Consider the following 288358-nt stretch of genomic DNA (forward strand, 5'->3'; position numbering starts at 1 on the left):
TTCCCCTCCACAAAGCAAAACTGGGACTAGTCTTCGCAGTCTTTCAGGCTTTGGAATGCGAACTACCACGTTGTGACGATACAGTACTCGACCAGCTCCACTTCCACTTCACGTCCCACGTGAGGACGGCTTAAGAGAGAGCGAGAATACATTTTGTGTAAGCGAAACGACCACCGACCGTACGACCAGCCGCACAGTGTTTGCTGGTGGTTATAGGCATTTTTGCCATATTTCCCCCGCGCGGGATTAGCCGAGCGGTCTGAGGCGCTGCAATCATGAGCTGTGCGGCTTATCCCGGCGGAGGTTCGAGTCCTCCCTCGGACAAATTCCCAGAACATTTCGATGTAAACTGCACTTGTCACAGTATACTCAAAAAAAATTGATCCTATGATGTGACGCTGTGATACTGCACAGAACAGGCCGATCTTTTGTGAATGCATGGGTTGCTCGACCAGTGCATGTGGATTTTCATTACAGCACAAACGTGTATTCTGAGAGTTTACACAGCCACAGAGGTTGAACCACGCCTCATCACTGAACCATTCCTGGCCTCGGAGCGATAAGATGTTGACACCAATGGCAAAATGTAATGCGTCTTTGTCATTGACATTCAGTTCCCGAACAACTTTAAACCTGTATGGATACATATGAGTTTTCTTCCCAGCACAGTAACACGTGTTGCGTGACTTTCCACATTCCTGAGATAAACGTCGAACAGACTTAGCAGGAGAGGCCAACAATCATTGTTTCATGTCAGTCACTTTTTCTTCCAATACTGGCGGCCGTCCCCCACCTTAAACATCCAGCAATATTTCACTGCTCTTCATCTTGTTCACTAACTTTTGTCTGCAGCATTTAGACGACGTGTGCTGGTCATCAAACCGTTCAGCAAACATTCGATAACATATCTTAAAGGAACCAGTAATACAATATTGTTTCACAGGAAACACTCGCTCTTCAATCTACCGATACATTGTCACTAATTACTGAACACTGAGTTCCAGCCACAGCGACACGAGGAAACACACTGTTGCGTCAAACGATGTTGCAGAGGGCAGCGTTCCCATGTCAAACGTCACAAATCACACTTTCAGCGGAATTACTACACATGTTCGTGGGGCCTCTGTCGAGAGGGACACCCTACATGTAATTGCCCCCACATAAATAATTTTGAAATTACATATACGTTTTGTTTTTATTTAGTAGTATGTGTGTGGTCTCTACTCTAAAAATTCATGTAGCGTAAACATGCTAAATCGAAAAGTATCGGAATTATCTCTATCAGGCAGTAGCAGCACGGTGCACGGGGATGCCCCGTTACACGAGATAGGCGTGGTTTTAACGCCTGCCGATTTGGCTCGCTGGAGTACTGGTAGTTAGTCGAGCCTGGGTGAGCTTACCGGTCGGATGATGGGCGAGCCTGATGTGCGCAATCGGGCACCAAAGTGTAATAATTGTGGATTAACATTAGTTTGGCATTCGCTCAGAAATCCTTCAATATTTTTTTTTTACGGCAGCCGTATCCAATCTGAAAGCAATGGCCAACTCAACTGGAAATGTGAGAGCGGGTGAGTGGTGCTGCAGTGTGAACTAACTTCAGACGTCGTAACGACATTGTAACGACATTTTCTCCGAAGTTGAAGCTCAGTAAATTCAGTGTTCATTATAAAGCGTTTCTAATTTCGAGAGACCTTTTTCGTCATTAACTTTTATGTGTGTCTAAAAGGGGCAAGAGTTAAAAGTTCGACAGGGCACGCGACACGTAGGCACGCAGTTAAAAACTTCATTAATACTATCACATCAAATGACTAGCTACAGTCGCGTGAAATTGCTATGGCATTCAAATCATATAGCGAGCTCAGCTCGCAAAAGCGCTCTTCAGAATGTGAATGCCTGGAATTAAATTTCTAGCTAATAGAAGGATCTTAAATGTATTCCAAAACGAAGCACAGGCCAAATGTGTCACTTAGTAGCGGATCTTAATTAACAAGCAACATAGCAACGAGTGTAGTTCGTGGTGGTGATGAGGAGGGTTTACAGAAATTTGTTGATACTGCTTTGTCCCTTTGAGATTCCAGGGAACCAAAAACAGTAGTTCAGAGTGTACCTAATTCAGAAAGTAGTTATGAAAATGACGATAGTGATGAGTCCATTCAAAAGGTGTTCGCACAATGACGCAGACTAAATGAAGTGAACTGACTGAAAAAAAGAAAAAAAAGATAACGCTGTTTTCATTCTCTTCAGTGTTTACAACGGGGTCTGTGAAGGTTTATTGAACAAACATAGATCACAGCCAGCATTTGAACTAAATATTTTTTAGAATATATGGCGTCATCGTTAGGATTGGTTTGTAAACATCAATACATGAGAAAACAGTTTATCGTTAAAGATAGAAAAAAATGGAGATGGCGATAAACGGTTGATATGTAAAATAATCATACGAGGTGATACATATTAAATCTGATTTCACCCCAGCCAGTTGGGAATTTGTAAAAGTCATTAGGTTAGTGCGATACGTGCGTGTTGGAGTATGCGCACCAGTGCCGTCAAAATATTCGGAGTCCGACGCTAAAGAAATACGATAGAAATTATTCAGGACCAACTTTTAATAACAATTACCAGGCCCCCCTGCGGGTTCGGGGGTACGAATAGGCCCGCGGTATTCCTGCCTGTCGTAAGAGGCGACTAAAAGGAGTCTCAAATGTTTCGGCCTTATGTGATGGTCCCCTCTCGGGTTTGACCTCCATCTTTCTAAATTATTCCGAAGAGCGAGCCAATTGGGGAAGGGCGCCTTACTTGGTGCCTTGTGTCCATGTTGTGTTCAGAACTTTCGCCATCTTCTTCGTCGTTGCATTGCAGTCCTGCCCGCTCTCCATCGCTTGGGCATGGCTACGCTCTTGCGTACTCTTTCTGCCAAACACTGTGCAGGGCCCTTTTTTGCACTGACGGCGACCATGGACCACATGTCACCTAACATCCAGCACGGTAGCCAGTCCGTTGTGGTGGGGCCGCCATGTACCCTCTTGGTTGTAGCCCCCTGACAACACAGGGATCGCTCTACTGATGCCTGCGCCGTTCACTCCCCACGTATGCCAAGGAGTAGATGCCCATCTCCCTGGGGCATCGGGACTCCCGGCAATGGCCATCCTGCCAGGTGGCTATTGCTGCGGCTGGGTGGCGCCCGTGGGGAGGGCCCTTGGTCGGAGTAGGTGGCATCAGGGCGGATGACCCGCAATGAAGCGTGGTACATCATCTCTCGCTGGCGGCCAGCCGCCAGCAGTCTCTAAGCGTTCTCGGGCTCAATTTAATGCTGAAAAGTACAATCCGAAAACGTTCCCCTCTCTGGCCACGCCGTGGGAGGAACGTAAATCTCAGGATGGCAGTAGCAAATATTCGCCCCGATTCTTAGTTTGTACGAGAGCTGATGGGGAGTCTTTTCTCTCCACAAAGCCTCAGTTCTTCGTCGAGCATTTAGAGGACAAGTTTGGGGAGGTGGAGGGTTTGTCAAAAATGCGCTCTGGATCGGTCCTGATACAAACGGCATCCTCTGCCCAGTCACGGCGGTTACTTGCTTGTGACAAGTTGGGGGATGTTGCTGTTACGATCACACCGCATAAGAGTTTAAATATGGTCCAGGGTGTTATTTTCCATAGGGACCTCCTTTTGCAGTCTGATGACGAGCTGCGCGCCAACCTCGAACGACGAGGTGTTCATTTCGTCCGGCGCGTTCATCGGGGTCCGAGGGACAATCAGGTTGCTACCGGTGCCTTCATCTTGGCCTTCGAGGGTGATACGTTACCGGAAAAGGTCAAGGTGATGGTCTACCGATGTGACGTCAAGCCCTATATCCCTCCCCCGATGCGGTGCTTCAAGTGCTGGAAGTTCGGCCATATGTCTTCCCGCTGCACTTCCAGCCTCACATGTCGAGATTGCGGACGCCCATCTCATCCCGATACTCCATGTGCCCCGCCTCCTATCTGTGTTAACTGCGGAGAACACCATTCCCCCTGCTCGCCGGACTGTCGGATCTTCCAGAAGGAAAGGAAGATAATGGAATATAAGACCCTGGACCGCCTGACCTACACCGAGGCACGGCGGAAGTTTGAAAGGCTACACCCTGTGCCCATGCCGTCCACCTATGCTGCTGCTGCAACGCCTGTTCGCACTTCTTCAGTGTCGTCCCCAACAGTTCGAACTCAGCTCTGTCAGCTCTCACCGGCCCCCTCGGTTGTGGGGGGCACTTCACTCCCTGTTGCTCCTGCTCCATCTACTTCAGGAGCAACACCACCCCAACCACCGGGGACATCTGTTCCCCCTTCACAGCCGGAGAAGCGTGGGCCTTCTTCGGCTCCTCTCGCCCGGAAGGGGTCCCTTGGGGCCCTCCCATCCCAGGCTTTGCCCAGTGCCAAAGCGGACACTCGCCAGTCTGCCAAAAAACCACCGGTCGCTGGTCGTAGGGCGTCGCGGTCGTCTTCAGTCCCTGAGACTGACCCAGTGACGCCCTCCCAGCCAGAACCACCAAAGGCACAGCGAGCAAAGCAGTCAAAGAAAAAGGCTCCCAAGAATCCTGAAATTGCGGTGGCACCTGTCCCACCGCAACCTTCTCCCTCTGTGTCCGAAGATGAGGTGGAGATTCTGGCGTCCGCTGAGGACCTCGATCTCGGCGGTCCCTCAGACGCCATGAATGGCACTAGCGCGGGTGCTCAGTCGGCGGCAGCAGGTGATCCGGCGGCGTAATCTGCCTTCCCAGTCCCGTCACGCCTTTCCCAGCCATGGACAACACCATCCTCCAGTGGAACTGCAGCGGTTTCTTCCACCATCTAGCTGAGCTCCGCCAACTTATCAGCCTTCACCCTTTCTTCTGCATTGCTCTCCAGGAAACTTGGTTTCCAGCAATGCGAACCCCCGCCCTCCGTGGCTATCGGGGTTACTATAAGAACCGAGCAGCTTATGAAAGGGTGTCTGGTGGCGTCTGCATATATGTCCTTCACACTCTGCACAGCGAGTCTGTCCCTCTCCAGACGCCTTTAGAGGCTGTCGCTGTACGCGTGTGGACGCCACAGGCTGTTACCGTCTGCAGCCTTTACATTCCACCGGATGGTGATGTCTCGCAGCATGTCCTGGCTGCACTAGTCGCCCAATTGCCGCCACCTTTCTTGCTATTGGGCGACTTCAACGCCCATAACCCTCTGTGGGGTGGGTCAGTGGCAACAGGTCGAGGCGCCATCGTTGAGCGTTTATTGTCGCAGCTCGATCTCTCGCTGTTAAATGATGGTGCCTTCACACACTTCAGTGTGGCGCATGGCACCTACTCCGCCATTGACCTTTCACTCTGTAGCCATAGCCTCTTACCGTCTGTCCAATGGAGTGTGCATGACGACCTGTGTGGTAGTGACCACTTTCCGATCTTTTTGTCACTACCACAGCGCCACTCTTCTGGGCGCCCTAGCAGATGGGCTATGAATAAGGCTGACTGGGACTTGTTCTCCTCCACTGCCGCTTTTGAGCATCTCCCTACTGATGACATTGATGCGGTGGTTCAATCGGTCACCACCGGCATCGTTACTGCCGCCGAATCTGCCATTCCCCGTTCTTCTGGGTCCCCTCGGCGGAAGGCTGTGCCTTGGTGGTCGCCTGCGATCGCTGAAGCGATTAAAGATCGCCGGCGGGCGCTCCAGCGTCACAAGCGACATCCCTCCATAGACCACCTTATCGCCTTCAAACGGCTGCGTGCGCGGGCCCGCCTCCTTATCCGCCAAAGCAAGAAGGAGTGCTGGGAGCGGTATGTGTCCACCATTGGCCTCCATGTCACTCCATCGCAGGTCTGGGCCAAGATTCGACGCGTCTACGGCTATCGGCCACCTGTCAGCGTCCCTGCGCTCTCACTGAATGGAGCAGTTTGTACTGACTCCGACGTCATTGCAAATCGATTAGCAGAGCATTTTGCTATGAGTTCCGCTTCTGCGAATTACCCACAGGCCTTCCGCTCCATTAAAGAACGGATGGAACGTCGGAGCCTTTCGTTTCGCACCAACCACCTAGAATCTTACAATGCTCCATTTAGTGAGTGGGAATTTCGCAGTGCCCTAGCTGCTTGCCCTGATACCGCTCCTGGGCCAGATGGCATCCACTGTCAGATGCTGAAACACCTTTCAGTGGACTGCCAGCGGCGCCTTCTCGATCTTTACAACCGTCTTTGGGTCGAGGGGGAGTTTCCGTCGCAATGGCGGGAAGGCGTTGTCATCCCCGTTTTGAAACCTGGAAAGAACCCTCTGGAGGTGGACAGCTACCGTCCCATTAGCCTCACCAACGTTCTTTGCAAGTTGCTTGAACGGATGGTGAGCCGGCGCTTGAATTGGGTACTGGAGTCTCGGGGCCTTCTTGCTCCGTCTCAGGGTGGGTTCCGTAAAGGCCGCTCCGCCACCGACAATCTGGTGAGCCTGGAGTCGGCCATCCGTACTGCCTTTGCCCGCCGTCAGCACCTGGTCGCTGTCTTTTTCGACATGCGGAAGGCGTACGATACGACATGGCGTCATCACATCCTTTCTACGCTTCATGGATGGGGTCTTCGGGGTCCTCTGCCGATTTTTATCCGCAATTTTCTGTCGTGTCGTACCTTCCGCGTGCAAGTCGCGGCCTCGTATAGTTCCTCCCACGTCCAGGAGAACGGTGTGCCACAGGGTTCTGTTTTAAGTGTCTGTCTGTTTTTAATAGCCATTAACGGGCTTGCTGCGGCCGTGGGAAATTCTGTCTCCGCTTCCCTGTATGCTGACGACTTCTGCCTTTATTACAGCTCTACTGGCATTGCAGCGGTTGAACGTCAGCTACAGGGCGCTATCCGCAAGGCGCAGTCTTGGGCTGTAGCGCATGGGTTTCAGTTTTCGGCAGCCAAGACCCGCGTTATGCATTTCTGCCGGCGCCGAACAGTCCATCCTGAGCCGCAGCTTTATCTTGCCGACGTACTGCTTGCTGTGGTGGAGACCCACAGGTTTTTGGGGGTGGTTTTCGATGCCCGGTTGACTTGGCTGCCTCATATCCGGCAGCTCAAACAGGCATGTTGGCGGCATCTCAATGCTCTGCGATGTTTGAGCCACACCCGCTGGGGCGCCGACCGCTCTACCCTGTTACGGCTCTACCAGGCGCTCATCCAGTCCCGCCTGGATTATGGGAGCCTGGCTTATGGCTCAGCATCCCCATCTGCGTTACGGGTGCTGGACCCAATTCTCCACAGCGGGATACGCCTTGCCACTGGTGCTTTCCGCACCAGCCCTGTGGACAGCGTACTAGTGGAGGCAGGTGTACCTCCACTGCGGTTCCGACGCCAACGTTTGCTGGCCGCTTATACTGCCCATGTTCTCAGCTCGCCCGGGCATCCTACCTATCGTCTCCTGTTCCCGCGATCGGTCGTCCGTCTGCCAGAACGTCGGCCCCGCTCTGGTTGTACAATAGCGGTCCGCGTCAAAGGGCTTCTGTCTGGGCTTCAGGTTTTCACTGTTCCACCTCCTTTCCGGGCTACTTTGCATACACCCCCATGGTGTGTTCCTCGCCCTTGCCTTCGGCTCGACTTGGCACAGGGCTCGAAGGACTCGGTCCCTCCAGAGGCCTTCCGCCGCCGCTTTTATTCAATCCTGGCCACGTATCAGGGCTCTGGCATTGTTTACACCGACGGTTCGATGGTTGCTGGTCGTGTTGGGTATGCGCTAACTCTAGGGGACCATTCCGAACAACGTTCCTTGCCGGATGGCTGCAGCGTTTACACTGCTGAGCTGGTCGCCATCTTTCGTGCCCTAGAGTATATCCGCTCCTGCTCAGGTGAGTCCTTCGTTATCTGTAGCGATTCCCTGAGCAGTTTCCGAGCACTCGACCAGTGTTTTCCTCGTTCCCGTCTGGTGATGGCTATCCATGAGTCCCTGCATACTCTTGCGTGTTGCGGCCGCTCTGTGGTCTTTGTCTGGACCCCCGGTCATGTCGGTATCCCGGGCAATGAACATGCTGACCGCCTGGCGAAGGAGGCCACGAGACAACCGTCTCTGGATGTTGGCCTCCCAGAGACAGATTTGCGGGCAGTCCTCTGCCGAAAAGTTTCTGCGATTTGGGACGCTGAATGGCACGATCGGATCATGCACAATAAACTCCGTGCCATTAAGGAGACGACGACTGTGTGGCGGTCATCCATGCGAGCCAACCGCAGGGACTCAGTCGTCCTTTGTCGGCTCCGCATTGGCCACTCCCGGCTGACACACAGTTATTTACTGCGCCGGGAGGACCCTCCTGTATGTCGCTGCGGGGCGTCTTTGACAGTGTCCCACATTTTGTTGGCTTGCCCCCTTTTAGCTGTGGTCAGGCAGACATTTGCGCTGCCTGATACGCTCCCTGCCCTTTTATCCGATGACCCTGTTATGGCTGGCTTAGTTTTACGTTTTATTCGGGCAGGGGGTTTTTATAGTTTAATCTGAGTGTTTTTAGCGTTGATTCTGGCTTTTAGCCTTTGATTTTCATCTGAGTTTTTAATGTGTTCTTGGTGGTTGGCTTCTCCTCTTTTTTTTCTGTATGGTCGGCCAACCACCGTCACACTCTGTGTGTTTTACTTTGTTTTGTCTGATCTCTGTCGGCGTCTTTTTCGTCCTGTGTCGTCTGACGTCTTCCCTGGTGTTGGTTTTTTATTCTCTTTGGGCGGTTTTAATTTTTTTTTGGAAAAAGGGACCGATGACCATCGCAGTCTGGTCCCTTTAATCCCACAAACCAACCAACCAACCAATTACCAGGCGGGCAAGTTTCGTCGTTAGCCGTAAATCTAATACCTTCCGCCTGAAAAAAATACTAATTCCAACAGAAATTCTATTTACGCCAACCTTCAAGTTCTTTTGACTGTCGTAATTAATAGAAAGAAGACTTTAAAAGTGTCCAACGTACGAATAAACTAGACACATTTATTCGAGGATGTCGTTACTGTTTTGGACGTGTGTTAATCTCGTTCATGCGGTCGAACACAGTGTTCGCGTTTTGTTAACTAGAGCCGCGCGGAGTGGCCGTGCGGTTTCAGGCGCCATGTACGGGACTGGGCGGCCGCTCCCGCCAGAGGTTAGAGTCCTCCCTCGGGCGTGTGTGTGTGTGTGTGTGTGTGTGTGTGTGTGTGTGTGTGTGTGTGTTGTTAGCATAAGTTAGGGTAAGTGTAGTTTAAGTAGTGTGTAAGTCTAGGGACCGATGACCTCAGCAGTTTGATCCTTCAGGTACACACACACATTCGAACATTTGTAAACAAGAGTTGGGCGTTCCTGCAAGATGTTTTCAACAGTTTATACATCCTGCATTTACGGCCTGTCTGCAATTAGTAGTTAACGCGCTGCACGTGACTCTCATAAGGAGAGGTCCCTAGTGGAGGGATCGATTTTCGAAACCATTCATGTAGGTTAAGATGGCAAGTATCATACCCTGCAGCCATTCACTCTGGTGGGCCCTCATTTGCGAGTAATCGGCCAAAATAAAATTCAAAATTTTACGTGACACTCAGTAGCGTTAAAAAAGTACTATTTTACTGATTGGTTGTGTGGTGTAATGGATAGAAGGTCGTGAGTTCGAATTTTGTCAGGTGCTTTAAATATTTTAAAATTTTTGTTGGAATGCCATCGATCATTTCTTTTAAATTCAGTTAATTGGTGTAAACGTAATGTTTTATGTCCATTCCTTCGTCACATCATTTTAATTATCATATAAACTACTTCAGTTGCTATCGTTCTCCTTCCTATTATTCTTTTCGCGCTTGAAACCTTTTTTCGTGTGACTTTAATTGATTTTATGTACTAATATCAATTTAATTTCCTTCGTTTTATCAAGCTTTTTTTCGTCCATGTTATTGCATTCATCATTTCAATTCCTCATTTTGCGTGAATTTCATTTTACTTATAATACCTCCTTTTGTTTAAATCTCCATCTCCTTATTTTGTAAATAGTGCAGTAGGAATGTAGGTTATGTTTTAAATGTGTGTACGATGATTACCATCCAAAAAAATTTTGTAACGAGAAAATACATTTTTCACACCAACTGCGAAGTCAGTAAAATTAATTTAGTAATGTCTTGTTTTTAATTGATTACTCAGTGTTTTCAGATATTTAAATATTGTAATAGACAAATATAATTAAATTCACATTCACAAAAATTCCAAGTGGAAAAGGAATGATATAAAGAAAATGAAAAAGTTCATACGATGATTAAAATGATGTGACAAAGAAATAAAATAAACATTACATTTAAACCAATTAAGAGAATAAAAATAATGACCGAGGTCATTGTGATAAAGATTAAACAATAAAAAAAATTAAAGTGACTGACCAGATTCGAACCCAGAACCTTCTGCACCCTATGCATTACGGCACATAACCAGTCAACAACATACTACTTTTTTAATGCTATTGAACATCACATAAAATACCGACTTTTTTTGTCGATTTCTCACAAACTATGGTGCACGAGGGTGAAAGACTGCAGGGTGTGATCCCTGGGATCTTAAGCTACATAACCGTACAGATGGTTTCAAAAAGTCGAACCCACCACTGGGAACCTCTCCTTGTCAGCATCGCTTTAACGTCATAGGCTAGACCAGTGAACGTCAAATTTTTCATTGCTCAAGGACCAATACGGACTTCTGGGGCGGCGACTCGGGCCGCATATGTACCAATTTGTTACTAACTGGTAACCTATATAAGTTAGTATTTCGTTAGCCCCCGATAAACTAACTTTAGTAAAGGCGCAATAAGTTATCCCACCCCCTACTCCCCCACTAGTGTTTGTTAAGAGTCATCATCATATAGAAAGAACACTTAGTGTCGACTATTCTGTGTTGCATGCTGCTGCTATCTTAGGATCTTAGGGATTACTGATGAAGTGCTGTTTTGTTGGCTGTGTCAGCGGATGAATAATAGATTAATAACAGTAATTACATTTAAATGCATTGCAGTCATCCGGGGTAACTTTGTACCGTTTTTTTCCATTCTTTTAAATATAGTGGACATAACGTAAGAACTACACATGACAGCCACTGTAACATCTTATGCTTATAGTTACTCAATGGTAGGGAAAGAGAATGTGTACGCTTGTTACATTCTATTAGAGTAAAATTTCAGTTTTAATACTAGTACAAAGCTACACCGCCATTCAGATTAACTTTGGACCGATCTTAAAAAGTATAGTATTTTTCTTATATCTAAGGCCCTGACCAACATTAGACATGGCAAAGGGAAATCAGAAGTTAATAAGGAGCAAAAAAAAAAAATGTTAATTTAGCATTGCAGGTTTACTTTGAAATAACAAGATATTTGTACCGAACAGGCATTTTCAGTTTAAATCACTATCATCAGAAGCTCTCTTCACAGCCAACGAAATTAAAAAATAATCACAAGCCTAAGAGTTTGTAGTAAGGTAAAAAGACAAAACACGGACTAGAAATCACAGATGTAATACAACTGTTACTTTTAGTACATAGTAATGCAAGTAAGTGGATCACCAGCCATTCGAAACAAAAGTAGGAGGCGGGGCAAATATACCTGACTGGTAAAAAGTTACCCTGATTGACTGTAGGCTGTACGAGTCACGATCGGAACTGATTACTAAGTGTTTTAAATGCCATTTTTCTTTTGCTTACTGCATTATATAACAACAGCCGTAATTAATTTAATGTTCCTTGCTAAAGACAAGTACCATCTCTCTAATGCACATTCACCAATAGCTGTTTGTTCAGTGTCAGAATGGGTACGAGTTGCATATGCCCATCAGTTGACAGGACTGGAAGACAATAAAACATTTCCCCTCTCATATGCTTTTAACTCTGCAATGGCCGGCTACTTACCCTTTGCCCCTGGGGTAGGCGGTCAACTTTACTTAGCTCACGGCCGAATTCACCAGTATTAATTAAAATTATCGCATCATAAAATATTACTGTGTCTCTCTGTAAGTTTGTTACTGAACTGGAAAACTACACTCTTTAAGAAGATCTCTTAATCTTAGTTGACGTTTTTCGGCTCGGGCGTTAGTTGCTAGAGGCATATTGTCGTAAAATAAGGCTGAGAATCGCGGTCCTCACGAATAGTTGATTCGGGGCGCAGTTTGACGACCACTGGGTTAGGCATCTCCGTGCACAATCGGGCTAACGGCGGATGCGAGGGAGAGACCTCTATGGTACACCTTTAGACGACGGCCGTGGTTTAATGCTCGGCCATCAACGCCTGGGTATACCTGATGTCACCTGTTGCCGTCGCCCTGTGTCAGCACGGGATCGCGTGGCTTCTCGCTTCTTATCATTCTGTCCGCCGTGTCTTCTCTGTGCTATCTCTGCAGATAACGCGGCTGATAACGTTCGTGTCTGTATGTGGGTTTTCCGTAGTGAGGCGGAGCCCGCCCTGGGCGACCATCTCGTGTTATCCCACGACCGTTGCCGTTACTCGTTGCAGGCAAAACAGTGCGCGTCACTGCCACTTAGGCACGGATTACCTGCTGCGCTTTGTCTCTTTGGCGGAGTGCCAAATCTCCTGGCGCCCGAAGGAGAGCCAGAGGGACGTAAAAATACTGGACAACGTGCCATCGAAGAACATCATTCATGTTTTCGAAACTAATTGGGATGACTGATTTTCACGAGTGGATTAGTTTTAGCGCGTAGCTAAGGAGCAAACTGTGATCACAAAGATCAGTATTCAGTGCCCTATAGTTCTGATAGTCCTGAGAAGAAAGATTGCTTTTGGATGTTCACACGACCAGTACCCCAGCGTCGCCGGATGTGACGTACGTCATTTCTTTCACTACGACTCCTCTAGTGCACCAGAGGAATTCCCAAACTTTTCCTCCGTTGGAGCCGGCCGCTGTGGGCGAGCGATTCTAGGCGCTTCAGTCCGGAACCGCGCTCCTGCTACGGTCGCAGGTTCGAATCCTGTCTCGGCCATGGATGTGTGTAATGTCCTTAGGTTAGTCAGGTTTAAGTAGTTCTAAGTCTAGGGGACTCATGACCACAGATGTTTAGTCCCATAGTGCTTAGAGCCATTTGAACCATTTTGCTCTAAATGTGAAGAAAATGTGAGATAAAGCAGGTGAGTAGGAAAACCGACACTGACCAAGGCAGGCAACATTTCTGTCTTCAGACACTGCCGAACCAACTCAACCACACCACTTCACCCGCCATCCGCGCTTTCCGAAGAACTCCTAAGTGCTTCGTTTGCTCTTTAGGATTGTTTATCATTCTGCTGGTTATTAATACTTGCGAAGTAATGGAATGATAGCCTGCTATTCAGAGATGCTTTTGCGTGAAATGCAAGTAAATTCACGGTTTAGTTTTTCTAATATTAATAGCAAAAGTTTATCATTTTGGCGCACTGCTTCCGAACGCAGCAGCCAATCGCGGTGAAGGACCACTAATAAGGCGGTCTTTCTCACAATACCCATACCGAACAAACCATCTGTCATTGTCACCTCACACCACCGTACGTCATCTTCCCACTGCTGCCTTCTCAACTGCTCTGAGAAGAGCCTCTGGTAGTTGAATATGATGGCTGCAAAGCCAAAAATATTACAGTCTCTTAGCAAGAAGTTGATCGACCACTGGACACCATTCTTTCCAACGCCCTAGGTGCAGTCACTGTGCTAAGTGGACTGCTGGTAGAACTTTGAAACTCAAGAGCAATTCTTTTCGCTAATTCACGAAATTTTTTACAACGATCCTTTGCGCAGGTCGACGATCCCTGTTCGTCAGTAGTCTGCCTCATCTTTCTTTAGTTTTTGGTTGTCCCTTCTCCTTCCCAGTTCACAGTCACATCACTAAAAGTCGACATGACTTTAGAAGAGCTGAAATGTTAGTGATGGATTTGTTACTCAGCTGACGTTCGATGACTAGTCCACGCTCAAAGTCACTGAGCTGTTGTGACCGAGTAATGCTGCTGCTGCTGCTGCTGCTGATCATAGGCAATGTATCCCGCCTTCTTTTATTCTCACAGATCTGTGTCTGGTGACATCTAGTCAACTTTACATTACACAGGGGTGTCCATATGCTTTTGATGAGATAATACGGAACCGCAAAATAAACAGGTGCCTTCGTATACGAGGGTTGCCCAGAAAGTAATGCAACGCACTTTTTTCTTCAATTCTTTGTTGTACATAATGAGAATTACGCACATGAAAGAATTGTTTTATCTACACACCCTATTTTTGCACATAACCTACTCCCATTCTATAGCCTTCCTCCAGCGCGAAACAAGGGCGTGTATGCCCCGTCGTTATGAGTACATCATCAGTGTCCACCAGCTGTTCACTGTCTTCAAACAAGCTTGTGACAATATCAAAAGGGATCAACTCTGGAAGCCAATGCAAGAGGCACGACTCCCTAACGAACTGACAAGACTGGTTCAAATGACTTTGAGAAGAACAGTGTGCAAAGTAATGTTCGAGGGCACTTTATCAAAGGCATTTGAAGTTAACCAATGACTGCAGCAGGGTGATGTGCACTCCACTATTCTGTTTAATGTCGCTTTGGAGAGTGTAATGCGAAAGACATAGCAACAACCCTGGGGGAACACTGTTTAATAGAATGATTCAAGAGCTTGCATATGCGGATGAAATTGATTTGTTATCCCAGAGGAAACAGGACCTGGAAGAAAAGCTTGGAAAAGTAGAAAGATATGGTGCGGAGATGGGGCTGATCACTAATCAGTCAAAGACCAAGTATATGTTAACATCTAGGAAAAGATAGTGAAGGAGATTCTACGGGCCAGTGAGTGATAGGGGTTTTTGGAGGATCAGAAATAATTAGATCAGAGAGTTGTACAACAAACCAGATGTCGTGATTGAAATAAAGAATAATAGACTACATTGGTTGGGACATGTAGAAAGAATGTGGAGAACAGCGCAGTCAAGAAAGTTTTCAAAGAAGAACCTGGTGGAAGTCGTACAAGGGGCAGACCAAGGACCAGATGGCTAGACAAAGTGGAAGAGGACTTGCGAAGGATGGGAATGAGAAGATGGAGAGCCAAGGCAGCCAGCAGAGAAGAGTGGGCGGAGGTTGTCCGAGAGGCCAAGGTCCTACAAGGAGTGTTAGTAGTAATTCTTTATTGAATATAATGAGAATTACGCACACGAAATAGTTTTTTTTATTCACACACCCTATTTTGGCACGTAATCTTCGTCCCGTTCTATAGCCTTCCTCCACCGCGAAACAAGGGCGTGTATATGCCCCTTCGGTACCAATTCTTCTCCTGGTGGCGGAGCCAGTGCTTTACTGTATGAATCACCACCTCATCGTCCTCAAAATGTCTTCCACCAATGGCATCCTCTAATGGCCCAAACAAGTGGAAGTCCGAGGATACTAGGTCAGCGCTGTCAGGTGTGACAATCGTGGATGGTCTCCCCGATCGCTGCAGATCGTGGAGCTCCGCCGAACCGCCTTCTCATGACCTCACCCTCCGCACCCAGCGACTGACTGTACTTCTGTCGACAACAGATGCTCCATTGACTTTGCACGAGCGTTTGTGAATATTCCCCACAGTTTCAGTGAGAAATTCAATGACGGCACGTTGCTTGTAACGTGCATCACCTACAGACGCCATTTTAAAACTGTCCTGCAGCTACGCTATCTGTCGGAAGTGACAGAAACTTGGTGCGCTGACCCAGGAGACTTCAAATAATACATACTTAACGTTCCGCATTTGTAGCATTGTTTTCGACTGAGAAAAAAAAAATGAGGCGCGTTACTTTCTGGGCAACCCTCGTATTATTATCATCATCATCATCATCTCTACTTTCCGATGACTTGCTCTGCTCCATGTACACATTAAATGTTTATCGCTATTAAAAAGCACGCGTGTGGTGAAGGTACGAAAGTACTTCCAGCATGATCACGAAGTGTGCTGATAGAATCAGACGCTATGTTTTCTCCAGTTTTTGTCATTCGTCTTTAATCTACACTCTTAATATTTCTGAGATAAGGTGGCTATTGTGCTTTTCTTTGCTTCTTTCAGATCTGTGATACTAATGCAATTGCGCACAGCGCGTTTTGAAAATCTCGTTTCAGTAGAAATTTCATCTCTTCAAGCAAAAAGATTTAGTACAGCGACGGCAGACAAATGGCTGCTACGTTAACGGAATAAAGAACGTAGCCTCGTATGCGCGATACAGTAGCCGGCGTATTGCAGCTGCTCACCAATTCGATGTCACGTAAGCTCACTCAGCGCGAAGAATTGCCTTATCTCAAACTGTTGAGCTTCCCAGAATTGCAGCGTGGGTTTTCAGGTTGCGTTGCGTGCCGATGAGGGAGGTTGGGGGGCGTTGAATAGCAAACGCACAGTGCAGTGCAGAGTGTCTACTGTGGGCGGTTGTGACCATCGGTGTTGCGCGCGGCATCTCTGCCGAGTTACGTGGCGGTCGTAAACAGTTTATTAACGCACGCCTCCGTCGTAAATCAAGGGCCACTCGGTTACTAAAGCCCACCAAATAAACACGGCAGCTCTGCCATTTATCCTCGGCTCTTAATGAGCCCAGCAGGAAAAAAGCTAATACATTAGAAAAGTGTCACGTTTTGCACTGTTGGCAAAGGAGTGCATGTTTTTAATGCTACGTGTTGACTGAAATAGTTCATCATTCTTTTTATTACCTCAAGCGCTTCTCGACGTTTTGATATTCTAACCTAGATACAGACCTTCTCTCTCTCTCTCTCTCTCTCTCTCTCTCTCTCTCTCTCTCTCCCCCTCTCCCTAGCTCTCCACCCCCTCCCTCCCTCCTCCTCCCCCCTCCTCCCCCCTCCCCCTCTCTCTCCTTCACCGTGTGTGTGTGTGTGTGTGTGTGTGTGTGTGTGTGTGTGTGTTCACCCCATACTGTACGATATTCCCTCTTTCTCTCACAGCAATTGCGACTCTCTGTAGTGTGTTTACTTCTGGCTGGACTTCTGGCATCTTGGGAGAAACCTAAAACCCCTTAGCCAAACCAAAAAGCTCTTGAAATAGTGCTCTGAGAACACTAGAATCCAACTTTTCTCTTACTTTTCGCTAATCCATATGATTATACAAATGGGGACAACCAAAGAGAATACCATGGAAAAGAGCACCACGACGACATTGAGGCAAATTGAACACTTCCCCGCCATGTTTTTTTGTTAAAAAAATGGCCGTTGTATAGGGTAGTGGCAGATAATGTGTCAAACAATTACGAAATAACATACAACGTTCAGCAATTACAGCGTGAAACTAAATTACCTCTGGTTAAAGCGGACGTACATTTGATATACCGGGTGTCGCATAAGTCTTTCCCTGATTACGAACATTCATAAGGCGTAAAACATGACACCTAGACAAACACGTTTTATCTTGAATATCATGTTACATATTAAAGTTGTTATGGCCACACATAATTACTTTTACGTTGTTACAGGGCCAAGTGTCGTAACAACACGGAATCTGACATCTTTTGCAAACAACATGTACTGAAACCAGGAGAAAGACCAATGTGCCCTATTGTACACACGGAAAAGTAGTTGTTTGTGTAGGATGCCGTGGACTGATCTCTTCGGCATGTGCAAGTCACGTGAGGCTCTGCGGACTGACATCTGTGGACGTCTCATGAAGGCATCCCTCACTGTCTGTATTGTCTGTGCACTAGGTCAGGCCTGCCAATTGTAGGGAGATCGTAGAAGCTTCCTGTGTCTTTAAACTTCACATACCACATCTTGATGCTTTTGACATGTGGTGGCTGTCTATGGTATGCTCTTTCGAATTTCCTGTGGACTGTTTTTGGTGACTATGCCAGAGAACACATTGGGCTTTATGCTGGTTTGAGTACACGTTGTTTGCAAATGGTATCAGATTCCGCTGGAGATATATCACTGTACTCTGTAACAAATAATGTAATAGTAAGTATGTACGTACACAAACCGGTACATCGTCTTTCAACAGTGACTGTAACACGTACCTACAAATACCCTAGACACAGATGGTCCATTGCGCGACATTCAGAATGAGAAAACACGGTCCGGATAGTTCAGTTACGGATCAGCCTTCGTGGAGCTTAATATTCCCTTTACTATACAAAAGATAAGCACAGTACAGATAACTTCCAGGACCGGTAGGGCACAAGTTGTAGAGAACAGACATCGCAGAGAAACATTTCAGAAAACTTCGCCTTCATATAAATGGTATATAGCATGTGGATAAATTCGTATCTGAATTTTAAATGAGTGAAATAAACCGTGTTACCTCGCAAATGCAGTAATACGTAACCGACCCAGCAATGAAGCTGTTGGCTGATCGTAAGTTATTAAAATTACCTAAGGAATTGTCTGCCTCCTGAATCAGTTGATCGTCTGCTCATTATAAATACCGCAGTTCTATAAAATGGCTCTCCATGTATAAGATACCAAGCGTGATTCATAGAGTAATTTACACTTTACACTTTTTTCTTTGCGTGCAAAGTATGCGTATTATAATTTTAAACTAGTAACAACTTTGCTAATTATCTGCCACAGGAACTTGCAGCTTATTCTGTGTCTAATCCAGTTTTTCTTATGTGCGAGCATACTTTGCTTAAAATTTAACGGAAGACAGCAGAAATTAGTAATTAGTAATTTCAACCGTCAATTACTTTTTAATACTCATACAGAAAGACATAATTCAGCATACTTTCCATTCAGCAACTGTGTTTGCAATCACGACAGAATCTTAAAATCTTATGCTTCTGACTGTTCAAAAATGTTAAAAAGTATATTGCAAGCACTTATCAAGATTCTCCATCGTCACAAGATCCTGAGTGTTTCATATCGGTTAACACGCAAACCTCCAGGTGTCAGACACTCAGATCGATACCAATCGTTGTGTGTCGGTAGAGTATCAACCAAAACACCGATTTAGTTCATGCTGTGTGTTGTCCAGTAGAATATGCATAAGCGCTAATTAAAAGTAACACCAGAACTACGGAAAAGAGGAAAAGCGTATCTGTGAGCTTGGAATGTGAAAATCAGTGGAAGGTGACTTGTAGAGCGTTAGGTCGTCGTGCTAACGGTCCCGAGTTCGAAAGCCACTGATTAGAATTTTTTTAACATTTTCCGCATGAAATTGTTATATGGGAGAACATTTTTCTGGCATAAAAGGACGTTTCGGAGTTCGTAGCAATGTTCTTTTGGCAGTCTGCTTTCGTTGCGTTGGTTGAAAGTAGCAAATCTATAGCGTGCATTTCTATAGACAATATCGCGCCTATCTATACAAATATACTCTATAGGTCAGAAAAATATTCTCCAATATAACAGTTTCACACGTAAAACCGTTCAAAAAATTGGAATCAATGGGCTACGAATTCGGGACCTTTCGTACACGATCTGAGACTGGTGATAAATTTGTGGTAACATCTTATGGACCAAACTGCTTAGGTCATCGGTCCCTAAGCTTATATACTACTTAATCTAACGTAAAATAACCTACGCTATGGACAACACACACACACACACACACACACACACACACACACACACACACACACACACACACACTCGAGGGAGGACTCGAACTCCTGGGAGCCCTAGACCGCACGGCAATCCCGCGCGGCGACGATGAGACTGCACAAACTCACCTACCAGCGATATTCACAGGCAAAGCCTATAGTCATGGTTTCCGCGTTCTCTGTAGTTGCGGTGTTCACTCATCTTCTACGGGCCGACAGTACACAGCACGAACTATATCGGAGTTTTGATTGATTCTCTATCGACACACAACGTTTGGTACCGATTTGGGTGTCTGACATCTGGAGGTGTGGGTGTAAGTTATATAGCAAACAGAACTTGAATGTAAGACCTTTATTACAGAAGTAATAAAAGTTTTACATTGAAATTCTGCTTGCCATGTACCTTCACGATATGATACATCAACGTAAGTAAAAAGCAGCTCACTTACAGTACATTGTCTGATCAAATGTATCCGTAAACCACTATGTAACGCGGGATTTACCACTAAATGTCACGGGAGGAGGACCTGCCAATGTAAAGGGAGGCGGGGAGTATTGTGTTCCCAGTAGTGAAGCAGTAACTACAGAATGGGTCGATAAGAATAGCTGAGTGACTTTGAACACGCACTAGCCATTGGATGTCGCCTGAGTAACAGATCCATCAGGAACATTTCAGCCCTTACAAAGCTGCCTAAGCCAGCTGTTGGTGGTGTGATTGTGAAGTGGAAACGCGAAGCAACAACCACAGTGAAACGAATACCAGGTAGTCCAGTGTTGCCAGCTGTCCAACTAGTACGATGGCTATGGGTAGGGACTTACAAAAAATGGGATACAGTGGTCGGGTAGCTCCTCATAAGCCACACATTTCTGTGGTCAGTGCTGAGTGATGCTTGAGGTGGCGTAAAGAGTGACATCGCTGGACAGTGGACGAGTGGAAACGAGTGATTTGGAGTGATGAATCACGCTCTCTACTGTGTTCATCCAGTGGGATGGTTTGGGTTTGGTGCATGCTTGGAGAACGTGACCTGCCATCGTGTGTTGTGCCAACAGCGAAGTACACATGATGTGTTTCAACATATGGCTGTTTTACGTGGTTAATGTGGGGTCCCCTCGTTGCACTTACGAAAACGCTAAGTTATGGACACATTTTACAGAACTGTATACTGCGTACAGTAGAGGAACAGCTCAGAGACCCCCACGACAAACCTCTCCGTTATAAAGCAGCATCATACCGTCCCATAGTCCCTGCGATTTCATTGTTTTCCTGTCTTACGAGTATTATACATCCACTTCACTTTTTCTCCTCACTTGTTAATGTATTAGCTCTTTGTACTTTACAACGGTTTGCTCATACGTAAATAGTGTCATCACTAACAGCGAGAGGTACCCAGCGGTGCAATCGACTTTTTGAAACCAAACGTGCGGCTATGTAGGTTACTATCCCAGGGATCAAACCCTGGAGCCATTCACCCTGGTGGGTCCTCGTTTGGGAATAATTGTCGAAAAAAGTTTTGGAATTTTGCTTGATGCTCAATAGCGTTAAAAGAGTTGAATTACATACTTTGGTTGCATGGTGTAATGGCAAAATGATAGCTTCACTTGCAAGAGGTTGTCGGTTCGGATTACTTCAGGCGCAGTAAAACTTTTTATTTTTAAATATTTTCCCAATCGGAATGTTCGTGAATGTGTAGTAAATTATACCTATCTATTACAATATTCAATTACTTGAAAGTTCCGTTCTATCAGTTAAAAAACAAAAGACCAAATAATCTATTTAAATTGACTGCGCAGTGTTCTGAAAGATGTATATTTCGTTACCACAGGTGCAATTTTTTAGCGTGGTATTCGTCATACAAACATATAAAATGTAACCTAAATACGTATTCCAGTATGGGCAAAATAAAACAATGAAGATTTAAATGAAGAAAACGTTTATAGGTATAAGTAAATTAAAAACAATGAGAAATAGATATAATGAACGCAATAATGTGGACGAAAAAACAGGATGATAAAGCAAAGGAAATTAAATCGAAAGTAATACATAAAATTATTTATACACACATGAACAAAAATTTAAAGTTGAAATAGAATGATAGGAAGAAAAATGAGAGCAAATGAAGTTAATATTATGATCAAAATGATGCGACAAAGGAATCTAAGTAAAAATTACATTTAAATCAATTAATTGAATAAAAATGATGATCAGAGTTATTTCGATAAAGATATGAAACTAAAAAAAATAATTGCACATGGCGACATTGGAAGCCGCAACCTCCTGCATGTGAAGCTACTACCGTATCCATTACACCACGCAGATTATTTAACACAAGTTTTTTGACGTTATTGAGTGTCACACAAAATTCCGAACACTTTTGTCAGTTACGCACAAATGAAAGACGGTCAGGGTGAATGGCTGCAGTGTGCCATGTCTGAGATCTTAACCTACATAACTGTACAGATGATTTCAAAAAGTCAATCCCACCGCTGGGGACCTCTCCTTGTAAGTTATGATAAATGTGGACAGCAGAAAGTTTTAGCTTATTATTTGATATTCAAATACAATTCCTAATTTTTACGGAATTCGAATCATTAACGTAGCTGACACAATGCATGTCAGTAACGTAAATACGAATATCTTTTATGCGTATTATAAATTAAAGCCACGCATCGTGGTTTCTGTCTATATGTAAAGGCTAATCTCAGGAAATACTGCAGGAAAGTCGATACGTTTTCACTAATAAGATGGACTGATTCACGAAGACGGTTTCTATATAAAATTTGTTACCGCTACAACCGTCTGACCGTAAATACTTAGTGTCACCCGTGCGAAATAGATTCAGGTCGGTAGTCAAGGATAAATTGAAACGATAAACTATTAATTGCCAAGTAGAGTAATTACTTTTCACTGCCTTCACTGTTACGTTGTTCTGTTGAATTTTTGATGACCAGCAGTGCTAGCTGATCTAGGCACTTGGCACTCTCAGCAGCCGCCATGGACAACCTTTCGAGTTTTGATGTGCCTCTTGCTTGTAAGCTCAGTAGGTGCATTGTGCAGCTCCTGTATTGGTCACTAAATAAGAAGCCAACAGCTGATAAACCAATGAATTTATTTGACGCGTTTCGGATGGAACCCATCCTCAGATTGTCACGGACATCTTGGAGAGTCTGGCATGACAGTTTTGTTACAACTGTCTCTACTTATCTGACTACCAAGATGTTCATGACAAACTGAGGAAGGGCTCTACTCGAAACGCGTCAAGTCACCGGGTTGTCAGCTGGTGGCTTATTATGAAGTCAGCAGTACAACAGTTGTGCAGTACTCCTGTTGATTTGCAATATGGTCGCAGTCTTCTTAGTGACTTTATGTCGCAATTAAAAGCGCTTTTAAGCTACCACACACGCTGCAGTACCGTAAGAGACGTTTCAATATTGTACTTGTGTTGCGGTAGTTCACTGCAGCCCACTGCTTTTTAAAGCAACTTCACGGGTTGTCAGTTCATCTGCCTGAATGCAAGAGAAGAACTGTATTACACCTTACGAGGCCCCATTCTTATCTGTAATACGACGTGAGATAATGTTTTTGTTGGTTTTAAAAAAGCGTGATGCGATAACACCCGTCCCCGATATCTAAGGAATGCTGCAGTAATTCAGATAAATGGTGCGAACCGTGAGAGGAGCGGGAGGGGAGGGGGGGGTTGCGGCTTTGATAACTGTGATCTCTATGAACTGAAGCTGCGTGTTAAATGCGCTGATTGGGGGGACCAAATCAGTATAGGCCGAATCAGCGGTCTTGTAGAAAAACGTTCAACGTTCCACAAGAAATAGATAGGAGCGGCATTCTGGTGAAAGACAAAATTATTTTTATGTAATCTGATCAGATTCTACGTCCGACCAGGTGTTACATATAAAATACTATTTACATCTTCGTTACTTAATAAATGAAAATTTTAGTACAGTAATATTATCAATAGGAAAATATCATTTGAATATATTGGTTGATAATGTGGATAACATTGCTGATTAGCAACTGATAGCTTTAATAGCAGTGGCACTGCTACCGTTATTATTATTATTATTATTATTATTATTATTATTATTATTAAGAGAAGTAGTAGTAGTAGGTGCAAAACGTATTTATAGATCTACAGAAGTGATATTGTTCTACTATAGCTAGATCTGAGAGAAATTTAGTAAATGTCAAAAGTCCGACTGGAAGCAACGATAGTTAGCTGTAATGGGATAAGGGGTGCATACAGGGAAAAATCAGACATTATTGTTATTTAGTGGATACGTCATTAACTGTCTTTTGAGCTGACGGTGTTATTCAGTCTTCGATGCCGTGAGGGAGATCATTTCAGGTTCGAGTTGCTGCTATTGAAATGTCTTTAAATAGTAGGTAATTGATTGAATGGGACGGAAAAGATTTTGCTCTGGTTGTCATTTCGTAAACCATTGTGGGTCATGTTATGTTATAGCTTAAAGCTACAGAGTGAGCTCTGTATTCTTCTTCGGCCCGTGTAACAAATCTGATGAAAGCACTGGGTTTGCATGTCTCTTACACGTATGCTCAGCGTTAGATAACACTGGAATATAAAATTACCTCGTAAATGTTTCAAAGGCAGACATAAACACGTAGTGTGGTGCTAGCACATTGTCTTCCCCGGAAGCGACGTAGCTGTCGCGAAGCAGTCCCACACGTTATTCAGCGACAGTGTCACCATATGAGTGATGACACAAGCCCCTCGCGGTCATATAGATCTTATCGCGGGCACCAAAACTACGAGGGTTGGAACTTTAATTTTGTCAACTATTTATTTACAGCTCGTACGAAATAGGTACGTGTTTCAAAGTTTTAATGACCTTCAACATAGTGACCAGCATAGTGTATAACCCGTTGCCAGCGATGTGGAAGTCGTAGGTTACTCTTAGCAGTGCCAGTTGTGTTGACAGATCGAGCGGCACCGTCTGTTGCCCGACGAATTTGGGGCAGTTGTCCGCAGCTCGTGGTCGTGCGGTAGCGTTCTCGCTTCCCACGCCCGGGTTCCCGGGTTCGATTCCCGGCGGGGTCAGGGATTTTCTCTGCCTCGTGATGACTGGGTGTTGTGTGATGTCCTTAGGTTAGTTAGGTTTAAGTAGTTCTAAGTTCTAGGGGACTGATGACCATAGATGTTAAGTCCCATAGTGCTCAGAGCCATTTTTTGTGGCAGTTCTAAAGCGAATGCCGTGAAGTCTTTCTTTCAGTTTAGAAATCGAGTTGAATTTACGAGAGATTCAGCCAGGAGAGTGCAGTAGGTGGTATAGCACTCCATCACACTTAAGACTGAAGACCGCAACGACTACTGCAGTTGCAGATGCACGGAAATGTGAGCTCGTGTGCTTGCTTCGTAAACGGCTCGATTTTGTCGATCCTCAGTTACTCCACAGTAACCATAGAGGTTTGGAATTAATGGATATGTGTTTGTGGTTCACACAGATAATATGTAACAGATGGCCACACAGACTTGCGACCGATTAGGTACGTACACCAGCATGGTCCTAGTGGATTGATGCACGTTATCCTTATCTAAATTTCAGTATATGGGTTGATTAATCATGCTTCTCTAATGTGCCCTACTGCAACCATTTGCGATGACTTTGCTACACTTTATAAATAGTATAAATCATCTAAGCAAACGTGCTCAGCAGGAGCTGTGAATACTTGCAGGAAAATATTTCCACTGCTTTGCAGCTGAAGACTGTCCACGCAAACCTGACTGCTGAGATAAATGCAATAATGAATATATACGTAGAATTTTTTGCAGTGTGTTATGCTATGCAGGTCTTACGTTTCATTTCTTACTATTTTGTAAAGTAACTAGTTGAAGTATCAAGAGGGGGGCCAAATTCAAGTAACTTAATTCTTCAGATGAGAACGAATGAACAGAAGCCAAGAAACAGATTCAATAAATAAGTTCCAGTGAATGAAAAATATACCGCGAGAACCTAGAACTCAAGAAAGGAAGCGAGTGCGAACACCAAACTGAAAAAAAAAATAAATCGTGACGTTAGTTTACGCGTACGATCTTTAAAAGATTTCCGCTATTTCCATTAATGTTTACTGGCGCAGCATATACAAATCCCCACCAGACGCGCTCTTCAAAGAACTTTACAACTGGATTATGGCTTCCCCAGCAAGGAAGAGTAATGGCCCTAGAAAGGAATACTTGTGGTGAATAGGCGCGTTACTTGAAAAATTTGAGTTCATAAATTTTGCGTTTCCGTCCTCAGTCATAATGGTCTCAGCGGTTAGTTTATTACGGTTATTATCTTGCTTGAATCATGGTGTTTTTTTTTCATTAGATCCCTGAAGTGCGAGCTGGGAGACTCTTCAGACTAACTACGTGAAAAAAGACCTTCACAACCAGGAAAGGTGAAACGTACAAGATAGCCTGTAACCTGATACGAGGAAAATGAACGTACGAACTGTTTGAGCTATATCTTGGAAATACCGTAGCAATAGTTGAGAATGAAGGAAGTATTGTCTTGAATTTATCTCACACACCGAAATTGTCAGTGCAAAGATAAGTTCCTGAAACCGCGATCAGCTTTGGATAATCCAGGATTTGAACTATCTTGACAAACCAGTCGTTTTCTTATTCTTTTTTTATCGTCGCAATAAGTTGCTTTCTTTCCTTCCTTTCTTCAACAAGTGTATCGTATCAGTGGACAAGATTTAAAAAATAATTAACACATTTTTGCAATGATTTTGGTCGCGTAGATCATAAGACATTAAACTGTGACAACTAGTTTCTGTTGAGTAAGCAGTCATCGTCAGATTGCTCATGTAAAATAAATGTCAGCATACAGCGTACTGAAAACCCTGCATCGTCTATATAGCTTGGAGCACGTCCCTCGCTACAGCTATGAATACACCGCAATCAAATCAGTCCTAATGTACACCCAAACATCTCTCGGCTTTGACAAGTTACTCTGTGACGATGTTGTATATACGTATTATAAATGACTGCAATGTCATTAAGCATGATATTGAAATAGTTGGTTGTACATTGCTGATTATTCAGTTCTGTATTGAAAGTGTCACACACGCGGACGTGCTCCAAGTTGCATAGACGGTGCATTCTTTTCAATACGCTGTATGGTGCACCTGTTTTACCATGAGCAGTCAGGAGATGATAGCTTATTCAGCTTAACCTAGTCATAAGATTCTAATGTTCTATAATTTACGCGATCTAGACAATTATCAAAAAAATTTATTTTAAAAGATCTATATTTCATTGGTTTTTCCTTATCTGACAGTGTCGCATTTAACCAAGATACAGACTACATCCTTCTATTTACTAGCCGTTAGATTTTTAGCGAAATTTATAAATTTAGAATATGCCGTATTTCTCGATCATACTAAATGTGCCTAGCACGTGTTTTTTTCTTGAAATAGTGATATTTTCTTAGTACTACCGTATGTTTTTTATATCACTTCGTAGTCATCCATAGAATGGAGTGAAGTACTGATAGGAGCAACAAAGTTGATACTTTATAATTCTGTAAGGACGAACGTGTTTATCGTCCAGAATGAAATTTTCATTCTGCAACGGAGTGTGCGCTTATATGAAACTTCATGGCAGATGAAAAGTGTGTGCCGTATCTCGTTTCGCAGGAGAGCTTCTGTGGAGTTTGGAAGGTAGGTACTGGCGGAATTAAAGCTGTGAGGACGGGGCGTGAGTCATGCTTGGCTAGCTCAGTCGGTAGAGGACGTGCCCGCGAAAGGCAAAGGCCCCTTGTTCGAGTCTCTGTCCGGCACACTGTTTTAATCTACCAGGAAATTTCGTGTTTATCGTCGTTTGTACTTGAATAAAAATCAGTAATGTACAACAATGTAAGTCTCTTTTCAAGAAGTGCAGTCTACGCAGTGTAATAACACTTCAGTCGTATTATGCGGACAGCATGTTGTGGCAGTCGGCAGCCACCGTAAACAAACGAGGCCGGGGGGGGGGGGGGAGGGGGGAGGAGCGGTGCGGGGATTGAAATAAAGATCTACTCCTTTTGTTGTGGTCGAAATTGATAAGGGGAAGATACCCGTCCCAGGAATTTCAAGACTTTCACAATGTTTCAAGACGGATAACAAATGACAAAATATTTTTTTCGTGTGATATAATTGCAAATTAATCATTTTCGGTGGTTTTCCTCTAGTTGAACTGTGAAGTCGTACTTCTTATGAAACTGCGTGGTTCTAGGCCAACGGGAAGTACGGTACCGTACGGTTTCGATAAGTGAGGTTGCGAATATTAAAATATCTGACATAAACGGGCGAATCTTTTGATTGCATCTACTTTGAAGTTTCAGTTGTTTACAATGCCAAGGGACCATAAATTTTAGTACGTGACGTAAATTTCAACGTGATATTTCTGCCCGTTCCTGAGGAAAATCGGCTTTGGACAGACAGACAGACAGACAGACAGACAGACGGACGGACTGAGAACAAAGTGATCTTATAAGGATTCCGTTTTCGCCGACTGATGTACCGAACTCTAAACAGAATTATCACACAGTATTGCACTTTTATCAGTATACTGCGCCGTCTTTTGTTTCTCTTGGGTGTGCTAGAGTACTGTGGCGCGAAGATTTCAGTGTGTATTGGCAGTGCAGAGAGGGACCTGCCAACAAACAAGAAATTAATTACGTAACTCTGTTTTTTTTTTTTCGATGTGATAATTACAGCCTTGTAACTGTATGTTATAAACTTTACCTGAAAGATAAATACCCCAATCTACCATAAATAAGTGGTCGTCACGAAATTAAAGGCCGCAAGGTCACACACGCTCCCTGCAGTCCGCCGACGCGAAGCGCAGTGGTTCGGCCGCCTCCATAGCTTTGTTGCTGCATGTACGCTGTTAATAGTGCATCAGGACATCGCCAGCTGAATGTTCTGTTTTCCCGTGCGATATCGTGTGTTTACGTGTCACGGTGCACTGACGCGAGGTTGGTAGTGAGCGAAATACAAGAGCACACGAGCAATTCTGGCGCTACTCTGGTCGGCGTGCATAAAGGACGAAAAGACATTCGAAACCAATCTCATGTGTCGCATCGAACGTACTGATGATTTTCTTTTTTACTGATCTGGCCAACAGTGAATAAGCCAGGAATACAGAATATTTAGCGCAAGTTCATAAAATGACGACAAAACCTCGGGGTATTTCCGAATCGATTGTGTTCCGTACCAACAGCGCAGTAACGTAGGCAGAATTTCTAGATGTGAACGCGTGTTTTAATTCTGCGAGAAAGCGATATAAATGAAAACGGAAGTTAGGAAATATGTCGATTTTCAAAAAAAGCTTGTGCGTAGAGCTGTACTTCGATACTGTGAAGAATGATGTCCGTGAAAAAAATTCCTGAATTGGCTCGGAGAACTCCGTTCTTTGTCTTCTCCCTCATTTGTTTTTTGATTCAGAAAGTATAACCATGCACAGTTTTTTTTTAATGGAATGCAGAGACGTCGCAGCAGCAAGAACGAAATGTTGTGTAAAATGCACTTAATGCATGCCGGGACAGTAGATATTGTAACATACTTCGATAAAATTTGAGCTACACAAAACCATACGCTAAAATATACACTACTGGCCATTAAAATTGCTACACCAAGAAGAAATGCAGATGATAAACGGGTATTCATTCGACAAAAATATTATACTAGAACTGACATGTGATTACATTTTCACGCAGTTTGGGTGCATAGATCCTGAGAAATCAGTACCCAGAACAACCACGTCTGACCGTAATAACGGCCTCGATACGCCTGGGCATTGAGTCAAACAGAGCTTGGATGGAGTGTACAGGTACAGCTGCCCATGCAGCTTCAATACGATACCACAGTTGATCAAGAGTAGTGACTGACGTATTGTGACGGGCCAGTTGCTCGGCCATCACTGACCAGACGTTTTCAATTGGTGAGAGATCTGGAGAATGTGTTGGCCAGGGCAGCAGTCGAACATTTTCTGTATCCAGAAAGGCCCGTAAAATGTAGGGTCTCGCAGGGATCGAAAGAAGGGTACATCCACGGGTCGTAACACATCTGCAATGTATCGTCCACTGTTCAAAGTGCCGTCAGTGCGAACAAGAGGTGACCGAGACGTGTAACCAATGGCACCCTGTACCATCACGCAGGGGGGTATTACGCCATTATGGCGATGACGAATACACGCTTCCAATGTGCGTTCACCGCGATGTCGACAAACACGGATGTGACCATCACGATGCTGTAAACAGAACCTGGATTCATCCGAAAAAAATGACCTTTTTTCCCATTCGTGCACCCAGGCGCTCCTGTGTGTGATGCAGCGTCGAGGGTAACCGCAGCCATGGTCTCCGAGCTGACAGTCCATGCTGCTGCAAACGTCGTCGAACTGTTGGTGCAGATGGTTGTTGTCTTGCAAGCGTCCCCATCTCGGGATCGAGACGTGGCTGCACGATCCGTTACAGCCATGCGGATAAGAGGCCTGTCATCTCGACTGCTAGTGATACTAGGCCGTTGGTATCCAGCACGGCGTTCCGTATTACCCTCCTGAATCCACCGATTCCATATAACAGTCGTTGGACGTCGACCAACGCGAGCAGCAATGTCGCGATACGATAAACCGCAATCGCGATAGGCTACAATCCAACCTTTATCAAAGTCGGAAACGTGATGGTACGCATTTTTCCTCCTTACACGAGGCGTCACAACAACGTTTCACCAGGCAACACCGGTCAACTGCTGTTTGTGTACGAGAAATCGGTTGGAAACTTTCCTCATGTGAGCACGTTGTAGGTGTCGCCACCGGCGGCAACCTTGTGTGAATGCTCTGAAAAGCTAATCATTTGCATATCACAGCATCTTCTTCCTGTCGGTTGAATTTCGCGTCTGTGGCACGTCATCTTCGTGGTGCAGCAATTTCGATGGCCAGTAGTGTATTATGTTCGACTTCAACTGAAATATTGCCGAGAAAGTACTTAGTTACTTTCGTACAGCGTATATCGGCGATTTGTGTGATGGGTGCCTTGACGAACAGTCAGTAAGAGCTCCAAATAAATTTTCGCCGAACATTCTCAGTCCTATCAAGGCAGCACACAAGTACTCGACCGCTGCCGCGCCCGGAGTCTCTCTCAAGTAAAACGCTCATGCATGACACGATACTATAATGATGTCTCAGATATTGCCAAAATTAATTTCATAGTTTCCTTAACAACTTTCTCGCTGGAAGTTTCTACAACGTCCAACAGAGCGGAAATTCAACAGCGACGACATTTTTCGTTACACTAGGGGAACAGTTTCAGACCTCTTACAGTATCATATTTTTCTATCTCGGAATAATTTTGTGTTTTCACGATAAAACATGTATCACTTGCATCTGTAAACTTTAAGCATGTTTATATATTATTTTCTGCCCAAATAGGTCAGTGGTTCTGTTTTTTCCCACAGGCTGAAGTAAAAAACAATTTCTTCAAAAATGTTGTAACGTTTTTATTTACTTACTTACTTATTCATAGCGCTGTCTAGAATTTTCTTTTGAAAAATGCTGCTTCATACTCTAGACATTCTAGAGATATCTAATGTTTTTTCGTAATTTTCACTAACATTTGAATTTATCACCAACTGGCAGTGCTGTAGGTCTGTGGGATGACTTTGAGGTGCCTTTCATCGTGACGGCCGCTATACGTGTGTGTCCCGTTGTTTTACAAGCAGCCTCTCGCTGCTCCGTAAGGCAGGGAAACTCGGCGCAGCCGTTAGTTGTGCAGCCGCCAGAGAGCAGTGAAGCGATGTTGCGCAAGCTGTCCGTGGGGGCGTCGTACTTTCTGACGTGCAGCGATCCTAGAGAGCTGCGCTAGCGCTCTGTTGCGGTTCTCCCTCTGCGCTGTTGCGGTGGCTAGCCCTGCGGGACCCCAACTGCACTTCTCACCTGCATAATTCATGTGTCAGGACTCGATTTAAACAGCCACTACTTGCGTTTACGCGAAGCTGTGGAGGGAATGACATCATAATTTAATCAAGACCTTCACTGGACAGTCATTGTGTCGCGTGCTAAAAAAACAAAACAAACACTTTGGCGTTCTTTCCTAAGAAATTGTTCACCAACTTCTACTAGATGATGATATCGAAAATTATTGAAATTACTCATAATTAGAGACAAGAAGGAGCGATTCGTAATTGCTTTGGAGAAAATTTAATAGCCACGATCGCATACTATTTATTCCCGATGATTAGATTCAACAGCTTCTGTTCTTAAAATGTTGTTGTTGTACGTCCTGTTCCATTATGACTGTATCACACATGCCTCCGTTGACGTTCTAGTGGATACTATGTAGCAGTTGAGAGAGATCGTTTTTCGATAGCTTCATTAGAGGCTGAATTAATGGTGGAGACGCATTACTCATTTACGTGCTATTAGTATTGTTGTTTTCTTGGTGGGGAAGAAGGGAACGTTCTACTAAAGTGTTGGCGGAAATATCAATAAGGTAAAATACAGTGCTTTGTTGTATTGTATTTTGAATTTTAGACCCTGTGTTTTTTGTGGGTTCAGTGCAAAAAAAATTCAGAAAAAACGTGGCAACCCTGCATTTAATTGAGATCGTAAGAATTGTCAGTGTAAAAATAACGCGTGTGTGTAAACGTAAATCGAGTGAAATGAAGTACTATAGTCTGGATTATTTTTTAACTTTTAAATGGGAAAATTAAGCATTATAGCCCTAGCTGTGTGTATAAAATTCCCCGAGGAACTCTAATAAACAAGATTCTTGTCGTACCTTCATGGGGCCTGAGCAACACTCGAATCAGCTCTTACCTACTGAAATCGGGACTCATCTGAGCAGGCCACAGTTTTCCAGTCGTCTGTGGTCCAACCGATATGATCGCCATAGCCGGCCGCTGTGACTGAGCGGTTCTAGACGCTTCAGTCCGGAACCGCGCTGCTGCTACGGTCGTGGGTTCGAATCCTGCCTCGGGCATGGATGTGTGTGATGTCCTTAGGTTAGTTAGGTTCAAGTAGTTCTAAGTCTAGGGGACTGATGACCTCAGATGTTAAGTCCCATAGTGCTCCGAGCTATTTTTTTGATCGCGAGCCTAGGAGAGGCGCTGCAGCTGATGTGCTGTCAGCAAAGGCTCTCGTGTCAGTCGTCTGCTTCCATAGCTCATTAACGCCAGGTTTCACCACACTGTCCTAACGGATACGTGCGTCGTTTATCCCACGTTGATGTCTGCAGTTATTTCACAAAGTGTTGCTTGTCTGTTAGCACTGACAACTCTACACAAACGCCGCTGATTAGGGTCGTTAAGTGAAGGTCGTCGGCCACTGCATTGTCTGTGGTGAGGGGTAATGTCTGACATTTGGTGTTCGCGACACGCTGTTGACACTGTGGATCTCGAAGTATTGGATTCTCTAACGATATCCGAAATGGAGTGACCCATTCGTCTAGTTCCAACAACCATTCCGCCTTCAGAGTCTTTTTAATTCCCGTCGTGCGGCCATAATCACATCGGAAACCTTTCCACATGAACCACCTGAGTACAACTGACATCTCCGCCACTGCACTGACTTTTTATGCCTTGTGTACATTATACTACCGCCATCTGTATGTGTGAATACCGCTATTCCATGACTTGTCTCATTATTCGTGTTGCCGTGTTTTATTATTGTCGCTCCACTTGATTCTGTTTTCAGTCTTCTCACTTTTACTATCATGAATCTCCGGGCTGGAAGGCGTTCACTAGACCGTAACTGCCTTCACCCATAATCGAGTTGATAGGAGGGCAGATATGGTTGGATTTTCTCCACACGGATGAGCCCTAGGAGAACTTCGTCTGCTCTCACCTGTATGTTGGGCGGGCCCATATATTTCTACTTCTCCGTAAATTATTTCTCAATTTTGCCATCAATGTCGCTTTCGGTGCCTCGATTTTACCATTCCTACGTACTTTCATAATTCGATAAAATTTCTGCCTAACATCACGAACTCCAGATGATTTTCCTCTTATCAAGGGACTGATTACCTCGCTGTTTAGTACCTTAAGGGGGCAATATTCAATTTATTTTTTACTCATTGGTAGAAATCATGATGAAATAGCATCCGGAGTACATGAAAAAAGATTAAATATGTGACACGACCTTCCTGCCACGCCCACTTTTTGAAGCAACTCTTCAATGTCTACTGGCTGAGAGGAATAACAACACCTACATTCATAAGGAGAGGCTTCCAAATTGTATCCTGGATGTTGTCAAGTCCATTTAAAGGGCTCTGGCCGATCCTGAACTTCTATATCTAAATTCACTGGAATGGAAACGATGCCCTAAAACCACACTTTCACAGGCGTTGCAACTTTTGATGCAGCTCTTGTACATAATCATGCAAGCGTATTGGAGAGAATGGGCTTTAAGATAGGAAATTTCACTCAAGACATCTTGATAAAAATAAATTTACAGCGTCTCCGTGCAGCTGAAAAATCAGTTTAAGACCTGATAAAGAAAGGAAGGCAGAAAACAAGAATCGAGAAGAGCAGCCTCGAAGGGGTAAGAGAACCATGAGTGTAAACCTGGGAGCTCCTGAAGAGGTGATATGAAAAAAAAGAAACGTTAGTTTGAACTTTAAATTTGTTTCCTGAAAGTTGTTTTATAAAGTTTATGCATCTATGAAGGCTAGAATTATCAAGCTAGGTACATTTATTTCTGTAAATCCAGTAAATATTGTCTCGAGAGTAAATTTTGAAATTGTAAGCGCCAGCTGAGATACGGGGCAAAGTGCTTGATTAAAAAATTATTAAAATCCTCCTATTGGATATACTGAAAAACCTCGAGACAAGCTTACTGTATGCGCAGAGGTTAAACAGAAAAATTTTGTAGAAACCCCTTGAATAGTTTCTGAGAAAAAGTTAAGTTTTTTAAAAGTAAATGCGTTAATTTTATGTAAAACATGGTACAAAATGTCATTGCCGTATCTTAAAAATTATGGATTTGGTGAATCTTTTAAATAGTATGTGTTTAAATAGTATGTGTTTAAATAGTATGTGTTTAAATAGTATGTGTTTAAATAGTATGTGTTTAAATAGTATGTGTTTAAATAGTATGTGTTTTACTATCAGCCAGCCACCTATCCCTCTGCCTACTGCCATGTAAGGAAAGCGTTGTTTTCATATCACGGGCGTTCAATTGGCTCTGAGCACTATGGGACAACATCTGAGGTCATCAGTCCCTAGAACTTAGAACTACTTAAACCTAACTAACCTAAGGACATCCATGCCCGAGGCAGGATTCGAACCTGCGACCATAGCGGTCGCGCGGTTCCGAACTGAAGCTCCTAGAACCGCTCGACCACACCGGCCGGCATATCACGGGGCATTCACGAAAGAAATGTGTGACACATCTTACAACACTCATTCATTCATTCATTCATTCATTCATTCACCCTCTACGTCCTCAAGTAGTTTGGTGGTGGCTATTAAAACGTGTTGTTTTCGCTTTGAGCCTACTCTAGTTCCGTGCAGCTGTATTGCTGTCGCGTATTGCGCGTCAGGCAGGTAATTTTGTATTGTTCTTCAGTAGATTTGCAAACGACAGGTGGGGCGGGTTAATATTGCCATCTGGCCGGACTGCGTGCAGCCTGGGGAAGCGCGACTGCCGGGGGCAGCGGCTGCCTATTGTTCCACACGTCTGTAGCTGGATATTAATAAATGTCACGCGCTGCTGGTTTATCGGTCGCGCATAGCGTGGGCGTCGCCGGCGCGCCGCCACCTGGACGAGCCCCTGGAAATAGATTGTTTCTGCTGAATTTAATTTCAGCTCCAGCGTGATATTGCACCGGGCGCGCGTGCCTGATGCCGGCATTCGTGACGCCATGCGGTTGGCCCAGAATTCCGCCGTGGTAAGCGGAACGCACCTCGCCTAACAATCATCGCGAGCGTGATAAAGTTCTCTCAGAAGCACAGAGAGAGTTTCAACTGGCCGCCTAGGATTGAATTTTGGATTATTATCGTGTGTGAGCCTCGTTGGCAACCAGCCTTAGGGCTGCTTATTTCGCGCTGGAGTACCATAGAGTAGACTTAGTCTAGGCTTACGACACCTGTTGGAGGGCGGGCATTCTCCGCACCATGCATACGTGGGGCTTTCGCGGTCGCCTCCCTCTTTTTATTCGTTCCTTTTTAATGGATCGACAGTTTCGGGTACGTGTGGGTTCTGTCCTGTCAGACACCTTTCGCCAGGAGAATGGGGTGCCACAGGGCTCAGTTTTGAGCGTCGCTCTCTTCGCCATCGCGATCAATCCAATAATGGATTGCCTCCCAGCTGATGTATCAGGCTCCCTTTTCGTGGACGATTTCACCATCTATTGCAGCGCGCAGTGTCCACGTGTCTTGGAGCGCTGTCTTCAGCGTTCTCTTGACCGTCTTTACTCCTGGAGTGTCGCCAATGGCTTCCGTTTTTCTGCCGAGAAGACGGTCTGTATTAACTTCTGGCGCTACAAAGAGTTTCTCCCACCGTCCTTACGACTCGGTCCCGTTGCTCTCCCACTCGTGGAGACAATCAAATTTTTAGGCCTTACCTTTGACAGGAAACTTAGCTGGTCTCCACATGTGTCATATTTGGCCGCCCGTTGTACCCGTTCTTTAAATGTCCTCCGTGTTCTCAGTGGTATGTCGTGGGGAGCGGATCGAACCGTCCTACTTCGTCTATATCGGTCGATCGTCCGCTCCAAGCTGGATTATGGGAGCTTCGTATACTCCTCTGCACGGCCATCCATCTTACGCCGCCTCAACTCCATACAACATCGGGGTTTACGACTTGCGATCGGAGCATTTTATACCAGTCCCGTAGAGAGTCTTCATGCTGACGCTGGCGAATTGCCACTCACCTACCGGCGCGATATACTGCTTTGTCGGTATGCCTGTCGGCTACTGTCAATGCCCGACCATCCTTCTTATCGTTCCTTTTTTGACGACTCTCTTGACCTTCAATACGGGTTGTATGTCTCTGCCTTGCTACCCCCTGGAGTTCGCTTTCGTCGCCTCCTTCAACACCTTCATTTTTCACTCCCTGCAATCTTTCGAGTGGGCGAGAGCCGCACGCCACCTTGGCTCCAGGCTCAGGTCCGCGTTCACCTCGACCTCAGCTCGCTCCCAAAAGAGGTCACCCCCGGTTCGGTCTACCACTCCCGTTTTTTGGAACTTCGTTCGAAGTTCAACAACATGACTTTCATTTATACAGATGGCTCTAAGACCAATGACGGGGTCGGGTGTTCCTTTATTGTCGGGGCACAAAGTTTCCAATACCGGCTCCATGGCCATTGTTCGGTCTTCACAGCTGAGCTCTTTGCCCTCTACCAGGCTGTTCTGTACATCTGCCGCCACCGACATTCTGCTTATGTCATCTGCTCAGATTCCCTGAGCGCCATCCAGAGCCTCAGTGCTCCGTACCCGGTTCACCCTTTCGTACACCGGATCCAACGCTCTCTTCAGCAGCTGGTGGACGTCGGTACGCCGGTTAGCTTTATGTGGGTTCCTGGCCATGTCGGTATCCCTGGGAACGAAGCTGCAGATGCCACGGCCAAGGCTGCGGTCCTCCAGCCTCGGACAGCTTCTTGTTGTGTCCCTTCGTCCGATTTTAGCAGGGTCATTTGTCGGCGCGTTGTGTCGCTGTGGCATGCCGATTGGGCTGCACTTACCGACAACAAGCTTCGGGCCTTAAAACCTCTTCCCGTGGCTTGGACGTCCTCCTCACGCCCTTCTCGGCGGGAGGAGGTCGTTTTAGCAAGGTTAAGAATTGGACACTGCCGGTTCAGCCATCGCCATCTGCTGACGGCTGCGCCGGCGCCGTTCTGCCCATGTGGGCACTTGCTGACAGTTCGTCACATTTTAATGTCCTGTCCCGATCTGAAAACACTGCGCCTCGATCTTAACCTGCCTACTACTTTAGATGCCATTTTAGCGGATGACCCACGAGCAGCTGCTCGTGTTCTTTGTTTTATCAATTTGACAAACCTCGCTAAGGACATTTGATGATGTTTTTTAATCCTATGCCTGTCAGTCTGTCTTTTATTGTGTTTTCCCTTTTAGTTGTTGTCAACTTGTGCCTCGCGGTGCATTCTTAGAGTAGTCAGGGCGCTAATGACCATTGAAGTTGTGCGCCCGAAAACCACAAAAAAAAAAAAAAAAAAAAAAAGACTTAGTCTATCCGCAGTGCTAGCTGAAACTCCTAAAAATCTTTGTAATCGTAGTAGGAAATAAAGCTATAATTAAACAGTTCTTTTCAGTCAATTTACCATTAAGAGATTGCAAAGTATTGCCAAATAACCCACAGAGAAATTGCATGCTCGGCTACAGTTTCATCCACTCGTTAGCGATTGCGTCCGCGCTCTAGTGTTAAGCAAATTAGCCTCTGTCCTCATACATGCGAGATGATAAACAACGTACGCTACTCACACCTATTACCTTTCTCATTTTTGTTCGCCAGTTTAGCCATTTGCATAGCGACTTTTGATAGCTTTTTCACCTGTTGTCTCTTAGTAACAAAAATTTTAACAGACTGCGTATGAGCTCCCAAAAAGTATAGCTGTGCGCCGTGTTTTATGTCCACAACCACATATTCTACAAAATTAAACTAAATAGTTTTTCAAAGATGAAAGACTAGAAATTGTATCATATTAGGTTGGCGGATAAGTTGGTTGCGTTTTTGTTTTCCATGTTGGTATTCCGGTTGCTATGGGTTTATTTATCGTAATTTTTTAATCGTAGTTCACTGTTGTTATTTAAGTTTACGTACATTTGTCATTTGGAGGTAGTGAGTGGAGCTGTGGACGCTATAAGATGGAGTACCAAGTGGGAAAGTCGGAACATTTCCGACATATTCTTCAGTTTGAATTCAGCAGAGGGGTGACAGCAGCGGGGGCAGCCAGAAACATTTTCACCGTGTATGGGGATAATGCCATGGGGCAGAGCACGGCAAGAAAATTATTTTCTCGTCTTAAGGAGGCTCGTTTTGACTTCAGTGACTCTCCACATTCTGGAAGACTTTCGGGGTTGGATGAAGATAGTTTAAACGCATTAAGTAACAATGGTCCACGTCAGTGTAATCAATAAGTGCAAACGTGATGAACTGTGATCATTCCGCCATCGTGCGACACTTGCACGCAGGGGGAAGGTTCAAAAATTGGGTGTATGGACACCGAATGTTTTGTGTCGTCTCGTTGTCCCTGTAGTCTTGCACAATGGGAAGCAAGGAGAGGATGTTGATCGGTGGCCGGTATCCTCTTTCTGTAACACAACTGCACGCATGTGTATTCATAAGACTAAGAAAGCTACTTAACTTCGCTAGTTGTTGTGGTTCAAGCTTTTCCGTAATAGTCTACGTTAGCCTCACTGCTGGTGAAGTACACGTCCCGCTATCCACACTGCTCTGGTCGCTGTGAGCTGCCTGAGACTTTGACTCTGACTGTGAGCCCTCCGGTCCCCGGACATGTCCGAAAGAACACATACCATCTTCATATGACACTAATATGTCGTTCGTTTGCGTTCCTGGACATGACGTGCCGGTTAATAACGCAGCTAACGTTACAGCCAAGGCTGCGACTCTACTACCCAGTCCTTTTAGCTGTTCTGCCCCCTCTGACCACCTCAGCGTTGCTATACTCTAGCACGAACACTGGTCGTCTCTCCGAGGGAACAGGCTCAGGGAGATTACAACCCCTCTCTCTACGGCTTAGGCGATTTCTCTGGTCCACCTCGTCGCCAGGAGATAATTTTGGCTGGACTACGTGTTGGCCACTGTCTTTCCAGTCGTCGCCATATGTTGAGCGGCGATCCCGCACCAATTTGCTCTCACTGTAATGAACCTCTGACGGTGAGGCGCTTTCTAACTCCTTATGCTTTAATTTGTTTGTCACCTGAGCTATCCGAGGTTTGAGCAGACACAGCACAGGCTGTAGAACGAGTTCTACTATCTACTCCTGCCAGCTACATGGCGACGAAAAAATAATTTTCGACCGTGGACACCGGTTCTCCTGCAGACTGTCACTGAACGGCCCCTTTAAAAACAAGGGTCGTTGTAGTAGTTAATTTTGCCTATCAACTGTGTGTGTTGCCTTTGAACGAGCGCTTGAGGTTCAGTCATTATTCTTTACAGTTTTACCCATCTACTAAAGCCGTTTAACCTCTCGCGAATCGGCTAACTTAAAGAAACACGGAGAGCGTTCCGCAGAAAACGGTGCAAAAAAATTCATGACGTGTGCGATTATGACCTGCGCTTTAAAGACCACAAAGAAAGGAAAAAGATTAGTCACTTCCAGTTAAAGCTGTTTTTAACAGTGTACTTAGTAGTCAACTCCCGCTTCCTCTTAAGTGTATTTATCACGTTCTGATCTGAAGTAATCTATACAACTTCACTTTTAACTTTTAAATTTAGTTTCATTATTGGTATATCTCGTACATCTGAAGCCTGCCGGTGATGACAGAACCAAATATGTTGTACTGAAATTATATCTGCTTGTGTCGAATAAAAATTTAAAAAGTATTTCGGCACTGCTTAAATGCCGCACTTTTGTCTTTCAAATTGCCAGGCACTATAAGATGAGAAGTATAGAGCCATTGTAGTGTGAGCATGACGATTCCAGCAGTGCTGTACTAAATATGATTACTGTGCAAAGACATCCGAAAGTGTTGCAAGAACTGTTATACTTTTTGCTGGCATGTTACTAGTACGTACCTGTTTTTAGTATTTTTGCTTCTTTTGGTGATTTCCAACGCGTTTTCCAGACGAAGCACGTGATTTTAAACTGAAGAGATAAGCTGGTGCTTAGTATACAAAGATTTAAAGTTGATAGATCAAAGAAACAGCATACCGTCCTGTGCCATTGCTTCATACTGAACCTGAATATTGCTTTATTCAACTAAATCACTCTGTCGTCCTTCTTCACTGCTCTCTGTAATGTGTTGCTCGCAGGTGGTTTATTCTTCACTGTACTAGATGATCATACACCAATTGCTCACTCACTGATAACGTGTTAAATGGACGGTTTTAATTTGTATTTACCAGCAGTACTCTTTCATTGGTGCCATTTCATATTATGTGCCTAAGCACGCAGTTTACGTCGTATTCCTAATGTCTTACTATCACAACACTATCTATTCCTGATTTGTTTGTATGTTCAGTAATTATTTTCGTTTCGGCATAGAAGGCAAAGCGTGTCCCACCTTAAGCTGTCGGTTTTCCGTTGATGTATCATCATCATAATAATAATAATCACCACCACCACCACCACCACCTTCACGTTTTCATATCTACTTCTAAAATCAGCTTTTACCTTTCCTTGACTAAAATCCAAAATTTATGCGGTTTGGGGATAATATTGAGGAATATCTTATGTACCACGGAAAGGAGGCTGACAGTTATATTGTTTAACGTTTTGCCTGTTTCGTTTCTTCGGAATAAAAAAAAAGAAAGTGCATTTCTCGTCTGCAAATATTTTGTAAGTGATTTTACAACTCTATTTTGTATTACTTTGTCTCCAGTTAGAATCATTTCTATCTAAACACCATACCCAGTCGCATTTCCTTTCATCACACCTCAAATGTCTTTACAGATCTCATCTGACATTATCTCTGGAGTGTCATTGTTTTCAATATGAACTGTTCGTATTTCTGATCCTCCCTTTTCAACAAATCTTCGAATCCTTGTACCAATTTCATTCTGTTGTTAGTTACTCTAATATCTGCCATTTTAACGATAAAGTGCGCTGTCAATCCAGCATAACTTTGTCTTGTTTATTTAGTGCTCTTTTTTTACTGTCTATTCTCACATCCCCTCGAAGCTTCATTTTATTCTCGATATTGTTCAGTATTCGTCTTCTAATTTGCTTGAAGCTGCCGTCTTCTCAGTAACAGTTGCCTTCTTTCATTTGCTTTTTTAGAATCTGAATCTTATTGAATCATGTGCTGCAGGAAGTCGTGTAGCTCGCTTGACATATCAGCGACTCGTATTATTTCTGCTACATAGTACGAGGGTTGAAACTCAAATAGTGGCAACTATTTAATCACAACCGGTACAAAAGAGTTACATGTTTGCACATGTTACTGTCCTACAAAGTAGTCACCAGCGTTGTGCAGAACCCATTGCCCGCGATGTGGACGGCGTAGTATCCCATTAGCAGAGCCTGTTCTGTTGATGGTGCGGATGGAGCGGTCTACAGCCTGTCGAATCTCCGGAACAGTTCTGAAGCGAATGCCACAAAGTGATTCCTTCATCTTGGGAATCAAATCAAAGTCAGAAGGACTTAAGTCCTTGGAGTATGGTGGATGGTAAAGTACTTCCCAGTCCCATTGACCGAACAGAGCAGCCACAGCTTGCGCTGTATGCGCCCGCGCATTGTCGTGCAAAATGATGGGTGGGTTGCGCACAAAGTGTCACCGCTTCTTTCGCAAAGCTGGTCGTAGGTGATGCTCCAAAAACGAATAGTAGTATTGTGCACTGACTGCCTGCCATGGAGAAACGTAATACGTTAGGATAACACCATCACAGTTGTACACGAGAATAATCCTGACTTCAGACCGCTCCATTCGCACCCATCAACAGAACAGGCTCTGCTAACGGTATACTAAGCCTTCCACATCGCTGGCAAAGCGTTCAGCACAACGCTGGTGACTACTTTGAAGGACAGTAACAGGTGGAAACATGTAACTCTTTTGTATCGGTTGTCAATAAATAGTTACCACTATTTAAGTTACAACCCTCGTATTTTATTGTGTCGCAGTACTAGGTTGTAATTTTTTTTTTTATGTAGAGTTTCTCTTCTCGGAGAGACACGAAATATGAGGAGTACACGGGATACTGTGCATTATGATCCATCTTTACCGTACCTTTGTTAAGCACTTCTACTTGCGGTTCATTAGTTTTGCTCGCTGACGACGGATCCGTTTGTAAAATTTTTCACGATTTGGAAAAACGTACTTGTTGTATCCAGCCTAGTTGTCAAAGATGACGTGCCTAGAAAACGTGCTCCCTCGGATCGCTAGACGACCACTAAGCAAATCGTGTTGTGTCTAGACAAGACAGCCTAGACACAATGAGAGGAAGCCGAAAGGCACGCGCTTAAACTCACGCAGGCTGGCGTGAGGTCTGAAACAGGATACGTAATGAATGCTATAAAGAAAAGTACGTAGCTTCTGGAATACTTAACTTTAATCCACATTTGTAGAACATCGCTCTTGATGATAAATTAATAGAATCTCAATATCAATTGAATACGGCGCCTTGCTAGGTCGTAGCAAATGTAGCTGAAGGCTATGCTAACTATCGTCTCGGCAAATGAGAGCGTATTTGTCAGTAATCCATCTCAGGCAAAGTCGGCTGTACAACTGGGGCGAGTGCCAGGACGTCTCTCTAGACCTGCCGTGTGGTGGCGCTCGGTCTGCTATCACTGACAGTGGCGACACGCGGGTCCGACGTATACTACCGGACCGCGGCCGATTTAAAAGCTACCACCTAGCAAGTGTGGTGTCTGGCGGTGACACCACAAATTGTATTAATGAAGTTTATTACAAAGGAAAATGATTACAATATTTAACTTTGTGAAATACAGATTTGTCACAAGTAATACAGTGGATGCTTCTACCCAGGACGCTGATCTTGACGCTTCTGTAGAAGTCGCATTACTGGCTGCGGCCAGTCGGGTGCAGCACGATTGTTCTCTTCGCATAGATGGCGCTGCCGTCACGTTGTCGTCCTGGAGAGGGGTCGGTCCGCGTGCAATTGGCTGACGTCGTCTTCACAGCCCTCTCTGCTCCAACATTCCCTACCGGCGTGCCGGCGCTTGACTTCACGCCGGAACACTGCTAACAACCAGTTATTTGTTCGACTTTTGACCCGCTACTGAATGTAAGTTCGATGTAACGCATAATGAGTACAACTTTTCCGGCAAGTTGTCTTCGTACCAAAAACTGAATTTTTTATTTCCGATTCTCTGCTACTATGTTAGGATGTACTGAGAGGCCGTAGAAATTCGAAAGTAGAAATACAATTTTAACAGAAGAGAAAAAGGACTGAAAATAGATAGGTTGTGGTCCTTAGTGCTAAACAAAACAAACAGCACCAAATATACACCGCTACAAGCTCCGTAACATAACGTCAATACGAATCTGCGATCTTAGACTGTCTGATGGTGTCACGATCCGACCGCTGTGTGCATACGCGTAAACAGTTCGGCTTGCTGAGCTTATTTGAGACTGTAACTGCTTTCTGAGTCTTCATACCATCTATGATGTCTCCAGCATTAGGAGACGAAACGTTAGAGCGATAAATGTGTCTTGGACGACTTCCTAAGACCCTAAAGACAAAATTCAACAAGGAAGCGAATACCGGCCGTGAACGCGTGCATTGTATGATGATCTCTCTTTGTGTGATCGGGACTACTAGATATCCAGGCAAGTTTTGATCAGCAGTCGGGGGGTATCCTACAGGAAAATCGGCAAAATTTCACCCAAATCGGGGTGCCAGAGAACTCTGGACAGCCGCGCGGTTTAGGGCGCTATGTAATGGATTACGCGGCTCTCTCTCTCTCTCTCTCTCTCTCTCTCTCTCTCTCTCTCTCTCTCTCTCTCACACACACACACACACACACACACACACACACACACACACCTGGAAATTCTGAGTATGTCTTATATCACTGCTGCATTAGTTCGCTAAAATCAACAGCTCACTTGTTGAAACTTCCTGGCAAATTAAAACTGTGTGCTAGAGCGAGACTCGAACTCGGAACCTTTGCCTGAGATGAGTTAGTGGCGGAAGTGAAGCAGTCAGGATTGGGGATGAGTCATGCTTGCGTTGCTCAGTCGGTGGAGCACTTGCCCGCGAAAGGCAAAGTCCCAAGTGCACAGGTTTAATCTGCCAGGAAGTTTCATATCAGAGCACGCGCCACTGCAGAATGAGAATTTCATTCCAGATCACTCGTTAAAAATTATATATTTTCTAACCCAGTTCGGCCTTAGACCATAAACAGAATATCTTCCAAATGAAAGAAAATTGTCATGAAAGTACAGGCACAATGCATTCATGACATTAAGAGCAAAACTATTTAAAAACTCATTTACATAAATGTGTTAATACTCAGTAATGTGTCACATAATTAGATTCTTGATGCTCAACTTCCGGCGGTCTGTCATTTCAAAACCAACTACAGACACATGACACAAGGTGATATAATGGTATGGTTGTACCGGCGTTGAAAGTGTTTATGGATAGTAGACAGACAAATTAATAAGAAAAATAATAGCCTATTCGAAAAACTGTGAAGTTAATAGAAAGAAATATGTATAATAAAACTTAATAGTGTACAGGGAAATTCAGCTGCCCCTACTGATAGGTTTTATGCAACCTGTAACGCCTTCGAAAACCTCGTGCAAGATTTTCGTTTTAGTGGTATAGAAAAAATGAGCAGGATGTTGGTGTAAGAAAGTGTATGTGGCTATATTTTGTACTGGGATGTGTGTTTGCTGGAGCCCACAGTTTTCGAATTATTCAAGAAAAGCGCGTGTTTGAAGGTCACTTTTGTACATTTTTCTCGAATAATTCGAAAAATACGGCATCCAGTGAAAACGTATCCCAGTACAAAAGTTAACTATATTAAATTTCCTACAGAAAGGTCCTGTTCATTTTTTTCTGGAGGAAAATAGCTTGTGCGTAGCGAGGGATGAAATATGAAAATCATGCGCATGGTATCTGAAGGCGTTGCAGGTTGAATAAAACCCATGGGTAGGGGAGCTGAATCATCTTTTATGAACTCCAAAGTAGAACAATGAATCACGTGATTTATTTGAGGGCTGCTGGAACGGGGTTTATGGAAGCCCAGGAAGGGGGAGTTAGTGGATCAGTCACAAACCAGCAGTAATTCATTCAGATGAGAGCCATAACATACAGCACTGACAAATAAAGAATTACAAGAGAGAGAATCACCTAAGATTATTCACTTCATGCCTCCTTTCCTCTGTTCTCCAGTTCTGTATTTATGTTCCTCCTGCGCGAGTTTAGGTTGCAAAATGTCCTGCTTAGGTGGTCTGCCCTTCAGCCTGGATTCCCACTGGACCCTCTGCGGTTCTTCAGAGATCCTCCATTTAGCAAGTTAGTGTGTACGAACTGAACTACTCTGCAATTCACACTTGAACGCCTGGCAGAAAGGCTGAAATTTGCTTCACTTTCTGCACGATATTAAACGACCTGTTGCAAAGAGTAGCACTCGGGTGCTTCTCCGCCGCGCCGTAGTAATTTTGTTAATCGCGCCGTAGTTTCATTTGCGGTACGCACCCTTTTGCTTTGTCCCGTGTTTAATTACTCTGGCTCCGCGTTCCGCGTTGTGAGCCGGCCGTGTGGTTTTGCGAGCACCGCGGGGCAGAGCCAGTGTCGGCCGCGAGTTGTGCAGACGACGTAAAAGAGCAGCGAGAGCGGCTTTCACCGGCGCCGGTTCCTGTTAAGACAGGCAGCCTAGACCAGGCCAGACAGAACAGAATAGTCTGTGCGGCGGAGCGCGACGGCGTAGCCACAGCCACGGACAATGCCGCCGTGCCGCCGTGCCGTCTGGCTCGCGGCTACGCGCTGTGGTGAAAGCCGCCGTCGTGGCCGCCCCAGTCACGCCCACCTACCCTAACAGCTGGTCTGCGGCAGGGCGGAAAAAGAAATCACACCGAGGGAGGGGCAGTCCCGTCCTGTCTTCATTACATCTGCACGCAGTCCAGTCTCCACATCTACGAGGGGTAGCAACCAAGCCAATAGCTAATGTATAAAACAGCTCAAAGCGTCTGATTACTTTAAAAATGAGTTAACGTGAAATTTCAGAAAGCGGTCTGTAACTGGAGAAAAGCAGCAGTGACAGGTATAAAATGTTAAAAATCAAATAAAAAAGGTCTCCATCGCGTTTTCAGATCTTTATTCGTCAGTATTGTACAGAAACCAGATGGCAGTTATAAAGAGTCGAGGGACATGAAAGGAAAGCAGTGGTTGGGAAGGGAGTGAGACAGGGTTGTAGTTTCTCCCCGATGTTATTCAACCTGTATATTGAGCAAGCAGCAAAGGAAACAAAAGAAAAATTCGGAGTAGATATTAAAATCCATGGAGAAGAAATAAAAACTTTAAGGTTCGCCGATGACATTGTAATTCTGTCAGAGACAGCAAAGGACTTGGAATAGCAGTTGAACGGAATGGACAGTGTCTTCAAAGGAGGATATAAGATGAACATCAACGAAAGCAAAACGAGGATAATGGAATGTAGTCAAATTAAATCGGGTGATGCTGAGGGGATTAGATTAGGAAATGAGACACTTAAAGTAGTAAAGGAGTTTTGCTATTTGGGGAGCAAAATAACTGATGATGGCCGAAGTAGAGAGGATATAAAATGTAGACTGGCAATGGCAAGGAAATCGTTTCTGAAGAAGATAAATTTGTTAACATCGAGTATAGATTTAAGTGTCAGGAAGTCGTTTCTGAAAGTATTTGTATGGAGTGTAGCCATGTATGGAAGTGAAACATGGACGATAAATAGTTTGGACAAGAAGAGAATAGAAGCTTTCGAAATGTGGTACTGCAGAAGAATGCTGAAGATTAGATGGGTAGATCACATAACTAATGAGGAGGTACTGAATAGGATTGGGGAGAAGAGAAGTTTGTGGCACAACTTGACTAGAAGAAGGGATCGGTTGGTAGGACATGTTCTGAGGCATCAAGGGATCACCAATTTAGTATTGGAGGGCAGCGTGGAAGGTAATAATCGTAGAGGGAGACCAAGAGATGAATACACTAAGCAGATTCAGAGGGATGTAGGCTGTAGTAGGTACTGCGAGATGGAGAAGCTTGCACAGGATAGAGTAGCATGGAGAGCTGCATCAAACCAGTCTCAGGACTGAAGCCCACATCAACATCATTCGTCAGCAGGCTTTTCCCTGAAGATGGTCTGAGGAAAGGGCCGAAACCGGTTGCTAAAGAATAAAAATCAGGAAACGCGATTGAGACCGTTTTTATTTGTATTTTAATATAAGTTAATGTGTTAAATAAGGGGCGAGTCGAAAGTCCTTGGAAACCTTCGTAAGTTGGAAGGTTAAAGGGAAAATTGAAATGTGATGATGGTAACATGGGTTTGACGTGGGGCCGCAACTTTTGGAGCGAATGTCTTTCATGGCCGCCATCTTGAAATCCGCCATTTTGGATTCAAGTCATTTTTTTTAAAAGGGAAGGGGCGTGCATGACACACCATATAACACTAGCTTGAGCTCTGGAATTGAGTGGTGTAATTTGTTTTTGTCTGCCTTGTACAGTTTAGAAGTTATTGATGTTCAAAGTTACCTTGATACCGACTCATGTCTCGGATTGGACAACACTTAGAACATGTGTTGTAGCAGTCGGTATGAAGGTAATTTCCCAACTTTGAACATTAATAACCTCTAAACTGTACAAGATAGACAAAAACAAATCACATCACTCAATTCCAGAGCTCAAGCGAGTGTTATTTGATGTATCATACACCCCCCTCTTTCCCATTAAAAAAAATAAAAAATTACTTGAATCCAAAATGGCGGATTTCAAGATGGCGGCCATGACTGACATTCACTCCAAAAGTTGCGGCCTCACATCAAACCTATGTTCCCATTATCACATTTGTATTTTCCCTTTAATCTTCCAACTTATGAAGGTGTCCAAGGACTTTTGACTCGCCCTCTATTTCACGTTAGGCATGTAACACCTTCATGGTTGTCGACGCAATATCACAATTATGTTGTCTTTATTAGTTTACGACTATTCACCCGCACACTAATTATTCATACGAAAACAACATTCTTGGTTGCAACATTGATTTATTACTTTATTTATTCATGACGCGCGTTTCGCCTAATACAAGGGGTCTTCAGGTTGACCAGTATAGAGTTGGTAAGTGCGTTTTGGGTGCCACAACTAGGGCACAGGTAAAAATACGCTGCCCTCTTCGTATATAGTAAAATAAATCGAATTAAGTTTGTGCTCACTCCGTATGTTAAAAGCTTAACACTCTATAACCTTGCAAGTCTGTGTAGCATAGGCCAGTGAATACAAGGGAGGGTCAGGCCTCTACATAATCCGTCACGTGATAAATACGCTGGAGCCACCGTTCTTCGTTCTTCGGTCTGAATGCTGAGAGACAACACAGTGTACCATACCTGAGAACGAAGAACGGTGCCACCAGCGTATATACTGAGGTCAGTATAGTGTATCCAATATCGTGGATCACACCGCAGACCAGAGTTATTCAAGGAAAACTCGTTTCAAGGTCACTTTTGTACGTTTTTCTGTAACTAAAACTATGGCATGTACCGAAAACGTATCCCATTACAAAAGTTAACTACATTAAATTTCTTACAACAAGGTCGTTTTATTTGTATTTAATGACTAATACATATTGGGACAAATAAAAGTGAACCGGATGAGTGGATACGATTGGACGTGGATATTATGCATGTAACCACACCCCGTGACGCACACACCACGTGTACACCCGCTACGTAATACGCACCGGTTCACAGCGTAGTGCGAGTGAGGGTGGAACAGTGCTAAGGGGCCGATGGTGCTCACAGTGGAACAGCGGGTGTTCGTTGTGGAAAGTTAAGTGACTGCAAAGTCGTGGAAACGGTGTGGTCAGTTGTTTGCTGAGAAGTTTAAAGGTGTCAAAGTGCCAGCAAAGATTGCCATGCAGCGTGTAACACCTCCGATTTTTATCCCGACCTGATCTGAACGAATAGCAGCCCAATATTTATTATTAAGATGACCGTGAACCTAATGGGGCTGGTAATCGGAATTGACTGCTACGGAAGTTGTTACTTTCCAGTTTGTCCTGTTCAATACTATAATACTGAAAGTCTGGTAATAAGGAACACCAACACAGTTTACTGATTATGAACTTATATTCTTCTCAAAACAACAAAAAGGAGATAGCCACTGCCTTCGTCATACATATCTAATTACGGCTAATCTCAGCACAGGCTTTCTTCATTTTCCATTATCGTCACACCCTAATCCATCACTGCAATCCAAGGTTAGGCCGACGCGGTAGACGCGAAACCAAATATCGGCACTAGTAACGTCACTGATCACTTTCGTAATGATACTTCTTCACTTTCCCGGTATTACTCTATTACATAGGGCTCCAACCACGGCGATGGCGACACCCTTCTCCGATAAAGACCCTATTTCAACAATGGCCTTCACACACACACACACACACACACACACACACACACACACACACACACACACACTACACCCGCCAACCACTCTGGCGCAACTCCACACTCGCTCTCGCAACACGTCACAATCGACTGTTCGCCCTATCTACCTGTGCCGAGTGCAAAGTTATAGTAAGGGCCAATGGACCCCTTACAAGCGCTTAGTCCGAAAATGGCGTCACACAGGATCTGTGTTCAACAAGTCAACAAATATTCCAAAACGTGCCAGCACACCAGAAAATGTTCCTCCAATTCACCATACAATGCCTTTTTCAACATGTGCTATATTCAGGTTACTACTGTGTTTCCTTTCCTCTGCTGTGTTTCTTTGTACCCTGCAACTCTGTTCTGCGGGCCACCTTAATTTGCCCCAGCCTGTTGTACGCATATAGCGACTGAGAAATATGAAACCCTGCATTTCGTATTTGAAAGCATTGCTCGTTGCCTAAATCCCATGGGTGGAAGCCGCTGAATCATCTTGTATAGAGAATGTAGATGCCATTACTCCAACATACCTTGGGCGGTTGCACAAGTCATTTTCTTGGGCTGCGGTGTTTGGTTTGCTAGTAACAAGTTAAAAATATGCTATGAGATATATAAACGTTTGTAAGCCGGTAAAAGAGCGTACAATGGCTGTATGACTTCCCTTGCAGACGCCATAAAATCCATACTTTCAATAGCGAAAGTTGAGCTGCAGTTTTCTGGGTGTTCAGAATGAATATTGGGGTTTTAAGGCTTTGTAGCATATATTCCATTCACCTTACTGTTATTAATAATACATCAGATGACAGGGCAAGTCAAACATTGTTTCTTACTGGTGTTCAATATCGGCACAATTTAAAACGCGGTGCACGTAGAGTCGATAGATAGGCGAGTTTTTCTCGAACCTTGATCAATGTGTTTGGAGTAACTGTTGCAACAACTCCTTCAATCGAATTTGTGGAGTCGGGTAGACCAGTTGGTAGCGGAGGCACATACATCTGCTCCATTATGAACCACCCAAGGCAAAAATCGCATGGCGTTAGATAGGATAAACGTGGAGGCCATGCAAAACCAAAAAACTCTGTCATCCGGCCCCTTGCGGACAGTCCAAGCGGTCGGGTACATCGTCGTTTGCCCGCATCTCGTGGTCGTGCGGTAGCGTTCTCGCTTCCCACGCCCGGGTTCGATTCCCGGCGGGGTCAGGGATTTTCTCTGCCTCGTGATGGCTGGGTGTTGTGTGCTGTCCTTAGGTTAGTTAGGTTTAAGTAGTTCTAAGTTCTAAGGGACTTATGACCACAGCAGTTGAGTCCCATAGTGCTCAGAGCCATTTTGAACATCGTCGTTTAACAAATGGTGTACTGAGTTATGCCAGTGAGGCGACACACCATCTTGTTGCCAAATAAAGTTCTGTGGTTCAGCTTATTCCAGCTGAGGACAGAGCCCTGGTTCTACCGCACCAAGATAAGGAACACCACTTACAGTTGCTTCACCGAAAACGAAGGGCCATAAACGTTCTGCCGAGATAAGGCACACAAATACTAAGGTTGGAACTTTAACAGTGGCAACTATTACTTTACAGCTCGTACAAAATGCTATGTGGAAGTCGTAGGATACTCTTAGCAGTGCCAGTTGTGTTGACAATTCGAGCGTCACTAGTACTGTTACTTCACGACTACCCTTCCGAAATGATTTCTTGCGGCTACGCGTGAAATACTTACTCAATCGATCAACACGTTCTCTGGTCACTCTATGGTGCTGTACTCTTCCCTTTGCAGAAACAGCTGGTGTCTTCTGACTGACTATGCCTTTCTGTGGATGTTGTTATCACTTGCAGGATTGCAGTGGAACTCAATACGGAACGCATGTTGCGGTGTAACCACAAATCAGTCCTTACAAACTGCAAAATACAAAAAAACTTTCTGTTCACTAGTCGGCATCTTTGCTGTTATCTTTGCTGTTAGCGCTGTCTAACGGAAGATGCAGGAAATAGTGCATGCGCATGCGCTCTAGCAAGCAAAGAAAACCGTTTGAGTCGCTCTTTCATTTGATGTATTAATTATAATTGTAAGTTGAATGTAATAAATGCTAGAAATCCGTAAAATCCCAATACTGATTCTGAAACACCCGGCAGCGTGTGCACTTGGGAAAGTTTTAAGTTTATAAACGTAATTGCCTTTAATACAAGCGTGTAAGCAGACTTATGCGGCACCAGCAATTTTCATATGTTCGTTACTGGATGGCAACAGCCCTCGTGAGTTTATCTCATGCAGCAGCTGAAGTGCGGAATCGAGGGTTCCGCTAGCGGCAATTACCGAAGTTCCTCCTCCCCGGAGGCGTAGCCTAATTAAAACGACCGCGCCACAATATTTCTTAATTTCTACAGAGGGGCGCTTCGGCTGGGAAATTATGTGCACGCCTGGTGTAGCGCCAATACCCTAGGCTTCACTAACTTTAATTTAGTGTGCACGGAGAAAGCGCGTGGCTTCCGCAGCCAATATGCGCACATGGTTGAATCTCTGCCGAGACTACATTACGGAACACCGTTTCTCTCTCTCTCTCTCTCTCTCTCTCTCTCTCTCTCTCTCTCTCTCTCTGATAACAACGCTTCCTTCGTCCTCAGAAAATGTCTTTCTAGTTCCACAGTCGCAAAGAATTTTCCTCGGAACCGTCATAAAAAAATGATCATTCAGTACTCTAGGAAAAAGAAGAAACTGAGATGATTTAGAGTCATCAAAACCGGTCGAACTGCCATGAACTGTATCATTCTTTATCTTCTTACGTTGTTTTCCATCACTGGTTTGGATGGCAGCATATTTCGGCTCTCGTTTCTCCCCAACTACTAGCAGGCTCTTCACTTCACAGTCCGTGTTAAATTGTAGATCTCGTGTTAGCTGCAGATGAACTGAAGGCTTGGTCTTCCTGGATCATTCTTCCAATGTGTCTATCCATGAAATCCTTAGGACTCTTACCCAGCACCACAGCACAAACGTCTGCCGCCTTTTGTGCTCTGGTTCCTATATTGTCCGTACCTCTTAGCCACATTGCTCGACGTTCCGAACAAAACTTTCTACGAGAGTGCTTCAAAAACTAAGTTACACATTATTATGGCAGGCTAACTAACTTTCGCTGAATGCTCCACTAAAAGTCAGTGTGACACCGATACATGACACTGTTTCTCATCATAGTCACCAACACTCTGTAAACAACGGTCAGAAAGTTCTACCAGTGGTTCAGTATCACGACGACAGAAATCGCATTCGGGTGGACGACGGTTCAAACTTGTCTGGTCATTCTTATTTAGGTTTTCCGTTATTTCCCTAAATCGTTTCAGGCAAATGCTGGGATGGTTCCTTTGAAAAGGCACCGCCGACTCCTTTCCCTACCTTCCCTAATCCGATGGGACCGATGACCGCGCTGTTTGGCCCCTCCCTCAAATCAACCAACAACAGAAATCCTGTCATTGGTCACGGAGCCTTTCGAGATCCTCTGTGTTAACCAAATGAAGCTATTTGGCTCCCGAGAACTTTTCTAGTCTCAAACATCTAGAATGTTTATAAGGAGACTGAAATGATGAATGAGTTTCTACCAAGGCTAGGACTCGAATCCGGGTCTCCTGTTCACTAGGTAGATGAGATGACCACTACACTATCTTGTCACAGTGGTTCAAATGGTTCAAATTGCTCAACTGCTGAGGTCATCAGTCCCCTAGAACTTAGAACTACTTAAACCTAACTAACCTAAGGACAACACACACATCCATGCCCGAGGCAGGATTCGAACCTGCGACCGTAGCGGTCGCGCGGTTCCAGACTGTAGCGCCAGAACCGCTCGGCCACCAGCGGCCGGCTGTCACAGTGGTTTAGGACGCTAGGCTCCCCCATTTCGTTCGATACTGATGCGCTATTCCAGTACAGTTGAAAAGCTTTTGCAACGCTGTTTGAGTTTCGTGATAATACCAAGTGGGGAAGGCGTGAATGGGAATTTGGACTGAGGAGGGAGTTGTGGCTAGGGTACTCCATGTACTCCATGCAGCTGTGCTAAGCCACTGTGCCAGGGTGCCGTAGTGGTTACCACTCGGGCGAACGTTCTTATAGTTGGACACTATTTCTGCCCCGCTAGCCCACCGCGCAGGTGTTATCTCGGCTTGCGGAAATGATTGCCTGCGGACGATACCAACGATCATCCTTTCCGACAAGCGTCACCCACGTTTGTGCAGTCTCTGTCAAATTGTTGGCACCATTTGTGGCGTGTCGCAAAAGTCGTCAAGCGCCGACGCCACACGGCAACACACCGCTGTCGGTTTGGTTGCCAGCTCAGCCCCTGCGACTACACGACGTTCCGTCATTTGCAGCGCGACCTGCAGAGGGACTTCGCGTACACCAGACCAAAGTTTAGAGTACGTGTAAATCAGCAAGAGGACCTTTTACTACATCCGCCAATGTCACGGGCAGCCAATTAGGAGGAAGTGTACCTCCGCCGTGTGGATGTTTAGGACCGCGCCCGCGACGGTCACGGCAGACAGTCAAGAGACCAAGTCTGCGACTGCACACCGCCTTCGTCGTCGAGGGCCCTCGGAACCTGGTCGCGGACCTGTTGGTATTCTGTCAGACTCACGTGGCAAGATTGTAAAAACCGTGAACTTGTACAGACCGTGGCTTAAGTGTTAGCCTGTTCCAATGTGCGCCGCACAATGATTGGTATTACAATTGCTTGCTTTCAGTTGTGAACTTATTTCTGTGTTAGGAAATAGTTACAAAGTTTGTTACTCGTTTTGACGGTCAACGAAGACCATTTGTGTTGAATTCATTGTGTTCTCAAATATAGAGGATGAACTACATATTCGTGTGCTTCTTGTAGAAGTGTTCAAAGTTCATGATGATACCTCAATTTCATTACGGCTGGACGCCAGAATTTCAGCGCGAATGTGCGTGAAATTCGGTTGTTTTGCTCACAATAGTCGTAGTGTCCCGCGTGCTTCAACTTTGGAACGCGTTTCCAGTTTCTGCGCTCACTGTGATGCATCTGTTATCCGTCACGCAGCAGAACTTTCTTTGCTAAGTAGAGACAGAGCTGGTGTCTTGTTTCAGTTTTCTCCACACAAATTTACATTTGCAGCTATTACCGCTTTACGACGTACCAAGACTTCAGTTTCCAGCCTAAATAACTGTTTGTCCAGATGCAAATTACAAAATGTTTCAAGCAAATGTTCTTTAGCCGTCAGGGGGACATCAATCAGCATGATTGCCTTCGTTGTAGCTTCGTTTTTTTACAAAGATGTAAATAGCGGTATGACTTTTTTAAATGGCACCGTGTATTTTTTTATTCGGTAATTCATTTCCTCTCCTAAAGACCTATTCAAAACTGTATCACAGTGTACCATTCACTGAAAGACAACGTTATTAATTACATAACACAACACTGACTATGAGCCGGAGATCACAAACTCGTCCACTTCCTGCAGTTGACAGAAAACAAATGAAAACCAAGTAAGAAGATAACACAAAATTGACTTTGACTCCCCTGTATCATTGACAGGGAGTAGGGCATTCAAAGGTGCTCAAAGAGGTGACCCTGGACACCGATACTCCGGTGCACTCGTTGAATGAAAGAATTATTTACTGCTTCCAGTGTTGCGTGCTGAAGAGAATTACAAGCAAGCACGATATATTCCTGCATGTCCTCTGGGGTTGTTGGAATATTGCGATAGACAACGTCTTTAATGCATCCCCAAAGAAAAAAGTCCAGAGGATTTAAATCAGGAGACCTAGAAGGCCAAGTAACTGCTCCTCCTCGACCAATCCATCTGGCAGGATACCTTCGGTTCAGAACACGACGTGCACGCAAGGCATTATATGCTGGACATCCATCGTGTTGATACCACATAAGCATTATGGTTCTTAGCGGCACTTCATCCAGAAGAGGAGGAAGAATTCGTCTGAGGAAGTTGCCATACGCTCCGCCGTTTAGGCTAGGCTACCATTGATGAAACAAGGGCCAATAATTGTAGTACGATGCATCCCACACCAGACGTTAACACTCCTTTGACGCTGATGTTCCACCTGTCTAAGCCATCGTGGGTTGTAGCTGGACCAATAATGCATGTTCCTTGTATTTACCTGTCCTTTGAGAAGAACATTAATCGGTAACTAGAACATTGGAGAAATAGTTCGGGTTGGGGAGGATTTGCTGCTGTGCCCACTGACAGAACTGTACACGATTCTGGAAATCATTCCGGTGCTATTCTTGATGTAGGTGTACATGGTAAGGATGGAACCGGTGACGTGTTAAGGATACGATGTAGACTGGTTTTAGGAATGCCAATCTCGTGTTCAAGTTGTCGTGTGTTCAGATGTAGATTCATAGCAACGGAAGCGAGAACAGTAACTTCGGCAGCTTGGCCTGTGCGAGTGCTACGACGATTGCGTTGTGGGTTGAAACTTCCCGTTTCCTGAAGCGTCCCAACAGGACGAGAAAACATCTGTCTGGAAGGTGGGTTCTTGTCAGGATATCGTTCTGTGTACAGTTCCGCTGCCTGCGTAGCATTTCGTCTACCTTCAACAACAATAAAAAGAACGTTATGTCGATGCAGTTTGTAGGAAGGACAGCCTTTACTGTATGCCTACTCAACACAACAGTATTTAAAAGGACTAAACTACTGTACTAAATGTGCCCGTACATAAGAAAACAGTATTGCAATTACTGTTCTGCTGACTTACAATCCCCATAGATGAGTACCATTTCTACCTATTCTTCGTTGGTGTACATTCTGCTCACACAACTCTTCAACTGACGATGGTTGACGGAATGACGGATTTGCCTTCTACTTACGTTTACTTTTGTCCTCTGTCAACGTCAGCACGTAGATTTGTTCCATTACCCCGAGTACCTGCACTAAACGCCAAAGTCACTGTTGTGTTACGTAATTAATAACGTTGTGTTTCAGTGAATGGTACATTGTGATACATTTTTAATAGGTCTTTAGGAGAGGAAATAAATTACCGAACAAAAAATACAGTATGCCATTTAAAAAAGTCATACCGCTGCTGTTCAAGCAGCAAGAAAGGTCGGTAATCTGCCCTTGGGTACGTTGCAGTGGCTGTGGTAAACAGCTGGCTGCAGCCATCTACGATGGCTGACGTCGCAATTTGTCACCTGTCACTGCGGCAAAGTAAGGAGGCGAAAAACTACAAGTTCTGCCTCTCACAAGGAAACGTCAACAACTTGACCTCATATTTTAAGGAGAAGAAAGCGCGCTTGCAAGACACCAGTCCCAGCAATCGACAGTGCGCCTTAATTTGGGACATAATTCTGACAGTACCCAGTTATGACTTGCGTGTACAGCTTTTAAACATTTGCGCGCGCCCTTCGTTTATCACTCTCTCGGCCTCACTGCAGCCGGGACACAGACCGTGCATTCGAGCGTTAGCGTATCGCATTTCTGACGTCATAGCGTGGTAAAGGCAGGTTGCGAAGTCTTTCTCAATCTGCAGAGCGATATGTAGCGTGTTAGGTACTCTGAACTTGTGTTTGTACGTAGGCCAATGAGATGGAAGAACGCCATCTACGTCACATGAAGCCTCCTGTCTTGAGTACAGAGTCGCGAGATGCCATATTGGCTAGAAGCCGCTATGTATATAAATATATACCATTTCCGAGCAACAGAAAATTGAATGTGTCTCGAAAACCCGTCGTTAATTTTGTGATTTGTTGTATCAAATGACAGGAAACGTATTGGTGGTTAAAAAACTGATGTAACTTGTGTATTTTGAAAGTGTGCAGTTTCAGTGTAATGTCTTTTTGAGGATCCATCAGAAACTTATTGTTCTTCGTACAATTTGTTATAATTAAATGTCGTTAAAGAACGTATTTACCATTAAAGCTTTCAGGAGATAGTAGGGTGAAAAGTACCATTAATGGTCGGAGTAGCTTAGTGAGTATCGACGAAGCACTGCATGCTATCAAGATATATGTTGCTGGTTCAGGTCGCGTTGGGGAAAATTAGCGATCTAATAGCTTATGGCGCTTTTTTAGTAGTTTAATGGAAGTATATTCTAAAATTTTCGATGTTTTGTACAAATAAGTGCGGTCCTTCTGAGGAGTGAATTTCTTCCATTGGGCTTATCTACAAGACAGTTTGCACTACTTGCAGTTTTGTACTTCACATGTTGCAAAGATTCTGCTACTGAATCGGAACACTGATCAAGTAAGAACGACCGTATGGTTTCACTAAAAAGCGAAAATAACGAAATAATTTTTATCTTACGTGGAGAACTATTGTAAATTTGTGTCGTACTGTTTGTAATGGAACTTCTGCAAGCGTGCCCTTGTTCACTGGACGTTCTACTTTCCTTATTGCGCCGCGCGGTCTCGGGCGCCTTGCCGCGTTTCGAGTGGCTCGCCCCGTCGGTGGTTCGAATCCTCCCTCGGGCATAGGTGTGTGTGTGTGTGTGTGTGTGTGTGTGTGTGTGTGTGTGTGTGTGTGTGTCGTCCTTAGCGTAAGTTAGTTTACGTTAGATTAAGTAGTGTGTAAGCCTAGGGACCGATGACCTCAGCAGTTTGGTCCCATAGGAACTTACAACAAATTTCCAAATTTTCGTACCGAGCGAGGTGGCGCAGTGGTTAGCACACTGAACTCCCATTCGGGAGGACGACGGTTCAATCCCGCGTCCGGCCATCCTGATTTAGGTTTTCCGAAATTTCCGTAAATCGCTCCAGACAAATACCGGGATGGTTCCTTTGAAAGGACACGACCGACTTCCTTCCCCGTCCTTTCCTAATCCGATGAGACCGATAACCTCGCTGTCTGGTCTCTTCCCTCAAAACAGCCCAACCCACATTTTCCTTTTTGCCTGGTAACATGTTCGTGGGTGTCGAAGTTTTCATTTGTGTGCACTACAGACTGAACAGCGTGACTGGTGTTCGGACAAGGGAGGAAAGGTGCGTTTTAATGGAGCTACCGTAGTAAATTTATGCATGTCCATTTCGTAAACTAACTGCGTGATTTGCAAGCTAGGTGCAGTTGACAACTCCCACCGGAGCTCGCTGCGACTGCGTGTACCACGTCGAGAAAGACATACCGTGTGCACAAGTCGCGTCGTTCCGGAGCATTCAGCAGCACGTTGACGTTCAAAAGCACGGTCCGTGTGCCGAAGGCTTAATGCCCGAACGCGGAGTGCTGAACAGTGGAGTGACAGCCAGATTTCTACTTGCGGGATGTTGAAGGCGAGGGAAGATGAGGCGGAAGGAGGACATGTCTGACCAAAGTGGTTTGAAATCTTCTTAGAGAACACATGCTATTCTATGCGAAACACAATATGTAATAAGAGTAAGTAATATGTGAACCTCTCTCACATACACTTCGAGTATTATTTTTGGAATATTCTCGTACTGATATTCTGCAGATGTATATATATATATACACCTCAAAATCCAAACAAATAAACTTAAACAACTGAAGAATAACTATGGAACGAAGTTAATGAATTTTCATTTTACAATTTAATCATGCCAGTCATGTTAAAGCACAGCGCATCTTCTGCAAGTGTAGTTCAGTTTAACAGCGTCAGCTTTAAAATACAAAGGAAATAACGGACAACAGCGACGTTAGTAGGTGCACAGCACTACGCTACTTCTTTCAAGAGAGTTAAATTCGTTTCATCCATTTATACTGTATTTGTGAATCGCAACATAAAAATTTTGAAAGCAAAGAGATCTCTGGCAACATCTATACGTCAGAAACCGCGCAATTTGACACATTGACAAAGCATGTTACCAGTGACAAAATAGTATTTCACAAATCTCTTAGTCGCTCCAATGTACAGTGCTTCCTGCTCGGACATTAGGCGACTAGAGTGTGGCGGAACGACTGACAAACAAACGGTGCGCGCGGAAGTTGAAAAGCTGTACTTTAAGATGATCATAACTGCATACTCTCAGAATTATGGCCCAAATTTTCGCGTGGGTTCGATTGATGGCGTTGATATATTGCAAGTGTGCTTTCTTCTCCTTAAAATATAAGATTAAGCCGCTGATGATGTTTCCCTGTTAGCAATATTTCGTGTACGTTTCTTTTTGTTTATTCTCACTGTTAGAGAAGTCAGGTGTAAAACTTTGTCCCGTTAAGGTGGAGAGTATAGCGGAGAGTGGAGGCGTATTTTTCGTTGATTTTTACCTGTTGTGTGTAAACCAGAACACCAATACGTGTGACTGATGTACTCCTGTGCTTTCCAACTCGATGACATTCCTTTCTACCTGCTGTCTGAGGTTTCGGCCGAGTAGAACAGAAACTCCATAAAATTTCATACATATTGAACCAGAACACATACCAGGAAGTTTAAGCAGAAGTGGGGGAAACGGGAGTTCTGGTGAAAGTGTGGTTTGGCGAAAGTATGGGAAATATTTGCTTATAACGAACTAAGTAGAAATTCAAAGCCCATAAATGGAATTATCGATCTGAAAAGGATTCATTTGCAGAAATACTTGGTAGGCGAAAGTGTAATGGATGAGAAAATCAAAGACTCACCTCAGCTACTTTACTGATGATCTTTCACAGACTTTTTCGTTTTTTGGCAGATTTAGCAAAGCAGCAAACATATCCAATGTGCCATCTATAAACGGGATTAAACAGGAAAAGAAAGAGACTTAGAAAAACTACTAAGCGTCAAATTTGGAAAAAAATGAGAGAAAAACGAGTACTTAAGTTTTTCGCCGAAATTATCAGCCTTCCATGCACCGAACTTACAGGCCAAGATACTTGTTTCTGATGGTTTACAAAGGGCCTGTTCTTGGAAAAATAACTGAACAGTATCATAGGAAACGAAGCACGCTTATGTTTTTGTTTCTGTTTCCGGCCCTAAAGCATTTTATTGAATTTTCGAAAAATAAGATTTATATACCGTTTCTGTGTTACTGAAAACTAATCAAAATTCATTACACTGTGTTTTGGCGGAGTTTGGTTCAAATGGCTCTGAGCACTATGGGACTTCACTTCTGAGGTCATCAGTCTCCTAGAATTTAGAACTACTTCAACCTAACTAACCTAAGGACATCACACACACCCATGCCCGAGGCAGGATTCGAACCTGCGACCGTAGCGGTCGCGCGGTTCCAGACTGTAGCGCCTAGAACCGCTCGGCCATCCCGGCCGGCTTTGGTGAAGTGCATAGTGCTTTTACGACCCTATTTGTGACAACACGTGTTATATTTACGTGTAGATCATGACACCTCACCATGATGCTGAGAATAAAAGAGCTTACCACACGAAAACATGACAAGCTACCTGTAATAAATAATACACAAGTGTTCCTGAAAAATCATGCACACCAAGTGTAAAGATTAAATAAAACAGAAACCCACTGATGATGGCACAGTGGTGCTGAAACATGTTTGGATACTGAGAAAACGTTGTTTTGCATAATTGGCGGACCTTACATCCTACAAACCGCATTTAGTCCATGACGTAAGTCCTCATACCTTGGAATTAAAACAAAAAAAAATTTCCTTGCAATAAACACATTTTTATCAACAGCCCTGCCTGAGTATTTTGTGTGAAATTGGAAAAAATTTATGAAATCCTATTTTGCGGTACCAGTTTTTCGCGTCTCCTAAAAATTTAACTTCCTGTGAAATTATGCGTATTCAAAAGTTTCTCGCCATATTGTCTTGTGAAATTAGAATAACCTTTTGAAACTTCCTTTATTTTGCCAGATCTAGAGTGCTATCACTTTAACCGCCGGGCCAGCTTCTGCACTGACGCATGCAGATGAATATGCGCAGCGATTGAGCACAGGTTGGGTCTAGGCCGCACTGGCACCCTGCTTTTCTGAATAAATGTGCCAGCATGCAGGACGCCGCAGCCAAACAAGGCGCCGTTCGGCACGATTACTCAGCCCTCCGTATAAGGAGGCGCTGCGCACCCGATCCAAACAGGCGCCGACACCTGCACCTCGTTCCAGCGCGACGTGTTTTATGCTCTGAGATCCTTTATCTTTAGCATCCCAGATGCTGCTGACTGAAAGTAGAAACACCTGAAAGCTAATTCTTTTTCCCCCCATAAGCTAGTCGCTTATGCTCTCGATAGTAATCGACAAGAAACACTTATAACCTACTAATTTTTGCAAACTTCTCCTTCTACAGCTACATCTACATCCATACTCCGCAAGCCACCCGACGATGTGTGGCGGAGGGTATTTTGAGTACCTCTATCGGGTCTCCCTTCTATTCCAGTCTCGTATTGTTAGTGGAAAGAAAGATTGTCGGTATGCCTCTGTGTGGGCTCTAATCTTTCTGATTTTATCCTCATGGTCTCTTCGCGAGATATACGTAGGTGGGAGCAATATACTGCTTGACTCTTCGGTGAAGGTATGTTCTCGAAACTTTAACAAGAGCCCGTACCGAGCTACTGAGCGTCTCTCCTGCAGAGTCTTCCAGTGGACTTTTTTTTAAATCTCCGTAACGCTTTCGCGATTACTAAATGTTCCTGTAACGAAGCGTGCTGCTCTCCGTTGGATCTTCTCTCTCTCTTCTATCAACCGTATATGGTACGGATCCCACACAAGTGAGCAGTATTCAAGCAGTGGGCGAAAAAGTGTACTGTAACCTACTTCCTTTGTTTTCGGACTGCATTTCGTTAGGTTTCTTCCAATGAATCTCAGTCTGGCATTTGCTTTACCGCGATTAATTTTATATGGTCATTCCATTTTAAATCACTCCTAATGCGTACTCCCAGATAATTTATGGAATTAACTGCTTCCAGTTGCTGACCTATATTGTAGCTAAATCATAAAGGATCTTTCTTCCTATGTATTCGCAGCACATTACAATTGTCTACATTGAGATTCAATTGCCATTTCCTGCACCATGCGTCAGTTCTTTGCAGATCTCCTGCATTTCAGTACAATTTTCCATTGTTACAACCTCTCGATGTACTGCAGCATCATCCGCAAAAAGAGGGGCACACCTGAAACCACTCTTACTTCGGAAGACTTCTCTCCATTGAGAATGACATGCTGCGTTCTGTTATCTAGGAACTCTTCAATCCACTCACACAATTGGTCTGGTAGTCCATATGCTCTTACTTTGTTCATTAAACGACAGTGGGGAACTGTATCGAAAGCCTTGCGGAAGTCAAGAAACACGGCATCTACCTGTGAACCCGTGTCTATGGTCCTCTGAGTCTCGTGGACGAATAGCGCGAGCTGGGTTTCACACGATTGCAACTTATAATGGACAATAATTGTCGACGAGAAACCAAACCGCGGTATAGTGCACCAAGATTCCTGAAACCCACTCGTTCCATCTTGCGCAGAAGGAATCCGTCGTCCTTGGCGTTGAATGTGAACTGCGCCTAGGGTTCGGGCAAAGCTTATGGCATATCATCTCCTGTCGTACAATGATATATCGGGATAGATGAATTCACTGGTAGATGTAGATACTGTTTGCAAAATGTCTCGGGAATAGAGTTGGTGATATGAAGTAATACATTAAAACTTTGTGCCCCACGCTGACATTTTACTGCATGAACAACGGAAATGTAGAATGGGGTAAACTTTTTTTTCCATTTATCATTTTGTGGGGAGTGTCAGGCAGAAAAGGTTTGAGGTCGTGCCTGAAGTTTGCTGGTGGTCGCTGAGGACTCTCATTCTCAAATACGGAATGAATACAGCGTGGGTTGTTTGCGCGACATGATTTAACACTGCACCAAAACAATCGCACGGTACCTAACTTTTCTACCTATCTTACTATGTTAAACCCTTAACGTAAGATCACATATCTTAATGCTTAGATTATTACACCAGCATTTTAATTTTGTAAATTCGGTTACTAATCGTATATGAAATCATATTTTTGTTGCTCCTGTAAGGCGTAAGATAGGCAACCTGCAACTGGAACTGGAGGAGCGTTTTAGACTTACAGTGGGCTAGTATAACTATTTGACGGCCTTGGGAGAGCCAGACCTGAGAAAACTCTACCATCTGGTGAGCAAGATGTATGAGACAGGCGAAATACCCTCAGACTTCAAGAAGAATATAATAATTCCAATCCCAAAGAAAGCAGGTGTTGACAGATGTGAAAATCAATGAACTGTCAGTTTACTAAGTCACGGCTGCTAAATACTAACACGAATTCTTTACAGACGAATGGAAAAACTGATAGAAGCCAACCTCGGGGAATATTAGTTTGAATTCCGTAGAAATATTGGAACACGTGATGCAATACTGACCCTACGACTTACCTTAGAAGCTAGATTAAGAAAAGGCAAACGTACGTTTCTAGCATTTATAGACACAGAAAGCTTTTGACAATGTTGACTGGAATACTCTCTTTCAGATTCTGAAGGTGGCAGGGGTAAAATACAGGGAGCGAAAGGCTATTTACAATTTGTAGAGAAACCAGATGGCAGTTATCAGAGTCGAGGGGCATGAAAGGGAAGCAGTGGTTGGGAAGGGAGTGAGACAAGATTGTAGCCTCTCCCCGATGCTGTTCAATCTGTATATTGAGCAAGCAGTAAAGGAAACAAAAGAAAAGTTCGGAGTAGGTATTTAAATCCATGGAGAAGAAATAAAAACTTTGAGGTTCGCCGATGACATAGTAAATCTGTCAGAGACAGCAAAGGACTTGGAAGAGCAGTTGAACGGAATGGACAGTGTCTTGAAAGGAATATATAAGATGAACATCGACAAAAGCAAAACGAGGATAATGGAATGTAGTCGAATTAAGTCGGTTGATGCTGAGGGCATTAGATTAGGAAATGAGACACTCAAAGTAGTAAAGGAGTTTTGCTATTTGGAGAGCAAAATAACTGATGATGGTCGAAGTAGAGAGGATATAAAATGTAGACTGGCAATGGCAAGGAAATCGTTTCTGAAGAAGAGAAATTTGTTAACATCGAGTATAGATTTAAGTGTCAGGAAGTCGTTTCTGAAAGTATTTGTATGGAGTGTAGCCATGTATGGAAGTGAAACATGGACGATAAATAGTTTGGACAAGAAGAGAATAGAAGCTTTCGAAATGTGGTGCTACAGAAGAATGCTGAAGATTAGATGGGTAGATCACATAAGTAATGAGGAGGTATTGAATAGAATTGGGGAGAAGAGGAGTTTGTGGCACACCTTGACAAGGAGAAGGGATCAGTTGGTAGGACATGTTCTGAGGCATCAAGGGATCACCAATTTAGTACTGGAGGGTAAAAATCCTGGAGGGAGACCAAGAGATGAATACACTAAGCAGATTCAGAAGGATGTAGGTTGCAGTAGGTACTGGGAGATGAAGAAGCTTGCACAGGATAGAGTAGCATGGAGAGGTGCATCAAACCAGTCTCAGGACTGAAGACAACAACAACAACGACAGTATAAATGCTAAAGTTGATGATCTGCTTTAGCTATTAAAAATATATGCAAAAAAATTATAGACCATATTTTGGTTATGACGTTTTTCCGAACCACATGTAAGCCTTCATTTCGACCACACACATTGCACTTAATTTCAAATAATCATCAGTGGTCATTTTATCGTCTCGTTACATGGTTCATGTGTTTTCTTACAGACATTAGGTCCTCTCTAAGAAGGATACAAGTAGGGTCTAAGCCTCCGAAATGCAATTTCTTCGATTAGTTGTCAGACTGGCGAAGAGGAACAGAAAGAGAAACGAATGAAGGCGTACGGCAGACAGTCAACACGTTACGTTCGGTGTGCCCTCCACCGCACATCTGTACACTACGTATTTCTTTATGCTGTTAGCTTAGCGTGATAACGTACTCATGTAGTACGCAAATATTTCTCCGCAAGCCAACTGCGCACTGGAGTCACAGCAAATAGGACACAACCGATTCGATATTTCCTCGCCGTGATTACACGCGTGGCTGTTGGAGCTCTACAGGGCGAAAATTCGTTAAACCAACAGACTCTGGCACGTTACACGAGACACCAATAAAGACATTTTTCTTCATGTCACAATTACCCTTGAGCATTTTTTAATCCGGTGGAGGGCTCAGATTACAGTCTTCGTAGCGGTACTTGGAACAGTCTACGCTTCTGTCCTCTGTGCTTATTGCACGTGAAGCAACGTTCGGGCATGATGGGGTCTTCGACGTCGACGGTTGGCATGTTTTGAGCGCAGTTAATTCACATCCCACATTTATCGCGCTCATCAGTTGCGGTTCTGCGTGATTGTGTGGGCAGATTTTGTTGGTGACTCTCTCTCTCTCTCTCTCTCTCTCTCTCTCTCTCTCTCTCTCTCTCTCTCTCTCCCCCCTCCCTCTCTCTCCCCCTCTCTGTCTCCCTCCCTCCCTCTCTCTCTCTCTCTCTCTCTCTCCCCCCTCCCTCTCTCCCCCTCCCTCTCTCTCCCCCCCCTCCCTCTCTCTCCCCCCTCCCTCTCTCTCCCCCCTCCCTCTCTCTCCCCCTCTCTGTCTCTCCCCCTCTCTGTCTCCCTCCCCCTCTCTGTCTCCCTCCCCCTCTCTGTCTCCCTCCCCCTCTCTGTCTCCCTCCCCCTCTCTGTCTCCCTCCCCCTCTCTGTCTCCCTCCCCCATTTTGGTATGAAAATGCTGTGATTTTTAAATGTAAGATGCGTTCGGGATTGTTGGGGAAAAAGGTAAAGGATATTTAATATACTGTTGGCGTCTCCTATATTGTGCACGCTGTAAAACCGGTGTACATACGAGGGGAGTTTGATAAGTCTGTGTAAAAATAAAAACTACTTACTTGTTTGGGGTAAACCTTTTTATTTTTCGACATAATCTCCTTTTAGACTTCTACACTCGGTCCAACGCTGTTCTAATTTGTTGATCCCTTCCGAATAATACGAATTGTCCAAGTTTGCGAACTAGCTATTAGTTTCTGCAGTCACCTCCTCGTTTGAATAAACTCTTTGTCCCACCAGCCATTTCTTCAAATTGGGGAACAAATAGTGGTCCGAGGGAGCCAAGTCTGGAGAATAGGGGGGATGTGAAACGACTTGGAATCCTATTTTCATTAATTTTGCGATCACAACTGCTGAGGTGTGTGCTGGTGCATTGTCGTGATGGAAAAGGACTTTTTTTTTTTTTGCGGTCCAATCGCTGGCGTTTTTCTTGCAGCTCGGTTTTCAAACGGTCCAATAACGATGAATAATACGCACCTGTAATAGTTTTACCCTTTTCCAGGTAGTCGATGAGGATTATCCCTTGCGAATCCCAATAGACAGTCGTCATAACCTTTCCGACCGAAGGAATGGTCTTCGCCTTTTTTGGTGCAGATTATCCCTTGGTAACCCATTGTTTAGATTATTGTTTGTTCTCAGGAGTATATTAATGTATCCATGTTTCATCCACAGTGACGAAACGACGCTTCAAGTTTTGCGGATTCTTGCTGAACAGCTGCAAACCATCTTTGCAACACTACACACGATTCCGGTTTTGGTCAAGCATGAGCAATCGCGGAACCCATCTTGCGGATAGCTTTCTCATGTCCAAATGTTTATGCAAAATACTATGTACCCGTTCATTCGAGATGCCCAGAGCACTAGCAATCTCACGCTCCTGAACTCTTCTGTCATCCATCACCATATCATGGATTTTATCAATGATTTCTGGAGTCGTAACCTCCACAGGGCGTCCAGAACGTTCAGCATCACTTGTGCCCATATGGCCACTCAGAAAATTGTGAAACCACTAATAAACTGTTCTAATCGAAGGTGCAGAGTCACCGTAATGTTTATCAACCTCCTCTCTAGTCTCCTGAGGCGTTTTGTCTTTCATAAAGTAATATTTAATCACCACACGAAATACTTTTTCGTCCATTTTTTGGCAACCACTCAACTTCCTTGATTCACACGAATGCCAAACGCAAAGAAATAGAACAATGTGGCTGAAACTTTGTGTGCGTTCTTTCCAAAGATGCTACTAACTAAACATGACCTCGATACGCGCCAGTGGTGCCATCTCTGACTTTGCATTGACTTTTCAAACGCCCCTCGTATACGTTGACCATAATCAAGGTTGCTACGCAGGCACAAATGATAGTAAAAATGGGTACAGCTTTTTCTTTTAATGGTTTAATTACGTTATCTAATCTCGCGGCTAGCTCAAAGATAATCAGAAGTAGCAAGAAACTATTACTGTTTTTGCCTGTTAAATTAATTGTTGCCAAGAGAGAGACGATATAACCACCTACGTAGCGTAAGGTTCTTGTTCACGATAAATAATTTTCATTGAGAGCAAGTTGGCTTCATTTTAGGTTAAGCATTTCCTTGACAGAAATAATTTTAATTGCAAACTCAGAGATATTGTAAGGCAAACATAAGCCTTGTTGCCTACTGCAGTCAAAATCTATCTGTGCAGTCCCGTAAAAATTCTGATAAATGAACTTTGCAAATATTGATACTTGAAAATTACTGTCAGTGTTCAAAGTATTTATAATGTTAACTTGGGGGGGGGGGGTGAAGGCCAATATTTAATTTTTATTTAAATTTTACGTAATGGTCGCCTGTTTATGACCAAAGAAAGCCAGATGGGCAATCTTCTTCACAACTCACTTCAAACAATTATTTTTCACTTAAATATTTCCTCAGGGAAGGGGAGGTTTGAAATGAGAACAGGAGAAATTAACTTTTTACAGCATAGTATACAATGTAATACGTACATCAAATACTTAGTGTGTCGGAACAGATAAGCGACTTAATTCTTCAACTGCAGAGACAGAAGCAGTAGTCGATCCTTGAACCAAGTTTTTTTTTCCCTTAATGAGATAAGACGTCCAAGGCTACAAAGAATGTCTTTACATTGTATAGTTGCTGTTTGATACTAAAATACGTAGTCTATTTACATGTTTAACAGAAGTAGTATTATATTGACGAGTTGTAGGTTTGATAGCTATATGTCGTATTAGCTACGGTTTTTATCGACAGAAATAAACTTAGTTGTGTACCTTTTCTTAGCTTTCACATTTAGACGCCTGATATAGGTTTAATTTAATTTGGCTTTCCAGGAGACGTCACTACATTATTACAATATGCTCTACAGAGATGCTGGATGATGAGCCAATCGCTACATGACAACGAATGTGGTTCCAGTATGACGGCACGCCGGCATATTTCAGTCGTCCTGTGCGTCGATTCTTGAACTGACAATTTCTGGAAAAGTGAATTTGCAGTGCTGGTCCTGTACCATGGCCTAATATATCCCCTCATTTGACCCATCAGAACTTTGTGAGGAGAGATGCGCAACACTGTTCTCAAAACCTCTGTTGTATTGGAAGTGATCTTGTTGCCGTGTGGCTAGGACCTCCCGTCGGGAAGACCGTTCGCCTGGTGCAAGTCTTTCGAGTTGACGCCACGTCGGCGTCTTGCGTGTCGATGAGGATGAAATGATGATGATAAGTACAACACAACACCCAGTCCCTGAGCGGAGAAAATCTCCGACCCAGCCGGGAATCGAACCCGGGCCGTTAGGCATGACATTCCGTAGCGCTGACCACTCAGCTACCAGGGGCGGACAGCAGCAATAGTAATAACTAAGAACTAAGGACACTCCTAGAATATGATAAGTCAAAAAATTTTGAAACTTGAAACTCTAATTGAAGTAGTTGGGTTGTGTTAATGTTGCTGTCTCTTGGTAATAAAGGATTAAAGCTTTTTTATGTTACTTTTCGTCCTCGCAGGAAAACTCACTGGAACAAGTGTTTTCATTGTCCTATGCAACCTGCCAGTTTGTTAGTTTAATTTATTTTCGTCCAGGGAAAACTCCATCTGCCGGCTTAAAAAACCCTCACAGGAAATATGACAGAGAGAAAAATATTTGTTTTGGTTTTCCGTGCAGCGTCCCAGAGTTTGCCGGTTTAAATAATTTTTACTCTAGAGTAATGTGCAGTTCAGGCTAACTCAGACACTGATGGCTGGGAGCGAGTCAGTGGAGGAGGAGGAGGAGGGGGAAGGATTATAATATGAACAAGTTTTCAAGAGGCAATAACAATAAAGCCACCGTAGGGACATAATCTAGGATGTTAGTACATAATTTGTAAAATAACTACCCTGCTTTGACGTTACATTAAATCCTCTCCCATTGTGTGGCACTCGCGCACTCAGTCTACAGCATCTGTCTTCTTGCCAAGCCGCCTCTTGACGCTCTTCTCGCTCACGTACGACCTTGACGTAAGTGACAGGTTTGTTTGTGGAAGATGAAAACTCTTTCTTTGCAGCTGCCAGTGTCGCATTTTGGACATTCCTCTTTTTAAAAAATGTCGGCGCGTTGTCGAAAATGTTCATCTCTGGCCTAAACAATGTCGCCGCAGTGTGGAAAATGTTCATCTACGCCATATTCTCCGAAAAATATTTAAAGCGTACGTTTTAAGTTCTTAACATTCATTAGCAATGTGTAAAGAATATTCTGTATTCGTACTTTTGCAGCTTCTTTAAATACAAAAAAAAAAAAAATAATAAATAGGCCGTTGCTTCTTCCAAGGGGAAGACCCTTAGCTTAAACGGCTAAAACTGAATAAAACATTTGCCTGAAACAGTATTTGTGTAACAGATGTAGTTTTTTTGAGTCATATTTTTCAAAACCGGTATTGCTGTGTTGCGTACGTTCTTCTCTTATTTCTCATCAAAGTACAAATGTAGTTATTTCAGAGAAGTGGTAGGAAGAATCTGAATGGAATACCTAGTACCAAAGACCTGAAACGTGGCTTTAGATTTTAAGACTACTACATTGCGAATACATCGCAAATTACATAACATGTTTCTCTTCTCAACTCTCAACTGCAAATACTGTTCCATACCGATGTGTTTTAATCACTTCATTGAAATTCCACATTTTCACTTCGATGACGAAGAATGGGAAGACTCAATGAGAACAAAGCAATTCATTTGGGGGTGGGGGGGATATGAGTCTGTAAGTGCGGTACGTGTTAACGTACGCGTGTATTCATTCTAGCAAACGACATTTGCGAATTAGCCGGTCGTAATTATTATATTGTATTCATTCAGCGACTTGTGCTCATGTAGTCTTGAAGTGCTTTAATCTTAAGCCACCGACTATACATGAATGCACACTTTACGGGTAAATGGTCTTGATGTGTGGTAGAACAGACAAATATTCGTATGCTAAAGTAATTTTTATTCAGTTTTAACAGCTCGACATGGAATACTTCCTTGTTAGACGTGAGCTACTGAAGCCATTGTGGGAGTCTCGTGCATAATTTTATTTAAGGTAAAATTCTTGAGATGTATCTAAAAATGTTTCGCTGAGCATTTTGCTCATTTAATAATAATTTTTTTGGGTTTTGATAAGGCAGTCGTAGCAACAGTTTGGTCTGAGGAATTCTGTTTAGTTTCTTCGTTTGGCCTCTGTCAGGTATCTGTTTACATGCGCACTTGTTTACAAGTCAGTTTAAACACTTTCTTGAAGAGCTGTGCGGCTGTATATATACGGCTGGCGGCCAGCAGAAGAGATCATTTCGCCTTCCTGATTTGTTTCGTAGCTGCAGTGTCAGGCTTCCAGGAAGAATGGCGTAGTCTTCTCTGACGATGCTATGCTGTCGTGGAAACGTTTCGCGCAGCGTCATACGTTCCTGTACAAGTAATTAAAGAAAATTTAATGTGTATGACGGGTTATCGGTGGAGGTGCGAACGAATCTTGTCCTTGGATTACCGTAAATGAAGCAACAACTTTGATTAGTGTGACTGAACGAAAAGCAACATACTAGCGACAGCTAATGTAATGATGATACACATGAGAACAGAGACATAAAACGAGAGCCATTGTCTGTAATAGGCACAAGATTTCGACAGATATGTCTTCTTGATTTGCGAACTGTTCTTGACGTGACGCCGGAATGCAGTTAGTTACATGTACGACGTCTGACAGAAAAGTAATGACTGCTTTTTATGTGTCAGAGTTTTTATGTTATTTTTTCGTTTTCAAACAACAATATTGTCTCCTTCAAAGTAGATCCCTTCGGCAGCTGTACATCAGCGGAGTCGTCGTTCTCAGTATTCGTAGCAGCACTGAAAAGCGTCAACTGGTAGGACCTTTAAAATGTCAGTCATATTATTTTGAATGTTCTCCAGAGTCCCAAAATGACGTCCTTTAAAGACATTTTTCATTTTCGGGAAAAGAAAAAGTTCAAAAGGACTCAGATCAGGTGAATAGAGGGACTGCGGAACAACAGGAATGCCTTTTCAGGTCAAAGATTCCGTGATTGAAGTGGCCGCGTTGTCATGATGCAGCATGCACTTGTTTGCAGTGTCCAGTTTCACTCGATTCGCCCTTTTCCTGAGCCTTTCAAGGAGATCTTTGTAAAACATTTCGTTGACTGTTTGCCCTGAAGGAACAAGTTCTGTATGCGCGATACCCCTTCTGCCAAAAAAAGCAAATCAGCATTTTGCTTTGATTTGCTTATTCAAGCTTTTTTTTTTTGTCGAAGAGATGTCAGAGTGCCACTCCTCACTTGTCTCAGGGTCGTACTAGAAAATCCAGGATTCACCATCACCTGTGATAACACGACTGCACCAGTCGTGGTCACTGGCAATCAACTCAAGATGATCTAAGCACACGTTTCTTCGATTGCCTTTCTGCTCAGTTGTGAGGTTTTTTGGCACCATTTTAGCACAAGCCTTTCGCATTTGCAAAACTTTGGTAAAAATATGATGTACGGTGATTGTTTTAATGAACACTCCGACATCTAACTGTATTGTTATTTATTTAATTAAGAGCCAGGTGGCCTGATGTCCTGCAATATAACTTAATGAAATAAACGAAATCACTTGAAAATGGCATAAAAAGCCGAAACCTGGGTCGTAATTAAATAAACAACAGTACAGTCAAATGACGGTGTATTTATTTAAAAATTATTGTATGACTTGCTCAGCATCATCAAGAACTGTTTACGGTGAAATTGTTTAAGCTTAATAGGTCACCCATGACCCTTATTGTCAAATGTCAGTCTGATCTCGTAAGTGCACGCACATGTTCGACGTTTTCGTCGATTTTTGAAGTTGGCGGTCTCCCTGAGCGAGGTTCATCTTAAACGCGTTCTCGGACTTCCAAAAATTGTTTGTGCAAGCGAAAAACCTGCTGTTGATAAGCCTGTTTCGACTTTCCAAAGGTCACACTCGTAGTTGCCCCAAGTTTAACACAAAACTTGACGACATAACGTTGCTCTAAATTCCGCTGTTCCATTTTCGTAAGGTACAACAGAAAAACATCTTCACTGATGGTGCTCTCTAAAAGCACGTGATGGCTGTATGGTGCTGAAACTCTGACTCAGCACCTGGAAGGCATGAACACACCGGTCTCAACTAGTAGAACGGTGGAGCGTTTTCAGACCACTTGCCGTGTAGTCAGTCGTACTACTTTTCTCACACACCTTGTATGTTTTTGCATGTCAGTTGTTCATTTGTTCTGATAGTAAGCAAGAAAGATATAGCCGCAGGTTCCCAAGGGGACAATAGGCGACAGGAAATTGAAATTGTGAACATGATGTTTGAATTTGTTTGCATAATGCACTTATTTGTGCTATTTTATGGTGCTTCGATACGGTAGAAAGCAGTTGGACGTAATTAGAAAGCCACTGGATAAACTACGATGTTATGTAGCAACGTTTTAAGTACACTACGCGGATTATTGGAGGATAACAAGGTATATCAACTCAAATGGTGCAGATATCCATGTTTTCTGGTTGAGTGTGACACTGAAAGTTTCGATTAAGTAATACTTACATCCATTTCTTCTGAAAGTAATCTTTTGTAGATTGGGTGCCCAAATGCAACATCTCAAGGTCTCGTAGTGAAGACTCCACAATATGCTTCATGTGGAAAGTTGTTCCCGCACATTCCATTCTTTCAGGGACGAACTCATACCAACTCACACGAGTGGTAAAAGAGTGATGAAAAAGTGACTGATGGCGTAATCCTTCAAGAAATTACGTTGGCTGCCCTGTGGGCATTTTTCGTGGATGTTTTCGAGAAGCCTGGATAGGTATGTACATATCATAAAATCCCGCAGGTGTCGTCTCATCTTCTTCAGATATCATTGTGGCGATTGTCAATTTTCGATTATGACTTTCCACAGCGTTCTTTTGTTCATATGACTCCCGCCATTCCTGTTCGGCGAGTTCTGTCAGGAAAGACCGGCTCATGATTGCTTGATCGTACTTACACGAAACTGGTACAGATACGGTTTCTTGAACTGTTACGATGTTGCAGAGGGATTTGGACTTCAGGGAATTTTCATGGAATTAAATGTATCAAACACCTGTTGATATAATGATCCAGTTTCAGATTCTAAGCCAACCTATTTGAAACCTACATTTAAAGTTTTATTGTAAAGGAAGGAAATTAAGAGTACTAAACACAGCTTGTTATGATTACTGTAGTAAAGGACTTGCTGATCAGATTGATGATATACCTCGGTCTTTCCCATTACAGGTAACATCTGTCGCTCACACATACTTCCCTTTTCTGGATTCCATACTTTCCTTTTTTTCTTCCTTACTTGAAAACTAATATATATATATAGGGAGCTATGTCCTTAAATTCACTTGGAGTAAACAGTTTCATTGCATTTCATTAGTTTCATCCTCATCTGTTCAATTAGTTTTGAGTCAGTGAATTTAATTGATGTGATAAATATGCGAAGAGATTGTTTTGGTCTGTGGCTTCAGTGGTTAAGGCGGCTGCGCAGGATAACGAGGCGATTAGGGCTTGAATCCCCGATTGACACAATTTTTCACGCCACCGTATATATTCTTTCTTTTTCTTTTTTTTTTTTTTTTTAATTTCATGCATATCTACGAATTCCATGCATCACGACCTCTCGAGTAGTCCACGATTTTCGACGGGTAATTGTTCCCGAGTGAAACGGCCATTGAAAACGTCTTAAGCAAGCATTTTGTCTGGGTGGCAGAAATTCTAAGAATGTAAATCAGTGATATAGTTTCACGATTGGAAAGGTTAGCACAGTCGGATGACTGCCCTGTTGTTGAGTAAAACTACAGTATCACTGAGTTGCCGTTTCAAGTATCGGTACAGATCTTTCGTTTATTTGTTTCTAAGTGTCAGGAATCCGTTGACACGACGAATGAACAGCTGCGTGACTATTTGAGGACACACGTGCTCGTGTAGCGGGCTGAATAAGCAGATACGTAACTCGTCTCCAAACGCGCAGTGCTTCAGCGCTAAAGAATTCAAGCCTGCCACTGTGCTTCATCCCTGTGTAGTAATTGTCCTTTGAAATGAAAACATGAAATTATTCATAATCTCGGGCAGGGACAATGTATGTTGAGTACTAGCGTGTGTTTGTTATCTTGCTGTTTAAAAGAACAATTTACCATGTAGGTACGCGGATGTTTCGTTGTCTCTTATTATTCTTACTTTTGTTTCAGGTAATAATACCGAGTGATTCATCATCTTCTTCCTGGAAGCATTTCAGTAACTTCAGGAATGTAGGTACCAAAATTAAAAGTTTCCTTTTTCGATTTGTGTTCAAAATTGAAGATATTATACACTACTAATTTATTTAGTTCATTGTTTTCTGCTTAAAAAGCTGTCATAAGATTGTAACTAACTGTCGTCTTCGATGAGAATGCTATACTGGTGAACGATATTGAAATTCTGTTAGGCTACACAAGCAGAGTGATGTGTAAAAACAGAGTAAATGTCATTTTGGACGGTGGAATAGCAATATAATTTAAAATATTACCGCTTCGCACTAAATAAATATGAACACACCAGAAAACACTAAGAGTAAAGATTTAAACAATGGCCGGCCGAAGTGGCCGTGCGGTTAAAGGCGCTGCAGTCTGGAACCGCAAGACCGCTACGGTCGCAGGTTCGAATCCTGCCTCGGGCATGGATGTTTGTGATGTCCTTAGGTTAGTTAGGTTTAACTAGTTCTAAGTTCTAGGGGACTAATGACCTCAGCAGTTGAGTCCCATAGTGCTCAGAGCCATTTGAACCATTTAAACAATGTGTGTGTGTGTGTGTGTGTGTGTGTGTGTGTGTGTGTGTGTGTGTGTGTGTTGGGGTTCCGTCTTTCGCCAGCCCGCACGTGCCGATTATTTTTTATCTCTATTTTTTCGATGTAAGAGGTACCAAATTTAGAGGCCTACCATTACTAACGACCCGCCCCAGGTTCACGTGGGCAGCACAAAGTTTGCAAGGTGGGACAACTTGTCTGCGCAGCGCTAATTTTGTTCACGGGTTACTGCGCAGAGATATGATTCAAATTCAGAGTACAGCATTAGGTAACTGAATATTACATCAAAATTCTTGTGTAACTTATTTAAGCAGCGCGCGCCAGGAAAGTTCTCACAAGTCACGACTTAATCGACAAACACCATCGTAGTTTAGCCAGTTCGCACGAAATATTCATAAATTATATACACAAACATTCCTTGCCATTCATTCTATGGGCAAGTGAAAACCGAATCAAAATCCTTAAAGTAGTTCTTTTGCATACAGACAGAAAAACGCATCGGGTGAGTTCGGTTGACGAATTACTCATACTACACTCACGTTCAGGAAAAACGAAACTTCGTACCCTGAAAGACTAGAGATAGAATCTTCATATTCTTAGGACATTCAGTTGAGGTATGTCAAGGCCCGTACAAATAAATTTCACCTGTGAGGAAATTTTCGGAAAAACATACGTTGTAGGTATCGTAATTTTATGATATTTCTTTAAAGAAAATGTTTTAATAAAAATAATTACACTGTTACAACTGAAACGTCCCTTTAGAAAAATTATGAATGACTGTGCTGGTAAACTTCTACGTTATTTGATTTTTAAACAGCTGAGCAAAACTCATCTTACAAAAAAGTTTTCTCTTTACTTATTCTGATAATCAGTAAACTGACACACACTATTTTTGGAGCAACGCAATCTGACTTTCAATAATCCCTATAAAAGAATGGCCCTAACAATAACCTCCTGGATATTTTTTGGCGCGAGAGAGTGAGTCAGTCGAGCCTGGGCAAGCCTGCAGGTAAGGTCCAGGGAACTCGTGCTCAGCTCATTGTGCGTTAAAAAGGAAAGTGAGTAGTTCGTGATATTGCGGAATATGGTCAGCAGAGCCGGAGCGTGCTTCCAGGGCAGATCGCAAGAAGGTATATAAGTGAAAAATGCTGTGGAAATAATATTGGAAGGCGCACCAAGTTAAACCACGAGTAGGATGCTTATGAGTGTGAGCGAAGTGAGAATTTTGAAGCTCAGATGTAAATTTCGTACAAGGGAATTGTTACATAATGAAAAGGCAGTCGTACAGTAATCAATCGGCAGTGGTAAACTCATACAAGCGCATGATAAATGAGTGACTGCAATTCTCGAGTGACTGCAATGAGGAGGGGGGACGTATTATATGAATTTAAAGCGGAATAAATTGTGTCGTACAAAAGTGTTCACATATTACAGTCACTTCATTATTAATAGAATATTTTGGAAGAGACATAATCATAGAACAGTGTGGGGAAAATAGATGGTGCATGCTTCGTAGGCTAATGGTCATAACTTTAGTTGTGTACCTTGGGAGTAGGTTGAAACTCCCCTTTGAATGAAAAAAATGACTGTGCGGGTAAAACTTCTACGTTACTTGATTTTCAAACTCCAGAGTGAAACTGAACGTACTGAGAATGTTTTCTCTTTACTTATTCTGGTCATTTCTGAACTGGCACACCATATTTTAGCACAACGCAATGTGACTTTTAATAATCCCTACAAAAGAATAGCCCTGACTAACAATAACCTATACCCTTCATGAATCACTTACCTCACAAAAATCTTCGTTACTCGAACTACTGCAATACAGCGAGCGCCAATACTGCCAGCTAAGTAAAAGATTCTAACTACTGAAGGCACTAACTTCTGTTAGGCATATACTTCGCAAATGAAAGATTTTGATAGAAAACAAACAATGTATTTACCTTAATGGTGTTCAAAAGTCATAATATATATATACATTCGTGACATCCAGTTTAACAAATTTCCTTTTTCTGAAGGACACACGTCCATATCGTCCGCTCATATTAACATCTCTCGCATCTCTTTCCCCACATCCACCACTGCTGCCGGCTCACCTCCAGCTGCCCAACGCTACAGGCTGTTCGCATCCAACTGCCCAACACTACACTGGCGAATAACTTTAACGAGTCCAACCAGCCACAGACTGCACACAGTGCAGTCAGCGATTTTAATAGAGAGCACTACGTTGCGTTACCAACATAAAAACCTAAACAGCCTACTTACATAACCCCCATGCTCCCCACAAAAAATTTTACAAATAGTTTTGGGCAGTGGCCAATACTGATTTGAAAATTTTTTTCATATTAACAATAACAAATAAAATGCACACATTTATTGATTCACTGTTGATCAAAAGCAAACATTGCCATCACAGTCCATAAAGAGAGTCCAGATCATTCATCACAGTAGTAATTGCAGTTTTATGCACAAAGTCTGAGCAATAAAAGAAAATGTACACGGAGTTAGTGGATTTCCATGCAGTCTTGAAGAAGTAGTGCTGTCCTTCCAACTGAAAGACAGTACTGACTCTTGACATGCAAACAGGTAATGGACCACAACAGAGCAAACCCACAGCAGAGTCAGTCGAAGTTTTGAAGAATATTGGTAGGTAGGTCATCACAGATCAGACCCACAGTATTTCTTGTAGAGATAGTGATATTAGTGGGCCATTACAGGTGCAGACCCACTGTAGTCCTTTTCGAGATGGCCAGCAGCCATCCGTTGCGACTATGCGGTTGCACAATCACCATCGAAGAGTCTTGCGGATAATATAGCAAGTCCATGAACCACCACTTCTGCACTCACAAAAAAATATTTGAAATGTCCTTAGAACCAACAGTGCTGTAAACCAGTCCCTTCGCCCTCTGTATCTGACTAATTATTAATATCCTGCCTAATTTTCTAACTGATCAGCCTGTAACAAGTATTAAGTATATTCACTAATAAAAGAAATGAAATAGTGGGGGCGACTTATATAACCTTCACCATCCTTTGTTGTGCGCACATTTCATTAGTATCTTCGTACTGATTTATCCACGGCGGCTGCCTTTGTGTGTCCTGTGTGTTACGTGTCATGACACATCTTATCGCTACTCCGGCGTTGTCTCTATTATCCGCCACGTTCATAGTCAAATAGCGTTCTGTGTCTATATTTTTCGGCGCCGTATTTTGTAAGTGCCCTACAGCGCAGGTGGTTCTGCAGAATCTACCGACATGTCATTGGGGGTCTCACTCAGAAGGTTCGGATGGTGATAGTTTTACTGCCGCCTCAGCAGTTTCGTTTCAGGGTCGTTGCGGTGGAGTGGCGTAGCTTCCATCGCCATAAACCTGTTTACGGCAGATAACTGCCCACGGCCATCTGGTCGCCCTTTTCGTAGTCATGCTGAGACGAGCCATCCAGCTGGGCCTTTATGACACTGCTATTTATAAACGCCACCTCTCACACGCCAGTTACTCTCCATACACATTGCGTGGGTACCAGTTATCAGTATAAAATCGAGCATGTAACATACATACCGTTTCATGTCTCGTAAAAAGCAAGAAAAATTGTTTGTTCCATAAACAACTCACCTTAGTTCTCCACATAGTTTCCTTTGGCGGATATACAGTGGTACAGCGATCCTCCAGCTTTTTCATCCCATCGGAAAAGTAGGTTCTGCCAAATCTGCAAAATACTCGTTGACTGCAACTATCATTTCCTCATTTGCTGAAGATTTATTCACAGCAAGCCAAAATTTCAAGTTAGGGAATAGGAAGAAGTCACTTGGGGCTAAGTCTGGTGAATAGGGTCGATGAGGAACCAATTGAAAGCCCAATTCGTGAACTGTCCTCATTTTATAGCTCATGTGTGGGATGGTGCATTATTCTAGTTAATAGCGTTTTTTTTGCGTGCCGACCTTCGTCTTTTTGATCACACAGTGTAAGCTTTCACAGCCGATACTGACACCATTTAAAACTCAGTGCACCGCTCTACCTCTGAAGATTTCTCTCGCAGTCGTACAGAAAACGTCATGAGAAACTTTTATCCATCAACCACGACCTATCAGCCCGGAAGTTTTAAGTGATTCTTGATCTTTTTTCCCAGCCGGCTCAAGTTCCAAACAACCCAACAATGAAGCCTTAATAGGGTCCAGTTATGGTTTTGTCTTTTCCAGGTAATCGTGAGGATTATTCCTTATGAATCACAAAGAACTGTAGCCGTCACCTTACCAGCTGGCAAACTGGTCTTTACTTTCTTCACTTTTCGGTTTGCACATTCATTAACCATTGTCCATTGTTTTGACTGCCGTTTTGACTCTGTTGTGTAATTATGGATCCAGGTTTCATCAACATTCACAGATGGGGGCAAAAAGTCTTGCGGACTGCGATTAAACATCACCAGACATTGTGTTGAAATGTTCTGCTAGATACATTTTTGGTAGACTGTGAACGATCGCGGCACCCACCTCGCACACAGTTCCTTCACGGCCAGTTCTCCGTGCAGGATATTATGCACTCGCTCAATTGAAATGCCTACAATCTCAGCAATCTCATGATTTTTTTATTCGGCGGCCTTGCATTGTCATGTCATGGATTATGTCAATGGTTTCTTTTGTGGCGATCTCAACTGGACGACCGGAGAGCGCTTCGTCATCGGTGCTTGTCCGACCATGTTTAAATTCATTAATCCAACAGCAAATGGTTTCCAGTGTTGGTGCAGAGTCCTCATCAACTTCATCGAATTCTGTTCTGATTTATGCGGTAGTCCACCCCTTCAAATGAAATTGTTTAGTAACAGCACGAAACTCGGTTTTCTCCATTTTCAGTCGCACTGGACTCGCTGATCAATTCAGACGGCTGCCAACAATGAACTATACGCTGAACATTGTTGAAATTCTTTATACGGTCCATGGAATAATCTAGCTGACCAGCCATGGCGACACAACAAAAATGTTACATACTTTCGTGGAAATTTTCCAGACTTATACGAGGGTGGTTTGATAAGTGCGTCAGGAAAAGGACTTCTCGAGGAAACGGGGTGGGCACATGCAGAAACGTGTAAATGTGTGTCAAGCAGCATGAAAGGAATAGTGGGTAGTCACGAAATTAAATACATCAAGTTACTAAGCTACGTAAAAGTCGTACTGTGGTTGCTCTACGTATCTGCGTACTTCAAGTAGAGCATTGTCGCTTGCTTATATTGGCCATCATTATATTTTTAGAAGTACACTGTGACTAAACTTTCTACTGAACCCTGTTTATTTCTGTTTGGTCATCAGCCATAAGTAACCTGATCACGCGTAAATCAGACGCTATTTTCGTATCGTTTCAGAGATTAATAGGTTTTCTGATCCACAAGTTTTAGTTTCATCTTCGTCATTTTGCAGCGATGGCGAAGTTGTTTACTGCTGCAAGACTAGTGTAACTAACTGCCAGTGTCAGCTAATTTGTATGATTACAGTTACTCAGCTAATTTGTATGATTACAGTTACTCAGCTAATTTGTATGATTACAGTTACTTTTTACTAATTATTTAAAACAAACTCAAAAACAAAACATATACCGCGTGACGAGCCCGATTCAGGAGTTAGACTTATTGAAATAATGGTTTCGAATGTAAATCATTTTCAAGAGGTGCATTGTATGCGTTTATCGCTGACATGAGTTGAATTTCGAAAGCGCTTCGAAATGAAGATTGCCCTATTTGCGCGTCGCACTTGCTACATTAGAAATGGCGCAGCAAAGCATTTTAGCCGGAATCGCGGCCTAACTGTTGGACAATAATGGCTGCCATCCATCACACTCGGACAAAAACGGTAATTTATTCGTACTGAGTATAGGGCATTTATTCATTTACTTATTCTAGCCCCCATTTCTGCGTTCCGTAACGTCAACAAGACCCTCAAATAGCTCTGACTCCCCATTACCATAGCATGTGTGACGTACTTCGGCGAGATAATACAGAGTCGTACACAGTCTGTTCGACAAATTGCTTTCTGCCAGTGCTGTGACATGCCAGATTCCAGAATTTGTCTCCCACTAAAAGTTTGCCAAAATATGCGGAAAATACTGTGTTCAGACAGTTGTGTACCAGGCAGGTACGTTGATGGCGGCTACGAGTGAATGAGGCGTAAACTGCTGTTGTCATGCTGCACGAAAGCCCTTTTCGATCGATACGCTGGCGAGTTGAGCGGGTTGTGCAGGCAACGGCTGATGATGTTACGAAGTCTTTCCGGAATGCTGATTACGGCAGTTAAATATTGGTAATTTGCTCCTGAAATATTTCATTCTGTAAGACGGAAACTGCTGACGTAGTTTTTACAAACGGATTCTTGTTCTGCAAAAGATACTTTCTATGCCATCAAAACCTGCTGTTAAATGATACTTTACTTTCGTGCTGCCAGTTTCGACGAAGCGTGATCTTCTGGAAGATCTAGACATAATGCATATAAACAGCATACAAATTTTATTAAAGGAAGGGGAATGTGTAACGCTATAATAGCATTACATGGTTAAGGACTTACAGGCTGGCGTAATTAAACTTCCGCCAGTTGAGCCACTGTAGACGGGAAACTATTTACCATACGAGTACCCAATTTTATAGGAATGATGTTCAGAGTGTGCGCTGCCAGTTTTGCGTTGTTACTTGTGTTAGTGCCATGACTTGCCGTTAGGCGCCGGCGATGTAGGGTTTGAACACAAGCATCGGTGTGAATTACAGTTGCAGACAGTCAAAATGGGTCTGGGCTAAATGAGCAGGGCTTTACTCATAAAACTGTTTCCTCAAAACAACAGCAATAGTACTGCTGCTCTTCGCGAATGTCTACGCGTTACAGGAATGCGGGGAGGTCCTCTTTCCATACCGGCTTTGAAGGACAGGATTCGGAAGTCCGAATTAAGTGGCGATTTGTGAATTGCTTCTGCGAGAGGCATGGCGCGACAAATTGTTGAGACAAGTACTGCTGTCATGGCTGAAAATGGTGGAGGCAATATGCGATCTCCAGGCCGCGCACGAGCTGCGTCACGACAGCTGGAAATTCTGTGGTCCACTTTCGAAGACACGTGCGAACAATTGTGAAAGGTTATTTCTAGAGTGGTTCCTGACTGTCGTGGATGCTGCTGGGCGTCACACTGACAAGGGAACCTCCCCATCGCACCCCCCTCAGATTTAGTTATAAGTTGTCACAGTGGATAGGCCTTGAAAAACTGAACACAGATCAATCGAGAAAACAGGAAGAAGTTGTGTGGAACTATGAAAAAAATATGCAAAATACACAAACTGAGTAGTCCATGGGCAAGATAGGCAACATTGAGGACCGTGTGAGCACAGGAGCGCAGTGGTCCCGTGGTTAGAGTGAGCAGCTGCGGAACGAGGGGTCCTTGGTTCAAGTCTTTCCTCGAGTGAAAATTTTAATTTTTTTATTTTCGCAAAGTTATGATCTGTCCGTTCGTTCATTGACGTCTCCGTTCACTGTAATAAGTTTAGTGTCTGTGTTTTGCGACCGCACCGCAAAACCGTGCGTTTAGTAGACGAAAGGACGTTCCTCTCCAATGGGAACCGAAAACATTTGATTGCAAGGTCATAGGTCAACCGATTCCTCCACAGGAAAACACGTCTGATATATTCTATACGACACTGGTGACGGCATGTGCATCACATGACAGGAATATGTTGTCGACCCACCTAGCTTGCACACTTGGCGAATGGGTAAAAAGATTCTTCTACCTTGCCTGATTTAGGTTTTCTTGTGTATGTGATAATCACTCCCAAAAAGTGATGAAAACATAAGAGTTTGTCAGATAATAATTGTCTGAAAATAAAAAATTAAACTTTTCTCTCGAGGGAAGACTTGAACCAACGACCTCTCGCTCCGCAGCTGCTCACGCTAACCACGGGACCACGGCGCTCCTGAGCTCGTACTGTCGTTGAAGTGGCTTATCTTGCGCATGGACTACTCAGTATGTATATTTTGCTTATTTTTTTCATAGTTCCACACAACTTCTTCCTGTTTTCTCGATTGATCTGTGTTCAGTTTTTCAAGGCCTATCCACTGTGCCAGCTTATAAACAAATCTGAGGGGGGTGCGATGGGGAGGTTCCCTTGTGAGAAACGTTTGTAACCTGGCACGTAAACGTGGTACGCAGTTAATAAATGTTACCCTCTCATGTGGAAATTGAAATACGTTGCTTTCAATGGTTTAGTCGTTATTTTTCTTCCGCATGTACTTACGTATATTACCACAAAGTTTCAATGTTCTACGATCAATCGTTTGTCATGGGCCCCTCAGGGGGTCCACAACACTTTTGTGGATACGTGCGTAGCGACCACGGGACCCCGAGCTAATGTGGGCCTCCTTCCTTTCCGGGCTGCATACTTTCCTTTTCCGCATCCTTCCCCATCCCCCATCTTGCCACCCCCCTCACCTCCGCCTCTTTCCTTCCCTTTCTCCCCCTCTGGGAGTATGTTTTGGTCCTACGTCCGGAGACGGACGCTCGAAAATGTAACACATTCTTCGCCTTCTCTGCTTGCATCTCTTCATCCTTCCTTTGTCCTTCTCTTTTCCTTACCTCTTCTCTTTGCCCTTTTCTCTGCTGCTGTGTTTGAGACCTCTCCTTTCCTTTCCCTTTGTTTTTTTCCCTTTCTCTTTTTTCCTCCCTGTGCGTGTCTGAAAGCCGACCCACGCATTTTCATGCGTAGCCAGTGACGGGGTAACGCGTAATTCCCCGCCCCAGGTAGACAGGTAGGACACGTACGTACCCCCTGGTAATGGCCAGGCCCAGGGAGGGGTGATTGCCCGAGCTGATACCTTCCGGAAGTGCCGATTGGTCCCTCCGTCCGTTTCTCGGGAGGTGTGACCTGAGGTGTGAACAATCACCTAAGGCGGGTGTGCCCTCAGTGAGGGCCCCCACAAGGAAGGAGCGTGCCATCGGAGACGCCGGTAATCATGGGGGATACTTTCGCAATGGTTTCCTCATCTTCTACTATGTCCGCTCACAAGCGTAAGTTCAATGAGTCTCAGGGGCAGTCCTTCCATCGTTGCCACAGTTACTTGTTGTTTCTCGGTCTGACGAAGGTCACGACTTCTCCACGGTCAACCCTTTCATTATTCAGAAAGGTGTCGATGCAATTGCAGGTCCTGTAAAGTCTTGCTCCAGATTACGGAATGGCACCTTGTTGTCAGAAACAGTCATTGCTCTCCAGGCACAAAAATTGCTGCGTACTTCACTGCTACACACCTTCCCTGTCCGGGTGGAAGTGCACCGCACTTTAAATTCCTCACGTGGGATCGTTTATACACGCTCCCTCGACGGATTGTCCGAGGAGGAAATTCAACACTACCTGTCTGACCAGGGCGTAACGGCTGTCCATAGAGTCATGAAAAGGGTTGACACGAACATCATTCCAACCCGTACTGTCTTCTTGACATTTGACAAAGTTCAACTCCCATCGAACATAAAAGCGGGCTATCAGATAATTTCCGTTCGCCCTTACATCCCAAACCCTATGCGTTGCTATCAGTGTCAGCGGTTCAATCACACCAGCCAGTCCTGTTCCAATCCGGCCAAATGTGTTATGTGTGGCAAGGATGCCCATGAGGGTGCTTGTCTACCTCCATCCCCTCATTGCATCAACTGTACGGGTGACCACGCTGCTTCCTCTAGAGATTGTCCCGTTTTTAAGGACGAAAAGCTCATTCAGGAAATCAGAGTGAAGGAAAAGGTGTCGACCTTTGCTGCGCGAAAATTATTCGCCAGTCGAAAGCCCACTGTGCCTCAGACAAGAAAATACAGCACTGTCCTTGCCTCTCGTCGGCCAACAAAGGAGGCGGCCACGCAGACTTGTGATCTCACCTTTAGTGCCACGGTCGTCAGATCGGCCAGCGCAAAGATCGCCCGTTCAACCTCCCCACTTTCGCCTCCTCACTCTGTGGCTCACCCTTCATCGGGTTCTGCTAAATCTCGAGCCCCAAAGTCAGACCCCAAGACCTCTAAAAAAGAGCATACTCGTGAAGATTTTTTACGTGCCCCAACTTCACAACCATCGGTTCCTCCTTCATCTAAACATCATGGTTCCAAGAAGGCTAATAAGAAACCCAATTCCTCTCCTTCTCCGCCACGGCGTGTCTCGTCTACAGCACCACCTGGTGGTAGCTGCCCTCGGCCGTCTTCTGTGTCGCCGAGGCGCACTGCTGGCGGCCGATCAACCGGCCGATCGCTGGTGGCAGGAGCTGCTCCTCAACAACCTATGGATCAGGATCTTCTGCCTTCGGCTGAATGCCGTTCCACGCTGTCGGTCGCAAGCTCTGAACAGTCGTTGAGTTGACAGCAACCTTGGTCACATTCCTCTATTTTCTGTCCACCCTATGTCCATTACCCACAGGAATATCCGCGGCATTCGAGCCAATCGGGATGAATTGTCGATGCTCTTACGATCCTATTCGCCGCTCATCTTCTGTCTTCAGAAAACAAAGTTGCGTCCCCACGACCGCTTTGTTCTCCCCATTTTTAGTCCGTCCGATTTGATCTCCCCTCTGTTGAAGGCACTCCAGCACATGGAGGACTCATGATTCTTCTCCATGAAACTCTCCATTATCACCCAATCCATTTAAACACTTCCTTCCAAGCTGTCGCCGTCCGTCTTTGCCTTTCCGGATACACGTTCTCTCTTTGTACTGTATACATTCCATCGTCCACACCAATGGCACGAGCTGATCTCCTTCATCTTGTTGGTCAGCTTCCACCCCATATTTGCTGGTTGGGGGCTTCAATACCCACCACCCGCTTTGGGGATCTCCACATCCTTGTCCGCGTGGCTCACTATTGATAGACGTTTTCCACCAAGCGGATCTAGTTTGCCTCAACACTGGGGTCCCTACATTTTTGTCTGCCTCCACTACAAATTTCTCTCATTTGGACCTTTCGGTCGGTACTGTTCCGCTAGCTCGGCGCTTCGAATGGTTCGCCCTTGATGATACACACTCCAGTGACCACTTTCCATGTGTCCGTAGACTGCAGCCTCAGCTGCCATTTATGCGCCCGCGACGCTGGAAGTTTGCCCAAGCCGATTGGACTCTTTCCGTCTCTAGCGCGCCTAGTTTCTCCCCGGTCTCTGGGATCACTGTCGCGCATGATACGTTAGTGGACCCCGTCGCAATTTCTACCTCATTGGGTCAACACTTTGCTGAGATTTCGAGCTCTTCCAATTACCGGCCAGCGTTTCTCCCGAAGAAACGTGCAGCGGAAGTGCAACCTCTTGCCTTCTCTTAAAATCGCGAAAGCTATAATACTGTTTTTTTTTTTTTTTCATGCGGGAACTGCAACATGCACTCTCTTCTTCTCGCTCCTCCGCCCCAGGACCGGATGGTATCCACATCCAAATGTTGCTGCATTTATCAACCCATAGTCTGCGTTACCTCCTTCGCCTTTATAATCGAATTTGGACCAATCTCCCCTCTAGCTGTCGCCCCATTTCTCTCACGAGTAGTGCATGTAAGGTTTTGGAGCGTATGGTGAATTGCCGTTTAGCTTGGTGGCTGGAGTCCCGAAGTCTTTTAATACCTGCCCAATGCGGTTTCCGAAAGCATCGTTCTGCAGTTGACCATCTTGTTTCTCTCTCCACTTACATCATGAACAATTTTCTCCGGAAACGCCAAACAGTAGCAATATTTTTTGATCTGGAGAGAGCATACGATACCTGTTGGAGGACAGGCATCCTCCGCACACTGTTCTCTTGGGGCTTTCGAGGTCAGCTGCCCTTTTACTTCGCGACTTTATGGCAGAGCGCACATTTCGAGTGCGGGTGAACACTACTCTCTCCCGTACTTTCTCCCAAGAAATCGGGGTACCCCAGGGCTCCGTGCTAAGTGTTGTACTGTTTGCCATTGCCATAAATCCAATTATGGACTGTCTCCTTCCTGATGTCTCGGGCTCCCTCTTTGTGGACGATTTTGCGATCTACTACAGCTCTCAACGGACCAGCCTTCTTGAACGACGTCTTCAAGGATGTCTCGATCGCCTCCACTCTTGGAGCATCGGCTTCCGTTTTTCTCCCAGTAAGACCGTTTGTGTTAATTTTTGGCGACGTAAGGAGTTTCTTCTGCCCTCCTTACATCTAGGTCCTGTCAACCTTCCGTTTTCAGACGTCGGTAAATTCTTGGGTCTTATGTTTGACAGAAAACTGTGCTGGTCCTCCCACGTTTCCTATCTTTCGGCTCGATGTCTGCGATCTCTCAACACCCTCCGTGTCCTGAATGGTACCTCCCGGGGAGCGGACCGAGTGGTCCTTCTCCGCCTCTATCGCGCCTTAGTGCGCTCGAAATTGGACTATGGAAGCATAGTTTACTCCTCTGCTCGGCCGTCTATTCTTCGTCGTCTCGACTCTATCCACCATCGTGGATTACGTTTAGTGTCGGGAGCTTTTTACACCAGCCCTGTGGAAAGCCTTTGTGCTGAGACTGCTGAACCTCCGCTGTCCAATTGGTGAGCTGTCCTTCTGAGTCGTTATGCTAGCCATCTGTCTTCTCTGCCTGCTAATCCGGCCCATGACATTTTTTTCGACGCCTCCTTGGATTTAGGGTATGCAGGCCGCCCTTCCTCCCTACTACCAACGGGAGTCCGCTTCCGTCAACTGCTCCATTCTCTTTCCTTCCGCTTTCCTAAAACCTTCTTCACAACTTGGGGTACAGCACCGCCTTGGCTCCGTCCCCGGACCTGCCTGCTCCGTGACCTTTGTCAATTTCCAAAGGATGGTACCCCTTCACTTGTTCGTCGTCGGGCATTTGCTGCTCTATGTGCACAAATGAAGGAAGCCACATTTATTTACACTGATGGCTCGAAAACATCGTTAGGTGTAGGGAGTGCCTATATTGTTGGCGATACCCCAAATCGATTTCGGCTTCCCGACCAGTGTTCAGTTTATACTGCGGAGCTTTACGCTGTTGTCCAGGCTGTCCAATACATCCGTCGCCATCAGCGGATACAGTATGTTATCTGTTCAGATTCTCTCAGCTCTCTCCTCAGTCTCCAAGCTCTCTGCCCTATCCACCCTCTGGTCCACCGGATTCAGGACTGCCTCCACTTGCTCCACTTGGGTGGCGTCTCTGTGGCGTTCCTCTGGATCGCAGGACACGTTGGTATCTGTGGAAATGGCCGGCCGATATAGCGGCCAAGGCTGCAGTCTCTCTTCTTCCGCCAGCGATTCGCACGATTCCCATCGCCGATCTACGGAATGTTTTATGTCGTTGTGTTACTCTTTTATGGCACACACATTGGTCGACACTTCCCAATAATAAATTGCGGGACGTGAAAGCTCTTCCCTGTGCTTGGACCTCTTCCTCCCGAACGCGTTGTGGGGGAGGAGGTAATTTTAACTAGACTCCGGATAGGGCACTGTCTTTTTAGCCATAGACATCTTTTAAGCGGCGATCCTCCCCCACTCTGTCCCCACTGCTCTCGGCTGTGGACGGTAAGACACCTTTTACTTGAGTGCCCCTATTTTACTCCATTACGCGTCCGTCTACAGCTGTCGCCTGATATATCTTTCATTTTAGCAGATGACACGCGCTCAGCCGATCGCGTTCTCGAGTTTATTAGTGCCAGTGAGATGACGTCAGTCGTTTGAAGCTCTTTTTGGGGACAACCAACCCCCTTCTGTAGTGGTTGTTTAAGCTTTCCTTCTATTTTTAGTTCCTCCAATTTTTTGAATTTCGTTCCCATTTCTGCTGGTTTCTAGTTTTGTTTTTTACCTTTTCCTAAGTCACAGACCGGGCGCTAATGACCGTAGCAGTTTTGCGCCCTAAAACCATTAAAAAAAAAGTTTGTCACGGGGGCCTCCTCAAGTAGCGAAAAGTTTAGTTATAACCACCCTGTACTTTAAGACTAAGAAACTATGAACTACGTGCTCATGATTACAGTGAATTTCCAACACTAATAAAATACATAATGGGTGCAAGTGGACCTAATAGGACGAGCATTTTGTTGTCTACATTGTGTACAATACGTTTAGCCTATGAACTTTCATACAATGTTACTACATTGCTGGTTTTATACACCATATCGCGAACGTAAATAAACACAGCATGGAGCCTTAGTTCATATATTCTTTGGGCGATGTCGTTCTGTATAGTCAAGGTATTTCATGATTACGTTGAAAAGTAGCAGATATTGTTATTAAAATATTGCGTCATGTCCTGATGTATACTAGGCTTGTATAAAGCCCCACTTGCGTCCACAGTGTTAATTACTGTTTCAGACCCAGTGTATTCATGGGATTGTGGTTTATACAATTTTTCTTTGTTACGGTGCTTTCTGTTCTGGGCTTCCTCCATTACTCCAACACGTGTGTTTGTGTTGTTTTTTATTGTGAGTCTGTAACATAATTGAACATAGATAGACTTCGCATTATGTGCAACTGACGACACAGAGTCACAGTGCGCTATACAGTCGCATTTATCAGCGCAGTAATCCGTTACGACGGTTTTGACTTACTGGCTGTCAATGAAAAAACTGTGTCGAAAGTTTTACGGACGTCAGTACAGACAGCTTCAACTTGGCCCAACGGTGTACAACTTTCTTTTGTATCTCGTGAACGATCAGAATGAGCTGAATTGCATACGATCAGTAATTACGGAATCATCTGTGTTCAAAAACGTTATCGTACGCGGTTTCGAAGTATCAGTGCTACTGTTATGTACTTCCGAGCACCTGACTTTCTAAGAAGCTAGAACAAGCTGAGTCCATTTCCAGTGATGTGTGGCATTCCGCTACGCGAGAGATCTAGTGTAAATGACTGCTGTGAGAGGTGTAATCGATCCACGAGCACCAACCGCTCCTGTGGCCTTTCCTCTGTGGAGCGATTTTATCATCTTTCCATTACCGCAGCCTTACTTTCTTAGTATATTGTTTCTTCCCTGCAACTGTCGTTAGGAGCGACTGTCGTGCAATCATCTTTTGCGAAGCGATGTCTTAAGACATAATACTTCATCGTTCAAGGTATTGCCTTCTGTTTTGATTACAGTATATCATATACGAAGCGGTACGCAAAAAAACCGGAATTATTTTTTAAAAAATATTTTCAAATTGTTTGCAAAGCAACCTTGTCACCTTCAAAATACTCTCCATTACGACTAACACTTTTATCCCACCAGTGCTTCCAGTTTTCGATACATTTTTGTCGTCATCTTTAGAAATGGTTGACAGATTTTCCCTCGTTTTTTTGTTTTGTTTTTTTCTTGACTTCTTCAGTATTGTCAAATCGGTGTCATTTCATGCCCCTCTTCATACGTGGAAATAAGAAACAGTCGCACGGAAAGCAACGTGCGTGGGGCAGCGGGACCATGCCATTTTTACCCAAAACTGTCTTAACAAAGATGGCTGTGTGGGCAGGTGCGTTGTCGTTATGGAAGTACCAGTATGCCAAAAACCGGGTCTCTTTCGACGAGTACTGTAGCACAGTCTTCTTAAAACTGCCGGCCGCGGTGGCCGAGCGGTTCTAGGCGCTTCAGTTTGGAACCGCGCGACGGCTACGGTCACAGGTTCGAATCCTGCCTCGGGCATGGATGTGTGTGATGTCCTTAGGTTAGTTAGGTCTAAGTAGTTCTAAGTTCTAGGGGACTGATGACCTCAGAAGTTAAGTCCCATAGTGCTCAGAGCCATTTGAACCATTTTTCTTAAAACTTCCAAATAATAGGTTTTGACCAAAGTCTGAATTAACTACATCCTTGGCATCAGAAATGCAAATCAGTATTGTTTTGACGTTCGATTTGACTTGGATTTTTTTTTTTCCGGGGTGACGATGACCTCTTTCACTGGCATGACTTGATTTGTTTCTGGGTCGTAACCATAGTACCATGACTCGTCACCAGTAATGGCCTTTGACAAAAAAATCTGGATCAGTTTCAAGCTGTTGTTTTAAAGCACGCCAAAAACGTTGAAATGTGTGAGAATTCCTAAGAGACCAAATTACTGATGTCATCGGTCCCTAGACTTACACACTACTTAAACTAACTTATGCTAAGAACAACACTCACACTCATTCCCGTGGGAGGACTCGAACCTCCGGCGGTAGGGACCGCGCGGTCCGAGACATGGCGCCTCAAACCGCGAGGCATAAAGAACGACATGTTTCAGCTCGATGTTCCTTTTGATTGTCGGTCGGAACACGAGGAACAAACTTGGCAGCAACCCTTTTCATTCCGAAATCTCCCTTTAAAATTTGGTGACGCGCACTCCAAGATAATCCACTAATTTCTGACAGTTGATCAGTTGTCTGTCGACGATCTGTGAGCACAAGCTCTGGATTTTTTTCAATATTTTCGTCGATTGATGGACGTCCAGAGCAAGTCGCCATTTTTAAATTGAGCAAACCACTCGTACACTAGAGTTTTCCCACAGCGTCATCTTGGTAAGCTGTTTTCAACATTAAAACCGTTTCAGCAGCACTTTTGCCGAGTAGAAAACAAAATTTCACAGCTGTACGTTATTCACTTAAACTTGCCATCATAAAAAACGAAACCAGAACAAAACAGCACAAGAAACAGAACAAGCCATGTCGACAACACAGAAGGCACTGAACTGACAACGAGTTGCGCTATACATGCCTAGCGGCAGAAGTGCGTACTACACAAGTTCCGCCCACGGCAAAGTTATTCCGGCTTTTTTGGGTATCCCTTCGTAATACTGTATACATCGTATAAACTCTTGATCCGTTGACTGACTGTGCGTACGATCAAGAGCCTATATGTTCGTTGAAATTGGGTAGAAAAGGTGACTTAGTGGTTAAGTGCTACTCCAGAGACCCATAGGTCGAGTATTCGATCCTCAATTACGTCACTTATTACTTCTTTCACCTCTGGAAATGTTTCTTAATGTCAAATATGCCTAGCTGCACCGTGGTTCGGATTCCACGTTTACTTAACCTAACCTGCATGCCTCTTGCAACTGGCTGAGTACTTCAGCGATTCGTATCCTATAGGACAATGTTTATTAAATCTCAGTCGTGTTCAAATCTGTCTTCGGGTTGACGACAATTTTACGAACAGTTACATTCTGCGGTTTACTACAAAAAGTATGCTACAGGTGCCTTTGGTAGGTTATTTGAGGGTTATTACCTGTTCAATAATGGATGGAGCTCTTAAGGAATTTGTGACACACTTCGCTAAAATTCTTTGTTCGTTTACAGTATCTCACTCAGGTGAAAACATGCTTGGTGAAAATTATTTCTTAGAAATAAACACTTTGTGCCAGTGTAAGATGTTTGATGTTGTTGTTGTCTTCGGTCCGAAGACTGTTCTGATGCGACCCTCTACGCTGGTCTATCCTGTGCAAGCGTCTTCAACTTTGAATAGTTAGTACAATCTACATCCATTTCAATTGCTTACTGAATCCATGCCTAGATCTCTCTTTGCAGTTTTAACCGCCCCCCCTCCCCCCCCCCCCCCAATGCTTCCTTCCATTTCCAGAATGACTGATGTCATGCCTCGGCATGTGTGCAATCTACTCAGCCCTTCTTTCAGTCAGTCTGTGCCGTAACGTTCTTTTCCCCAATTCTATTCAGTACCTCCTCATTGGTTAATCTGTCTACCCACGTAATCTTCAGTATTCGTCTGTAGCATCACATTTCAAGAGCTTCTGTTCTGTTGTTGAGCTGTTAATCGTCCGCGTTTCACTTCTGTACAAGCGGACACTCCTAAAATTACCTTCATAAAAGACTTAGTGACACGTAAGTTTTCATTCGATGTTAAGAACATTCTCTTTGCAGAAACGATTTTGTTACTAATGCCAGACTGCACTTTGTTCTATTTTGGCCATCGTCATTTATTATGGTTCCCAAATAACACAACTCCTGTGTTCTTCTAGTGTCTCATTTCCTCATCTAATTCCCTCAGCAATGCCTATGCATTTTATTCAACTGCTCTTCCAAGCCCTTTGTCGTCTCTGAGAGTATTACAATGTTACGAAATAGGTGTGCCTATGTTGTTAAGAAGTACGATGCAATGGGGAGCTTGGGTCTGGCCGTGATTCGTGCACCGATAGTCAAAGCGGTTAAGGCGACCGCTCTCGTAGTGCGGAAAATCTTGGTTCGAGTCCCGGTCTGGCACATACTTTTATTGCCGTCATTTTAATGTGCAGCCGATGGTAGTTCATATTCGCAATTGCGAATAGATTTCCTGAATTATTATGTTACTGGCAAACCTCAAAGTTTTTATTTCTTCTCCTTGAACTTCAACCCTTGGTTTCTTTTATTGCTTAGTTTACAGATTGAATAACACCATTGGTAGGCTACAGTCCTGTTTCAGTAGCTTCTCAACCTCTGTTTCCCTTTCATGCCCTTCGACTCCATCATGACTGCAGCCTGCTTCCTGAACAGAGTAAGATGATCAGCGCATAAAAGTGCGTGTGTTTTGTAAGAGCAGTCACTCGGCAGCCCCGCGCTCCCTTGAATCCGTCTGGACACCCAGCTTCGTTGTTAAAGGGAAAAAGTCTGTCCCCTGCGCTCGTAGCGCGCAGCCAGTTCAAGGTGTTAACTCGGGCAGTCGGCCGCGCTTCTCGGGAAGTCCCCGAAGGGCCGTAACGTGAGGAAGTTGGCGATTACTTACGGACCTGCGTCTGGAGCAGGGAGCGGCTTCACACTGCACATTCCAGCGTTCTGGAGGCGGGCAGGCAGGCAGGCTTGGTGGGCACGGAGGAGCGGCCGCCGGCAGAAGAAAGGCCATGAACTGGCGGGGTCCTTTAGTGCGGAGGTGGGCCTTGAAACTTGGATGACACGAGCTCTGGGACTCTCAGCGGGTATGAAATGTTTATCGCGTGCGCGGCCGTGAGCCCGAGACCACTGTACGGGAGACGCCAGCTGGCAGCGAAAATAACTCCGGCCGCCACGCTGTAGCCGTCCAGCGTGTAACACAGACAGGGACCTCGGCCGCGGGAGAATTCTCTCACCCTGCTGCACACTCCCCTCCTTAGTGTTTTTCATATTAGTAGTTGACTCGTGCGACTAATTCGCAGTCTATCCTGATCAGTTACCGATAGGTAATATAATAATGGAGAAAGAAGTAAACGCAAGTATTTACGATCGAAAGGTATTATATTTTGAACAGTAGTAACAAATATTGGTCTCATTGTAAAAGTTATAATAAATAGATATCGTCATTGTCAGATTTTTTTTAACTTCTGAATTTTACAAAACCTCTTTGAAAACAATGTTAGCAGATGCGTTCATCGTTTAGTTTTTGACGCTCTGTATCTGTACCACGAACATAAATATCATTGAATTTGCAAAAATGTTCAAATGTGTGTGAATTCTTAAGGAGCCAAACTGCTGAGGTCATCGGTCGCTTGACTTATACACTACTTAAACTAATGTAAGCTAACTTATGCTAAGAACAATACACAAACACCCATGCCCGAGGCAGGACTCGAACTTCCGCCGGGAGCGCTGAATTTGCAAACTTGTGAAAAAGCGACATGCCATGCAAAAAAACATGTTCTGGTAAATACAGTCTTGCCCCATTAAGGGTCTGACGTTGTGCATTATTAATGGTCGTAGCGAAGGCTACTTTTATTGGGAATTATTTTCTTATCATTTACAAAGGCATGTTTGATCAGAAGGTTTGAGAGTAATGCGAGTATGAGCACAGTTTTATCGGAGTCTACATCTACATTTATACTGCGCAAGCCACCCAACGGTGTGTGGCGGAGGGCACTGTACGTGCCACTGTCACTACCTCCCCTTCCTGTTCCAATCGCGTATGGTTCGCGGGAAGAACGACTGCCGGGAAGCCTCCGTGCGCGCTCGAATCTCTCTAATTTTACATTCGTGATCTCCTCGGGAGGTATAAGTAGGGGGAAGCAATATATTCGATACCTCATCCAGAAACGTACCCTCTTGAAAGCTTGACAGCAAGCTACACCGCGATACAGAGCGCCTCTCTTGAAGAGTCTGCCACTTGAGTTTGCTAAACATCTCCTTAACGCTATCACGCTTACCAAATAACCCTGTGACGAAACGCGCCGCTCTTCTTTGGATCTTCTCTATCAACCCGACCTGGTACAGATCCCACACTGATGAGCTATACTCAAGTATAGGTCGAACGAGTGTTTTATAAGCCACCTCCTTTGTTGATTGACTACATTTTCTAAGGACTCTCCCAATGAATCTCAACCTGGCACCTGCCTTACCAACAATTAATTTTATATGATCATTCCACTTCAAATCGTTCAGCACGCATACTCCCAGATATTTTACAGAAGTAACTGCTACCAGTGTTTGTTCCGCTATCATATAATCATACAATAAAGGATCCTTCTTTCTATGCATTCGCAATACATTACCTTTGTCAATGTTAAGGGTCAGTTGCCACTCCCGGCACCAAGTGCCTATCCGCTGCAGATATTCCTGCATTTCGCTGCAATTTTCTAACGCTGCAACTTCTCTGTGTACTATAGCATCATCCGCGAAAAGCCGCATGGAACTTCCGACACCATCTACTAGGTCATTTATATATATTGTGAAAAGCAATGGTCCCGTAACACTCCCCTGTGGCACGCCAGAAGTTACTTTAACGTCTGTAGACGTCTCTCCATTGAGAACAACATGCTGTGTTCTGTTTGCTAAAAACTCTTCAATCCAGCCACACAGCTGGTCTGATATTCCGTAGGCTCTTATTTTGTTTATCACGCGACAGTGGGGAACTGTATCGAACGCCTTCCGGAAGTCAAGGAAAATGGCATCTACCTGGGAGCCTGTATCTAATATTTTCTGGGTCTCAGTTATTTTAGGAGTGATGATGTACACGCCTAAGTAAGTTACCACTAATCTTACACCATTAATTAATGCCTGATTAGCGATAAGATGTCTAATTAAGATGATAATAGCACTTTTTTTTAAAAAAAAGCTTTGAATCAGTGTTCTCGGCGATTGCGCTGTTCTTTTTTTATCTTGCTGGAGGCGAAGTTGTCTTCGTCCATCACTTTGTCTGGCATTTCCTCTTCTGCGGTCTGTGACGTGTTACACTGCTGTGGAACGTCTTCTTGTTGGAGGTGCCCCTCTCAGTCTGCATGTTGTGCCCCATGGCATCTGATGCCGAACACTGATGCAATTCAGTTTATTCGCGCTGCACACAATGCTTGCTTATTGAATGTAAACGGCTCCAACCGCTGTTGGGCATTAATAGTAAAATTAGAATGTCAGTAGATTGCGCTTTCTAAATTCTGTGCATGGACGTGTATGACCGAAATAGCGTGACAGACTGCACTTGGGTGAAGAATCTAAACATCTGCAACAGTTGTCGTGGATGTTAGTTAAGCAGATTGTCATTAGATGGCTCCTTTTACATTGCTTTTATAATAATGTTTACAATATAAAATTATTAACGAAAATAATAAATTTAATGTATTTGTGTACTTTTCGTCTTTAATGGTGAAAGAAATCTTGAAAATGATGTCTCAATCGTTAATTTTGATTAAGCAATACGGGAGATATGGCGCTCCGACAAAAAAAATCCTTAAGAAATTATATACATGAATTGACTGCAAGCAAAACGCCAGTCGGACGTGAGCCCAGTCACGTCTGAGTGCCGCTTGGTGCTTCCTGGTCTTATCTTACTAACACGGAAACCTGCGCTACACCTTCCTATCCTGACCGTAACCCGAGCATCAGCTTCCTCTCGTACTTAAATGTGTAATTAAACTCGACCTCTCGCTTAGTCACTGACCATGAATAGAAATTAAGGACAATTGGGGAGATAACAACTCTACGGAAGCAAGAGTCGTAGACAGACTCAAGCTCGTAAATATTTGTAAAATCTCATGTTACTGTCGTGAAATAAAATTCTTTACTTACGCAAGGAGTTTCGGTCGATTGACCATTATCAGGTTCACAAAAGTACAGTTTGGCTTGTTTTACTGCTGACGGCATGCTTCGTCCCACGTTTCGGTGTGGGTAGGCACATATTTTTCCAACCTTGTTACATGTGTTTTACGTTCTGTTTTATCTTACTGTTCTGAGTATTTTCTTGACACCCGTCACAGTCTGTTACTGAGCGGGCGCTGAAGACCTTGCCGTCGTGCGCCCATACAACCCTCTCCATCCATCCATTCACTCGGTACTAGTGAGGCCCCCCCTGAAAAAAGTGTCATCGTCGGACAATGAAACTTTGTGGAAACATTTCTAAGGACAAACGGAAGAGAAATAACGAATGGACCATTGACAGAAACACACATTAATTTCCTCATTAGAGGATAACATTTGTCAATCCCGTACCATGTTTACATCGCAGGATACAAGCGTTGCTCGATGTGTGAATGTTCAAGTGTGTGTGAAATCTTATGGGACTTAACTGCTAAGATCATCAGTCCCTAAGCTTACACACTACTTAACCTAAATTATCCTAAGGACAAACACACACACACACACACACACACACACACACACACACACCCATGCCCGAGGGAGGACTCGAACCTCCGACGGGACCAGCCGCACAGTCCATGACTGCAGCGCCTTAGATCGTTCGGCTAATCCCGCGCGGCTGCTCGATGTGGCGAGTGTCTGCATCCACAACAGCCTGGAACCGCACTAGGGATACCATTTCACAGTTGTTCGCAGCTCTTTTCGAACGGTGAACCGTGGAATGTTCTGCTGTCGTTACACAGCTCGTGCCCTGTGTCCAGCGTTCTCAGCCGTAGCAACGTAATTTCAACAATTTGTGGCGTAATTGGCCTTCGGCTTCTCCCAGGAGCAATTCCCAAATCGCCAGTTAATTCGAACTTCCGATCATGCTTTTCAACCCCGGTGCGGAAAGAGGACATCTCCGTATTCGCTTAATGTGTGTATATTCGCGAAGAGCAGCAGCACTATTGCTTTTGCTCTGATAAAACAGTTTTACGAGTAAAGCCCTGCTCACCTTGTCCAGATCCATGTTGACTGTCTGCAGCTGTAGTGCACACTGGTTCTTGTTTTTCGTCCCTACATCGCCGTACCTGTACCGGCGACTAACGCCACGCCACTACCAAAAACGTAAATCCTGCAGTGCACTGTCTGAGCATCATTCATATACACTCCTGGAAATGGAAAAAAGAACACATTGACACCGGTGTGTCAGACCCACCATACTTGCTCCGGACACTGCGAGAGGGCTGTACAAGCAATGATCACACGCACGGCACAGCGGACACACCAGGAACCGCGGTGTTGGCTGTCGAATGGCGTTAGCTGCGCAGCATTTGTGCCCCGCCGCCGTCAGTGTCAGCCAGTTTGCCGTGGCATACGGAGCTCCATCGCAGTCTTTAACACTGGTAGCATGCCGCGACAGCGTGGACGTGAACCGTATGTGCAGTTGACGGACTTTGAGCGAGGGCGTATAGTGGGCATGCGGGAGGCCGGGTGGACGTACCGCCGAATTGCTCAACACGTGGGGCGTGAGGTCTCCACAGTACATCGATGTTGTCGCCAGTGGTCGGCGGAAGGTGCACGTGCCCGTCGACCTGGGACCGGACCGCAGCGACGCACGGATGCACGCCAAGACCGTAGGATCCTACGCAGTGCCGTAGGGGACCGCACCGCCACTTCCCAGCAAATTAGGGACACTGTTGCTCCTGGGGTATCGGCGAGGACCATTCGCAACCGTCTCCATGAAGCTGGGCTACGGTCCCGCACACCGTTAGGCCGTCTTCCGCTCACGCCCCAACATCGTGCAGCCCGCCTCCAGTGGTGTCGCGACAGGCGTGAATGGAGGGACGAATGGAGACGTGTCGTCTTCAGCGATGAGAGTCGCTTCTGCCTTGGTGCCAATGATGGTCGTATGCGTGTTTGGCGCCGTGCAGGTGAGCGCCACAATCAGGACTGCATACGACCGAGGCACACAGGGCCAACACCCGGCATCATGGTGTGGGGAGCGATCTCCTACACTGGCCGTACACCACTGGTGATCGTCGAGGGGACACTGAATAGTGCACGGTACATCCAAACTGTCATCGAACCCATCGTTCTACCATTCCTAGACCGGCAAGGGAACTTGCTGTTCCAACAGGACAATGCACGTCCGCATGTATCCCGTGCCACCCAACGTGCTCTAGAAGGTGTAAGTCAACTACCCTGGCCAGCAAGATCTCCGGATCTGTCCCCCATTGAGCATGTTTGGGACTGGATGAAGCGTCGTCTCACGCGGTCTGCACGTCCAGCACGAACGCTGGTCCAACTGAGGCGCCAGGTGGAAATGGCATGGCAAGCCGTTCCACAGGACTACATCCAGCATCTCTACGATCGTCTGCATGGGAGAATAGCAGCCTGCATTGCTGCGAAAGGTGGATATACACTGTACTAGTGCCGACATTGTGCATGCTCTGTTGCCTGTGTCTATGTGCCTGTGGTTCTGTCAGTGTGATCATGTGATGTATCTGACCCCAGGAATGTGTCAATAAAGTTTCCCCTTCCTGGGACAATGAATTCACGGTGTTCTTATTTCAATTTCCAGGGGTGTAAAACTGGGTACCCACACGATAAATGGTTCTGCTCCTTAGTGACTCAAGTAGCGAAAGTTTAATTATTACCACCCTGTATTCACATCATCATATTAGGCGAAATACAAAATAATTAACGGCAGATGATAAAATTACGAGCTAGACGCAGTTATCATATGGTAATACAAATTACGCCAGGTGTTGTTGATCAGCTGCGCAATCGGCTCCATGTGGTATGAATCTGTTCAGTATGTTAACGCCTATTGCAGTTATAACATGAACGACTTGACTGACTGCACTACTTAGCCCAGCTTTTATACATTGACGATGTAATTTATATTATGATATGATAACAATGTCCAACTGGCACGCGGGCTGTTGTGGCCGAGCGGTTCTAGGCGCTACAGTCTGGAGCCGCGCGACCGCTACGGTCGCAGGTTCGAATCCTGCCTCGGGCATGGTTGTGTGTGATGTCCTTAGGTTAGTTAGGTGTAAGTAGTTCTAAGTCTAGGGGACTGATGACCTCAGCTGTTAAAGTCCCATAGTGCTCAGAGCCATTTGAACCATTTTCCAACTGGCACCGAGCGAGGTGGCGCAGTGGCTAGCACACTGGACTCGCGTTCGGGAGGGCGACGGTTCAATCCCGCGTCCGGCCATCCTGATTTAGGTTTTCCGTGATTTCCCTAAATCGCTCCAGGCAAATGCCGGGATGGTTCCCCGTCCTTCCCTAATCTGGTCTCCTTCCCCAAAAACCCAACCCCCTCTAATTGGCAGTTATATCATCGGATGTTAACCATTTTCTATTTTCACTAACATGTTGCTGTGAATACTTTTATGAACCTGACGGTCAGTCAACCGAAACTGGTTGCTTAAATAAAGAATTTTATCAGCAGCGTCAGCCAGTAACATGACATTTTTCAAACAGAGATCTCAAATAATCCCCTCATTTACAGATATAAGAAGCTCTTAATGTGATGTGAGGGCTGCATTTAAACAAAGCTCAGGATTCAATCCCACGCGTTGAAGCTTAGTAAAAATTCAAGTTAGACTATTATAATTTGCCTTGGGTGAATCACCGCTGTAAAAAAACTAAACTCCGCCCGGACAGGCCATGAAGGCCCAACGGTACTGACCAGCCGCCGTGTCGTCCTCAGCCAACAGGCGTCACTGGAAGCGGGCGGGTATGGAGGGGCATGTGGTCAGCACACCGCTCTCCCGGCCGTATGTCAATTTACGAGACCGGAGCCGCTACTTCCCAATCAAGTAGCTCCTCAGTTTGCCTCACAAGGGCTGAGTGCACCCCGCTTGCCAACAGCGCTCGGCAGACCGGATGGTCATCCATCCAAGTCATAGTCCAGCCAAATAGCGCTTAACTTTGTTGATCTGATGGGAACCGGAATCACCGCTGTAAGGGGATCTAAAATACAAATATCCTGGAAAATTTAATGTACCAGTAGAAGAATCTTAACTGGGCAGTAGGATACGGATCTTACTGCTTCCAATAACGTACCGCTGCTGTAGGCGCCGCTAGCCGAATGGTATTAAATGACGGATGAAAGAGTAAATAAATGTCACAGCTCCATACAGCAATGAAAAAAAAAAGAAAAGAAACTGTACGTTGCTTTAAATCATTGGAAATAAAACAAGAATATTTTCGTTTCATTACGGTATATTGATAATTTTTACTTTATGGATCGTGTGACAGCAACTGAATAAAACAGAATTTTAGTGCCATACGCGTTTCGCCTTCATTTTTTTCAAGGCATCTTCAGTGGCCTGGAATATGTACATATGTTTGCTATTGTAAATTAAATAGCAAACATATGTACGTATTCCTGGCCACTGAAAATGCCTTGCAGAAAATAAAGGTGGAACACGTTGTTGTTGTTGTGGTCTTCAGTCCTGAGACTGGTTTGATGCAGCTCTCCATGCTACTATATCCTGTGCAAGCTTCTTCATCTCCCAGTACCTACTGCAACCTACATCCTTCTGAATCTGCTTAGTGTATACATCTCTTGGTCTCCCTCTACGATTTTTACCCTCCACGCTGCCCTCCAATGCTAAATTTGTGATCCCTTGATGCCTCAAAACATGTCCTACCAACCGATCCCTTCTTCTAGTCAAGTTGTGCCACAAACTTCTCTTCTCCCCAATCCTATTCAATACCTCCTCATTAGTTACGCGATCTACCCAACTTATCTTCAGCATTCTTCTGTAGCTCCACATTTCGAAAGCTTCTATTCTCTTCTTGTCCAAACTGGTTATCGTCCATGTTTCACTTCCATACATGGCTACACTCCATACAAATACTTTCAGAAACGACTTCCTGACACTTAAATCTATACTCGATGTTAACAAATTTCTCTTCTTCAGAAACGATTTCCTTGCCATTGCCAGTCTGCATTTTATATCCTCTCTACTTCGACAATCATCAGTTATTTTACTCCCTAAATAGCAAAACTCCTTTACTACTTTAAGTGTCTCATTTCCTAATCTAATCCCCTCAGCATCACCCGATTTAATTTGACTACATTCCATTATCCTCGTTTTGCTTTTGTTGATGTTCATCTTATATCCTCCTTTGAAGACACTGTCCATTCCGTTCAACTGCTATTCCAAGTCCTTTGCTGTCTCTGACAGAATTACAATGTCATCGGCGAACTTCAAAGTTTTTACTTCTTCTCCATGAATTTTAATACCTACTCCGAATTTTTCTTTTGTTTCCTTTACTGCTTGCTCAATATACAAATTGAATAACATCGGGGAGAGGCTACAACCCTGTCTCACTCCTTTCCCAACCACTGCTTCCCTTTCATGCCCCTCGACTCTTATAACTGCCATCTGGTTTCTGTACAAATTGTAAATAGCCTTTCGCTCCCTGTATTTTACCCCTGCCACCTTCAGAATTTGAAAGAGAGTATTCCAATTAACGGTGTCAAAAGCTTTCTCTAAGTCTACAAATGCTAGAAACGTAGGTTTGCCTTTTCTTAATCTTTCTTCTAAGATAAGTCGTAAGGTTAGTATTGCCTCCCGTGTTCCAACATTTCTACGGAATCCAAACTGATCTTCCCCGAGGTCCGCTTCTACCAGTTTTTCCATTCGTCTGTAAAGAATTCGCGTTAGTATTTTGCAGCTGTGGCTTATTAAACTGATAGTTCGGTAATTTTCACATCTGTCAACACCTGCTTTCTTTGGTATTGGAATTATTATATTCTTCTTGAAGTCTGTGGGTATTTCGCCTGTCTCATACATCTTGCTCACCAGATGGTAGAGTTTTGTTATGACTGGCTCTCCCAAGGCCATCAGTAGTTCTAATGGAATGTTGTCTACTCCCGGGGCCTTGTTTCGACTCAGGTCTTTCAGTGCTCTGTCAAACTCTTCACGCAGTATCTTATCTCCCATTTCATCTTCATCTACATCCACGTATGGCACTAAAATTGTGTTTTATTCAGTTGCCGTCAGACGGTCCATAAAGTAAAAATTATCAGTATACCGTAATATTACACGCAACTGAGGAAGACAGGACTAAAAAGTTAAAGATTTTCATTTCAGTTTACTTTGTAAAAGAAGCGAGGTATTATTGCAAACAAAACAGAATATGTATGTTCTTTAAATGAAATTACAGAAAACGTAGCTCGTAGTATTAAATCACTTACAGTCTTTAAAAGTAAAAACAAAAGGAAATCAGTTAAAAGTGCAATACCTCTGGTGGTAATATTCACGGTGAATATTAATAAAACCGACAAAGTGCAGGGACGAATTCCTCACCGTAAATGGAGGAAAAAAGATCGAATGGGTGTGTGTCCGAAAAGCATCGTTGCCACTGTAGATGGCGCTGACGAATGAAAGTTCGTCTGACCATGTGCCGTTTATTCCTTGTGTGTTGCAGGCTGTGTGTTCGACGCAGCTTACTGAAAGCGGCAGAATGGTCCGTTAGTCATGTCGGGAACAAGCCGAAATGGTGTTTGTGTACAATTACTGTTCACCCCGTGTGACGATTATTCCAGTCGAATACAAAGCAATGACCGACTAAATAGTTCCATTATTTTTCTTGTTTCTGCGTTACATCGTGGGTCGTGGATTCCTTGCTTTTAGTCCACATTCCGCGCCCGCACCGCACGTGTGCCAGCATTCTATGTACTGCATTCCCCGAAACTCGAAGCGGGTGGTCGCTTGGACATTCTTTGCCGATTGCACGAAACAAATTTTTCTGAACATCATTCATAAAAGGGTTTCCCTCCACCTGCCGCGCTTCTCCCACGAGTCAACAACAATTTAAAATTAATATTCCAGTCTCGTATTGTTCGTGGAAAGGATTGTCGGTGTGCTTCTGTGTGGGCTCTAATCTCTCTGATATTATCCTCATGGTTTCTTCGCGAGATACACGTAGGAGGGAGCAATATACTGCTTGACTCCTCCGTGAAGGTATGTTCTCGAAACTTCAACAAAAGCCCGTACCGAGCTACTGAGCGTCTCTCCTGCAGAGTCTTCCACTGGAATTTATATATCATCTCCGTAGCGCTTTCGCGAGTACTAAATGTTCCTGTAACGAAGCGCGCTGCTCTCCGTTGGATCTTCTCTGCCTCTTCTATCAACCCTATCTGGTACGGATCCCACGCCGGTGAGCAGTATTCAAGCAGTGGGCGAACAAGTGTACTGTAACCTACTTCCTTTGTTTTCGGTTTGCATTTCCTTAGGATTCTTCCAATGAATCTGTCTGGCATCTGCTTGACTGACGATTAATTTTATATGGTCATTCCATTTTAAATCACTCCTAATGCCTACTCACAGATAATTTATGAAATTAACTGCTTCCAATTGCTGACCTGCTATTTTGTAGCTAAATGATATGGGATCTATCTTTCTATGTATTCCCAGCACATTACACTTGCCTACATTGAGATTCAATTGCCATTCCCTGCACCATGCGTCAATTCGCTGCAGATCCTCCTGCACTTCAGTACAATTTTCCATTGTTACAACCTCTCGATATACCACAGCATCATCCGCAAAAAGCCTCAGTGAACTTCCGATGTTATCCACAAGGTCATTTATGTATATTGTGAACAGCAACGGTCCTACGACACTCCCCTGCAGCACACCTGAAATGGCTCTTACTTCGGAAAACTTCTCTCCATTGACAATGGTTCAAATGGCTCTGAGCACTATGGGACTTAACATCTATGGTCATCAGTCCCCTAGAACTTAGAACTACTTAAACCTAACTAACCTAAGGACAGCACACAACACCCAGCCATCACGAGGCAGAGAAAATCCCTGACCCCGCCGGGAATCGAACCCGGGAACCCGGGCGTGGGAAGCGAGAACGCTACCGCACGACCACGAGATGCGGGCTCCATTGACAATGACATGCTGCGTTCTGTTATCTAGGAACTCTTCAATCCAATCACACAATTGGTCTGATAGTCCATATGCTCTTACTTTGTTCATTAAACGACTGTGGGGAACTGTATCGAACGCCTTGCGGAAGTCAAGAAACAGTGCATCTACCTGGGAACCCGTGTCTACGGCCCTCTGAATCTCGTGGACGAATAGCGCGAGCACGACCGTCTTTTCCGAAACCCATGTTTCCTACAGAGTAGATTTCTAGTCTCCAGAAAAGTCATTATACTCGAGCATAAAAGGACAGTGAATTGTACGCAAGTGATTCATGTTAAAAGTTTCCGATGTTACTATGGCCACACGACGGGAATTAAGACTTAGAACGCGGATGGGTAGTTGGCGCTAGAAAATGCTCAAATGTGTGTAAATTCTTAAGGGACCAATCTGTTGAGGTCTTCGGTCCCTAGACTTAGACACTACTTAAACTAATTCTTGTTAAGAACAACACAAACACACCCATGCCCGAGGGAGGACTCAAACCTCCGGCGGGAGGGGCCGCGCAGTCCGTGACATTGCGCCTCTAACCCCGCGGCCGGCGCTAGACTCAGTGGACATTCCATTTCGAAAATCCTTGGGAATTCAATATTCTGAGGTCCACAGTGGAAAATGTGTGCCAAGAATACCAAATGTCAGGCATTACCTCTCACCACGGACATCGCAGTGGTCGATGGCCTTCAATTAACCACCGAGAGCTGCAGCGTTTGCGTAGGTTGCGTTGGGTTGTTGTGGGGAGAGAGACCAGACAGCGAGGTCATCGGTCACATCGATTAGGGAAGGACGGGGAAGGAAGTCGGCCGTGCACTTTGAGAGGAAACATCCCGACATTTGCATGGAGCGTTTTAGGGAAATCACAGGAAACCTAAATCAGGATGGCCGGACGCGGGATTGAACCGTTGTCCTCCCGAATGCGAGTCCAGGGTGCTAACCACTGCGGCACCTCGCTCGGTTTTTGCGTAGGGTTGTCAGTGCTAACAGACAAGCAGCACTGCGTGAAACAACCGCAGGAATCAATGTGGGACGTACAACGAACTTATCTGCCAGGGCAGTGCGGTGAAATCTGGCGTTAATGTGCTATAGCATCAGAAGACCGACCCGAGTGCCTTTGCTGACAGCACGACGTCGCCTGGTTGGACCATAGACGACTGGAAAATCGTGGCCTGGTGAGATGAGTCCCGATTTTAGTTGGTAGAGCTGCTGGTAGGTTCGAATGTGGCGCACGAAGCCATGCACCCAAGTTGTCGACAAGGCACTCTGCAAGCTGGTAGTGGCTCTGTAATGGTATGAGCTGTGTGTACGTGGAGTGGACTTGGTCCTCTTTTCGGCTGAACCGATCATTCACTCAAAATGGTCATGGTCTGTTATTTGCAGCTATTCATGGACTTCACTTCTCTGGATGACATTGCGCCATGCTACTGCGCCACAGTTGTTCGCGATTGGTTTGAAGAACGTCCTGGACAAATTATGTGAATGGGTTGGCCGCCCAGATCGCCTGACATGAAACCCTTCGGTTCGTCCACAACATCCTGCACCGGTAACACTTTCGCAATTATGGGCAGCTTTAGAGATAACATGGCTGAATATTTCTGCAGGGGACTTCCAACGACTTGCTGAGTCCATGCCACGTCGAGTTGCTGCACTACGGTGGGTGGGAGGTCGTCTCTCTGGTCACCCCAGTGTAAAGCGTTATCATTCAACAGAGCAAAACTGGTTTCATTCTGGTTGTTAAATTAATGCATTTGGTACCTCCTGACAACCTCTTCCGAGTGGTGTACGTTTTGTTTCTAGTCTTGTTGCAGCAAAGGGGTTTAATCGGTCATGAAGTTTCGTTACTCGGCTACAGGGTGTAGCGTCTAATCTGTCAGGAAGTTTCATTACTCGGCAGCAGGATGTGTAGCATCTAGTGTTACACGTACGATATTGGCGTCCTCAACTGCTATGTAAATAACTTTGACACATGGACGTTACTGGATATGTCTGCTACCCCCTCGGCGAGCAGCATTACGTAGAGCGCCGATGGTTTACAAATCAGACGGTAGAGCCGCGGCTGCAGCTGGCGTGTCATGCCGTGTGGCATAATGATAATGAGGCCGTCTGCTTGCTGCCATTGCGAGCGGTCTCGATGTGGGACGCGCGTGCAATACGGAGAGCGACTGAATTACGCGGCCGCCGCTGCTCCGAGCCGGCAACGGCCCCCAGCGCCGGAACGTCAGTTTCATCGTTCACCAGGCCCATCTCGCTTCCTTTGTCCTATTTATCTCACTCCCCCCTACCAGCTCAGTCACTCTCCCTCGACCTTCGCCCTTTCTCCCCCGCCCCTTCCGTCTCTCCCTCCCCCCTCTCTCCTCCCTCCCTCCCTCCCTCCCCCCTCTCTCCTCCCTCCCTCCCTCCCTCCCTAAAGCCCCTTCCACACGAGCAGCTCTTTTGTCTCGTTCGGCTACTTTCGCCAAATGATTCCATTGCAGCGCCCTGTACTTACGAGAACACGGCAAGTGCCATAACCGATTACCCAGCAACTACGCGAGGTGGAAGAGGGGTCAAAATAAGCGAACACGTCCCTCGGCTCATCCGTAGACACTCGGACGTTTCTGAAAAATTAACGTCAAAATTTTCCACATATTGTCGAGGTACTGTGTGTGCCTTTTACCGCGTCATATCCTCAAACGAAATGGTGGCACAGTGGTTACAGTCGGCGGCTTCTTAAATTTGCGCCCCGTGTTTCATCATCATCATCATCATCATCATCATCATAATTTAAGACTATGCCTTTCAGCGTTCAGTCTGGAGCATAGCCCCCTTATAAAATTCCTCCACGATCCCCTATTCAGTGCTAACATTGGTGCCTCTTCTGATGTTAAACCTATTACTTCAAAATCATTCTTAACCGAATCCAGGTACCTTCTCCTTGGTCTGCCCCGACTCCTCCTACCCTCTGCTGCTGAACCCATGAGTCTCTTGGGTAACCTTGCTTCTCCCATGCGTGTAACATGACCCCACCATCTAAGCCTGTTCGCCCTGACTGCTACATCTATAGAGTTCATTCCCAGTTTTTCTTTGATTTCCTCATTTTGGACACCCTCCTGCCATTGTTCCCATGTACTAGTACCTGCAATCATCCTAGCTACTTTCATATCCGTAACCTCAACCTTATTGATAAGGTAACCTGAATCCACCCAACTTTCGCTCCCATACAACAAAGTTGGTCGAAAGATTGAATGGTGCACAGATAACTTAGTCTTGGTACTGACTTCCTTCTTGCAGAAGAGAGTAGATCGTAGCTGAGCGCTCACTACAGTATCTTTGCTACACCTCGCTTCCAGCTCTTTCACTATGTTGCCATCCTGTGAGAAAATGCATCCTAAGTACTTGAAACCGTCCACCTGTTGTAACTTTGTTCCTGCTATGTGGCACTCAATCCGTTTATCTCTCTTTCCCACTGACATTACTTTCGTTTTGGAGATGCTAATCTTCATACCATAGTCCTTACATTTCTGATCTAGCTCTGAAATATTACTTGACAAACTTTCAATCGAATCTGCCATCACAACTAAGTCATCCGCATATGCGAGACTGCTTATTTTGTGTTCACATGTCTTAATCTCACCCAGCCAGTCTATTGTTTTCAACATATGATCCATAAATAATATGAAAAACAGTGGAGACAGGTTGCAGCCTTGTCGTACCCCTTAAACTACTCTGAACCATGAACTCAATTTACCGTCAACTCTTACCTGCTGCCTGACTATCCTTTAATTGCTTGCAAAAGTTTGCCTCCTATACCATAATCTCGTAGACCAGACAATAACTTCCTCCTAGGAACCCAGTCATATGCCTTTTCTAGATCTACACTCCTGGAAATTGAAATAAGAACACCGTGAATTCATTGTCCCAGGAAGGGGAAACTTTATTGACACATTCCTGGGGTCAGATACATCACATGATCACACTGACAGAACCACAGGCACATAGACACAGGCAACAGAGCATGCACAATGTCGGCACTAGTACAGTGTATATCCACCTTTCGCAGCAATGCAGGCTGCTATTCTCCCATGGAGACGATCGTAGAGATGCTGGATGTAGTCCTGTGGAACGGCTTGCCATGCCATTTCCACCTGGCGCCTCAGTTGGACCAGCGTTCGTGCTGGACGTGCAGACCGCGTGAGACGACGCTTCATCCAGTCCCAAACATGCTCAATGGGGGACAGATCCGGAGATCTTGCTGGCCAGGGTAGTTGACTTACACCTTCTAGAGCACGTTGGGTGGCACGGGATACATGCGGACGTGCATTGTCCTGTTGGAACAGCAAGTTCCCTTGCCGGTCTAGGAATGGTAGAACGATGGGTTCGATGACGGTTTGGATGTACCGTGCACTATTCAGTGTCCCCTCGACGATTACCAGTGGTGTACGGCCAGTGTAGGAGATCGCTCCCCACACCATGATGCCGGGTGTTGGCCCTGTGTGCCTCGGTCGTATGCAGTCCTGATTGTGGCGCTCACCTGCACGGCGCCAAACACGCATACGACCATCATTGGCACCAAGGCAGAAGCGACTCTCATCGCTGAAGACGACACGTCTCCATTCGTCCCTCCATTCACGCCTGTCGCGACACCACTGGAGGCGGGCTGCACGATGTTGGGGCGTGAGCGGAAGACGGCCTAACGGTGTGCGGGACCGTAGCCCAGCTTCATGGAGACGGTTGCGAATGGTCCTCGCCGATACCCCAGGAGCAACAGTGTCCCTAATTTGCTGGGAAGTGGCGGTGCGGTCCCCTACGGCACTGCGTAGGATCCTACGGTCTTGGCGTGCATCCGTGCGTCGCTGCGGTCCGGTCCCAGGTCGACGGGCACGTGCACCTTCCGCCGACCACTGGCGACAACATCGATGTACTGTGGAGACCTCACGCCCCACGTGTTGAGCAATTCGGCGGTACGTCCACCCGGCCTCCCGCATGCCCACTATACGCCCTCGCTCAAAGTCCGTCAACTGCACATACGGTTCACGTCCACGCTGTCGCGGCATGCTACCAGTGTTAAAGACTGCGATGGAGCTCCGTATGCCACGGCAAACTGGCTGACACTGACGGCGGCGGTGCACAAATGCTGCGCAGCTAGCGCCATTCGACGGCCAACACCGCGGTTCCTGGTGTGTCCGCTGTGCCGTGCGTGTGATCATTGCTTGTACAGCCCTCTCGCAGTGTCCGGAGCAAGTATGGTGGGTCTGACACACCGGTGTCAATGTGTTCTTTTTTCCATTTCCAGGAGTGTATAAAGCATAGATACAATTCCCTGTTCCACTCATAACACTTCTCCATTATTTGCCGTAAGCTAAAGATCTGGTCCTGACAACCTCTAAGAGGCCTAAACCCACACTGATTTTCATCCTATTGGTCCTCAACTAATGTTCGCACTTTCCTTTCAACAATACCTGAGAAGATTTTACCCACAACGCTGATTAGAGAGATACCTCTGTAGTTGTTACATTCTTTTCTGTTTCCATGTTTAAAGATTGGTGTGATTACTGCTTTTGTCCAGTCTGATGGAACCTGTCCCGACTCCCAGGCCATTTCAATTATCCTGTGTAGCCATTTAACACCTGACATTCCACTGTATTTGATGAGTTCCGACTTAATTTCATCCACCTCAGCTGCTTTATTGCACTGCAATCTATTGACCATTTTCTCCACTTCCTCAAATGTGATCCTATTTCCATCATAATTCCTATCCCATTCTACCTCGAAATCTGAAACATTACTGATCGCATTTTCACCTACATTGAGCAATTCTTCAAAGGCATCCACAGGATTCACCAGCAGTTTTCCTGACCTGTCCAAAATACTTGTCATTTCCTTCTTACCTCCCTTTCGAAGACTGCTAATTACACTCCAGAATGGTTTTCCAGCAGCTTGACCCATAGTCTACAACCTGTTTCCAAAGTCTTCCCAAGATTTCTTCTTGGATGCTGCAATTATCTGTTTGACTTTGTTTCTATCTTCAACATAACTTTCTCTGTCTACCTGAGTTCTAGTATGTAGCCATTTTTGATAAGCCTTCTTTTTCCTTTTACAGGCTGCCTTGACAGTGTCATTCCACCAAGCTGTTTGCTTCATCCTACTTTTACACACTACTGTTCCAAGACATTCTTTAGCCACTTCTAAGTACTGTGTCCCTGTACCTTGTCCATTCCTTTTCCAATGACTGTAATTAACTACATTCAACTAACTGGTACCTTTCTGAGATCGCTGTTATGTACTTGTGCCGGATTTCCTTATCCTGAAGTTTCTCCACTCTTATCCTCCTACATATGGATCTGACCTCCTGCACTTTCGGCCTCACAATCCCAATTTCACTGCAGGTTAAGTAATAGTCAGTGTCATCAAAGAATGCGCTGAATACACGTGTGTCCCTCACAGCCTTCCTGAATTCCTGATCTGTTATTATATAGTCAATGACAGATCTGGTTCCCCTGCCTTCCCAAGTATACCGGTGAACGTTCTTATGTTTAAAAAAGGAGTTTGTGATTACTAAGCCCATACTGGCACAGAAATCCAAGAGTTGTTTCCCGTTCCTGTTGGCCTCCATATCCTCTCCAAATTTACCCATAACCTTTTCAAAGTGTTCAAAACCCGAGTAATACTTCTATTCTTGTTTTTCATTTATGCGTGTCGAAGATTACTACTCGAGTCTTTTCCAGTGTATATTGTTATAATTTTGTCCTTATTTGTCTAATTGTATGTCAGATGAATGATTTTAAAAAAATGAATGAGACAACTGTTTGAAATTGTTTTCAGTGAAATTCTTTTGGTGTATTTTGATTCATAGTCAGTTACAAGCGCCAGTTTTCGGAAAAGTGATGCGTTATGCGCGGTTTGCCGCGAAATTATTGTCAACGCGAGCTGCGCGCGATTAGCCGAGCGGTCTAGGGCGCTGCAGTCATGGACTGTGCGACTGGTCCCGGCGGAGGTTCGAGTCCTCCCTCGGGCGCGCGTGTGTGCGTGTGCGTGTGCGTGCGTGTGTGTGTGTGTGTGTGTGTGTGTGTGTGTGTGTGTGTGTGTGTGTGTGTCGTTAGGATAATTTAGGTTAAGTAGTGTGTAAGCTTTGGGACTGATGACCTTAGCAGTTGAGTCCCATAAGATTTCGCACACATTCGAACATTTTTTTTATTGTCAACGCGCGAAATTTTCAGCAATATTAACGACGTTTCTTTCCCGAGTTAGTCATACGAAGAAATCTCACTGTGACGAGTCTGCCTTCGCGCGATGGTCGTGGTGTTAGGAATATCTGTATTCGAAGGTTTCTACGATGGGCATCATCCTAGGGAGCCAGTGTAAGAATTTACACGAGAATGAAATATCAGAATGTGAGAATTTAAGAAGATTGTAATCCCTCAACATACCATACATACCTATATTACGCAATAAATGTATGATATTCATTGTGAAATCCAGTTGTAATTATACTATTTGTATAATGTCCTTGCGTCCATTAATTCGATAAGAAAGATTCGAATAGTAACGATCTACAGACATCTAAATGAAAACAATAAAAATAAAATAAAATAAAACAAAATAAATAAAAACAGTAATAGGGTTTCGAACACGAGGCGCAAAATTAAAAGCCACGTCGCTAACTGGTGGGCTACAATTTCGTCTGAGGATATCTCGCGGTAAAAGTAATTCGAAAATATCTCGATAACTTAGACCGCCGGTTTTTTTTTTTTTTCCAGAAACGATCTAGTGTACATGGATAACCTGAGATACGTGTTCGCGTATTTCGAATCATCTGTGCGAAGTTCCTGGGAAATCGGGTGGTGGCACTAGACGTGTTCTCTTAAGTGTCAAGAGCGGTCGTTTTCGTTGCTAATCAGTGCCAAAGCTATCTGCGAACTTGAGGTGTGACATTAGTCACTTAAGAGGCATACGATCATTTTATAGAAATTGAGGTGTTTATTTAAATAGACGACTGTTACGGTCGCTGGAGAAAATTTAGTCACATGATAATCTGCAACTGAACTTTATTGACGTGTTCCGAGCAAACTCATCTTCAGAATACCACAGGGGGAATGGAGCTTGATACACGCGATATGGCGTCATGTGCACGAACCATCGTCAGAGTACAATCAGTTGTATCCTGAAATTGGTACTTGCACATGACTCTTTGTCGTGTGTATGAAGCTCCATCCCCCCTGTGATATTCTGAAGATGAGTTGACTCGGAACACGTCAATAAAATTGAGTGTCTGATCGTCACGTGACTAAATTTTCTCCAGTGACCGTAACAGTAGTGTATAAACAAAATCTCCACAAAATGATCTATGTTGGCAGAGATGTCTAATGTGCATTTTGGCGCCTAATCTGTTAAAGTAAGGTTTTTACAAAAAATCGAAGGATCGTAACATAATATAGGAACAAGTATGATAGTAGAGTGTACTACTGATCAAAGCAAAATCCATAATGGATTTTATTCTCAAATGCCCTACAGTAAATTCACTACACTCCTAAGAGCTGAAAGAATAGCAAAAGTATCATCCAGACATTTCAAAACATGTGCTTTTATTTGCTATGTAAAATACGTTCGTGCTCATCAATTAGAGATAATTGCAGAATGTGGTGCCACACAACGTCATAGGCACATAGGGAACACACACGACACAGATATGTAAGTCCACGGTATTGGTGATAAGTTAGGAAAACCGTCCCGAAACACTTGTGCTACAAAACGCCACTGTTTCCTGCGCATGTACCCCGACATCAATATGGGATATGATGACCATGCACACATACACAGGCCGCACAACGGGTTGACATACTCTGGATCAGGTGGTCGAGCAGCTGCTGGGGTTTAGCCTCCCATTCTTGCACCATTGCCTGTCGGAGCTCCTAAAGTGTCGTAGGGGTGTGAAGACGTGCAGCGATACGTCGACCGAGAGCATCCCAGACGTGCTCGATGGGGTTTAGGTCTGCAGAACAGGCAGGCCACTCCATTCGCCTGATATCTTCTGTTTCAAGGTGCTCCTCCACGATGGCACCTCGGTGGAGCCGTGCGTTATCATTCATCAGAAGGAAGGTGGGACCCACTGCACCCCTGAAAAGGCGGACATGCTGGTGCGAAATGACGTCCCGGTACACTTGACCTGTTACGGTTCCTCTGTCAAAGACATGCAGGGGTGTATGTGCACCAATCATAATCCCACCCCACACCATCAAACCACGACCTCCATACAGATCCCTTTCAAGGACATTAAGGGGTTGGTATCTGGTTCCTCGTTCACGCCAGATGAAAACCGGGTGAGAACCACTGTTCAGACTATACCTGGACTCGTCCGTGAACATAACCTGGGACCACTGTTCCAGTGACCATGTACTGTGTTCTTGACACCAGGCTTTACGGGCTCTCTTGTGACCAGGGGTCAGTGGAATGCACCTTTCAGGTCTCCGGGCGAATAAACCATGTCTGTTGAGTCGTCTGTAGACTGTGTGTGGAGACAACTGTTCCAGTGGCTGCGGTAAGGTCCCGAGCGAGGCTACCTGCAGTACTCCGTAGCCGTCTGCGAACACTGATGGTGAGATATCGGTCTTCTTGTGGTGTCGTTCACTGTGGACGTCCCTTACTGTAGCGCCTGGACACGTTTCCTGTCTGCTGGAATCGTTGCCATAATCGTGAGATCACACTTTGTGGCACAGGCGGAGGGCCCGTGCTACGACCTGTTGTGTTTGATCAGCCTCCAGTCGCCCTAGTATTCTACCCCTCATTACGTCATCAGTATGTGTTCTTTGAGCCATTTTCAACACACAGTCACCATTAGCACGTCTGAAAACGTCTGCACACTTACTCGCTGCACCGTACTCTGACATGCACCAACACACCTCTGCTTATGTGGACTGCTGCCAGCGCCACTGTGCGACGGCCGTAGGTCAAATGCACCGCATGGTCATACCCCGAGGTGATTATGGATCAGCATTATCCTTAATTTATGAGCATGAATGTATATACGTGCAAAGATATGCAACAATATTTAGAAGACAGTAAATGGCGCCTTTTTACTTTATCCTCTGTGTCTTGTTTTGTTGCTAACAAGAGGACCATAGAAAACTCCCCTCACCGATTTCATTCATATTGACAGGATGAGAAGGGCGCGACAAGGACTTAAACATACGTAAAGAGGAACACACAACTCTCAACCGTCCTCACGAAAATCGAGTTTGAAATTTAAGGCGTCCTTACACACTTTGTATGGCCGCTTGCAGCAAGAGTCCGTAGCTGAACGAGTAAGTGCGTAGTTTCACAAGCGGGATATGTCGTTTAGATCAAATATCGCCGCTGGTTCTTTTTTTTTCCTCATGAAAAGAAATGACACTCCAGACAGTCATTTCTGGTTGTCGGCCCATATGGCGGCAACAGTCAGGTTGGTATCTCGCCGCTGCCCGGGGCGCCTCCAGACACGGCTTTGGCTTGGAATCTCATTTGACTGGAATAGAACTGTCTTCAGCGATGAGTCTTGCATCGAACTGAGCCTTGATGATCAGCGAAGACGAGACTGAAGACGTCCCGGACAGTAGTGGGATACCAATCTGACTGTCGCCCGCCATGTGGCCACAACCAGCAGTAATGGTCTGGGGTGTCACTTCTTTTTCTGATAGCAGAACCACTTTGATTGTCGTCTGCGGCACCCTCACAGCGCAGCGCTACGTCGACGATGTTCTGCCTCTCGTTTTGTTGGCCTTCCTGGCAAGCCATCTTGGGCTTGATTTCAGCAAGATAATGCCCGCCGGCACACGGCGAGGGTGTCTCCTGGTTTTCTTCTGTTTACCGACTCCTACTTAGGCCAGCGAGGTCGTCGGATCGCTCCCCAATGGAAAACATTTGGAGCATTATGGCCAGGACCGCCCAACCAGCGTGGCACTTTGGCGATCTGTCGCGTCAAGTGGACAGAATTCGCCGCTATATCCCTCAGCAGGGTATCCAACAACTCCATCAATCAGTACCAAGGCGAATAACTGCTTGCAAAAGGGCCACAGGTGGACGAAAGCGTTGTTGATTTTCTCAGTTTGTGAAGCTCTTTCTAATTTATCCAGTTTATCTGAAACTGTAATCGTTTGTTTGTCTGCAAATGTGCATCACATCTACCGCATCCCGTCCCATTCCGATAATTCCTCCGTGAAGCGTCTTTTTCCTTTTTCGTTTTATCTTAGAGTGTAGTTCCTTCAAGTGCTGTAGTTCCCGTCTGACTGTTGTTCTTCAGCGTCCCTCTTGCTACATGTTAATGGTGGGCGCGCGGATTCATAGTTTTAATAATAAATTATAATTAACCATTACCGACGATCGAGCGAGGTGGCGCAGTGGTTAGCACACTGGACTCGCGTTCGGGAGCAAGACGGCTCAATACAGCGTCCGGCCATCCTGATTTAGGTTTTCCATGATTTCCCTAAATCGCCTCAGGCAAATGCCGGGATGGTTCCTTTGAAAGGGCACGGCCGACTTCCTTCCCTATGCGGTGAGACCGATAACCTCGCAGTTTGGCCTCCTCCCCTCGAATCAACCCAACCATTACCGACGATGTACTAGGTGAGTATCTTCTCTTCCTCATTACAAAAATTGATTTCTTAATAACTGTGGCAAATGCGGCTATGCGATTTGGTGCAAATTACAGCTTAACTCAAAAGTTTTTCAGTAGAACACTTGGTCGATACTCAGTTTCTGTCCACATCTTTCTCAACAACTCTTCCGTCACTGCCTCATCATCACTTTGTATTCATGCTTTGAGAGTCTCAGAGAACTGAACACTTCGTCCTTATTCTAACCACGAAAAATGCCAAGAGGGGTTACCTGTGGTTAACGTGGTGGCCATGATGTTGGACGTCTCTACCGATGCATCAGTCTCGCAAGGTTTGATCGAAGAACTGACGAACAAATAACCCCAGTGTGGTGGTGCACCATCTTGTTCAAACACTACCAACAGTTGAAATTCGTGTAACTGAGGCTCAATGTAATGTTTAATCATTTCAAGGTAAACTGTTGCCGTAATGGTAGGCCCAGTGAAAAGGAACAGTCCAACAGTTGTCTTGGGCATTCAGCCATACCACATACTCATTTCCGGGCTGTCCTGTACCTGCTGTACCACGATATGTGGTTCTCCGGCACCCAGATCCGGACATTATGCCTGTTTACTTTCGCAGATCTGTGAAAAGTCTCTTCATCGGAAAAAGAACTTTATTAAGGAAATCACTGTCTGCATCGATTCGTTCCGGTATGATCCTAGCAAACTCAGTACATGGTGGGCTCATCATCTGGCTGCAAAGCTTGCAGGAGCTGCACTTTTCATGCATAGAAATGTATCCGTCTGTGTGAAATCATCGCCACTGTGCTCTGAGCTATGCTTGTTTATCTGAAATGACTGCTTCCCGATTTCCGTGGACTGTACTGACATACTGTACGCATGATATTAAGTGTCGTCACTCAATATAGATCGACAGTATCTCGCCTTCCCATCAACAGTGCCAGTCTCTATAAACTTTTCATACCAACCTTCGATGGCCGTCACATCTGGCGGATATTCACTAAAGGAAGGAATCGAGGTCGTGGAAGGCGGAGCGCAAGCTCGGATTGTGTCAAGGATTGGGAAGGAAATCGGTTGGCTCTTTCAAAGGAACGATCCTGATGTTCGCCTGTAGCGATTTAGGGAAATCACGGAAACTCTAAATCGGGATGGCCGGACGCGGGTTTTAACCGTCATTCTCCCGAATGCGACCAAAGGCACTTAGCAATTGTCGATGAACTATAATAGGCGACAGTGCTTCATGAAATCACAAAACACACTGCTCTTTCTCCTACAAAAACGCCATTGTGATAGCAGCATTCCTAAATTACGCTACCTGTAACAAGGGAGGGACCGGGGGGGGGGGGGGAGAGAGAGAGAGAGAGAGAGAGAGAGAGAGAGAAAAGAAATCAGCTGCCCTTAGAGTACATGTAGTAGAAGTGCATGTGTAGAAAGCTTTATGAGAAACTACAATTTGCAACAAACCACATAGCTGCATCTATCATAGTTCTCAGAAATAACATTTTGTATTCGAAATCAGCCACAAGTCGCACTTTGCATTTTTTATTGACAGGTTTCTCTCTTCAAATGAACAAGAGCATCATCATAATATACACTGCAAAAGATAGAAATTGAGACAGTACGGAAAACTTACATTGGCACATAGTCTACTTCCAGTACGGTGACTTTCGTTTAAGGTTGGCTGACTGCTCTAAAAATTAAACTGTCCTTACTATAGTACTTAAACTTACTTTTTAAGTACAGTAGTAAATGATTACATCGAAAGCGCCAAAGATGAAATTGACTGTAGAGCAGTACTTGTAACGTCCATGGCGTAGCCTGTTCAAAGATAATTTGTAACTGCAGATAATGAAATTTAAATTTTAATATACTCTTCTATGGGCATGTGTGGACATCACATAAATGTACATACCTGCTTGTATTTCAAAAATAGGAGTACATCTGTAAACATTAAAATCTCTTTTAAAATACATTATAAAACATATTTAAAAATGTCTTTACAAAAATGTGTTCGAAAGTACTGTTTTTTAAATATTTCTTTTAGAATGAACGGGGGTATTACGCTTTGGTTGCTTATCTACAGCACTTCATCAAATAACTGGTAGAACCCATGTGTATTAAATTCGTTTTGTTCGTTGAATAATTTTACAGATGTACTCGTCTTTTTTTTAAAGATAAGCAGATATGTACAGATATGAGATGTCTATACACACGTCCATGAAGAGGCTGTTTAAATGTAAATTTCTTTTTCTGTAGTTGAAATTATCTTTGGATAGACTACACCATGGACATGACAAGTACTGTTGTAAAGTCAATTTCGTCTTTGGCTCTCTCAATGTCATCATTTACTACTCTTCTTTCAAGGTAAATTTAAGTACTATAGTACAGCCAGTTTAATCTGGAGATATTGGCCAACTTTAAAGGCAATCTTTAATGCTGTCCGCCAACTTTAGACGTAAGTCACCGTACCTTACGTAATGTCACTGTACGTTTTCCGTATTATCTCAATTTGTTTCTTTTACGGTGTATGCCGGCCAGTGTGGCCACGCGGTTAAAGGCGCTTCAGTCTGGAACCGCGCGACCGCTACGGTCGCAGGTTCGAATCCTGCCTCGGGCATGGATGTGTGTGATGTCCTTAGGTTAGTTAGGTTAAGTAGTTCTAAGTTCTAGGGGACTGATGACCTCAGATGTTAAGTCCCATAGTGCTCAGAGCCATTTTGAACCATTTTACGGTGTATGTTCTGCTGATGCTCTTGTTCAGTCGAAAAGCGAAACCGGGCAATAAAAAATACAAAGGGCGACTTGCAGCCGTTTTCAAAAACGTAGTTCCAGCAGTCGCTTCCCCTGCAGGCAATGCTTGCTCTTGATAAATTTTTGTAATCGGGGAAAGACTTTACAGTCACCTTGTAATTATTTTTTTCTCTAAGCATTTGAAATTGCAGCCCGCCAGGCAGCCCTGCTGCATCATGCATTGGGGGCTTTCGCGCTCCTCGATGAATTCTCATAACACGGGATTTGCTGATGCCTCGCAGAAGACTACGGGCAGCCCCCTGCCCGAAATGAAGCTGGCTGGCTGCAGGCGCCGCCGAAATGCCGACGCCGCTGCCGCCGCGTGCGGATTAGCCCCTCGCCTTGTTCCGGATTAGCCAGACGTATACCTTGCGGCGCTAATGCTACTTTTAGGGTGCGCAGCTTAAAAATATCTCCACATTCCCTGTCTGGACGAGAATTCTCTTATCTACCTAATACCCCAACCGTGACCCATTTTTGTTTTTAGCGCGGAAATACTGTCGTGCCCTGGGGTAGTGTTGTAGGCCCTCTGTTGTTTCCTCATCTATATAAATGATACAGGAAACAACCTGAGAAGCCATCTTAGGTTGTTTGCAGATTATGCTATTGCGTTTATCGTCTAGTAAAGTCGCCAGAGGAACAAAATAAGTTGCAAACGATTTAGATAAGATATCTGTATGGTAAGAAAATTGGCAACTGACTCTACACAATGAAAAGTGTACGGTCATCCATATGAATGCTAAAAGGAATCGGTTAAACTTCAAGTCAAATCTGAAGGCCGTAAATTCAACTAAGTACCTAGGGATTACAATTACGAAAAACTTAAATTGGAAAAAAGACAAAGAAAATGCTGCGGGGAAGGCGAACCAAAGACTGCGATCTACCGGCAGAACACTTAGAAGATGCAACAGATCTATTAAAGAGACTGCCTGCACTACACTTGTCCGTCCTCTTTTGGAGTATTGCTCAACGGTGTGGGATTCTTACCAGATAGGATTAACGGACAGTAGATCGAGAAAGTTCAAAGGAGGTCAGCTCGTTTTGTATATTCGAGAGAAAGAATCATCATAATAAAATAATGGTAAACAGAACTCGCACGGAAAGATACAGATATTCGTTTTTCCGCGCGCTGTTCGGGAGTAGAATAACAGAGAATTATTGTGAATGTGGTTCAATGAAACCTCTGCCAGGCACTTAAGCGTGACGTACACTATAGCCACGTAGATGTATAATTGTTTACACATTCCGATGAAAACCGCACAGCTGTAGTACTTTTTTGCGGCATAAGGTTTGTCTTTAATTTGCTAAGGTGGTAGGATTCATCAACCTCCCCCCTCCCAATCAACACTGCTTCGGTGTTGGCAATGATGTCCTCCATAGGTATAGTTCACACCGAAGCAGCCATTCGTACCCTTCCTTGTGAAAGGGCAGAGGAAATACGCACGGAAACAGCCAGGATACTGCGCCGAGCAAAACCACCAGCTTGCAACCTGAAGAAAGAAGAGGTACAAGCCATTAAGAATCTCAACGCCGACAAGAGTATATTGGTACTGCCTGCCGATAAGGGGAATGCGACCGTCGTAATGAAGACCGAAGATTATGAGCAAAAGATCCGAGACCTATTAGATCCGACGACGTACCGAAAACTAAGCGCAGATCCGACGCAACGTATCACACGGAATACGAATCGATTAATCAAGGCGTCTTCTCTGCCGGCGGACATACAGAGAAACCTGCGCAACACAGAAGCCCTACCACCTCGGCTGTATGGATTACCCAAGATCCATAAGAACAACGTTCCACTGAGACCGATCGTTAGCGCTCCTGGATCACCGACATATAAACTGGCAAAACACTTGGCCTCTCTGCTCCAGCCACACGTGGGGAAGACCGACACATACATTAAGGACTCAGGACATTTCATTGAGAAGCTGAAGAAACTGAAACTTGCACCAAACGACATCCTGGTCAGCTTTGATGTTGTTTCGTTATTTACGAAAGTGCCACTCAGTGACGCTCTGGAGCACATCGGTTCCATTTTTCCGCTAGACATCAGAAAGCTCTTCCATGCATGTCTCACCACGAGCTATTTCACGTGGAATGGCGATTTCTACGAACAGCTGGAAGGCGTCGCCATGGGTAGTCCTCTCAGTCCAGTGGTGGCCAACTTCTTCATGGAACAATTCGAAGCACAGGCACTGGACTCGGCGACTTGCAAACCTAAGGTGTGGTACAGGTACGTCGATGATACTTTCGTGGTGTGGAGTCATGGTGAAGAACAGCTCAGTGACTTCCTAAGACACTTGAACAGCCTCCATGCCAACATAACATTTACCATGGAAGTAGAAAAGGACAAGAAACTGCCATTTCTAGATGTTCTGGTCACAAGGGACGGCGAAGATCTGGGACACAGCGTGTATCGAAAACCGACTCACACGGACCGATACCTGCACAAACTGTCAAACCACCACCCGAGCCAGAAAAGAGGCATGATTAGTACGCTCGTAACGAGAGCAGGACGAATATGTGAGCCGCAACACCTCAAACGAGAAATGCAACACCTGGAAACTGTCCTGAGGAGCAATGGTTACTCCACAAATTATATTAGAAGTGTAACAGAGCCCAACCCTCGGCGAAGTAAGGAACCGGAAAAAGAATTGTCGGGTACGGCCTTTCTGCCATACATTCCCAGAGTGACGGACAGAATCGGCCGTATATTGCGCAAACATGGCGTAAAGACGATTTTCAAACCGACAAGGAAGATCAAAGAGTGTCTTAGATCGGCGAAGGAGAAAAGAGACCCACTTGCAATGTCGGTAATATACCGCATACCATGCACATGCGGAAAAGTTTATGTCGGAATGACTGGACGATCCATTAACACCAGGATCAAAGAGCATAAGCGACATTGCAGGTTGGGGCAGGTGGAGAAATCGGCCGTGGCAGAGCACGCACTGAATGAGACCGACCATGTAATAAAATTCGCCGACACGGAAGTTCTGGCTGTAGAGAAGCACTATCACACGCGCTTGTTCAGAGAAGCTGTAGAAATACAAAAACACGCGAACAGTTTGAACAAGAAAGAGGAAAGCCTTAAGGTCAACGGATCCTGGCTTCCCGTACTGCAGCGAACGACCGTCGCAGGTAGCAAGAGGAGAACCGCACCGGAAATGACCGCGGAGAAGCCCTCGGACGTTGGCGCGCCAGGTACATATAGTCTGCGGCCGCGAGCTCGGCTCCAGTTCACCACCGGCAATGGAGGGTGAAGCTTTGACAATGCCAGCCACTCGTGCTGGCGAAACGTCAGAAAAATCATTAGATGAACGTCGGCCGAAGAACCCGAGACAGAAGCCAATAGGCAGTTTGTCAACAAGTGGCCACGAAAGCCTCAACAATTTCCTATTATGACTCTCACAAAGTGTCCTGAAACCACGGAGCATGACTGAGAAGACATATAGTCAGCATCATCAGCTGATGACTGCCTGTGCCTTTTCATTCTAGCAAGCTTGTCATTTTCACCTTCGGTTTGTATCGGCAGCATGCGAAGAAGAGAAACACCTCGCAGTTCCGAACTGTGCATAGCAGGTGGTAAATAGCCGCGCGCGTGGCGCGTAGCTGCCAGCAGCGTCGCGGACAATCCCAAAATATCTCACGTACTTTCTCGAGAATGGAAAGACGTATGATTCTCCTTCCACCGCAAAAAATAACTTCGATATATTAGCTATATTTAGTTCGCAATAATATGTAGTATAAAACGCACAAAACGTAAACTGGCCAGCAACTACATGTTTCACTGGGTACAGGGTGACAGTCATTGAACTATATGTAATAAAATCGTCATAACTTATGAACGTTCTGCGTTAGGACGTTCAAACTACGCGGTTGGCCACAGGGGATGATGAGAATTGGTATACGCAGTATGGTGTGGTTTAGCGACGAAGCCCACTTTCATTCGGATGGGTTCGCCAAGCGAAACTGACGCATTTGGGGGACTGAGAATCCGCATTTCGCGATCGAGAAGTCTCTTCACCCTCACCGGGTGACAGTGTGCTGTGCATTGTCCGGTCACGGAATCCACGCGATATTCCTTAATGGCACGGTGACTACCGAACGGTACGTGAAGGTTTTGGAGGATGATTTCATACCCGTTATCCAAAGTCACCCTGATATCGGCAAGATGTGGTTCATACAAGACGGAGCTTGACCACATCGAAGCAGGAGTGTGTTTGATATCCTGGAAAAGCATCTTGGGAACCGCATTCTGGCTTTGGGGTACCAGACGCTACTGGCATGAGCCTCGATTGGCCGCCATATTCTCCGGACCTGAACCAATGCGACTCCTTTTTCTGGGGCTATGTTAAAGACAAGGCGTACAACAGTAACCCCAAAACCATTGCTGAGCTGAAAGCTGTTATTCAGGAGGTCATCGTTCATGCAGAATTTCACTATTAGTTTGCGCCACATCATCACTACTGATGGTAGACACTCCGAATATCTATAGTGACATTTACATGTTGAGCAAAGTGTGTGCACGCCATAGTTTGCTACTAATTCACGTTTTTTCATATAGTTCAGTAATTGTCATCCTGAATGTGCAATAACGAAGAGAAAGCCACTTGATTATTAAGCTGTGTTGTGCGACTATAAGCTACGGAAAAATAATTTTTTTGTGCGTAGTAGTTTCCTCAAAATGGAATGAGAAGTTTTGCATAGCGGAAAACGGGCGCCAGTTCCAAAACGGTGGTTTTTATTTTTTTTACGCAGAAAGTGAGAGTTTTACCGAGAAACCAGCTACGGCATCCTTTTAAGGCAAATTAGGTGACTTGACATTACACTCTGAGTGTTTGGTACGGTACCAGTTGCTTGGAACGACCAGCACGCCTTGTTGCGCCGGACAATGCGATGCGGATACTTAGTTGTGCTGTGTCGCTGTTGTCCCAGTGTGAACAAACAAGGTAAGTCGCCTCCGCTATATATTTATGCCCTCCGCCGATGCGACTGGCTTTTGCGTCGTTTCGCGTGTTGCATGACGTATCGTACTGCATTGACATCGTCTTAGTGTGAACCACGCCTTAAAGAACATTCACTAAGAACACCTGCTTAAAACCGTGTTGTCCTACCTTTGCAATTAGGCGTGCCACGGATTCGGCAAGTCCTAGGTACATTTTCGGAGGTATGTGCCACCAGAAATCTGTACGAGCACTCCACGCAGTACCCGTAAATTACGCGCCGGTGGTTCGTGGGCATGCAGCCGGCACCCGATAGCGTCCCAGATGTTTTGCATCGGGTTGAGATCCGTCGAAATGGTTTGCCAAAACCTCAAAATCAGTCCACCATCATGCTAGACAGACCACTGTAGAACGATTCTGGTCCTGTGGACGGACAGTTGTGCTGGTGGAAGACGCCACCGCCGTCAGTGAAAACAATAAAGCTGCATGTTCCTATTTGGTGACTAACTACAGTTTCAAATTTATTGCTGAAGTGCAAGTTAACTGTAATAGGCGTACACGTAGTACCTAAAGTTAGATAAAAATTAGTATTGGACAACGGTAGTCTATGACTTGTCGTTGTCTTGTTTCTGAAATCTGCACGTAAATCTCGAGATGTTTGAGTGGTGGGCAAATTAATTAATAACTTGTGAGAAGAAATAGATAGGCGTGTGACGTATGGAAGTTTCGGTCGGTGCGGGGAGCGTGCTCAGATAGCCTAAGTGGCAAGGCGACCCACCGCGATAAGCTGGAAATCCGGGTCCCAACCGCGGTCCGGCAAAAATTTTCTTTGTGGTTTTAGGCAGTAAATCTGTTGTGTTGGCAGAAGACCCAACACCGTGTTAATAGTGGAGGCCGAAATGCACGCGGTTTAGCTCACGCAGGCTGGCGTGAGGAGGGAAGGGCTATACTGACGTGAGATCTGGAACATGACAAGGAATTAGAATTCAGAAAGCGGGCGTAATTAGTTTGATACTTAACTTTAATCCATTAATGATGAACGTCGCTCTTGACGGTACATGATTCACAGTATCAATATCAATAGTAACTGAATATGGCGCCTTACTAGGTCGTAGCAAATGACGTAGCTGAAGGCTATGCTAAACTACCATCTCTGCAAATGAGAGCGTATGTAGGCAGTGAACCATCGCTAGCAAAGTCGGCTGTACAACTGGGGCGAGTGCTAGGGAGTCTCTAGACTAGACCTGCCGTGCGGCGGCGCTCGGTCTGCAATCGCTGATGGTGGCGACACGCGGGTCCGACGTATACTAACGGACTGCGGCCGATTTAAAGGCTACCACCTAGCAAGTGTGGTGTCTGGCGGGGACACCACAAAATCTATACCTATTAGAGTTCTGTAACAATCCAGATGGTCCGCAGTAATGTTCACGTAGTCCACAAGTGATATGTCTTTGAGGACTACTTCAGGTACCATGGTAGTCCAGGTTAATGTCCCCGTAGCATAATATTGCCCCTACCGGCCTGCGTCTGTGGCGCGGTGTATACTCTCGAGCAATCATTCGCCTGGATGACGGCGAATCCGGTCACGCCCATCGGTCTGGTGTTAACAAGGAAGTCTGATCCTCTAGCCAGTCGACACTTTTTCGTTGATCCACGCTCCAACCTCGATGATCCCATGCCCACTGCGTCAGTAATTGACGGCGTCGTTGGGTCAACATGTGCGGGTCGTATGCTGCGGAGCACCATGTTCAACAACGTGCACCGAACTATGTGCTGCGCAGCAAATGTGCCTGCACTAGCATCGTACCCCGTCGTGAGATCTGTAGCACATCGCCGCCTACCCTGCTCTACAGAGGGGGCAAGCCGCGTTCTGTGTTGAACCGTGAACGTCCAACGTCTTGTCGCCTGTGCGTGGTTTCACCGTCCTTCAATCACATTCCATAAATTCAGACAACAGTAGATCGCGTACAGGCGACCACCTTCGCCGTTTCGTGATGCTCGTACTTTGGCGCCGGGCCATAAAAACCAGCTCTTTGTCAGTGGACTCCTCCATTAGAGGATCGTTGCTGGAATGATTCCCCATTCGTCTCTTCTCCGCTGTTATTTTCTTACCGCGTCACTTGCCCGAAAGTCCACTATGTGGAACCCAACCTCGCGGTGGGCAGTGGCACAATGCTGTGGTTCATTAGTGTAGTTATTGGCGGGCCTACTGGTCTAGAGGTGAAGCCGCGACCCTAGAAACGGAATCTCGGTCGGACGTCGGAGTTTTCAACTGCGTCTTAACCTAACTTTCCCCTCTCAACAACGTGAAGACTCGCCAGAAACTACTCGTGGTTCGGATTCCACGTTTAAGTGTAGGTCCTCTTTCCCCGCCTGGATAAATGGGTTAGCTTAGGGACACGCAAGTCCCTGAAGTGACATCCAATTGAAAGACATGCACCAGGCCATTGAGCCACAGGAAATTATTATTGTCAATGTAGTTATTCAGTTTCACTTAATAACGCTCTTAACCTTTTGTTCCCAGGAGGTCACTCAAGCAAGGTAGTGCCCTAATTAAGGCACTGGCCTCACATTACTAAGAATCGTGGTTCGAATCCCTGTTTGACCGTGCTAGACCATAAAATTAAGTTCTATCTGATGACTAACTGACAACCTCAGCTGCCGACAGGTGTTGTTGTTATACCTCGATGTGGACAGGTGAAAATGTGTGCCCCGACCGGGACTCGAGCCCGGGATCTCCTGCTTACATGGCAGACGCTCTATCCATCTGAGCCACCGAGGACACAGATGAATAGCGCGACTGCAGGGACTTATCCCTTGCACGCTTCCCGTGAGACTCACATTCCCAACTGTCCACAATTGCAAGGGATAAATCCCTGCAGTCGCGCTATTCATCTGTGTCCTCGGTGGCTCAGATGGATAGAGCGTCTGCCATGTAAGCAGGAGATCCCGGGTTCGAGTCCCGGTCGGGGCATATATTTTCAGCTGTCCACATCGAGGTATAACAACAATACCTGTCTGCAGCTGAGGTTGTCAGTTAGTCATCATTTATTCCAGGGAAAAGCTGCACGGTCATCAACAGTAACTGTTCTTTCGAGAACTAGTTACTGTCTTCGTATATAAGTTCTATCTTTTGCTATTGTCGTACTGAGAGGTGTGATACGACATGTAAGTCTTCGTTGTATATGGCAATAACGAAGCCATACGAATAGTACGCTGTTTCTGTTGTCGAGGAACGATCTTTAATGGTGATATGGAGAAAGTTGTTGAAATCCGCGGTTTATAAAAGTTTGCTGAGCGAAGATGATTCTAGGATCAGGTAGGCTTGGCGTTCCCATCTGAAAAAGTGGGTCACTATTGGCACCTGTCTCTGAATTCATGCCACCAGATGCAGAAGACAGTTTGGTAACGGGCACGTAATCTAGTGATCAGAACAGTACTCCGCAACTTATTTCCTTGCTCTTTCTCTGATATGAAGAAACGTTCCGTCATCGTAATTCTTTCTTGTGGCTATTTTACCCATAGTGGAGAGCAAGGGTTTGTTGGCTGACCTGCGAAATATATAAGGGACGATGGGACAGTTTCCGTACAGTTCAGAATTGGTATGTCATTCTGGTAAAATCAACGTGAAAATTGAGGCAACCATGCCACCGACGTACCAGGTAGAAGATACCTGTTTGGTAAAAATACAGCATCCCGCTGAATGAAGAACTCGGTAACCGCCTGCTGCCCATCACCGTCCGACAGTAATCGTCGACCCTTCAAGGTCTTTTGTAAGGGACCGAAAGAGTGATTGATAATCGCATGGGGAGAGATCAAGACTCTAAGGGGGGTGATCGAGCGTCTCCCACTTAAATTAGTGGAACGGATGAAACTGGCCTCCCGGATCGACCGGTGTTTCGTGTCGAATCGCGACCAGCACGCAGCTTGGCGCAACATTCCACAACGGTGGTTTTAGACAAACATGCTGCCCCACATACTGTCAGCCGATGTTTGTCCTTTGGCAGCCAATAAAAGAAAGAGAGCATATTGGTCCTATTTGGACGCATTTAGTAATAACGTCGCCATATTTCACGTATCCGCATTTACCGCACGCACTTCGGGAAGACGCGAATGCCATACTAATTCCTTGCCTTCATGTCGATGCTTGTATACCCGCATCGGAGTCGCGCTGCGATGGATGTACGCTGCAGCAACGCCCTCAAACAGAAACGTTTTGATCGCCCCTTATTGTTGTTATATATCTCCCAAAGACAAATTCAAGCTCTCTTGTTGAGAAGCTTGGCTTGTAGTACAGCTTTATAAACCATATAAAACAAAAGAAAGTAAGGTTAGTGAAAAATTGTCGTAAACAAATTATAATAAAAGCAGTTTCCCTTTTAGGGTTCCGTGTGTCAGTCTGTAAAATCGGGATCCTTATTGGGTCACTTTGTTGTCCGTCCGTCTGTTCAAAATCCTTTTCCTCAGCCACGGGTAGACGTATCAAGTTGAAATTTGTCACTAAGGTCTACGGTCCCTTGACGATGTCAAAATTTCAAGCACCTAAGTCAATGCGAGCAAAAGATTTATGTCACACATTTTGATATTCGCAAATTCACTCAACAAAACCTGTAGAGTACTTTCCGTTGACCTAGAATCATGGAACTTGGCAAGGAAGGCTTCACATTGCAGGTAAAGGTAAAAATCTGAAGTTGTTAATTTGTAATGAATATTACACGAAAAAAATTTCTTTCTTTCGTGATCTATGTCTCTGGCCGTCCGTATGTTAAGACCCCTTTTTCTGAGAAATGGGTAGACGTGTAAAGTTGAAATTTATGTCACATATTGAGGTCTATGGTCCATTAGTGGTGTACAGAAGTTAAGTTTCTAACTCAGTGCAGTCAAAAGATACTGCCATTTATGTCACATATTTTGATGCTCGCACACTCACTCATGAAGACTTATGGGGGTATTTCGCGTTGACGTAGCCATGAGATTTGGCAAGAAGCGAGGTTTCACAGTACAAGCATAGGGGAAAAAAATCAGAAAATAATCAATTTGTAGAAATATGACAGGAAAGAATATTTCTTTTGTCAATTGTTATTTAAATTCGAACTTGAAATTTAAATACACTCGAAATCTGAGGGATCCCTGGGCCTGATACTTTGCAAGTATCAATGTCGGTAACAGGTAAAAATGGTCGAGATTATCGAGTCCCCGAATGGATGAACGGTCTACATACATAATTAAGTCTGTACGGAACCCCTAGTGCGTCAATCCTAGTAGCACTTGGCCGATTTTTTTCCGTATTTCGTTTTCCAGTAAACCGATCAGCTTCAAAGTTTGCCAAACATGTTTACGCTTTTATGGAAGTCGATGTAACGTAATAAGTAACCTATATTTCCAACGCCCGCATCTCGTGCTCGTGCGGTAGCGTTCTCGCTTCCCACGCCCGGGTTCCAGGGTTCGATTCCCGGCGGGGTCAGGGATTTTCTCTGCCTCGTGATGGCTGGGTGTTGTGTGCTGTCCTTAGGTTAGTTAGGTTTAAGTAGTTCTAAGTTCTGGGGGACTGATGACCATATATGTTAAGTCCCATAGTGCTCAGAGCCATTTGAGCCATTTATATTTCCAACTTTAGTCTCATGTTGTGGGCAGTAATAGTGTACAAATGTGTGGGTACCTTGATCAAGTGTTGACTAAAAAATATCTCGTGACCGTTACATTGCACATTTGCAATATGGTTGCTTTCAAGCTCATTTACTGGACGTCTCCATCCCCGGCACTTTTTTTCGACGTTGTTGTTGTTAGCTTATCATTGTTGTTTGGACCCGTTCGCCGTATTGTCATTTGCTGATGGGAAAGGGAGGGCTTTGTCAATCGCTCTGAAACTCATTAGCAACATCAAATGAGTTTATCGGTTATCGAGTGACTCTGGAGCGCGGAGCCGTCGACAGCTATTGCGCTGCGTTTCTTTGAGTGAAAATCAGGTTTTAATCAACTCAGGCAACATAATATCATCACCGTCTCTTTTGAAGGAGGAAGCTTCGAGCAACCTGTTTTTCCCATCAGACGAGAAAATTCGGAGATAAATCGAGTTTAACTTCCGGATAAAAGGGTAAGACGGGAGAGTGTGGGGCGTTTCCGGCGGAACGGCGTCGCAGAGACGTCGCTGGAGTTGGTAGCGCTCTTGGTAGCCACGGTTACCGAATCAGTTTCAAAACGGCACGAACACCAGATTTAATTATAGCAAGAGTAGAACCGTGGACTAAAGACTAAACAGTGTAAGGTTATCACCAAAATGCAGTGCAATCGAGACAGGGTAGCGCGCAAAATGTGGCATTGTTTGATTCTACATTATTCGTGAGTCGCTCTATATATCCCATTGAGTATCTCAACAGCAATAGCAGTAGAGGTTGCAGAAACAAATGAATTCGAAATGGCGCGTAATTCACGATACCATCGCTAGGAAAGTAGTTTTCATTAGATGGCGATTGTGGGCAACTAACAAAGCAGCAGTGATCTGTCGTTGTTACTTTTTCGCGAAACGAAAAGACCTGTTTCGACTCAGAGGCGGTTCCCACAAGACTTTAACACGCAGTGGGCACCTTGCAGCAGAGCCATTCACAGGCTTCGTGGTCAATTTGTACGGGAAGGATCAATACTGGAAGTGAGGCTAACCTCGACCAAAGCCTTTTTGTTCGCTCGAGAATGTTGAAGCGATAGGAGTTGTTCTACAGAGAAGTTTCGGCAAATCGTGTAGAAAGACAGCAATGCAACTAGGCATATCCAGATACTCCGTTCAACGGATTCTTATAAGTGACCTCTGGATGTACCCGTACAAGATGAACTCTGCTCTAAAGTTCACTGCAGGACACAAGCTGTAGAGAGTACTGCAAACCGAGTGATGGTAGGCCAATGAAACTTAGTGGAAATATTTGTAAGGATATGCGCAAGAAAAATAACGAATGAACCATTGAACCAAACACATTTTAATGTCCATGTGAGAGATAACATTTATTGATTGCGTAACCTGTTTAAGTCCCAGGTTACAAGCGTTGCTCAATGTGGCGCCCATCTGTATCAACGACAGACTGGAACCGCACCAGAGATGCCATTTCACAACTGTTCGCAGCACTGTTCGAACGGTGGGCCATGAAATGTTCATCTGACGTGACACAGCTCGTACACTGCTTGAAAACCGCAAATTGCGCCCGTTTGGTTTTCAGACGGTGTGGTTGAAAAAAATGTTCGCTTTTGGGTTGCTGCAAATCCGCAAGTGCTTCATGAACGATATCATCACGCTTCGAGAATTACAGTGTGGATCGCAATTTCCAGTCAAGACTACTTACTAGACCTTTTTTCTCTGAAGAAACTGTGAAAACAGCGCGCGTTATTTGAACATTCTTCGTCATAACTTCTTTCCACATCTTATTGCTACCGCGTTGCCCTTCCACATGCAGTGGTTCATGCAAGATCGAGCAAGACCAGATATTGCAAACACTGTATTGGATTTCTAACTCGAGCGTCTCGGTGTGCCGGTCACTTCAATGGCGGACAGTTTTGACCCCTCAGTAGTTCAGACCTCAGCCGATGTGACTTACTTCTTTAGGCGTACCACTAGGAAACAATTTTCCCGAAACGTCCACATGATTTAATGGAGCTCAGACGCCTTATTCTTCAAGCTTGCTGTGAAGGACATATTGAACGCATTTTGAGTCAGAGCAATTCTCCGCGGTGTGTTTTCCATGGAAGTGTGTATTCCTTTGAGTTTGTCTTGTCAGTAAAGAGTTTATTGAAAAACAAAAATGGTGACAAATTTGGTGCGCCACCTTGTAGATCAAAATATTAAACTAGAAATGGCAGTAGGGGAATCATTTTTGCGAAAGGATAATAAGGAATCTACTACAGTTTTTTGGAGGTCAAATAAGCTTTTGTGTAGAGAGGGAAGATAATATAAAAATGAAACATAAACTGCAGATTTACATTTCGTGATAGCAACAGCCGGAAAGTATAAGTATAAACCACTACTTTAGGAGATTCTCATTATGTTATCAATAGGAAAAAAAGATTTGCAAGAATTGTTTTCCGTATCGTGTATATTATGGATAATAGACTTCGTTCTTCAGCACCCCAGTGGCGTTAAGAAGAAATTTTAGATGTCTCTTTGTTCTTTCGATAAACAGACAAGTGCTGGCCAGACATTCAGATTATGACGGTTTTGAAAGTTGAATAGTTCCCACAACATGCATTTGGAATCTTGATACGCTGCCAGGAATCACAGTGAGAACTTGAGCCATGTATCGATAACAATTCAGAGATTCTGGTGTCGTTTAACGCAAAGAAAAATACGGCTATTGTAGACACATCCCTCTGTTGTTACAAACCAAAATGACAATGCCGTCAATGTGTTAGCATCATGACGTTGCGTACGATGTTTCGGATTCTGTGATGCCGTTTATGTATTTTTTGTTTAATCGTATGGTGATTTTATACAATATACAGTTGATGTAAGGCAAATGATTTTATACAATATAATATGATATTCGACAAGATTAAACCTTAAAGTCCGTGTTTTTAAACCAGTTAATTAAGCTGGGTGTGGGAGTGAACAAGTCATCGGGAATTCCAGGGTATGAATGAAGTGGACAGCGTTGGACTAAATGTTCAATTGTCTGCTCTTCTTGATTACATTCACACAATGGTGAACTGATCCAGCCCCATTTGTACCTGAAGTACCTATAACAACCATGTCCAGTCCTTAATCTGTTGAGGCGGCGCCAAAGGTTCCTCGGTAGGTCAAAACCTTTTGGCTTCTTTTTCGGATCAAGGTGATGGGCTCTCGTTCCCAATGTTTTTGTTGACCATTCATGCTTCCAGCTTTCATTTAGATCAAAACCGTCCGCGATGAGTTGTCCTGCAGTAACACTTGCTGGTCTTCTTGATGGCAATCGTTGCTGTGGCGGATGACAGAATTCCTGGTGCAGTGGTAGAGAGGCTGATGCAGAGATTTTCTTGGCCTCCCTCAATATGCAGTTTATGTATAAAATTTCCAAATAGGTATTTATTAAAATGAATACAAGGCGAAAACATGAAAGTATTAACATGAAGAGAGATTGGACCAATGTGAATACATCACTTTTTTTAACAAGTTTCAGCTTTATTGTTTCATAAGACAACCTCACTTGAAAAGGACCGAAGGTTAGGTTTCGATGTCCATTCAGTGAACCCAGACACGCGATGCATGTCAGCCAGCTGTCCATACTGCTGTGTATCAGCGCTGACTACAGCCAACACCGCTGTAAAAACAAACCCAAATCACAACCAAGCGGTATTCAGTGAAACCTTAAGGGCGAATGTTAAAGTGGATATTACTTCCTAGCAGACTACAAGAGTATGTCGGACAGAAACTCGAACCTGGGACCTCTGTCTTTGCGGGAAGGTACTCTACCGACATAGCTATCCAAGCACGACTTTCGACCCTGCCTCAAAGCTTCACATCCGCCATTACCTCTTCTTCTGCTTTCCAGATTTAAGAGAAGTTGTCCTGCATACCATACGGGAATGGCACTTCCGGGAGAAAGGAAATTGCGGACCGTGGCTTAGCTACAGTCCAGGGGATTGTTTCCAGAATGAATTTTCACTCTGGAGCGTAGCGTGCGCTGGTGAAACTTCCTGGCAGTCAGAACTGTGTGCCAGATCGGGACTCCATCCTGGGCCTTTTGCCTTCCTGTGAGCCATTTCTCCGCAACAGCTGTTCTTCCAAGAGCGCTAGTCCTGCAAGGTATGCAGCGGTACTGCTGTGAAGTTTGGAAGGTAGGCGATGCACTGGCGGAAGTGAATCCGTGAGGCAGGGTCAGTCATGTTTGGATAGGGCAGTCGGTAGAGCAGTAGCCCTCGAACTGCGTTGGTCCCAGGAAGTTTCATTTCAGCACGCACTACACCGCAGAGCGAAAATTCCTCCTGAGAATTTCTGTTGTCAACAGCAAGTTGCGTGAGTGAATGGATCAAGTTTGTTTCCAAGGAAGACACATAGCGCATACCGTCAGATTTGCAGTGCACTACTTCTTCTTTTTGCTTCTCCTTCTCCTAGACTTAATTCTCCAACATATCTTCTTCGTGCTTATTTCCAGGATAAGGCTAGGAAGTCATTTGTTGCCCATTCTTAGTACGTGTTCGTAACAGGTGTTACTGTAGTTTATTATTCAGTTGTCTCTACTTTTAATTTTTATGTGGGCTATTCTCAAGTAGTCCTTGGTTCTTAGAAATTAATTTCTGGCATTTGTATTTTGCGTAATGTAATTTTTGTAGGGCCCAGAAAGTCGTCACTTGAGGTAATTCAGCTGGTTCAGTGCACGTTGTAAACCTTTTTTTCCAGTATCAAGACATCATATACGTAAAGTAAAATAATTAAGATAGTGTATTTTGATATTTTAATACCTTGCGCCCAATTTAGGGTAATCTCATTAATAAGAACCCCGCAAAGAGTTGTTTGTGTTTCGCCTGTATTTATTATAATTTTTTATTCTTCGTAAAGGCTTCTTATGCGCTTTACTAATTTGCTTTCCATTATAGTCCAAATTTTGTTTCTGTTCGCATTGTCAAACGCTGGAACCAAATCTATAGGTCCCTTTGTTTGTTTGTAGGTCATTTTCTCGTATTTTTTCCATTACTTGTTGCAGAATAAATTCATTGCCCGTTTTTGTTCTTTTTCTAAATCCAGTCACAAAGCCGGCCGTGGTGGCCGAGCGGTTCTAGGCGCTTCAGTCTGGAATGGCGCGACCGCTACGGTCGCAGGCTCGAATCCTGCCTCGGGCATGGATGTGGGTGATGTCCTTAGGTTAGTTAGGTTTAAGTAATTCTAAGTTCTAGCGGACTGATGATCTCAGATGTTAAGTCCCATAGTGCTCAGAGCCATTTGAGCCAGTCACTAATGAAAATTTCCGAAATTGTTTTGTGTTATTTATTATTCTTGTATATAACTTCCATATTGAGTTGAGAAGACTTTCATCTCTATAATTTTTACAATGTTTTTGGCCAGCTTTCTCGAACAGAGATCTTGCTTCTGCTGTTTTCCATGGCTTACGTACTTTACGAGTTGCAGCCAGCACTGTTGTGCAGATATATTCAGTGTGATATTGAAACAAAAATAAACTGCGGTGAGAAATAAAAAAAATTGTATATGTACGAAACACCTAAAATCACGGCTCCCTTACTCCAAAGTACAGAGCGTCCATAATAAAGTTCCGGTTTCAAAACGCTGTAGGAAGAGAGCCACTGATCTGAATGACGTCAAATTTGAACAGGATATTATCGACGCAGGAGGAAACGTCAAGGAACAAAAAAATTTTAACGAAAATTTTACCAATAGATGGCGCTGAAAGCGTCTTAACGTAAATGGGGTCGGCTGCAAATGACAGATGATTCGCAGTACGACGGCTGTGGTTTGAGTTGCACATTGCACCATACGTACTTTTCGATGTGCATGACTGCTCGAATGCGACAGTCGGCAGTTGTGGCACTGTTATTTAGGCAAGGCCATCAACCACGGCAAGGTTGTACCATATCGGATGGCAAAAATCGGTTTTTAATTGTGCTGGTGCCAAAAACAGCGTAAAAGCAAAATGACATCGATTTCTAATTGTCGTGAGACTGGCGCAAGACATGTTAAATGTGCTATCCACTTTTTTCTGTCACAAAGTTGAAACCGAGGAACAGCATGTTCCACAACAGAGCGGAGTGTCTCGGGGGTCACGTTCAGAATGGGTTGCGCAACGCCTGCCTTAACTTCAGCTACATCCGTAGTTGGAGTGCTGAATACAACGTCTTTCAGACAAACCCACAGCTAGATCAGGTGATCTGGACGGTCAGGCTGTAGCGAAATGACGGATGGCAATTTCCGGAGCAGCCGCTTCACCGTCTGTGCAGTATGCGGAGGAGCATCACCTTGCATAAAAGTAATCCTGCCCACAAATCCACGCTGTTGAAGGGTTGGTGCGCAAAAGATTCTCATAGCGTTTACTAGTGACGGTACGGGTAACAGCATCCACAGGACTCATCTCCTTAAAAAAAAACAAAACAAAAAAAAAAACACTACAGTAAACCGTCAACCTGCACAACGCAGTCACCTCCGCAGAAAGAGATGGTACCGGTTGATTTGCGTGCGGATTTTCCTTTGCCCATATTCTGCGCATTGACATAGCCTTGGAGATGGAGATGGGCTTTATCTGTCCACAGGCTGTTCCATGGGCATTCTTTGTTCCAAGCGAACAAAAAACTCGAGACGAAACGTTTGTCGTGCTGGAAGGTCAGCAGGAAACAACTCCTGAATATGAATGATTTTGCATGGATAGCAATGCAGGATGTTTCGTAGGATTTTATACACCGCAGTCGCAGGCATTTCCAGCGTACGTGCAGTTGCCCGTGCATTGCATATTTGCACACAACCGCTCGACGTCTCGTGCAATGCTGTGGCCATATATTTTCTACCTCTGCCACACTGAACTTCAAAAGAACCTGTCTTTTCGAATTTTGTGATCATTTTCTCCAGACTCTTAGCAGACATCGGTCCAATGCCCTTATTCATACTTTTGGGTGTGTGGAACTTCTGGAGAGCTGCTGGCGCGCAGTCACCGCCCCTGTAAAATAGCTTTACCAGCAGAGCGCGAGTCTTCATCGAGAGAGTCACGTTGGGCGTCTCGGACGCAAACTGAGGAACAGCCGTTTTGCGTCTGTTGGTGTGCATATTCTGACGCTTATAACTCCACCTATTGGTCAGATTTTCTTTATTTTATTTTTATTTCATTTTATTTATTTATTTTGTGTTTCATGACGTTTGCCCCTTCGTCAGTAATATGCTGTTCAAATTTGACGTCATTCTGATCTGTGACTCTTTCTACAGCGTTTTGGAACTGTGACTTCAATTATAGACATGCTGTACTCTGAATATAATCGCTGATCAACCTGTCAAACCAGTTGATGTAACGTTCGACGTAAAGTTTACCTGCATCTTCCCTTCCTTCAGAGACCACCGCGAAACGATCGCCCAGTATAGTGCGACAGTGAAACAGAGAGTAAGGGCTAATTCTAAACAATGGAGGCAACATTTCCTCGTGTCATCAGAGAGCGCAACTGAAAGCTGCCTGAATGAAACTGGTAGCGTGTATCCTCTCTTGAGCCGTGATTGGTTGAGAATAATGTGTGTGTGTGTGTGTGTGTGTGTGTGTGTGTGTGTGTGTGTGTGTGTGCGTCCTGTGTCCTCGTTCCAGTAAATCCGCATGAAATTGGCAACAGCACTCGGCAAGTGACAAAGTGCGCTATTTTACGCTCGCAAGGCGGCGCCGAACAAATGGCGTGTCGTATACGGCAGGAGGCTGCTAATCAAATTTAGCGTGTAATGCGTGCCGCGTCGCTTTGTCCTGGCCCTGTTCTGTGCCGTTCCGTTCCGGGCCAATGACGTATCGGCGCCTACGCCGTTGTCCGCCACAAAGGCCGCGCGCGTCTGATTGGTATCGGCTTTTTGAGCTTCCTGCCAGCCAGCCAGCCGGCCGGCGGATGCAGCGTGTGAACACGTGCGCACCAGCCCCCGTATAAACACCGCAACCTGATGGGACCCAGCATTAGCGCCGGAGCTCACCTCCTGACGTAAGCTTCCTCGCGGCGCTACGCTCATAAACAACCACCGGTCGTTGTTGTTACTGAGCGGCGATTACAAAACAGGAAGTGTTTTAAACGCGGAGGGCAGTGGAAACAAAACGATCGCAGCAGCTGTTACCTAACACCAGAACAGGGCAAACGGACTCAGGAAGACACACACTATTCCTACTAATTTCGACATGAAAAAATTGATACGATATTGCCGTGCCTGGTTATTCCGAATCACGATGCATTGTTTCGTTGAACACTTCCATAGGGACAGGCACTGTGACAACTAAAGCCGTTATGAAATACGTGAAACGTACTTGCAGTTGCGAATGTCAACAACCATCAGCTGTACAATGCAATGACGCAGTGAAAATTTGTGCCGGACGGGACAAGGGGCCGGATTTTCCAAGTGTCGCGAGCAATCGCCTTACCATTAGGTTCCGCGAGACGTCTGACGGCCATATGTCGTCAGCCATGTGTCTACCACTTGTACTCGTACATCCATTATGTGCATTCCCGTACAGGCGAGACATTTTACTTGAAAGTACCTTGCCCGGTGTCGGCGGATAAATACGATGTTGTCGCGCCTGCTTGTCCAAGGGAACATTGCATCGTAATTCGGAATAAAACAGGCAGTGCAATATCGTATTCATCCGCTGACACCGGGCAAGCGGCTGTCAGGGAAAATGTGCCTCCTGTATGGAAATATACGAAGGTTGAATGAAAAGTAATGCCTTCACCTTCGTTAATTTGGTTTGGATGGGAATATTTTAATAAATCAAGCGCAGAAATAATCCTTAGAATGTGATCTTTACTTAACTTTCCCACATAGTCACCAGCCAATTGGATACATTTCTGCCAACGACGAAAAAGATTTCTGAAGCCGTCACGGAAGAAGTCGACACTTTGTTTCCGCAACCACACGCTCACAGTTCTCTCAACGTCTTCGTCAGAAGCATAATGATGTCCCCGCAGATCGTCTTTCATTATTGGCAACAGATGGAAGTCAGACGGTGCTAAATCTGGAGTGTGTGGAGGATGCCTTACGATGCTGAGATTCAGTCTCTGAGGTTCTGCTGTGGTGGCACTTTAAAGTGTGTGGTTTGGCATTGTCGTGCTGCAGGAAAACATTTCTCTTTTCCTTTCGGACCCTTGTTAGCCGTCGTTTCGGAGTTCATCGTCAAGAATCAATCTGTCAACATTTTGCTTGTGAAACTCGGAGGTTACTATCACAGGCCGACCGACTCTTTGTTTGTCACACAGGTCAGATGCTCCAGCCTCGATATCTTTAAACTTACTCGCCCAACGACGCACAGTACTCACATCAACACAATCACCATAAACTGCTTTCGTTCTCTGATGAATCTGCTTTGGGGCGACACCTTCTGCTGTCAAGAATTGAATGACTGCATGTTGCTTAAATAGCACTGACCGATCGTCTGCGCAGTGTTCCATACTTTGCACTGTAACAACACAACCGTCCAATTCTAAGGCTTCCCGCCAACTGGAGCTGTAGAGAAGAGGCTACGGAACAAGCCAGTACCTGCCGCATACCAATGCTGACAACTGTTGAAGAGTTAGGAAGGTAGAGGCATTACTTTTCAGTCAACCCTCGTACTTAACGGATGTAAGAGTACAGGTAGTACAGACATGGTTGACGACGTGTGGAACTTTGGGTCTGGCCGTGAAGCGTGTTCCGATACCCTAATGGTAAGCCTACCGCTCGCGATAAGCGGAAAATCCGGGTTCGAGTCCCGGTCCTGCATAAATTTTCATTGCCGTCATTCCATTATGCAGCTGATGGTTGTTCATGTAGTTTCCTCGTCGCCACTGCAGAACCTTGTACCATAGGGAAACAAGGAAGAGGATGCTGTTATTGGTGGACAGTATCATCTTCCTACAACACAAATGCACGTGTGGATTAATACGATTCTTTGTTTACTTGTACTGGATACTTAACTTGAGTAGAGTCCATATGATACGGTACAAGCTCATCGGTAATAGTCCTCTCGCAGACAATATCGGTAATGTTGCTATAATACAATCTTTAGTGCAAGTCCTGCTATGATCGCTGCTCTGGTCGCTATGTACCGTCGTGGCCTGTGATGTGGAGTGAGGCTGCTCTGTGAATGAATTAATGACAGGCGCCAAACTGAGAGTGAGTCAGTGAGGCCCTCCGATCAGCAGCAGCGCCCTAAATACCTGCTGTCGAGAGGGCGTTGGCAGCTTGTGTCTCTGGCCTCTCTCGTGATATGTGCGCTTGATCCAGCACCTACTATCCATCTTCGCCTCGTCTTTGCCGACCGGTGTGCTAACGACAGCTTGTGCCAGCACAGTTCATACTCGCAACTGCGTATATATTTCATGTGTACGAAAAATTTTAAGCTAGCCTGTGCCGTGTTGGACTTTAAACTGCAAATTATTTCCAGAGACTGATACAGTCTCTGATCAAAATTTATTGGTTACGAACTACAGATTAGAACTGAAGCAATTGCAGAAACGTAAGACATTAAATCTGGATAAGGTGAAAGTAGCATGCGTTGTTGGGAGTTGTAAAGCGAGATTAGGCAGATATTAACTGAAACAGCCGAAGGAAGTACATTGAAAGATGAATGGGTACCTTTGAGAGATGACATAGTTAGGCAGCAATGGATGAAATAGACGAAACGACAAGGCCCTGTACAAGTCCATGGCTAGCACATGAGATATTAAATTTAATTTAGGAAAGAAGAAAACATAAAAATGTAGCAAATGAAGCCGCCAGTGTGTAATACAAACGTCAATAAAAAGTTCAAAATGATACTGTGTGATTGGCTGCAGAAGGATTGGAAAGCTGTCTAACCATGCTTGGCAAAGGGAAAGATTGGAAAGATAAATGCCTGCTATAGGAAAATTAGCCAGTTGCAGGAATATCAAGAACTTAGATGACCAGCCAATAGTATGAGAAAGAGCGAAGCCTAAAACATGGAAGGAATGTATAGACGGACTATACAAGTGTAATGAACTTGAAGACAATATTGGAGCAAAAGAAGAGGAAGTAGATCAAGAAAAGATAGGAGATATGATACTGCGAAAATAATTTGAGAGCGTACTGAGATACCTAAGCCAAAACAAGACTCATGGAGTAGAAGATATTCGCTCAGAATTATTGACAAAACGATTCCACCTGTTATGAAAAGCGCATAAAAGTGGCGAAGCACCCTCATACTTAAAGAACAATGTAGTAACATCAGTTACAACTAATGCCTATGGACGTCAGGTGCCTGTAGCCGTTGTTGATCTTTGACTGACGCAACCGCATTCTTGTTTTAATTGTTGAGCAGAGAATGGTTTTATGTTGTTCTTCTCCAGTTATTGGAGAATGGTTTTATGTTGTTCTTCTCCATTCTTTGTCTTTTGCGACTGTCTTTGTTCCGCAGCTTTCGCAGGGTCGCCAGGGTTACAATCGTATGTGGTATGGTTAATTTGAAGGGGTGGCCAGATGCCCTTCCTGCTGCCACTGCATAGCCCTCGGGGTGGAATCAGTGTACCCCAGCTGTCTGCGTCTGTTGTAAATCATGAAATAGTGCGAGTGTGTTTCAAATGTCTGCGAGTCGTATAACTGAAGCGGGATGTGAGGTTCAGCCCAGTATTCACCTATTGGGATGTGGAAAACTGCCTAAAGACCACAACTAGCATGGCCAGCACACCAGCCCTTCGTCCAGGGCCGACGCGCCTACCCGAGTCCAGGAAGCAGCGCATTAGCGCTCTCGGATAACCTGGCGGTTTGTGTTGTTCTCCATAATGCTAACAATATCGGCTGTGGGCGGTCTTCGTACGGAGGGAACGCCATGTAACTCGCGTTTGCAGCATTAGTTGCGAGTGTGGCAAAGCAGAGCATCAACGAAGGACTCAAGTTTGTTGTTGGATGGTCAAAGGTGGTGTGGCGCGCCAACGGGTTCTGGGATTCGGCCATCAGAGAGGCAGTGAAAGTGAAAGTACGTGACCATATTTTCAACCGGAACTCAACAAGGCGTGTGGTGTTAGAAAATATACGCAATGAACGTTGATTGAAAAGCAGCGGAGGAAGCGGGTGGAGCGGACAGGAATCGACGCCCGGAGCCTTCCCCCTTCCCCCGCCCGCCCACCCCCCCCGCCCCATCACACCATTTGCCGTGACATCTTTTGGAGAGGCACACGGTTAACCTACCAATTGACCAGTTGGATCCTCGGCAAAACTGGTCGAAACTTTGCGACAACACAACGCCATTACTCAGCTAATAACCAGAGAGGATTTCACCATTCATGATTTCGCGGAAGACCTGGAGTCGTTCTTCCAGAAAGGTCCCAGTTGCGTCTCGTGCGTTATGTTGAGAGTCTGTTGGGACAGAGAGAGCGCACAAAGACAATCAACAGATTGGAGCGCTCGGGAAAAGGGCCCCGTAGTTGATGCAAGGTGCGGTGAGCGGGTGGGTGGGACAGGGGCGTGTATCGACCAGATGACATCAGCTGACATGCGGCAGGCAAAGGGTCGGCAACGCCCACCGGGACTCGACGACTGGGGGTATTACACGCGTATCGATTACATCGATCCCAAAGTGTCTTGACACTTCTGAAATGCATCTTGAAAGTTTCTCTTTGTTTGGGTGTTTAGTATCAGCTGCGACTCAGACTTAATTTCCTCCATTGCATCACATCATCGTCCGCCCTTCAACTCGTTTCTTATCTTGCGGAAGAGGAAGATGTGACACAGCGCCAAGTCTGGTAAGTACAGCGGTTGTTCTACGGCTGTCATTTTGTTTGTAGCCAAACACTGCTGAATAATACAAGCCGTGTGCGGCCGTACATCGTTGTGGTGACAACCGTTTGCAGATCAACAAGGACGTAATACCGCTCTTGACTTGTCGAGATTTTTTCGAGCGAGTTGAGGACTCTTCCATTGCGACGATTTGTAAGCGGCCCGATTGCTAGGTGATAGAAAAATAATTTCTTTTACGATCATGGCGTGTACAGCTTACCTGAAGCTTCAGCTGAGTCTGCTGCTTGCTCCGTGGCACTATGCAGTTTCGCTATGACTGGCCCTGTCACTTCTGAAAGACCATAAATTAACACTTTTGGGAACATTAAGGAAGAACAAGCCGGAAAGTCCCCCAGTATTCGTGAAGGCAAGAGGTAGAAATGCTTTTACAAGTATCTTTGGCTTTCGTAAGACGTGTACATTAGTGAATTATGTACCAAAGAAAAACAGGTGCCTGCTTCTAATGAGTACTATGCACCACAACAATGCAACAACTGGGGAAGAAATGAAGCCGGAGATGATAACTCTGTATAATGCTACTAAGAGTGGAGTAGATTTAGTAGATCAGATGTGTGCCACCTATGACGTAGCAAGAACTACTAGAAGGTGGCGGTTGGCCTTATTCTTTCGCTTACTGAATGTAGCAGGCATAAATAGTCATCTTCAGAGCTAACAACCAGGGGGAACGCTCGGAGTGTGAACCAGAGTACGGTGCCTAAGAGAGGACGGTACTATGGGTGTGAAGATAGCAAAACGCAATATATTTGTTACAAATGCTCTAACTCTGTGTGTCTCAAACGACACTCAAGCTTAATCTGTAAAGACTGCATGTAGTGGCCTGGTGTGATAAAACATGTGGAAACAGTACGTTCAAAAGATATTGTGGACACTCTCAAATTACTTACAACGTTTTCGTACATGTACTCTACTCATTTGTTCAACCCTGAGTTTGATTTTCGTACCTTTCATTATTCTACTCTGTCTGCTATGACACACGACAGACACATTGTACATTGTGTAACTATTTTTGTCCTGTACGGTATGTAAATGATAGAATCAGTGTCTAATTTGCTTGCGTAGTAATAAAGGACAATAATTTACTCAAACCCAAAGCAAACTGTGTTTGTTTACTTCATTTAGACAACATACGTGAATGTGAAGTCCTTTTGTGCTCCCTGTCCTTAACAAATCAGACTGATACGCAGATCGGGTCTGCGAGAGCCCTCGTAGCAACGGTGGTACAAACGAACACAGCAGCAACGCAGGGTTAAAGACTGACTGTTCGAAAGATTGCAGAAACGTATTATTTCCGTTGGATCATGTCATGAAATCCTGACACAGCATCTTGGAATGCATCATCTTGCCGCCAAGTTCGTCCCACGGCTCATGAGTCAAGACAAGAAAGACCCTCGCCTCGCAATATGTGAGGAGGGTTTGGATCGAGCATATGAGGACGAGATGTTCCACATGGGAATCATAATTGGTGATGAGACGTGGGTCTACGGTTATGATGTTGAGACGAAGGTTCAATCTTCACGATGGGTTGCGAAAGATTCTCCAAGACCAAAAAATGCTCCTCAGGTCAAGTCAAATGCCAGAGTCATGTTGATAGTTAACTTTGAAGGATTAGTTCATCGCCGGCCGCTGTGGCCGAGCGGTTCTAGGCGCTTCAGTCTGGAACCGCGGGACCGCTATGGTGTGTGATGTCCTTAGGTTAGTTAGGTTTAAGTAGTTCTAAGTTCTAGGGGACTGATGACCTCAGATGTTAAGTCCCACACTGCTCAGAGCCATCTGAACTAGTTCATGATGGATTCGTGCCACAGGAACAAATTGTTAATCGATAATACTATCGGGACGTGCTACGTCGCTTGCGAGAAAATGTGAGAGGGAAACGGCCTGAAATGTGGCGAGACAATTCATGGCTCTTGCGTCACTATAACGCACCCGCACATTCATCCCTGTTGGTGCGTGACTATTTCACAAAACACGAAATCACTGTGCTGCCTCTTCCTCCGTACTCTCCAGACCTGGCCCCTGCGGCATTTTTTTTTTCTCCCCTAAAGTTGAAAACCCCGTTGAAAGGACAAATATTTGCAGCGATAGACGAGTTAAGAGAATTCGTAGACGGATCTTCGCGTGATCCAGCAAGAGGCGTACGAAGACTGCTTCCGGAAGTGGAAACGGCGTTGGGAGCGGTGTATCAATTGTGGAGGAGAGTATTTCAAAGGAGACCGTGCATAATAAATAAAAGTTAAGCGTGGAAAAAATTTGTGAACAGAGTTCCGGAATTTTTTGAGCACGTCGCAAACTTGCTTCTGTTATCCTAAAGCTGAGATGACGTGTGTCAAGAAGCTTTCCACTGCTTTTTTGTACACTTTCTTAAGTCCGCGCTGTACTTCATCCAGGATATTTTGTTTTGCTGTACATTTTATAATTTTTTTATAGTTGTTTCTGGGATTTTTGATAAGGTGGGTGTAATACTCTCAAGGTATGGTTTCAGTGGTGTTGCGATGTGGAACGAACTAGTGAGACACATCCTGCTGATAATGCACAGGGAACGTGCACTCGCGTACCGCTAGTGTTTACAGACGCAGTGTAATAAATACTTAGGGAATAGCTGAACAAACGCGGAGTTAGCACGAGAGGCACAGCGTTAAGCCCGGCGTCTCAGACTCGGGTGAGACGCTGCAGATAAGGGCGCGCGCGTGCGACAGCGAGTCTCCGCGTTCGTGCTGCTAGCTCGGTTTTACGGGCTCGGCCGAGCAAATCAGCGGCCCATTGAGACTGCAGGGGCGCAGGTGAGCACCTCATTAGGCGCACAAAGCCCGCGCCTGAATCAGCGGCCGCGCCCGACTCAACTTGCACATCTCTGCGCCCGACCACTAAATTATGTCGCCTCCGCCCATTGTTTAACCTACTTGCCGCGACCGCTACGCGTCGGGAGTTCTAGTGCGTAGCGTTGTAATCGTCGCCCACAGGACGGCAGCTCGCTCCGCCCGACCGTTAATTTGGCTCGCCGAGGAACGCTGCAAGACTTCCCTCCTGTGTGTGTGTGTGTGTGTGTGTGTGTGTGTGTGTGTGTGTGTGTGTGTCTGTGTGGTGCGTGCAGCTAAGTGTACAGGGTGTGTCCCGTTTGTCTCGACCAAGCTAAAACAACTTTTCGTCCAGAAGCAAAGTAAAAGATGTATCACGCAAACGTTGTGTAGCAAGTAGTGGGACGGTAAACAGTAGAAATACCTCTAGTGTTTAAGTCTGTTCGTTACCAGTATATGAACTGCATTAAGTCTTTTTATGGTTCCGTACCTCAATCAGTAAAAACTGAACCCCTATAGGATCACTCTGTTGTCTGCATGTCTGTCCATCAGACAAGAACCCTTTTTTTCATGAATGAGTTGACGTATCAAGCAAAAAGTCTACGGTGACTTGGCGGCTCCGGCCGCGGTGGTCTCGCGGTTCTAGGCGCGCAGTCCGGAACCGCGCGACTGCTACGGTCGCAGGTTCGAATCCTGCCTCGGGCATGGGTGTGTGTGATGTCCTTAGGTTAGTTAGGTTCAAGTAGTTCTAAGTTCTAGGGGACTTATGACCTAAGATGTTGAGTCCCATAGTGCTCAGAGCCATTTGAACAATTTTTTTTTTTTTTTTTTTTTTTTTTTTTTTTGCTACGGTCGCAGGTTCGAATCCTGCCTCGGGCATGGATGTGTGTGATGTCCTTAGGTTAGTTAGGTTTAAGTAGTTCTGAGTTCTAGGGGACTGATGACCTAAGATGTTAAGTCCCATAGTGCTCAGAGCCATTTTTGACTTGGCGGCGGGAAAGGTTTAAGCTGTTAAGGTAACGCAATCAAAAGATACGGCGATTTATGTTACATGTATTGATACTCGCAAACTCGCTCATCAAAACCTATAGGGCGCTTCCGTTAACCTAGATTCATTAAATTTGACAAGAAATAAGTTTTTACGGTGCAAGTAAAGGAAAAGAATCGAAAATGGTTAACTTGTAATTCTGACACATAAAAGAATTTTTTTTTTTCCATTTGTTGTCCGTCTGTTAAGACCCATTTTTGTCCGGAGCGGGTTGAGGTATAAAGTAAAAATGTATGCCAAACACTGTCTACTGTCCTTTGGCGTTGTAAAAATATTAAGCAGTCAAACGGAACGGCCACCTGTGAAGATCCCTTTTTCTCAGGAACCGGGTAGAGGTTAAGATATATATATATATATATATATATATATATATATATATATATATATATATATATGTGTGTGTGTGTGTGTGTGTGTGTGTGTGTGTGTGTGTGTGTATTATAAACCATTTCCCTTGGAAACTTCTCTCTTTAATACTTCCTCTGTATTACCACAGACGTGTCACTGACCTTATTCGTACTAAGATTGCAGTACACGCGAGGTGCCTACTTGCTCCACCGCCCTGAGTGGAATGCATAAGTTCTAATAAATGATGACCAACGTGCAGTCTTCTAGAGTACAGTAGTTGTCCCCTGCGCAGAAAACAGCACGTAGATCGTGATTGCCGGCCGCTGTGGCCGAGCGGTTCTAGACGCTTCAGTCCGGAACCGCGCGACTGCTACGCTCGTAGGATCGAATCCTGCCTCGGGCATGGATGTGTGTGATGTCCTTAGGTTAGTTAGGTTTAAGTAGTTCTAAGTTCTGATGACCTCAGGTATAAAGTCTCATAGTGCTCAGACCCATTTGAACCAATTTGTGCTATCTGCTCTTTCGGACCCATTATGAATTAAGACACAAAGGAATTACAGACAATGCCTGTGAGTGACCATCGATTTAAAGGAAAGGGAAAAGTTGAACACGTCTGCCGGACTGGGATTCGAACGTGGGTCTCCTGCTTACAGGGCAGATACTCTGACGACTAAGCTGTTCAGACAGTGGTCACCGTAACTACAAGACCTGCCCATTCACGTCTCCCAGACCCACACACTACGAACGTAGTGCGCCCCCCCCCCCCCCCTCTCCGCCCCATCCTCATTGCTAGCTGCATTTCGCCGATTCCCGTAAAGAGTTCGAACCTGGTGTGCATCAACACTGAAGATTCCTCGCCTTAAACATATGTTTGTGGTGTTTGTTGTTTCTGAAAAGTTACCGAACCATAACGGTCTGTACTTGTCATTCAGACGTTTCACGCCGTACACGCCAACGACCATGTGTCCAATGGCGCATAAAACGCGACTCATATGAAAAGGCCACCTCTCGCCATTCAGTGGACATCCAATTGCAGTAATGACCTGCATATTCCATCTTTTGTCGCTGATGAACAGCAATCAGCATGGGTGCATGAAACGGGCGCCTGCCGCAGAGGCCTATTGGCAGCAACGTTCGATTGCGGTCGTTGAGGAGACACTGCTGGTAGCCCCTTGGTTCATCGGGGCGGTCTGTTGCTCAACATCTGCACGTCTGTTCGCTCGCACACATCTCCGCAGCTGTCGTTCACCCCTCTCATCTATCGCCCGTGGTGCATCACAATTACCTCGGCGCCAGTTTTGGATAGCACCATTTTGCCATGCACACGTTATACTTTAAGCATGGCAGTACACGAACAGTTCACAAAATTAGCCGTCTCGGAAATGCTTCCACCCGGCCCAAAAGCCAGTGAGCATTCCCTTTTGGACTCCAGAGAAACCGCTCCGTTTCCGCATTATAACGACTGCACTGTTATCCACGTCCCCCCCCCCCCCCGACACGCTTTATATACTATCCATTGCTAGTGCTGACGTCCAGCATAGGGTGTGAAACGATTGTGTATAATAGAAATGCAAACTGCGCCGACTGCTGAACGAAGGTTGTGTGTGCTGCAGTGCTTGCGTGTTTTGATGTCATTTTCGCCTTCATGAGACACACTAAAATATGAGAAGCACACAGCATAGTGAGCATTATGATCATCTTTAACTTTGCTAGTCTGTGAATAAGCATTTTAGCATTGTTTATTGAACATGATTTTCAGTTTCAACATTCGCACTGGTACGTCGTTATTTTCGGTGTCTGACGATGATTTGTAAAAATATTTCACGCTTTCTAAAATGTGCAGTAGCAACAACCTATTGTGTGTTGTTATACTTCTGACTCTCTATCGAGTGTGAGTAAGCGCGATGTAACGGCTGATGATAGCAAGTCTGCCAACTTAGTTCCCTTCAAACTAACAGCTGAAATTTTAGTTCCAGCTATATTTGCAAGATTTGCCTCTTAATTTAAACACTCACACAATGAACAAATTGTAGAACGTAAAATATTATCTGTTTTGTTGTAATCGATGCTTTTCCGAATCCCGACAAGTTTTTCAACAGGAACATCGGGACAGACTGGCCCAAATAGGGGTCAGCGCAACGGTGTCCTCTTCCACGCTGCATATACACTGATGCTGCGGTCAGCCTCCACTGACTATTTAAAGACTGAATACCATTAGTGCCAGACGAATTTACATAATGACACTAAAATTCTAGCATATGGCATAGCGAAGTCTTGTGGCGCGAACCTGATGCTCAAGCAATTCAAAGTTTTGTAAATTTCTCAGCTATTGGAGATAGTTTAAGTCGCCCGAGAAACTTAAACTTTCGCAGCGTTATACTAATTTGATGCAAACAATATGGTCACGACAATGTTTCAAAGAATCACTATAGTGATAACAAAGGAAGATCGTTCGGGCGTTTACTGACGAGTGAATGTTTACCTCTCATTTTAAAGGTCTACAGCTCAACGCGTATAAACAGCAGACTAGGTTACTGCGGTGTATTATTCCTTCCTAGCTGTTTCTGCGGTGGGTTATACCGTCCCGTACTCTTTGTGCAGTGAACGTCTTTTACGGTCCATAAAAGATGTTCTTCGAACGGCGAGTTCATTACTTGCACTTCGTGTCAGCTCATCTTGTTCCATGAATACTGTAGCTGACAGTGCCGCAGGATATGTAAAAGAAAAAGTTATTTGTAGCGAATTTACTGGCGCCTCGTGTAACAGATTCAGGCGTTATAGAGTAGACGTTTAATGTGGAACGCTTCTCCTCTGTTAGGTGCTAACGTTTCGCTGTAATACCGTATTACTTCTGAGGGCTTCCACGATCCTTTATTGTGAGTGTGGACCGCTAGTCAGCATTACTTTGCTCACTATTCTAGAAAGTTTGCATATTCGTTTTGTGAAATTCCTGCACGTTAATTTTTTAATGTTCGTATTAGACATTGAGGTTAAGTGTAATGGCGGTTCATAGTAGTATTTTATTATGCACTGGCCGTTTTTTAGTCGGAGCTGTTCCTTGTTTGTCTAAACGTTCTCGTACACCAACTCCTTGTTTATAGAAAACTGTCGTTCTACCATTGGGAATATGACCACCACCGAAAAATATGTCCGCTAGAGGTAGAAAAGGTGGGACATCAACAACATTAACCTATTCTCCGTTCAGAAGTCCGTTAGAAGTCGAACTAATAGGTAAGCAATAGCCCAAAGGCAACAACGTTTGTAAGGGGGAAAACCTGAAACGCAAGAATCCAGTAATCTGTCAAAAAAAGAATAAGTACTAACTCTTTAAGAATTAAAATTTACTTCGAATGATGACTGAAGCGGTGATGATGAACCGTAACGTACGGACGGTAAGATTTCGGAAGAGAAACAAGGACAGATCTGGGAGTTGTGATTGACTTCTTTTAGTCCACTTCGATTGTGTAAATGCGGAGAAGGAAGATTTCCATCCCTCCGATTCATATTACCCGGCTGTATTACATGACCCCCCATTGGACATTTATTTTATTTCATATCTTTTTCACAAGACAAGTTTTTACAAATTACTTTCTCGCAAGATATAGCTAACCACAAAAGTCAGTTTCTGTTTCAATTTTGGTAATTTTAATCGTACTGGTTGTACATTAAGCTTACATATGTAAATGATATTCCATAATACCCAGATCTTCTACATTTAGTATCATGTCTCTGAAATTGCTACCAGAGCAACAAGAGCGTACTAGGAAAGGAGGTACCAATATGCCTCTGTAGATCGATGTGATAGAGGGCTTTTCCCACTACGTTCTTCTTGTATGCGGACGCCGTTTAGTAAGCAGTATGTGTGTAGAGAGAAAAGGCAACTGGCAGGTTAGTCGAAAGTGTTCTAGAGGGGCGTGCAAGTTACGAGGGCCATTCCGAAAGTAAGCTCGATAGGTCGCGAAATGGAAAAGGCAGTAAAAATCAGGTGAAGCTTTGTGCAGATGTGTTTGACAGTGTCTTCATTTGTCCAGTAAGGCTGCCGATAGCGTAACGCCGCCCTTTCTTTTTCTGAGCACACAGTGAGCGCTTAGAGACACCTAGAACAATGGTGTCTCCCACCAAGTATGGGTGACCACTGCAAGGTTTCTCCTGATTTCATGCAACCTCACATAACATACCTGTCATGCATTTCTTTCTTCATGACATTTCTCGGCCGCTCATATCAGGGGCAGTGAGGACAGCCCTGTAGCGTTTTCGAGGGGATGTTTGATCACCCAACATGCAGCCCGTACTTGTCTCTCTCTCTCTGATGTTCACCTCTGCTCACATGAACCGCTGGCTATGGAGAAAACGTTTTGGCACAGACAACGAGCTGCAGACCAGACTAGAGGAGTGGCGCAAAGCATAGGCGGCTGCCTTTTATGACGGTGGTATTGGAAAGTCGATACAACGGTGTGACAAATGTCTAAGTTGGAGCGGCGACTGTGTAGCAAACTGTTGCTAATAAAACACTTTCGATTTTCAATGTAGATTCCATTTCGCGACCGATCAGCTCTTACTTTCCGAATAGCCCTCGTAGAAGGTAGCTGCGGAGGGAAACTGATCATATTTTCAGGGGTCTCTCCCCCTCCCCTCTCCCCCTCCCCTCTCACCCTACCCCCTCCCCCTACCCCCTCCGCCCACCCCCTCCCCCTCCCCCCTCCCCCTACCCCCTACCGCTCCCCCTACCCCTCCCCCTACCCCTCCCCCTACCCCCTCCCCCTACCCCCTCCCCCATCCCCCTACACCCTCCCCCTACCTTCTCCCCCTCCCTGCCCTCGCCCCCCTCCCCCCTCTCCCCCCTCCGCCCTCTCCCCCCTCTCCCCTCTCCCCCCTCCGCCCTCTCCCCCCTCTCCCCTCTCCCCCCTCTCACACCTCCCCCCTCTCCCCCTCCACCCTCTCCCCTCTCCCCCCTCTGCCCTCTCCCCCCTCTGCCCTCTCCCCCCTCTGCCCTCTCCCCCCTCTGCCCTCTCCCCCCTCTGCCCTCTCCCCCCTCTGCCCTCTCCCCCCTCTGCCCTCTCCCCCCTCTGCCCTCTCCCCCCTCTGCCCTCTCCCCCCTCTGCCCTCTCCCCCCTCTGCCCTCTCCCCCCTCTGCCCTCTCCCCCCTCTGCCCTCTCCCCCCTCTGCCCTCTCCCCCCTCTGCCCTCTCCCCCCTCTGCCCTCTCCCCCCTCTGCCCTCTCCCCCCTCTGCCCTCTCCCCCCTCTGCCCTCTCCCCCCTCTGCCCTCTCCCCCCTCCGCCCTCTCCCCCCTCCGCCCTCTCCCCCCTCCGCCCTCTCCCCCCTCCGCCCTCTCCCCCCTCCGCCCTCTCCCCCCTCCGCCCTCTCCCCCCTCCGCCCTCTCCCCCCTCCGCCCTCTCCCCCCTCCGCCCTCTCCCCCCTCCGCCCTCTCCCCCCTCCGCCCTCTCCCCCCTCCGCCCTCTCCCCCCTCCGCCCTCTCCCCCCTCCGCCCTCTCCCCCCTCCGCCCTCTCACCCCTCCGCCCTCTCACCCCTCCGCCCTCTCACCCCTCCGCCCTCTCACCCCTCCGCCCTCTCCCCCCTCCGCCCTCTCCCCCCTCCGCCCTCTCCCCCCTCCGCCCTCTCCCCCCTCCGCCCTCTCCCCCCTCCGCCCTCTCCCCCCTCCGCCCTCTCCCCCCTCCGCCCTCTCCCCCCTCCGCCCTCTCCCCCCTCCGCCCTCTCCCCCCTCCGCCCTCTCCCCCCTCCGCCCTCTCCCCCCTCCGCCCTCTCCCCCCTCCGCCCTCTCCCCCCTCCGCCCTCTGCCCCCTCCGCCCTCTGCCCCCTCCGCCCTCTGCCCCCTCCGCCCTCTGCCCCCTCCGCCCTCTGCCCCCTCCGCCCTCTGCCCCCTCCGCCCTCTCCCCCCTCCGCCCTCCGCCCCCTCCGCCCTCTCCCCCCTCCGCCCTCTCCCCCCTCCGCCCTCTCCCCCCTCCGCCCTCTCCCCCCTCCGCCCTCTCCCCCCTCCGCCCTCTCCCCCCTCTGCCCTCTCCCCCCTCTGCCCTCTCCCCCCTCTGCCCTCTCCCCCCTCTGCCCTCTCCCCCCTCCGCCCTCTGCCCCCTCCGCCCTCTGCCCCCTCCGCCCTCTGCCCCCTCCGCCCTCTGCCCCCTCCGCCCTCTGCCCCCTCCGCCCTCTCCCCCCTCCGCCCTCTCCCCCCTCCGCCCTCTCCCCCCTCCGCCCTCTCCCCCCTCCGCCCTCTCCCCCCTCCGCCCTCTCCCCCCTCCGCCCTCTCCCCCCTCCGCCCTCTCCCCCCTCCGCCCTCTCCCCCCTCCGCCCTCTCCCCCCTCCGCCCTCTCCCCCCTCCGCCCTCTCCCCCCTCTGCCCTCTCCCCCCTCTGCCCTCTCCCCCCTCTGCCCTCTCCCCCCTCTGCCCTCTCCCCCCTCTGCCCTCTCCCCCCTCTGCCCTCTCCCCCCTCCGCCCTCTCCCCCTCCGCCCCCCTCTCCTCCCCTCTCCGCCCCCCTCTCCGCCCCTCACATCGTAACACCTGGACTACATCTTGTTCGAAAATTGGGTGCATTACCTCTTGCCATATGAAGGAACATCCAGCGCTGTCGATTGCTTGTGGTGGTCCTGCTCTTATGGTGTGGAGAGGCATAACCTTGCACGGGCATACCGACTTCCAAATCTTCGTACACGGTATACTCACCAGTCAACGTCATTGTGACGCTGTACTCCTTCCCCATGTGCGTATTTTTAGGGCTGCTTTCGGCCTTCACTTCATTTGTCTGCATGACACATACCCTATTAAGAACCATGTCCCGCCTTTTGTACTGTTCAGAGATAAATCACGATGAATTGGGTGTAATTCCTGTCTTTGAATAAAAGTGTCATTTACGTGCGTCTCTTTGCGTATTTCCTTCAGTTACCCTCCGTACCACACATAGTGCAACAGTTCTTCAATTTACGGTCCAAATTTCACCAAGCTATGTTACTTGGATATAAGGAGAATATAAGATCAACAAAAGCAAGCCAATTAGAGTAGGAAATGAGACACTACAAGTAATACACGAGTTTTGCAACTGGGGGAGCAAAATAACTGATGATGGTCGAAGTACAGAGGATATAAACTGTAGACTGACTATAGCAAGGGAAGAGTTTCTGAAGAAGAGAAATTTGTTAACATCGAGTATAGATTTAAGTGCCAGGAAGTCTTTTCTGAAAGTATTTGTATGGAGTGCAGCCATGTATAGAAGTGAAACATGGTCAATAAACAGTTTAGACAAGAAGAGAATAGAAGCTTATGAAATGTGGTGCTATAGAGGAATGCTGAAGATTAGATGGGTAGATCACGTGGCTAATGAGGTGGTACTGAATAGAATTGGGGAGAAGAGGAACTTGTGGCACAACCTGACTAAAAGGAGGGATCGGTTGATAGGCACTCCCTGAGGCATCAAAGGATCACCAATTTAGTATTGGAGGGAAGCGTGGAGAATGATGATCGAAGAGGGAAACCAAGAGATGAATACACTAAGGAGATTCAGAAGGATGTAGGTTGCAGTAGGTACTGGGAGATGAAGCAGCTTGCACAGGATACAGTAACATGGAAAGTGGTATCAAACCAGTCTCTGGACTGAAGACGACGACGACGACGACGACGACGACGACGACGACGACAACGACGACGACAACAACAACAACATGTTACTTGGCTGTGACATATGATGTGAAAATTACTCTCTTACTTTCGTTTTTCATAGCGTATAGGTAGGTGTGTCCTACAAAATTGCTGACTGCAGCAGTAGCAACGCACGACTCCTTTTTTTAGTGTGTACGTACGCAGAAATGAACTTGGAGAGCGCCATGGAAGTCGAAAAAATTCCTAAAGTAATCCATTTTTAAATTTAATTTATAATACACCTGTGCAAACGGAATAAACGCGTTTCGTTACTCACCTAGGCTTGGATGCTTGCCGAATGACATTGTCCCAGGCAATCAGGAAGTTCAGTACGATAGGTGCATCATAGGTTTTTCCCGAGCAATTGTGAAAGAGTTAAAGTAAATTATATAAGACCCTCCTAAGGTATGATACATTTTTGGACGTGACATGACTCGTATCCTTTGTTTATGTGGAATTAATATTTGGACACAGATGTGCAACTGTGGACTGGTAGGCACACCTGAACATATTTTGTTTCAGTTTGTTAAATGTACTGAATTTCAACAGGGAGTGAACATAAGGTCTGATTAGGTATATAGCTTAATCCATAATGAAGAGAAATTATTGTCACTTGGTATTCGAGAGAACAGTATGGTGGGAGTTTGTTAAATGGGGATAGGAGCAGAAAGAGGTCATGTGGACAAACGACCAGAAATTTTTGGTGTGTATCCTGCAGGATACTCAGTAACTCGTCATGCTGTACGGTACAATCCAGTGCACGACATTCTGTGATGAGGCGACCATTAGACAGGTTGTTAGAAGTGGCCACCACGGTTCTGAGCCCCCCCACGGGATCCACAACTCTTTTGTGGATACGTGCGTAGCGAGCACGGGACCCCGAGCTAATGTGGCCCTCCTTCCTTTCCGGGCTGCATACCTTCCCTTTCCGCATCCTTCCCCATCCCCCATCTTCGCCCCCCCCCCACCCCTCTGGCTCTTTCCTTCCCTTTCTCCCCCTCTGGGAGTATGGTTTGTGCCTACGTCCGGAGACGTACGCTCGAAACTGTTACCAATTCCTTGCTTTCTACACTTGCAAGTCTTCGTCCTTCCTCTGTCCTTCTCTTTTCCTTACTTCTTCTCTTTGCCCTTTTCTCCGCTGCGGCGTTTGAGACCCCTCTTCTTTCCTTTCCCTTTCTCTTTTTTCCTCCCTGTGCGTGTCTGAAGGCCGACCCACGCATTTCCATGCGTAGCCGGTGACGGGGTAACGCGTAATTCCCCGCCCCGGGTAGACAGGTAGGACATGTACGTACCCCCTGGTAACGGCCAGGCCCAGGGAGGGGTGATTACCCGAGCTGATACCTTCCGAAAGTGCCGATTGGTCCCTCCGTCCGTTTGTCGGGAGGTGTGACCTGAGGTGTGAACAATCACCTAAGGCGGGAGTGCCCTCAGAGAGGGCCCCCACAAGGGAGGAGCGCGCCATCGGAGACGCCGGTAATCATGAGGATTCTTCCGCAATTGTTTCCTCACCTTCCACTACGTCTGCTCACAAGTGTAAGTTCACTGAGTCTCAGCCACAGACAGTTCTTCCATCGTTGCCATAGTTCTTTGTTGTTTCTCGGTCTGACGAAGGTCACGACTTCTCCACGGTCAACCCTTTCATTATTCAGAAAGGTGTCGACGCAGTTGCAGGTCCTGTAAAGTCTTGTTCCAGATTACGGAATGGCACCCTGTTGTTAGAAACAGTCAGTGCCCTTCAGGCACAAAAATTGCTGCGTACCTCACTACTATACACCTTCCCTGTCCGGGTGGGACCGCACCGTACTTTAAATTCCTCGCGTGGAGTCGTTTATACACGCTCCCTCGATGGATTGTCTGACGAAGAAATTCAGCACTACCTGTCTGACCAGGGCGTAACGGCTGTTCATAGGGTTATGAAAAGGGTTGACACGAACATCATTCCAACCCGCACTGTCTTCTTGATATTTGACAAACTTCAACTCCCATCGACAATCAAAGCAGGCTATGAGATAATTTCCGTTCGCCCTTACGTCCCAAACCCTACGCGTTGCTATCGGTGTCAGCGGTTCAATCACACCAGCCAGTCCTGTTCCAATCCGGCCAAATGTGTTACGTGTGGCAAGGATGCCCATGAGGGTGCTTGTCCACCTCCATCCGCTCGCTGCATCAACTGTATGGGTGACCACCCTGCTTTCTCTCGAGATTGCCCCATTTATAAAGACGAAAAGCTCATCCAAGAAATCAGAGTGAAGGAAAAGGTGTCGACCTTTGCTGCTCGGAAATTATTCGCCAGTCGAAAGCCCACTGTGCCTCAGACAGGTAAATACAGCACTGTCCTTGCTTCTCCTCGGCCCACAAAGGAGGCGGCCACGCAGACTTGCGACTTCACCTTTAGTACCACGGTCGTCAGATCGGCCAGAGCAAAGATTGCCCGTTCAACCTCACCACTTTCGCCTGCCCACTTTATGGCTCACCCTTCATCGAGTTCTGCTAAATCTCGAGCCCACAAGTCAGACACCAAGACTTCGAAAAAAGAGCATACTCGTGAAGATTTTTTACGTACCCCAACTTCACAACCATCGGTTCCTCCTTCATCTAAACATCATATTTCCAAGAAGGCTAATAAGAAACCCAGTTCATCTCCTTCTCCGCCAAGGCGTGTTCCATCTACAGCACCACCAGGCGGAAATCGCCCTCGGCCGTCTTCTGTGTCGCCGAGGCGCACTGCTGGCGGCCGATCAACCGTCCGATCGCTGGTGGCAGGAGCTGCTCCTGAACAACCTATGGATCAGGATCTTCTGCCTTCGGCTGAGTGCCATTCCACGCTGTCGGTCGCAAGCTCTGAGCAGTCGTTGACTTGACGGCAACCTTGCTCACATTCTTCCATTTTCTGTCCACCCTATGTCCATTATCCACTGGAATATCCGCGGCATTCGAGCCAATCGTGATGAATTGTCGATCCTCTTTCGATCCTACTCGCCGCTCATCTTCTGTCTTCAGGAAACAAAGCTGCGTCCCCATGACCGCTTTGTTCTCCCTCATTTTCAGTCTGTCCGATATGATCTCCCCTCTGTTGAAGGCACTCCAGCCCATGGAGGACTCATGATTCTTCTCCATGATACTCTACATTATCACCCAATCCACTTAAACACTTCCTTCCAAGCTGTCGCCGTCCGTCTTTCCCTTTCTGGATACACGTTCTCTCTTTGTACTGTATACATTCCATCGTCCACACCAATGGCACGAGCTGATCTCCTTCATCTTGTTGGTCAGCTTCCACCCCCCCCCCCCCCTATTTGCTGGTTGGGGACTTCAATGCCCACCACCCGCTTTGGGGATCTCCACATCCTTGTCCACTTGGCTCACTATTGCTAGACGTCTTCCACCAAGCGGATCTAGTTTGCCTCAACACTGGGGTCCCTACACTTTTGTCTGCCTCCACGACAAATTTATCTCATTTGGACCTTGCGGTCGGTACTGTTCCGCTAGCTCGGCGCTTCGAATGGTTCGCCCTTGATGATACACACTCGAGTGACCACTTTCCATGTGTCCTTAGACTGCAGCCTCAACTGCCATATATGCGCCCGCGACGCTGGAAGTTTGCCCAAGCCGATTGGACACTTTTTTCGTCTCTAGCGACGTTCGATGACCGTCACTTTCCCAGCGTCGACGATGAGGTCACACATATTACCGACGTTATTCTTACAGCTGCGGAACGTTCAATACCACGCACCTCCGAATTGCCCCGGCGCCCCCCAGTTCCTTGGTGGAACGAGGCATGCCGTGACGCAATACGTGAGCGGCGACGTGCTCTTCGCGTTTTCCGCCACCATCCTACTTTGGCCAACTGTATCCGCTATAAGCAGTTCCGTGCGCGATGCCGTCGTGTCATCCGCAATAGCAAGAAGGCAAGCTGGAATTTCTTTACTAGCTCATTTAACACCTTCACTCCCTCCTCGGAAGTTTTGAGTCGGCTTCGACGGTTCTCAGGCGCGCCTAGTTTCTCCCCAGTCTCTGGGCTCACTGTCGCGCATGATACATTAGTGGACCCCGTCGCAATTTCTAACTCATTGGGTCAGCACTTTGCTGAGATTTCGAGCTCTTCAAATTACCCGCCAGCGTTTCTCCCGAAGAAACGTGCAGCGGAAGTGCGACATCTTGCTTTCTCCTCTCAGAATCGCGAAAGCTACAATACTGTTTTCTCCATGCGGGAACTCCAACATGCACACTCTTCTTCTCGCTCCTCCGCCCCAGGACCGGATGGTATCCACGTCCAAATGTTGCTGCATTTATCAACCCATAGTCTGCGTTACCTCCTTCGCCTTTATAATCGAATTTGGACCGACAGTACTTTTCCCAGACGATGGCGGGAAGCTATCGTCGTTCCTGTTCCGAAACCTGGAAAGGACAAACATCTCCCCTCTAGCTATCGCCCCATTTCTCTCACGAGTAGTGTCTGTAAGGTTTTGGAGCGTATGGTGAATTACCGTTTAGCGTGGTGGCTGGAATCCCGAAGTCTTTTAACACCTGCCCAATGCGGATTCCGAAAGCATCGTTCTGCAGTTGACCATCTTGTTGCTCTCTCCACTTATATCATGAACAATTGTCTCCGGAAACGCCAAACAGTAGCAATATTTTTTGATCTGGGGAGAGCATACGATACCTGTTGGAGGACAGGCATCCTCCGCACACTGTTCTCTTGGGGCTTTCGAGGTCGGCTGCCCCTTTTTCTTCGCGAATTTATGGCAGAGCGCACATTTAGGGTGCGGGTGAACACTACTCTCTCCCGTACTTTCTCCCAAGAAAACGGGGTACCCCAGGGCTCCGTGCTGAGTGTTGTACTGTTTGCCATTGCCATAAATCCAATTATGGATTGTCTCCTTCCTGATATCTCGGGCTCCCTCTTTGTGGACGATTTTGCGATCTACTACAGCTCTCAACGGACCAGCCTTCTTGAACGACGTCTTCAAGGATGTCTCGATCGCCTCCACTCTTGGAGCATCGAAACCGGTTTCCGTTTTTCTCCCAGTAAGACTGTTTGTGTTAATTTTTGGCGACATAAGGAGTTTCTTCCACCCTCCTTACATCTAGGACCTGTCAACCTTCCGTTTTCAGACGTCCCTAAATTCTTGGGTCTTATGTTTGACAGAAAACTGTGCTGGTCCTCCCACGTTTCCTATCTTTCGGCTCGCTGTCTGCGACCCCTCAACACCCTCCGTGTCCTGAATGGTACCTCCTGGGAGCGGACCGAGTGGTCCTTCTCCGCCTCTATCGCGCCTTAGTGCGCTCGAAATTGGACTATGGAAGCATAGTTTACTCCTCTGCTCGGCCGTCTATTCTTCGGCGTCTCGACTCTATCCACCACCGTGGATTACGTTTAGTGTCGGGAGCTTTTTACACCAGCCCTGTGGAAAGCCTTTATGCTGAGACTGCTGAACCTCCGCTGTCCAATCGGCGAGCAGTCCTTCTGAGTCGTTATGCTAGCCATCTGTCTTCCATGCCTGCTAATCCAGCCCATGACTTTTTTCGACGCCTCCTTTGATGTAGGGTATGCAGGCCGCCCCTCCTCCCTACTACCACCGGGAGTCCGCTTCCGTCAACTGCTCCATTCTCTTTCCTTCCGCTTTCCTAAAACCTTCTTGACAACTTGGGGTACAGCACCGCCTTGGCTCCGTCCCCGGATCTGCCTGCTCCGTGACCTTTGTCGATTTCCCAAGGATGGTACCCCTTCACTTGTTTATCGTCGGGCATTTGCTGCTCTGTGTGCACAAATGACGGACGCCACATTTATTTACACCGACGGCTCGAAAACATCGTTAGGTGTAGGGAGTGCCTATATTGTTGGCGACACCCAAAATCCCTTTCGGCTTCCCGACCAGTGTTCGGTTTATACTGCGGAGCTTTACGCTGTTCTCCAGGCTGTCCACTACATCCGCCGCCATCAGCGGATACAGTACGTAATCTGCTCAGATTCTCTCAGCTCTCTCCTCAGTCTCCAAGCTCTTTACCCTGTGCACCCTCTGGTCCACCGGATTCAGGACTGTCTGCGCTTGCTCCACCTGGGGGACGTCTCGGTGGCGTTCCTCTGGCTCCCGGGACACGTTGGTATCTGTGGAAATGAGGCGGCCGATATTGCAGCCAAGGCTGCAGTCTCTCTTCTTCGGCCAGCTATCCAATCGATTCTCTTCGCCGTGGAAATGAGGCGGCCGATATTGCAGCCAAGGCTGCAGTCTCTCTTCTTCGGCCAGCTATCCAATCGATTCCCTTCGCCGATCTACGGAGCGTTTTATGTCGTCGTGTTATTCATTTATGGCACGCGCATTGGTCGACACTTCCCCATAATAAATTGCGGGACGTGAAAGCTCTTCCTTGTGCTTGGACCTCTTCCTCCCGAACGCGTCGTCGGGAGGAGGTAATTTTAACTAGACTCCGGATAGAGCACTGTCTTTTTAGCCATAGACATCTTTTAAGCGGCGATCCTCCCCCACTCTGTCCCCACTGCTCTCAGCTGTAGACAGTAAGACACCTTTTAATTGAGTGCCCCTATTTTAATCCGTTACGCTCCCGTCTACAGCTATCGCCTGATATATCGTCGATTTTAGCAGATGACACGCGCTCAGCCGATCGCGTTCTCGATTTTATTAGTGCCAGTGAAATGACGTCAGTCATTTAAAGCTTTTTTTTGGGGCCAACCAACCCCTTTCTGTAGTGGATTTTTAAGCCTTCCTTCTGCTTTTAGTTTCTCCAATTTTATGACTTTCGTTCCCATTGCTGCTGGTTTCCATTTTCGGTTTCTTACTGTTTCCTAAGTCACGGACCGGGCGCTAATGACCATAGCAGTTTTGCGTCCTAAAACCAAAACAAACAACAACAAACAAACGGTTCTGAGCATGCTCAAACAACACGCATGAGTGATTGACGCAAACGCTCAAGTGTGCCATACTGCAATGGAATGGTGTCACGGGCAACACGGATGTGTTGCTTCAGTATCTGCACGTCCGGGATGGGCTCTGCATAGACGACTTCTTGCGTGTGTCCCCGCAGGCAGAAATGTAAAGGGTTGAGGTACGGAGACGTGGTGGGCCTTTTGACTGAACCACAACGTCCGATCCGTCGGCCGGGGTGGATGTTGTCGAGATACCTCTGCAAGACAGAGCGGAAGTCGGCTGGAGCACCATCAGAAAGTAGTCACGTTACCCTTTGTATCACCAAATGCACGTCTTCCAGCATTGGAGGCTGGATGCCCCGCAGGTACTGCAGATATGCCTGTAAGGCATTGTGGGAGGATGACTGGTCCCATGATGTGGTCTCCAGTTGTGCCTGTCCACACATGAAGCCCATCCAGTGTTGTTGGTTCGCTGCCACCATGGCATGGCCATTCTCCATAGCCCACAGATGGATGTTGTGAAGTTTGACGATACCACCCCTCGTAAAGGCATCCTATCGTGTGAACTAGAGATGGGCAAACTCGTTCATCCTTGGGAACTAGTTCACTGGTGATCGGTGTTTTTTGGGAACCGTTCATTTTTACTCGTTCACCGTTCATTTGAGCATGGTATATGGTTCTTATGAAAAATTGAAAATTAGTGGCGTAGGTGACTGAAAAATGGAAGGCGCCAAGAGGGGGCACTAGCCTCCCCCCTGGAGTACAGAGTTTTTATTCATTACAGAATTCTGACACACTTGTAGAAGTAATTTTCGTGATACTGCAAAACCTCTTGGTTAGCCAACTGTAGCGTTATAAGGCTGATCGTAGTGAAATAATAAAAGGCGGTGCACGAAAAAGAGGCCCCGAGTACAGACTGCTCGCCAATTACGCACGATTTGTTTACCGCTACGAGCAGAATAGATAGACATATCATAATTAGGCAGCAAAGAAATAACAAATAAGCTAATGCAAACAACTACTTCGAAACGGTAGATGACAATTGGTGGACGACAGTGAGCAGTCTAGAACTCGGGGCCGATTTTTCGTGCGCCGCCCTGTACCACTGAAATAATATTGTAGAAGTTATCACATTCTCTTTACAAAATATGATACCAGATACTTGATAACGGAGCGCGGGCTTCATTCGGTTGTAAGTCTGCCTTACGTCCGTAACAATGAACAGCTGTTTTACCTTGGATCAAAAAAGGACGGAAAATGGCCACTCGTGAGTGCCGTACCAACTTCCTTTGCGTGTGTAATAACAGGGTATGTCTTTTGCTGTTTATTGAAATAGTGAAGCAAGCTGATATGCCCTTTTGTTACCTGAAAAGATGTATGTATTATATACCGCGTAATTGTTTTGTAATTCACGTAATTATAAAATACATTTTAATTACCGGTCGTGGGCACTGAATAGAATATGAAAGGAACCAAAGTCCAGAGTTCAAAAAAAGGTTTGAAACAGATCGAGAATGGGCGTGCGCAGCGAACGAAACGAACAACTCGATACTGAACTAACTAGGAGCAGTCGGCAGTGGAACTGAAACGAGTGGCCACGCGAAGAAGGGTGAGTCGGGCCGAGGGAGAGACCGAGACAGAGGGGAACGGGACCGGCCGACGGGCCGTTGCGGGAACGAGACCGACCGTTTCCCGTTCCCGGGAACTATAAGCAGAAAGCCGCGACCGAAGTGAACAATGAAAGACCGTTCCTTATAATTCGTTCCTCGCTCCTTCCGTTCATCTTGGTGAACCGTTCCTTTGGACCAGTTAGTTCGCGAACGACCCATCTCTAGTGTGAACAGGATGGACGACAGGATTCCCAGCAGCATGGTGGCCTCTGCGGCAAACCAGTGACAAAGCCTTCGCCAAAATCAAAAGTCCGTAGATAATAAGGCCTCCACCCGTTGTAAGCGGTACGAGTAGTGGCAGTGGACCTGGAGCATTTTCCACACCATCGTCTGGCTTACCCATACTGGCGGGTATGGGTGGTGATACTGGGGTCGTATTTCGCTGTGTTCAATACCTGTTTCTCCATGGCCTGTGTAGGTACTGTTCCACCCACCTTTCGTGTTTAGCCATTTCCCTAAACGAACCTGCCTCACACAAGCGACTAAACCCTATTGTAAACAGTGTAGGGTACGGTTGCTGTCGGCGGGAATACTTTCCCCGGTACAGTCGTGCTGCCACCTGCCCATTGCGTTTACCTGTCCGTGTGTGAAGACCATGTCGGTCTGTTCCTCGCTGGGATTCGGGACCACCGTCTTTCAGTGCTGGACTACACGACAACAGCTCCACACCGGAGTTAGCTGGCAACAGCAGTGAAGCACATGCCCCCTAGAACCGATGTGAGAACGCGCCTCCCTCATGGACGCTCTTACTGTACTCTTGAGTGTGGAGCGTAAGCACTAGCACAGCAGAACATTCCCACTTGCCTGGTGTGTTCCCGAGTATTCTTTCAGTCATTAAAACCTACGCTCTCAAAGGTCTTTCACTTCCACCTTCAAGTGAGTTTACTTCCCATGGAACGGATTCCCGGCTATATGTATACATGATCATTTTTGCTCCATTTCCTGTCAGGTATTATTTCCTGCCGTTTGTTCCCAGTTATTAAAATCGCCCCATACATCCAAAGTTAAACTATATGAATATCAAAATACAAGAAGACACGACCAAGATAGTGAAGTCAGTAGCAATCAAAATATTTTATTAGGAATTACAGACCAGCAAGTTCTAGCGCTAGTTGCAAATGGAGAATCATTACTAGGCGTAATGAAAAGATCAAGATCAAAGCCTGGCCATAACAACGATGCGATCACTCAAGAGTGTACAGATGGTCAGTGACAGAATGTCCACAAAAGTCAACGTTTTGTGGGTGTAATTGGGGATCCAGGCTCGAACGGTTGCTGCCATGTTCTCTCGGGACATTCCAGGAACAACGAAGTGGTTCATGATGTGTGCAGTCGGGATGTGTTGTTGGATACTGGCGCAGTGTAGACACACTGGTGGGATACCAGGAAAACTATGAGAAAGAAAACTATTTCGTATCGAACAGACTTGCAGTGGACGCGATAATGTAACACTGGACAGAATATATAATCAGTACTCAGTAATAATACAGTGCACAGCTAAAGGGAGTAGTTATACTTAGTTGTTCTTGAAAGTCCGAGTGTAGAATCTGAGAGACGGAGGACCTGTTGCTCCAGGAATATCAGGTCATAATTCGTATATATTAGCCTTACTGTCCGCAGGGAATGGTCTTAGTTGTAGATGGATCGCGAGTGATGCTTCGATAGCACATGCGGTAAGTGCGTTACCTGTAAAAGATAGACAAGGGCTGGGTTAGAGTTCCGCTGTAGTGTACAGTTTTAAGCTGCCAAGAAGTTACACTGCTGTGTACAGTGTGGATTTCGTATCATACAGGGGAGCAGCAAATTAGCTCTTACATGTTTCACTCCTTGCTTATAATCAGCACTTGCACCCAATTTTTGCTGTTACGCATGTTACTGATTGCTGCACAGGTAACTCTAATAAAAGTTTTACTGTGCCTTATATCAAAAATTAAGGACCATTAAAATAAAAATAACTGAGTGTAATGGAGTTTTGTACAAAACTGCCGAAATGCTATGGAATTACGGTCTTCAGTCTAACACGAATCAAGAGTGAAGTGTGTCATCATACGAAGCTCTCGCACCCACTGAAGGGACTTCTTAAATAAAAGCCAGATACAGAGATTGCAAGAATCCAACATATCGCAGTGTGCAAAAAATAATAATCACAACACGTGCAATTGACATACTCCGAGAAACCTGTCAGAAAGCACAAGCCTGATTTAGAAACGGATACTGGCTCGTCAGCCCATAGCACAGCAAGCAAGCAAGCTATGTCTTCTTTACTGACGTGGGAGATCATCCGATACTCTTTTAAGCGCCGCGTTGCGTTCTTTCGTTTCGTGTGAGTGCTCGAGGCGGCTCATAAATGCGAAATTGGCTCCTTAAGGAAAAGGTCAGAACTGACGTCACGGCTTTCGCTGTGGTAACGTGACGTAGCGAGATTATATCTTTACCGTCAGATTCACTAAGTGAAATTTATGATAAAAATAGAACGGCGGCCGGAAACGTAAATCTGCACTCAACTGCGACGCGGCAATCCATGTTAGTTTCTCCGTCATCGTGTGCTGACTACAGGGAGAGAAAAGTTATGAACAACTTTTACAGAAACCAAACTGCAGTTAAAGTTGTACAGATAGTGTACTAAGCTGAATATACACTGACAGAAGAAAATGCAAAGCCAAAAATAATTAATGTCCAGTAATGAAATTTCGACATTGCATTTCTCTAGGTAACATATTTAAGTCATCAACATTGCAAGACAACAGGTTAATCTAAGCACGAGATGAGCCATTGCAAATGTCAAATGCTGGTATGTAAATAACCGGTGCAACAACCAGAATGTTGAATGCAAACGTGCATGTATTTTGTTGTATAGATGCCGGATGTCAGTTTGTGGGACGGAGTTCCATTCTTGTTGCCCTTGGGCGGTCAATACAACTATGGTTAATGCTGTTCTCCCTGACGCTGGAGTTTTCGTTCGATGATGTCCCATATGTGCTCGATTGGAGGCAGGTCTGGTGATCTATCGGGCCAAGGCAACATGTCAACACTTTGTAGAGCATGTTGGGTTACAACAGCGATATGTGGGCGAGCGTTATTCCCCTGGGAAACACCACCTGTACTGAAACTTCCTGGCAGATTAAAACAGTGTGCAGGACCGAGACTCGAACTCGGGACCTATGCCTTTCTCAGGCAAGTGCTGTAGTGGCGGAAGTAAAGCTGTGAGGACGGGGCGTGAGTCGTGCTTGGGTAGCTCAGATGGTAGAGCACCTGCCCGCGAAAGGCAAAGGTCCCGAGTTCGAGTCTCGGTCCTGCACACAGTTGTAATCTGCAAGGAACTTTCATATCAGCGCACACTCTGCTGCAGAGTGAAAATGTCGTTCTCCCACCTGTACTGTTGTTCATGAATGGAAGGACAACAGGTCGAATCATCATGCTGACGTACAAATTTGCAATCAGGATGCGTGCGATAGTCACGTCATGAGACATCGAACACCAGACCATAACTGCAGGTGTAAGTCGAGTGTGTCTAGCACACACACAAGCTGGTTGTAGGCCATCAACTGGCCGCCTCCTAACAAACACACGGCCACAATTGGCATACAGGCAGAACAAGCTTTCATCAGAAAACACAAAAGACCTTCACTTTGCCCTCCAATGAGCTCTCGCTTGACACCACTGAAACCGCAAACGGCGGTGGTTTGGAGTCAGTGGAATGCGCGCTACAGGGCGTCTGCCTTGGAGTTGTCGCTGAAGTAACCGATTTCTAACAGTTCGTTGCGTCACTGTGGTGCTAACTGCTGCTCAGATTGTTGCTGCAGATGCATACGATTCACCAGAGCCATACGCCGAACACGATGGGTTTCCCTCTCGGTAATGCCACGTGGCCGTCCGGAGCCCGGTCTTCTTGCGACCCGTGTATTTTCGCGACCACCGTTGCTTGCAATCATGTACAGCGGCTACATTCCTGCCAAGTCTTTCTGCAATATCACAGAAGCAACACCCAGTTCTCGAAACCCTGTTAAACGACCCCATTCAAAATCATTGAGATATAATGGCGTCTTTGTCGCTTTAAAGGCATTCTTGACTAACATCAGCTCACCACGTCCAATCTCAAAGGTAACTAACGCTCAGGAGCATTACAGCATGCAGTTAAAGTAACTGGCGCATCTCCAGATGCACAAACACGCCTGCCAACTTTCATTTGTCACACAACTCCCGCGTTTTTTTTTTTTCCCATCTACATCTATACTCTGCAAGCCCCCTGAAAGTGTGTAGCGGAAGGTACCTTGAGTACCTCTATCGGTTCTCCCTACTATTCCAGTCTCGTATTGTTCGTGGAAATAAAGATTGTCGGTATGTCTCAGTGTGGGCTCTAATCTCTCTGATTTTATCCTCATGGTCTCTTCGCGAGATATACGTAGGAGGGAGAAATATACTGCTCGACTCCTCTGTGAAAGTATGTTCTCGAAACTTCAACAAAAGCCCGTACCGTGATACTGAGCGTCTCTCTTGCAGAGTCTTCCACTGGAGTTTATCTATCATCTCCGTAACGCTTTCGCGATTACTAAATGATCTCGTAACGAAGCGCGCTGTTCTCCGTTGGATCTTCTCTATCTCTTCTATCAATCGTATCTGGTACGGATCCCACACCGGTGAGCAGTATTCAGGCAGTGGGCGAACAAGTGTATTGTAACCTATTTCCTTTGTTTTCGGACTGCATTTTCTTAGGATTCTCCCAATGAATCTGTCTTGCATCTGCTTTACCGCCGATTAATTTTATATGGTCATTCCATTTTAGATCACTCCTAATGTCTACTCCCAGATAATTTATGGAATTAACTGCTTCCAGTCGCTGACCTGCTATATTGTAGCTAAATGATCTTTCTTTCTATGTATTCGCAGCACATTACACTTGTCTACATTGATATTCAATTGCCACTCCCTGCACCATGTGCACCATGCGTGAATTCGTTGCAGATCCTCCTGCATTTCAGAAAAATTTTCCATTGTTACAGCCTTTCGATATACCGCAGCATCATCCGTAAAAAGCCTCAGTGAACTTCCGATGTTATCCTCAAGGTCATTTATATATATTGTGAACAGCAACGGTCCTACGACACTCCCCTGCAGCACGCCTGAAATGGCTCTTACTTCGGAAGACTTCTCTCCATTGAGAATGACATGCTGCGTTCTGTTATCTAGGAACTCTTCAATCCAATCACACAATTGGTCTGATAGTCCATATGCTCTTACTTTGTTCATTAAACGACTGTGGGGAACTGTATCGAACGCCTTGCGGAAGTCAAGAAACACGGCATCTACCCGGGAACCCGTTTCTATGGCCCTCTGAGTCTCGTGGACGAATAGCGCGAGCTGGGTTTCACACGACCGTCTTTTTCGAAACCCATTCTGATTCCTACAGAGTAGATTTCTAGTCTAAGCTGTGTATAAAAGTAAACAAGGATGAGGTTAAATCCTACAGGCCAATCTGCCTATTGGACCTGTTCGGGAAGCTCCTAGAGAAACTGCTGGCTGACAGATTGACGGCTCATCGGGTACTGTGGGGGATGAGCAGCAGGCAGTTCGGCTTCAGGCCGGGGCGGTCGGCATCTGATGCCATCGCTCTGGCGGCCGAGGTCTGTGGCTCGACCCCGCAAAAGTACGTCGTCGGCATCATGGTGGATATCAGTGGCGCCTTTGACAACCTGTGGTGGCCTTCGCTCTTCTCCTGCTTGCGGGAGAAAGAGTGTCCAGGGCCGCTTTATGGGTGTCTGAGGAGCTATTGTAAAGACAGGAAGGTCTGGCTATCATCCCCTAGCGGGAGAATTGGAAAAGTAATCACAAAGGGGTGTCCCCAGGGCTCTGTTTTGGGTCCCCTGTTCTGGGATATCCAAATGGAACCACTATTAGATGAACTGCAACAAAGTGAGGAGGTGCTAGAGGTGATAGCCTACGCAGACGACCTCCTTCTGCTGGTCGGCGGCCGAAGCCGAGAAGACATCGAACCAAAGATTGCAAGGGCCATTGAAAAACTGCACCAATGGTGCCTTAACACAAAAATGAAAATATCTCCTACCAAATCCACATATCTACTGTTAAAAGGTCAGCTTATTAGGAATCCCACGGTTAGAATTGATGGCTCGCCAGTTCTTCGGCGACGAGAGGCGCGATATCTGGGAGTTGTAATTGACGAGAGATGGAACTTCGGAAAACACATAGAAGCCGTAACTCAGAGAGCCCTCCAGTTACTAAATAATCTCATTTCCATTGGACACAAACGATTTCATCTTCCCCCTCACCTCATTAAACTCTATCATAACAGCATTTTAACCTCAGTAGTGGGTTACGGCTCGGGAGTCTGGGCGCACAGGCTCACGCGGGTCGTGCCCGCCATGATAGTGAGAAGAGTCCAAAGAAATATGATTTTAAGATCAGTGGGGGCCTACAGGACATCACCGGGGGGAGCTCTGTTAGTCATAATGGGGCTCTGCCCGTTGGACATTAAAATACGTGAGCAAGCGGCATGGTACTGGGCAAAGAAAGGGAATGGAGAAAAAATAATAGATATTATGGGTGTGAGGGTAGAGGACAAGAGGGAAATAAGAAACCGAGGGGAGGAATTGTGGCAGAAGAACTGGGAGGAAGACGAAACGGGGAGAAGAACATTCCGATTTCTACCTGATGTTAAAGAACGCGGGACTATGCAATATTTTGAACCCTCACGTGGACTCATTCACTTTCTCACTGGTCATGGACCCTATCCGACATATCTATGTCGGTTCGGGAAAAGGGCAACCCCCGAGTGTGACTGTGGCGCGGCGGAGGGAACTCCTGATCATGTGATTTTCGAGTGCCCTCTCTTCAACGACGTGGCAACTGCACTCAGAGACAGACTACCGCACAATGAGACATACAATCTACTAAGACAGGAAGACACTTTCCGTATCTTGAATGCTCTGGCGGAAGAGGTATCGCGAAAGGTCTTAATAGAATACTTGAGGGATCAAGAAGAATAGATATAGAACTCTCAACCAACCGATTATGACCTGGTCCCAGTCCCATACCGCCTGTGCGTGGAATGGCCGACTCCCTTCAGTTGGAAACCGCCATGCATAGGATCAGGGGGATGGGATCTTTTGCACCGATCACGACAAAGCACCGATTATGACGTAGGGTAAGCTAGTTGTAGTAGGACGTAATTAGAATACTAACATAGGAAGCTGCAGCGATTACTAACCTTGGCCGGCCCGGTGCCAGGGGCATGCTCCCCGGGGTTAGCTCGAGGAGCCTGGCCACTCCAAGTAGGTTTATATAATTGCTGGCACACCTGTGACGCTGCAGTTAGTAGTTAATTCTAGGTTAGAAGTAGGTAATAATCAAACTGCCCATTGTTGTTGTAGGAGACTAACACACCTTAGGAATTAAATAGTAGCTCACTAACAAAAAATTGTAATCTAAGCTGCAAAAATTTTTCAATCTATGTAACAATAAAAGGCCCACTAATCATGTAAGGAAGTGGGTCACATATGTATAATTACTATTGTATTATTGATATGTCAATAAAGATTTTTTTTTTAAAAAAAAAAAAAACAAGGATGATGGAATCTATTTAAATTAAATGAGATGCTTCTGAGTGAATTGCATTAGAGAATGAGACGCTAAAAGTATAGATACGTTTTTCTATGTTGGTGGCAAAGGAACTGACGACAGCCAAAACATAGAGGAAGAAATTGCAAACTGGCAACATGAGCGGTGTTTCTAAAAAATATCAATTTGCTAGCACTGAAAAAAGTAACTGGTAGGAAGCCTTTTTCTGGAGGTATTTGTTTTGAGTGTAGATTGTACGGAAGTGAAACTTCGATAATAAGCAGTTCATACAAGAAGAGAGTAAAATGTTTTGGAATGTGGTGCTGCAGGAGACTGTCAAAAATTATATGCCTGTATCGAATAACTAATGAGGAGGTACATAATCAGACCGTGGGGGGGGGGGGGCGGATAAATTTGTAGCACTCTTTAACTAAAAGAAGGTTTAATTAAATTACATTTCATTACCGTTCTTTTTCTTTTCTTGATATTCATCGTAATACACAATACATTCCTTCCGGTTGATCTCCCAAGTTTTTGCTGACTTGGACAGAATTACAGTGTCATCCGCAATGTTTTTTCGTCTCCATTTTGCACTGATATTTCCGTTTGAAATGTAACGGTAAGATCGCACAGTTATCGTTCAGTAACGTAAACGCAACAAATATTAACAATTTTTATCAGCCAAGCAGGTGCGAGACGTGTGCGCGTGATATCAGACATAAGGCGTTCTGCCCGTACAGTTTACCAATGTTCCATTGTCAGCGCAGAGCTATCAGGGCGGATATCTGTGTTGCGTTAATGATTAACGGTTGCAGTATCCGCAGAGACAATTTCCTGAACCTATAATGTGATCTGTGGCGCTGATAACTGAGATGCGCGGGCTATTCAACACCAATAATATTGGCAACGACCAGTTGCAGAGACGGATATTGAAATCACTTTAGTGTGAGTGTCAGTGCTGAGCGTGCTCGCACTTTCTTTTCTTTCCTAAGGTTCTACACAGAAACGGAAGTAGTACAGTGGTTTTAGCAGCCGTCGTTCAGGCGTAAATATAAGGATGTCAGATGAAGGTAAACGTTTATGAAAAGTTTTGTATACAGGGTGGTCCATTGATCGTGCCCGGGCCAAATATCTCACGAAATAAGCGTCAAACGAAAAACCTACAAAGAACGAAACTTGTCTAGCTTGAAGGGGGAAACCAGATGGCGCTATGGTTGGCCCGCTAGATGGCGTTGCCATAGGTCAAACAGATATCAACTGCGTTTTTTTAAATAGTAACCCCCATTTTTATTACATATTCGTGTAGCACGTAAAGAAATATGAATGTTTTAGTTGGACCACTTTTTTCGCTTTGTCATAGATGGCGCCGTAATAGTCACAAACACATGGCTCACAATTTTAGACGAACAGTTGGTAACAGGTAGGTTTTTTAAATTAAAATACAGAACGTAGGTACGTTTGAACATTTTTTTTTGTTCCAATGTGATACATGTACCTTTCTAAACTTATCATTTCTGAGAACGTATGCAGATACAGCGTCATCACCTGTAAAGACCACATTAATACAATAAATACTCAAAATGATGTCTGTCAACAATGCATTTGGTAATACCTTGAAACGTCCCCTTAGAACAATTGTACATGACTGTGGTTAAACTGACACACAATATTTTTTAGCGCAACGCAATCTGACTTTCAATAAACCCTACAAAAGAATGGCCCCGACTAACATTAACCTATACGTTTCACAAATCACTTACCTCACAAAAATCTTCGTTACTCGAACTACTGCAGTACAGCGAGCGCCACTACTGCTAGCTAAATAAAAGATTCAAACTACTGAAGGCACTAACTACTGATAGGCATAGTTAGCAAATGAAAGATTTTGATAGAGAACAAACAATGTATTTACCTTAATAGTGTTCAAAAGTCATAATATATATAGCAGTTCATGACATCCATTTTTACAGATGTACTGTTTCTGATGAACACACGTCCAGATCAGCGGCTCCCAAAAATCCGCCATCTCACTTCCCCACATCCACCACTGCTGGCGGCTCACCTCCAACTGCGCAACGCTACGCGCTGTTAACATCCAGCTGCCCAACACTACAATGGCGAATATTACTCCAACAATGCAAACCAACCACAGCCTTCAAACAGCACAGCCAGTGATTTTCATACAGAGCACTACGTGGCGTTACCAATAAGAAAACCTAAACAGCCTACTTACAACGTGTAACGACATTCCTCTCAACAGCGAATAGTTCGCCTTCCATAATGTTCGCACATGCATTGACAGTGCGCTGACGCATGTTGTGAGGCGTTGTCCGTGGATCACGATAGCAAATATCCTTCGACTTTCCCCACAGAAAGAAATCCGGGGTATTCAATACCGCTTCAACCGCACGCGAGCTATGTGCCGGACATCCATCATGTTGGAAGTACATCGCCATTCTCTCATGCAGTGAAACATATTGTAGTAACATCGGTAGAATATTACGTAGGAAATCAGCATACATTGCTCCATTTAGATTGCCATCGATAATATGGGGGCCAATTATCCTTCCTCCTATAATGCCGCACCACACATTAACCCGCCAAGGTCGCTGAGGTTCCACTTGTCGCAGCCATTGTGGATTTTCCGTTGCCCAATAGTGCATATTATGCCGGTTTACGTTACCGCTGTTGGTGAATGACGCTTCGTCGCTAAATAGAACTTGTGCAAAAAATCTCTCATCGTCCCGCAATTTCTCTTGTGCCCAGTGGCAGAACTGTACACGACGTTCAAACTCACCGCCATGCAATTCCTGGTGCATAGAAATATGGTACGGGTGCAATCGATGTTGATGTAGCATTCTCAGCACCGACGTTTCTGAGATTCCCGATTCTCGCGCAATTTGTCTGCTACTGATGTGCGGATTAGCTGCGACAGCAGCTAAAATACCTACTTGGGCATCATCATTTGTTGCAGGTCGTGGTTGACGTTTCACATGTGGCCTAACACTTCCTGTTTCCTTAAATAACCTAACTATCCGGCGAACAGTCCGGACGCTTGGATGATGTCGTCCAGGATACCGAGCAGCGTACATAGCACACGCCCGTTGGGCATTTTGATGACAATAGCCAGACATCAACACGATATCGACCTTTTCTGCAATTGGTAAACGGTCCATTTTAACACGGGTAATGTATCACAAAGCAAATACCGTCCGCAGTGGCGGAATGTAGCGTGATACCACGTACTTATACGTTTATGACTATTACAGCGCCATCTGTCACAAAGCGAAAAAAGTGGTCCAACTAAAACATTCGTATTTCATTGCGTACTACACGAATATGTAATAAAAAAAATGGGGTTCCTATTTTAAAAAACGCAGTTGATATCCGTTTGACTTAAGGCAGTGCCAGCTAGCGGGCCAACTATAGCGCCGTCTGGTTTCCCTCTTCAAGCTAGGCGAGTTTCGTTCTTTGTATTTTTTGCGTTTGATGCTTATTTCGTGAGATATTTGGCCCGGTCACTATCAATAGACCACCCTGTACGTGCGATTTCAGACTTTGCGGGGTACTTACAGATAGTTCTATGAAACTTCGGAATAAGTGCCGGATGTGGGTAACTTACTGCCACGATATTTCGAGGGACAGTGTTCTGGCCATTTCCAGGGGTATATACTCACAGAAAAATAATTGCCAGAAGGCTGTGTGCCGAAATATCGTGGTAGTAAGTTGCAGATATCCGACACCTCGCCGGAAATTGCGTAGAAAAAATTTCGTACAAATTGAGCGTAAAATGTAAAACGTAAAATCCTTAGATGATGTTACTACACAGGGTTGTGAAGTTGAATTACTTGTGAACAAATGTTTGAAATAGGTTGTCCTCGTGAAATACTTTCCTTCAATATCTCATTGTTTTACTGTATGTATTTTAAGGAGACCTGCTTTTGTAATACTCGTTTACTCACATTATTAACATCTGTGAAATCCTGGTCGATCACGACGCTACCTTATCCTGTGGGAAATACGGAATATGGCGCGCTCAGAATCAGAGCAAGTCATGAATGTAACGATAGGATGTTTTGTAGAAATGAAGTTTGGTTGTTGTGATTGCCGCATTGGTGAGACCCCCACATAAAGTAGTTGTCTGAGCAATTCTCGCGTCCAGGGTGACAATTATTTAACCATATGAAACAAAAACATCATAACTTCTGAATGGTTTGCGTTAGAAGTTCAAACTGCACGTTTGGCTGCGGGGCGTGATGGGAATTAGTATGCGCGTCCATGATTTGACTTAGCGACGAAGCCCACTTTCTCTTAGATGGGTTCATCAATAAACAAAATTGGCGCATTTCGGAGACTAAGAATCCGCATTTCGCGATCAAGAAGGCTCTTCACCCTCAACGGTTGACTGTGCGGTGTGCAGTGACTAGTCACGGAATAATCGGTGCGATATTCCCTCAAGGCACGGTGACTACCGAATGGTACGTGAAGGTTTTGGTAGATGATTTCATCCCCATTATGCAAAGTGACCCTGATTTCGACAACATGTGGTTCATGCAAGGCGGAGCTCGACCCCATTGAAGCAGGAGAGTGTTTGATGTCCTGGAGGAGCACTTTGGGGACCGTATTCTGGCTCTGGGGTATCCAGAGGCCACTGGCACGAGCCTAGATTGGCGCTATATTCTCAGGATGTGAACACATGAGACTGCTTTTTGTGGAGCTATATTAAAGATACGGCGTACAGCAATAACGCCAAAACCATTGCTGAGCTGGAAACAGCCAGTCAGGTGGTCATCGACAGCATCGATGTTCCGACACTTCAGCGGGTCATGCAGAATTTCGCTATTCGTCTGTGTCATATCATCGCCAATGATGGCAGGCATGACGTAACCTAAATGCGATTGCCTGTAGTGAAGTTTACAGGCCGCCGTAGTTTGTAACAAATTCTCGTTTTTTTAAAATATAGTTCAATAATTGTTACCCTGTAGTTACGAGATGTGTACCAGTGGCGATGAATAAGCATTCCTAACATGATAAATGTATACAGTGACCACCACGTCTGAGGTTTACCGGGTTTTGTCGGTAACTGAACGGTGATGATTGCTGCATACAAAAGTTCACGACATAGAGCAAAACGGCTGCCTTTAACAGTGACGGAGGAACTGGTGCAAGGAGTTGATGCGGTGGTTAAATAGACGCTTTGTGATAGAATTTTCGCGCAAATTATACTTGAAATAGTTATTACGAAAGCTCACCAAGGTACGCGGGGCGTTCAATAAGTAATGCAACACTTTTTTTTTTCTATTTTTCTCTGGAAGCCTGTTGGTTTCACACTGGACTCTAATGCACCATATTATTCCCCACCATTTTGGTTGCAGTACCCTGTTTTTTACCATAGTCTCCGCCAATGCGACGATCTTACGCCACCCTACTGGGAGGTCCTGTATATACGCATGGTACCTCTCCACTGGTTGACGTCGGAGCGACCGTCTTGCTGCATCCATAACTTCCACGTCATCCGCTTATTGTTTCCCGTCAAGTGCATCCTTCATTGGGACGAACAGTTGGAAGTCGGAAGGTGCGATATCCGGGCTGTAGGATGGACGAGGAAGAACAGTCCAGTGAAGTTTTTGCAAGATCCTTTCGGGTGCACAGACTTGTGTGAGGCCTTGCGTTGTCATGGAGAAGGAGAAGTTCGTTTGCATCTTTGAGACGACGAGCATGCTGATGTCGTTCCTTCAGTTTCCTGATGGCGTGTGCGGCCGGCCGGCACGCTGGAGATCGGACGAGTTTGCGCGACATTGCTGCGATGATGACGCCTGCCTCGCCCAGTGACTCGCCATGATTTTGTTCACTGACAAGTGTCTACAGACATTCTGAAGGCGCCTATAAATATCTGCGATGCTTTGGTTTTCCGCCAGAAGAAACTAAATGGCAGCTCTCTGCTTGGAACGCAGCTCCGTTACAGACGCTATTTTGAAGGCTACGTATGGCGCCACCATTAGTCGGGACCTCATGAAACTGCAGTGGTTCAACGGGAATATTTCACGATGTCCCCCAGTAAATTCCACATTTTTCAACCGAAATTATATATTAATTATTTATTAAACGTCCCTTGTATATCAATCTCCAGATATTGCTCCCCTTCATCGGTCGTGAGGCTGAGACCAGTATCGAGAGATCGAACTTGGTCATCAGGCTATCCATTAATTACGTGATTGTATACCATTCGTCCAGGAAAAGGATCATGAAAACCAACACTATCTTGCAGATGGCTCCATCCAAAACAAGAATACAAATGTGGAAAGCACAAATTTGAAACAATCCTCATTGGCTTCAATCGTGTGGGAATCTTGGTCATCAAGAGCAGTGGACCGGATGCCGTGTTCTCAACCGCCTTCGCGGGATCGTTAACATTTTACAAGTAGCTGCGCAATGTTGCTGTCTGCTGAAGCACGTAGCAGTCCAGCCCACCGCCGGGTTGCAGAACGCTACTCCAGCACTAATGCAGAATTACACAGATCGCTGGCCAGTTTGCACCTCTGGACTAGCGGCTGTGGCCCGCCTGAGACCGGATGTCGCAACCGAGCGGTGCTGCCGTACGGTTTCCCCCAATACCGCATACGTATGCGGGGAATGCATCGCTTTGTCCAAAACACTCAAGATTTTTGCCGTTCTCATTTACTGTCCTGCTTTCTCACGTAAGCAGACCCGAGTCGATAGTGGGTCTAAGCAGTCTTGTCTGAGGTTGCTGTTTCGCCAGACAAGAGCAATGTTTTCGCGTCGGCATTATTTTCCAGACTCGCAAATTTTCCCCCGCAGCCACACAGTGTCTATATTTTACTAGGTATTGGAGATAGCGCTGGGAGATGTGTTCGTTTTTACCGTCGGCGTTGCAAGCGTTCGATAAGAGCGCTCCGGCAGAGGAATGAATGAGTTTGCAGTGTTTGGACCGAAGCGGCCGCGCGATAAGGGCCTGACGTGGCTGCCAGGCGAACGTTGCCTCTGCCAGCCGCATTTATCACCACTGACAGCTCAGTCGAATGCTGGCTCCCTTATTTTTCCAAAGCACCGTCGTCAGTTTCCCCTTGACAAGATTTCAAAGAGATGCACGGAAGATTGGCAACTGGCTTTAAAGATAGTATTTTCTACGTCACAGTGCGAAAAGACGTAGTGGCATCCTGTGACTACAATATCAGTGAGTCACAGAATCGGGCAACTCGTACCTGAGTGTCAAAAATTTGTAGCGATATAAAATGCATACCGCTACAAAATCCGCTCTCCCATGCACGGTACAGTGATTTGAGGAGTGTACTGTGTGGTTATAATCAAACTGACGCTGTTCCAAGCGCTGTAGCGCGGACTGTATACATTACAGGACGTGGAAAAAAATTTGGAAATTTGTGGTAAGGTCTTATGGGACCAGACTGCTCAGGTAATAGTTCCCTAAGCCTACACACTACTTAATCAAACTAAACCTAACTTATGCTAAGGACAACACGCACGCACACACACACACACACACACACACACACACACACACACACACACACACACACACACACATGCCCGAAGGAGGACTCCAACCTCCGACGGGTAAGGGGGGGGGGGGGGCGCACGGATCGTGACAAGGCGCCCCAGACCGCGCGGATACCCCGTGCCGGGAACATCGTAGGTACGGCTATTCCTGGTTCTTTCATTAATCGGCGCTCTCTAGGAATATGCTGAAAAAAATACTACGAGGCGCTTTCAGTAACCAAGGCAACACGTTTTTTCGGACAAATGCGGGTTCGTAAAAACTGAACAGTCGCGAAAGCTGAACGGGCAAACAGATTTTTTACTTCAACTTCCGATAGCAATGAGGAAAAAAAAGTGGACTTAAGAACATGTAAACAGGAGAAAAACCACCGTAAGTAAGCTGTACGTCAAATTAATGAAAAAAAGATTTGGAAAAAATCCGTCAAATGTTTTATGACATGATTTGTCTAAAAGTCTGAAATGAAACAGATTAGAGAAGCATTTGGCGTAACTCATTTGCTGTAAATGATTTCGAGTGTCATTCAAGAGCGCGTCAGATGTTTGCCTTATCTCTTTTGTTTCTTAATTTCGGACAAATCATTTCACAAAATATTTGAATATATTTTTTCAATTCTTTCATTTTCATTTTTTTTTTCTTCGGAAAGCGGGACCTTAATGACACCTCATTTGCTTTGCAGTTTCTTCTCGAAATGTACTGAATTTAATACATAATTCGTAGGAAACGACTGTAAAACTCAAACACCACACCAGTGCAACAATTTTTTCACAAAATAGCTACGCCTTGAAGAGACGAACTTTTTAACACATCATTTGCCATTTGCCGCTTTAATCTGAGCACGCAGCGGCCTGATTGGCTGACTTCAGTTCTAATTAACCCTGAAACTATTTAACGTATCCAATTTTTTTCTTGACAGTTATTGCTCAGCACAGTCTACACTGCAACACACTTACGATCGTTTCAAACTGTTTCTGACCGTGTATGTGTAACAGGGTGTAAGAGCTAGAATGAGATTTTTCACTCTACAGCGGAGTGTGCGCTGGTATGAAACTTGCTGGAAGATTAAAACTGTGTGCCGGTCCGAGACTCGAACTCGAGACCTTTGCCTTTCGCGGGCAAGTGCTCTACCAACTGTGCTTGGGTAGCTCAGTTGGTAGAGCACTTGCTTGCGAAAGGCAAAGGTCCCGATTTCGAGTCTCGGTCCGGCACACAGTTTTAATCTGCCAGGAAGTTTTACGGTGTAAGAGCTCGATGGCTAAGTCCGTTATTCTTAACCACTTCTATTAAATCAAAATCAGAACAATACTTAGTCACCCCAGAGGGCACAGTTACGAGAAATCCTTCTGAAGCAGATGGGTGGGGCCACCTTATCCCAAAAATATTTTAAAATTTAACTTAACAAGTAGTAGTTTGTATTCAGTAGTTAAGACACAGCGGCGACCTTAGCAAAAAATTATTAAAAATTGAACTTAATGATTAGGCCCTATGGTCATCCTCCGAAATATTTTAAAATTTGAATTTGAGACACAATAGGCACTATAACATTAACAGTTTGAATTCAGTGACTAGATGCAGTGGCCACTGTACCAAAAAAAATTGAAGCAAAACAGGTGCTATATCAACGAGAACAGTTTGCATTCAGTTATAAGGCACTATGACCACTTTACCTGTTGTATATGACTTCATACAGAGTGGTGCGGCAACTGTCATCATAGGAAAGCTGGACAGGAGAAGAAATGAATAGCGAACAAGATAACACAACGAGTAGAAGATTAAGTTAGCTTATATTTCTCCAAGCGTACAAAGACTCATTACAAATAATGCAGCGAGAAGGAGATTCCAGCACTTAGCGTCAATAAGGATGAGACTGTCTGAACTGTAGCATGTACAGTGGTGTCGCAGCTGTAACTAGTTGGCGCCTGCGTAGGGTCACATAGCGAAGAGGCTCAAACTGCGAGTGGGACTGAGTGGCTTCTGCCAGCCATCCTTTATTGCTGCGGCAGAGGGCGGTGGAAGTCAGCCACTGGAGGTATGGCATGGCTCAGCGGGCGTGCTCCGTTGGGTCCGCTGGATCCCTCACAACTACTATCTGCGTCTGACGTAAACTTGAATTCCGTTGCCTACTGAAAGACGCTGGCTGCTAGTGTGGTATCGATTCGTGATACCACATGAAAAGAAAAAAAACTATAAACTGAATTTAACTAAACAGTCGCATTGGCCACAAAAGACAAGAGGTGCAATATCCAGGTCTGATAATGTCAATCTTCACAGGATGAATTTTAAATCATACTATTACGAAGACTGAGATTTATTTGAATACCTGTTTTAAAGGAAAAATGTAGTCTTCTTCAGTTTCCTCCTGGCTTACTGACGGTTATCTCAGGAGCGCTGTTGACACGTTTCGCAGTAGGACCCTGCCACAGCCGGTACGACTGCCGAGTGTTAGCCGAGGTGAAGCCGTTGCTCTCTGCCAGCCACGGTCACGGTGGGCCGCCTAAGCAATATTGACAAGCGTTTCCGCCACTGAATGGCACGCTGCTCGACAGTGCGCGGTCGTCGCGCGCCCTCTGTGTAGAGCCGAGGCGGCCGCGAAGTTCAAGTTTACGCTGCTGGCAGCCGCGGAACGGTGACGTGTCCATCACGGCACTAATGGTCAATATCAGTATTCTGGAAGTTTTATCAAACCGTTAACTGCCACGATCTCCATTTGGGGATCGACTAAAATATAGCGTTACTACAAAGATATTTAATTTTTTTATTTTATATTCATTTTTCTAGTCTCTGTTTCAATCTAAAAAACTTCTCCCGCACAGGCCATGAAGGCCCAATCGTACCGACCGGCCTCCGTGTCATCCTCAGACCACAGGCGTCACTGGATGCTGATATGGAGGGGAATGTGGTCAGCACACCGCTCTCTTAGCCGAATGTCAGTTTCCGAGACCGGAGCCGCTACTTCTCGATCAAGTAGCTCCTCAGTTTGCCGCACAAGGACTGAGTGCACCTTGCTTGCCAACAGAGCTCGGCAGACCGGATGGTCACCCATCCAAGTGCTAGCCCAGCCCGGCAGTGCTTAACTTCGGAGTTCTGACGGAAACCGGTGTTACCACTGCGGCAAGACCGTTGGATCTGTGTCAATCATGTAACCTAAAAATAAATGTAGGTTGAAGAAAAATAATTTGGCAATTCATGGGTTAAACGACACGTGAGAAATTAATTTGTTATAAACGATTAAAACATTTGTTCTAATTTTTGTATAGCAGATACACTGACTAAAAATAATCGCAGCACCAAGAAGGAGCTGTCCAACATAACCAGAAGTTGGCAGGCATGTTTCTGCATCTGAAAGATGATGTCTATTCAAATTTCCCGCCAGTTGCATAAGACTGACCGTAGCGCCACTATGAGGATGCAAACCAGGTTTGCTTTAAATACACGGTGTAACGATCGCGACCGTTAGTTACCTTTGAGAGTGGACTTGATGTTAGAGAATAGTGCCTTTAAGGCGACAAATACGCAATTATCAACAGCTCACTGAGTTTCAACGAGATCGTGGTAATACGGCTACGAGAAGTTGGATGTCCTTCCTGCGATATTGCAGAAAGACTTGGTAGGAATATAGCCACTGCACATGCTTGTCGGCAGTCGTGGAACGGAGAATGTACGGTCGCAAGAAGACCGGGCTCCGGACGACCAGGTTGCACTACCGAGAGGGAAGACGGTCATCTTTGGCGTCTGGCTTTGGCGCCACAGTGACGCAACGAACTGTTACAAACAGGTTACTCCTACGACAGCTTCGAGCCAGACGCCCTGTAGCGTGCATTCCACTGAACCCAAACGGTGTCAAGCGAGAGCTCTTTGGAGGGCAGGGTGGAGGTCTGTTGAGTTTTTTGATGAAAGATGGTCCTGCCTCGGTGCCAATGATGGTCGTGTGTTGGTTAGGAAGGGACTAAACGAGCGCCTGCAACCAAACCTGTCTGCGACGAAGGCACGTTGGACCTACACCTGGAGTTACGGTCGAGAGTGCGATTTCGTATTACAGCAGGAGCACTCCCATGCTCACCCCACGCACCCTGATCGCAAATTTTCCCGTCAGTGTGGTTGATTCCACCTGTTGTGCTGCCATTCACGAACAGCATTCCAGGGCGTATTTTCCAACTGGTTCAAGCTCGCCCACATACCGCTGTTGTGACGCATCATGTTCTACAGTGTCGACATGTTGCCGTGGCCTGCTCCATCACCAGATCTGTCTCCAATCGAGCACATATGGGACATCATCGAACTACAAACAGCATTAACTGTCCTGTATCGACGGAACAAGTGCAACACGCGCGGGACTCAACCCCATAAACTGATATCCGGCACCTCTACAACACAATGCACGGGTTGTTGCAAAGAAAACCTTGATTGGACACTGATGGTTCAAATGGCTCTAAGCACTATGGGACTTAACATCTGTGGTCATCAGTCCCCTAGACTTAGAACTACTTAAACCTAACTAACCTAAGGACATCACACACATCCATGCCCGAGGCAGGATTCGAACCTCCGACTGTAGCAGCAGAGCGTTCCGGACTGAAGCGCCTAGAACCGCTCGGCCTCACCGGCCGGCTCACATTTGCAGTGGCTTATGTTGCACTTACATTAAGCTACGAGGGTTGGAACTTTAATAGTGGCAACTACTTATTTACGCCTCGTACAAAACAGATACGTGTTTCAAAGTTTTACTGGCCTTTAAAGTAGTCACCAGCATTGTGTATAACCCGTTGCCAGCGATGTGGAAGTCATAAGATACTCTTAGCAGTGCCAGTTGTGTTGACAGTTCGAGCGGCGCGGTCTATTGCCGACGAATTTGTAGCAGTGCTGAAGCGAATGTCGTGAAGTGTTTCCTTCAGTTTAGAAATGGAGTTGAACTCACGAGGGCTTAAGTCAGGGAATACAATAGGTGGTATAGCTCTTAGCAGCGCCATCAGCCACACAAATCAGTAACAGTTTGCACTGTACGTGCTTGAGCAGTGTCCTGCAAAATGATGGTCATGTCCTACAGAAAGTGTCATCACTTCTGTCTCTATGCTGTTCATTTTTGGAACACAACCTAATTTCTTCTTTCAGTTCTCTGCATACAATTAAATTAAACTCATCGAATTACTATATTTATGCAAAGACTAGCAGCCTTGTAAAGGTCACTAACTCGTTTATAGTGTGTAGATTCACACGTGAATAATGGGCGTAACAACATACAGATTCGATTAAGGAAAAAAAACATTGCAGTCCATACAGTCTCTGCTAGCGATGCAGCGGGCGGTAAGCTAGTTGCATACAACCTACTTACGCTGAGTAGTTATTAGGACAGTAAATTCACTTGTCTCTTTAACCATTACTTGTACTCTTTTCTGCACTGTTTCGACATATTTTCTTCGTTATCAGTGTCTTTCCAACAAATTGGATACAAGTAATCACGGTCGATTACAGCATATACAGGAGTTTGTGGGGAGGTTGGAACACCGAAAGTTGCAGCAATACTCTAGAACTGGTCCCAATAACTTCGTGAACGCAGATTTCTTTAGAGATGCACCACACTTCACCAGAACCAGCCTTTCTGATCCATTCCCCTTCCCTAGTACAGATTTTAGGAAGTCTTATGTCATTTCCCTCAAATATGTTAACAGTATGGTAGCCTCCAGAAGTTTACCAGCAGACCGTATTCGTCATTCGATTTGATGTAGCGTCACGGTTCTAGCCTGTGAAGTCAATCAGACCATTGGTTGGTCCTCATACGGCGGAGTGGTGCCTGTTCCAGACAATATAATACCCCACCCATCAGGACGTTCAGCAGGAACTCAGGACTTACACAGTGGTGTACAGCAACGCTGACCAACTGGCAGCGGCGAGGGCCTGAACTTAACATTCGTTTGCTTTTTTTCCGGCCAATTGCTGACACGCGAAGTGTAATTAGTTTACACAGTTCCTTTTTACCCACCGTGTACATGGAGAGATTGGAGCCACGGGGGAGTAGCTACATCAATAAAACCGAGCAGTGCTCGCGGCGTGATGCAGTCGTCTCAGGAAGAGAGGAGAGGAAAGATTCATAAGCAGAGGGACCGGAGCGGCGCGGCGCAGCGCAGGCTTGCGTGCGGAATCGAGAGGTGGCGTGCCGCCGGGCAATCAAATTTTAAACCTGGCGCTCTGGCTCGCGCGGCGGTCTGAGTGCCGCAGTACTTTGCGCGGTGGCCAAAGAACGCACGATACCCTATCCTCAACTCTCGTGACCTGCCTGACAACGAGCTGCGAAGGCGTGTCACTGACACCACCTGGTCAAATTAAAACCTAACATTTTTCCGGAAATAACTGCCATCTGTCGACTTTTGTGATGCTTCAGTATTTGTTGCGTTGGTGCATACGTTCGTAGCGTTTTTCCATAAGTTTACTGAACACAACAGATACACATAACAGAGATTACAGTCATTATAATACGAGGGCGGTTCAGAAAGTAACCTCCGATTGGTCACAGTGCGGGTTGTGGGGGGAGTAGCGACGCCATCTGTGCGTTCACGCACTCAACAGGTCAGTCGGCATCAAGCCGTGGTCGAGTGAACGTCGTACCTGCGCTAGTTTAGTTTTTGTGGCAGTTTGAAATGTGTGCTGCAATAGAAAACCCCGCCAAATGTGAAGTGCGTGCTGTCATAAGGTTTTTTACAGCCAAAGGATATTCTGCAGCAGCTATTCATCGTGAGCTTTGTGCCGTGTACGGACCAAGAGTTATGAGTGAAGGAGTTGTCCGTGAATGGGTACGTTTATTTAAAAGTGGACGAGAAAACGTTCATGATGAAGAGAGGAGTGGTAGACCATCATTGGTGACTGACGAACTCGTTCAGACAGTTGATGCAAAAGTTCGTGAAAATCGACGTTTCTCAATGTCGGAGTTGTCTACTGGTTTTCCACAGATTTCTAAGACTCTCTTGTACGAGATAGTGACAGCAAGATTGGGTTACCGTAAGTTCACAGGCTGGCTCCAGGCACAAGCGGGTGATTTTTATGCAGAAGGAATTTCAAAGCTTGTGAAGAGATACGATAAGTGTCTCAATCGCTATGGAGACTATGTAGAAAAATAGTGCAAAGATGTAGTTGTAAGATGTATATATTAAAATATTTTTATTTAACTTGGTGTATATTTTTAAATCAACCGGAGGTTACTTTCTGAACGGCCCTCGTATATTCTCATTCACTATTTAAAACAGTCTACCGACGCTGGGTTAACTTTTCGATTGCGCTGTTTTGCAAATCACGTAGTGACGAGGTGAAGATCTCGTCGAGCTATATTCGGAGCGCATTTTAATCCGAAAAGGAAGTTGCTTGAAGGTTGTCCAATGGACAGCGTAACAGGTGAAAATCTGAGGGCGCAAGGTGGGTGCAGAATGACTTCTCAAGCCGACTCCTGTAGGTGTTTTTTGTCAGTCTAGCAGAGTTATCGCGTAGTAGCATCACTTCCGCAGACTTCCTGGTAGTTGTTCTAGGATTGCGTCTTCTAAATGCTTGCCAACATGATAAATATCTATGGAAGTTGCGTGTAGAAATATCTTTGACAATTGGATGTACGTCCTAATCTCCCTCTATATTTCCATAACCTCGTCCTACCCCCCTTCCTCTGTCATTCTCCTTTTCCTCCTCCTCTATCTGTCCGTGTCCTTTTTTGATTTCGTCCCCCTCTCAGTCCACCTTATCTTCCCCCCCCCCCCCCCTCCCTCTGAGTCTCGTTTATTGGGTATTGCAAAGAAAACCTTGATTGGACACTCATGGTTCGAACGGCTGTGAGCACTATGGGACTTAACTTCTGAGGTCACCAGTCCCCTAGAACTTAGAACTACTTAAACCTAACTAACCTAAGGACATCACACACATCCATGCCCGAGGCAGGATTGGAACCTGCGACCGTAGCAGCATCGTGGTGCCGGACTGAAGTTCCTAGAACCGCTCGGCCACAACGGCTGGCGATTGGACACTGAAATAGCTTTAAATGAATGGGTAAATCGGTATACGGAGTATGAAAGAAACCTTTCCAGTTGCTGGATCTGCGAAGATAGTAACTTCAGCAACAGTATTTCGCATGCTTTTAATCTGCCAAAGGGTATAATTGCAGAGGTTTAGACGATTCAGATTCCGTAGTAGGATTCTAATCATAAGCCAATAATCCATTAATAAAACCTTCCTACTTTCTGTTAAAACTGATCGATAGGAATAAAACGAAGCATCACATTGTTGTGTGTGCAACTGTATATAAGGAGAGACAATTGTTTAAATTCACTGATACCGTACTTAAAATTGGCTGTCATAAAGAAAACTAAACCACGCACTTTCACAGCACAGCATTTTGTTTCCTCGCAAGCGGTTTTAACAAAAAAGCCGTACACTGTCGTTTTAAAACTATATGTAGCCTATGTCCGTCTGAATGCTCATTGGAGTATTGTGCAAAAATATGAAGTAAATCGATCGTGAGCTTCTCCAGATTTTTGATAACTATGTTTTCCCTTTTTTATAACATAGATTTTTTTTATATACGCTACATATAAAGAAAATCAGTGTGTGTTCGTCCAAATCTTTATAAGTGAAGTAAATTGGTAAAGAACTTTTCGAGATTTTTTTTCAGACAGCTTTTCCCTTTTATGTACCGGGTGTCTCCCCCAAGAGTCGTCGGGCGCTTTTTCTCTGCTGTTTCGATAGATATTTGCAATTTCTGTTTTGCAGCGCGTAGCTGGAGTCAGCACAAACAAATCCTTTCATGCAACGCCTAGTGTCGTAGGAAAGCGTCGGATTGTTTCCCTTCACAAACAAAATTATTTTTAAAGAGGAAACTTACGTTGCCATTCGATAGTCTGGCGCTGTATTCGTTTCATCGATATTAATTATCAGGGCCAGTAAGGCGAGAAGAATAGCCAGTACCCTAGCAGCTAGGCTATTGTTCTCGTCTTACTGACCGTGTTAATTAATATCGATGAAAGGAATACAGCGCCAGACTAATATGGCACCGTTTTTTGTTACGGAATCTGAGTACGAGTATTTTCATGTATGTTTCTATTGTGGCAGGGTGGTGGTTTTTTTGTCGAAGGTGTTCTACGAGTATTGAATGGGAACAAAATACATGAAGTGTAAGTGAAACTGAACAATACGGAAACGAAAGTATATATTTCGCCAGTGTCCAAAAATCGAAAGTATGGAAGAATGTCACGAATGGAGGGCGACAGAAAAAAATGGGAATGATAATGCTAATTTAATATTGTTTAACAGTAATGGTTTGAAATGTCGAATTGTTTACTATTCTGGCAAATAGCTTACGGGAGATAAAAAACATTGTTACGGTAAGTGAAACGCGTATGGTCAAAATAAGACTTGTATCGCAGTTGCAAAAGGCGGCACATAACTTACATTACTTGTCTAGCTGCTAATGCGTACGAGGGGCGCAAAAGCGAAGGACAACATGTAAACTTTTTACTGTTGATGTTAAGAAGATTTCTTCGATTAAACAATACATTTCCAGTACAATTGCTGTTAAATGAAAGCAGCTAGTTCCAGTTTGTAAAACTGCAGAACTTACATAAGCCACAAGAGTTGATATGACTCAACACGGAGGCATTTTTTTTTTTTTTAAGAAATGTTTGATGGTCACCTTATTTAAGATCAGTTCTCAAAGCTTGTAGTTAGATGTCGTAAGATTTTTTTTATGACACCTAAAGTGAAGATGACGTCTCGCAGTTCACTGAGAGAGTGGAAATTACTGTGTAGTGACGAGATTCAGATACGGCGGAAAAATCGTTCGTCCGTTTATAACCGGTTCGGTGGGACTATTCTTAGGTCGGAGGAAAAGTCTGCCAACTAAAGCGCTATGGAGTTCAAACCAACGTACTGCTTTGCTTTAGATATTTTTTTCCCGGCATAAATACTCTTTGGTTTTTTCTTAGGTACCTTGTTTGCGAAGAGAGCTTAGCTTGATTTCAGCTATAATAAACCTAATACGTTTGTTTCTAGGTTACATAATGCTTAAGACCACTTCGTTATATGTCTGTACTGCAGAGAAAAACAGACAATTTCCAGTAATGTGTCGTTATTACTTATATATATAAGGCCTGTGATAGAAAGGCGTCAAACCGGGTTAAGTGACGCAGTGAGGTCACATTAAGGACGACGACGGTTCAGTTCCCCGTCCAGCCATCCAGAAGCTTGGTTTCCTTAAATCAGGGCCGGTCACCGCTTACCGAACTTGACATGGGGCGGCTGTGCGGGCCGTGCCTCACTGAAAGTGGCCAAGTTCGTTATAAAGACGATGGCTGGACGCACACCACGTTCATGTCGGCTAATTGGCATCCGGGCACTTTTGATTAGTTACTGTATATAAAAGACAATCCCCTGGTCGGCTCATTACTAACTATTCATTTACTGTTGACATATTTCAGTAAAAAGATTTTCAATTAAATTTTAAGGAGATAAATAAGTACTTTCTAAAGTGAGCACTTACCGTACTATATGCCACAGATGCGATACACCCGTGAGGAGGAGGTACAATATGTAGTACAACAGTAGGTTAACACCATTAAAATTTTAAGGAATTTTAAACACCCTGTAAAAATTTCAAATTGAATAAGTAGTATGTTGTACGTAAAGATTATTGGCAACAGAAATTTTTAACATATTGAGGGAGCTGAATGAAGCAGATGGTTTTGCTTTTGAGCAGCAGATGGCACCAACGCGCATGTGTGTCGTTTCCCTCTCGATAGAACACAGCCATCACGGCTCTGCTTTTGCTTAGACTGTTCGGGCAGGCAGCATTCGATCGTGACCAACCGAGCATTCACGGCGTTTACATGCAGTCCATGTCGAAATTATTGATGTCTAGCAATTTATCCGAGTATTGCCGCGTAGCAACATAAATTTGTAATTGCTCGTACAATTTCATACGGTAATTGCAGACTTTGTAAAGCAAATTTACGCATTTTAATGTATAAAGTAATTACGTATGTGCTGTTAACATTTTCTTCAAAACTCTTTACTGAAATACGTCAGTAGCAAATGAATACATAGCCCTTAGCCGACCAGGGGATTACCTTTCGTACACAGCGCCCCCCCTCAAGTACATTGAGTGACAACGTGGTTTCCACAGTCGTGGGACAGAACCACAGACAGTATCTTATGGCATGACATCACTTTATTTTATGTAGTTTTTTAAATTTTGTGGTAGCCTATACCACTTTGCTCTTTTCGTGCTTATTTGTTTTGTAGATCAGAGGGCGTGAACGATGTCGGCCGAAACCGCAAATTTCGTTACAAATAAACACGACTGTGCTGGATAGTAGAATTATTTTCGGAACAATCCATCACTGTCGTCTCCAGCTCCACATAACTGTAGTAATTTCCAAAATCTGTGACTGTTAATGGTGCAGTACTTCGTAAGATTCTTTACCCCTGTTTCTTCTATTCGGTAAGGGCCCAGAACACACTTACGCGATATTCTAGGATGCGTTGCAGGAGTGTTTCATGAGTTAATCTGTTTGTAGACTGATTACAGCTTGTGAGTATAGAGCACTACCAATGAACGGAAGTCCGTCACCTGTCTTTACCAGTCCTAGCACGGACTCAGCCTCTTAATTACCTCGTCGTCCACAATTTACTGAACACTGTAGCAAGACTTCAATGACCCAATATCACCTGAGGTGACTTTGGCATGGACTCAAGAAGTCGTTGGAAGTCCCCTGCAGATATATCCAGCCATGTTGCCTCTGTAGCCGTCCATAATTCCCAAAAATGTTGCCAGTGCAGGATTTTGTGCACGAACTGGCTTCTCGATTATGTCCCATACATGTTGGATGGGGTTCATTTCGGGCGTTCTGGATGGCCATATACACTCGAACTGTCCAGAATATTCTTCAAACCAATTGGGGCCTGGTGACATGGCACTTTGCCATCCATAAAAATTCAATCATTGTTTGGGAACATGAAGTCCACGAATGGCTGCAAATGGTTTCCAGTCAATGATCGATTCAATTGGACCAGAGGGCTCAGTCCATTCTATGTACACACAGCCCACACCATTATGAAGTCACAACCTTGATGACAACTGCGGTTCATGGCTTCGTGGGGTCTGTGCCACACTCGAATCCTACCATCAGCTCTTACCAACTGAAATCGAGATTTATCTGACGAGCCCACGCTATTCCACTCGTCTAGGGTCGAACCGATTAGGTCACAACCCCAGGAGTGGCGCTGCAGGTAATGTCTTGCTGTTGGCAAAGACACTCTCGTAGATTGTGTGCTGACACGGCGCATTAACGCCAACTTTCACAGCACTGTCCTAACGGATATGTTCGTCGTACCTGCCACATTGATTTCTGCGGTTTTTTCATTCGCCGTTACTTGTCAGTTAGTTCTGACAACTCCACGCAAACGCCTCTGCCCTCGGCCTTCAGCCTTCCTCCTCCGCGCTGTGCTCGGTGAGAGGTAATACCCTGAAATGCGGTATTCTCGGCACACTCTTGATACTGTCGATTTCGGAATATTGAATTCCCTAGCTATTTCCGAAATGAAATCGCCATGCGTGCAGCTCCGGTTACCATACCGCGTTCAGTTCCGTCGTGAGGCCATAATCACGTTGGACATCTTTTGACATGCAGCACCTGAGCACAAACGACAGTTCGCCAATGCACTGCTCTTTCATCCTTGTGTTCGCGATACTACCGCTATTTGTATATGTTCAGACCACTGTCCCACGACTCACGTCACCTCAGTCTATTAAGAACTCCAGTTCTGCGGCGTTTCCTGAGACACTGGCGGCTTCAATGGAGATGTGACGCCGGCCGAGAAAGGCTCGCCGCACAGCGACGTGTCGGACGCGGCATCTACGGGTCAGCGAGCGCCAAACGACGCGTGCAACCGGGCTGATGGATGGCCGCAGTGACGGACCACGCCCCCCGCACCTGTCGCCGGAAAACTGTTAGCAGCTATCTTGGCGTCTCACGCCACCGGACACCAGCTGCAGCGCTCTTCACTTTGCCAGCACGCTACTTACATTATTTCCAGCAGTTTTACTTCAACTGTACACTCTCCCAGAAATTGTTTTTAGCGTAAGTAATACACTAATGGCAAAAAAATCGCAAAGCCAAGAAGGAGCCGTGGGACATAAACGGAAGTTGATAGGCGTATTTCTACATTTTAAAAAGGATGTCTATTAAAATTCCGCGCCAGTCGCATAAGAGTGGCACTAGTAGCGCCGCTATGGGTATGCAAATCTGGTTTGCTTTAAATACTCACTGTAACGGTAGCGAACATTTGTTACCTTTGAGACTGAACGCGTTGCATTGATGTTACTCAAGAATCCCTTTAATGTGACAAAGAAGCCGTTATCAGCACCTCACTGATTTCAAACTAGGCCGTGTAATACGGCTACAAGAGGCTGCATGTTCCTCCTGTGATACTGCACAAAGAGTTGGCAGGAATGTAACTACTATAAATGACTGCTGGCGGCGGTGGTCACGGGAATGGACGGTCGCAAGAAGACCGCGCTCGGGCCGGCCACCTGGCAGTGCCGGTAGGGAACACCATCGTGTTCGGAACATGGCTCTGGCGCATCCTACTGCATCCACAGCTGCAATTTTGAGCAGCATTTGACACAACACTGACACAACGAACCGTTGCAAATCCGTTACTTTAAGAACAGCTGCATAGACTTGCGTAGCTTCTTCGGTTCACCATACGGGATGCGCTTTGTGGTTTTAATCTCCTGGATCTTCCGTTTCTCAAGGAAAACTCTACAGTCCCTGCCCCACAACGCGAGTGTGGTGTACTTCCTTCCAGCCACGTAGACAGGACGAGGTTCTCCTCACTCGCCTTCGGATAGGCCACAGTCCTCTAACGCATGGCTTCCTGCTCCGGCGAGAGGAGCCTCCAATGTGTGGTGCTTGTGGCGTCCAGGTCACTGTGCGCCACGTTTTATTGGATTGCGTTTTATTTTCTGACCAGCGGTCCGGGGCTGACTTGCTGACGGATATGCCATCTCTTTTAGGAAATACTCAAACGAACGTGGTTAAAGTTTTAAAGTTCTGTGACTTGTCCAATGTTTTTACCAAAATTTTGTGGAGAGAGTCTTAATTTGTTGACAGGATGACTGGCTTGTCCATATTTTACGTAAGTGGCCAGCCAGTGACAATTTCCTGTGGCATCTTTGACGCTCCTTTCTCGTTTTCCTTACGTTTTATTTTCTTGAACAGAATTTTTTATCTTTTCCCGCTTTCCTTTCGTGTATGATTCCATTTTACTAAATTTGTCCAAATTCGTTTATTTTAATGTGTGTCAGGCCGCTGATGACTTCGACGTTGTGCGCCCGTAAGCCCCAACAAAAACAAACACACACACACACACACACACACACACACCCACACACCTCTTTGAGCCAGACGCCCTACAGCGTGCATTCCACTGACCACAAACCACCGCCATTTGCGGCTTCTGTGCTGTCCAGCAAGAGCTCATTGCCGGGCAGAGTGGAGGTATGTTCTTTTTTCTGAAGAATGCTGTGCCAGTGATCGAAGTGTGTTGGTTAAGAGACCAGTTGAGGGCCTGCGAACTACATGTCTGCGTGCTAAACGCACTGGACCTACACTTGGAGTTATGATCTGGCGTGCGATTTCCTATGACAGTAGGAGAACACCCGTTGTTATCCCACGCACCCTGACTGCAAGTTTATACGTCAGTCTGGTGATTCGAACTGCTGCACCGCCATTGATGAGCAGCATTCCAGGGGATGTTTTCCAACAGGATATCGCTCGCCCATACATCGCTGTTGTAACCCAACATGCTCTACAGCCTGTCGAAATGTTCCCTGGCCTGCTAGATCAGCAGATCTGTCTCTAATCGACCACATATGGGACATCGCCGGACAACTCCATCGTCATCCACAACCAGCGGTATTAACCGACGAAGTGCAACAGGAATGGAACGCAATGCCACAAGTTGACATCCGGCACCTGTACAGCACAGTGCAGGCACGTTTGCATGGTTGGATTCAACATTCCGGCGGTTACACCGGTTGTTAATGTACTGGTATTTCACATTTGCAATGGCTTACCTCGCGCATACATTTACCTGTGATCTTGCAATGTTAATCACTTCAGTATACTGTCTAGACTGACCAGTCGCAGAAATTTCATTGTTCTAAATTAATTATTTTTACTGTTACGCTTTTTTCCGTCAGCCTATTTACGAAATTGTAGTGTCTGTGTTGCCGAGAAGTACGGTGCGTGCATATGCGAGGGAACATTGCACCTAGTTCTTGACAACACAGACGCTGCAACTTCGTATTTATCGGCCGATAACGGGCCTGCGACTTACAAATAAAATCTCTCCCTGTGTGGGTGTAATGTTAAGGAGGTGTACGAGGCCAGTTGTGATACATGGACGACGACTTGCTGACGTTTGGGTGTGGCCGTGAGCCGGGCTCGAATAGCCGAAGCGGTTAAGACATCTAAAGCAAGAAATCCGGGCTCGAGTCACAGTCTGGCACAAATTTTGGTTAGCGTCGTGCCATTACACTGATGGATGTAGTTCACATTCGCAAGTGCGGAAGTATGTTTACTTTCCAGCTCAGTCCTACATTGTTATAAAAATTCGTTCACTTGGTATTCATTGCTGTTTTCTACATCTACACAGATACTCCGCAAGCCACCGTACGGTGCGTGGCGGAGGGTACCTTGGACCACTACTAGTCTTTTTCTTTCCTGTTCCACTCGCAAACAGAGCGAGAGAAAAACGACTGACTATATGCTTCCGTAAGAGGCATATCTTATCTTTGTGGTCCTTACGCGAAGTGTGTGTTGCCGGCAGTTGAATCGTTCTGCTGTCAACTTCAGATGCCAGTTCTCTAAATTTTCTCAATAGTGTTTCGCGAAAAGAACCTCGCCTTCCCTCCAGGAATACCCATTCCAATTCCTGAAGCATCTCTGTAGTACTTGCATGATCAAACCTACCCGTAACAAATGTAACAGCCTGCCTCCGGACTTCATCGACGTCTTCCTTTAATCCGACATGACGCAGATCTCAAACGCTCGAGCGTCGCGCTAGTTTTCTATACGCTGTCTCTTTTACAGATGAACTACACTTTTCTAAAATTCTCCCAATAAACTGAAGTCAGCCACTCACCTTCCCTACTAGAATCCTACACGAAACTTCATTCTAGAATCCTACATGCTCCTTCAATTTCGTATTGCCTTTCAACATTACGCCTAGATACAGCATATAACAAACGTTACTGTGTTACTGTATTCGAACATAAGCGATCGTTTTTCCTTCTACATTTAGACCTAGCTGCCATACATGACACCACCTAAAAACTTTGTGTAAGCCACCTTGTCTCCTCCTACAGTCGCTCAACGACGACCCCTTCCCGTCCACCGCAGCATCATCAGCAAACAGCCTTACATTACTGCTTACCCTGACCGTCAGACATTTGTGTATAAAGAGGATAAGAGTGGTTCTATCACAATTCCCAGGGGCACTGTTCACGTTACCCATATCTCTGGTGAACACTCGCCGTCAAGGACAACATACCGGGTTGTATTACGTGAGAAGTCTTCGAGCCACTCAGTATCTGGGAACCTATTCCGTAAGGTCGTACCTGCAGTGAGGCACCACTCAAAAGCGTTTCGGAAATCTAGAAATATAGAATCTGCCTGTTGCCCACCATCCATGTATCGCACGATATCATATGAGAACAGCTCGAGCTTATCACGAGCGATGCTTTCTAAGTCCGTGCTGATTATTGGCCAGAAGCTTTTCCGTGTAAAGTGCACAACGTGGAACATAGAACAGGCAGTATTACTCCGCACGCTGATGTGCACAATTTTACAAATGTCGACTTAAGGATTTGTAATTCGTGGGGATAGAGTAACGGAACTCCATCGTTACATGAACATGGATCATCGATGCTTCAGGTATGATGAACACAAACGTACTACAAGTGTTGATATTTTTAAAAATATCCGGAATCTGATACGTAAAAGTTATCATTATCGGCCCTCGATATATCGAAAAATATAGAGAGATTGACGGAAAAAATAACGACGTACCGGCGAAAAAATATTGGCTCTACATTGTAATTATACTGCCAGTTTTAGAGCTGTATATTTAAGTATTGATTTGTTATTAGATATTCTGTACTTCAACAAGTTAGCAGCCCGCTTATCCTCCTCAGAGTAAGAAGGGGAAGGAAATTGACGCACGTTCGGGCTTGGCGATAACTTTTGTAACAGAGGTAACTTTATGTAGGTGGCACAATAAAAGGTGTCCGATAAGTCCGTCGTTCGGTTTCGTCACATATCGGATTTGTCTGGAACACTTCATCTCGACTTCCTTGTTTTTTCACTTCTACAAACGCTAGCGACCTAGCAGCCGTAGTGTCAAAATTAGGTGGTGAAGTTAAACGTTGAAGTTTGTGTTGTTCGCGCGAGCGCCGATTACGTCAGCATTTTTCCTCACACGTCCCCGACCACCGCAATGACCAATACTGTCATTTAGATTTCTGTTCGTCAGTTTCAGCAACGCTTTCTGAAGAACGTCTACGTGAAGAAATAGAACATTAGTTGCGTCAAAAACCGTTTTTAACGCAACTGGTGTGCAATTCCTCCACATCGGATTTCTTGTTATTCCATTCACACCGTCACCCCCCAGTGCAATCGGACTTCTTTGTGCCATCTACACTTGCTTCAGACAGTCAAAGAGAAAGACTGGACGTACGAAACCTCCTAAAGTAGTAAGACTCCTTCCACAGTGAAAGTTAAATTATGTTCTATTATCATTTCAAAAGAACTTCAAATATTTATCGAAAATTTCAAAAAAATATAAAATAAAATTACTGGAACTCAATATTGGCATTTCTATATCTATATATAGGCGAAAAGAAATTGCCGACATGCATCGATATTTTTTGGAAAAATTATCTATATATTGATACCTTAGCAACAGCCCTAAAGCTGTCTGGGATGGTGAGGGGTCTTGTTGAAAAAGTCCGTACCTACTAACGAACTAAGTGTGCACTGTTGTGTGTGCACTGTTGAGCACAATAACACAGGAAAGGAAGATGTGTCGCCTCGATATCCCTTAGCTATTTTGATTGATCTACGAGTAAACTGTCACTACTACTGGATGCTTACAACACCAATTCTTAAATCCAGAAAGTTGCCACTAGCAGTCTCATTCTCTTCCTTCAAGTCTACGCCTGATGATTTTAATTCAACAATTAAATCGTCAGTAATATCCAGGAGAATATACAGTACGGGCATATACGTTACAAGGAAAGATTCCAAAGCAAGGGAGTATCAAATTCAATTATCAGGAATCCTCGAACATACATGATGAACATAGTAGGCGTTATTAATAATAGCCACAGCAGCAAATATTCTTTTCCACACATCAAGTAATTTTTCTATTTCCTTTGTAAAGTATTAAAAAAAGTAAAATTTAAATTTAAAAATATTAAAAAATGTAAAATTTGTAAAGTATTAAAAAAAAAGCGATTGAGCTGGCGCAGCGCTTATGAAATTTGTTCCGCATTCATCAGGAAGGAGTTTCAAATACCAGTTTAGCTATAAAGATACAGGTTTACGGTGGTTTCCGTAAATTGATTAAGGGTGAGACTGTATTTGGTGAACGGGATATGTCTGAACAGGTAGAGACGGAAATGAATCTTAATCGTAAAACATTTAGCATGCAATAGTGACTCGGACATGTGAGAAGGAAGATACAAAAATAACAAAACCGTGAAATTATTTCCATAACAACGTGACAATTAACAGGGGTATGGCTACCCCCCGCTGACTTTCGTACTTAGCAGCGATGTGGCATCGTCTCGGTGAAGTGGTCCAAGAGCTTTTCAAATTATCGATGCAGTTCCTAAGAAAAATCTGCGGGAAGCTTCGGAAGAGTCCTGAAAAGTTGCTCAAGTGTTTATAGCAGCTCATCTCTGTACCTCTGAACGCGAACATTATCCTTGGCGACACTAAGAAAGAAGTAAAGTTCCGTACGCTTGTGCATTGCAAAGCAGTTCCACACTAGCAATCCCTGCCCCTCCCTAGTATTATAAATTGGTCTCTGGTGGTTTCAATGTATGTGTCCGGACAGCGTCTGTATCTTCACATTACGATATCTTTCAAAGATGCATGCATGTGTGTAGGACATCGTAATGTGATGATACGCTGTATAAAGACGTTGTTACCATCAGTGATGTATCCGTGGCTGGACGGCCTAAAATGACTATAAAATATTTCTCTCCCCGTGTGCGGTAACCAGGAATCTGCAAGCAAGTTGTGAGAATTTGGGTCGATCCTGGAGGTTGCTCGGATAGCCAAAGTGGTTAAGGCGACCACTCGCGATAAGCCGGAAATCCGGGTTCGAGTCCCGGTCTGGCAAAAATGTTCATCTTTCATAAGCAGCTGACGTCAATCCGGGTTTGCAAAGTGCGAATCAATTTCGTATAAAATGGTACCTTTCAACGACATTCTAATAACTGTAAAAAGGAAAATAGTCTGTGGCGCTGAACGTACTTCTGGCATAACTGCATGTAGAGAGTAGCATTTCGTTCGCAGCGCCACTAGGAGGGGCTCCCTCATCAAACCGGCCGCCTCTTACTCGCGGGTAAGGCTCCCGATATTCAGTTGATAGTAGCCTGAGTGAACCTGGGGCCGTTCTGGAGCAACTGGAACGAGGAAAGTTCTCGCCCTTACTCGGGATGTAACCCGCGACTCCAGGTTCGGAGTCTAGCGCTAAACTCGCGACGCCACCGCGGCCGCACTAAACTCTGTACTGGCTAAATGTAGATCATATGCCAGTTAGAAGCGCTGATTTTCTGTGTACGAGGGCGTACTGAAAAGTAGTGCCTCCAATTTTTTTATGCTATTCTCAATGTCGGTTCAGCTATTACATGTTATCATATTACTCGGTCGACTTTCCCGCTTCATTAACGCAAATTGCATCGCACTGCAGCTAGAGGGCTCCGAATTGTAACGTATAACATGACGATGTGTAACATAACCATGTCGGTGCGTGAGAAACAGAGTGCTGTAATCGATTATGGTCGATACACTCTCGACTTGCCCCATCCGATTTTCGTCTTCGAGAACCTCATTCTGATAGTGATGAAGCCGTACAAGTAGAGGTGTGCTTGTGCTTCTATTAACATCATTCTACGGTAACGTTATCAACAAACTATTCTCTAGTTTCCAGAATGAGATTTTCACTCTGCAGCGGAGAGTGCGCTGTTACGAAACTTCCTGCCAGATTAAAACTGTGTGCCGGACCGCGACTCGAACACGGGACCTTTGTCTTTCGCGGGTAAGGGCTCTACCATCTGAGCTACCCAAGCACGACTCACGCCCCGCCCTCACAGCTTTACTTCTGCCAGTACCTCGTCTCCTACTTTGGGAGGAATGTGTTCGTCGCCAGGGTGACTATGTTCAGAAATAAATATGTAGACATGAAGAATAAAAAGTAGAATATTAATAACGTTTGTTTAATTTAGAAGGCTTTGTGAATTTTAACATAAAAATTCGGAGGCATTACTTTCCAGTACGCCCTCGTAGATTGCAAAGTTGTGATCAGAGAGAAATGTAGACCGTAACTGACAGCGATTTATCACACTTCTCTTTACATATTTCTATTTTAGTCACTCGTCTTACCGTCTGCCTTTTACACTTCTTTCTTTGTCATACAGATTATTATTCGGCACTTCTTGCTGTTTCGTGTCGACGCACGTCCCCTTCCTTCCTTTGATTAAAAGGTAGCTGAACTCTTTTTCCCCTTTACGAGCGTTGCATTTTCTGCACATTAAGTCCTCGCTCAAATTGCGTGTACACCGTGTCATTTGATCATCTCGGGCTTTCCGATTACCGATTGTATCAAACAGTGGTTGTACATGTCAGAATGTAATGTTCGTTTCTAAACCGATTAAATGCCGATCGTTAGTTTTCATTAAGATGGATGGAGTAGTGGCCATAGGTATTTTCAGGTTGAAGGTTAGAAAGAATGAGAAAGGAATGTGGGTGGAGTTTAATAATACACAATCGATTTGGAGTTTCTTGTGGTCATATCGCTGTTCACTGAGTGAAAGGTTAAACTTACTACATATTTTGCAAGCTAATGATTCAGCAGTAGATATTTTGTAAGCAAAATGACATCTGAAACGGAAAACGAAACAGTGAATAGTTTTAGGTGTCTGATGATACATTCTTTCTCTACCAATTGCACCGATAAATTCCTTTGGAATCATCAGTCGCGTAATGAAGTCGCCTTGAAGCAACATTTTGCCAAGTTTTCTACGTGTCATCCTTCTTTCAGTTCGAATCGCCTGAATACGCGATCAGTTCTAACATGGAATTCTATCTTTGGTGAATGCGAAACAATCGTATAAATCGCTACCCTCATGGAGATGAAAACTGCTAAAATTGTACCGCCAGCAGTTAGGACCTGCTTAGCTAAGGACAGCGTATTATACAGGGCTATTCAAAAAGAAGAAACAGATTTCAGACACACATTGCTCCTGAACTACAAAAGATAGAAACACAATTCCAACGTTCCTGGAAAGAGAAAAGTTCAAATTTTTATGCATTCAATGTGAGCACCGTGTGTTACAGGACAAATATCAAAACGGTGGCTCATTTCCTGCTACACACGAAGCAGCTGGTCTCACGTTACCGAATTCACAACTTCAACAGCGCGATGTCACAGACTTCCAAGAGCCTCAGGCATACGGGTTATAAAAACGCTGTCTTTAGCGTAACTCCACAGATAAGTCACATGGCGTGAGATTTGGAAACCTGGGAGGCCATCAGCGATGAAATTCGTGTTCTGCTCCTCCTCTTCCGATCCATCGTCCTGAAATTGTGTCATTCAATAATCTTCAGACGTGCTTAGAGAAATTCTCTACATAAAAGACTGCGTTTTTATCGCTCCTATGCCGGACACTCTTGAAAGTCTGCGACGTCGCATTGCCGAAGCAATGAATTCGATAACGAGGGACCAGGTGCTTCGTATGTGACAGGAAAAGAGCCACCATTCTTATATTTGTCGTGTAACACATGGTGCTCACATTGAATGCATAAAATTTTGAACTTTCGCTTTCCAGGAAGATTGCAATTGTGTTTATATCTTTCGTAGTTTGGAAGCAATAAATGTTTGAAATCTATTCCTTCTTTTTGAATAGCCCTGTATTAGGATTCCTTTTAATGCACACACGCTTCAGCTCCATTTATACCACTAAAAAGTTTGCTCTGGAGGATGCTCAAAAATCAGTAAATATTTCAGGGATATTGAATAAAAAAATTAAATACTTCTTAAATATTCTCCAGTCCGAAGTATTTGTTATCCTTAGCCAAAAGATACAAAACAGTGGTGGCTCTTCGGTCGTAATAACTTTTTGCGTCTTTGCACTTCGTTGCTTAAGGGACAAATGAAGATTAAGTAAAAATTATTACGTCAGACCACAGTCAGCTGGTAAAATTACAACAGATTCAAATTAGCACAGAAAGAAAGTCAGCATCGGACGTAATATCTATTTTACTGCAGACCTATATTTCAACTAACTATGCTTTCCTTCCTTCTGTTCTGTATTACGTCACTGTCGTGGGGCACAATCATTCCCATGAAATAGAACACGGTGAAGATTCAAATAAGCCGCATGGCATCTCTGGCGTCGCAGGCATACACTACGAGACCAAAGACACTAGTTACTCACTTTCATAAAAAGAATATATATTAAGACGCTACATTCGAGAACACTGAGATCGGTTTTAAAATTATTTTGAAACGTAGTCTTAAGATTATTAAGAGGTTAGCGTAGAATGTACTTCATTCAGGGTTAATAGAAACGACATGCTACGTAAACTGTTTCACAAGCTTGGACTACAATCGCTACGCTCAAGAGCACATAATGAAAATAGTATACTCTACGTTCAGTTTCTATTTTAGGGATAATGCCTGCGGGAGCTTGCTTCCATCGTTCGTTGCCTGCAATTTCCTGTAATAGAATTCCTGCAGCGTACGCGACAAAGACCTTTTCGTTAAAAAAAAAAAAAAAAAAAAAAAAAAGTAGTGGCAGGGAAGCCAATTTCGCGGAAAGGAGGTCAGGGCTCAGTTGCTAGCTGGCTGCGAACGCTGCTCGCGTTCCACTGTGTACGAGTCGGCTCTTCAAATGCAGGTTTATTCAGGGCGCCGACCGCGCGCTGCTGCACTGTCTTAATTGGCAGCAATCGTATTTACCCGTAATTGAATTATCTGTTTATTTATATAACAACACAAACTGACTGTAGGTGTTGCTGTGAACCCGCAGCTCGTGGTCGTGCGGTAGCGTTCTCGCTTCCCGCTCCCGGGTTCCCGGGTTCGATTCCCGGCGGGGTCAGGGATTTTCTCTGCCTCGTGATGGCTGGGTGTTGTGTGATGTCCTTAGGTTAGTTAGGTTTAAGTAGTTCTAAGTTCTAGGGGACTGATGACCATAGATGTTAAGTCCCATAGTGCTCAGAGCCATTTGAACCATTTGTTGCTGTGAATAGGAAGTTGGAAACGATGTACACAAATGTCATTCTTAATTCCTCTCGTTTCTGATCCACGCACCATGTGCGAAGACAGACAAAGAAGTGTGAAATATTGCAGTTATTGGAAAGTGGGAGTTGAATGAGTTGATTAACGGGAGTTGAATGAGTTGATTAACTCCGAGGAATAATTGAAAAGTGGCGAGTTTTATATAGATTTGTTGGTATTGTGTGTGGTGTATTTTGTTGTTGGTATTGCGTGTAGTGTATTACTTAAACATCCCCCTTTTCCTTAAGGAACACACATGTATAAAACAACTTCATACGTCTGATTACTTTACAGATGAGTTAATATGTTAAATATTATATATTAAGCATATGAAACCTTCATGGTTGAAGAGACGTCTCAATGTTTAGGGTTCTGTCCCTCAATGGGTAGAAACGGAACCCTTTTAGCAACACTTTGTTGTCCATCTGCCTGTGTGTCTGTTCGACAGTTCAAGAACCGCTTTCTCTGGAACTGGTATACATATCAAGTTGAAGTTACCACATATTGAGGTCTACGGTCCCTTGGCGATATAAAAGAGTGAAGCTTCCAAGTCAGTGGAAACAAAAGATATAGCCATTTATGTCACATTTTGATACTCGCAAACTCACTCATCAAAACATGTAGGGTACTTCCTGTTCGTCTGGAATCATGAAATTTGGCAAGAAGCAAAATTTCACTGCACAAGTAAAGGACAAGAATCCTAAAATTGTGAATTTGTAGTTATATCACTTTTTTTTAAATTTTCTATCACACCATCTTCCCGTCCGCCTGTCTGTTGAGACTCGCTTTCTCATAAACAGGTAAATGAATAAAGTTCAAATTTGTCACATACTGCGGTTTATAGTCTTTCGGTGGCGTAAAAATGTTAAGCTTCTAAGTTTGTGTAGTCAAAAGGTACAGCTAGATATGTCACATACTTTGATACTCGCAAACTCACCCATTACAACCAATGGGATGTTTTACCTTCTACATCTACATCTACATCTATACTCCGCGAGCCACCTTACGGTGTGTGGCGGAGGGTACTTATTGTACCACTATCTGATCCCCCCTTCCCTGTTCCATTCACGAATTGTGCGTGGGAAGAACGACTGCTTGTAAGTCTCCGTATTTGCTCTAATTTCTCGGATCTTTTCGTTGTGATCATTACGCGAGATATATGTGGGCGGTAGTAATATGTTGCCCATCTCTTCCCGGAATGTGCTCTCTCGTAATTTCGATAATAAACCTCTCCGTATTGCGTAACGCCTTTCTTGAAGTGTCCGCCACTGGAGCTTGTTCAGCATCTCCGTAACGCTCTCGCGCTGACTAAATGTCCCCATGACGAATCGCGCTGCTTTTCGCTGGATCATGTCTATCTCTTCTATTAATCCAACCTGGTAAGGGTCCCATACTGATGAGCAATACTCAAGAATCGGACGAACAAGCGTTTTGTAAGCTACTTCTTTCGTCGATGAGTCACATTTTCTTAGAATTCTTCCTATGAATCTCAACCTGGCGCCTGCTTTTCCCACTATTTGTTTTATGTGATCATTCCACTTCAGATCGCTCCGGATAGTAACTCCTAAGTATTTTACGGTCGTTACCGCTTCCAATGATTTACCACCTATGGCATAATCGTACTGGAATGGATTTCTGCCCCTATGTATGCGCATTATATTACATTTATCTACGTTTAGGGAAAGCTGCCAGCTGTCGCACCATTCATTAATCCTCTGCAGGTCTTCCTGGAGTACGTACGAGTCTTCTGATGTTGCTACTTTCTTGTAGACAACCGTGTCATCTGCAAATAGCCTCACGGAGCTACCGATGTTGTCAACTAAGTCATTTATGTATATTGTAAACAATAAAGGTCCTATCACGCTTCCTTGCGGTACTCCCGAAATTACCTCTACATCTGCAGATTTTGAACCGTTAAGAATGACATGTTGTGTTCTTTCTTCTAGGAAATCCTGAATCCAATCACAAACCTGGTCCGATATTCCGTAAGCTCGTATTTTTTTCACTAAACGTAAGTGCGGAACCGTATCAAATGCCTTCCTGAAGTCCAGGAATACGGCATCAATCTGCTCGCCAGTGTCTACGGCACTGTGAATTTCTTGGGCAAATAGGGCGAGCTGAGTTTCACATGATCTCTGTTTGCGGAATCCATGTTGGTTATGATGAAGGAGATTTGTATTATCTAAGAACGTCATAATACGAGAACACAAAACATGTTCCATTATTCTACAACAGATTGACGTAAGCGAAATAGGCCTATAATTATTCGCATCTGATTTATGACCCTTCTTGAAAATGGGAACGACCTGCGCTTTCTTCCAGTCGCTAGGTACTTTACGTTCTTCCAGAGATCTACGATAAATTGCTGATAGAAAGGGGGCAAGTTCTTTAGCATAATCACTGTAGAATCTTAAGGGTATCTCGTCTGGTCCGGATGCTTTTCCGCTACTAAGTGATAGCAGTTGTTTTTCAATTCCGATATCGTTTATTTCAATATTTTCCATTTTGGCGTCCGTGCGACGGCTGAAGTCAGGGACCGTGTTACGATTTTCCGCAGTGAAACAGTTTCGGAACACTGAATTCAGTATTTCTGCCTTTCTTCGGTCGTCCTCTGTTTCGGTGCCATCGTGGTCAACGAGTGACTGAATAGGGGATTTAGATCCGCTTACCGATTTTACATATGACCAAAACTTTTTAGGGTTCTTGTTTAGATTGAATGAAATTTGGCACTAAAAAATGTTTCACAATATAAGTAAAGGAAAAAATCAGAAAATTGTTTATTTATAACTATATCTCAGGCAAAAATATTTCCTTTGTCGTTTGTTATCTGACTTCAGACTTGAAATTAAAACATTCTCGAAAGTCCTGGAATGGGTGGGCTCTAAAGTGCGATCCTTAACAGCTATGAACACTTGCTCAGTAGAGGAGACGTGTTTCACATTAGCGAAGATGAACGAATGGTCATAGCTCTTCAGGTATGCAATTTGGAGCCCACGTTTATTGGACATTTTTTCTCGTTTTTGTCCACACTACCACCACTGAAAGTTACCAGTCCTACACTCTTCGCAACACAAGAACTGGTACATGTATTCAACTGTCAGAGATATCAGAACGGTTTTCGTTTATAAGTTTCGACTCGTTCGTTTCCGGTACAGGGATCCTTACTTCAAATTAGTACATTTATCGTTCTCCATCATCCTAGAAAGTCTGTAACATCATCACGGAATCACCCCGTGTATACGTACATTTACAGACGCCCGCGCCTATGACTTTGACGCTCTGTAGTTACGTTGGATGACGTTTCCGGACATGGGTTCCCGCTCAAAATATGATGTACTAACTCCCCTCTACAAGTCCTAAAAGTCTGTAACGGGAATTTCTGACCACCCTACACGTGGATGCAAATGTAGAAGAATGCTGTACAACGTGGGTTAATATTTGTGCTCTCTCTCTCTTACTTTGTGCCCACTTCTCTAAAAATTAGAGCGCATTCTTTACGGTATTAATCTTGTGAAATGAAATGCTACGTCTTGGCCGCCGTACATCAACAAAGAATTTGAGACATTGGTCAAAGCTTGAACGCGGACGTTGGTAAACCATGGCCGACATAACATTTCCAGAAGCCACAGACTCCAGAGCGTTCATTCAGAGTTCCAGCGGGTGTTAAGTCGACTAACTGGCTTGCGTCGGGCACCGTTAGGTTCTCCACGAACGCGAAGCTTTTAGCACTTGCAGTGGTCGCCCCACTGCAACTTGCAACCGAGGCCCAGTTTCCCGATAGGTGATAGTTGAACATTCTGCTAATCTCTTACTATTACAACCGGATTATTAGTCTGCATTCTGACCGGTAACTTACGCATACCTTTCCTTGTCAAAGTGGCGTCATTGTGTTCGCTACATCAACAGGAAATCCTGTGCGTGTACATCTCAGCGGTATCATGATTGTATAACCACGAAGTCTATCGCTAGAAATTTGTCGTGTTTATTGCTCTAGGTGCACTTGCCGCGTTAATTTTCTATCAGCACACAATGTTTCTTCCGTTCATTGAAGAATCATCAACGAAAATTGAACAGATCCTTAACAGACATAGGATTAAAACCGTCTTTCTTTCGCCTAATAAAATCATGCGTTCAGCGTCCCCAGCGTTTATAATTTTCGATGTGAATGTGACAGTAGCTACGTGGGCCGTCTATTTCGAACTGTTTTTCACATCGCTGACCCGAACATCAGCGGCGCATGCAGAAATTTAGGAAAATGTGCGGTTTCCAAACGTACTCTAACGAATAAGCACAAGATCTTGTTTGACACACACCGATTCTAGGCAACACTTAGTACACCGTAGTCTGTGGGAGCTGCAGTGTGCGCGGCACTCAATAGTGCATGGAAATGGAGACATGACACCCGCAGACTGTGTAACTTTTTCTGAAGATTTATCACCTTTGGCGATTTGTTGTTCTGGGGTGACCAGGGTAGGTTTTCCTTCCGTATTTATCATTTTCACAAGAGCTTTGGGCACACTATTGGGTCCTATTGTCCTCTGGCTCGGGTGAATTCTCCTGTTTTTGCTAATCTTCTTTTATTGAATAAATGCTTCACGGAGTTCTGGCCGCGCCAGATTTGCCAGTCTCGATATTTCGACTGCTTCATAACGGCGTATTGAAATCTAATTCGTAAGCTGTGGCGACGGAGGAAGTCGACGGGGGCTCGAGACTAACAAATCTGACACGGCAACAACGCCGTGAAGTATTTATTCAAGAATGTCGTCACGTTGGCGTGGTCTTTTTTTATAGTTGTTTATTTAAATATTTTAACTTCCCTAATCTGTGGTTCTTTCTTAATTGCTCATGACACTTCGTAATTCCCGGCGGGGTCAGGGATTTTCTCTGCCTCGTGATGACTGGGTGTTGTGCGCTGTCCCTAGGTTAGTTAGGTTTAAGTAGTTCTACGTTCTAGGGGACTGATGACCATAGATGTTAAGTCCTATAGTGCTCAGAGCCATTTGACACTTCGTATTTGTGACATCCTGGCGCATGGCCTTTACTACGTTTTCCTTTTGACATACAAGGCCTCTGCGTGCGTCTGTCTATTTTGAAAAGTATTTTACGTATTCTGTAATCTTTTCGACGAAGTATTTCTCTCCTAGTTCTTCGTAAAGCTTCACACCCGTCTGTGGGCTCCTAGACACCACCTCTGACATTTGTTCTGTAGCGGGTTGTTAGCTTTTAATATGTGGAGGCATAGGTTGGTGTCACTCCGTATAGGATAGTTAGTTGTACTGTAGATCTGTAACGCTTTAGCTTTGTGGTATGGTTCGAGTCCTTATTGCTGAAGAAGTGTATCAGCGCTCTAGATCACCTTGGTCGTATTTTGCAATCGTTCTATAATGTGCGTTACATGAAATCCCTTTATCTTGGACAGTTCCTATGTCTTTCTTTCTTTCTTTCTTTCTTTCTTTCTTTCACTGGTGCCATATCCCGCGCTGACGCAGGGTCGGCATTGTGAGGAACTGATTTGGCAAGGTTAGTGGAAAGGAGTGGCCGGATGCCGTTCCTGCCGCCACCCCGTACCCCCGGGATGGAATCAGTGTACCCCTGCTGTCTGCGTCGAGTGTAGTTAATGGAATAGTGCGAGCGTGATCCGATGTCTGCGAGTCGTGTAACTGAGGCGGAACGTGGGGACCAGCCCAGTATTCACCTAGCTCGATGTGGAAAACCGCCTAAAAACGACATCCAGGCAGTCCGGCACACCGACGGACGACGGTAATCCGTCGGGCGGGTTCGATCCGGGGCCGGCGCGCCAACCCGAGTCCAGGAAGCAGCGCATTGGCGCTCTCGGCTAACCTGATGGGTCCTAGGACAATTCCTACGTATTTGACGTTATTAGACCACGATGTCCATTGGTTTAGGATTGCCAAGGTCGTCCTGTATTGGTCTTACTTTTAGGGTGCCATACCTCAGATCAGTAGAAACAGGAACCCTTACAGGGTCACATTGTTGTCCGTCTGACTGACTGACTGTTCAGACTCCTTTTCTCAGGAACGGGTAGAGGTATCAAGTTGAAATTTATTTCAGGTACCAAGGTCTACGCTCCCTTGGTGGTGTAAATCATTTAAGCTGCTTAGTCCAGGCAAAAGATACGGCCATTTATATCGCATATTTTGGTACTCGCAAACTCACTCGTCCAGACGTTTAGACGAATTATTTATATGCAGGGTGTAAATTTTAAGTTGACAAACCAGAATAACTCTAAAAAAATAAGCTTCACACGAAAAAATGGGTAAAATTAAAAGTTGATTATTTCCCAGGGGTACATTTGCTGGTGCTAAAATTAGCCCGCCACCCCAGCCCCCTGGGGGTAGGACTTGAGGGTAGGGCTGGAGGCAACTTTAAAATTTCAAATGGGAACCCCCATTTTTTATTGCAGAATACGGATTCTACATAAAAAACAAAGTACATTGTGTCTTAAACATTTGTTTTGATTCTTGGTAGTTGCCGCTGTAATACAAGAAAATCGATGTTCTCATTTTTGCGTGGGAAATGGTTACGGATAAATGAAAAATACTTACTTACTTCGTAAATTTTGATTCGCTAAAACTAAAACTCTCTCTCCCCATAGGTTTCACAAATGTTGACCCAAAAAATTAAAAAAATTAATATTTCGGTTAATATTTGTAAAACTCTTAATTCCTCTCTCTCAAACCCCACCCTATGGGGAGAGAGTGAGAGTTTTAGTTTTAGCGAATCAAAATTTACGAAGTAAATAAGTATTTTTTATTCATCCGTAACCCTTTTCCCCGCAAAAATGAGAACACGGATTTTCTTGAATTACAGCGCCAACTACCAAGAATCAAAACAAATGTTTAAGGCAAAATGTACGTAGTTTTTTTATGTAGAATCTGATTCTACAGTAAAAACTGGGGGGCCCCAGGGGCCTGGGGTGGCGGGCTAATTTTAGTACTAGCAGATGTCCCCCTCAAAAATAATCAACTTTGGACTCTACACATTTTTTCGTGTGAAGCTTATTTTTCGAAATATTCTTGTTTGTCAACTTAAAATTTGCACGCTGTACATGTCGGGGCGGGTGCTAGTGGTATTCAACTAAAAAAAGAAAGAAAAAATTCCATGATTAATGTAGCAGCTTGAAGAATGGTCTAATAATAGTTAAGTTCGTATCAACTTTGCTGCAACATTGTAATTTACTGTATTTTAGTACAATAATTTTAGAGGGTAAAATAGGAACGGGAAACCGCGGGCCTAGAAACCGAGAGGTCCCAAGATCGAATGTCGGTCGGACCATGGATTTTTCAGCCTTCTTTTTAACCTAGCCTTCACCTTTCAGCGATGTGAGGAGTCGCCAGAAACAACATACGGTTCGTGTTGCACGTTAAACTGTAGGTTCCCTTCCCCCAGTTGAATGACTGGGGTAAGTTAGGGACACGCATCGCCATAGTGGTGTCCAATAGAAAGACTTGCACCAGGCCATTGAGCGATACGAAATTTTGTTATCATCTGTATAGGATGAACATTAATAAAACCGGCAGGGATGGATTCCTGATTGGAAATGGAGGGGAAAAAAAGGTCCTATGAACATTTTGTCCGGAAATGCATCGTTGCCACGGTGGATGGCGCTGACGAATGAATTTCTCCGACTCGTGCCGTGTACTCCTTGTGTGTGCAGGCTGTCTGATTGACGCAGCGTAAGCAGGATGGTCCGACATTCATGTCGGGAACAAGCCGAGATGGTGTTTGTGTACGACCAAGAAGATGGAAATGGTAGAGAGGCAGCACGGCTATACCAAAACAAGTACCCTCACATACATCAGCCACATCGCTCGGCATTGCAAGCCCTTTTTTGGGCGTTTGTGTGATCATGGGCCCTTTTAGACAGACTAACGTGCAGGGAGGCGCCGTCGATGATTCGCATCTGCTTGGTCGTACACAGACAACATGTCGGCTTCTTCCCGAAATGAATGCCGGACATTCCGCAGCTCGGATTCGTGCGGTAGCGTTCTCGCTTCCCGCGCCCGGGTTCCCGGGTTCGATTCCCGGCGGGGTCAGGGATTTTCTCTGCCTCATGATGACTGGGTGTTGTGTGCTATCCTTAGGTTAGTTAGGTTTAAGTAGTTCTAAGTTCTAGGGGACTGATGACCATAGATGTTAAGTCTCATAGTGCTCAGAGCCATTTGAACCATTTTTTGAATGCCGGACCATTCTGCTGCTTACAGAAACACACGGCACGTCAGCGGCATTTACCGTAGCAACGAAGCATTTCGGGACACATGCAAAGGACCTTTCTTCTCCATTTTCAGTCAGGAATCCGTCCGTGCACTTCGCTCGTTTTAATTGATTTTCACCCTGTACACACAATATTGTTTGTTCGGAACACTCAAATCGCGAGTTCTACTCGCACTTGTCCGGTTTTATTTGTGACGAGGACGGCTGCTGTCTTAGTTAGGTTCATTGTGATCCTGCTTATTCTCGCCTCTTTGTCTGTTAGGACAAGTCGTTGCGTCTTTGTGATTACTTATGGAATGTGTCTTCCTGTCGTTAGAAACGCAATGTAGTCGGCATAGGGGCTGGCGCTAACGAGTTGAATGGTTGGCAGGTTGTTGACACATACATTAAAAAATTGAGACGATATCACAAACCCCTGCAGTATGCCTACTGTCGTGGTTTTGAGTTCTGACAGTGTGAGCTTATGCTCTCTTTCAGCCATAGATTTGATTTTTGTGGTTTGACTCCATTTATTTGTACATGGGAGGAAGGAGAATTATGAATTTATTTCCTCTCTACTGAGTTGGCTTTTGGATTGAGGTGGTGAATTATAATCCCGGCTTTTGTCTTGCAAGTGAGAGAAACTCCTCTAAAACCTCACATGGCTTTTTTTTATGCGTCTTTCATCTCCTGCTCGCGAGAGTTGGGCGGCCTGTTATAGAGCTTTGCGCTTTCCATCGAAATACCCCAGTTAGCAGAGAAGTCCCACAACTGCCTCGCTTGGTTCTGCTGTGAACAGCCCTTCTATTCTCGCAGTTGCTCTGGCGTGCCAACATAACGTGATCAGCAAGAGACGCGAGCTGCGCGAAACGATCCCACGTCCTGTAGTCTAGAGGGCGTAAGAACAACCCTGACAGCTCGCAGCGCTGTTGCCAGCCTTCAACTGCAGGCGAAAACAGATCCGTTTACAGAACTGTGACAACACTGAGGTAGGCCCGCAAAGCTGCTGCACTCAGCCCACTATAGCTGTCACGGATCAGCTTACGCCACCTCAACTATAGTGCCGCCTGTTGCTTGCCTGAAACTGGTTCCTTTCTTCTAGGTTTTCCACCATCAGAAAAAAATGAAGGTGATGTGAAACGGCAAACCGATATAGTACTCGCTCATTCTTCGATGTCTATATACCACAAGGAATCAGATGGTATGTGACTGAGACGTCTTTGTGTACCACAGTCATCCCCCCCCCCCTTTCTTCTTCCAGTCAGTCAGTGGTACACGGGTAGAATGATTGCTGGTAATTGTGTGAGCTCGAATTTCTGTACTTTAACCTTCATGGCCTGTCCGCGAGATATATGTAAGAAGCAGCAATGTATTGGTTGACTCTGCTATAGTGGCCGGCACGAAAGTAGAATCCTCAAGGTCGCGGCCGCTGCCTGCCGCCAGCAGGGGCTGCGGGCTGTGATTCGCCCGCCTCTTGGCTTCGTTGCCATGTAGGTACCGTTAGCAGTAGGTCAGAGTAGCTGAAAGCTCAGTGTTACCATGCTGTAACGAGTGTTGACGTCTGATCTCAATGTCTTACTGTTTTTAGAAAGGTGCTTTGACGTGTGCTGGTAATAATTCGTGTGAGCTCGAATCTCTCTACTTTTACGTTCATGGCTTCTCTGCGAGATACGTAAGACAGAGCAACAAGTGCCTATCATCTGCAGGTCCTCCTGAATTTCGCCACGATTTTCTAGCATTGTGGGGTGTGCAGGAGCATCACACGCAAAAGCATCATGAACATGCCACATTATGTGGTAGGACATCTATCTACACATACACTGAAGAGGCAAAGGAACTGGTACACCTGCCTACTAATATCGTGTAGGGCCACCACGAGCACGCAGAAGTGTCGCAACATGAAGTGAAGTGGCCTGGTCTCGACTAATGTCTGAAGTAGTGCTTGTGGGAACTGACACCGTGCATCCTGCAGAGCTGTCCGTAAATCCGTAATAGTACAAGGGGATGGATATCTCTTCTGAACAGCTCGTTGCAAGGAGTCCCAGATATGCTCTATAATTTTCATGTCTGGGGAGTTTGGTGGCCAGTGGAAGTGTTTAAACTCGGAAGAGTGCTCCTGGAGCCACTCTGTAGCGATTCTGGAGGTTTGCATTGTCCTGCTGGAATTGCTCAAGTCCGTCGCAATGCACAATGGACATGAGTGGAAAGAGGTGATCAAACAGGATGATATGTAGGAGTCACCTATCAGTGTCTAGACGTATCAGGGGTCCCATATCGCTCCAGCTGCATACGTCCCACACTATTACAGAGCCTCCACGAGCTTGAATAGTCCCCTGCTGACATGCAGGATCCATGGATTCATGAGGTCGTCTCCATACCTGTACACGTTTATCTGTTCGATACAATTTGAAACGAGACTCGTCTGACCAGATAAAATGTTTCCATTCATTAAAATCCAATGTCGGTGTTAACGGGCCCAGGTGAGACGTATAGCTTTGTGTCTTGCAGCGATCAAGTGGGCCTTCGGCTCTGGAAGCTCATTTCCCGTTCTTGCAGATCTTTTTCCAGTCGCAGCGATGTCGGAGATCTGATGTTTTACGAGATTCCTGATATTCACTCGTGACATGGTCCTACCGGAAAATCCCCACTTCACCGCTACGTCGGAGGTGCTGTGTCCCATCGCTCGTCCGCCGACTATAACACCACGTTCAAACTCACTTAAATGTTGATAAACTGCCATTGTAGCAGCAGTAACGAATCTAACAACTGCACCAGACACGTATTGTCTTATACACGCTGCTGACCGCAGCGCTGTATTCTGCCTGTTTACTAATCTCTGTATTTGAAAATGCATTTCTATACCAGTTTCGTTGGCGCTTCAGTGTATATAAAGTCCTCTATCACAGTTTCTGTCTGTCTGTGAAGACCAGTTTCAGGAAATATTGTAGGGATTTTGGTACGGTTTTTACTTATAGACTGATTCACTGATTCACGAGGAAAGTTCGTGTATGTAATTTATAAACATGTTGTGCAATTTAGTTGAACGATGATGAATTGTAGTATCTCTCCGCTGTAAAAACTATGGCATTGCCATCTAGCGGTGAATGGTAGAACTCCTTGAAATCGCATAAGAAACCCGACTGCCGCGAAGCTCTACCTCTACTGGGAGGCCGGCGCAAGTTACTGCCGACACCCTAAATGAACAGTGATACAGGACGTGTCACATATTAAGCTGATAAGCGCAGATTTTTTGGTACAGGATTAATGTTTAAGGCGTGTGAAGGGAAAGGCAGGAAAAGGTCTCACAGAAAATGTAGCTTGCGCTGAATTGGCGTTACAGTCGGGCAGACCAGGTGGTGCAGAGGTCCCGTCATTGTCACAAGAAGTCTCTCCAAATGTCGATTACGTATGGAACAAACAACAGCCGTGCCTCCTCTGCGTTTTAATCATGTGACCTATAAAGAAGATTATGGCTGGCTCGTAAACAAAATTACCGCTTTGCTGGACAAGTCATCCGGAGTGCTATGTGTGTGAAGCTAGGACAGATCACTAATTTATATATACAGGGTGTTACAAAAAGGTACGGCCAAACTTTCAGGAAACATTCCTCACACACAAAGAAAGAAAATATGTTATGTGGACATGTGTCCGGAAATGCTTAATTTCCATGTTAGAGCTCATTTTATGACTTCTCTTCAAATCACATTAATCATGGAATGGAAACACACAGCAACAGAACGTACCAGCGTGACTTCAAACACTTTGTTACAGGAAATGTTCAAAATGTCCTCCGTTAGCGAGGATACATGCATCCACCCTCCGTCGCATGGAATCCGTGATGCGCTGATGCAGCCCTGGAGAATGGCGTATTGTTATCACAGCCGTCCACAATACGAGCACGAAGAGTCTCTACATTTGGTACCGGGGTTGCGTAGACAAGAGCTTTCAAATGCCCCCATAAATGAAGTCAAGAGGGTTGAGGTCAGGAGAGCGTGGAGGCCATGGTAATTGGTCCGCCTCTACCAATCCATCGGTCACCGAATCTGTTGTTGAGAAGCGTACGAACACTTGGACTGAAATGTGCAGGAGCTCCATCGTGCATGAACCACATGTTGTGTCGTACTTGTAAAGGCACATGTTCTAGCAGCACAGGTAGAGTATCCCGTATGAAATCATGATAACGTGCTCCATTGAGCGTAGGTGGAAGAACATGGGGCCCAATCAAGACATCACCAACAATACCTGCCCAAACGTTCACAGAAAATCTGTGTTGATGACGTGATTGCACAATTGCAACATTACCTTCCTTCAATTGGGCCAACTGGCGGTGAATCGAGGAAGTACAGTACATACTGACGAAACTAAAATGAGCTCTAACATGGAAATTAAGCGTTTCCGGACACATGTCCACATAACATTTTTTCTTTATTAGTGTGTGAGGAATGTTTCCTGAAAGTTTCGTCGTACCTTTTTGTAACACCCTGTATATATTGTGACCAGTAACATTTCCTTAGGGTGGGCTGAAGTTACCGTTACGTCTGAAGATTTCTCTCTATTGAGAATGACATGCTGCGTTCTGTTTGTGAAAACACAAAGGTGATTGATATGCCCTAAATTTGTGTTTTGTTCAGTAGATTGTAGTGTGGGACTTTATAGAACGCTTTCCTGAAATCAAGGAATACGGCATGAAACCTGGGCGCCAGTACCTACTGCCTTCTGCGTTTTATGGACGAATGGACCGTGCTGTGTTTCACATGATAGTGGTTTGACACGTAAATTTTCAGGTACCATCTGAAGCACGTAGAGGACGATTTACTGTCGATAACTCAGTTAGCTTATGACCCCGTAAATGGTGATTCATGTCGTGTTGCAGCAGACTAGTTTCCATTTTCGCTGTGTTTCCAGGACTGACGTAACTGACGCGGTCGTTGCGATGCTGGACTCGGGGAGTGATGGTTGAAATATTAAACAGGTCACCATATTTACGTATTGTTTGGATGCCCTATATTGCTTTAAGCGAATGCCACGGTCGGTTCTCCCTCATTCTAGTCCAAACGAACCACTGCGCCATGTTTCATGAGAGCGGTTTCCACAAGATGTTGAATTATAACTTCACTTTCCTGTTACAGAATAATGAATTCTGTACGAAATCACACGTGTTCACCAAATCCTGTAGTATCAAAGCACAAGTAGAAGTTTTAGTAAAATTTCATTGTTTTTTTTTTCAACTCTCTCCTTCATTTATTTTCAGTCTCTCTCTCTCTCTCTCTCTCTCTCTCTCTCTCTCTCAGCATCAGTGTGCCTCAGGTGATTTATTGTATCCTCTTCCCACTTTTATACGAGAATACTTGTCTTGCTTTTCGCATTTACTGTTCGATTCGTCTCAGTTTCCTGATAAACAGTTTGTAGTACTTAGTGCTGCGACAAGAGGCAGTCGCTGGGTTAAGGGCGTTTTTGTTTTTGTGCATTTTGATTATTGCAAGATTCGTCAATTAATAAACAAACTGGTTTCAGAATTCATGTATTATACGTCCTTGATGTCCAAAATCAGGCTTTAATTGACACCGAATTTTTTCGACTTTCTCGAATCAGTGACAGTTAATATTACTTAAGGCACTTCATTTGAAAATTACAAGAAGTAATGTAATTGATGTAGCAGCAGGTAGGCATTTCGTGGGTGCCAGTTTAGCACGATTGAATATCTCATATTAGATAGTACAGCTGCTGACACAAGAGATGGAGATGGCAGTGTGAATCTCATACCCAAGTGAGCAGGTTCGAATCCTGCCTCGGGCATGGATCTGTGTGATGTCCTTAGGTTAGTTAGGTTTAAGTGTTTCTAAGTTATAAGGGACTGATGACCTCAGATGTTAAGTCCCACAGTGCTCAGAGCCATGTGAACCAAGTGAGCATGTAAATTTAACCTTTTCCGTGACTCACGTAAGGGAACAGTCCTTTAGAGTGAAAATCATTGTGACTTTACTGAACTATTATTATAAATCTATTTATCAATATTGCAGTGTTTTTATTGGTTAACACGTTTTAAATCGTTTCCTTCTCTTTTTGTTTCAGGTAACTGGGAGAAGCAGAATAAATTACAAAATCGCGTACGAGACAAAGGAGAAGGAACCACGACACAAAAGAAGAACCCGTCGAACGTCGTAAAAAGATCATACTTTGCTGCAATTTGCTAGTGTTCGCATTATGACTAATAGACCTGCATAAAATGTACATGTATAACCACTAAGTAAAATAAAGGAATCTTAGTCGCACTAAGGGTTTTACATTTGAAGCACTGTGCACTCGTAACGCTCAGCCTTCGTGTTTGTAATAATTTTTTAAATTTATTTCTGATCTTCTCTTTAAACTAATATCTCCCCTAGTAAGTGACTGTAAACAGTACTGACTAAACACAGAATCGAACCGCGAATTCTATAACTCTTCATAATATGTAACAGTGCAGTGAATGTAGGGACTTGCGTAAACAACTGAAATATGGACGAAGCAGGTGGAATCGTAACCACTTACGATGTCATTTGTCTCCAGGTTACAGTTTAACGATCAGTGTTTAGCAAGCACGGCAGCACTACATCAAATTACTGGGAAATATTTTTACATAGTCCACTACCTACAAACTCCTAAAAGATCCAACTTGCTTGCGTGCTTCACGGTGTCAGCTATTGAAAACATCACTGTACACTTGTGTTAATATAAAAATAAATACGAACACAAATTATTGCTGTAAAGCTGTAATCTATAAGGCACATTTATTCTCCAAAAATATAAGTGTCTGTTGGATGTCCTCATATGTTAATTTCTTCAATAATACAACTAAATTAAGCCTTACAGAGTCGCAAAGTATTAGTTATTTATTTATTTGTTGTTGTCTTGTGGTGTACAAAGCATCCAGTCAGCTCATTATAGAAATGGCACGTCTGGTGGTCGAGATATTTGCGTGAGTCATACAGAAAACACGATAGCTTGTAACAGATCATGCTAACACACCACCAATATTGGCAGAAAATATAATTCTTTTAGATTATTGAGAAGAAATGGGGTAATGAGTAGTATAAATAAACTAGTTTGTCCTGTAGTCGCATACGGAGGCATCAGTGAATCATCAGTGGGAGAAAAAATTGTAGAGGAAGACAAAGACGTTCAAATGGATTAGGTTGCAGTAATTAGGAAAAGAAACTTGCGCAGGTAGTCTTCCTGTTGAAGATCGTAACAATATTATTTTTCCTTTTACAAAACGTGCGCACTTCATAAGTTGATTGTATCATTTGCATAATATTCTTTTTCTGTACGACGCTGCATAGTAATTTGGATGATAAATGCCACGTATGAACGCTAAAATTCTTCGAAATACATTGGTGTGCAAAACTCGAAGGACTATACAATGACGTGTCAGCGCCAAGTAGCATAGCTCGGTGAAACTTGGGCGATACACAGAAGGAACTGGTACACTAGAGTACAGAAGGTAAGTGAAAGAACTATGTAATGAGACGAACACAAATGACATTTTCATTCAAATATAGTAATAACTTTGATTCATGATGGTCCCCTGGACATCGTAAAAGAGGGGGCGTGGTTCGTAATAGGGTATATGATCATCACGGGGAGCAGAGTATGTTCTACAAGGTGTTCCCATGCTGGCTAAAGTTTGTAAGGAGTTCTTGTGGTAGGGCGTTTCATTTGTCAATTAGAGTGGCTGACAACAACTGATTATTCGTTGGCGCTTCCGGACGTTCTGCAGTACGTCTCCCCGGCGCATTCCACTCGTGCTGGATGGTATTTAAGTCGGGGGAACAGGCGGTCCAGTCCATTCGCCGAATCTCTCTCCGAAAATGAAACCGCTACTGCCGTCGTTATGTTGTCATTTATTGTGTAGCTCCAGTTTCGGCGCTTCAGTGCACCATCATCAGGCATTAGTTGATGCTGAAAGGGTTATTACGGTCCATATACACGATATATCAGTGGCCAACAACTGGATTACGCAGACTACCACTTGTTAGCCACTGATGCATCGTATACACGGTGGTCCACTGATAGTGACCGGGCCAAATATCTCACGAAATAAGCATCAAACGAAAAAACTACAAAGAACGAGGCGTCCGTCTAGAAAAGATAATCTGAAGATGCCTAAATAAGGCGAAACGCGTCGTTGAAAAATAAAAAACTAAAATTGCAACCAAGACTGTTTTTAACCAATACTGTTAAGCACTGGTTTGCTGTATGCCACATATGGATTGGAAGAAACTTGTCTTGCTTGAAGGGGGAAACCAGATGGCGCTATGGTTGGCCCGCTAGATGGCGTTGCCATAGGTCAAATAGGTATCAACTGCGTTTATTTAAATGGGAACACCCATTTTTTATTACATATTCGTGTAGTACGTAAAGAAATATGAATGTTTTAGTTGCAACTTTTTTTTCGATTTGTCATAGATGGCGCTGTAATAGTCACAAACGTATAAGTACGTGGTATCACGTAACATTCCGCCAGTGCGGACGGTATTTGCTTCGTGATACATTACCCGTGTTAAAATGGACGGTTTACCAATTGTGGAGCCGGCCGCTGGTGGCCGAGCGGTTCTGGCGCTACAGTCTGGAACCGCGCGACCGCTACGGTCGCAGGTTCGAATCCTGCCTCGGGCATGGATGTGTGTGTTGTCCTTAGGTTGGTTAGGTTTAAGTAGTTCTAAGTTCTAGGGGACTTATGACCTCAGCAGTTGAGTCCCATAGTGCTCAGAGCCATTTGAACCAATTGCGGAAAAGGTAGATATCGTGTTGATATATGGCTATTGTCATCAAAATGACCAACGGGCGTGTGCTATGTATGCTGCTCGGTATCCTGGACGACATCATCCAAGTGTCCGGACCGTTCGCCGGATAGTTACGTTATTTAGGGAAACAGGAAGTGTTCATCTACATGTGAAACGTCAACCACGAACTGCAACAATTTATGATGCCCAAGTAGGTGTTTTAGCTGCTGTCGCGGCTAATCCGCACATCAATAACAGACTAATTGCGCGAGAATCGGGAATCTCAAAAGCGTCGGTGTTGAGAATGCTACATCAACATCGATTGCACCAGTACTATATTTCTATGCACCAGGAATTGCATGGCGACGACTTTGAACGTCGTGTACAGTTCTGCAACTGGGTACAAGAGAAATTACGGCACGATGACAGATTTTTTGCACGCGTTCTATTTAGCGACGAAGCGTCATTCACCGACAGCGGCAACGTAAACGGGCATAATATGCACTATTGGGCAGCGGAAAATCCACGATGGCTGCGACAAGTGGAACATCGGCGATCTTGGCGGGTTAATGTATGGTGCGGCATTATGGGAGGAAGGATAATTGGCCCCCACTTTATCGATGGCAATGTAAATGCTGGTTTCCTACGTAATGTTCTACCGATGTTACAACAGTATGTTTCACTGCATGACAGAATGGCGATGTACTTCCAACACGATTGATGTCCGGCACATAGCTCACGTGCGTTGAAGCGGTATTGAATAGCATATTTCTGACAGGTGGATTGGTCGTCGAAGCACCATACCATGGCCCGCACGTTCACCGGATCTGACGTCCCCAGATTTCTTTCTGTGGGGAAAGTTGAAGGATATTTGCTATCGTGATCCACCGACAACGCCTGACAACATGCGTCAGCGCATTGTCAATGCATGTGCGAACTTTACGGAAGGTGAACTACTCGCTGTTGAGAGGAATGTCGTTACACGTATTGCCAAATGCATTGAGGTTGTCGGACATCATTTTGAGCATTTATTGCATTAACGTGGTGTTTACAGGTAATCACGCTGTAACGGCATACGTTCTCGGAAGTGATAAGTTCACAAAGGTAGATCTATCACATTGGAACAACCGAAGTAACATGTTCAAACGTACCTACGTTCTGTATTCTAATTTAAAAAACCTACCTGTTACCAACTGTTCGTCGAAAATTGTGAGCCATATGCTTGTGAGTATTACAGCGTCATATATCAAAAAACGAAAAAAGTGGTCCAACTGAAACATTCATATTTCTTTACGTACTACATTGATATGTAACAAAAATGGGGGTTTCTATTTAAAAAAACGCAGTTAACATCCGTTTGACATATGGCAGCGCCATTTGGTTTCCCCCTTCAAGCTAGACGAGTTTCGTTCTTTGTAGTTTTTTCGTTTGATGCTTATTTCGTGAGATATTTGGCTCGGTGACGATGAACGGACCATCCTGTATATGGATCGTGATAACCCCTTCAGCATTAACTAAGGCCTGAAGATGGTGCATTGAAGCGCCGAAACCCTGTAGTTACACAATAAATGACGGCTGTAGGTGTTCCATTTTCTTACAGCAGTGAACGGCCCTAGTCGCCCAGACCTCCTGGCGCCAGGGTGGACATAAAAGAGTATCTTCTCGTTCCAAGAGCTCCTACTCTTGCTGTTCAATGCGGTCGCCTCTTGTCATCAATAAAAATTGTCAGGACCGAACGCACCCCCTGAAAAGACGCACATCGGCAGGAAGTCTCACCAGCATACGTATTGTCTTGTGACAGCCAGAGCGAGAGCACCGGCAGCAGCGAGTACTGTTTGTATAAAGCGTTTATTTTGCATTTTGTTTACGACCTTCCACTAAGGAAGGGATTCTATTTGTGTTTATCTGCTCTGCATAGTAACTAACAGTTCTTGATAAAACTTTACGTAGTTTTCGTGTTAGATTTCTTAGTGTTTTCTTGATCGTTTAGAACAGAAAGCGCCCTAAAACCGTCTTTGTTTCGCGGCCGTTAGCCACTAGTCACTTGAATCAGCAGTTGTCTTGTGACAGCCAGAGCGAGAGCACCAGCAGCAGCGAGTACTGTTTGTATAAAGCGTTTTTGTACTTATTTGCTGCGCTTAGCCTTTAAATAGTTTTTCTGGGGAAACCTAGCGTAGTTTTCGCGTCTCGTATTTCAGTGAGTGTTTCTTGATTATCAGAGTAGCTCATCAGAAGATTATCTTGGGAATTTGTCACCGTATAGAGTAGGGTAAACATAGTCATGTGTAGGGACTGTGGTTGTTGTGAGCGGACGCAAGGAGAATTGGCCACTCTTCGGGGGCAGGTGGAGGCTTTGTCTGTTAGGCTCATCGAGCTCGAGGCGCAGGCGTCGGCTCGTAGTGGCGTTGGGGCAACTGTGGTGAGACCTATGCCTACTTCGGTGGCCTTGGAATCACATGGAACCCCTGATGTCGCTGCGTCTTCCGGCAGTGAGCATCTTACCGGTCAGCCATCACTCCAGGGTGAATGGCGGACAGTGGTGGGCTCGCGCGTGCCTGGCCGAAAGGCGAAGGTGGGATCTGGCCGCGTGGCAGCTGCCTTACCCCTTTCCAACAGGTACGGGGTGCTTCCTAGTGGTGATGACATCGTTTCCGAGCCACCACAGGATGCCTCGCCTGTTGGGCCAGTGGCCGATTCTCCGGCAAGGTCCCGACAGTCACAGAGGGCGGGCCTATTAGTTATAGGGAGCTCCAACGTTAGGCGGGTTATGGAGCCCCTCAGGAAAATAGCGGGTAGGTCGGGGAAGAATGCCAGTGTGCACTCGGTGTGCTTGCCGGGGGGTCTCGTCCGTAATGTGGAGGAGGCCCTTCCGGCAGCTATTGAACGCACTGGGTGTGACCGGCTGCAGATAGTAGCACATGTCGGAACGAATGACGCCTGCCGCTTGGGTTCTGAGGCCATCAATGGTTCAAATGGCTCTGAGCACTATGGGACTCAACTGCTGAGGTCATTAGTCCCCTAGAACTTAGAACTACTTAAACCTAACTAACCTAAGGACATCACAAACATCCATACCCGAGGCAGGATTCGAACCTGCGACCGTAGCGATCTTGCGGTTCCAGACTGCAGCGCCTTTAACCGCACGGCCACTTCAGCCGGCTCTGAGGCCATCCTTGGTTCCTTCCGGCGGCTGGCTGATTTGGTGAAGACAACCAGCATCGCACGCGGAGTGCAAGCTGAGCTTAATATCTGCAGCATAGTGCCCAGAGTCGATCGCGGTCCTCTGGTTTGGAGCCGTGTGGAGGGTCTAAACCAGAGGCTCAGACGACTCTGCGACTATAATGGTTGCAAATTCATCGACCTCCGTTATTGGGTGGAGAACTGTAGGGCCCCCCTAGACAGGTCAGGCGTGCACTACACACCGGAAGCAGCTACTAGGGTAGCAGAATACGTGTGGCGTGCACACGGGGGTTTTTTAGGTTAGAGGGACCCCCCTTGGGCGAAACGATAAAATACCTGACGGCTTACCAGAGAGAACATTATCATCGTTGATAAAGAACGTCCGTCCTCAGAGATCAAAAACAGGAAAAGTTAACGTAATATTGGTAAACTGCAGGAGTATCCAGGGCAAGGTTCCTGAATTAGTATCTCTTATTGAAGGAAATAGTGCGCATATAGTATTAGGAACGGAAAGTTGGTTAAAACCGGAAGTGAACAGTAACGAAATCCTAGACACAGAATGGAATATATACCGCAAGGATAGGATAAACGCCAATGGTGGAGGAGTATTTATAGCAGTAAAGAATTCAATAATATCCAGTGAAGTTATTAGCGAATGCGAATGTGAAATAATCTGGGTTAAGTTAAGTATCAAAGGTGGGTCAGATATGATAGTCGGATGCTTCTATAGACCACCTGCATCAGCAACCGTAGTAGTTGAGCGCCTCAGAGAGAACCTGCAGAACGTCGTGAAGAAGTTTCGTGATCATACTATTGTAATAGGGGGAGACTTCAATCTACCAGGTATAGAATGGGATAGTCACACAATCAGAACTGGAGCCAGGGACAGAGACTCTTGTGACATTATCCTGACTGCCTTGTCCGAGAATTACTTCGAGCAGATAGTTAGAGAACCAACTCGTGAAGCTAACGTTTTAGACCTCATAGCAACAAATAGACCGGAACTTTTCGACTCCGTGAATGTAGAAGAGGGTATCAGTGATCATAAGTCAGTGGTTGCATCAATGACTACAAGTGTAATAAGAAATGCCAAGAAAGGAAGGAAAATATATTTGCTTAACAAGAGTGATAGGGCACAAATCGCAGAATATCTGAGTGACCACCATCAAACGTTCATTTCTGAGGAAGAGGATGTGGAACAAAAATGGAAAAAATTCAGAAACATCGTCCAGTACGCCTTAGATAAGTTCGTACCGACTAAGGTCCAAAGCGAGGGGAAAGATCCACCGTGGTATAACAATCATGTACGAAAGGTACTACGGAAACAAAGAAAGCTTCATCATAGGTTTAAGAGTAGTCGAATCATAGCTGATAAGGAAAAGCTGGACGAAGCGAAAAAGAGCGTAAAGAGAGCAATGAGAGAAGCATTCAACGAATTCGAACATAAAACATTGGCAAACAATCTAAACAAGAACCCTAAAAAGTTTTGGTCATATGTAAAATCGGTAAGCGGATCTAAATCCCCTATTCAGTCACTCGTTGACCACGATGGCACCGAAACAGAGGACGACCGAAGAAAGGCAGAAATACTGAATTCAGTGTTCCGAAACTGTTTCACTGCGGAAAATCGTAACACGGTCCCTGACTTCAGCCGTCGCACGGACGCCAAAATGGAAAATATTGAAATAAACGATATCGGAATTGAAAAACAACTGCTATCACTTAGTAGCGGAAAAGCATCCGGACCAGACGAGATACCCTTAAGATTCTACAGTGATTATGCTAAAGAACTTGCCCCCTTTCTATCAGCAATTTATCGTAGATCTCTGGAAGAACGTAAAGTACCTAGCGACTGGAAGAAAGCGCAGGTCGTTCCCATTTTCAAGAAGGGTCATAAATCAGATGCGAATAATTATAGGCCTATTTCGCTTACGTCAATCTGTTGTAGAATAATGGAACATGTTTTGTGTTCTCGTATTATGACGTTCTTAGATAATACAAATCTCCTTCATCATAACCAACATGGATTCCGCAAACAGAGATCATGTGAAACTCAGCTCGCCCTATTTGCCCAAGAAATTCACAGTGCCGTAGACACTGGCGAGCAGATTGATGCCGTATTCCTGGACTTCAGGAAGGCATTTGATACGGTTCCGCACTTAACGTTTAGTGAAAAAAATACGAGCTTACGGAATATCGGACCAGGTTTGTGATTGGATTCAGGATTTCCTAGAAGAAAGAACACAACATGTCATTCTTAACGGTTCAAAATCTGCAGATGTAGAGGTAATTTCGGGAGTACCGCAAGGAAGCGTGATAGGGCCTTTATTGTTTACAATATACATAAATGACTTAGTTGACAACATCGGTAGCTCCGTGAGGCTATTTGCAGATGACACGGTTGTCTACAAGAAAGTAGCAACATCAGAAGACTCGTACGTACTCCAGGAAGACCTGCAGAGGATTAATGAATGGTGCGACAGCTGGCAGCTTTCCCTAAACGTAGATAAATGTCTACGCCCATGGAACATTAGGTCTCCGCACATAATAATATCAGGACCACAGACACTGTTATCTTCGTTAGTGTTCTTGGACGCATTGCGTGTTCCCACCTCTCACCATTGGAGAGTAGTCTACATCTAGCGTTCTCGAGCACAATCGTTTTGGTGGTCATCGTTATTGTCACACTGTACTTCCTCCCCATGTACGTCTTTTCAGGTGTGCATTCGGCCCCGACTTCATTTTTATGGATGACAGTGCGTGACCGCATCGAGTAGCAAAGGTGGAGGAGGTCTTGGAACGAGAGGATATTCGGTGAATGGACTGCTCTGCCCGTTCCCCCGACTTCAATATCATTGAGCACGTGTGGGGTGCGTTGGGGAGATATATTGCAGCACGTCCACATGTACCAAGGACCATCCAGCAGGAACGAATCGCCCCACCACAAGAAGTCCTCACCAACATGCGAGAGCGTTGCAGAGCACGCATTGCCGTCCTTGGTGACCATTCAGCCTATTAAGAAATCATGTTCCGCCGTTTGTAATGTCCAGGGGACCATCACGAATCGCGGTGACGTCGATGTAATTATTGTCTTTGAGTAAAACACTCACTTCTCTTCGTCCCATTGCGCATTTCTCTCACTTACGTTCTGTACTATAGCAGTTCTTTCTGCTTATGGCCCAAGTTTCATCGATCTATGTTAATTGGCAGTGACGCTTCATGTGGAAGTCCTTTCCTCTTTAAGCTTTGCACAATGTGTTACCGAAGTCGCCTTCATATGGGATACAGTGACGGACGTTGATATTCGAACACTATGTAATTTTTACTTTGTAGCATCATAACGTTGTTCGTAACAAAACTAAACAAAACACATACCCAGTTATTGTATTAAGCTGTATGCCTTGTAAATACTATCATAAACTTTATTAATGCAAGTTTCAAAAGTTCTTTAATAATACGATTTAAATAAAACTCGGTCCTTTATTCGAGGTACTTCAATGTTTGGACACTTTCAGAAACAATTATTTCAAGAGAAATTTTCGTGAAAAATATATGTCTCAATATCTTGTCGGGTAGCCATTCTGTTGTATCACCTCTTTGAAACGCTGCGGCTTAATCCTCTGGTGCTTTTCTAATACCTCGTTCTAATTCTCCCCACACATTCTCTGTACGGTTTAGGTCTGGTGACTGAGGTAGTGGTTGTGAAACTTTTGAGCATTTATACAACAAATATTCCTGCACAGTGCGAGCCGTATGTTTCGGGTCTTTGTCCTGGTAAAAACGTGAACGTGTTTGATATCCCCATTTTTCAGCACTTTTGCGTAAATTGTTTTTTAATGTGTTCTGATAGACATATCTGTCCGTCATACTGTCTGTGTACACTAATTCGCTGGGTTCCAATCTGGATAGACAACGCCGGACGAAAACACCGCCACCTCGATGCTTTACAGTCGGTTTAACATTCGCGACTTTAAGCTCTTTCTTCTTTTCCCGCCACACCGTCCTTCGTCCATCCTACCCACAAATGATAAATTTAATTTCGTCTGTAAAAATGTCGTCGTTCCACATTGTTTCTTGCTAGGTAATAAACTCTTCAGCTGAGTCCAACGTCTTCTGTCGATTCTGTTTATTCACATACAGTTTCTTCATAGCCACTTTTCCATTCTAGCCCTTATCTTTCAACATGATTCAAATCGTTTGCGTATGTACCTTCTTTACAGTTTCGTTTAGAAGCTCACTTGCTAATTTGGGTGCGCTCAATGTAAGATCCTTCTTAATGTTCGTCTTAGACTACTATTACCACGTGCATCCAATTCTTTGATTGGCCTTTTTGGGGTATAGAGTCTGTACATTTTTGAATCGCCTGGCGATATCTGCCACAGCGATATTACTTATGTTGAACATGCACCAATTTGTCTATGTGATTTACCTTTCGCGTTATGAAAAATCACAAGTTGTATATCAAAAGTGATACTAGTTTTCCGTGGCTCTGTACCGTCTGGACAGTCGATCGCCCTAGTAAACAAACACTGTCTGCTAGCTGAGCCAAAACATTATGACCGCTGCCCAACGCGACATTAGATGCCTCCTGGTGACGCTGCGGGCTCGGGACGCGGTAGCAAAAGTATGTAAGCGGAGCAGACACGGACGGACGATCACCCTAGCGTCGATATGGGCTGCAAATGGGGATATCCACTGAGATATGCTACTCTGACAAAGGGCAGATTATTATTACGCAGAGGTTTTGAACGAAAATCTCGAAAACGAGGAAGCTGGTCGAATGTTCACGTGCTACTGTCGTGGGAATCTACGGAAAGAGGTAGGTCGGAGAAACTATCACTAAGCGCTAAAAGGTTGGACGTCTACGACTCTTCACAGAACGTGGGGTTCGGAGGCTTGTCCGCTCTGTAAAGTAACGTAGATGGTGATCTGTGGCAGCTCTGCCGAAAGAGCCGAAAGGTGGTGCACGCGCCGGCGGCTGTGGCCGAGCGGTTCTAGGCGCTTCAGTCGGGAACCACCCTGCTGCTACGGTCGCAGGTTCGAATCCTGCCTCGGGCGTAGATATGTGTGATGTCCTTAGGTTAGTTAGGTTTAAGTAGTTCTAAGTTCTAGGGGACTGATGACCTCAGATGTTGTCCCATAGTGCTCAGAGCCATTTGAACCATCCGCTTTGGAGCACACCGTTTATCGTAAATTGTTGAATATGGAGCTCCGCAGCAGACCACACCTACCTGTTGACTTGTTGACCCAACGACATCCTCAGTTACGATTGCAGTGGACACGGGACCACCGAGATTCGACCATCGATCAATGGAAACGTGTAGACTCTTGGGGTGAATCACATTTCTGCTACTCTAGGTCAGTGGTCGTCTCCACAAATACCGCCGTCGAGGTGAACGGTGGCTCGAAACGTTCAGCGTTCCATGGACGCAGGCTGGTGGGAGCAGTATTGTGCTCTGGAAGACATTCTCCTCCGCTTGCACGGGACCTGTGGTAGTAATGAAAGACACGCTGACAGCTACGAATCACCTGCATCCCTTCGCGGTTGTCGTCTTCCGCGACGGCAATGTCATTTTTCAGCAGTACAATTGTCCCTATCTTGGAGCCTTAAACGAGCATTATACTGAACTGACGTTGGTATCTCGCCGAACAAATTCGCCTGATTTTAATCCTATAAATCCCATCTGGGTCGCTATCGGGCGCCATCAACGCATAGGCAAATTGGCGGCCCATTGTTTACGCGAATTACATGGTCTGTGCGTAGGCATGTAATGCCACGTACTTCCACAAACTTACCAACAAACTATCGAATCCCTGATACGAAGAATGAGTGATATAATTCGTTCTAGAGACGGACAACAAGTTATTAAACTGGTTGTCATAATGTTTTGACTCATCACTGTATCTTGGAGTGAACGATCAAAATAAGTGCTGCCAACTGTCCGAATATTAAAAGGAAAATCGAACAGTGTTGTTTTTAAATAGTATCATTTAACAACTGCTACAAGTTGTGTGAAAACAGTTTACACTGTTATTTACTCGATGTCTACCGTAATAGTTGATTATTTTTAGTTTTGTTTTGTTAAGAATAAAGTTATGGTGCTACAAAGTAAAAATTTCATAGTGTCCGAACATTAACTTTTCTGTACATGGCAGGCGAATGACGTTATTAGGCCCCTTCGTTTGTGCTCCTCATACTATTTGTCTGATAGTCTTCCCGCAGGCCTCGATCGTTTAGAATGCCCTCGTGTGAGTGGAGACATCAGAAACAGGTTTTAAGTGCGATTTTCTGCTGATGCGACACGACGACGATTGGAGAACGTGGGACTGGACGGCTGATCCTGAAGTAAGCTTAAGATACGACGTAGAGTGGCACGGAACGCCTGCCACCATGACGTAAACTTGAGAGTGCCGAGATTATAAGTGCTCTCAAATAGCCCAAGCGCTTCGGCGTTACTGTAACCATTTTGGCCACGTCGTTCCTGCCATTATCAGAAGCTGTAACGTCAGTGCGGAGTGCAAGCAAGCTCTGTATAGGACCTATTAATGGAAGATGTTACGGGAGCCAGCAGCAGTGTGTGTCAGCTGTTGACACTGCGGTGCTAAGAACTGCGGCGACCACGTCGGCGGATGACTCGGCGCCTGCGAAGTAGAAAGCGTGAAGTCGCCGGGCGGCTCCGTGGGCGTTCTCTTCCGTCTGCTCACTGCCTGCTGCGCGCTCGAACGAAAACTGCAGTTCCTGTAACCACAGGCTGTTTCACAAGATGTCAGTGGTTCCCAACCTGTGGGAAATGTTCTGAAGTATCTTTCATCCGTCAATTTCCAAACTGTTGTTTTATTGGGCTACCAGTTTCGGCGATATATTACATATTCACGCCCTCTGACCGACGTGTCGGAAGGTTCCATTCTCGGTTCCGGTCAAAATAGGGGCCAGCATTCAAAGAATGGTATCTGTAGGTTTCTGCTTGATACAGCGATCACTTCAAACATGATCTGCCGACTCGATGATGATTGAAGTGATCACTGTATCAAGCAGAAAGCATCAGGACTTCAGGCTCGTCTTCCTTCTTTCCTTGTAGGAAATAAAGAATATACATGGAAATAAACAGCGCAGTACGTGTTTACCTGTACGAATGGTAGTCGTAAATAACCTGCACGACAGTAATGCTAAACAAAGCGGTAGATAAATTTACTTCCGTATCTCCTTAAGCTGGCTTCTTCGACCCTGGGTTCCCTGTACCAAATTGTTCAGTGGGGCATTCTCTGTGTCCTGTTACATTTTTGCACTCTCTTCCGGAAATACCCTGAATGTTAAAACAACTTCGCTTACAGTCAGCTCTCGAAATGTTACACACCAAACGACACTCTCTGCTAGCCATAGAACAAAACTTTTCAGCGAACCAGTGTGACGTAAACCGCTGTCTTTTGTTTTGTCATATAACTCTCATTTGGAAGCAAAGAAATTTAAATTATGACAAACCAGACGGCGTGAATGACACTTACCTCAGGAATAGAATCTTCTCGGGTGATCAGCCGATTGGTGGCGCCGTCTTGTCGCAACTTTTCAATGCGTTTTGTTCGCACATCTTCGCCTGAAGATGATGGATACGGCACTAATTGAAACGTTCCAACAAGACAGCACCAGCACTCTGCTGATCACACTGCCGTCACACTTGCCCTTCCATGTACAGGGTGGGGTAAATAAAAGTGACCCGAGTTCCAGGATACAAAGAAATACAGCAGAGGAATGGAAATACAGTACTAATCGGACCATAGGGTATGTTGAACGTGACCACCATTCATCTCTTGTCACTTTTGGCCCTGGTCGTCGAGCTGCTGAAGGCACATCGAAACTGGACTGCTGGAATTGCTGCAATCACATCCGAAATGTTCTGCTGCCGTTCTTGAAGACAATGCGGGTTGTTGCGATACGCCTCAGACCCGAGGGCTCCCTGGCGGCCAGCTAGACCCTCGATCAGACTGACCTTTGCTAACAACCCTGTCAGGTGTGAAGATTGTGTAAATGTGCTCCGAGGTTCGGTCAACTGTATTGGCAGTTGCTCCATCCTATTGGAAGTAACTGTTGATCTTTTCTCCTCCGTTAATGCTGCAACAAATTCACGTGTAGTCATAGCCACTCGTCCAGGCCACTTTTGTTTGCCCCACCCTATATTTCAAGTGTCAACGTTCACATAAAATTGTATACGGAATCGGATAAGAGAGTCGAAATTCTAGTATTGTGGTGTGCGGTAATCCTAAAAAACACTGGAACAAGGGACTACTTGCAAGCGCGTGACATTTTGTGGCTATCTGGGGACAACGAGGCAGTGATATGTGAAAACACATGTAGTGAGAAACAGACAGGTGAGCCACATGGAAACGACTGAAGCTACTGTGTGTTTCACAGTTGTTATTCTTTTTCGTATCCAAAGAAATCGATAAACGCAGTTGTTACCAGAGCGATATTCTGTGCTCAGTGACTGTGACATCCAGTTGAATTAAATGTTGCAGCTGAACACAATTTGCGCAGTAAGCTGCCTCCAACATCCAGTACAGCTTTGGCCTTGGCAACGTCATTACACAGAGTCTAATAGACTTAGTTTTGTCCTCATCTATCTGTAATGGTAGCTTTTAACAGGCGTTAAGTAATTTGCGTTTCTTGCAGTTTGTCGCTTTCCTGTGGAGTATTGCGTAACAGCCAAGTCTGGAATACAGTTTCTTGTATTCGAAAAGACGGTTATCGCGCAGCCATTTTGAAAGTAAGAGCGTTTTCATTCTTCAGCGTGTGCTTGTATAAACAGTTTAGACGTCCGCAGTTAGTTCTTGGTTTATATACTGTATTTCGTTTGTTTTGTGATTGTAAATTAAAGTTGCCTCGATTCTGAATAACCTATTCCACAGGACTGTGGAGAAAGAAGCTTATGTCATCCACTTGACACACGTTCTCGTGTTTATGGTGTAGGTGTAAATAAATAGCGCAGAGTTCCGTAATAATAGTAAATCATTTCATGAAAAAGCAATTACCCTGGTTCACTATCCAATATACACTGATCAGCCATAACATTATGACCACCGACCGACTGTCGATATAATCACGTCCAGCCGATAACAGGATCACCTGGCGAGGAATGACTGTCAGACACACGCACGGTGCTTGTAATGTCAGTGAGCGTGCTGTCCGTTTGTAGAGTGGGGGAGACGCGCGAGCTGTCTGAGTTTGACCGAGGGCAGACTGATGTCCCGGAGACACGGCACAAGCATTTCTGAAACTGCACGACTTGTCGGGTGTTCGACGAGTTCTGTGGTGAGTGTCCTCAACAACTACCGATACTAAGGGGAAAATACGTCCAAACGACCTGGGGTTGGGCGGTCACCCCTCAATACAATGCCGGACGTCGTAGACTGAACAGACTGATAGAACAGTCGGCGAACTGTGGCGAAACTAACATCACACTTTAATGCTAGGCAGAGTACAAGCATGTCTGACCACACAGTGCTCCGAACCTTCCTAACGTTGGGCCTCCGCAGCCGACGACCCATGGATATCCGCAACTACGAGCGAAGTGGGCACGTGACCATCGGCACTGGACGTTAGCGCAGTGGAAGAGCGTCGCATGGTCTGGTGAATCCCGATACCTTCTTCACGTCGATGGGACTGCGGGACGGAGACAAGCTGGCGGCGATTCCATTATGCTCCGGGAAACATACAGGGCTATTCCAAATGATTGAAGCGATTTCATAAATTCACTGTAGCTCCATTCATTGACATATGGTCACGACACACTACAGATACGTAGAAAAACTCATAAAGTTTTGTTCGGCTGAAGCCGCACTTCAGGTTTCTGCCGCCAGAGCGCTCGAGAGCGCAGTGAGACAAAATGGCGACAGGAGCCGAGAAAGCGTATGTCGTGCTTGAAATGCACTCACATCAGTCTGTCATAACAGTGCAACGACACTTCAGGACCAAGTTCAACAAAGATCCACCAACTGCTAACTCCATTCGGCGATGGTATGCGCAGTTTAAAGCTTCTGGATGCCTCTGTAAGGGGAAATCAACGGGTCGGCCTGCAGTGAGAAGAAACGGTTGAACGCGTGCGGGCAAGTTTCACACGTAGCCCGCGGAAGTCGACGAATAAAGCAAGCAGGGAGCTAAACGTACCACAGCCGTCGGTTTGGAAAATCTTACGGAAAAGGCTAAAGCAGAAGCCTTACCGGTTACAATTGCTAAAAGCCCTGACACCCGATGACGAAGTCAAACGCTTTGAATTTTCGGCGCGGTTGCAACAGCTCATGGAAGAGGATGCGTTCAGTGGGAAACTTGTTTTCAGTGATGAAGCAACATTTTTTCTTAATGGTGGAGTGAACAGACACAATGTGCGAATCTGGGCGGTAGAGAATCCTCACGCATTCGTGCAGCAAATTCGCAATTCACGAAAAGTTAACGTGTTTTGTGCAGTCTCACGGTTTAAAGTTTACGGCCCCTTTTTCTTCTGCGAAAAAAACGTTACAGGACACGTGTATCTGGACATGCTGGAAAATAGGCTCATGCCACAACTGGAGACCGACAGCGCCGACTTCATCTTTCAACAGGATGGTGCTCGACCGCACTTCCGTCATGATGTTCGGCATTTCTTAAACAGGAGATTGGAAAACCGATGGATCGGTCGTGGTGGAGATCATGATCAGCAATTCATGTCATGGCCTCCACGCTCTCCCGACTTAACCCCATGCGATTTCTTTCTGTGGGGTTATGTGATAGATTCAGTGTTCAAACCTCCTCTACCAAGAAACGTGCCAGAACTGCGAGCTCGAACTCATTGATGGGGACATGCTGCGCCGAGTGTGGGAGGAACTTGATTATCGGCTTGATATCTGCCGAATCGCTAAAGGGGCACATATCAAACATTTGTGAATGCCTAAAAAAACTTTTTGAGTTTTTGTATTTGTGTGCAAAGCATTGTGAAAATATCTCAAATAATAAAGTTATTGTAGAGCTGTGAAATCGCTTCAATCATTTGTAATAACCCTGTACACGTGGGTCCAGTGGAGCTGGTGGAAGGCACCATGACGGCCAAGGAGTATCGTAAACTGGTTGCAGGCGATGTACACACTCCTTCATGAGGATCATGTTTCTCGACGGCAGTGGCATTTTTCAACAATATAATACGCCATGCTACAAGGCGAGGAGTGTGATGGAATCGTCTGACTGATCAGTGTATTTGAAGCGTGGTTAGTAATTGCATATAGCTTTACAGGCCGTTTTGAGTACAAAAATAATACCAACACACTTTACAAAGCACACTAGGCTGGAGGACAAGCTGTCGCAACTCACTACTTCTGACCCCATCAGTTTCGTTGTAGCTGTTAATCAGTTAGTACAACGAAACGTGACAGTGCAGTAAAGAAGAATGGCGAGCGTCTTCTTAACAGTCGCCCGTGCTTCAGTTGGGCAAGAAATATCTCACCTGTTTAGAAAAGGCTACATAAATATATATATATATATATATATATATAGCTCTTCCATTTTCAGGGGGTTCAGTGGAGTTTTAGGATATATTTCACCTAGGAGGACGTTCACAGCACTCTCTCCCGTCATATACGGAGTAGGACAGGTGACTGCATTTCGCTGCTTGGTTGCTGTTCGTCGTGGCGAAAATACCATGAACATAACGTCGCATCGCTGAGCCTTCTGCGGAATAGCGAAATTGCGGTTATAAGGGTCCGTCCGTCCTACAAAAGATCTGAATATAGCACTAACATTAAGGAGCTAGCAATACTAGTAGAATTTATTAACGGCAAAAGAGAAAATCATGATGAATGTTCTTGTCGAAGGTCAAATGGTAAAATTTAGATACTGCTGGGAACGGAAAAATAGGAAAAGTGTTCTACAAACATTTTAGAACACAAAACTTACTAGATGTGGAGCAACAAAGGCAAGTGCGGATTCTACTGATGCTGAAGGAGCACCTTTCAACAACTTGGCCGTAAAATGAAGCTTGAAAAAACCATCATGGGTGGAAGAGAATTCCCAACTACATTAATACCGCAAATAATAGTTACATGTAGTCCACTTTTCCAGAGAGCGTGCACACCACTTGCTTGGCTGCTTTTTCCAGCTACCACGTGCACTTGAATGTGAATTGTTGTTATGTCTGACTTCTCAATACTATGAATATGAATATGTTCAGGAGGGAATTTTTGTTTCTCCGTAACTTCATATTATTTGTCAAAAGTAGTTTTAATATTAGCCTTGTTAAAAGCAGAACTCTTGCAAGGCTTGTTGCTTGTGGTTTTAATAAACTAAGAATAGATTCTTTCGGCTTCATAAAGTCTGTGTAGCATTGCTTACTAGCTTGACCATTTATTTCCCAGGAGGTAAAGTAGGTTCTTCCATTGTGTTTCACAGATTCAAAAGCAAACTTCCGAACTTCCTTACGTAAAAGCCCTCAATCCAATTTTCTTGAGTCCAAGAGATATTATTCACGCTGAAAGTCCTCTTCTTTTGTGAAAACAGTCCATACTGCTTATATCTCAAAGTAGCTCCCAGATACCTTCTTTCCATTAGCATTCTTGGTGTGACAAGTACCTCTGTTGAGTGGTCCGGAAGCTGATTTATTTATTTATTTATTTATTTTTGGCAGATTCTATGACAGATAAGTCGTCTGTCTGCGCTGTCTTTGCTGCTTTGATTGCTGCAGCTGTATCATGTGTTTGGACCTCTTCTTACCCTTCTTTCTTCGTGGCAACTGAAGATAAAAAAAGTTTTAAATCCTAGGTTGATGTACGCCTATATTTACGGGTAGGAGAATCTAAAAGGTTTTCGGGACCTAGGCCTGCCAAGATCTATTAGTATGACATCGTAAACTTTGATGAAACCACGACAAATGTCAATAGCGTGATTATTTTTTAAGAATGTTAGACCTTATCAGGTTTTTTACAATTTATCAACAGAAAGCTCATGCTTGTGATTTAACTTTGCTGTGAAAGTTAGGCACTGTCTTAATATGTTTTATAGTGGCCCTGTACCTGGGTTCATGGCTCTAGGTACAGAAGTTTCCAATAACATTATTATCGCGAAATATGGGAGAGAGTGTCTCAGAAATGATACAGGATTTGGGCTGGAAATCATTAAAAGAAAGGCGTTTGTCGTTTGCGACGGGATCTTCTCACAAAATTCCAATCACCAACTTGCTCCTCCGAATGCGAAAATATTTTGTTGACACCGTGCTACATAGGGCGGAACGATCACCACGATTAAATAAGGGAAATCAGAGCTCGTACCGGAAGATATAGGTGTTCATTGTTTCGCGCGCTATACGAGACTGGAATAACAGAGAATTGTGAAGGTGGTTCGATGAACCCTCTGCCAGGCACTTAAATGTGATTTGCAGAGTATCCATGTAGATGTAGACATTAATTGCTCCAGGAATAAATATATATATATATATATATATAAGAAAAGATAGTTCTAAGGCAGCACATGTCTTTTTGCTACTGGTTTTTTCTTATTGCCTCAGTGGAGCTGTCTATTTCAGCATTGAAGCAATTTTCTGTTAAAATACTTTTTTAACTCCATGTGTTCTTATTCGTGAACAGATTTTTCGTTGACCAGGTATTGTGAAAGCTACACATTTTTCCCCTTTCAGATTCTCTCTCTTTCTGTCTCTCTCTCTCTCTCTCTCTCCCTAGACGGAGAACACTCGAAGCACAAATATCCGGCCCCCATGCGACTTTCATAATATGTCACGAAAGTCTTCGGGCATGGATGTGTGTGATGTCCTTAGGTTAGTTAGGTTTAAGTAGTTCTAAGTTCTAGGGGACTGATAACCACAGCAGTTAAGTCCCATAGTGCTCAGAGCCATTTGAACCATTTTGTCACGAAAGAAAGTAAATAATTATATACTGATTAAGAAGACAGAATTCTCATACTAAAGCATGCTTGTAATTACCCTGTGTCATGCAGTTCACAGTAAAAAGTATGAATGTCGTTTTGCATTGTTGGCTGGGACGTGTCACAATATTTCAGTCGCCTGCCGGAAACGGTGTTCTTCCGTACGTCTTGGCCGCTTACCTTGCTGTTATATGAGAGGGGTGTCGTATGTATTTCTAGAGTGAAGGTGAGCGCAATGGGCATGTTCATGTTCATAGTGCAGTGTTATGTTTGTGATGTAACGAAGGTCGTGGTGGTGACCATCATCATCATCATGATGAGAGAAGGAAAAGGGTAAACCTGGTGCCTTCACGTAGCCCCTACTCCTCGCAGGAAGCACAAAGACGGCCGCCGGGCTTAACCCATTCGACGGACGGATCAGCGTCACATGTACTCACTTCATGAGACACTGTGGACACTGGCGAAAATTCTGGTAACCAGGAAGTTTACGCCATCACCTCTGCTCCTATTGCCGACAAAGACGAGTAGTGAAAGTTGCTTCCACCACCAGGATTCGAACCGGCGTACCTAAGAATCGAGCGCCATTACACAGGCGTGCGTTAGTCACCTCAGCCATGTAGGTGAGTCAGTTTACAGGGTTCGCAGAGAATTTCAGAATACGAGTCTACACCACCTGTAAACGTGAGTGATATGGAAGCAAATATCCTCGGTGTAGTGGAGCAACTTCAGTCACTTAATAAAAGGAAATAGAACTAATTCGGTGTAATTGACAACGTTCTTGTGTGGTTTACGTATTGCCATCACTAGACGTCTGAGGGCGTGTCCAGGATTGTCGAACTGATCGTTTTGGTGGTCCAGATGTTACGGTGTCTTATGTTGCATGGGCGCACTGACATCCATGTAACTGAACGCGGTAGTCACCGGTCAAGGTTATTGTGATACTCTACTACGTCCTCATGTGCGTCTTTTCAGAGATGCATTGTTATGGATGGCGATGCGCGACCGCACCCAACTGCGCAGGTGAAGGAGCTCTTGGAATGAGAGAATATTCTGCGAATGGACTGACCTGGCTCTTCTCCAGACTTAAATACCATCGAGCACGTGTGGGATGCGTTGGGAAGATGTATTGTAGCACGTCCTCTTGCACCAATGACCATCCGCAACCGCACTTGTGGAGGAATGGCTCTGAGCACTATGGGACTTAACATCTGTGGTCATCAGTCCCCTAGAACTTAGAACTACTTAAACCTAACTAACCTAAGGACATCACACACATCCATGCCCGAAGCAGGATTCGAACCTGCGACCGTAGCGGTTGCACGGTTCCAGACTGAAGCGCCTAGAACCGCTCGGCCACAACGGCCGGCGCGGTGGAATGGAACGCCCCAGAGCGCGCATCGTCTGTGGTTATCACATTCTGATTAAGAGTCATATCCCTCGCTTTCTAGAGTCTAGGGGACCATCTTAAATCATGGTGGGTTCGGTGTTATTATTTCTTTGAATAAAAGTCATTTCTGTTCCTCTCATCGCGTATTTCTTTTAAATTACCTTCTGCACTATACCGTAGAAGTCCTTTCTGTGCATGGCCCAAGTTTCATCGAGCTGTGTTAGTTGATTGTGACGCATTATGCGAAAGTTACTTTCATCCTTAAGTTTTCCACACCAGAGTATTACTTTACACATTCTTGCTGGTGATAACCTAAATACCAGATCATTCTTAAAGCAGGTGGAAACTACGAATCCGCCCACCAGGCCGGGAGTCTACCTCCTGTCGAGAGCTAACGGTCAGCCCTTTGGTACTAATCCTATGGGGAAAGTCTGGCCCATCGTGCTGTTGCTCATACACCATCTACTACTGTGTGCACTCTTAAGACAAAGGAAACAAAAGGAGGCACCACGGAGAAATTATCCAAATGGAACGGAAATCGGTAGATGCGATGATGGCTACAGTTTCGTAAAAATTGGATGATTTATTCAAGAGTAAGAGCTTCACAAACTGAGCATGTCAATAATGCATTGGTTCACCTCTGGCCCTTACGCAAGCACTCTGATCGATGGAATTGTTGGATCCCTTCCTGAGGGATATCGTGCCAAACTGTCCAATTGGAGCGTTAGATCGACAATATCCCGAGATGGTTGTAGAGCCCTGCTCACAATGTGGGGACCTTGCTGGCCAAGGTAGGATTTGGCAAGCACGACGAGAAGCAACAAAAACTCTCGCCGTGTGCGGCGGACGTTATCTTGCTAAAATGTAAGGCCAGGATGGCTTGCCATGAAGGGCAAGAAAAAGGGGCGTATGGTATCGTCGATATACCGCTGTGCTGTAAGGGTGCCGCGAATTACAACCATAGGCGGTCCTGCTTCGAAGTGAAATGACACTCCAGACCATCACTCCTGGTTGTCGGGTCTTCGCAATCCATTGCTTTTACTATCCGCAGAAGGGCACCACCAGGTAGACAAAAGTAAAGGGGAGGGACAGAATCCATGGGGGCTTATGTGCAGCCTGCAAAATGGTGAGTGGGTCGCTGAGGAAACAGCCGCCGACTGGATGCAAACTGACTTCATTATTCGAGCATTACGCGTTTCGGACATTGCTCTCATCAGATATCCAGGCACATCAAATTGCCCATAGATACAAAAGTTGTGTGTTGCAGTAGTAATGACTTATTCTGCTTATGATCGTTACTACTACATGTAACTATTGTACCTATGTGCCCCAAGATGTTCCAGGTTATCTGATGAGGGCAATGTCCGAAACGCGTAATGCTGGAATAATACTCAGTTTGAATCCCGCCAATGACTTTTCGCTCACCGACCTATTCAGCATTTTGCAGACAGCACATATTTTTCAACGTGGTCGCATACCTCCTTCTAATTTCATGTAGCAGCTATGCCGTAACTACCTAGTGCAAATGGGCATAGAGGGTGAGTGGCGGCAGAATACGGAAGGGGTACTTCCAGTAGTTGTGGACAATCCTCTGGGCATGATAGTGTAAAGTGAAGAGGGAGATGTTTAACACTTTCTTGCTTTTTATCACCATTTCGATGACTTACTGGTTATGGAAGAAGGTTTCTATCGTGAAAACTGTGAAATCTGGGGAATGTGGTTATTTAAATTTCATGAGGTTAGATTTGTATTTTGGTAATGTTGATAGGTCTTTTATGAGTGTGGTATCACGTATGTTAGCACCTCACGGCGTATCAAGGTTTGTAACGAAATGGCAAGTTTTCTTCTGACGCCGATAGGATCTGGCGGACCCAATGGTGCGCGCCCACTGAGCCACACTTCCAGGAGCTCTATGCTACGAACTCCGTCTGCTGCCGCAATTCAGGACGGCCGGCGGCAACCGCTCATGTGACTGGTGCCGACAGCCTCATCCTAGTTGACATTGTAATAGCTACATTATTTGTAATGGGTCTTAGTTCACTATGAGAAATACAAGAAAATGAAATATACTGTCGGTTGTGTTAACTTGTTCAGTAATTATTTCTGCTCGTGTCCAGCTTTCCTAAGGCGGCAGTAGTTGCACCACTCTGCAGCCCCCTCTCTTCATCGTTATGTATGAAGTCGTACACAGAATCAGCCCTTCCTTAATTCCTCTATGAAACTCATATTTTCCTGTTTCCGCTGTGATTCTAGTCAGTAATACACTCCTGGAAATGGAAAAAAGAACACATTGACACCGGTGTGTCAGACCCACCATACTTGCTCCGGACACTGCGAGAGGGCTGTACAAGCAATGATCACACGCACGGCACAGCGGACACACCAGGAACCGCGGTGTTGGCCGTCGAATGGCGCTAGCTGCGCAGCATTTGTGCACCGCCGCCGTCAGTGTCAGCCAGTTTGCCGTGGCATACGGAGCTCCATCGCAGTCTTTAACACTGGTAGCATGCCGCGACAGCGTGGACGTGAACCGTATGTGCAGTTGACGGACTTTGAGCGAGGGCGTATACTGGGCATGCGGGAGGCCGGGTGGACGTACCGCCGAATTGCTCAACACGTGGGGCGTGAGGTCTCCACAGTACATCGATGTTGTCGCCAGTGGTCGGCGGAAGGTGCACGTGCCCGTCGACCTGGGACCGGACCGCAGCGACGCACGGATGCACGCCAAGACCGTAGGATCCTACGCAGTGCCGTACGGGACCGCACCGCCACTTCCCAGCAAATTAGGGACACTGTTGCTCCTGGGGTATCGGCGAGGACCATTCACAACCGTCTCCATGAAGCTGGGCTACGGTCCCGCACACCGTTAGGCCGTCTTCCGCTCACGCCCCAACATCGTGCAGCCCGCCTCCAGTGGTGTCACGACAGGCGTGAATGGAGGAACGAATGGAGACGTGTCGTCTTCAGCGATGAGAGTCGCTTCTGCCTTGGTGCCAATGATGGTCGTATGCGTGTTTGGCGCCGTGCAGGTGAGCGCCACAATCAGGACTGCATACGACCGAGGCACACAGCCAACACCCGGCATCATGGTGTGGGGAGCGATCTCCTACACTGGCCGTACACCACTGGTGATCGTCGAGGGGACACTGAATAGTGCACGGTACATCCAAACCGTCATCGAACCCATCGTTCTACCATTCCTAGACCGGCAAGGGAACTTGCTGTTCCAACAGGACAATGCACGTCCGCATGTATCCCGTGCCACCCAACGTGCTCTAGAAGGTGTAAGTCGACTACCCTGGCCAGCAAGATCTCCGGATCTGTCCCCCATTGAGCATGTTTGGGACTGGATGAAGCGTCGTCTCACGCGGTCTGCACGTCCAGCACGAACGCTGGTCCAACTGAGGCGCCAGGTGGAAATGGCATGGCAAGCCGTTCCACAGGACTACATCCAGCATCTCTACGATCGTCTCCATGGGAGAATAGCAGCCTGCATTGCTGCGAAAGGTGGATATACACTGTACTAGTGCCGACATTGTGCATGCTCTGTTGCCTGTGTCTATGTGCCTGTGGTTCTGTCAGTGTGATCATGTGATGTATCTGACCCCAGGAATGTGTCAATAAAGTTTCCCCTTCCTGGGACAATGAATTCACGGTGTTCTTATTTCAATTTCCAGGAGTGTAGATTGTAACAATATCACCGGCATTCTCCGGCTCTGCCTCTGAACTGCTGGCGTGGCGGGACATCAGCAAATCACACTAGATATTCCTATTTTCCGTTCACCTTCACCGGCACACGTCGGAAAAAAAAGCATTGGCCATAAACTTTATAGGTCCCAATGCTGGAAATAGTGTCCGCGTAACGAAGCACAAGTTCTGAGCTCAGTAGGCATATTTATGTCGCAGCAGCGCGCCTGTACGGCGCGCATAGCCCTGTAAATCCTCAGAGCGTCCCTGGCAGTAATCGCTTCTGCCGTAAACAGCGAGCCCGATAACGCCTGTCACGTTCTGCAGGATCGGCCCTGCAGAGCGAATTTTCTTGGGCGTCGAGATAACCGGCTCGCGCGCGAAAGTGGTGCATCGATCACCGGCACCTGGGGGGGGGGGGGGGGGGGGGAGAGAGACTGTTTGCCGCCCAGCGAGGCCGTTTTATCTGCGAGTGCCTGGCCTAGCGCGCGGGGTCGAAACTAACTGAGCAGAGTCCCTTTACGACCGAAGAAACCCCTTCAATGGTGAGGCATGGGCGGCGCTGCTACCTTCCCGCCACCTCTGGAGCGTACGTGAACCTCTTCTGACAATGAACTGGCGAGAGTAGAGGTATAAAGAAATTCGCTGCCGGCATCCGTCTTTACATGGATTACGTGTTTAAGCTCCGTGGGGGCTTGGAAACATATGGCTGACTTACAGTTGTGAATGAAGCAGTAAGTATCATCAATGATAAATCAAAGGGTATCATGGGGACGCGGCTGAAGAGGAGGACCGTACCACAATCGTACAACGAGAGGAGCCTAAATTTATCTCATTCATTGAATGTAACTAATGTTAAAAGGCCTATATTTCTGGAGTTACTTCCCTTACAGAGTAATTAGTAGTGTGCGGGTATTATGACACATGTGGTTGATAACTGTGTAGAGTTTCATCCACCTACAGCGCTAGTCGTACGAGAGGTGTTCAATACATAATTAAAACACTTTTTTTCTGAAAGCGGGTTGGTTTTATTCGGGATTCCAATACACCATATTATTCCCACTCTTTTGACCACAAATTCCTGCTTTTCCACATAATCTCCATTCAGTGCGACAGCCATACGTCACCTTAATGTGAGGTCTGTATACTCGCATGGTACCACTCCAGTGGTCGAAGTAAACGTCTTGCCCAATGAATAACCTTCCCATAATCAACGAACTGCTTCCCGCGGAGTGCATCCTTCATTGGGCCAAACATACGGATGTCGGAATGTGCGAGATCCGAGCTGTAGGGTGGACGAGGAAGAACAATCCAGTGAACTTTCGCGAGCTCCTCCCAGGTGCGCAGAGTTGTGTGGGGCCTCGCGTTGTCGTGGAGAAGGAGGAGTTCGTTTGGATTTTTGTGGCGACGAACACGCTGAAGTCGTATCTTCACTGTCCTGAAGGTAGCACAGTACACTTCAGAGTTGATCGTTGCACCAGGAGGGAGGAAATCAGACTGACTAACCCCTTAACAGTCCCAGCTGACCGACGTCATGACTTTACTGGCTGAGTCTACAGCTTCCTACTTTTTCCTTTGGAGGAAAGGTGGTATAGCGCCACCATGGATGCCGTTTCCAGTTAGAATGACGAAACGGTGTTGTTACGATGTGCCCCGTAACGCGCAACAATTCCCTACAGATGGTCCTTCGTTGCTCTTTGGGGGTGAGGAACCCAGCGGGCAGACGCCTTTGATTACCCCAATTGGTGGACGAGTGTGTCGGCACTAGCAGCAGAGACGTCCAGGTGAGCGTCGAGGTGTTTGATTGTGATCCGTCAATCACTTCGAGTGAGAGTGTCCGCACGTTACGGCATTGTAGGAATCACGGCTGGCGGGCACGCGGTAGGTCCGACAGGTTTGCGGGACCTTATCGGGATGATGGCGGACGCCTCGCCCAACAGCTCACCGTGCTTTTGTTCACTGCCAGGTCTCCGGAGACATTCAGCAGGCATCTATGAGTACCTGCGATGCTTTGATTTTCATCCAAAAGAAACTCATGACAGTTCGGTGCTTGGAACACACCTCCGTTACAGACGCCATTTTGAAGGCTACGTATAGCACTGCCACCTATCGGAACTTCATGAAACTGTAGGTTCTAAAATGTCGTGTGGCTAGGGCCTCCCGTCGGGTAGACCGTTCGCCGGGTGCAAGTCTTTCGATTTGACGCCACTTCGGCGACTTGCGCGTCGATGGGGATGAAATGATGATGATTAGGACAGCATAACACCCAGTCCCCGAGCGGAGAAAATCTCCGACCCAGCCGGGAATCGAACCCGGGCCCTTAGCATTGACAGTCTGTCGCGCTGACCACTCAGCTACCGGGGTTGGACTCTATAGTTGCTGAAACGGGAATATTCCACGATGCCCCATAAACAATTGTGCATTTTTTCAAACGAAACTGGCCGATAAAAAAATGTGTTCCATTACTTACTGAACGCCCCGAAGTAGTTCAGTTTTTCCTTGTTGTTTCAGCAGTATTTAAAGTTATCTTTATGCACTCGTGTTGTATTTGACAATAAGTGCTATATAATTTCCAAAGGTTAGTGGTGCTGAATTTTAGTTACTTAATCATGGAAAATTTACTGCAGTCTTTCTTTTGAGACAACTACGCCGTAAGGTATTACATACAACTTTAATCGTCTATAGTTGAATACTACATCGGATACTTTTTCCACGTTCCCATCTGTCGTTACGTATTTGGGATGTCAGCCACTTAGTTTTTCTTCCTGTGATGCTCTTGGCCACTTAAAAAAGTTCAGCTACCCATCCATATCTTAGTTGCTGACAATAAAGAAGCCGACTTCTTATAAATCTGCACCAATTTTGTATGAGTTCCCGTTGGCGATAAAACGTCCCAAGAAAGTATTTTATTATGGTATTCTATTCCAATTTGTCTGTCTAAACGACTCTTGACTGCTTCTTCTTTCCCTTTTATACAGGGTGGTCCATTGGTAGTGACCGGGCCAAATATCTCACGAAATAAGCGTCAAACGAAAAAACTACAAAGAACGAAACTCGTCTAGAAGGGGGAAACCAGATTTGGCCCATTAGATGGCGCTGCCATAGGTCAAACGGATATCAACTACGTTTTTTAAAATAGGAACCCACATTTTTTTATTACACATTCGTGTAGTGCGTAAAGACATATAAATGTTTTAGTTGGACCACTTTTTTCGCTTTGTGACAGATGGCGCTGTGATAGTCACAAATATGTGGCTCACAATTTTAGACGAACAATTGGTAACAGGTAGGTTTTTTAAATTAAAATACAGAACGTAGGTACGTTTGAAAATTTTATTTCGGTTGTTGTTCCAGTGTGATAAATGTACCTTTGTGAACCATTTCTGAGAACGCATGCTGTTATAGCGTGATTACCTGTAAATACTACATTAATGCAATAAATGCTCAAAATGATGTCCGTCAACCTCGATGCATTTGGCAATACGTGTAACGACATTCCTCTCAACAGCGAGTTGTTCGCATTCCGTAATGTTCCCACATGCATGAAGCTGGGGAGAGTGTGTCACGGATATAGTGTGATTGGGAGGTAATTAATAAGACAAAGTCGTTTTTCGTTACGACGAGAACTGTTCACAAAACTTGAGTCACCAGCTTTCTCCCCAGATTGCCGAAATACGTTGCTGCGTCGCACTTACATAGGGAGCAATGACCATCAGAGTAAATAATAGTACTCAGAGTGCACACGGAAAGATGTACGTGTTCTTAAATCCCACGTGCTGTGTTACAGTGGAACGGTCGATAAATAGTCTGAAAATGTTTCTGTGAAACCTCTTCAACACATTTAAGTGTGATATGCAGAATAATCATGTAGATGATGTAAAAACGCATCCAACATTACTACTCTAACTGTTCCGACGATGGACTTGACTCCTAGTTGACGCTAGTGTGCGATTGGTGTCACGATGACAGAAACAAAATTCATTGATATTAGCTACAACGTGCCTTTAATAGATTTTGCCGCGTATATAATTTGCCAAAAAGGATGTAGCGTGTGTAGTAGGTACTCGGCGACAAACGCCTGTGATATTAAAGGAGTATTCACCAGCTGCGCAAAATCAGTTTTATAGAGATCTGCACGCAGTGCGGAAAAAAAGAGGTCATTTGAGCCCCTGAGTGAAATAAATAACGAAGCTGAATAAAATTTGTTGAAAACTTTTTTTCACAGTGAAGCTAAAACACTCGGAATATAGGAAGCTGTTCTGTACTGTCACACGTTTCCGTGTAAACAAGAAATGTTTTCATTAACTCAGGTTCATTTAGAGAGAGGAAACCGTGGACGTTGTTTCATTTTATGTCTGGTATCGCTAAACGGACGAGATATACCCCCCGGACATTTTGCCTCAGTTATATCCATGAAACTGTTTATTATACCCTTTCCCCGCAGGGTTGCCAAATTGCCTATGAACCAGGATTTAAAGTTAGAAAGGAGGACATGTCGAAAACAGCGGCGGAGATGACTGGGGTTCGTAACTGAATAACGAACCTGCAGTTGTCTGTATGTTGTTGTTGTTGTGGTCTTCAGTCCTGAGACTGGTTTGATGCAGCTCTCCATGCTACTCTATCCTGTGCAAGCTTCTTCATCTCCCAGTACCTACTGCAACCCACATCCTTCTGAATCTGCTTAGTGTATTGATCTCTTGGTCTTCCTCTACGATTTTTACCCTCCACGCTGCCCTCCAATACTAAATTGGTGATCCCTTGATGCCTCAGAACATGTCCTACCAACCGATCCCTTCTCCCCAATCCTATTCAGTATCTCCTCATTAGTTATGTGATCTACCCATCTAATCTTCAGCATTCTTCTGCAGTACCACATTTCGAAAGCTTCTATTCTCTTCTTGTCCAAACTATTTATCGTCTATGTTTCACTTCCATACATGGCTACAGTCCATACAAATACTTTCACAAACGACTTCCTGACACTTAAATCTATACTGGATGTTAACAAATTTCTCTTCTTCAGAAACGCTTTCCTTGCCATTGCCAGTCTACATTTTATATCCTCTCTACTTCGACCATCATCAGTTATTTTGCTCTCCAAATAGCAAAACTCCTTTACTACTTTAAGTGTCTCATTTCGTAATCTAATTCCCTCAGCATCACCCGACTTAATTCGACTACATTCCATTATCCTCGTTTTGCTTTTGTTGATGTTCATCTTATATCCTCCCTTCAAGACACCATCCATTCCGTTCAACTGCTCTTCCAAGTCCTTTGCTATCTCTGACAGAATTACAATGTCATCGGCGAACCTCAAAGTTTTTATTTCTTCTCCATGGATTTTAATACCTACTCCGAATTTTTCTTCTGTTTCCTTTACTGCTTGCTCAATATACAGATTGAATAACATCGGGGAAAGGCTACAACCCTGTCTCACTCCTATCCCAACCACTGCTTCCCTTTCATGCCCCTCGACTCTTATAACTGCCATCTGGTTTCTGTACAAGTTGTAAATAGCCTTTCGCTCCCTGTATTTTACCCCTGCCACCTTCAGAATTTGAAAGAGAGTATTCCAGTCAACATTGTCAAAAGCTTTCTCTAAGTCTACAAATGCTAGAAACGTAGGTTTGCCTTTTCTTAATCTTTCTTCCAAGATAAGTCGTAAGGTCAGTATTGCCTCACGTGTTCCAACATTTCTACGGAATCCAAACTAATCTTCCCCGAGGTCGGCTTCTACCAGTTTTTCCATTCGTCTGTAAAGAATTCGCGTTAGTATTTTGCGTCTGTGACTTATTAAACTAATAGTTCGGTAATTTTCACATCTGTCAACACCTGTTTTCTTTGGGATTGGAATTATTATATTCTTCTTGAAGTCTGAGGGTATTTCGCCTGTCTCATACATCTTGCTCACCAGATGGTAGAGTTTTGTCAGGACTGGCTCTCCCGAGGCCATCAGTAGTTCTAATGGAATGTTGTCTACTCCCGGGGCCTTGTTTTGACTCAGGTCTTTCAGTGCTCTGTCAAACTCTTCACGCAGTATCTTATCTCCCATTTCGTCTTCATCTACATCCTCTTCCATTTCCATAATATTGTCCTCAAGTACATCGCCCTTGTATAAACCCTCTATATACTCCTTCCACCTTTCTGCTTTCCCTTCTTTGCTTAGAACTGGGTTGCCATCTGAGCTCTTGATATTCATACAAGTGGTTCTCTTCTCTCCAAAGGTCTCTTTAATTTTCCTGTAGGCAGTATCTATCTTACCCCTAGTGAGACAAGCCTCTACATCCTTACATTTGTCCTCTAGCCATCCCTGCTTAGCCATTTTGCACTTCCTGTCGATTTCATTTTTGAGAAGTTTGTATTCCTTTTTGCCTGCTTCATTTACTGCATTTTTATATTTTCTCCTTTCATCAATTAAATTCAGTATTTCTTCGGTTACCCAAGGATTTCTATTAGCCCTCGTCTTTTTACCTACTTGATCCTCTGCTGCCTTCGCTACTTCATCCCTCAGAGCTACCCATTCTTCTTCTACTGTATTTCTTTTCCCCATTCCTGTCAATTGTTCCCTTATGCTCTCCCTGAAACTCTCTACAACCTCTGGTTCTTTCAGTTTATCCAGGTCCCATCTCCTTAAATTCCCACCTTTTTGCAGTTTCTTCAGTTTCAATCTGCAGTTCATAACCAATAGATTGTGGTCAGAATCCACATCTTCCCCTGGAAATGTCTTACAATTTAAAACCTGGTTCCTAAATATCTGTCTTACCATTATATAATCTATCTGAAACCTGTCAGTATCTCCAGGCTTCTTCCATGTATACAGCCTCCTTTCATGATTCTTGAACCAAGTGTTAGCTATGATTAAGTTATGCTCTGTGCAAAATTCTACAAGGCGGCTTCCTCTTTCATTCCTTCGCCCCAATCCATATTCACCTACTATGTTTCCTTCTCTCCCTTTTCCTACTGACGAATTCCAGTCACCCATGACTATTAAATTTTCGTCTCCCTTCACTACCTGAATAATTTCTTTTATCTCGTCATACATTTCATCTATTTCTTCATCATCTGCAGAGCTAGTTGGCATATAAACTTGTACTACTGTAGTAGGCATGGGCTTTGTGTCTATCTTGGCCACAATAATGCGTTCACTATGCTGTTTGTAGTAGCTAACCCGCACTCCTATTTTTTTATTCATTATTAAACCTACTCCTGCATTACCCCTATTTGATTTTGTATTTATAACCCTGTAATCACCTGACCAAAAGTCTTGTTCCTCCTGCCACCGAACTTCACTAATTCCCACTATATCTAACTTTAACCTATCCATCTCCCTTTTTAAATTTTCTAACCTACCTGCCCGATTAAGTGATCTGACATTCCACGCTCCGATCCGTAGAACGCCAGTTTTCTTTCTCCTGATAACGACGTCCTCTTGAGTAGTCCCCGCCAGGAGATCCGAATGGGGGACTATTTTACCTCCGGAATATTTTACCCAAGAGGACGCCATCATCATTTAATCATACAGTAGAGCTGCATGTCCTCGGGAAAAATTACGGCTGTAGTTTCCCCTTGCTTTCAGCCGTTCGCAGTACCAGCACAGCAAGGCCGTTTTGGTTAATGTTACAGGGCCAGATCAGTCAATCATCCAGACTGTTGCCCCTGCAACTACTGAAAAGGCTGCTGCCCCTCTTCAGGAACCACATGTTTGTCTGGCCTCTCAACAGATACCCCTCCGTTGTGGTTGCACCTACGGTACGGCCATCTGTATCGCTGAGGCACGCAAGCCTCCCCACCAACGGCAAGGTCCATGGTTCATGGGGAAGGTTGTCTGTATATGGCGTGATAAATGTTGCACGAACTGTCATCGTAGCAGCTACAGTTGAGGTTTGCCAGAGCAGTGGCTGTAAAGCCAACTTAACGCAGCAGTGTGCTGTAAATACCGATAGCCCGTTAAAACAGAGGTCTGTTGTGCCAGAACTTCGGCTCCAGGAAGAATCTCCTGCTTGTGAAATACTAATGAAAAAAGGGCTACAAATAACGCATAATTTTATTTTATTGAAGATTGTTCCCCGCTTGACGAGAGCACAGCGTTTCGCCGATCATAATTAAGGAATCATGACGGACAGTATACTGGGTGGTCCCGAAATCGATGATAAAATTTCGGAGATTACTGAGGGAAATATTCAGAGAATTTTGGCGCAAAGAACCGTTTGTCTCCGGTGGTTCGTTGTAGATTAATTGCATTTCGTTTGATTTCTTGTCCCCTGTTATCTTTCTATCTGTTTTGCACTACAGATGTCTCAGTTGCAGTACAGATATCGACGGCAAGCGTTGTTTGTCTTTTGTGGAAACAAACTCGTTCCATTAACTCATGTTACTCGCTGTTGTCAACAGTAATGCCCTACTTCCGTTTCATTTTGCCCGTTAGGATAGTTGGCGAAGGCCCGCGACTTTAAAAGCAATGGTTATGTTTGTTTATACAATTAGTTTTGCTGCTACCAGTCACGATTTTGTTTGATCTATTTCTTGCATACTGCGTTTCGGGAGATAATTCCCATTTTCAAGTGCGTCTTTCGTGTATTACGGCACTTACACATGATTTTTGCGATGTGTGAGCTGGTATATAAATCTGTTGCCTTTACTGTAATTTATACACACATGAGGTTTTGTAATCACCGGTGGCTCTTAATATAGTGTGAATGGCGAATTGGAAAAAAGTTACTACTAGCATTTTTCTTGTAGTCCTCTTACTACTTTCAAAAAAAAATAAAATAAAATAAAATAAAAGTCACTAAATGTCATGTCCGCGGAATATGAACGCAGGGGCATCAGTACAGTACTTTTTGGCCAAAAGCAAGGAAGAGTGATCTGGGGATAGCTTCACGCAAACGGCCTTGAAGTAAGTAGCAGGAGGAACCGAAGCAGGTTGGCCCACTTTTTTTTTCCTTAATTTTTTCCAGTGCGTATTTTAAATGTTTCCATTGATCGTTTCAGCGCCTTTACAACTAAGTAATTAACGCTATTCATAAAAAAAATATTCAATACAATAATACCACCTGGGCCAACCTACTCAAAGGTAACTTGGCCCAACATTTGGGGCAAGTTGTCCCATATAACTTTATCATTTAATTCTGTTATGACAGGGGTTATTTAATTGAACATATGTCAACTTTGATATAGTTAATTTTAATAAAAAGTTCTACACCTTTATGACGAGAACTACATTATTAAATTATATTATCATTCTTATTTTAATAGTTTGAAAGAAAAATGTCGGAAGTGTGTATCAGGCTTCGTGTAAATGACCGAAAGGATCTTCACAGACAAAAATTAAAAAAAATCCTTTCACGTAATTTTTAACATTTGTCAGATCCATCCATCGCTTACGACTTGTGCATTGAAAATAGTTTAAGACGTCTAAGACACAGGGCATCCTCATCTTCTTCATTTTGAAAAACTTTGGTAGGAATGCCTACTTTGTTCTTGCGCTTTATTGTAGGAGTTGTACCGTATCATTTAGCTTTACCACCGTCACTTCATTTGGAAAATAGGTTTTTATGCAGAACACCCTCATTTCTCTTTAACCCTTTGTTTCCTGACATAAGAAAAAAATTACTTTTTAACATTTTCTTTGCAGAATTTATGCTATTGTGGCCTCAAATGACGGTAGGATTGTTTGTAAAATTTTATTTTATTTTTTACAACTTTTTTCACTCCTGGTACTCAGAAGTACCGTCAGACTCCATGGACAGAATCACAACATGCGCAGACAAATGCTCCAATTTTTATAACTTGTACTTTATTCCACATAAATATTAAATATTTTTATATTAGAAAATTAATTAACAAAAATATGATATTTCTGAATTTTTTTAAATTCGCATAAATTTACCTTACTATGTGTTTGTCTCTCCACATTCTGTGTGTCCGGTATCCACATTGAGGTGAAGGTGTAAACGGCAAAGAACACTCTGAGTCATCATTATCCGAACAAGTGGAGTTTGTTTCACAATCTGCCTCTTGCAAATTGCACGAAAAAGCTTTGTCAAAATTATTAACATTTTCATCATCTTCGATGTCAGTATCCTCTGTAATATCAGAAGGAATGTCCTCATACAAAATTGCTTCAATCTCTGCATCATTTAAAGGTCGAAAGTAGCCACCAGTTTTACGATTTTCGTCCATATGTGTGCGAAAAAGTGGACAGAACAACTAGTGAGAGGTAACACACTGTTGCTACAATAAAGTGTTCGCACAACCTGACGGTACTAATAAGTCCGCTTTATATTTTCCACTTTATCTCATTCACTTGTAACGTAATGCTTCAAACTATTATAAAAAACAAAGAAGGTAAGTACTTACAATGGAAAACTCAGCGGAAGTTTCAATAAATTGCGCACAAATTCAGGCAACACCATGGGAACAAGCACATACAATCTTCTGTTTTCACAGAAGCGCGCGAAAAACAATTTCAAGCTCTGACAGCCAGAGAGATCTATGTATTGCATAACAACATCTATGAAACAGTAGAGCAGAGTTACTGTTACGTACGGACAGGCTCTCAGATCACGAAACTGCACCACGAGAAAATAATGAGAGTCAAAACTTACTGGTACTTTTAAGTACCATTAGGCAACAAAGGGTTAAAGCGTTTCTTTCGCCAGGCTGTGGAGGGGTATTCTTTGCGTTGCAACGATTCTTTCACTGAAGTGTCTAACAGTATTTCTGAAGTGCTTTTTCGTTCCTTCGCTTTTTTTTTTTTGCCATGGTTGCATTTTCCGAAATGGCCTGACTACTTCAATTTTTGGAAAGCACTGTTGGTCAAGTGATAAGATGTTCAAAACACACGGATAGCTGACAACAGACTGAATATGTGATACTGGTAACTACTTTTAAGATATCCAGAATGAGATTTTCACTCTGCAGCGGAATGAGCGCTGATGTGAAAGTTTTAAGATAGTTTACCAACACGACAACGAAAAAGTCGCGGGGATCGTTCTCATGCAGTGGTTCCTCACCTCTCTGAGACCATTACCCCTGAGTACTGTCTCTCCAACATCATGAACATTAACGATTTCTTAAACTTCAGAAAGAAAAAGAATTTTCTCTCAACACTTTCATTTTTAAAGTGACAGAAGATAAATGATATTTACTTTTCGTAGTCGTTTTATTAAACTATGAACTTATGAGCCAATGACATATTTGGTACTGCTTATTTGCAACAACCTTCTTTATTATAGAGATTTTTTTTTTTACAGAATAATGTATCAGTTCTCAGTGCATCGTGAGTACTACCTACAACTCCATCTCAGAAAAAGAATATAACTATCCACAATGAAGGTAGACACTCGTTACAAAACATGCGTTCTTTCACCTCTCTTATGCCTAGTGACACTTGCTTCACCCACACCATGCACCCCCATTTTAAATCAATAAAGTAAAAATGCGTGCACTGTACTTACTGCTTGTAAATCTCTCGATTGCTGATCTCCTTACTTCTGAAAGTGGCAGAAATTGCAAGACTTCAGGCTGGAAATGCTTTGTATCTGACCACTGCCCATAATAATAATAATAATAATAATAATATGTGCGTCCTACAGCAGTGCAGTAGCCTTTACATAGTTACTGTCGAGTTGAACAGTCAGTTAGTTCATTTTGTGTTGTGACGTGAATAATGATGTATTTTCTGGTCTGATGAGGAAATTTTCATGAGATATTTAAGCTTATGTGATGGATATGAAGAAGATGATGATCATATGTTAGTTTCATAACATGTAATCCGCACCGCGCTCTGTGATTTGTCAATACTAGTATCGGGAAAAATGTAATTATTGGTAACTTACGTAACCAGTGTTAAGGTCTCAGAAATAGTGATAATAGTAATGACCTTTTAAAAATAAGTTAGTTCCGTGACCGAAATACAATGGACTACTTTTGTACATTATTCCAACATTGTGTTCGTATTAGGATCTACAACTCAGTTTATTTGTAATTTATTATTTAAGGTTTCCGCCAGAGTTGCAAATAATACTCTTATTAGTTTCTAACATTTTCTTTCATTCTGAGGCCATTACCTACATTAGAAGATACAATGTTATTAACAAGACATGAAATACGTCATTTTCAAGCACCTGGTGTGCACAAATTACAACAGTGTAATAAATCTTTTCTGACATACCTCCATTTTTAATACTTCACAGTACGTAATACATCTGTTTTTACATGGGAAATTTGACTAGGTCCTTCAGTTGTTTATTATGTGTCCAAATGCTGTGTCTCTGAGAGATCATAATGTTACAGTTACGTACATAGACGCTGCTTTGATAAAGTTCTCAGATATTATCGCACTATTTTATAAATTTGTGATACGTCATAAGCTGTTTTACTGGCTCATGAATTATTTTTTAAAAAGAGCAAGAAAATTGTTTATAGATTCGGAGTGTTCGTTCATCAGTTTCTCCGGCTGCTTTATCTTCCGTTTATATAGTTGCCATTCTCCAGTTATGTCTGACTTAATTCCTTTAGGAGACACGTGTAAAATTTTCATAGTGCTCTTAACAGGCCTTGCTGTTTGGGCTGATATATTCCTTGTATCTAGTTATAAAATTCCGACCAGTTTGACCTGTATGAAAACGATCACGTGTTCCACTTTGCAATTAATATGCAGTGTTTGGATATTCCCATTACAAACTATAAGATGTATAGTGGAGTGAGTACATAATATTTTGAAAAGGAACGCGTGTTCGGAAACGTCCCATTTCAGTTCGAATGTATAACGTGTCCCGCTTCTCCTGAGGGAAAGAAAAAAGTCTCTGGGAGTTGCTTGTCCTGGTATGCAGTAGGGTAGACAGTATGACGTGAACGATGTCAGACGATCACTTGAAATCATTTGTTACCTGATGATTGTACTACGTCACGCAGAATTCAATTTCTCAAGCAAAAGGGCATGAGTTAAATGTCTGAATTGAAGCCGCCGTAGAACGGAAGCGGTAAGTTTTCAGACATTGGTTCCAATTCGAAATATTTTGTACACTCCCCTCTACAACTCCTAAAAGTTTCTAAGGGGCATTTCCGAACAGTCTGTATACGCTAGGGGCATTATATGAGGCCTATTTCAAAACTATCGTCCGATGACCAATATTTTCGATAATTGATGGTATGCGTGAATGATGCCTCGAGCATGCAACGCTGTCTACTGACGCTTTGCCGGCCGCTGTTGCCGAGCGGTTCTGGGCGCTTCGGTCCGGAACCGCACTGCTGCTACGGTCGCAGGTTCTAATCCTGCCTCGGGCAAGGATGTGTGTGACGGCTGTAGGTTAGTTAGCCTTAAGTAGTTCTAAGTTCTAGGCGAGTGATGACCTAAGTTGTTGAGTCCCATAGTGATTGGAGCCATTTGAATCTACTGACGCTTTAGGAAACGACTGCGGTATTGGTTTGATTCAGCAGCTGTTTGTCAGTGAAGTACGCAGTGTGGTTAGATTTTTGCTGGCAAAAGGATTTGCAGCCGCTGAAATACATCGTGAGTATGGCCAGTGTATGAACCGGAAATCATGAGTGACAAACAGGTTCGAAAATTGTGTTGAGGATTTCAAATTGGCTGCACAGACGTTCACGATGAACAGCGGGGTGGCAGGCCCAGTATTTGGATCGACGACATCGTTGATCGAGTGAACGAAACATTTCAAAGTGGTGGGCGATTGACGATTAGTGGTCTGGCTAATGAATCCCAAAATGTTCCTCGAAACTCAGTTTTGCAGGATTGTCACTGAACACTTGGATATCACAAATTGTGTGCGAAGTGGGTTGCAAAAATGTTTACTGATTAGCACAAAGAAAGCAAAGACTGCGTATTGCACGACAGTTTTTGGAGCACTATAGACAAGATGGAGATGATTCGTTTTCCCACATCGTTACGGGCGACAAGACCTGGCATCGTACACCAATCAATGCAGTGGCGCCCTTCAAGTTCACCCAAACCAAAAAAGCGTAAAAAATCTCCATTTTCGAATGGAAAAATGATGGCTATTTTTAGGGGGGGAGGGGGAGGAAAGGGCGTTCTTTTGATTGATTTTCACGGTGTGTGGGTCAGCAGTTACAGCTGTCGTACGCTGTGAAACGCTGCCCAAACTGAGACGTGCGATCCAAAATCGGCGCCGCTGGAACCTGTCGTCTGGCATGAGGCTCCTTGACGACCACACGCCGCTGCCAGAACCAAGGAGAAGACTCAAGATTATCGTTGGGAACACTTTGAGCATCCTCCGACCCTGCTTTTGAAGAAGTGGCTGGCTGTTCAAAAATTTCAAAACGACGACGAACTCAGGGCTGGCATTGCCAGCTGATTCATTTCCAAGGCGGCAGACTTCCACACAGGGGCGTTAAAGAAGCTAGTGCAGCGTTACAGAAACTGTATAGGTGTTAACGGCGATTATGTTGAAATCTTAGTATATTCATATTTAAACTGGATGAAGGTGGGACACAGCTAGGTCGATGAAGTTATCTGTTTACTATCTTTGACCCACTGGTTTAAACTCCACACTAGTTACTGCTCGCCATCCACATGGAGCAAGTGTTGGTCTCACTGCGGACTTCTAGACTGAGCCCCACACAACTGATTTCATCAAAGTGTACGGGCCTGAAGATGGCGTTGACGCAACGCCGAAACTAGTAGCGAAGTAAATATAAAATCTTAAGTACAGCTGGAGGAATTTGTGGAAAAGTCAAGTAGATATGTAGAAAAATATTACTGCCAAGATAAACCGTTTCTCAAGAGCTTATTTTGTAGGACCAGACGGACCTTAATTGCGGAATACGCCTCGTACTTTATAACAATTTTGTGTCTTAGTTTAAACCGTAGCTGGCCTCCTGTTCAAACTAATATTTTGTACTGTTTAGGAGAACCGTGCGCTCACTTTTCCGTAATACGGTTATAATATTTCAGTGCAACAAACCTTTTTCTTCTTTACGTGGTTAAGAATTGACCTAATGTAAAAACAAATGTATTATGTACACGGAAACATTACAAATGGCGATGATTCATACAACATTTATTACACTCCTGTACACAGAATCATTGAAAATGTTGTATTTCATGTTCCGTTAATAACATCGTCCCTTGTAATGTAGTGGTTTCAAAATGTCTTTCAAATTTTGTTAATGACATTGTTCTTTGTAAGCTAATCGTATAAGAATGAACGAAAATGCTTTGAACTAGCCGCTAAACAACACTGAGGTGACAAAACTCATGGAATAGCGATATGCACGTATACAGATGGCGGTAGTATCACGTGCACAGTGCGTAGTATCGATAGCTACGATGCCACGGCGTAGGTGCAAGTTCGTAGGTTGGCACTACGACACCGACACCGACGACAGCGCCCTCTAGCCGGCGCTGCGCAGCTCTACGAGCGCCTCTCCGGATTCAGCCCATTTGTTTCCGAGTAGACGAACAAGCAACATTGTTTCTATTTCGTAGCGGGCGAGCCACTACAGATTTTGCCTGTGTAATTTCAGTGAGGTTGAGACACCCGGCTTCGCACCTACGTGCTCATCTGTACGCAAAGTTAAGTAAAGGTGATGTAAATTCACACTGCAGTACCGAGAGTTCTACCTCACCTGCTCCTCCTAGCTTCCTACATTCGGCCTACCCTTCAGTTTACAGGAGCAGACCCACGTGCCACCTACCAGTCGGGATACAAAACAGTGTATAACAGGGCACTGCATTGGCGGAACTGTCATTCGTACTCGCGTGATTAATGTGAAAAGGTTTCTGACGTGATTATGGCCGCACGACGCGAATTAACAGACTTTGAACGCGAAATGGTGGTGGTGGTTAGTTAGTGTTTAATGTTTAACGTCCCGTCGACAACGAGGTTATTAGAGACGGAGCACAAGCTCGGGTTAGGGAAGGATTGGGAAGGAAATCGGCCGTGCCCTTTCAAAGGAACCATCCCGGCATTTGCCTGAAACGATTTAGGGAAATCACGGAAAACCTAAATCAGGATGGCTGGAGACGGGATTGAACCGTCGTCCTCCCGAATGCGAGTCCAGTGTGCTAACCACTGCGCCACCTCGCTCGGTACGCGGAATCGGAGCTGGAACTAGACGCGTGAGGCATTCCATAAAATCATTCGGGAATATAATATTTCCAGGTCCACTGAGTCGAGAGAGCGCCGACAATTACCAAATTTGAGACATTAACTCTCACCACGGACAATGCAGTGGCCGACGGCCTTCACGTAAGGACCTAGAGCAGCGGCGTTCGTGTAGAATTGTCAGTGCAGACAGACAAGCAGCACTGCGTGAAATAACCCTGGAAATCAATGTGGGAAGTCGACGATCGTATCCGTCGGGACAGTGCAGTGGAATTTGGCTTCAATGGGCTGTGGCAAAGCACGACCGACGCGAGTGCCTTTCTACATCTACATCCATACTCCGCAAGCCACCTGACGGTGTGTGGTGGAGGGTACCCTGACAAGGGAACCTCCCCATCGCACCCCCCTCAGATTTAGTTATAAGTTGTCATAGTGGATAGGCCTTGAAAAACTCAACACACATCAATCGAGAAAACAGGAAGAAGTTGTGTGGAACTATGAAAAAAATAAGCAAAATGTACAAACTGAGTAGTCCATGAACAACATAGGCAACATCATGGACAGAAAGGGCTCAGGAGCGCCGTGGTCCCGTGGTTAGCGCGAGCACCTGCGGAGCGAGAGGTCCTAGGTTTAAGTCTTCCCTCGAATTAAAAATTTTTTTTCTTTATTTTCGCAAAGTTTGTTCAATGACGTCTCTGTTCACTGTAATAAGTTTAGTGTCTGAGTTTTGCGACCGCACCGCAAAACCGTGCGATTAGTAGACGAAAGGACGTGCCTCTGCAATGGGAACCGAAAACATTTGATCGCAAGGTCATAGGTCAACCGATTCCTCAACAGGAAAACACGTCTGATACATTGTATACGACACTGGTGACGGCATGTGCGTCACATGACAGTAATATGTTGTCGACCCACCTAACTTGTACACTTGGCGAATGGGTAAAAAGATTCTTCTACCTTGCCCGATACTACGGCGCAGTTTACCTCGCATCGTACGGACGGACGGGCAGATAATAATTGTCTGAAAATAAAAAAAAATTAAACTTCTCACTCGAAGGAAGACTAGAACCAAGAACCTCTCACTCCGCAGCTGCTCACGCTAACCACGGGACCACGGCGCTCCTGAGCTCGCACTATCCTTGATGTTGCCTATGATACGCATGGACTACTAAGTTTGTATATTTTGCTTATTTTTTTCATAGTTCCACACAACTTCTTCCTGTTTTCTCGATTGATCTGTGTTCAGTTTTTCAAGGCCTATCCACTGTGCAAACTTATAACTAAATCTGAGGGGGGTGCGATGGGGAGGTTCCCTTGTGAGTACCTCTATCGGTTCTCCCTTCTATTCCAGTCTCGTATTGTTCGTGGAAAGAAGGATTGTCGGTACGCTTCTGTGTGGGCTCTAATCTCTCTGATTTTATCCTCATGGTCTCTTCGCGAGATATACATACGAGGGAGCAATATACTGCTTGACACTTCGGTGAAGGTATGACCTCGAAACTTTAACAAAAACCCGTACCGAGCTACTGAGCGTCTCTCCTGCAGAGTCTTCCACTGGAGTGTTGATAACAGCACGACACTGCCTGCAACGCCTCTCCTGTTATCGTGACCATATCGGTTGGACCCTAGACTACTCGAAAACCGTGACCTGGTCAGGTGTGTCTGGCTTTGAATTGTTAAGAGCTGATTGCAGGGGTCGAGTGTGACACAGACCCTTGGAGCCATAGACGCAAGTTGTCAACAAGACACTGTAAAAACTAGTGGTAACTGCATTAATGGGGTCGGCCGTGTTTTCATGGAATGGAGCTGGGTCGTCTGGTCCAATGATCCAACTGAACTGATCATTGGCTGGAAGTGGTTATGTCTGGACCAGTCGCAGACATTCAGGGACTTCATCTTCCCAAACAATGATTGAATTTTTACGAATGACAATGAGCCAAGTCACCGGCCCACTGTTATTCGCGAATGGTTTGAAGTAGATTCTGCACTACAGAATGAGATTTTCACTCTGCAGCGGAGTGTGCGCTGATATGAAACCACCTGGCAGATTAAAACTGTGTTCCGGACCGTGACTCGAACTCGGGACCTTTGCCTTTGGCAGGCAAGTGCTCTACCATCTGAGCTACGCAAGCACGACTCACGCCCCGTCCTCACAGCTTTACTTCTGCCAGTACCTCGTCTCCTACCTTCCAAACTTTACAGAAGCTCTCTTGCGAGCCCTTCAGTTTGGAAGGTAGGAGACGAGGTACTGGCAGAAGTAAAGCTGTGAGGACGGGGCGTGAGTCGTGCTTGGGTAGTTCAGATGGTAGAGCACTTGCCCGCGAAAGGCAGAGGTCCCTTGTTCGAGTCTCGATCCGGCACACAGTTTTAATCTGCCAGGAAGTTTCACATTCTGGAGTATTTGAACGAATTACTTGGTTACCCATGTCGTCCGACATGAGTCTTATCGTCGAAAATTCATGGGATACAATGCAGAGATCAGTTAGTGCAGAAAATTCCGCAGCGGCGTCTCTTTTCGAAGTACTGTTAGAAGGCACTTTCAACGACTTTTAGAGTCCATGCCACGTCGAGTTGCCGCGCTACACTATGCAAAATGAGATATCCCATGACTTTTATCACCTCAGTGTATTTGGAACAGAGACGGAAATCTTAATTAATAGATTACTTTGGTTTTTACACCCAGAAATTTAATAATGCCCCTCAGATTGAGAACCACTGAACTAATACAATACGTGAAATTACAAAATTCGCGTTACTTTTTGAACGTGCCTCGTAGCTCTAAAAAGTGATTACGCAGTGAGGCGACAGTGCATGTAGAAGAGTGTTGCAATCAGTCCCACAAGAAAGTGTACGCCGTTATCTGTATGAAATAAGACACTACTATAAATATATGTTTACATGAAAATACATGCTATTACTAATTACACAGTTACCTACTAGTTAATCCAGTCGCCACCATTGGCACATTTTTGGCATGCTTTTCGCGAGATGTTCTACATATTCCCTCGGTAACGATCTCCATAACGTCCTGATTTTATATGACAACTTTCCTTTAAGCTTCATCTTAATATACGGCCAAACATTTTCGATTCGGATTTGCGTCCGGAGACATTGCAGGCCAATCCATCGTGGACACCCCGTTGTCTTGTCCGCCCCCGGTAGCTGAATGGTTAGCATGACGGATTGTCACTCCTCTGTGTCCGGGTTCGATTCCCGGCTGGGTCGGGGAATTTTCTCCGCCCAGGGACTGGGTGTTGAGCTGTCCTCATTATCGTCCTATCATTCTCATCGACTGCAGGTCGCCGCAGTGAATTAAATTGAAAGCCCGGTACCCGGCGAACGGCCTGCCCGATGGGGTGATGGGGGGGGGGGGGGTCCCTAGCCATACCTGTAAATAAATAAACCCCATTGTCTTGTTTCCACACTGTACAGAGACGGCTGCGATGTTTCGGATCATTGTCCTCTTGAAGCACCCAGTTTTCCTCCTTCGATCCCGATGGCAGTCCGCGTTCGTTCCCTTCTCTTGTCACTCGAGTCATTTCCCTTTCCTCCATCCTTCCGGCCCTCTTCTTCTACCCCTCCTTGGTCCCTCCCTCGCTTGCGGCTTTGCTTGGATTTGTCCTGCGACTTCAAGTCCTCCGTTCCACCTGCCAGTCTTCGTTAACAATTCATGGCTCTTCTTGCCTCGTTTCGCGATGCAGATGTAGTCTACACCTATGGTTCTGCGGTCGATGGAAGCACTGGGTTTGCTTTCATGCATGGCGACTACGTTGAGCAGCATTCTCTGCCTTGTGGGAGCAGTGTTTTCACTGCGGAGCTGGTTGCTCTTTATCGTGCACTCGTTCACCTTTCCTCCTGCCCTGGGGAGTCATTTATCATATGCAGTGACTCCCTGAGTGGATTGCAAGCACTCGACCGATGTTTTTCTCGAGACCCTTTGGTGCGCGGTATTCAAGATTTTTTGCTCTCGCCGAGTGTGGTCGTTCAGCGACGTCTGTGTGGACCCCGGGCCACATCGGCATTCCAGGAAACGAACGTGTCGATCGGTTTGCCAAGAGCAGGCCACCACTTCGCCACCCCTGGAGCTCGTGGAAAGACACCTCCGCTCAGCCCTACATCGCAAGGTCCGCGATGTGTGGAGCTCTGAATGGTCTGTCTTGTACACGCCAAATAAGCTCCGCATGGTAAAGTCGTTCACGGCCGTATGGAACTCATCCTTGAGGAGCACGCGTAGGGACTAAGTTGTTCTCTGCCGTCTCCGAATGGGACATACGCGGTTGACCCACAGCTATCTCCTTCGTCGTGAGAACCTGCCCAAGTGTCGCTGTGATGCAGGGCTGACAGTGGTCCATCTTCTGATGGACTGCCCCCTTTTAGCCCCCTTGCGGCAGTCCTTTAATTTACCAGCTGCACTTCCTTTAATTCTAGGTGACGATGCCTCTATAGCTGACTCAGTTTTACGTTTTATCCGTGCAGCTGGGTTTTATCACTCTAGTGTGGGCGCTGTCGCATGATTTCTCAGGCTACACCCACTCCAGCGACTTTTAATTGTGACGTGGATACCAAAATAGTGTCTTTTATGGTAACAAGTTGTGTTGGTACCTCTATCAACGCTTTCCCGCTGGAGGTTCTTCGTTTGTAGTTCAGTGGTTGACCTTTTACCTGATCCATCAACCACTGTAGTCTGTTTTACTCTAGTCAACTATTTTCTCTGCTCCTTTTAAGTGTCCTCTATTTTGTGTTGCTGAGGTGTTCATTTTAGCTCTGTACCCCTTGGTGTTCCCTCTCTTTGGGTGCAGAGGTTACGCTTTTACAAGTATGTCTGTTTGGAACAGGGGACTGATGACCTTGATGTTTAGCCCGCATCAAACCCCAAAACCAACCAACCTCCTTCGAACCAAATAGCTTCTTAACAGACCTCAGAAGGCGTTTTTGATAAATATAACACATTTTTTAGCGTTTAATTTGACTGCAAATAAGCGCAAATAGTGAAACTGCAACCGACGAAAGAAAACATTGAACTCTCACAATGTTCCATTAAGTTTCGGGTGTGCAGCCGCAAGAAATCTCCTTCTTCTAATATTTCGGCTGTATAACGTTCAGCCATCTTCAGAGGGAGCCGCAAGACTGCCGCTCCAGTTTTTTTTTTCCTTTATTGTAAATTTAATCACCTCATACAAGGCGGGCTGGCAGCAGCTTAATACGCTGCTCTTCAGCCTTATGGGGTACAATAATATGATATAGGTGACACAGACAATACAAAAAATGGCGGGCAAAGAAAGTAGTTACAAAAAACAAAAAACAAGAAGCCGTTCACGTTGGACGATAAAAACACTAACACTTGTTGACACGGCGCACAAAACACGGAGAACGGCGACGGCACATGTGAACAGTTGAGTTGTAACTGCACGAAACACAAAACGAAGCACACACACTAGACACGCCGCTCCAGTGCTCGCTTCGTCCCTTTATACTGTTGTACCGCGCGACTGCGCATGCGGCCACAGATGCAAATGCGCCAGAGACGTTGGTCGGCAGCAGAGACGTGTATAATGCTCGAGTCGTATCTATGACTCCGCAGTTGATCTGTGTGGGCATATCGATATATCATTGTGAGCTGCACTGTGACGACGTCTTTGCGAGTTTATTACAGCAAGTGCCGGATTCCAGGATTTATCAAAATTGAAACCACTATCTCTATTAATTAAATTCGTCGTCAAGCGAATTTCAATCGCCTCCTTCACTATCGAGTCCCAAAAGGATGATGTAGTTGCCAAAATTTCGACGTTGTCAAACAACATACTGTGACCATTATCAATACAGTGCTCTTCCACTGCCGACTTGTTAGGCTGTAAAAGTCGTGTGTACCTCCGGTGTTCTGTACATCTTTCTTGGACAGTACGAGTTGTTTGTCCGATCTACAGAACACCGGAGGTACACACGACTTTTACAACCTAACAAGTCGGCAGTGGAAGAGCACTGTATTGATAATGGTCACAGTATGTTGTATGACAACGTCGAAATTTTGGCAACTACATCATCCTTTTGGGACGATAGTGAAGGAGGCGATTGAAATTCGCTTGACGTCGAATTTAATTAATAGAGATAGTGGTTTCAATCTTGATAAATCATGGAATCCGGCACTTGCTGTAATAAACTCGCAGAGACGTCGTCACAGTGCAGCTCACAATGATATATCGATATGCCCACACAGATCAACTGTGGAGTCATAGATAAAACTCGAGCATTATACACGTCTCTGCTGCCGACCGACGTCTCTGGCGCATTTGCATCTGTGGCCGCATGCGCAGTCGCGCGGTACAACAGTATAAAGGGACGAAGCGAGCACTGGAGCGGCAGTCTTGCGGCTCCCTCTGAAGATGGCTGAATGTTATACAGCCGAAATATTAGAAGAAGGAGATTTCTTGCGGCTGCACACCCGAAACTTAATGGAACAGTCTTTGCGCCGCCAAAACCTGAAGATTCACTACTCCCACAATGTTTATCTGTAGACTTTGCAAAAGTGCATTGAGTAAAAATTCGAGTCGAGAACCAGAGATGTCGCTGCGGATGTTACATTTCAAATTACGGCGTAGACTTTTGTTGCGAAACTGGCTGTAGGAGGCGAGTGGTGGGGGGACATGGTGTTGGGAGGCCGCGCCCAATGCGCACAGTGTTACGGGCAGTGAGTGGGCAGGAGTGCCACGGCGGGCGCCCGCGCTGCGCGGCCCGTCCAGCTAGGCCGTATTCTGCCCCTGCCGCTGCTCCCGCTGCTGCTGCTGCTGCTGCTGCTGCTGCTGCCGCTGTGCCTGCGATCAATAGCGACGCCGCGCCGCGCCATGCCAAGCCAAGCCGCGCCTCGACGCACCACTCCGCTCTGGCCTCTGCTCTGCTCTCCTCCTGCACTGTCCCTGCCCTGCCCTGCCCTGCCCTACCCGCCGACTGTACTGGCAGTGTTGTCTGTTGCCGCTAGGTCGTTGTCCTCCGAGGCTGCGCATTCTCTCACCTCACTGCAGCAAACTCACTCTGTACGGGCAGTAGACCCTCCAGCGGCATTGATTTGGTATACGTGCTACGCACTGCCTCAAGGATTTGGATCCCTCGGGCTACACACCCGGGTTGGAACGCACTGCCGCCTTGGTGTCTTCGGAGACCCAACGTGATTTTAAGCTTGACGCAGTACCCAAAAAATAGTAGTCCAGATACGGTTTGTACAACTTTGTTTTCGTCTATTTTAAGTATGTACCACAGTTTTATCGTTATTTATACAGATGGATCCCAGCAGGGGAATGCTCTCGGTTGTTGTGTGCTTTTCCCTGATAGGGTTTTTAAAGTTCGTCTTCCACAACAATTTACAAATTACGATGCAGATTTATATGGCACTGTAATGGCACTGCCGGCCGCGGTGGTCTCGCGGTTCTAGGCGCGCAGTCCGGAACCGTGCGACTGCTACGGTCGCAGGTTCGAATCCTGCCTCGGGCATGGATGTTTGTGATGTCCTTAGGTTAGTTTGGTTTAAGTAGTTCTAAGTTCTAGGGGACTAATGACCACAACAGTTGAGTCCCATAGTGCTCAGAGCCATTTGAACCATTTGTAATGGCACTGGAGAGGGTTCACAGACATCACCATACGAGTTTTCTTGTCTGTTTCGACTATCTCAGTGCCCTGCAAGCGCTGCACCAAATGTATCCGGTAGACCCGCTGATTCAGCTCATCCGTGACTGCTTACAGCGGCTCCAACGCTGTGGCAAGCAGGTGATCTTTTGAAACTTCCTGGCAGATTAAAACTGTGTACCGGACCGAGATTCGATTTCGGGACCTTTGCCTTTCGCGGGCAAGTGCTCTACCAACTGAACTACCCAAGCACGACTCACGCCCCGTCCTCACAGCTTTACTTCTGCCAGTACCTCGTCCCCTACCTTTCTTTCAGGAGTGCTAGTTCTGCAAGGTACGCGGGAGAGCTTCTGTAAAGTTTGGAAGGTAGGAGAAGACGTACTGGCAGAAGTAAAGCTGTGAGGACGGGGTGTGAGTCGTGCTTGGGTAGCTCAGTTGGTAGAGCACTTGCCCGCGAAAGGCAAAGGTCCCGTGTTCGAGTCTCGGTCTGTCACACAGTTTTAATCTGCCAGGAAGTTTCATGTCAGCGCACACTCCGCTGCAGAATGAGAATCTCATTCTGGAGGTGGTCTGTTGCTGGGTACCTGGCCACGCTGCACGCCATTATCTCATTTTCTGACGTGCATCATGCGTCAGTGGGAGACTGAATGGTTGCAGGTGGACAACAAACTGCTAGCGCTCAAACCGACCACAAAAGCTCGGCGGACTTCGTGTCAGCCTCGCCGCTGGAAGGAGGTTTTGCTTACCAGACTGCGCATCGGGCACAGCCCATTCACACATGGCTTCCTGCTCCGGGGGGAGGATCCACCTTTCTGTGAAGTTTCTGACGTGCCGCTTTCTGTTCAGCATACACTCCTGGAAATTGAAATAAGAACACCGTGAATTCATTGTCCCAGGAAGGGGAAACTTTATTGACACATTCCTGGGGTCAGATACATCACATGATCACACTGACAGAACCACAGGCACATAGACACAGGCAACAGAGCATGCACAATGTCGGCACTAGTACAGTGTATATCCACCTTTCGCAGCAATGCAGGCTGCTATTCTCCCATGGAGACGATCGTAGAGATGCTGGATGTAGTCCTGTGGAACGGCTTGCCATGCCATTTCCACCTGGCGCCTCAGTTGGACCAGCGTTCGTGCTGGACGTGCAGACCGCGTGAGACGACGCTTCATCCAGTCCCAAACATGCTCAATGGGGGACAGACCGGAGATCTTGCTGGCCAGGGTAGTTGACTTACACCTTCTAGAGCACGTTGGGTGGCACGGGATACATGCGGACGTGCATTGTCCTGTTGGAACAGCAAGTTCCCTTGCCGGTCTAGGAATGGTAGAACGATGGGTTCGATGACGGTTTGGATGTACCGTGCACTATTCAGTGTCCCCTCGACGATCACCAGTGGTGTACGGCCAGTGTAGGAGATCGCTCCCCACACCATGATGCCGGGTGTTGGCCCTGTGTGCCTCGGTCGTATGCAGTCCTGATTGTGGCGCTCACCTGCACGGCGCCAAACACGCATACGACCATCATTGGCACCAAGGCAGAAGCGACTCTCATCGCTGAAGACGACACGTCTCCATTCGTCCCTCCATTCACGCCTGTCGCGACACCACTGGAGGCGGGCTGCACGATGTTGGGGCGTGAGCGGAAGATGGCCTAACGGTGTGCGGGACCGTAGCCCAGCTTCATGGAGACGGTTGCGAATGGTCCTCGCCGATACCCCAGGAGCAACAGTGTCCCTAATTTGCTGGGAAGTGGCGGTGCGGTCCCCTACGGCACTGCGTAGGATCCTACGGTCTTGGCGTGCATCCGTGCGTCGCTGCGGTCCGGTCCCAGGTCGACGGGCACGTGCACCTTCCGCCGACCACTGGCGACAACATCGATGTACTGTGGAGACCTCACGCCCCACGTGTTGAGCAATTCGGCGGTACGTCCACCCGGCCTCCCGCATGCCCATATACGCCCTCGCTCAAAGTCCGTCAACTGCACATACGGTTCACGTCCACGCTGTCGCGGCATGTTACCAGTGTTAAAGACTGCGATGGAGCTCCGTATGCCACGGCAAACTGGCTGACACTGACGGCGGCGGTGCACAAATGCTGCGCAGCTAGCGCCATTCGACGGCCAACACCGCGGTTCCTGGTGTGTCCGCTGTGCCGTGCGTGTGATCATTGCTTGTACAGCCCTCTCGCAGTGTCCGGAGCAAGTATGGTGGGTCTGACACACCGGTGTCAATGTGTTCTTTTTTCCATTTCCAGGAGTGTATTATGGCTACGTGGGTCCTGTATACTGATAATAGGGCAGCCCTTGGCCTCGCTGGAGATGTGCCCACCTTCCTCTCAGATACCGATAACAGTGTTAACAGAGTGGTGAAATTTTGTGAACTATCTGGCCTCATCCCTAAACTGGTGGAGAAGGGCGGCAGACTTTAGTACGTTATAAACTGCTCTGCGTGTGGGGACAGCCTTCGTCCCCACCCATGAGATTTCATGTTGACTTTTCGTCAGGGTGCTGGGGACCGTGGTGTCGAGCGCCCCATTCAACCCAACTCATCATCGTCCAGCGGAATTGCACTGTTGGATATGAGCAAGTAACGTCTACTTAACACACGCATCATACGAGGGGCGTTCAGTTAGCAAACACAAAAAAAAGGTCCAAATGGCTCTGAGCACTATGGGACTTAGCTTCTGAGGTCATCAGTCCCCTAGACTTAGAACTACTTAAACCTAACAAACCTAAGGACATCACACACATCCATGCCCGAGGCAGGATTCGAACCTGCGACCGTAGCAGTCGCGCGGTTCCAGACTGTAGCGCCTAGAACCCCTCGGCCACCCCGGCCGGCCAGTAAGTAAAGCAACAAGTTTATTTCTCGGCCAGTTTAGATTTAAGAAAATGCGGAATTTTTTCTGGGTCATCACTGAATACTCCCGCTTCAGCCCCATGGTTTCATGAAGTTCCTATAGATACCGGCACTATACGTAGTCTTCAAAGCAGTCTGTGACAGAATTACAAAGTTACAAGCAATGGTCAAAGTTTTTATTCCTTCGGCCTGGATTATAATTTCTTTTCGAAATTTCCCCTTGGTTTCCTTTATTCCTTCCCCAACGTACGAACAATAACATCTGATATAGTTACAACACCGCGGTGTGAGAACCCTACCAGGTAGGATTGTCGGAGGACATCGAAAAAGTGCAAAGATGGGCAGCCCGTTTCGTGTTATCGCGCAACAGGGGTCAGAGTGTCATTGAAATGATACGCGAGTTGGGGTGGCAGTCAGTGAAACAGAGGCAGTTTTCTTTGTGGCGAGTGGTGTTTACGAAATTTCAAGCCCCTACTTTCTCTTCCGAATGCGAAAATATTTTGTTGACACCCACCTAAGTAGGGAGAAATGATTTTCATAATACAATAAGAGAAATCAGAGCTCGAACGGAAAGATTTAGGTGTTCCTTATTGCCACGCGCCATTCGAGAGTGGAACGGTAGAGAGGTAGTATGAAAATGGTTCGATGAACCCTCTGCCAGACACTTAATTCTGATTTGCAAAGTAACCAGGTAGATGTAGGAGATGCGTTCAAATCGGGGAACTGGTACTGAGTTTCTATCTGTCGAAAGCCAGGGCGCTTGCAGAAACTCTACGGCGACTAGACAGTGAACAAAAGCACGGTGAGTCGTTGGCCGAGACGCCCGTCACCGTCACAACCAGGTCGCGCAAAACCTGCCCGACCTCCCTGTTGCCGGCCGGCCACACTCACCTGTGACTCCTGAACTGGCACTCTCATTCGAGGAGATCGTCGAATCACAATCAAACATCTCGCTGGTCAACAGGGCGCCTCTATCGGTAGTGCTGACACACTCGTCCACCAGTTGGGGTACTCAAAGGTGTGTGCCTCCTGGGTTCCATAAAGAGCAACGGAAGACCATCTGTGCGGAATTGCTTGTGTGTTACAGTGCTGATCGTGACAATTTCTTGTCGGACATCGTTACAAACGATGAGACATAGGTTCTTCTCTTCGAACCGGAAACAAAGCAGCAATTCATGGAGCGGCGCCACACTACCTCTTTTGTAGTCAAAAGAGTATGGAATAGTATTGTGTATTGGAATCCTGGATAAGAGCAACCTGCTCTCAGAAAAAAAAAGTTTCTTACTTATAGAACGCCCTCGTACGATAAAGGCACTCGCAATCAGTTATCTTAGTTGCTGCTGGATCCACAATGTTGTGTGAAACTTTTCGTTTTCGACATTTCGTCAAGAGCTGAGATGGATATATTCAAGAGAGGGTTGCAAAAACCGCTACCTGCTCCAGCACCATAATAAAGGAAGGAAGAACAACGTGGCTACAAGTACTTCCCAAGGTCCACTACTTCGGAAAGATGCGAAGAACGAGTTCAAAATGTCCAAATGTGTGTGAAATCTTATGGGACTTAACTGCTAAGGTCATCAGTCCCTAAGCTTACACACTACTTAAACTAAATTATCCTAAGGACAACCACACACCCATGCCCGAGGGAGGACTCGAACCTCTGCCGGGACCAGCCGCACAGTCAACGACTGCAGCGCCACAGACCGCTCGGCTAATCCCTCGCGGCGAAGAAGGAGTAAAAAAATCTTAATGTAGGTTAATTGTTACAAAAAAGAAGACAGCAACCAGCCACTATTACAACTGCTATTTATTTAGGTAAACATCGCCGTAAACGGTTTCGAACTGGCAAGTTCATCCATCATCAGACGACTGTTCACATGATTTGCAAGATACACTTTACGTCATCGGCAGTTTTCGATTTTTATTCTTCCACTGTGGCGACGTCGAAAATTCCGCGCGATTTTGTTGCGAAGTCGCAGGATTGTATTATTCTTATATTATATCACTATATATTATATTACATTCCAAATTTGAAAGCCGGCCGGGGTGGCCGAGCGGTTCTAGGCGCTACAGTCTGGAGCCGCGCGACCGCTACGGTCGCAGGTTCGAATCCTGCCTCGGGCATGGATGTGTGTGCTGTCCTTAGGTTAGTTACGTTTAAGTAGTTCTAAGTTCTAGGGCACTGATGACCACGGCAGTTAAGTTCCATAGTGCTCAGAGCCATTTTCCAAATTTGAAAAATACAGTCCTGCAACTTCGCAACAAAATCGCGCGGAATTTTCGACGGCACCAACACACCAAGAATATTTCGCCACAGTGGAAGAATAAAAACCGAAAACTGCCGATTATGTAAAGTGTATTTTGCAAATCATGTGAACAGCCGTCTGGTGATGAACTTGCCAGTTCGAAACCGGTTACGGCGCTGTTTACCTAAATAAATAGCAGTTGTAATAGTCGCTGGTTGCTGTCTTCTTTGTAAGAATTAACCTACATTAATTGTACACAGCCGCGGTTTCACTATGTCAGTTTTAGACAAAATAGTAAAAAAATCTTACACTCCTGGAAATGGAAAAAAGAACACATTGACACCGGGGTGTCAGACCCACCATACTTGCTCCGGACACTGCGAGAGGGCTGTACAAGCAATGATCACACGCACGGCACAGCGGAGACACCAGGAACCGCGGTGTTGGCCGTCGAATGGCGCTAGCTGCGCAGCATTTGTGCACCGCCGCCGTCAGTGTCAGCCAGTTTGCCATGGCATACGGAGCTCCATCGCAGTCTTTAACACTGGTAGCATGCCGCGACAGCGTGGACGTGAACCGTATGTGCAGTTGACGGACTTTGAGCGAGGGCGTATAGTGGGCATGCGGGAGGCCGGGTGGACGTACCGCCGAATTGCTCAACACATGGGGCGTGAGGTCTCCACAGTACATCGATGTTGTCGCCAGTGGTCGGCGGAAGGTGCACGTGCCCGTCGACCTGGGTCTGGACCACAGCGACGCACGGATGCACGCCAAGACCCTAGGATCCTACGCAGTGCCGTAGGGGACCGCACCGCCACTTCCCAGCAAATTAGGGACACTGTTGCTCCTGGGGTATCGGCGAGGACCATTCGCAACCGTCTCCATGAAGCTGGGCTACGGTCCCGCACACCGTTAGGCCGTCTTCCGCTCACGCCCCAACATCGTGCAGCCCGCCTCCAGTGGTGTCGCGACAGGCGTGAATGGAGGGACGAATGGAGACGTGTCGTCTTCAGCGATGAGAGTCGCTTGTGCCCTGGTGCCAATGATGGTCGTATGCGTGTTTGGCGCCGTGCAGGTGAGCGCCACAATCAGGACTGCATACGACCGAGGCACACAGGGCCAACACCCGGCATCATGGTGTGGGGAGCGATCTCCTACACTGGCCGTACACCACTGGTGATCGTCGAGGGGACACTGAATAGTGCACGGTACATCCAAACCGTCATCGAACCCATCGTTCTACCGTTCCTAGACCGGCAAGGGAACTTGCTGTTCCAACAGGACAATGCACGTCCGCATGTATCCCGTGCCACCCAACGTGCTCTAGAAGGTGTAAGTCAACTACCCTGACCAGCAAGATCTCCGGTCTGTCCCCCATTGAGCATGTTTGGGACTGGATGAAGCGTCGTCTCACGCGGTCTGCACGTCCAGCACGAACGCTGGTCCAACTGAGGCGCCAGGTGGAAATGGCATGGCAAGCTGTTCCACAGGACTACATCCAGCATCTCTACGATCGTCTCCATGGGAGAATAGCAGCCTGCATTGCTGCGAAAGGTGGATATACACTGTACTAGTGCCGACATTGTGCATGCTCTGTTGCCTGTGTCTATGTGCCTGTGGTTCTGTCAGTGTGATCATGTGATGTATCTGACCCCAGGAATGTGTCAATAAAGTTTCCCCTTCCTGGGACAGTGAATTCACGGTGTTCTTATTTCAATTTCCAGGAGTGTATTTTTACGTAATACTAGTGACCCCGGTTTACCACGGGATCTGCTGTATACGGAAAGCAAGGTCCAATGGGTGCGAAGTGCAAACCACTGTGAGCTTTGCACATATGTGTTGGGGAGTGTGTCCGGTATGCACGTCGATCGCGCCACGTCCCACTTTTCAATTCAGAACGCACACTTAGCACGTAAATATGCTTAGAATATAATGCCTCCCACAAGTATGAGGGCTTGGTGAGAGTTTTCGCGTGATTTCATTTTGCCCACATGATGTTACTGTCACGGGTTTCCTTCTTCGTGACTATTCTCGGCCGCGCTCAGCAGGAGCAATGAAGATGCTCATACGGCGTTTTCGATGGGAAGCGTTTGATTACCTACAACACACCCCGTAACTGGCTGCTCCCCCTGACATATCTGCTCAACATGAACCGCTGGGCATGAACTTTTTGACACCGGCAACGAACCGTAAACCAGTGTAGAGAATTGGCCGAAAGCAGTGGCGGCTCCCTCGTATGACGAAAGTATTCGAAAGCTGGTACAACGCTACGCTAAATGTCTGAGTCAGGGTGGGGACAACGTGGAAAAGTAGCTGAAAGGTGTAGCTAACTGTTGCGAACAAAACATCTTTGATTTTCACAGTGGTTTCTATTTCGCGACCGATCGCACCATACTTTGAGAACAGCCCTCGCATCTCTAGGCAGACGACGTGTCCCGAGTACTGATAGTAAAATATACAGGGTGTCCCAGGTTGAATGGTCGGTATTCTGCAATATGGCAGGAACGATCATTCGAACCAGTAAACTCTAGTACACATGGGCTCTGAAATGGTTAGCGTAAGAGCTATGAGTACTTTTTCATCTTCGCTCTTGTGAAGCTCGTCTCTCCTACTGAAAAAGTGCTCATAGCTCTTAAGATATTCATTTTAGAGCTCACGTGTACTAGAGTTTATTGGTTCGAATGATTGTTCCTGTTACATTTCTGAATAGTGACTTTTCCTCATGGGACACCCTGTATACTTAAGCTTTCCTTGTGAATCAGTCACCTACCAGCGGACAGAATTAACTGCCGCATTCCTATCTTAAGGAACACAAATTAACTTTGAATTTACTTGGCTAGAATATACGGATTAACTGATTTCGCTTTCTGTATTAAAAACTTGACGATACTGCTTTGCTTCTTTCAGTAGGTATTAATTATGTTATTTGCTAAGAAAAACGAATTTATTATGTTTGCTTTGTGATTTTGGTGCCTACACATTACATATGATTTTGTATTGTTTACTGACAAATATGCCTACAAAACGGTTGAGTCTTAACATACCAGAACGGATAAAAGACTGAGGACTCTGCGGTCTCAAGAACCCAATGAAGGTGGTGAATCGAAACTTGCCGTGGTTCGAAACATCAGGCTTTAAGTCGCTCTTCGGAAACTCATTCCGGAAGTGAAGTGCGATGTACCTCTGGCGGAGAGCATCATGCAATTATCTCGCTCCTCAGAACCCTTCAATCATAGAGGCTTAAAGCTACCTGTCTCCAACGTAACATCACAGGAGATTCTGAAGAGGACTGATGCAGGCGAGCGAGTTTTTATACCTGAAACTGGCTTATTCCTAACCATGCCATTTCGCTTTAAACGTGTACAAGTCCCGGTGAACTTCTTTCATGCGACGACCGTAAACAAAGCGTAAGGCCAGACGCTACGTGTTGGGGGCGTGGACGTTAGTGCCAGCTGATTTTCGCATGGCCAGCTCTACACGTGGCTGTCTCCCGTTTCAGTGAAGTAAACAAGCTCTTCGTTCATACCGCCAATCATACTACTTCAAAAGTTTTGTACAAAGAAACTTGCGTCAAAAATAAATTCCACGCGTACAAAGTCTATAAATACATATCCGAGCAACACTGGTGTTCTCAATTTGTGTTGCTTAGAAGAGGTGAAAGAATACGGCTGTGTCACACTCCCTTGTTGATCATTATCGGTCTTGTCCTCTTTTTTTTTTTCTTTTTTTTCTTCTTCCATTTCCGTATGCTGATACAAATTCTTTGTTTGAACTCTAGGGAGAGATTTTATGTACCGTACGAGATCACAGTTGGTTGAAGCTGCGGAAGCCTCAGCTGTCTATTTAAAACAGTAGGAAAGGCATTTTGTGCGGATCGCACGTACCGTAGCAGGAGAAGCGCCTCCCGGCAGCTGTGGTGGCATCTCCTCGGCCCATGACGTTCAACTTGGTCGTCCTCGTCTTCAGAGGCCGGCGCGCTTACTTTGCAAACCACAACTCGACGACCGGCTGTGCCAAGTGGTGCTGCTAATCGAAATGGCTGGGAGAGAGTTCCGGCGCCAAACTCAGCGGAGGCGGAACACTTGGCGGGGCTGTCTGACGTCGGCGGGGGCAATTCTGGAGGCGGCAGAGATTCTAGCGGCAGCAAGCAGTACACACATCGAGTCGCAAGTTTCCGCGGAACCGTTCAGCGGCTGGAAATTATCTTCCGTCGTATCGTGTAACTTACAGACACTGCGCAACGAAAGAGACAGAGAGACAGAGAAAGAGAGAGAGAGAGAGAGAGAGAATGTGCTCCCGTTGTTAGGACCCTTGCTGTTGATGTTGTATATTAAGGACCGTGCAGACCATATGAGACTTTTCGCAGGTGACGTTGTCACCTGTAACGGAGTACGGTCTGATAAAATCTGCACAAATGTTCGTGATGACTGGCTGTTGTGTGATGTCCTTAGGTTAGTTAGGTTTAAGTAGTTCTAAGTTCTAGGGGACTGATGACCTCAGAAGTTAAGTCCCATAGTGCTCAGAGCCATGTGTGTGCGCAAATGTTCAGCCGAATTTTTTTTTTTTTTTTGTTGATAAGATTTCATCATCTTGTGAGTGTTCAACGGCTGGTGCCGCTTCTCGTTTCCCATATTCCACTTCTTCCGATCATGCCAGTCTCCTTCTTGTAGTCCTGTGGCATCCATCGCGTTCTGGACGTCTCGACTCCAACTCCGACTAGTTGGTCCGTGCTTTCTTCTTCCCCTTGGGACGCACTGCTTTCTTTGGCAGTCGGCTGACGTCCACCCTTTATAAGTGTCCATACCATTTTAGACGTTCCATCCTGGTGGTGTCTGTTATTGATTTATCGACACCCATACCCTCTATGATGTTGGTGTCTGGCACACGGCCCACCTCGGGGACGCCACATCTTGGTTTGAAAAGTTGCGATCAACTTGTTTCGCTGATGCTTGTTATTGCCCACGTTTCTGCCCCGTACGTAGCGTTGTTTTCAACAGCTGCTCGATACATCACCCATTCGGTCCTTTTTGTTACTTTTTACTCCAAAGGACCGCGTTCAGCTCTCGTATAGCTCTTGTGTCTTGTCCTGTTTTATTATTTATTTCACCTTCACTTTTCCCATTTGAAGCCATAATAACACACAAGTATAAAAGATTTACATCTCCTGGTCTTGTTGGCTGCAAGCTCCAGATCCTCTATGTTATTGTTGCCAACCTTCACATGTTCGGTTTTTGTCAAGCTAATTGTAAGGCCCCATCTTTCATATTCCTCTTTTTAACTTCCGAAACATGTACCCAGGATCATCCTGGCCTCCTGCTACGAAGACTTCATTATCAGCGAAGAGAAGTGTGTACTAGATTTGATCCTCTACAGGGACGCCCATGCCTCCACATCTGCTCCTTCAGGCTTTACGTGCGTCCTCCACACAGATTTTAAATAGCATCGGTGGTATAGTACACCTTTGGCGTATCCCTTCTGTAACAGGAAACTCTGAATTTCCTACTCTTGCGGCGGTGCAAAGGTAGGCAACTTGCTTTAAAAGTAGCAAAACAAGAAAACATATCACTACATAATCACTAAGTCACGATTGGAATCGGTCAACTCTTACAAATACATGAGTGTAACAGTTTCGGGGGATATGCATTGGAAGCTCGTACATAGGTAAAGCAAGTGGCAGATTTCGGTTCAGTGGCAGAATACCAGGGAAATGCAATCAACATAGAAAGGAGACTTGCCAAACAATCGTGTGAACCGCCCTAGCCGATGGCCGTGGCCGGGAACGGATATATTAAGTCTGTTTTACACCGTGTGAACACAAGCATCATCGAACGATAATTCTCTTTGATGTTAATGGTAGGCGAGCGCGAGCAGACTGCATTCGTGTTCGACTCGCATCCGCTAGTGTTCCGCTGACTAACCGTCTTTTAACAGACTATTAGAACAAGTTCGCGCCATTTCCGCCGCGACGCTAGTAGTTCAGAAAGCTGCCGTCTCTTATCTTTTCTACTATTGTTGTTGACATGAGTACCTCGAGCGATGGAGTGGTTTGAAGAGAATGTAATGATGCTGGCAGAAGGATATAGATATCATAGCGGCTTCTGGAACCCAATAAATTCACAGGCCAAATGCCAAAGGAGGAGAAATGTGATGGGTAGAAAATTGCCGGAGCACTCCAATGTCTAACTCGGGACACGATGAAGACAATAAATTGTATCAGCGGAAAGTTTACTAAGATGAAAAAAAAGTCATTGGATACTTTCTAGTATCGAATCGGACCTCATTTTCCCCGGTGTAGTGCAGCAACTCGACATGAAATGGACTCAACAAGCCGTTGGAAGTCCCCTGCAGAACTACTGAGCCATGCTGCATCTAAACCGCCCACAATTGCAAAAGTGTTTCCGGTGCAATGTTTCGTACACGAACTGACGTCCCGATTATTCGCCCGAATTGTCCAGAACGATCTTACCAGTCGCGGATAATTGCGACCCAGTGACAAGTTTCGGAACATGAAGTCCTCGAATGGCTGAAAATCGTCTACAAGTAGTCGAACCTTTTCCAGTCAATGATCGGTTCTGTAGGACCAGAGGACCCCGTCCATTCCGTGTAAACACAGCGCACACCATTATGGAGCCACAGTGACTTGTGGACAGCTTGAGTCCGAGGCTTCGTTGTGTCTGCACCACTTTCGATTCCTAACATTAAGTCTTACCAACTGGAATCGGGACTCATCTGGCCCGGCCGTGGTTTCCCGGTTGTCTAGGGTCTAACCGGTACGGTCGCGATCTCAGGCGATTTGCTGCTGTTAGCAAAGGTACTCTGGTCGGTCGTCTGCTGCCATAGTCCGTTAACGCAACATTTCGCCGCACTGTGCTAACGGATACGTGTGTCGTTCGTCCCACATTGATATCTGCGATTGTATCATGCAGTGTTGACAGTCTGTTAGCGCTGACAACTCTACGCAAACGCCGTTGCCCTCGGTCGTAAAGTGAAGCTTTTTCGCCACTGCATTGTCCATGGTGAATGTAAAAGATAATACCTGAAATTTGGTATTCTCGGCACACATTTGACACTACGGATCAAGGAATATTTAATTCCCTAATGATTTCTGAATCATTCCACTTTCAAAGTCTGTTAATTTCCGTCGTGCGTCCATAATCACGTCCGAAACCTTTTCACATAAATCACCTGTATACAAATGACAGCTTCAACAGTGCACTGCCCTTTTGTACCTTGTGTACGCGATACTATCGCCATTTGTATGTGTGCATATCGCTACCCCATGACTTTTGTCACCTAAGTGTAGAGAGAATAAGCTTTGTACTCATTTTTATTAATGGGAAAAGCACAAAAAATTACCTTAAAAGTGAGCAATATGTATCTGCTATGTTGATTAAAATTAAAAATATGCGAAACACCTGATCATTTTCATTTCTTACGTTCATGCTAGCTGTAGTTACATGTCTGATACATCACAGTTTTGTGTGTGTGTGTGGGGGGGGGGGGGGAGGGGGGGTTGTCTGTCTGTCTTCCTAAGGGACCAAACTGCTTAGGTCATCGGTCCCTAGACTTACACACTACCTAAACTAACGTAATCTAACTTATTCTAAAAACAACACAAACACACCCATGCCCGAGGGAGGACTCGAACCTCCGGTGGGAGGGGCCGCGCAGTCCGTGACACGACGTCACAAACCGCGCGGCCACTCCGCGCGGCGATCTCAGTTATGTTACAGATTTTTTATGATCGATAAGAATGGTTTACCCAGATAGCGTTATCTTCTCTCTAACAAACTACATACATCAAAAACAAGTTTTGCATTACTTCGGTTCCGAGAGTTCCGGAACCCGTACAGAAAATTGGTATAGAGATCAACATACACATTATTTCCGCCTTTTTTATTGCTCATGGAAACCACACATTGCGTGTTGTACCACAATACAGCAAGACCTTCGGAGGTCCAGATTGCTGTACACACCGGTACGTCTAATACCCGGTAGCACGTCCTCTTGCATTGTTGCATGCCTGTATTCGTCGTGGCATACTATCTACTAGTTCAAGTCACTGTTGGTTCACATTGTCCCACTCCTTGACTGCGATTCGGCGTAGATCCCTCAAAAATGGTTCAAATGGCTCTGAGCACTATGGGACTCAACTGCTGTGGTCATAAGTCCCCTAGAACTTAGAACTACTTAAACCTAACTAACCTAAGGACAGCACACAACACCCAGCCATCACGAGGCAGAGAAAATCCCTGACCCCGCCGGGAATCGAACCCGGGAACCCGGGCGTGGGAAGCGAGAACGCTACCGCACGACCACGAGATGCGGGCTGTAGATCCCTCAAGTGGTTGTTGGGTCACGTCGTCCATAAACAACCCTTTCCAATCTATCTCAGGCTTGTTCGATAGGGTGCATGTCTGAAGAACATGCTGACCACTATAGTCGAGTGATGTCGTCATCCTGAAGGAGGTCATTCACAAGATGTGCACGATGGGGGCGCGAATTGTCGTCCATGAAGACGAATGTCTCGCCAATATGCTGACGATATGGTTGCACTACCGGTCGGAGGATGACATTCACGTATCGTACAGTCGTTGCGGCGCCTTCCATGACCACCAGCGGCGTACGTCGGTCCCACATAATGCCACCCCAAAACAGCAGGGAACCTCCACCTTGCTGCACTCGCTGGATAATGTCTCTAAGGCGTTTAGCGTCACAGGGTTGTCTCCAAACACTTCCCGACGATTGTCTGGTTGAAGGCATATGCGACACTCATCGGTGAAGAGAATGTGATGCCAGTCCTGAGCGGTCCATTCGGCATATTGTTGTGCCCTTCAGTATCGCGCTGCATGGTGTCGTGGTTGCAAAGATGTACTTCGCCATGGACGTCGGGAGTGAAGTTGCGCATCATGCAGCCTACTGCGCACAGTTTGAGTCGTAACGCGACGTCCTGTGGCTGCACGAAAAGCGTTATTCATCATGGTGGTGTTGCTGTCAGGGTTCCTCCGAGCCATAATCCGTCGGTAGCGGTCATCCACTGCAGTAGTAGCCCTTGAGCGGCCTGAGCGAGGAATGTCATCGACAGTTCCTGTCTCTCTGTGTCTGCTCCATGTCCGAACAACATCGCTTTGCTTCATTCCGAGACGCCTGGACACTTCCCTTGCTGAGAGCCGTTCCTGACACAAAATAACAATGCGAACGCGATTGAACTGCGGTATTGACCGTCTCAGCATAGCTGAACTACAGATAACACGAACCGTGTACCTCCTTCCTGGTGGAATGACTGGAACTGATCGGCTGTCGGATCCCCTCCGTCTGATAGGCGTTACTCATACGGTTGTTTACATCTTTAAGCGGGTTTAGTGACATCTCTGAACAGTCAAAGGGACTGTGTCTGTGATACAGTATCCACAGTCAAAGTCTATCTTCAGGAGTTCTGGGCCGGCCGGTGTGGCCGAGTTGTTCTAGGCGCTTCAGTCTGGAACCGCGCGAGCGCTACGGTCGCAGGTTCGAATCCTGCCTCGGGCATGGATGTATGTGATGTCCTTAGGTTAGTTAGGTTTAAGTAGTTTTAAGTTCTAGGGGACTGATAACCTCAGATGTTAAGTCCCATAGTGCTCAGAGCCATTTGAACCATTTGAATCATGAGTTCTGGATCCGAGGTGATGCAAATTTTTTTTATGTGTCTATATCAGGGTTTGTATATAGTTTGCGACCTTTCGGAGTATCCATGGGGCCCATGGAATACAACGATATGACGGCCGAAATCTTCACCGAACATCTGCCATGTTTCACTCTTGAGACGCAAACATCGCGAGAAAAGGATGTGTGAGCAGAAATCATACGTTAGTCAAACTTGCAGGTTGCGCTGCTGTACTTTGCCGTGAGCGGCCTCTGTGCAATGCTCTCAGTACGTTGTTAGTGTCGGTCGTGATGAGACTAGTGTTCGATGTAGCTGTGAGCTAAGTGATTTCGAATGTAGACAGATTGTTGGTGTTTGTACGGTGGGTGCTTCCGTAAGAATGGCACCTTGTGTGTGTGTGTGGGGGGGGGGGGGGCACTGTATCAGAGATTTATACCGCATACTGGGAAAGCGGCGAAACACCTTCCGCAAAATCATAAGGCGGAAGAAAGTCTCTCTTGAGTGATAGTGGCAGACGGTCATTGAAGAGGATGTAGCGAAAAATGATATGCAGAAGTCTCTGCAGAACTGAACGTCCCATTCGTGAACCCTGTCAGCTCCAAAAGAACGCGAAGGGAGCCGCAGAAGCAGGGATTTGCAAAGGAATCTGGAATTCCAACACTGCAAACTCCCGTAACAGAGAAACCTCGTGCCGAATCTGCAAAACCTGGACAATGAAACTTTGGTAGAAAGTAATTTGGTCAGATGAGTCAGGTGTCACACTGTTTCCAATTTCTGGCCAAGTTTGCGTCCCAAGAGTGAAACATGGCGGAGGTCCGGTGATCGTATCGTACCCGATGGGCTCCATGGTTACTCTGCAAGGTGGCGTTACTGCTGAGGATTGTGTGCTCATGTTGGGCGATCAGGTCCAGCCCATGATGATATGTTTGTTCCCCAGTGGTGATTCTGTGTTTCAAAACGACCCGGCGCCTATTCACACAGCTACCATCGTCCAGGACTGGTTTTGTGAGCACGAGGCTGAATTGCCGCATATCCCCTCGCCTCCCCAGTCCCGAGACCTCAACATTATTCTTTGTGATGTTCTGCTTGATCGGTGTCTACCTCAATGATCGTTACCTGCACTTCCCACTATTTTGCAGGACAATTATAAGATTCCCATGAACATCATACAGGTCCTGTGTTTATCCACTTCGAGATGACAGGAAGCTGTTTTGAATGCCAACGATTTTCCTGCACCGTATTAGGCACGGTAATGTGTTTGGCCTCTGGTATTTCCATAGTTTTGTCGTCCCTTCTAGCAGATTTTATCGATAGCTTATGTGACAAGTTGTACGTATATTTCACATTTCGTTAATGATGTTTTACTGGCGTTATCTTCAGTGTTCATACTTCAATGAAATCCTTGGTGTGCTTCGAAAAGTGCCTGAGATAAAGCAGATACGAAATGCGAAACAGTCACTACAGTAAAGTAAATGTCCCTAGTTGTTAATACTAGCCTTTCTTGGGGTTATGTTGGATGTCGGTAATTAGTGTTCTTCCTTTAAATTTTCTCTTCAGTTGTAATGAGAAGCCAAAGAAAAACTCCAGCCGACATGTTTGCAAAGTTTTGATATGAAAACTGGAGCTGCAATTCAGTGTTAGTGCAGTGCAGGCACTTAAATTCTACTTTTCCTACGCCATTTTGCTTGCTTACGAGGAGAATTCGGCAGGTACCATAAGCCCATTTCCAAGAAACTTCGCCCAGTGAAAGACGAGGCAAAATAAAGAAACACGCGTTTCGACAATCCGTAGATACTCTACCGTTTCTGAGAAAACAACTCTCAAAGTTTTCTTCGCAATCTAGATGTCTTGTAGCGGTCGATAAACTCAGCCAAACGGCTGGCGCTGTGGCTAGCGTTGCGGCCTCCAACTTTTGCGTCCCGTGTGCGAAACCCATAATTGTTTTTATTTATTTTATTTTCATTTATCTAGTCATTCCTGTAGAAGATTACTACAGTAATACTTCTTATCAAGTTAGGGTTTGCAAGGGAGTTATATTGATTGTTAATCACAAATGTATTCCACAATAAGTGTCACACATTTATTAAATAATACATGTGTGTTTGGTAAATCTACATATTTTTGTTTTTCGTTCTTATATTTTTTCAATCTTGTATTAGATTCTTCAGGAAGACTTTGTGCATTCCCTCCGATTATACCGGTCCTAGAAACATACGAAACATAGAAATTCGCAATACCACGCACAAAGGCAGGTTTGCCACAGTGACATTTCTTCGCATAAACCTCACTCGGGAAAGAAACGTCATTAACACTGCTGAAAATTTTACGCGTTGTCAATAATTCCATGCAAAATATGCATAACGGATCACATTTCCGGAAACTGACGCTTGTATTTGATTACGAATCAAGATAAACTAAAGAAATTTCACCGAAAACAATTTTAAATAATTTTTCATTCATTTATTGTTTTTTAATTTACTCGCCAGATATACTATTAGTAGACGAATAAGGACAATTTTATTTCATATGCACTGGAAAATTTTCGTGTAGCAAACTTCTACGGACATTGGTATATAAACAGAAACCAGAAATAAAACTGATAATCTGGTTTCGGAAACGGGGACGCGAAAGAGTGAATCCGCAACACTACCCAGCGTGGCACCTTCAAGGACAAATAACGTACCTCGAAAACTTTGATCGTCATTTTTGGGAAACGGTCGAGCATCTATGGACAAGGCGTGACCCGTGTCCACTTGTTTTGGTTCCTCTTCCACTGAGTGAAGTTTCTGCGAAATCTGGATGTGACACTTCCCGTGTTCTCCTCGTTATTCAAAAACAGTGCGCTCGCCATACAAAACCATCCTCCCTGATCATCAAAGTTTTGCTTCATGGCTGTGTTACAGTGTTGTATCCCGTGCGCCGATTATTAACGCTAAAAAACAGTAACGCAACTTTCATAGGCTGTGTTCAGTATCCTTAGTCCTCCTCCGTTTCCTATTTGAGACGCTTGTTCTCAGATAAAAGAGAATGGCGGTGAACACTGATGAACTGTCTGCGAATGCTCGTTCGCCTGTGTTCGCTTTCTTTCGCTCCTGGGGTAAACCGGGCGTTACCAGTTGTGACTCATTAATCCCGTTGACAAAAGTCGCTACAATTTTACTTTTTCTGAAGTGCACGGATTTTCATTTGTCTACGTTAAGGAGAGACAGGCGCGAGCCATCTTCCCTATGCCGGCAATGCAAATTTCCGAGGTATACAGGTACCGTTTCTGAACAACCTATTAAACATAGCCCGCATCTCGTGGTCGTGCGGTAGCGTTCTCGCTTCCCACGCCCGGTTTCCCGGGTTCGATTCCCGGCGGGGTCAGGGATTTTCTCTGCCTCGTGATGGCTGGGTGTTGTGTGATGTCCTTAGGTTAGTTAGGTTTAAGTAGTTCTAAGTTCTAGGGGACTGATGACCATAGCTGTTAAGTCCCATAGTGCTCAGAGCCATTTGAACCATTATTAAACATAGAACCTTGAAACTTGGTATGCATATTTTCAGTAATAATTGCTTTAATCTAGTGCAAATTCAGGCACATCGAATGTGTAGAGACCGTTTGGCATTTTTTTCAAACATTTGGTTTCGTTTTATTTTTGATAAAATTTATAATTGTTTTTGGCCTACCTCAAAAGAAATACACTATAATTTTTTTTTCACAGATGTGTTTTGCTCCTGGATTATTTTGACAGACAAAGCAAAATTTACTCATCACGTCTACATCTAAAACTTTTCCAGTGTCAGCCGGCCGCTGTGACCGACCGGTTCTAGGCGCTACAGTCTGGAACCGCGCGTCCGATACGGTCGCAGGTTCGAATCCTGCCTCGGGCATGGATGTGTGTGATGTCCTTAGGTTAGTTAGGTTTAAGTAGTTCTAAGTTCTAGGGGACTGATGACCACAGCAGTTGAATCCCATAGTTCTCAGAGCCATTTCTAGGGGTGATGACCTTAGAAGTTAAGTCCCATAGTGCTCAGAGCTATTTGATCCATTTTTTCGAGTGTCGAAAGGTGTGACAGAAACGATAACATTGAGAGACGTGTGCCGTCGTTTCTGCCAAGAACCATCAAAACAAGCTGTTACTTGTGTGGAATTATCTTAGTTGTTTTCATTTATCGCTTGCTGATCTGCTTCTTTCATTGACAAGTTACACACCTCACTGACAGCTGAACCAATGACTTTATTATAAACTGAAAATCGCGTGGGAGGCTCAGGAACATCTCAAAGCTCACATAAAATCTTTCCTGCTTGCATACCTTTACCTATTGATCTGAATCCATATACAAGACATTGTCATATAACTTCGTTGGACCTAAGCTAGACATCATTGTTGCCGCAGTATATTTGCACTTAGCAGATTCTAAAACTAGCTGACTCAATACCCTTGCGAATATTTCTGTTCTCACCCAGAGATTTAATACCACCACTCTCCTTACATCGTGTATGTTAACTGATAAATTCACTCAGTATCTTCAAGTCAGTTATAATATTTCCACAGTTTCCTCTGTTTTGAATGTTTATGTGACAGTCAAACACAGAATCAAGTTTTACTTACAACTTCATTCTTGATGCACTTATGGGTTGCTTGTTTGAAGTACGTGAAGGCAGTCATTCTTCTTGTTTCCTGCTTTTGTTACTTGTATATTGATTTCCTCAGAATCTTGTCTTTGGTGAAAACTTCATTATTCTCGGCATTTCGTTTGCAGAAATGAATCACAGCAGCAATTCACGTGTGTAAATAAACAAAACAAAGTGATCACCGTCTGTTGTCAAATGAAGTTCAGTTGTCACCCTGATTACAATCTGGAAAACCAATGAAATGTAAAGTAAAGACACTAACATCACAAGGACATACCACGAGGTCATATGCACGAAATATTACAGTAACACGAAAATGGGTGTCGCACTTGACGGACAACGTATTGTAAAATTGACGATATCTAGGAAAATTATCGTCAGATTTGCATGAACCAAAGCTCATTTTACAAAGAAAACTACAAAGCATTTGAAATGACCATAGAAGAAATTTCGATTTTTTTGAGCCTATTTCGCGCATGTCTCCCCTTAAGAGCAGGTGGCCTGTGCAACAACCGTATATAATGCGTAAGTATGAAAATACACGCGGTCCTAGGGCGAGGTTCGCGTGCTGGTGGAGCGAGGCGGCGTGTTGTTTGCTGGGAAGCGCAACGTGAGACGCCGGTTAATGGATGGCTCCTGTCTGGGCACGCACGCACACACGAGGGCGGCCGGGGCGAGCCTAATTGCTCTGGGAGCTTGATTGCTTTCATTTGCCAGCGGCTTAAGCCCGTCTCACACGGAGTAAGACTCGCCGTAAGCTTAACTCGCCGGGCCGCAAGACGGCTTGCCAGGTAGGCTCTGTCGAGTGCTAGCCCACTTCCCTGCAGGAAGCTTCGCATGTTTTCCGTGATGGCCCCGATGCTATTCCCCTAGCAGGCTTCTCTGGGATGCTGCCCGTGCTGTCCAATCGGAATCCCTGTTGCCTCCTTACGTCACACCCTGGGAGGCGGGTTCTCGCACAGACCGATGGTGTAATTTGTGAGACAAAACAGTATGTGGTCATAAGGGAATTAAAGACACGGCTGCCTCTGGGGCATTGATTTATACACTCCTGGAAATGGAAAAAAGAACACATTGACACCGGTGTGTCAGACCCACCATACTTGCTCCGGACACTGCGAGAGGGCTGTACAAGCAATGATCACACGCACGGCACAGCGGACACACCAGGAACCGCGGTGTTGGCCGTCGAATGGCGCTAGCTGCGCAGCATTTGTGCACCGCCGCCGTCAGTGTCAGCCAGTTTGCCGTGGCATACGGAGCTCCATCGCAGTCTTTAACACTGGTAGCATGCCGCGACAGCGTGGACGTGAACCGTATGTGCAGTTGACGGACTTTGAGCGAGGGCGTATAGTGGGCATGCGGGAGGCCGGGTGGACGTACCGCCGAATTGCTCAACACGTGGGGCGTGAGGTCTCCACAGTACATCGATGTTGTCGCCAGTGGTCGGCGGAAGGTGCACGTGCCCGTCGACCTGGGACCGGACCGCAGCGACGCACGGATGCACGCCAAGACCGTAGGATCCTACGCAGTGCCGTAGGGGACCGCACCGCCACTTCCCAGCAAATTAGGGACACTGTTGCTCCTGGGGTATCGGCGAGGACCATTCGCAACCGTCTCCATGCAGCTGGGCTACGGTCCCGCACACCGTTAGGCCGTCTTCCGCTCACGCCCCAACATCGTGCAGCCCGCCTCCAGTGGTGTCGCGACAGGCGTGAATGGAGGGACGAATGGAGACGTGTCGTCTTCAGCGATGAGAGTCGCTTCTGCCTTGGTGCCAATGATGGTCGTATGCGTGTTTGGCGCCGTGCAGGTGAGCGCCACAATCAGGACTGCATACGACCGAGGCACACAGGGCCAACACCCGGCATCATGGTGTGGGGAGCGATCTCCTACACTGGCCGTACACCACTGGTGATCGTCGAGGGGACACTGAATAGTGCACGGTACATCCAAACCGTCATCGAACCCATCGTTCTACCATTCCTAGACCGGCAAGGGAACTTGCTGTTCCAACAGGACAATGCACGTCCGCATGTATCCCGTGCCACCCAACGTGCTCTAGAAGGTGTAAGTCAACTACCCTGGCCAGCAAGATCTCCGGATCTGTCCCCCATTGAGCATGTTTGGGACTGGATGAAGCGTCGTCTCACGCGGTCTGCACGTCCAGCACGAACGCTGGTCCAACTGAGGCGCCAGGTGGAAATGGCATGGCAAGCCGTTCCACAGGACTACATCCAGCATCTCTACGATCGTCTCCATGGGAGAATAGCAGCCTGCATTGCTGCGAAAGGTGGATATACACTGTACTAGTGCCGACATTGTGCATGCTCTGTTGCCTGTGTCTATGTGCCTGTGGTTCTGTCAGTGTGATCATGTGATGTATCTGACCCCAGGAATGTGTCAATAAAGTTTCCCCTTCCTGGGACAATGAATTCACGGTGTTCTTATTTCAATTTCCAGGAGTGTATCAATGGGCAAGTTGAAAATTTGTGACGGTCCGAGATTCGAACGCGGGGCTCCTGCTTACTGGGCTGATGCACTAACCACTATGCCATCTAGACACAGTGGTAACCATAACTACGCAGACTACCGTAGCAGGCCTCCCGTCAGACCCAAATTGTCAACTTACAGCACACACAACCTATGTAGTGCCCCTGCTCCTTAGCGAGATGCTGCGTGTAATGAGGCTAATGAGCAGGGGCACTACATCAGTTGTGTGTGCTGTAAGTTTAGAATTTGGGTCTGACAGGAGGCCTGCTACGTTAGTCTGCGTAGTTATGGTTACCACTGTGTGTAGATGGCATAGTGGTTGTGTATATATAGTCTGTTCTTTCGGGCGTGTGTGGGTCCCCTTCCGGCACAAATTTTCAGCTTGCAACATTGCTATAAATCAGTGCCCACCTGCAGCTAATGTCTTTAATTCCTTTGTGTCTTGATTCATAGTGGCTGCAGAACAGACACCACATATACAGGGTGGTCCATTGATCGTGACCGGGCCAAATATCTCATGAAATAAGCGTCAAACGAAAAACGGACGAAACTTGTCTATATTGGTTTAAAAAGAGTCTTGGTTGCAATTTTAGTTTTCTATTTTTCAACGACGCGTTTCGCCTTATTTAGGCATCTTCAGGTTACTTTTCTAGATTGATGCCTCTCGCGAGAGGCGTCCATCTAGAAAAGATAATCTGAAGATGCCTAAATAAGGCGAAACGCGTCGTTGAAAAATAAAAAACTAAAATTGCAACCAAGACTGTTTTTAACCAATACTGTTAAGCACTGGTTTGCTGTATGCCACATATGAATTGGAAGAAACTTGTCTAGCTTGAAGGGGGGAAACCAGATGGCGCTATGGTTGGCCCGCTAGATGGCGCTGCCGTAAGTCAAACGGATATCAACTGCGTTTTTTTAAATAGGATCCCCCATTTTTATTACATATTCGTGTAGTACGTAAAGAAATATGAATGTTTCAGTTGATCCACTTTTTTCGCTTTGTGACAGATGGCGCTGTAATAGTCACAAACGTATAAGTAAGTGGTATCACGTAACATTCCGTCAGTGCGGACGGTATTTGCTTCGTGATACATTACCCGTGTTAAAATGGACCGTTTACCAATTGCGGAAAAGGTACATATCGTTTTGATGTATGGCTATGGTGATCAAAATGCCTAACGGGCGTGTGCTGTGTATGCTACTCGGTATCCTGGACGACATCATCCGGAAGTGTCCGGACCGCTCGCCCGATAGTTACGTTATTTAAGGAAACAGGAAGTGTTCAGCCACATGTGAAACGGGCCAACCATAGCGCCATCTGGTTTCCCCCTTCAAGCTAGACGAGTTTCGTTATTTGTAGTTTT

General features: G+C 45.3%; 1 long non-coding RNA gene and 1 pseudogene across 1 annotated transcript; one reads left to right on the forward strand and one right to left on the reverse strand.

Annotated features, from left to right (window-relative positions):
- Positions 1-1393: 1393 nt before the first annotated feature.
- On the forward strand, positions 1394-216790 carry LOC126237472 (uncharacterized). The gene is made up of 3 exons (XR_007545075.1): positions 1394-1568; positions 75030-75089; positions 216591-216790. It is a non-coding gene; the product is annotated as an uncharacterized LOC126237472 (long non-coding RNA).
- Positions 181714-181831, reverse strand: LOC126237983 (5S ribosomal RNA; annotated as a pseudogene).
- Positions 216791-288358: the final 71568 nt, after the last annotated feature.

This window comes from Schistocerca nitens, chromosome 2, assembly GCF_023898315.1.
Source record: "Schistocerca nitens isolate TAMUIC-IGC-003100 chromosome 2, iqSchNite1.1, whole genome shotgun sequence".
NCBI classification, from domain to species: Eukaryota; Metazoa; Arthropoda; class Insecta; order Orthoptera; family Acrididae; genus Schistocerca; species Schistocerca nitens.